The sequence below is a fragment of the Mya arenaria genome, chromosome 5, assembly GCF_026914265.1.
Source record: "Mya arenaria isolate MELC-2E11 chromosome 5, ASM2691426v1".
Lineage (NCBI taxonomy): Eukaryota > Metazoa > Mollusca > Bivalvia > Myida > Myidae > Mya > Mya arenaria.
This window is the reverse complement of record NC_069126.1, coordinates 7,115,053-7,330,652: the sequence shown is the minus strand read 5'-3', so window position 1 is coordinate 7,330,652 and position 215,600 is coordinate 7,115,053. Positions and strand designations below refer to the sequence as shown.

The 215,600-nt window shown below is 36.4% G+C and overlaps 3 protein-coding genes across 10 annotated transcripts; 2 read left to right on the top strand and 1 right to left on the bottom strand.

The window, feature by feature from the left end:
- Window positions 1-1,027: 1,027 nt before the first annotated feature.
- LOC128234831 (irregular chiasm C-roughest protein-like) lies at window positions 1,028-123,278 on the bottom strand. Of its 7 annotated transcripts, XM_052949366.1 has the most exons (16): window positions 123,170-123,278; window positions 117,210-117,276; window positions 88,110-88,635; window positions 42,015-42,148; window positions 28,980-29,122; window positions 23,551-23,766; window positions 12,440-12,562; window positions 10,829-11,146; window positions 10,143-10,254; window positions 9,167-9,318; window positions 8,493-8,747; window positions 8,015-8,308; window positions 6,781-6,891; window positions 6,368-6,507; window positions 5,105-5,238; window positions 1,028-4,735 (listed from the first exon to the last, which is right to left on the bottom strand). In XM_052949366.1, exons 5-16 carry the CDS (start codon window positions 29,050-29,052, stop codon window positions 4,462-4,464), a joined length of 2,202 nt encoding a protein of 733 aa, XP_052805326.1. In that variant the 5' UTR covers window positions 29,053-29,122; window positions 42,015-42,148; window positions 88,110-88,635; window positions 117,210-117,276; window positions 123,170-123,278; the 3' UTR covers window positions 1,028-4,461. The 7 variants fall into 7 exon arrangements, with proteins under 7 accessions (XP_052805326.1, XP_052805325.1, XP_052805323.1 ...); XM_052949365.1 differs by lacking the exons at window positions 117,210-117,276; window positions 123,170-123,278 and adding an exon at window positions 114,556-114,693; XM_052949363.1 differs by lacking the exons at window positions 117,210-117,276; window positions 123,170-123,278 and adding an exon at window positions 114,448-114,566.
- Window positions 123,279-127,052: 3,774 nt separating this feature from the next.
- Window positions 127,053-130,064, top strand: LOC128234409 (mucin-6-like). Its single transcript, XM_052948629.1, has one exon. It carries the CDS (start codon window positions 127,053-127,055, stop codon window positions 130,062-130,064), a length of 3,012 nt encoding a protein of 1,003 aa, XP_052804589.1.
- A 16,966-nt stretch (window positions 130,065-147,030) lies between these two features.
- On the top strand, window positions 147,031-174,948 carry LOC128234832 (monocarboxylate transporter 13-like). Of its 2 annotated transcripts, none has more exons than XM_052949370.1 (7): window positions 147,031-147,156; window positions 157,144-157,837; window positions 159,995-160,138; window positions 166,562-167,014; window positions 171,024-171,293; window positions 173,194-173,319; window positions 174,065-174,948. In XM_052949370.1, exons 2-7 carry the CDS (start codon window positions 157,216-157,218, stop codon window positions 174,262-174,264), a joined length of 1,815 nt encoding a protein of 604 aa, XP_052805330.1. In that variant the 5' UTR covers window positions 147,031-147,156; window positions 157,144-157,215; the 3' UTR covers window positions 174,265-174,948. The 2 variants fall into 2 exon arrangements, with proteins under 2 accessions (XP_052805330.1, XP_052805329.1); XM_052949369.1 differs by lacking the exon at window positions 147,031-147,156 and adding an exon at window positions 152,139-152,158.
- The last annotated feature ends 40,652 nt before the right edge of the window (window positions 174,949-215,600 follow it).

Genomic DNA, 215,600 nt, shown 5'->3' with positions numbered 1-215,600 from the left:
ACTTAAGCATATACATGCTTCTAGGTATATCATAGCTACATAAGAACAAACTTAAGTTGATGAAATTCAGAAGGTTAAATTTTATATACCCTAAGTGCAAACATGAAGTTTCCACTGATTGTCCCTATTGTCTGTCTGTTTTGTAACTCCTTAAACTAGCATAATTCAAAGGCTGGACACAAGATGGACGAAACTCAATTTTTATACAGGGTAATAATGTCTGTCTTGCACACAGTCAGCAATTTTTGTACAAATCCAATCAATGTGCAATGTCCAATGCTCTATGTTCAATTTAAAGGGCAACTAGCTATTATTCATTTCCAATGAATAACTTTTTGAACTGCTGACTGTTTTGAAGTTTACTTGCTAGATTCTTATGAAGAATGCTTGGATAAGAGTAGTCTAATGGTATAGGTGTCTGCCTCTCGTCCAAGAGGTTGTTGGTTCAATATCCATAACATAAGCATGGCCTCTTAAAATGGACACCTGAGTACTGGGTCTGTATTCACTTTTGAGTTTTAGATTGAGACTGCAAATATTCCTCACTTGTTATTTGAAGAGTAATTCTGTAAAAACTGGCTACATATGTTGCAAATACCATGTTAAACAATTATTTACACAATTTCGGTAAAAAATAACTACATTAAACATAATTCATCAAATTTAAAATCGCTTTTCTGAGCCCAACTCTCAAACTCAGACTCGAGACGTAAGTGAACATGGGCCCTGATTTCTACCAAGGGAGCGGTCAAGTGTGATTCGTGTCAGCTTCCAGCTCTTCACAATTGAGCTTAAATAAATTTCAGTCAAAACCAGTTGGCTAGAAACCGCTTGGCTCTAATTCCTTGTTGGCTCAAACTAGAGGACCAATTTCTTTATTCTGAAGGAAAACATTCCCGCTTGGTTCAATTTTTCAAGGCTTGAGGCATTTTTGCTGGTCCCTTGGAGTTCAAGTCAAAAGGTTTCTACTGTAGTATAAACTAGTATATGCGTTGTGTTTGATTATAAAAACAAGACATGGTTGTGTAGAAAATTAACTTTATTTATCATAGTTTAATAGCAATATAATACACAATACAATCATCATTGCACACATAAATGAGACATCCATAATAATATAAAGTAAATAACAAACATCAGTACTCAGAAATGTACAGATAGTGAGAGTTAATGGGTTGCAAAATATTAACAACGGATAAATTGTATAAAATTGGCAGATTTTAGATATAATGCATACAAGTTAATGCTACAATGAATTATTGTTTAACTAAAGACCCATGTTACAATCTATTTAATAGAATATAATTTCAAACTTGGGTGCAGCAAAACATATGCCAATGTCTGTCTTGTTTTTTCCATTTGAACAAGGTGCATGACTAAATAAATATCAAAGCTAGAGTTATGGGCCTTTCTATGCATGCGCATATTGTCCCTGGCAACAGGTGTACCAAGTTTCATTTGAATATCTTGGAACAGGTTTTAAGTTTACAGCCAAGGTTAAAGTTTATGCACAATGACAAAATTATCAATAACATTAAATATTTTTTTCCCAAAATAAAAACAGAGAATTAAAATTCAAAAACTTATTTCTCTGTGGTAATAGCTGAATACATTAACAAAATTGCAATATTGAACCATAGGGCCATCTTATGAATTAGAAATTAAAATTAAGAGTGAAGTATTATGTCAGTGTTTTAAATTAACATTCCAAAACCTGACCAATTAAGCTTTTAGCTTGTAAAAAGATCTTATATTTTCTCAGAAATATTTTGAGAAAAAGCGATTGTACAAAAAGTGTATCGATTATATGGCCCCATCATGTTGCGGTCCATTCAAACTTACACTTGAAAGAAACAGTAGAGCAATATATGGCGTATTTTCATTTATTATTTTCATTTATCCGATATGATGCTTTGAGATCAACTTAATTAAGTAACGGAAGGAATACATGTAATGACAAACAGATCTAAATTCACAAAAGCCTTATGTTGTTACAGCACACAAAAGTTAAAAACATTTTTTTTTGCACTTTTTCTAATTATTTCATAACAATACCAGTATGTCCCTTCTATTTTGAACAACTTAGAACTTCTGAATTTCAACCATTGTAAAATGCTATAGAACCCAGCTTTTGGGGCTAAATTAGGCAAAACATAACAAATAAAGAGGAAAAACATTATTTGCTACTAAATTGTGCAATTGTTGTAAGTATTTGACTAGCAAGTTAAATTGTCATTTACTCACTTCAGTTTACATGATTTTTCCACACTTATTCTAACTTGTTCACACTCTGTCTCCACTAATGGAATCCACTGAAGGATTCTGATTAAATAATTTAGAACGCTTTCACAAAAAACAACCTCTATAGTTTTGCTTAGTCATTCATTGGTTTTATTAAATGGGTTTTTCGGCAGTTTATGCTTGTGCGATGGTTAGTATAGAGACAGTTGGCGCTAAACACTATTCTAGTTATTTATTTTTGGTCTTCTGAACAATTAAGTTGGCAATACTATTAACTTAAAGAAGCATTTCAGTTCTTCTTAGAGTACCCTTGAATAATAACTCCATCTTAACAAAATTACAAATATTGCGTTGAAAATATAATAGCAAATCAAGCAAAATATTCAAAACAAAGAGTATGCATAGATAAACAAGTAATAAATTGCAAGCTGAAAATGAACACAAAACAAATAATACTTCTTGTAAAGTAAAAGCTAAACAACTAAATCATAAAACAAGTTATTTTACTGAAATAAAAGTGAAGCTTTACCATGTTAAAACAATTTTTTTTAAAAAGAAATAAAAAAAGGAGGATGTACTTTAAATAACTTTTCTGAAGCTATTTACCTCTTTTCTACGGGTGACTTTCCCGAAGCTATTCACCACTTCAGGGTGACTTTCCTGAAGCTTTTTATATGTAACCACATTAAGGTGTCTCCTAAAGCTATTAACAGCAATAGGGTAACTTTCCTGAAGCTATTTATATATAGCCACATTTAGCTGACTTTCCTGAAGCTATTAACCGCTATAGGGTGACTTTACCGGAGCTATTTATATAGAGCCACATTTAGGTGACTTTTCTGAAGCTATTAACCGCTATAGGGTGACTTTACCGGAGCTATTTATATAGAGCCACATTTAGGTGACTTTCCTGAAGCTATTTATATATAGCTACATTTAGCTGACTTCCCTAAAGCTATTAACAGCAATAGGGTAACTTTCCTGAAGCTATTTATATATAGCCACATTTAGCTGACTTTCCTGAAGCTATTAACCGCTATAGGGTGACTTTACCGGAGCTATTTATATAGAGCCACATTTAGGTGACTTTCCTGAAGCTATTTATATATAGCTACATTTAGCTGACTTCCCTAAAGCTATTAACAGCAATAGGGTGACTTTCCTGAAGCTATTAACCACTAAAGGGTGACTTTCCCAAAGCTATTTATATATAGCCACATTTAGGTAACTTTCCTGAAGCTATTAAGGAGACTTTGCTAAAGCTATGTTAACTGTTATGGTATGTATAATATATACAATTGGTGCTACCATTTCATGCACAATAAGAAAATTAAAAAGAATTGATTCAGAATTTCATGGAACACAATTCATTTTCTAATAGCTGAAACATTCATTGAACTTGCATGATAAAAACAATAAATGAAATGACTAAATGTAAGAAATTAGGGTTTAAATGTAAAATAAAAGTTCATTCATTAATAAAACATGACAACAAAGTGATAGTTAAATTGAAAATATGCTTCAAATATTAAAATACATTTCATTGAAAAACTGAGATGGGATTTCCTAAGATACAATACACAAATAAATAATCATTCAAACTTATTGCTCTGTTTAACATGAGTAACTATCAAACACTTACAAAACATGATTAACTTACAGCATAATTTTGGTCAAAGTTCAAAGCACATAATTGCAATGAATTTCCTGAGAAATTCATTTGTGAATATTTCATAAGCTTCACAAAAGCCTTGATGTGTATAAATGACTAGTTCCACACCCGATACTTACTACATGTACATCCAATATAATTATGCACCATTATTGTTAACCACTATAAAAACTGATGACAACAATGATAGATGATTTCACAGGTTTGAACATTTAACATTCATTATTTCAATATTGTTCAAAGAAATATAATTCATTCATTAAATTCTAATATACACAACTTCCTATACACAAGTCAAGAAAGATTTCACAAACATCTACAAACAACTATCACACTTGTAACTTTACTTTGGTCTGAGAATATTTGGGAATTTGTCAATGCATTTCTGTCCATTAACTTCTTAGTCTATTTTCCTGTATTATTTCAACAAACCAAAACCCAAGCACTTTTCCAAAGAACCACAGTCACTCAGGCACACTTAATTTGAATCAACCAATCACAACATGCTTTTCAAGTTTTTCAAATTCAAACTGACCAATCACAAGCCACTAAACATTTGTAGCCAGTTTTGAAGTTGTATTGTCAGCAGTTGGTAGCCGAAACGGTTCCACAAGATCAGCGGAAGCTCGACCTGAAAAATCTGTCGTGGACACACGGCCACTTGTAAAGTCTGTGGCAGAAACGCGGCCGGATGTGAAATCGTTCACGGAAGTTCGACCACTCGCCAACTCGTTTGCAGAAACTCTGCCACTCGTGAAATCCGTCCTCGATGGACTTCTGAATGTGGAGGGGATGTATCCTGTACTGTAACTGTTCTCAAACCTGGAAATAAATATTAATTTTGCTAACTATTCAAGTATACAGCATGAACAAGACTGAACTCATACTCAAATAGAAATGTTCACAACTTTTTAAACTATACAGTTGTTCAAAAAGTTACCTTGCTACCAAGGTTTATGACGTATTTTGAGGAAGTGATACATGTATATGAAGGTATGCATAAATTTTTCTCTGCCATTACAAGGCAATTTCCTGAGGAAATGATTATGTACTAAGAAACACCAATTAAGACAAAACTAAAGAACTGCTCAAGTGAAAATCCCTTTACAAGTATTACCAACTACTTGGCTTAAATTGATGGAGCAAATAAGCTTAGAACTTTGTAAGAGAACAAGGAAGTAATGCGCTCACCTGTTGAGTGGTCCTAAATCATCCACCCCTTCCCCGTACAAATGACCATTGGTGTGATTGGTCGGCATGGTACCATATCGCTCCGTATCATAACATACATACTGGCCAGATGTGTTCCCAACCTTCGCATCCACCTGACAAATTCAAAAGGGGATAAGAAATCTTCATATACATATGATCAACTGTTTCTGATAGTATTGTGTTTCATCAACAATTCTAACACTCATGATAATCAATATCTGGAATCATTTAATAGTATCGTAAATGACTGGGTATTAGACGCCCTTTTTTCCCTCAGATTTCGATGCAAAAAATGCCTGCGTGTAACACCCAGTAACAATTTTTTAAACTTTTTTTCTGAGGTCGATTTCAAGCCTCGAGTTTGTTTAAATTTATGTAGAAAGGGATGTTACTCACGTCATCAATCGAGTATATATGAGTTAAAACGGCAGTTGAAGATCGGGATATGGTATATCGTAAGACGTTTATAATTTAAACAAAAATATTTTTCGATTAAAGTTATTCAATATTATTTTGAAAAATAAATTGAATTGAACAATAATTAAACTTGCATATATAAAAAGGCAAAGTTGGGAACTATCAAAATATTTTTTGGCAGTTGTACAAGAAGGTGTGAAAAACTTGACTGCTTTTAACCTGTTTATCAATGGTCATTAACTAATTTATTACTCATATAAGTGTAAATCCTTCATCAAGTTAATTAAAACACCATTTTATACATGCATTGAATAGTATACAAGTAATTCAGAAATATAATTTATCACCATTTTTTTAGAATGGATTTGCAAAAGTATCGAGTAAAGCATTTATCTTTCAAAAAACATGAATGCATGCCTTTATCATGAAATTAAAATCTCGCTATCTGCCAGACCATCAAATAGTGTGATTGCATTAGAACAACATTCTTTATACAGGTTGATGAATTTTTATTTCTTTAATGATTATGTTTTTAATTTTTAACTCTTTACTTTGATGATCAAAACAAAAAAGGCATATTAAGGTACAGTTAAAAAATATTGATGATATATTGGGGCATTTTTAACAGGGGAATTTGTGGCCATAAAGCTATTGATTAAAAAAAAAACACATTTATAGATGTAATTGTTTTTATTTGTACCTAAATCAAATCATTTTTATGTTTTTAATCATTTCAGTCAAATGAGTTGAAAATGAAAATGCATTAAAATAAAAAAATAAAAAATTTCGGCATCCACTTATATTGTGCGCATTTAAATAACATACATCATCAAATTCTGCGGAGTATCTGTAATTGTAATCCTGCCGCCATTGGTCCATAAGGGTGGATTTGGTCATCTCCGACGGAGACTCGTTCTTGTCACGTTTCTTTATTTCCGTATTGCTGTCCGTCTCTGCGTAGGACTCTGAACAAAGCATAAGGTATGTTTCATACAAATATTCACCAATAAAGCAACTATATTAGTTATAACAATATATTGCAAGGAAAGGTGATCAAATTTTTAAACAAAAATATGTTTTCATAACACTGAATGATTGGAATTGTGAGATCAAGGCCTTGCAAAACCAGAAATGGTTGACACTTGGCCATGTTAGTGGGTAATGAAATGTATACATGTGCTCCCAAATATGAAATTTTATAAGTGATGTTATTAAAAACATGATTGTTCATTACTCACCATTGTCGGAATGTCGACACTTGTAGTAGATGATACACGCAATAACGATGATGAAAATAACCGCTACCCCTCCCACCGCACTGCCGATAATCACTGCCATCTGTACTTCCTCTGTAAGCCAAGAAAATTCCCTGATACAACTACCAGCCTCTATATTTGTCACATCACAGATTTTTGGGAGAGAATGAATAATTGACATATTATCTTAATTCAATCTGTTCTAAGAGCAAAATTGATGTTTTATTTTCAAAATTAATGTTTCTGTCTTGCCTCCCAATTCCTGTGACATTGCACATTTATCAAATATGATTGCTATTGCATTTCCCTATATCAGTTCACATCAAATTTTGTTACTTAATTTGACGTTAAATGAAGTTTTCTGCCCAATACGTTTTACATATAAAGCCTTCAATGTGTGTCAGGTACTGTTTGGTTGATAAACCTTTTGGCTTTAAAACTCTTAATCTGACAGCAAATCTTTTCTTAAAACAATAGACCTGTACCCAGAAGTATGGGCACAGAGATGGCATTCACATATTCATTCTGGTAGTTCACAAAATCTAGAAATGTTTCAATACAATTAAAAATGTATCTATGTAAAATGTCATCAACATCACATTAAAGCAACAAAAACTCGCATATTAATCCATACATTTAAGTAAAATGAAAGTAAAAAATCATGAAGAACAGTTTTTCCCCAGACAAACTGTAAAAATATCTAACACACTCAGCAAAAATGAACTTTGCTGATTTTCTAATTGCTATCAACCACCCCTCCAGCCTCTCTTTGTCACAGTGTTTTAAATCAATATTACCATGATTACTCAACGGTACTGGGATTTTCACATTGTACATTTGGGAGACAAATTCTTCAGTATGGTAATTATTTTCTAAGGACTCCATTAAGCTCCTAAATTTCCTTGTGTTTTGACATTATTTTAGCAGTGTCTTTCTTTTTTATGTGGGCTTTCTAATCAATGTGCGTGGAACAAAACATTCTAACACTGATAAATTCAGTCAGAAATTAAGTTAGTCTCAAATTAAATTGATAGACTAATGTTTCAGTCGAACAATATTTTCTTTTTTTAAGTAATTCATTTATATTGCTTCCAAGAATAAAAGGTTCTTATTCAAAGGTGGACATTCCAAGCATACACACATTTTACATCCGGCCTGTACATTGCACATAAATTCACCAAATATTAATTCAACTTTCTATCTTAGATTATCTTACCAGATTTTTCCAACTTAATCATGAGGGTTGCAGAGCCCTTAGTGTTTATCACAGTACAGTTGTAAATCCCAAAATCCTCCTCCTGTACATCTAATATCTGCAAGCTACTTTTCCCGCCAAATGGCAGTCCTTCCTCTGGGGCGGAAAATCGGCCGGATGAAGCATAATCGATCGGCTGGCTATTCCGGGACCACACAAAAATTGGTTTTGGTGAGGAAATACTGAGGCACTGTATCATGGCTCGATCCCCAATGGAAGCATACTGGGTGGCGTCACTTGTAATCTGAGGTGGACCTGGTGAAGAGAAGAAATAGAAAAAAATAAATATTTGAAACTCAACATTCTTTGGCTAATAAACAATATTTTAGATGGCTGCATGCTAAGAAAACAAATTTAAATATTTAGATACGAAAATTTTAACCTTGAGAACTAAAGTTTCATTGGTACTGAGCACTAAAGTACTAAACAACATCCTCACCATTCTCCGTAACATAAATATCCCGACTGATCTCATGGAAGCCGAGCACTGTGGCAGTACACGTGTAAACCCCAAACATGCCCTCGCGTACACTGGGGATCACATATATGGACCCAGTGTGGAGTACTGAGTACTTGTTTTGCCGTCGCCAGGTGATCTCAGCAGTCGGGTTGCCCTCTGCCTCGCATACAAGCTCTGCACGCTCGCCCTGGTCCACTGACACATGCGCTGGGTCACCCTTGAATTTTGGGCCATCTATTGGGACAAGAATATACATTTTTAATGAATAACATTTTCTGTATTTTTATAGGGCTTAAAAACAACAAGGTAACCGAATCTTCAGCACATCAGAACTTGGTTACTATCGAATAATACCATATTATTTGAATGTGGCTTGAGAATGCAGCAGATTACACACTCTCTGGGACATCAAAACCATTTTTAGAAATCAAATTAAAGAAAAAGTTTTAAATTTGTATGACGCTGAACCACCCTGATATAAATATTTATAACTATTAAACCAATGGAGAGATTTACTAGAGCATGGTTATCCTGGACAAACAAATGCACATGGACTTGGATTCAATACAGTATGTCATTACTAAGGGTGGTCGTAATCCATCATATCAATTACATAATGGAGAGAGGCTATTAACAATGATCAAAGCACATACACAATATATTTAAGGAGTGTTCCACTGCTGTCGTCCCCACGCTGTTTTCAGCCTCACACCTGATAATCTGCCCATGGAAATCCCGCGTTATTCGGGGGATTGTGTACTGATAACCATTGACATCTGCCTGCAGTTCTCCATTTCTGTACCATCTAAAAATATATGAATTTGTGCATTATCAGTTTCACAGGATCAACCAATCAAGTTCTTTACTTTTTTTTCATGTTTCCTTTTCAATGTATTTGAAATAACCAAATATCCTGAATATAAATAGTGTTTTAATGTCTTCATTTGAATTTCATTGCCATAATCTATATTAGGGGATTTTTTTAAGAGAAATCAAGACTTACCGTAAGCATTTTAAACTGTACATCCGTACACTTGTATGAGTGGTTAACATAAAGATGGCAGTCCAAGTTTGATTGAGATTTATTAATTGTGTCAATGTCAAGTTATAGAGGATAATTGTATTGTTTCAGTTTAACATACCCGGTATGCAAGATATTTCACCAAATGAGCATCATAAGTAATATTTCATGAGTGCCTTTGCCACTAGTGAAATATTTACTTTTGGTGTTAAACAAGGTGATGTAAATTGCAGTACTGAATCAAACAATTTTTAATTTTATTTCATGATTATGATATAAAGAAAACAAAATTTAATTGATACTTAACAGGAAAACCACGCAAAATTTCAACCGAATGACATCATACCGGAAACAAAATTAAATGACTCATTGCATTTTCTCCCCTGCATTGTAGGCGTTAATGGTATCATTTTTTACATTTCTACACTGCCTCAAATGAAGAGTTTATAGAGAAATAATCCACCGTTATTTCAATAAACCCCTGGAAAGCATGAAATAAGTTTTACATCACACCAGTGTAATAAAGGTAAATACAAAATGGTTCTTAAAATTACACACAAAAGATGTGATCTGAAAGAGACATCTCTATGGATGACAACTCTGCCTACCTCCATGTAATCTGGAAGGGGTTTGCCTCCCCTGAACAGGTAAATTTCACTTCATCAACCTCCCGGATTGTCCTGTCGGGATTGCTGTGGGTCAACGTTAATTTTGGGGCATCTGTAAGGTATTATTTCAATTTAAAATTCCAAAATTCTTCTTTGATGATAACGTGAACTCTACAGAGTGGAATACCACCATAATGCACTTGATGGAATAGAGATCAAAATATTTTCCTAGATGTATTGCTTGCAGATATGTATTTGTATATAATAAAGTATAAAAATGGTGTTTATAAAATGGACTCATTATACCATTACCTGGTTATGATAATCTCTTAACGCTGCACTTATACAGATTGACTGTTTTGACAACTTTTTTTTATTTTTTGCGTTACTGTATGGAAACCAGTGATTGCTGACAAAAGATCTGATCACAGTTTTTTAGAATTATGTTCGAGAATTGATGTTTTATGGCTAAAAGCGATAAGATAAAATGATTTAGATCTGTTTTATTGTGAGTTATCATATATGAATGAATTGAAGGCACTGATACCAAAATCAGCTGATTCTGAGACAAAAATTAAAATATGTGCAATCTGTTAGAGAAATGGCATTTGGAAGATCAACAAACTAAACTCTATTTCAAACATTCATCAACAGAAATTTTATGAACACCATTGTCAACTGCGTACATTGAACATCCAGTGTAGCCTGTGTCCAGAGCGGCTCTCCTTCTTTCAATGCCATGTTCCATGCCCCACACTCAATCTTCTTCCCCGCGTCTGATGGCTGGGCTGTTATTGTAACGATGCCTCTCGTATCGACACGCTTCCCATCAGGCTGTGTGGTGGTAAGCTCGTACGTGTTTTCCATGATGCGTACATCATCTTTTTTCCAAGTTATTTGAGCTTTCGGTTTCCCATTGAGAGCATCGCAGGTCACGTTCGTTGGCTTTTCAAGGGTTACAGGAATGGTGACCTTTCCTGAGAGAATTGGTGGGCTTGGGGGAACTGAAATGTTCAAAGAAATAATCATCTAAAAAAAACTAGGCCCACAATTTAACCACGATGAGCTAGGCTTAAACTATGCTTGAATAATTAAATTTTACTCCCCAGTCTTTATGAAGAATAACAAATTGTTATTAACAACATGTATTATAACAACCACACTTGCACACACTTAAAAAAAATTCCTCCTTTTACAAGATTAGAACTTTAATTTTTCAAATTTGAAATTGCATGTTTTACAGCTCAATTTTGACTGGGAAAATCCTTTCTTAATTACAGTTCTAAAACAAATCAATCCCACATCCGCGTTTTTACATGTCTGTTTTCTACATCAAACATCAGAAATACATCCCCCAAAGATCTTATTACCGTGCGTTGCAAAATTAGCTAATGACACTAACTTCATGTAGGATGAAATTTGAATAATTGAACAAGTATCATGCGAATAAAAAAGGATCAGAACCAAATTCAGCTTTTTGCAATTTAAGCTTTAGCTCTAAGAACCGCTAGACATGAACGATTTTGCACTCCGCTCTAACATCATTGCAATAAAAAACAAAACATCAAAGACTTAAAAGCACATATCAACATTAGTTATATCTCTATGTTGAAGCCTACTGATTTGTTTTGTTTCAAAATGATAGTTTTGCGAAAAATTAGCCTCCAAGATGTAGGGCTACCTGGATTTACATAAAATATGGTGGGAGGTTTTGAAAACAAAAAAAACAACTTTATATGTAAGAAAGCCAAGAGCCCAACTTTCAGATGCCAGTGTTGTGTGTTGTGTTTTTATCTGTTTTATCATAAGGTATAGCCTGCACAATTATGACAACAGATTTATTGAACTTGATTCCCGCATCCATATTTACAATGGTAACAAAGGTGTTCAGAGTTGCGTTATTTATTATTGTTAGTTTCAACTATTTATGAGTTATGGCAAAAAGTTTCTGTTTTTGCATGACAAATGACAAGTATAATAGGTCTTGATACACACAATTGAACTGGCATTGGTGGTACAAAATTTCAGGTTCATATTTTCAATTATTTTTGATTTTTGGCAAAAAGTGACTGTTTTTGCATGACAAATGGCAAACACATGAGCAAGAGTTATGCAAGAGTTATAAGCCTCCATACAATCCCGCATTTTGGCATTTGTAACATTTGTACAAAGTTTCATGTTAATATCTTCAACTGTTACGGAGTTATTTTATTTGTGTGAGAAAGGACACTATAATTTTTATTATTATGTACCTGGGGTAAGTCATACATAACCCTTTCTTTATATCCGGCCATTACCTAACACAGTGACGGTTGCCATGTTACTGATGATTCCTTCATCGCTGTCCCCGGGTGACACCTGGCACGTGTAGTTGGTGTCGTCAATGAGCTGGAGGTTGTCAATCTTCAGACTGTACTCCTCTGTAATACACACAATAAAGAAATCACAGTGGGTGAAAGTCAGACGTTCTAATTATTGTTTTTGCTTCAATGTACAGAGATCGCAGAAACAACTCTCAGAGTCCATTTCGTGGTAAGAAATCTGGGGACAGAATTTCAATTTAAATATCAATCAAGTTTAATCGTAATTAAAGTTATACTTTTGTTATATTTTCGTTAAATTGCTACATATTTGTGTAGACTGAGTTTGAGACATACCCGGTATACGAAAATGAACACAAATTGAGAAAATAAAAAACATATAATCTTGTTGTCATTTTTTATGTTTATAGAAATTAAAGATAAAGACTGTTTAATGAAATCGTGCCCTGGGCATTGGTGTCATTTCTGATACGCCTAGTTGGGGTTCAATCTTGTATCCCCTTGGATAAGATGTAAAGACAACACTCATTAGACCACATTACCATCTGATTGTAATGATATGGTAATTCCCATAGAGTGAGTCAAACAGTTGATTAGGGTTAACAAAGGCACCTCCTTTATGGCATAACATGGTCAAGTTTTGTGTCACTGAAACTTTGTCACCATCTTGTCTGTGAATAATTTGAACAGAGATGTAGCCATCCTGAAGCATATGCTCAAGCTCGGCCTTTATCCATGCATAATTTATTAGATGTCGAAACATGGTCTGCCATAAGTATTTCCTAATTAAGTCCTACTGATAAACCCAATTACCGGCTTATCAAGTTAATTAGTAATACAATATAAGTATGTGACAAGAAACAGATGAATACTAAACGCTTACTAATACATTTCAAATCATTGTTAACCAATGTCATAATTAGTGCTGGTTTAAACAGCGACACTGCTCATTTAATAATAGGCCCACGCCCTGCATCATATTTGAAATTCCAGCGTTATTGTTTCTGACCAAGAATGAGTTTTTAAAGCAATCAAAAAGAAAAATTGAGCCCCATGTTTTCTATAATGAAAAACTTTTGTCAAAGTCATTTATTTGCTATGTTTGTTTCCTATTATAGCATTTTTGTTAATTTCTAAAAAAAAGAAGAGCTTTTCTAAAATTTATTAAAATCATACATGTTTCCCAATCAGAAAAGCTCTGACTATCTTCACAAAATAGTTTCAGAAGGTAAAGCTGTAAAAAACATTTTAATATGGTAATAGTATTATAGATAGCTAATACAATTGTAAAAAATAATGAGCAACATTTGAGAGCTAGGACAACTTGAAATTTGATTAAAAAGCAATGTCACTGTATGATGCAAATGCCCTAAATGGGAAGGATCAACCATACAGTGTATCAGTGACCTTGTCTTTGAACATCTTTGGAAAAAAATAACTTTAAATGACGGAATACAATTGTCTTTTTAAATGAACACTATTTAAAGTTGTGAAACATGTGATTTGATAAGCATACAATTTCACCAATTATTGGATGTGTTGCCTGCCCACAATGTTTCTAATAAAGATTAACATGACCTTGATCTTTGACCTTTCAACACCAATATCAATCGGGGGGTCATCCACTGAACAGGTCCAATGCTATTACCAAGTTTGAAGGGTCTACACCAAATAGTTCTATGCTAATCTAAAATAATAGACGTTTGATACGGGATTCTTCTAATCCCTAACTACATGAACGATTTGCCATATAACCGTACAAAAATCTGTCCAATTACAATTATTTGTACTAGTTGCACACCACCAGACATTGCAATCCCTATATGGCTGCCATGCTTCTTAGAAATTTGATATTCCAGAGAACTAAAGTCACATCTTTTTCAGACTATGACCAAAACACATGCACACTATCCATTATTCAGAAATGTTATTACCCAAATTGAAACCACAATAAATTTAAGCAGCGATAAACTAAGGTTTGCAGGACAAGCAGAATTAAATCCCTCCATACCAGTCAACATAAAATTAACAACAAAATATAAAACTTTTTTTACAGCGCTAGAGTAATGTATCTCTGACTATCTTATGTCAGTCTAAGAAAGCATCAGGCTTGGTTAATTACATTTTATTACAGGGAAAATGAGCAATTTCATTACATAATGTTTCCATTAACGGTCCAATTTTGGATTCCAGACATTCTCCATTTTAATTTGACTCTAAAATGAAATGTCAAAGACTTTGAAGAATGTTATCAATACGATTTATATTTCTTCATTAATTATAATGCATGTCTTTCTCCTTAAAAGAGTAATAAGGCCTTACATAAGAGAAGTTATAAATCCTATATACATGAAAATCAGGGTTCATCAAGAATACTTGATGTTTGCACTTTTGTGTGGGCAAATGACAATCGAGGATGTTTCAAATTTCTTTTTCTTTAATTTTATATTGATCCATTCTGACGAATGAACCAAAAACATTTTCATAGAGTATACTTACCACCAAAGCTTACTTGATAAACTGGTGTCGGTCAGTAGTTAAAGGTAGTATATATGCTTGGTGTTTGCATTTTTGGGTGGGCCAATTTAATGACAATCAAGGATTTTTTGAATTTCTGTTCATTAATTTTATGCAGATCAATTCTGACGAATGCACCAAAAAACAGTTTCATAGAATATATTTTCCACCTAGGCTAAATACTTTAATATTAACAAATGTCAGCAGTAAAATGTAGTTCAACCTTGGTGTTTGCATTTGTGTATGGGCCAATGACAATCGAGGATATTTTAAATTTTCTGTTCATTAATTTTGTTGATCCATTCTGAGGAATGTACCAAAAATAGTTTCATAGTGAATATTTTCCACCAAAGCTTACTAGTTAAACTGGTGTCTTGTCAGTCGTCATAATTTAGGTTGTATACACTTGGTGTTTGCATTTTTGGGTGGGCCAATGACAATCAAGGATTTTTTTAAATTTCTGTTCATGAATTTTATGTACATCGATTCTCACTAATGTACCAAAAACAGTTTCAAAGAGTATATTTTGCACCAAGGCTAAATACTTATTAACTTATTAAGTGTCAGTAGTAAAACAAAGCTCATACTTGGTGTTTGCATTTTTGTGTGGGCCAATGCCAATGTAGAATTTTTCAAACTTTCTGTTAATTCATTTTATTTAGATCGATTCCGATGAATGTACCAAAAAAACAGTTCATAAAGTATATTTCCTGTTCATTATTTTTATGTAGACTGATTCTGATGAATGTACCAAAAAACAGTTTCATAGTGTATATTTTCCACGAAGGCTTACTTGTAAAACTAGTATCAGTAGTAAAAGGTAGCACATATTAAATGTTTGCATTTTTGTGTGGGCATGCAATAAAATCGAGGATTTTTATAAATGTTCTGTTTATTAATTTGACGTAGGTAGATTCTGACCAATGTAACAACAAGCACCAAATAAATTAAGAGTCCAATTTTGTTAAGGTACAGAAAAAAGAGCTGACTATCGTTTCATACCTTTTTTTTCTTTTTTTTTAAAAGTACTACAGCACTTTTAATAAGGTATTTCATTGGATGAAAATCTTACATTCATTGCCCTAGATTTATTTTAGTGTTAACATCAAATATAGATCAGCTTGAAGGTCTGTTAGGGGAAAAAAACAATATAAATGATGAGCTAAATTAATTAAAAACATACAAAGTAAATTCTCAACATTCTAATAACTAATTCATATAATCAGAGCTCATATTACAAAAGACTGCAGGCAGAAATGTAAATCAATTGCATAATGAATGGTATCGCTGAATATCAGACTGAATATCAGCATCAATGTCAATACTATCATTCATTTCTTTATCAAATCCATTTTTTTTATTGAAAGCCATCAGCCATCTGCAGTGTTTAAATGGGGGTAATATGAGGCTTTTTAGCACATAGCTTTTTTAGAAATGCATATTAATTTATTGGAGGGGGCTGCAGTTTTTTTTAATAATTTTGCTACTGAATGTATTAAGTACCATAAACTTCCAGTAGGAACTAGAATTTTGTGATTTAAATATGTAAAATGCCTGCTTGAATCGGGCTCTTTTTTTAATAGAAAATGCTGTAATGATTATTTATTTGGAGGATTAATGTTGGCGATAGTAAATGGGGCTATATATTTTATTATTGAGCTGAGTTGAGATACTATGCCATAATGCAAGTAATTATTGTATCCAAGATTCAATTTAAAGAGCAGCTGTATATTTGACAAACTTCGTCCGACACCTTGCCAATGACGGACTAAATGTTCCCTATATAATTGCCATACACAACAAAAAAACTTTACTACATATAATCTTATGATGTAAGTGTAAACTTCATATATTAATTTTTTAACATGCATTTTAAACACTTGTTGACATGACAAAAACATTTTCAGAACTTTTGAAGAAATCTCGTGGAAGCTTAAGTGCCCACTTTTTAAGTGTATTAAACTTGCATAAAAAGCATGTTTGCACCCTAAAATATGGCATATTTTTCTGGCGATGGATATTATTCTTTTCAAGATGAAAAACAGCCAAATAATACCATCAGTTTCAGTTTTTGTAATATCTCCAAAGATCAATGATAAAATAATATGACACCCAAAAGAATATGTTGCAACGAATTTGCATGTCTTTCATAAGAAACTTTTCTTCACAAAAATCAAATTGAAAATATCTGCCCTAAAGGTTCCTTCTGCCAAATATATTTTACCAAAACAAGACTTGATGATGCTGAAAATGTCTTGAAAAGAGATGAGAGAGTTATGATTCTAGGTCATTAAATTGTACTTTAGTTTGTACTTTAGCTGACAAATATTCACGCAATATTATAATTATTATTTAAACTGAATGAAAACCACAGAACAAGACAAACCATATTGAGGGATGGAAGCAAACACCTTCTCAGTGATACCTGTACTTCGGTGATTTTTTACCATTTTAGGAATAAAGCTCGGGCCTTTAAAAATGGGAAAGATGCATTAATTATTTGACTTAAAATTGCGATTTTTATCTTCTGATTTGGGGGGAAAAAAAAGCTTTCGAAATGCCCCGGCGAAATAATGACCATGGTCGACCATGGTCCCCACGGTTTTTGACGGTCAACCATGTTTTATCATGGTTAACCATCAAGTACCGTGGGAAAATCATTGCCTGGACCACGGTCGACCATGGTCGACCATGGTCGACCATGGTCTACCATGGTACAAAAAAATATCACCATGGTATACCATGGTTTGACCATGGTTGACCATGGTCTACCATGGTACAAAAAAAGATCACCATGGTATACCATGGTTTTTGAAGGTCAACCATCAAGTACCGTGAAAAAACCCACAGTAGACCATGGTACAAAAGTTTTACTCCGGGAGTCACCATTTCAACCATGGTCTACCATGGTACACCAAGGTTGACCATGGTCAGCCACTGTGACAGCTTACCATAGTCTACCATCATCCTTTTTTATCTGATTCTTTACTTTGGATAAGTCTAAAAATGATTTGTTGATTTTGGTAAATAACAGAAATAGCAACTTAATAAATGTGGTCTTATTCTTTACTGATATTTAGTAAACACACAACTTGTCAACAACAGAAGTTGTGTTTCAGTATTAACCCTTTACCAGCTGTTCTGCTAATTTTAGACTCATCCACAACGAAAGCATCTGATGGAAAGGAAGAATATCTATTGGAAAGGAAGAATGCCAAATTTGAAAACCTTTGAAAACATTGTGGGAAATAGAGCATTTGCTCATTACCGAGCATCTATGCTCCATTCCTCTGTGAAATGATGTTCTTGTGTTTAATTACTGTTCAAGAACTATGCAAAACTGTACTAGAACAGTAACTGATCACTTTTAAGAACAGTTGTACTTGAACAGTTCAAGAATACTTTTTAAGAACAGTTCTTGAATTTTTTAAAGACTATTGTTGTTCTAATACTGTTCTATATTAAAGTCTAGTACAATATAAGAACAGTTCATGAATAGTGCACTTAAAATGTTCTTGAACTGTTCATAAAGACAAGTTGGCACATTTAAAGAATAGTTTATGAACTTTTATGTTCTTAATATGTTCTTGAAATGTTCTTTTTAAACAATTTGGCACATCATAGGAACAGCTTATGAACATGGCAAGTTCTTAAAATGTTCTGCATATGTCTTTGAAAGGAAACTTGTACAAAAACAAGTAGTTGCATCAGCAACAGGCAGGAAGTTGAGGTAGCTGTGGTTACAACTGGCTGGTGCATTTAGTGTAACACATTTGGCCCAGTTATAACCCAAAGATTATAAAAAAAAAAAATAACAAACGTAAAGAAAATTCCATATCAAAATAACATGAACATTAAAATTAAATTTATTTTAATTAAAGCACCACATATATCATATGTATCATGTAAGGTGCCATGGATTGCTGGTCACATTGCCTGGATACAGTAATTTATATTTTTTATATATATATTTTTTTAATAGATTTTTTTATTTATTTTTTGTCAAGATTTTGTCAAGTTATTAGTAACTTTTTTTCATGAAAAATGTGGAATATTTTTTAAAATGACATATATTCACTATCTTGTCAAAAAAAATTAAAATAAAAAAATATAAAAAAAATATTTTATTTTATATAAAATTACTGTATCCAGGCAATGTGACGAGCACCTGTGGTCAACACTGGTTAATTAGTTGTTAAACCGGTTAAATATAATATTTACAAAATACTATAGCCATATTCTAACGTAGCTATATAACTATATTCTAACGGTTACGCATTTAAGACGAAACGCTCTTCACTGGCGGAGATAGTTTCGAACGCCCGCCATTTTTGTCGAAATAATGCGCCAAATAAACTGATGTCTTGTTTCGTTTATTTAAGGTAAGTTCAAGCGATGTAAGGAGTATAATTCAGTAACGTTTATAACGATCTTTTACGCTAATATTATTGTTTAAAATAACATAGCAACATTTTGAAGTAATGAGCAAATATGTTTTGTTGTAATACATTTTCGCGACAAACATACGAAATACGTTTGTGTAGAAACACAGTTAAATGCTTGTTTTTGACTAGCGTTCAGCTAATACTTAATTTATATATATATATTAAAGCAGCTTTTAAATTTGTTTCTTAACGTTGGTAAGCTATTTTTGTCGAGAAAAAGGATCAATTGTAATGGGCCGGCAGCGATGCAAAAGTGGGTGGGGAAGGTCAAAAACTAAAACCTTTAAAAAAGTTTTTATTGTTTTGAGGAACGATCTTTTAGGGGAGTGAAACATATATTTTTGGCGACATGTTAGTAGGGAGTTAACAAATTTTACAATAGAATATTAATATTTTTTATAAAAAAAACTTTCACATTTATTCTAAAAAGTCTGTTGACATTATCACTTTGTTTTCATGTCAAAATGCTCCAGACTACCTATTTAACAATGTTGTGAGTTCGTTATTATATCTTGTCAAATAAAAAAAAAAGTTCTTCAGGTTAATAATGAAAAGTAGTGGATGAGAGATCATTTCCGGGTTACAAATATGTTAATATCTTTTTAAATATAGCTGCAATCAAAACAAAGACATTGTTGATTGGACAGTTTCAATAACTTCGACTCAGTCACAAATATACTCTTTTTGTTTAAAGACAATATAGCTTTTTGATTTGAAATCTGATAAAATCTTATATCATAAAATATGCTCAAATCCTAATTACAGCTCCTCATGTTGCAATGGATAAATGGGTATGAATCATGCTTGTTAAATATTGAACCTCAAAACTAAGAAGAAATTGATTTTTTTAACATTTTTAAATTTTGGTCCTTCAATGGACTTTTGCATCGCTGCCAACCCTTGACCTTTTAAATAACCACTATGCAAGCAAATTATGGTTAAGTGTCTGAAATGTTGTTTCGTCTATTTTAGCCAACCCAAAGGAGCTAACAAATAAATCATCAGTCCTCAAAAGAATCAACCAGTGAAGGAGAAAAACATTCAAAGCCGTAAATTGTCAAATCCATCAGTGAGTAGACTATTTTTTAAAGCAAATGGTAAGATTTTCATTCTGGTTTTGAAAACAATATGGTTGGATGTGTGGAGTGGATTTTATATGTAACAGACAAACACTAATGAGAATCTTTAAAAAAAAATCAGACTCAATAAATTTGAGCTCTTTGGTTCGAAAGAATTAAATAAGCTATCATTAATTTATATACCTGCAACATTGAAATCTTAATTCGCACTGATTTGATAACCAACTGGCCGTTAGTTATTTGAAAATGTTGGCAGTACAAATAAATAAAAGAAATATTTTTCAGGTTGGAAGATGGATGTCAAAGTCTCAGACAACGAAAGGCTTCCAGAGTTAAGAAAAGACCACTTCAACAAAAACAATCATGCAAAGAATGACTGCAAAAAATCTTTTCGCAGATGCGTTTCATCATCAAGTGTATAAGGAAAAGGGACCTGGGTACAGAGACTAGATGTAAATGTCAAGGACTGAAATGAGCAATTCAATGGTTTCTTACTAATTGTGTTTATATGCGTCATAAGAAATTAAAACTGTTATAAATGGATGTGTAGTAATGATGAAATTATCACCCTGTGTCGAATGACATTAACTATTCATGAATTTAGTTCATGAATGACATTTTGAAAAAATAATGTTCATGAACTGTCAAGTTCATTTACTAAGCAGGAGTTCATGAACTTAGTGGGAGTTCATGAACATGATTTGTCCAAATTGTCATTCATGAATAGTTCATGTTATTCTCATCAAACGCTTGACGTCACTGACATGGATAAGTAATTTGCTGGACTAAAGAAGCTCGATACATGGAAAATGATAAATGCGAATCAATTAATACGCTGTCGTTCTAGAATCAAAATAACAACTGTATGACTAACTTTTATCAGTAAATACAAAACTGAGTTTGGCGCGCTGATGCAAAAAATTAAGTCATTAATAACTATGCATTTAAACTCCAGAATTACCTTTAAGATCCATTAATGTACAGGTGCATACTTTTTGTTTCTTAAATACAATAACTTTATCAACTGTGTTAGTTTGAATTTTTTATCCATGTTTTTATGCACATTGGTTAAAAGTACATGTTTGAAAAATATAATGATATAATTAAGGAGAGATAACAGTTTTACTTGCTTCTATGCTGTAAGAGCGCAGTAGGGCATGTGAGCAAATTTCATAAAGCATGTTAGAGCATCTTGGGTCATTTGCTTTCTTACCCTAATGCGTTCATACAGCATAAGCGCAGTAAAATGTGAGCAGTACTTGTAACTTTAATACATAATCATAAATGAAAAAAATGTTCATTGTGGTAAAACAGAAGCAGTTAAGAAAAGTAATCTACTTTTCATGAAGAATTGAAATTGGTTACCTAAAACTGGAGCTTATAAGAAAGTGTTTTCAATTTTCTTGTTGACTATTTCTTTCATAATAGTGGTTGACATTTTAAACAAGAAAGTTATAATGTAACAATTGTTCAAGATTTGTTCCTAAAACGTTATCGTTTAACAATTGTTATCACATCTAGTCAGGAATGTACTGGGTAGATTTCAAGATTTTAATCCATGCAAGAACATTTCTAGATCCGTACTTGATCTATTCTTAACGTGTACAAGAACCACTAGAAAATGATAAGAACATTTTAAGAAATGTGCATGAATTGTTCTTGAACTGTTCAAGAACTGTACTTTTACTACTATTTAAGAAATGTGCATGAATTGTTCTTGAACTGTTCAAGAACTGTACTTTTACTACTCTTTAAGTGTGCAGGAACAATTCAAGTTCTTGAAATGTAACAGTTTCAGTTTAAGAACTATATTGTAGGAACAATTGTTCAAGATCTGTTCCTAAAATGCATTTCGGGTTTGATCTTTTTGTTAAAAATGTGTTATTCTGTAATAGATAATTAATAAGCCTCAACTGTCCATTATGCAAAATATTGGAGGGTCTTCGGCGCTACGTGCCGCCGCCGAAGACGCTCCAATATTTTACATAATGGACAGTTTGAGGCCTATATCACACTAAATATATATATATATATATATATATATATATATATATATATATATATATATATATATATATATATATATATATATATATATATATATATATATATACTATAATTTTGTTCTAGTCAAAGTTTGGCACAAGTTGTTAGCTATTGCAGAGAAATAAGACATTTTTTTTCCTTCTCATATACATGTAAATGGGATATCGACAGAATACAGTACTCGGCATGCTAAACTAGATGACGCCATAAACATATTTTAATCAATACAATTCCATTTCACTGATTTTGATCTTTGTTAAGTTTGTTGTCAATCCTATTTATGTGACCATGGTCTACCATGGTATGTGACCATGGTCTACCATGGTATGTGACCATGGTCTACCATGGTAGTTCATGGTCTACCATGGTAGTTCATGGTCATATACCATGGTAGTTCATGATATATCATGGTAGTTCATGATATATCATGGTATACCATGTAACGTCAAATGGCCGCCCCATGGTTTATGACCATGGTCTACCATGGTGTGCTACCATGGTCTATCATGGTATCAAACCATGGTAGACCATGGTCTACCATGGTATAATACCATGGTCTACCATGGTGTGATACCGTGGGGCGGCCATTTGACGTAACATGGTAGTCCATGGTAGTCCATGGTCATATGACCATGAACTACCATGGTAGTCCATGGTTATTGGCCATCATTTTCGCAGGGGTGGGGCTGAAATCAAACCCGTAGTTGGGTAATTAGAATTCCTATTCAAATAATGAAGCAAATGAACGTTTTTGCAATCGTTCTGCGATATTTAAACATATTTTCTTTCACAAGCATGAAATTTTTTGTATTTTTCGGAGAATTAAATGACTGAAAAAAAGAAGAAGGGAATATCCTTTTTAACTTTTAATTTGTGGGATTTTTTTACCTTTGACTGATAACAAAAACTACATTTGGGTGGGGTTTTTTTTTTAAATTGGGAAAATAATTAAATATAGGCAAGAAAGATATAGGCCCTCTGCTTATATAAATTTAATTACCTATAGAGTTTCCATCCACATCTATAGAGTTTGTATTGCCAATCATCGTGTAGCGGTCATATCCCGGCAAGTTGCGTTCGGTGCCAAGCCCAAATCCCCCGTGCGTCCACTGCACAGTACCATCACGGTTCTTGATTATACATCGCAGCACGATGGATGAACCCTGGACTGCTGATTCGTGTGTTGGCTGCCGGTAAAATTCCTGCGCTCCCAAAGCTGAAATTACAGAATGTTTCACAAATACTGATATTTCACTGAGTGCATGCAATGGACCAAGGCTTTTGGTATTGTATGAGGCATTATTATGCATCATGTTTATTAGAAACAGTAACAGCAGCAGCAGCAACAACAACAACAACAATGTGATCAGTGTGTTTTTACTGTTTATTGTCACTAAGATTAACTTTTTACTGTTTATTGTCAGATTAACTATTTTTTATGTTTCTAACATGACTTCAGGACAAAACCATACAGTTTGACACCTACTAGAGTGTTACCATATTTAATTGCTCACTTCAACTCAGATTAATTTTTTTTTTTCTGAGAATAATCTTTCATTTTTTTTTATACATCAACTTGAAAAAGATCAATGTGAGAAAACCTTTGAACATATGGTGCAGAAAAATACACTGAATAAACAGAAGGTACAAAAAAACATTAGCTCATCAAAGCCTGGCTCTGTATTTTTCCAAGTCAGACTTCGATTACAGTTATCTTTTAATTAATTACATCTTTCAGATTGTGAGAAATCAATTTGTAAAAAGGTTAGGTTTATTTTTGATAGATTTGTCTACATATCCTAAGTCACAGAAGTATCATTCTTTGGCATGGTAACAAATTTATTAGTTTTCAAAGATATTAATTTTCTCAAAGTAAGATTAATATAATTGATCAATTCTTTGAAGAAACCCTGTATTTATCAGTACCCAAAGAAATTTAAAGTCAAGAAAGAAATATTTGATGCAAATTTCAATCATCCCTTCATTCATCATCAACAGTTAGCTGCACATCTTAGTTTACATAAAATTGATTTAAACATCCGGAATGGTTTGAAAAGATCTGTTTTGTCTGATAGAAAGTATCGCAACAGTATAACTTATCGATATGTACTCTTTCATAAAACAACTGCATCATGTGTTCAAATAGACAGTTCTCACTTGCTTTTTTTCAATTTCAATTAAAAAATGCAACATCAGACTTTGGTACCAAAATCAATCAGTTACCAGTTATCTCTTACAGAGAAACAAACTAAAGGGTCTGTAAATATTCCATCATCACTTAATGTAAATGCATGCAAGAATGGTGAAAATGAGGTAAACCACAAAAATGTATTATCTTCATTCATTTATTTCCTTAGCTGGTGCGTTTTTGCATGTAAATATGGTAATGGCAAGAAAACACTAAAATGCATTATCTCTGAGATTTTTTTGACAGGATTTATATCAGTTTTGTGTTAAGTCGCCCTCCGATGCCAATATGACAACACCCTTGCTCCGTCAAGACCACCAGGGCAGCAGCACTTTTTGTAATTAATTAACTAGAAATCAGAAAAAAAACTCTTCTTCTTGTTGAAACACTAAAGACATGCTTTTTGCACCTGTATGAGATTTTTACTATCAGAACATGAAAAAGATATGTGAAGGATGGATAATTGGTACCATATAACCTATGTCCAACTCAGAGGTGTTTCTGAGGTGCTGTTTTAATTATTTAAAAGACAACATAATTTACCTAATTCACCTAGAACTGTAAAAAACCCATTAGCGATTGAGCCTTATGTTACACCTATGTGACCACACGCGAGTATTCCTTTTCTGAAATATGCACTCTTACACCCAAATAAGATGTACCACAATAAATACCCTGATTGTTTTAATTTACCGAAAAGGATGAATAAATATAGAAAACAATGGTTCTTATGAAGGATAACACTTTTAATTTGAAAGATTAAGGTGCAGAAAACACTGTATTTGTACCTTATGAGACGATAGTTGATTCTCTGTTAATCTTTTAGGACCCACCAGTCATTTAATATTTGTGCATATACAGCTATGAAATACACGGTTACAATCTTGTTTTCAGTAATTAATATTTTCCATAAATGCATTATTTAGTAAGTACGAAGTTAAGAGTTTATCAATCAAAATGTACCGTATATTTGAACAACATGTGACTATGAATTGATTTTAAAAACAGCATCACTTTTGATTAAAATGTTGAGACTATCAATTAATAAGCCTTTTCTCTGATAGTTCCATTTGCCTAAGTTGGAGTTTGATGCCTGTCAAATCCTTTCTTGTTTTGCAAAAAAATAGATGATGGAAGTAAATTAAAGTAAATTTAAGTATTTGCTCTTTTTTGAAACTGAAATTGAATGAAAACTGAAATAGCTGGCCATCTTAAACACCCCAAAAACTTGTAATATTTTTTTCGGTTAAATGTTTTACACTTACGTTTTCTGAAGTCATAATCCCTTCAAATGATTCCAAATAAATAGGCATCCAAAATATTTATATATCATAGTACTATAAGTTATGAATATTACAAAAGTTATTAACACTAGCTATAGGTTTACTAGGTCTGCATTGCATAAGTTTCTTGTAAAATATTTTGGCCAAAATCAATGGACCAACTTTTAAAGCATTACAAATGACTATAAATTAATTATTTGAGAACAATTAAACAAAAGCTCTGTATTTTCCTTAATACATGATAGGGCCAGATATTTAGGATTGTATTTAAGCATCTCTGTATTATTGCCGTTTATCTTACACTTTATTTATCTTACACTGTACGTAATAAGAGAATGAATAGATTGCAGTGTCAAACTCATTTACTGCTAGCACTTGATTGCTTCCATACTGCCTCAGAAAAACAAAGGAAAACGGGGTAAACCAGTCTGGAATTGTTTTTTTTTTCATTGAGTAATTTTTCGGTCTGTCAAAAATATGAGAGCATTGAGAAAGAAAGAAACAGCCCTGGTCATGACAAACATGTAGATAGGTTGTCCAGATGGGGGTAAGTTAAGCTAAGTAAAACAGGTGCAAGGAATCTACCACTCTAAATTTTTGAAGATCTTCAGAAAAGTGTAAGTTGAAGGGTTATAATTTCTTAAATATCTGCAAGGTCATATTGCAATAATTTAAATGACAATAGACAAAAATCATAGATTTTAAATTTAACTGCCAAGAGCTGGATACATTTTCAACATGGAATAATGGGTTAAGAGCTCCGCAAGGTGATTCCGTTACACTCCTCTGTATTTGAGTTTGTTGTCAATCCCAATAATTATTACTTCAATACATAAAATTGGGCCTAATTGGTATATGTGTTCATATTGTTCATGCTAACATGTGTACAAAGTTTCATGTGAATAGCTTTAATGTTTATTGAGTGATGGCAAGATCAAGAAACACAACTTGATTAAGCCAGAGTAATGGGCCTTGCTACCAATGAGTGTATAGTCACTAGTAACATGTATACAAAGTTTCATGTGAATGTCTTGAACATTTTATTTTATTCAAATTTGCAACAAAAGAGAACCTTAATGACACAGCTAAGACAATTAAACTTGATTTTCTTTCTTCAAAACACGAGCTTATAAAACAATGTCTAAGAATAAGTGTGGTTTTATAAATTCTCATTTACATGGGATATAATTGTATACATTAATGTAATTTAAAATGCAGAAGTAGGCCAATTGTTTCTACACTGTTTGTTAGAGGAATCTGCAGCATAACAGGGGCCTGCTGGTTGGGAAGCCCTAAACAGTCCCTTTCTCACACTTGATCTTCATGAGAAGTTGCAAGTTTCAGCAATAAACATCTAGGTTAATGACGGCCAGAATGAAAAGTCTCTTGGAGATTATAACCTAGTTTTGTTGGAACAATTTTCATTGGAGTCCCCAGGGTGCAATAAAATGAACTCTAAGCAATAAGGAAATCATGTGTTTCTGTAAATAAACATTATTATTCACAATACAAACTTCATTGAAAATTATCTTAGCGTGGATTTTGCAATTTTTTTCAAAGGTAGCAGTCAACAGTTTTTGGACAAGAACAGCCATTTTTTTAACAACTTTTAGACAATTTAACAATTTTCATTATGGACAGTTTAATGACCATTTCCTCGAGTAAGTAAATCATATATACTGATATAAATAAATAAGAAAATACACAAGCATCGTCTTCATTTTTATGTTGAAACCGGTTTACCTTGTCCCAGTGTTAGACGTGTAATAAAAGTCTAACATATAAGGTGGAATGCATATTCACATCATATGTTTGTAAATATGCTGCTAATCATGGCACATTGTTTCCACATTGGAATGGTCTAGTGCTAACAAATGTTGATTGGAAGCATAAACACACCCAGGTCGCATATTGCGAAAATTTAGGTTTACATAATTATGTAATCAAGGAAACCTGTGAACAAGTTTTTTCGCCTCATTTTTGCACAATTAATTAAGGTGTCTGTCTGAGAAAAAATGTCAATTTATGTTCTAAGCAGATGGCTTTATTATGAATTATCATCGCTTACATAACAAATGTTGCGTGAAGCTGACTTGAATCAATAAGAACAAAGCTAAAGTTTGCAGACCTTTTATTCAAGAAAGTTCCATTACTAACGTAAATTACACAGTATTTGATTAAGGAAACTATTGTTTATAACATACAAGTCATTAATTCCCAAAATGCCTTAAAGTATTGTTTCAAAAGTAGTTTCATATGAATTTCATTTTGCTGTCCAACATATGAGTCAAAAACTAAATGTTGGATCATCAAATATTTCAACATAATATTATGACCTCACTGCTGCATTAAAAGACCTTTGGCCAAGTTGATTTTAGGCAAAATTTAGTATTTACCGTAAATGTGCTATTAAACGTACATGCCCTATATTTCAGAGATTTGCCGAGTGTCTTTTCATTTATCTATTTTCCAATAACAATGATTTCCTTAACTCTAACTCCAAAAAAAAAATGCATTTTATTCCGATGAAAAGCATTCCTTTGACCGCCATTTTAGAGCACCTGCTGAAGTTATGCATATACTTTTCACCAAACCCTATTGTATACAAAGACAGGTGCAATAAACTCATTCCTCATTCATGTCGTGAAGTTGTGATTTGCCATTTTATTGGTTTACACACCAGGGTGTATATAATATAAGCTATGATGCAGCAGATACTGATCGTATCTTGAATTCAGCATATATTAAAAAGTTGCTGAATGGGAAAAAAATGCTTCTCAAAAAGACACACACCCTGTGCGTCAAATAGGGCATAAACGTTCCACTTTTGCAATCATGATTAATGCCAAATATAGTCTTCCAACTTCCATCATGCCCAAAATTGTTTTGAGTCAAAATTGAGCTATTGCTCCCACTTAGCCATTTCTTGTTCTACATGTAACAAATGTTAATACATACCTGTTTGAAGGAATGTAATAAGGACAAAAGCTGAGATGAGGCTCTCCATTGGCTCAAGCAGTCTGGTTTCCATGGCAACAGAAGATGACAACAGATAAGTTTACAATACTACAGATGGTGAGGGCTAGTTTAGGCTCTTCATTCTGAAAAAAACAACAAGAAAAATGTTGTTTAAGATGTTAACCAACATGAAGTTGTTACATTATTTTATGCTTTAAATAGATTAATGAAATAAAATTGATATTTCACTGTTTCAAACAGTGAAATAACATTTTGCTATTTTTCACTTTTGAACTTTTAACCTGCTCTCAATTCCGTATTAAACATCAAGGTGCACAGGGCTTGGACACAAATTCATTTCCAAAATGAAGTTGAAAGTTTGCATACAAACTGGCATGCTTTTTCTGAAAAACTACAATAAACTGTCATATAAAATCCTTTCTAGGCATCAAATTTTTTGTTTCAGTGCAAGATCACATTATATTTCACCTTGTGAAAACCAAAAGTAAACATTTCACTTGTAGCTAATATGGCACTTGTGAAATATAGCTTTTGGTGCTCTTAATTTTACACTGAAACAAACCATTATTCTCTTTATCATTAGCAAAAGCTGTTTTCCACTATGAAGAAAAGTTTATCAGGCATATTTTTCTTCAACTCATAATGACATTTCTGATCAATTCCATCATGATTGAATATCAATAACTGCTTCTGACAATTTAAGAGCAAATCAATCACTTTCACTGCAGAAACCTTGGGCTTATTTCTAATTGCCAATGGACTATTCATAGAACTTTAAGTAAAATCTCTGATATAAAAGACTATTGAAGGGAATATTTTGATAGAAATACATTAATTGTCTGAATTTTTGATGCCTTAAACGGGATGTGAAAATGATTACAATTGTAAAAGACTGAACAGACAAAAAAAAACAACTATTAAATATTGACACTTTCATGTTTTCTCCTTTTTTGAATTTTCTTAGCAACTATATTACATTGTGAATCTGTTGATTGCTTAGAATTTGGTTAAAGTTTACAACGTGATTAATGACATATCATTGTTAATTTATAAATGTGAAATAGTTGATGATTTACTTATATTAAAAAAAAACAAAAAAACATGTACAGCTGAAACATTTGTCTCAAATCTTGTTATAAGTTGTTAGATATACTGCAGATCTCATTATCCATTAAACTTTCTGAGCTGAAAAGTTTGAAAGTTAACAATAACGATGATAACAACAAAGTTCTAAACAATCGCCAAATATAAATAGGTCGAAAACATTGCCACTTTTAAAACGGCTTGGTTTCATTTTCTCCTTCTGGCTTTAGTTACTGTAACATTAAATGAAAGTAAGTACCAAATTGCATTTCCATCAAAGAAACCATCTAGACCCTGTGTTTTTGCTATTAAAATACTTGCAATGTCAGATATCATTATTCAAAAGGGAGAATGTCTTCTGGCTGCCATGTTTTACATGCAAAAGCAGAGCATGATGGTAACTTGACCTCACCTTACCCAGAATCCATCACATTGTACCCATAATTCCATGGGGCTTGTAATTCCCATAATGCCTTTTCCAGGTGGGCAATATGGCTGCATTTAGACCTTATCACAATTTACCTTTTTCATTAAGTGCATATCCATCAAGAAAAGTGTGTTCTGCACATTTGCTAGACTTTGAGTACTGTTGCAATTAATTTTATTGCAGGAGAGTGATTGTTTTCTGAAGAAAATTGCAGAAATAGAAGCAAATGTATAATCAAAATAGTAACATTCCATAGAATAAGTTAAATACGTAGGTACAACATTGTGAATATACAAGTGGTCTAGTTCTAGTAGGAATATAGTAAGAAGAAACCCTCTCCTCCCTGCCCCTTGAATACTAATGATGGGCAATCGGCTGGATTTTCATTATCGCTTAATCGGACAGACAAATCGACTTATTAATCCTATTAATCGATAACTATAAGAAAATTAAAAGGAATGCAGTTTGTGTGATTTCGCATCTAGTTATTAGGTTGTGGTTAATAAAAACACACTTATAGCATGGCTTAAGAATAAAATAAAGGAGAGATATATGTATGTAGTTGATTAATCAATAGCAGCAAAACTACATCGCGGATTGTTGACTTTCAACCTGCGGCGATGATTAATCGACTACTGCTGAATACTCCTTTATTTTATACCTGATTCCTGCATAACGATTGATATTTTTATTTTTTTAGAGTCTGCGGACCGGATGATACCAGTATAAATTCCTAATGAAACTCATTTACTGAGTAAAAGGCATTTCAATACATCCTTGAACAGGAGCACAAATTATCGCAAAATACGCCCATCCTCTTTTTAGGACGCCAAGTTTGATTTAATGTAATTTCTTTTCTCTAATAAAAAGGCGATGGTGTTACTATATGGGGATATGGCTATTATTCCCTGGTTCACATTCTGATAAAATTTGGTGACAGTTGGACAAAGGCTTCTAAGGGTAACAATCTGACAAGACTGATTTTAGATAATTTCTAGAATTAAAGGGTGACAACTCTCAAGTGACTCTAGCAATATGACATGTTATCAAACTTGTCTGTGATATTATGCCCATACACGTTCTGACCATGTTAAGTGATGATCGGACAAATGCTTCTAAAGTAATTGATCAGACAACATACTGGACGGTGCCTGCCCGAAATCTGCTGCAGTTTGCTGCAGGTGAAAGTATAATACATCCTGTTCTATGAAGAGGCGTATAAAATTAAGAGAGACAATTAAGTATCAACAAAATCATGCTAAAGGAACATTATGTAAAATATCAAGCAAGCAGTTTCAGAAATTCCACATGGAAATGCAGCCAAGTAGAATCTCAGGAAATAACAACAACTATTTGTATAACAGTTTTTATGCTTGGAGGGTCTGGCAAGAAACACTTTTTATTACACATATTTCCTTGAAAAATGAACATCATCGCCATAAAATTGTCTATCATAAACACATAATGATGACAATATAGAATCAGTTTTTATTTCACCAAGTATTTTTGGAGCAAAAACAGTATGTGGTATATAGAACTGGTTTAACACAGATGAATTTGAATCCAGCAACGCTTAAAATATGGTTTCTCAAAACACTAAAACATGAAATTTGGCTTGAAATCATCAATTTTAAAGGCCATGCATCATTTTGACACCAATGAGTGAGTTCTTATATTCATTATCATGCAAATAATCTACAGAAACATTGGAAATCCATTCATTATGTCCACTTCCAACAGGCCTGGGGTCAGCTGCTGGAAGTTGGTGATGGACTTTGCATGTTTCGGTAATCTCAACATTCCTAGACATGGAGCCATATCTAAGAGTCTAAGAGTTTAGGAGATAAATTAATTTGATCTCTCATATTGCTGCTTGTGAGATATGAGACTAGACAGCATGCAATTTAGTTATGTTCTTTAAGGAAATAGGCAATATTTGAAGATATTACCCTTAAAAAGAAAATTGAAAACAACAGAACAAGCATATTGAAAAGTGTTCACCTTGTTTTTGTTCACTCGTTAACAGTAACCAGAATTAAGGCAGTACATGTTCTTAGTGTGCAATAAGCTAAGCATGCAGATAAATCACAACTTATATGCATGCTCATTATTGAATACTGTCATTGACACTATGATACAAGTACAAAGCCCAATATTCTAATGATTAATGCTTTTGTATAGCGTCATTTTTTTAATATTTTTTTTTCCCCACTAACACCTCCAATAAAAATATGGAAGGTTACAGGTAAGCATAACTTTTATTTGGAGAACCAGGAAACCAGGTTTCAAACTGACCTTTGTCATCAGGGTATATGACTATTGTAGAAAGTTTTATACATGAAATGGTCAAATTTGAACATATGTTCACTCAAATATATTCTTTAGAAAACTACTAAAATAATACATATTTTTTTTTTTTTTATCTAATTTCGATAACTAATATAACTAGTAATGGGTGATGTTACAATAGCATAACTTTTTTTTGTTAATTGGCCAATTTAACATAAACAGATTCTGACATAAACGCACAAAGGTTTTTGTAAAGAACAAAAAGCTTCCATAAAACAAAGTGACCAAAGGTGTTGTTTTTTCTAATCTGTTCTTTAGCTTTCCACTTGTACCAACATAAATTCCTAGAAAAAAGCTATCAAAGATTATCAAACAACAATTATTTTCAAGAGGGTAGAATATGCATCTCGGCACACATAACTTTCCTGCCTGATAGTGCCATGATAATTGGGAGATAAAATCAGCTCAAATTATTCACTGGGAGGCAAGGCCATGTGGTGTACATGATTTTGTAGATGTAGAAACCAACAAACCATAATTGCATTCATATTTTTAAAGTTGTACAGTAAAAGGCACAATCAGAACAGTTCTAACTTATTGAAACAATTGGTTTTGTATTTGCACCTCTTTGCTGTTAACCAAATTGATGTCATTAAAGGGGAATAATTCTGGTGTTACTAAGGAATAAATCTAATAACCAAACCTTATTACACCCACAGACACACTGAGTTGTCACCAAGCTAAGTTCAATGATGATCAGATAGTAACTACTTTAATTACTCATGGTTACCAAGTTCAATGAAGATTGGATAATCATGATTTAAGTTACTTTTACCAAGTTCAATGATGATTGAATAATGCATTATTACTTTATGGCTGTCAATTCTTTTCCATACAATGCAATGATTGCAACCTCATCCAGCACAATATGATCCTTGCCTGCCAGGAGCAACAGTAAAACATGAGACTTCAGTATTGTAATGGAACCTGACACAGCAGTGAAACCAAACTCTATCGGCATGAGGCAATCTGTCTGACGTGTGCAGCACCGTTTTGTTTATACCCGCAGATGGTTCATGTCAGTGAGTTTCCTAGCATATACATATATTTTTTTTTTTATTGATGTTTTGTTTTTTGCCTGAAATTTACTGCTGATCCATGCTGTGAGTTGTTGAGTGCAGTTGGTGTGGCATGTACTTGAGGATAGATTCCAATTTCAAAAAGATTTTTTTCAAGCAAAATCCAAAAATTAAGTGAATATACAAAGGGTATCCCTAGGGGATCCATTTTTCTCAAAAAACAACAACTTTATAATAGGGTTTTGGTTACCCGACCCTACCCTGAAATACACGCCAACTCTTCTTTGTACTCTTCTTTTTTTTTAGTCCAAGGGTTAATTATTTTTTGAACCATGTGTTTTAATTTGTAGTTTAAAAAGCTTTTTATTAAGGATTCCTTTTACATCATTCCCCAATTATTATAAAAACATTCTAATATAATTACAAAAATGTTCTAATATAAAGCCTAATAAATAGTTTGTTATTACTTTTAAATCCTACCTACCCTAATTGTTTTTGGACAATATACATGTTACCCTAACCACACATTTTCTTTTTTGCCATTATAGGTTATGGAGCTATTAAAACTCAACAATTTTTACAGCAAGAGTGATTGATCATAAATTTTCTAAGTTACCTTGAATGCTTATTAACTGCAGTCAACAACTTCCTAGGTATTGACAACACATTTGCATCTCAACTTAATTCATTTCAGGCTCCGAAAATTGTGTAGTATATTGGCAGGGTTCGACACTTAAGGGAGCCTGAGACTCCTAAATTCTGGCACAGTCTCCGACATTTCTTTGATTGGCAGTCTGTCAGTCTGCTAGCTCATGCCAAGGAGACAGAAACAATAAATGCTATTTTAGATTTATTAGTATTATTGTCAGTTTATGAATCTTCATTAAAACACAAAAAACCCAATCATTTATTTTCATTTAAAATAAAATAGTTGTAATAAGAAATTCTTCCGTTTTCTCTATAAATTAGAGTTTTATTTTAAATGCTGCACTCCTTGATGGTGACTAAGACGCCTAGCATTTGTTAGAAGGTAGGCTGTCGGACTCCTAGCATTTGTTGGAAGGTAGGCTGTCCGATTCCTAACATTTGTTAGAAGGTAGGCTGTCAGACTCCTAGCATTTGTTGGAAGGTAGGCTGTCGGACTCCTAGCATTTGTTAGAAGGTAGGCTGTCGGACTCCTAGCATTTGTTGGAAGGTAGGCTGTCCGACTCCTAACATTTGTTAGAAGGTAGGCTGTCTGACTCCTAGTATTTTAGTTGGTTAAGTCTGGCGGAGTCTTAGCATTTGTAAGAAGGTAGTCTGGCAGACCCCTATAATTTGTAAGAAGGTAGTCTGGCAGACCCCTATAATTTGTAAGAAGGTAGTCAGATGGAAACCTCAATAAGTCAAAAGCATTAAGTGTCTATGCCAGATTGCAGAGTTTACTCTTTTTTCATTTATGCAATAATTCTAAAATTTGAGACCTGCAGTTACTATTATGGCCTCAGCAAAATGATGCTTCATACACAGATTTTCCATACCTCCTTTTCAGATGATGCATTTTTCATTTATATTAACAATGTAACTCAACAGTAAGTGTTAAATGTGTATGAAATCTAAACAGTTTCTGAAATAATAACCTTACATGATACCCAGCCGATATATTTTATCAATCAGATTCCATATATCTGATGAGTAAACTTCCAGTACATTTACAGTTTTATCTTCTTACATCAACATGCACAGCTGGATGATTCAAAACACTTTTCCCTTGCGCAAACATACTGCACCACTCAGACCACACTAAATAAATAGTTTGTTTCACATATCTCTTATCCACAATATGAGTTGTGGATAGGCTTGTATGGGTTGTTGTTGTTGTTTTTTGTATGTTTTTTTTATTTCCAACCCCTTAATTCCGTAATGAAAAAACCCAAACTCTCCCTCCTTTTATCTCAGATTGCTCATAAGTCGGTCGGGAAATACCAGACAAACTCTTTTTTTTTTGTGGCCTCTGTGTGTGCAACAACTTGATTTCTGCAATTCCCCCCCCTCCTCTGGTATCCAGTATACATCTTCTTGGCATCAAGTTTTGATATGCCGAGTCAGCCATAGAGACTGCTGTAAGTTGAAAGAAGGTCTATTAGTAAGAACAATTATGTAATTAGCAATTCCTGTGAGAAAAGTGGGAGAAGCATGCTAGACTGTATCAAAAGTGAAATCAGAAATGTCTTGTTGAGCACAAAAGCATGAGAACAGAGCATTCCTTTGAAATCTGTAAAAAAACATCCTTTGCAGCAGCCGTACAAAAAATAAAGGTTGGCTGGAGCGCAATTTTGGAATCGAAAAAGTGTGGTTTCGTTTTTTTTTTATCCTCCCCCATTTTTTTGGCAAATTTTAATAGTTCAAAATGTTGCATAATTTGGTGCATTCCATGCATATTCATTTTCTCATATTGAGTTATTATTAACTTGGACAATTTAAGGTGCGTGCGCGCGCCAGGTGCGCCCACGCCAGGGAATCCGCTATAGGCTAGCTCTGTAAACAAGATAGGTGCTAGGAGACTGCAGACTGCTGCATATCTATGTGTGAATGTACAATTCATTTAAAGAACTTCCTGTGAAAGCAGAAACTCTCTGTTTTACTCTGATATAATTGGAAGATAAGGATCACGGGGAATAACTCAACATTGACTAAGCCCAGAGTTATCTCGTTATGGGACTTCCTTCACAACAATAACATGTTTACAAAGCTGAGTAAATATTTTTGAACATGTTTGTGTTAGTGCCAAGTTTTGCATGACAATGCCGACAACAAAATGTTTGATTGTCTTTTATTCAACATTCTACTTTACATGTGAAGGTATAATTCCACCAAATGTTTGATTTTCTTTTATTCAACATTCTGTTATACATGTGAAGGTATAATTCCACCAAATGTTTGATTGTCTTTTATTCAACATTCTGCTATAAATGTGAAGGTATAATTCCACCAAATGTTTGATTTTCTTTTATTCAACATTCTGCTATACAGTTGAAGGTATTATTTCCACCAAATGTTTGATTTTCTTTTATTCAACATTCTGCTTTACATGTGAAGGTATAATTCCACCAAATGTTTGATTGTCTTTTATTCAACATTCTGCTTTACATGTGAAGGTATAATTCCACCAAATGTTTGATTTTCTTTTATTCAACATTCTGCTATACATGTGAAGGTATAATTCCACCAAATGTTTGATTGTCTTTTATTCAACATTCTGCTTTACATGTGAAGGTATAATTCCACCAAATGTTTGATTGTCTTTTATTCAACATTCTACGTTACATGTGAAGGTATAATTCCACCAAATGTTTGATTTTCTTTTATTCAACATTCTGTTATACATGTGAAGGTATAATTCCACCAAATATTTGATTTTCTTTTATTCAACATTCTGTTATACAGTTGAAGGTATTATTTCCACCAAATGTTTGATTTTCTTTTATTCAACATTCTGTTATACATGAGAAGGTATATTTCTACCAAATGTTTGATTTTCTTTTATTCAACATTCTGTTATACATGTGAAGGTATAGTTCCACCAAATGTTTGATTTTCTTTTATTCCCTACTCTAATATAGATGAGATCTGATACGGCTAAACCCTATGTCTGTATATTGTCAGGATGATGATAAAATTCCCAAAACTCTATTCTAAAACACTGATATTTAATAAATCCATTAAATGACGGAAAATTCAAGAATAAACTGGCATTAATTTAGCTTGAGTCTATCGCAATTCTCTTAAATGGGCATTTAATTTTAACAAATGGCTGCGAACATCAAAGAGACGCAAGAAAACTACTTTCATAAGTTGATAAAAATGATATGCCTCCAAGATAAATATCATTATTTTCTCTGGATATAATATTTTTTGCTCTTAAAGTTATCCTTGATCATTTAAGAATGATACAATATTATTGAAATTGCTAGCGATAAACTTATTTTATACCACGGCCCAATAAACCGTGGTTTTAATGACCGTGATTATACTGAAATACTCTACTGCACTGGCTACTACCTCATATTATCCTAGATTTTGCTTTATATTATGGATGTATTTTTCAATTTTACATAATAAAAAAATAATAACATCACACTAACATGATAAGTTTACTTATTGTAAAAATTAGATCGCAGATCTTTATATTAAAGTTCAAAAATTGATGTTTTGTGCATTTTTCTTAAACAGTTAGTAAGCCATAAAACATTAATTTTCGAATGGAAATATGAAAATCTACAATCTGTTTTTTTTGTCAGCAATCTTATATTATTGGTTTGCAGATATTTACGCAAAAAATTGTTCTTTCCAAGACAAAAAATAAAAAAAGTTGTAAAAATGGTATATCTGTGAGAGTGCAGCTTTAATATATTTTTTAATTTTACATGCAATAGTTTACCATTAATTAATCCACCAATATTATCCACAGTTGCATGATCTTCACATATCTGTAGATGAAAGCTGAAAGGAGGCAGCCATTTCATTATTACTAATAAGCATCACTAATTATTCAAGACACCTTGCCATGAATATTCATGAGTATGATTTTCTGTTTAATTACATCACCGTACATCTAGGCAGAGGCATCAGTGGCATTGGTCCAGAATTAAGTTAGACAGAGAAAATATCCACTTTTATTAATTGAGGCTTAAATATTTTCAGTAATTTACTTTTCAGGGTTTTTTTCCAGCTTTTTGGGAAAAAAGGCAATACCATAATGAATAGAATAAAGGCATTTCAGTCAAATTATGGAATTTTAAGCCACTAATATATATTATACACCTACTACAAGTTGGTAAAAAAATATAACAAGTTTGTTTGTGTAAGAACTGTTAAAATACTGATGAAATACCAATCAATGTTCATTCCCTCTTTTTGTATATTAATGATCAGATGAATCAGCTGCTAATGAATCGATTGGCTTTAAAATGCATTTCGATGACTTTAAATTTATAATCCATTTTATATAATAATTTTTTAGTTTAAAATTTTACAGTCATACATGACTTTAAAAAGTAACACAAACCTGTTCTCTTGTTGAAAACTGCTGATAAGCCCAGCCTAAACAAGTGATAAGCCATGTCTGGCATGAGCTCTTGTCAGACAAGATTTCATTAGGACTGTCAACAACAATAGATTTGTGAAGTCATAAATAAAGATGCAGGTGATCTAGGACATGGATTGTCTCCTGATTCACAAACGGGGGGGGGGGGGGGGGGGGGGGGGGGGGGCCTAAAATGTGAAATTTATAACTTTGGGGTCATAAACAATACAAATGATGACATGCTAATAAAGAATAATTTATAGACACAGAATGGTAGATTATAAGACTTTTGAACTTATAGGGAGTACCCAAATGCAAATGATTTTTGAGAAACAAGATATGGTACTCATTTGGTAATTTCTTATTAATTGTGCATGGGAGCGTACATATATAGACATTATATATAATGCCTCTATGTAATAGTTAGATGACATGAAGTAAATTTTTTATTAATAAGAGAATGGGTGAGTGAGCATAGCGAACAAGCCCTTGAATTCAAGGTGATCTTACTGGCTTAGAATACAACCATTGGCTGATCCATTGACCACACAAAATCTGATGAGTGGTATAGTAGGAGGACCTTTAAACACCCGCGAAAGGTGAAATTCTTAATGATTAATTCTTAGTACTAAATGATTGCCTATCTGTAATTTCATTGGCTTGAAATGTAGGTTGTATTCTACCGGTAATAATCTACATGTTCAGGGAAGACCTTAAAGTAATTCTTTGCCCAATGAACCATTATTTGGAAGCATTCAGCAAGTGAATAATTAACAAGCCTGAAGCATTAACACAAGTTAAGTGCCAATTAAATGGCTATTCCATTGGCAAGTCATGACATAACACTTGATCAACAAATTGCCAAGAATGATTATCATACATTTCTATGAGGAACATGGCTACTAGCCAGATATACACAGAAATATTGGAACTTAATTTATCTCCAGGGAGCAAGTTGTATCTCCAATTATTGTAACAAGTATTTGTACCAATTTTATTGTAGAGTTGTTTTGTTTGTTTGAATCATGCATTAATTCTCATATCAGTAAGCAGAGCTCTTACTGTGCAATAAGTAACGTGTATTCCAAAATTCACATGCTCCTTTTTGCACCGTAAGAAAAAAATCATGGCTCCAACATGAATGATGCAATGCCATTGGTCAAGGACTGGTCATGACTGGTCACACAATATATGGAATATATGGGGCGCAGGAAACCATATTCGGGTTCAAGCTTCGTCTGACCATATATGGTTTCCTTAGCCCCATATCTCCCATATCAGGTCACCAGGTAACTTATAATATGGTACAAAAAAGATACTACACAAACCACTAACATGATTGAGTTTTACATTTGGCACTAAATACATGTAGCACTCTGCATATAATTTCAATAACTCAGATTGTGGGCGCAGTAATTATTACATTACACTTTTTTATCCAGAAGGATAATGATTCCAGTAACAGGAAGTTTTACTCCATTATCATGTTTTTTTGTAATGGAGATAAATAACAAACCTTATAATATATAGTCACAAACAACTGTTCTTCAGTAATCTTGACTCACAAAACAACAATTACCTCTCGTAATTAATCAACCACCACAGATTCAAAGATAGTCATCATGGCCTCTTATGATATACATGTCAAAATTCTCTGATGTAACGCATGGCAAAGAAACTTTTCTGTAAGTTATGCCTTTGTCATAAAACAAACCTCAAAGCCCGGTTCCTAGGTAATTACAGGCATACCAAGTATATACTAATTCATTTTTCTTTGCAAGCAAAAACTTTCCATCATTAAAAGATGCTGCTAGTTCTGAGTAATTCTTCAAAGATTTATCAACAAATTGTATTTATTATAGAAACCCTGCTTCAGGGCTTTGAAATACTCGCTAATAATCATCGTATGTTATTTACATGTTGTTGCAGGTTTGCTTTGCTTGAAACAGGAAAGGAAATATATCAGAAATACGTTACAATATTTAACCATATTTCTCTAGGTTGAATTCATATCTTTGATCTGTCAGAGAACAATGTGTACGAATCTTGGTTCTGTCAGAGAAACCTGTGTCCAAATCTTGGATCTGTCAAACTGTGTCCAAATATTGGATCTGTCAGAGAAAACTGAGTGCAAATCTTGGATCTTCAAGAGTAAACTGGGTTCAAAACAGTCCTCTGCCATGATGTCAAAATGATCCAAGATGGAGAATTATAACAATGTTAAAATGACCATTTTAAGCACAGCACATCAAAACAAATTATATCTAAACCAGGGAAGAAAAATTACAACAATATTTCAGTAAATGCATGTGACTTACTGCACGGTAAGCTTGACTAGTGTTGGAAATCGGTTCCATTTTGACTATCAATAATTGGTTTCACTCAAATAATCGATTTAACAATATTTCAGTAAATGCATGTGACATACTGCACGGTAAGCTTGACTAATGTTGGGAATCGGTTCCAGTTTGACTATCATTAATCGGTTTCAATCAATTAATTGATTATTGAAAGTAAAATCGGTTACAGACTATAGAAGTTTTATTCTTGTATATAACTCGTAATTGTAAACTTTGCTAATGTTATGCGAATGTCTGATTAGTTATTAAGCTTTGTTTTTGCTTCCGGCCAGATTATTAAGAAAATGACTGAACACTTTAAAATGTATAAATGAATTCAAAGGAGAAAATAAACTGCACCCAAATAAGATGAACCAACTTGCCAGTTGAAGCGATTATCGATAATGACCAAATTCAATAGATTGTCGCCAATTTCAGGCCCGACCAATCAATTTTTGATTGTAATTGATAATTGGAACATCAATAAGCTTGACACGAAACATTCACTTCACCGACCCTCATGTTCAAAATTATACACAACCTGTATTTCAATAACTCAGGTAGTGTGTGCAGGAACTGTTTTATATTATACCCCTTTCAGAGCCATAATCGCAAAGATGTTACAGCCTGGGAGACCGCCGATGTCAAATTATTGCCGTACATAATAGTATAGTATGACTTAAAATTAAATGTATGCAACGAAATGGTTAAACTTCTACATTACAAACCTACCACAAGTGTCTAGATCCTGAGAAGCATGCTGTATCTGTTCAAGGTCGTCTTTATGCTGTTCTTGGACAAGGTTGTCTTTGTGCTGTTCTTGGACAAGGTCGTCTTTATGCTGTCTGACTCATGCCTTGTTGTTCCTGCAAATATAAAAGATCATTCTGTCATTGTCCAGAAATAAATCATCTCACCTAGACTTATAAATTACGCAGAAATATTTCATATGCCAAAACCAATAGATCTGAACCAGAAACAGGCATTGGCACTGCACATATGCAAGACAATTTATCTTATTCTCCATGAATACAGATGTGGCAGTTATTGTATAATTTAGAGTTTACATAAACAAGAGCACTGCAAGCAAAATGCCAATGCTTCTTGTTGTTGTTTTAAGCAACAAAAGGGGCATAACTCATTAATTATTAAAGCCAGTGTTATGGGTTTAAGTGTTAACAAGTGTTTTGTCTTCCCATCATGCACATACATGTGTAGCAAGTTTCATATGAATATCCTGAACTTAGAGGTTAAAGTTTTGCACACCGCCACTGACACTAACCCTGCTGCTAAGGATCACAACAACATCAATGCTATATGACATTATTATCCTCAACAATTTTTCTTCAGTCAACAGATAACCTAAAACCAATACACTGTATTCTATAAGGCACATATATATAGTCTGTCATCTATTTTGTTCAATGCACCTAACATATTGCAAGTAAATAAAAAAAAGTTTTGGTAAATTTGCAAATACCTGTATCACTTTCAGTTTTGTTATTTTTGAATTGTAAGACAGAGATTAGCCTTACACTTGATGTAACATTTTGAATTCTAACCTACTGTCACATCATTGTCCTCCTCCATGCAAACATGCAAAACAATCCACCAAATTACTGGTGATGACAGCAGAATCACAATACTCAGTACAGCTTATACACTTGACCATAATAATATGCCCTTTTCAATTGTTGCTCAAACAAATGGAATTTGACTTCTTAGAGTCAAGACAAACACTGAATCTTTTACCAAGAACTGTAATTACACCCAAGAGGACAAGACGTTGAGTCAGTAATGACCAGCAGGGTGTATCACCAGATGGTCAATTAAATGACCAGGCCACACTGACCAGTGGTCATTTCCCTTATGTCATTATTATAACATATAAAATATTCATTGGCTGCAATCATATGGCCATAAATAATATGTCATAATAAGTACAAAAGTATTAAGACTTAGTACAGGGATGTAACCAATAATTTATAATGCAAAACCTAGTTGACAAAATGCCAGATCCTTCTCCCAATAATGCTCAATCCACCAGAAGGCACCACCAACACTTCCGCCAAGTCTTAGCTCGAACATCCATCTAACAAAACAGTTCTTTCATGGCAATCATTCTGCTGTGCAACATGCATGCCTCATTGAGCAGACTAGCCTGGATTCTTTCCAATCCACTCTGGCCACTCATGAGGGATCGATTTTTATCCATTTTAAAAATGAATATAGTGGAATTTTTATTTTTATTTACAGCCAGTCCTGCCTACTGAGTTATGCAATCACCTAATGATGATGCTGCTGATGATATGATAATCATGATAATTGATATTGATAATAAAATTATTTTTCTGATGCTGGTGCTGCTGCTGCTGATGATGATGATGATGATGCTCATGACGATGATGACCATAACAATGATGACAACGACTACGATGACGATGATGATGTAGACAACCATGCTAAAAATCTTTTTTCAGAGACAACAAGCAAGAAGATTTGTTCACAAAATATTTTGATAGTTTTGGTAAGGCAATATTATAACTTAATAAATCATGTAAAAAAGATGATTGTTAAGAAATATCCCATAACAAAGATGGGCAGTACATAAATCCTTATACATATTTTGCCAGAATACTCACTTGAGTTTAATTGCTGCCAAACAATACACCATAGATACTACCACAAGTGGTCAAGATAGTGGAGAAATAAACAGTGAAGATAAACAAGTAATTGTTAATTTGCCAACAGAACAAGCTTAACCCAGGATCAGAGGGGTGTAGCACAAACTTTCCCAACTCTTTGCTGATAAGCCTCCCCATGGGGAGATGATAAGTTGGTTAAACAATTGTGATTACCCTTTGATAGTGTTGATTACCTGTGTATTGAGAATTAACAGAATCAAAGAGAACTGGATGGGTATTGTGTTACACCAATGGTCATTAAACATGCATTAGCTGGCTGTACAAATGGGACCAATAACTGCAGTATGTATGGCGTTCTTCTGGGCAAATAAATGCTTTTTGCCAACATTAACATACATACAATAAAATGTAAGTGGTTTTCAAAATAAATTTGAATCCAGAATCAAAGAATAATCTCACATGCATGCCATTTAATATCTTCGAAATGTTTATTTTATTGACTTTAAACATTGCTTCAATCTTTATACATTTCACTCAAAAATTGCAATAAACAACTAGTTTTTCTGACATAATTGTTTCAATATGAGGACTTTAAAGGTTCTACACTCATTCAACCTTAAAATATCTAACGCCCAATTAATTACCGGCTACAAGTGCTCCAACCTGCTACCTTAGGGTTAAGCATTTACCACCAGCTGACAAAAGAACCTGAAAATTATACAGTCGCCCAAATAAAATGCCAATATTACCAATTTTCCAATTCATCTCCCAATTCTGCTTTATTTCTGAAAATAATTGCTTACACAGTGTATCTTACTCCATTGCCCTTTTCTGCTACGCGTTATATCCACTTGTTAGAACACGGAAAATTAGGAACAAGTTAGGAAACCAGTCTGAAATTAGTTCTCTTCAAGTTGTCCTCTTGAAAACGAAGCAATTTCCGCAGTTTAAGCCCCCTCAGTCTGCTTAGGTTTCATTCCATTTAGTATTGGTGCAAATATTTCCTCAGAAAAAATTCAGTAACAGTTCAATTCCAGTTCTCCATTTTATTTGCAAACCAATTAGCGATTTTTGTTTTGGTATTATGTCACAATTAACTAAACATGTAAAGATAATTATTGCAGAAATTGAGACAAAAATATCTATGAAAATCTGCTGATATACAAAAATCTGCTGATAATAGGTCTATTCCATCATCACAGATAACAATCAACATGCAAACAGAGCATAATGTGCCACAACAAGACTCGACAGCTCCGTGCCGAACATGTTCAGTTGTTGAAAGATGGCACACTCCGGCAGCCAATGTTCTGTCATGTTGGCTCCCGCTAAACCTCAGGCGCTTTGAAAATAAATCATTTTTTTACTATACTCTTGCATAGGACCTAGGCAGTATATTGGCAAGGTATATGTTTTAATGTATTTATTATGATGACATTGGCCGGTAGAGGCTGAAACTCCCCTTTATGGCACGCCATATTCTTGCCATTTTATGGACAACCCATCTAGCAGTAAAGAGGGTGATACCCAGTACACAAAAAACCTTCACATATCAGTATTCGGTAAACAGATTCACCAAAAAAGTTAAATAAAATGTACCCAAAGGGGTGTTGCAACCCTATAGTATACGCATTGTAGTTCTGATTTCGATGATTTTTAAGGATTTCAAGGCTTTGTCGAGCATACAGAGACATTACAGATTATACCCAAAGAACCACTGAACATTGTATGCATATATAACTTTTGTATTGTCATTAAAATGTGTCTTCAGTGGCTAGAAAGATAATCTTTAAGAAATATCGAGAGTATGAGAGTGTATGGTTCAACATATGGGGGTATTTGCATGCTTCCAACAATTGTCTGACATTACAGCTCTTTGATTAAGATATTATAGCTATAAATAGCACTCGTATACTGACATATGCCATCATACTTTAAAAAAAAGGGACTAGCTAAAAATAGGGCCCATATATTGACATATTCCTTCATACTTTGAAAGAGTCTAGCTGAAAAAGGGCTTATATACGGACATATGCCTTCATACTTTGATAAAGTTACAAGCTAAAAATAGGGCACATATATTGATATATTCCTTCATACCATGAAAAAGAGTCCAGCTAAAAATAGGGCACATATATTGATATATTCCTTCATACTTTGAAAAAAAAGACAAACTTAAAATAGGGCTCAAATATTGATATACTCCTTCATACTTTGAAATAGTCACATGCTAAAATAAGGGAACATATATTGATATATTGATAGGTAAAATCTGCCCTAACTTCAGTTTCCATTCATGTATGTCTGACTCAACAAACTTGTTGTCTGCTACATTTTGGCATTTTTCTTGTTCCACCAAAACCTACCCATGTTGTTTTGTGTACAGCTGTGCTGGTAAAAGATTGGTGGTGACATTTATATCCAAACAACTGAATGATTGACAGCTTGGAAAGGTTGGCTGGGTTTTACAAAGATCAAAATCAAATATATATAAGTTTTGCTAGGAATTTCAAGATTTTTTTTCAACAAAGACAAAATGCCTCTTTTTGTTGAAGTCCAGATGGATATATTGTGTCATAAATGAAAACAAAGAAACAATCGCTTGCGTGTAAGATCCTTGTAAGATCCTTGTGTTCGCATGGCATGAAACATGGAATAGGATGAAAATAAAGTTCCAGAAGCAGAGTGAATGATTGCAGATGGGCAGTCTCTGAACTTATAGCAAGGAATCTTTTTTTGTGTTTGGAAAACAGAATTTTTACCATACCATTATTGGTCTTCAAGGCATTGTGTGCAAGTAGTTTGAAATAAAACACATTTTTTTCTTTATCTAAACAAGCCGTCTAAAATCGTCCAATTGAACATTTCATGTCAAGATGGTAGACAAAAAATACATTACATCAAAATGCTCCATTTTAGACAAAAAATAGGCAAAAAAAATTATCTGGGGGGGTGGACCCCCAAACACCCTAACATGTTTACTGCTTATTCTGTGGTCCTGGGCAAGAAAATGTTAACCCTTAGTTGTGCTCCTAAAATGTGCCCCTACTGCCCCTCCCCTGCTCGACACTCTCACAAGTATACAACTACATTCTGCAGCAGCCCATGATAATAAAAATAATCACAAATTCTAACTGCTTCAACTAATTTGACAACATTTTCACATGGTAAGTACAAGAAAGTGCCTATGGCCTGGATATGAAGACATGTTTACTAGCATTACAAGTCAAAACATGGCAGTAATTGTTTAAAGATTGATGACTTTAAAAACCAATTTCACAGTATCACTTTCACAGAAGACAAATTGAAACAAACAGCCGTATTCATTACTGACCGGGAGCCTAGGGGCTTCCTGACTTTTCCGGCTCCAAGATTCCTCATTAAGGTCAGACAAAATAATCTTAAGATTTTCATCCCTGCTCGTCCTCTTCTGAAATCTGCCAAAAATCACCCTTGTGCTATTTAATGACAAAAACTTGGCTACCCTGCGAAAAATTGGTCAACAATTTGGTAATGACGTATCCAAGTCATGCTTTCGGATCTTAAAGAAATCTGCTCACTAAGCAATTTCTTTTTTTAAGACATGACTTTTGGGAACCTGCATTTAAATTATCATTTTCTCTGGCCTTTGGAATCATGACAGGGGGGAATGCGGCCCTTCTTCCAGTAATGTTTTTGTAGACATGCCCGGGTAGTTTTATTACATGCCAGCCACTTCTTCCGAGACTGCCCACTCATAAAGCTAATCATTCCCCACTTCAGCTGGGCTCAATTATCTCGTCATTTCCCTGCTGGACATTTCACCCACGATTTGCTGTCCAAGAAAAATGATTCCTGTCATAAGCACTAATTTTGAAACAAATGTTGTGTCTGTCACGGTTTCCAATGGAGACGGCCTGTCAATGTTTCAAATGGAGACAGCCAATCAGCATTAACAATCAATTCAATGGTGGACCTTGAATACATGATGATTATTTTTTTTATTTTCAAACACATACATACATGTATATTGTGTACATTATAATTTATCAATACTAAATCAATATTTTTTCGAAAGTGTAACTGGTATAACTACATGTTTCTTAACCATACTTATGTTTTAGAGCAATCAGTTCAATAAAACTCGGATAAATTGTCCATCTATGTATTCTAGTTTAAATTATTTGCATGGTTAACAGTAGTCATAGTATATATATTGACCAATCACTAAACAGTTTGGCAAACTTTGACCAAAGTAAAGAGTTCACCCTTATACAATTGGTTGCAGATGATCATCACCAAAAGATCAGGATTGTTACCAACATTATTTTCAAAGCATGATACAACCATATCAAATGTGCATCTTAACACTTAATTAAGTTTTCACTCATCAAGATGGGGATTATCAAAGGCTGGGCTTATCAGTGGCCATTCATCACTGGGGACAAGTTCTAGGGCCGTTAATTAAAGGCTGGCCCGCTGGAGTGACAGGTCCTAATCCCTGTTGAGTGAGACCTTATGGGGTTGTGGTCACTGCTTGGTCAACCTGTCAGTGCTCATTTAAGACACTCAAGAAGGAATGGACATCACTGATGATGGACACTACAACTGGTTAATTGTAGTAGACTTATCAAGAATGGTGGACTTCTGTCTAAATATCAGGAAAAAAGTTTGATGTCTTCAAACAAATTGCTCTTATAGATAAGGGGACTGGTGCAGCTTCACATAGGTATTGTAGGGTATAGCTAAGCCCCTGATGTTTCTTGATGGACACTACACCTGCATGATAAATCTGCTAAAGCTACGCCCCTGATGTCTCTTGATTGACACTACACCTGCATGGTTTATCAGTTATAGCTACGCCCCTGATGTCTCTTGATGGACACTACACCTGCATGATTTATCAGTTATAGCTACGCCCCTGATATCTCTTGATGGACACTACACCTGCATGGTTTATCAGTTATAGCTACGCCCCTGATGTCTCTTGATGGACACTACACCTGCATGGTTTATCAGTTACAGCTACGCTTCTGATTTCTCTTGATGGACACTACACCTGCATGGTTTATCAGTTACAGCTACGCCCCTGATGTCTCTTGATGGACACTACACCTGCATGGTTAATCAGTTACAGCTACGCCCCTGATTTCTCTTGATGGACACTACATCTGCATGGTTAATCAGTTACAGCTACGCCCCTGATTTCTCTTGATGGACACTACACCTGCATGATTTATCAGTTACAGCTACGCCCCTGATGTCTCTTGATGGACACTACACCTGCATGGTTTATCAGTTATAGCTACGCCTCTGATGTCTCTTGATGGACACTACATCTGCATGGTTTATCAGTTACAGCTACGCTTCTGATTTCTCTTGATGGACACTACACCTGCATGGTTAATCTGTTACAGCTACGCCCCTGATGTCTCTTGATGGACACTACATCTGCATGGTTTATCAGTTACAGCTACGCTTCTGATGTCTCTTGATGGACACTACACCTGCATGGTTTATCAGTTACAGCTACGCTTCTGATGTCTCTTGATGGACACTACACCTGCATGGTTTATCAGTTACAGCTACGCTTCTGATTTCTCTTGATGGACACTACACCTGCATGGTTTATCTGTTACAGCTATGCCCCTGATGTCTCTTGATGGACACTACACCTGCATGGTTAATCTGTTACAGCTACGCCCCTGATGTCTCTTGATGGACACTACATCTGCATGGTTTATCAGTTACAGCTACGCTTCTGATGTCTCTTGATGGACACTACACCTACATGGTTTATCAGTTACAGCTACGCTTCTGATGTCTCTTGATGGACACTACACCTACATGGTTTATCAGTTACAGCTACGCCCCTGATGTCTCTTGATGGACACTACATCTGCATGGTTTATCAGTTACAGCTACGCTTCTGATGTCTCTTGATGGACACTACACCTGCATGGTTAATCAGTTACAGCTACGCCCCTGATGTCTCTTGATGGACACTACACCTGCATGGTTTATCAGTTACAGCTACGCTTCTGATTTCTCTTGATGGACACTACACTTGCATGGTTTATCAGTTACAGCTACGCCCCTGATGTCTCTTGATGGACACTACACCTGCATGGTTTATCAGTTACAGCTACGCTTCTGATTTCTCTTGATGGACACTACACTTGCATGGTTTATCAGTTACAGCTACGCCCCTGATGTCTCTTGATGGACACTACACTTACATGGTTTATCAGTTACAGCTACGCCCCTGATTTCTCTTGATGGACACTACACCTACATGGTTTATCAGTTACAGCTACGCCCCTGATTTCTCTTGATGGACACTACACCTACATGGTTTATCAGTTACAGCTACGCCCCTGATTTCTCTTGATGGACACTACACTTACATGGTTTATCAGTTACAGCTACGCCCCTGATTTCTCTTGATGGACACTACACCTACATGGTTTATCAGTTACAGCTACGCCCCTGATTTCTCTTGATGGACACTACACCTACATGGTTTATCAGTTATTGCTATGCCCCTGATGTCTCTTAATGGACACTACACCTACATGGTTTATCAGTTATTGCTATGCCCCTGATGTCTCTTGATGGACACTACACCGGCATGATTTATCAGTTACAGCTACGCTTCTGATGTCTCTTGATGGACACTACACCTACATGGTTGATCAGTTACAGCTACGCTTCTGATTTCTCTTGATGGACACTACACCTACATGGTTTATCAGTTATTGCTATGCCCCTGATGTCTCTTGATGGACACTACACCTACATGGTTTATCAGTTACAGCTACGCCCCTGATTTCTCTTGATGGACACTACACCTACATGGTTTATCAGTTATTGCTATGCCCCTGATGTCTCTTAATGGACACTACACCTACATGGTTTATCAGTTATTGCTATGCCCCTGATGTCTCTTGATGGACACTACATCTACATGGTTTATCAGTTACAGCTACGCCCCTGATGTCTCTTAATGGACACTACACCTACATGGTTTATCAGTTATTGCTATGCCCCTGATGTCTCTTGATGGACACTACACTTACATGGTTGATCAGTTACAGCTACGCCCCTGATGTCTCTTGATGGACACTACACCTACATGGTTTATCAGTTATTGCTATGCCCCTGATGTCTCTTAATGGACACTACACCTACATGGTTTATCAGTTATTGCTATGCCCCTGATGTCTCTTGATGGACACTACACCTACATGGTTTATCAGTTACAGCTACGCCCCTGATTTCTCTTGATGGACACTACACCTACATGGTTTATCAGTTATTGCTATGCCCCTGATGTCTCTTAATGGACACTACACCTACATGGTTTATCAGTTACAGCTACGCCCCTGATTTCTCTTGATGGACACTACACCTGCATGGTTAATCAGTTACAGCTACGCCCCTGATTTCTCTTAATGGACACTACACCTGCATGGTTTATCAGTTACAGCTACGCCCCTGATTTCTCTTGATGGACACTACACCTGCATGGTTTATCAGTTATTGCTATGCCCCTGATTTCTCTTAATGGACACTACACCTACATGGTTTATCAGTTACAGCTACGCCCCTGATTTCTCTTGATGGACACTACACCGGCATGATTTATCAGTTACAGCTACGCTTCTGATGTCTCTTGATGGACACTACACCTACATGGTTGATCAGTTACAGCTACGCTTCTGATTTCTCTTGATGGACACTACACCTACATGGTTTATCAGTTATTGCTATGCCCCTGATGTCTCTTGATGGACACTACACCTACATGGTTTATCAGTTACAGCTACGCCCCTGATGTCTCTTGATGGACACTACACCTACATGGTTTATCTGTTACAGCTACGCCCCTGATGTCTCTTGATGGACACTACACCTACATGGTTTATCAGTTACAGCTACGCCCCTGATGTCTCTTGATGGACACTACACCTGCATGGTTTATCAGTTACAGCTACGCTTCTGATTTCTCTTGATGGACACTACACCTACATGGTTTATCAGTTACAGCTACGCCCCTGATTTCTCTTGATGGACACTACACCTACATGGTTTATCTGTTACAGCTACGCTTCTGATTTCTCTTGATGGACACTACACCTGCATGGTTTATCAGTTACAGCTACGCCCCTGATGTCTCTTGATGGACACTACACCTACATGGTTTATCTGTTACAGCTACGCTTCTGATTTCTCTTGATGGACACTACACCTGCATGGTTTATCAGTTACAGCTACGCCCCTGATGTCTCTTGATGGACACTACACCTACATGGTTTATCTGTTACAGCTACGCTTCTGATTTCTCTTGATGGACACTACACCTACATGGTTTATCAGTTACAGCTACGCCCCTGATGTCTCTTGATGGACACTACACCTACATGGTTTATCTGTTACAGCTACGCTTCTGATTTCTCTTGATGGACACTACACCGGCATGATTTATCAGTTACAGCTACGCTTCTGATGTCTCTTGATGGACACTACACCTACATGGTTTATCAGTTACAGCTACGCCCCTGATTTCTCTTGATGGACACTACACCTACATGGTTTATCAGTTACAGCTACGCCCCTGATGTCTCTTGATGGACACTACACCGGCATGATTTATCAGTTACAGCTACGCCCCTGATGTCTCTTGATGGACACTACACCTACATGGTTTATCAGTTACAGCTACGCCCCTGATTTCTCTTGATGGACACTACACCTACATGGTTTATCAGTTACAGCTACGCCCCTGATGTCTCTTGATGGACACTACACCGGCATGATTTATCAGTTACAGCTACGCCCCTGATGTCTCTTGATGGACACTACACCTGCATGGTTTATCAGTTACAGCTACGCTTCTGATTTCTCTTGATGGACACTACACCGGCATGATTTATCAGTTACAGCTACGCCCCTGATGTCTCTTGATGGACACTACACCTACATGGTTTATCAGTTACAGCTACGCCTCTGATGTCTCTTGATGGACACTACACCTACATGGTTTATCAGTTACAGCTACGCTTCTGATGTCTCTTGATGGACACTACACCTACATGGTTTATCAGTTATTGCTATGCCCCTGATGTCTCTTGATGGACACTACACCGGCATGATTTATCAGTTATAGCTACGCCCCTGATATCTCTTGATTGACACTACATCTGCATGGTTTATCAGTTATAGCTACGCCCCTGATGTCTCTTGATGGACACTACACCTGCATGATTTATCAGTTATAGCTAAACCCCTGATATCTCTTGATGGACACTACACCTGCATGGTTTATCAGTTACAGCTACGCTTCTGATTTCTCTTGATGGACACTACATCTGCATGGTTTATCAGTTATAGCTACGCTCCTGATTTCTCTTGATGGACACTACACCGGCATGGTTTATCAGTTACAGCTACGCCCCTGATTTCTCTTGATGGACACTACACCGGCATGATTTATCAGTTACAGCTACGCTTCTGATTTCTCTTGATGGACACTACATCTGCATGGTTTATCAGTTATAGCTACGCCCCTGATGTCTCTTGATGGACACTACACCTGCATGGTTTATCAGTTACAGCTACGCTTCTGATTTCTCTTGATGGACACTACACCTGCATGGTTTATCAGTTACAGCTACGCTTCTGATTTCTCTTGATGGACACTACACCTACATGGTTTATCAGTTACAGCTACGCCCCTGATTTCTCTTGATGGACACTACACCTGCATGGTTTATCAGTTACAGCTACGCTTCTGATTTCTCTTGATGGACACTACACCTACATGGTTTATCAGTTACAGCTACGCCCCTGATTTCTCTTGATGGACACTACACCTGCATGGTTTATCAGTTACAGCTACGCCCCTGATTTCTCTTGATGGACACTACACCTGCATGGTTTATCAGTTACAGCTACGCTTCTGATTTCTCTTGATGGACACTACACCTACATGGTTTATCAGTTACAGCTACGCCCCTGATTTCTCTTGATGGACACTACACCTGCATGGTTTATCAGTTACAGCTACGCTTCTGATTTCTCTTGATGGACACTACACCTACATGGTTTATCAGTTATAGCTACGCCCCTGATATCTCTTGATGGACACTACACCTGCATGGTTTATCAGTTATAGCTACGCCCCTGATGTCTCTTGATGGACACTACACCTGCATGATTTATCAGTTATAGCTACGCCCCTGATATCTCTTGATTGACACTACATCTGCATGGTTTATCAGTTATAGCTATGCCCCTGATATCTCTTGATTGACACTACATCTGCATGGTTTATCAGTTACAGCTACGCTTCTGATGTCTCTTGATGGAGACTACACCTGCATGGTTGATCAGTTACAGCTACGCCTCTGATGTCTCTTGATGGAGACTACACCTGCATGGTTGATCAGTTACAGCTACGCCTCTGATGTCTCTTGATGGACACTACACCTGCATGGTTTATCAGTTACAGCTACGCTTCTGATTTCTCTTGATGGACACTACACCGGCATGATTTATCAGTTACAGCTACGCTTCTGATTTCTCTTAATGGACACTACATCTGCATGGTTTATCTGTTACAGCTACGCCCCTGATGTCTCTTGATGGACACTACATCTGCATGGTTTATCAGTTACAGCTACGCTTCTGATGTCTCTTGATGGGCACTACATCTGCATGGTTTATCAGTTACAGCTACGCTTCTGATGTCTCTTGATGGACACTACACCTACATGGTTTATCAGTTACAGCTACGCTTCTGATGTCTCTTGATGGACACTACACCTGCATGGTTTATCAGTTACAGCTACCCCCCTAATGTTTCTTGATGGACACTACATCTGCATGGTTAATCAGTTATAGCTACGCCCCCTGATGTTTCTTGATGGACACTACACCTGCATGGTTTATCAGTTACAGCTACGCCCCTGATGTCTCTTGATGGACACTACACCTGCATGGTTAATCAGTTATAGCTACGCCCCTGATGTCTCTTGATGGACACTACACCTGCATGGTTAATCAGTTACAGCTACGCCCCTGATGTCTCTTGATGGACACTACACCTGCATGGTTTATCAGTTATAGCTACACCCCTGATATCTCTTGATGGACACTACATCTGCATGGTTGATCAGTTACAGCTACCCCCCTAATGTTTCTTGATGGACACTACATCTGCATGGTTAATCAGTTATAGCTACGCCCCTGATGTCTCTTGATGGACACTACACCTGCATGGTTAATCAGTCATAGCTACGCCCCTGATGTCTCTTGATGGACACTACACCTGCATGGTTAATCAGTTATAGCTACGCCCCTGATGTTTCTTGATGGACACTACACCTGCATGGTTGATCAGTTACAGCTACGCCCCCTGATGTCTCTTGATGGACACTACATCTGCATGGTTGATCAGTTACAGCTACGCCCCTGATGTCTCTTGATGGACACTACACTTGCATGGTTTATCTGTTACAGCTACGCCCCTGATGTCTCTTGATGGACACTACACCTGCATGGTTGATCAGTTATAGCTACGCCCCTGATGTCTCTTGATGGACACTACATCTGCATGGTTGATCAGTTATAGCTACGCCCCTGATGTCTCTTGATGGACACTACACCTGTATGGTTTATCAGTTACAGCTATGCCCCTGATGTCTCTTGATGGACACTACATCTGCATGGTTGATCAGTTATAGCTACGCCCCTGATATCTCTTGATTGACACTACATCTGCATGGTTTATCAGTTATAGCTATGCCCCTGATATCTCTTGATTGACACTACATCTGCATGGTTTATCAGTTATAGCTACGCCCCTGATGTCTCTTGATGGACACTACATCTGCATGGTTGATCAGTTACAGCTACGCCCCTGATGTCTCTTGATGGACACTACATCTGCATGGTTGATCAGTTACAGCTACGCCCCTGATGTCTCTTGATGGACACTACACCTGCATGGTTGATCAGTTATAGCTATGCCCATGATGACTCTTGATGGAGACTACACCTGCATGGTTTATCAGTTATAGCTACGCCCCTGATATCTCTTGATTGACACTACATCTGCATGGTTTATCAGTTATAGCTACGCCCCTGATATCTCTTGATTGACACTACATCTGCATGGTTTATCAGTTATAGCTACGCCCCTGATATCTCTTGATGGACACTACACCTGCATGGTTGATCAGTTATAGCTATGCCCCTGATGTCTCTTGATGGACACTACATCTGCATGGTTGATCAGTTACAGCTACGCCCCTGATGTCTCTTGATGGACACTACACCTGCATGGTTGATCAGTTACAGCTACGCCCCTGATGTCTCTTGATGGACACTACATCTGCATGGTTGATCAGTTACAGCTACGCCCCTGATGTCTCTTGATGGACACTACATCTGCATGGTTGATCAGTTACAGCTACGCCCCTGATGTCTCTTGATGGACACTACATCTGCATGGTTGATCAGTTACAGCTACGCCCCTGATGTCTCTTGATGGACACTACATCTGCATGGTTTATCTGTTACAGCTACGCCCCTGATGTCTCTTGATGGACACTACATCTGCATGGTTGATCAGTTACAGCTACGCCCCTGATGTCTCTTGATGGACACTACACCTGCATGGTTGATCAGTTACAGCTACGCCCCTGATGTCTCTTGATGGACACTACACCTGCATGGTTGATCAGTTATAGCTATGCCCCTGATGTCTCTTGATGGACACTACACCTGCATGGTTGATCAGTTACAGCTACGCCCCTGATGTCTCTTGATGGACACTACACCTGCATGGTTGATCAGTTACAGCTACGCCCCTGATGTCTCTTGATGGACACTACACCTGCATGGTTTATCAGTTATTGCTATGCCCCTGATGTCTCTTGATGGACACTACATCTGCATGGTTGATCAGTTACAGCTACGCCCCTGATGTCTCTTGATGGACACTACACCTGCATGGTTAATCAGTTACAGCTACGCCCCTGATGTCTCTTGATGGACACTTCACCTGCATGGTTAATCAGTTACAGCTACGCCCCTGATGTCTCTTGATGGACACTACACCGACATGGTTTATCAGTTACAGCTACGCCTCTGATTTCTCTTGATTGACACTACACCGGCATGATTTATCAGTTATTGCTATGCCCCTGATGTCTCTTGATGGACACTACACCGGCATGGTTGATCAGTTACAGCTACGCCTCTGATGTCTCTTGATTGACACTACACCGGCATGATTTATCTGTTATAGCTACGCCCCTGATGTCTCTTGATGGACACTACACCTGCATGGTTAATCAGTTACAGCTACGCCCCTGATGTCTCTTGATGGACACTACACCTACATGGTTTATCTGTTACAGCTACGCCCCTGATGTCTCTTGATGGACACTACACCTACATGGTTTATCAGTTACAGCTACGCCCCTGATGTCTCTTGATGGACACTACACCTACATGGTTGATCAGTTACAGCTACGCCCCTGATGTCTCTTGATTGACACTACACCGGCATGATTTATCTGTTATAGCTACGCCCCTGATGTCTCTTGATGGACACTACACCTGCATGGTTAATCAGTTACAGCTACGCCCCTGATGTCTCTTGATGGACACTACATCTACATGGTTTATCAGTTACAGCTACGCCCCTGATGTCTCTTGATGGACACTACACCGGCATGGTTTATCAGTTACAGCTACGCCTCTGATTTCTCTTGATTGACACTACACCGGCATGATTTATCAGTTATTGCTATGCCCCTGATGTCTCTTGATGGACACTACACCTGCATGGTTGATCAGTTACAGCTACGCCTCTGATGTCTCTTGATTGACACTACACCTGCATGATTTATCTGTTATAGCTACGCCCCTGATGTCTCTTGATGGACACTACACCTGCATGATTTATCAGTTATAGCTACGCCCCTGATATCTCTTGATGGACACTACATCTGCATGGTTTATCAGTTACAGCTACGCCCCTAATGTTTCTTGATGGACACTACACTTGCATGGTTAATCAGTTACAGCTACGCCCCTGATGTCTCTGGATGGACACTACACTTGCATGGTTTATCAGTTACAGCTACGCCCATGATGTCTCTTGATGGACACAACACCGGCATGGTTTATCAGTTATTGCTATGCCCCTGATGTCTCTTAATGGACACTACACCTGCATGGTTTATCAGTTATAGCTACGCCCCTGATGTCTCTTGATGGACACTACACCTGCATGGTTTATCAGTTATAGCTACGCCCCTGATGTCTCTTGATGGACACTACACCTGCATGATTTATCAGTTATAGCTACGCCCCTGATATCTCTTGATGGACACTACACCTGCATGATTTATCTGTTATAGCTATGCCCCTGATATCTCTTGATGGACACTACACCTGCATGGTTTATCAGTTATAGCTACGCCCCTGATATCTCTTGATGGACACTACACCTGCATGGTTTATCAGTTATAGCTACGCCCCTGATGTCTCTTGATGGACACTACACCTGCATGGTTTATCAGTTATAGCTACGCCCCTGATATCTCTTGATGGACACTACACCTGCATGGTTTATCAGTTATAGCTACGCCCCCTGATGTCTCTTGATGGACACTACACCTGCATGGTTTATCAGTTATAGCTACGCCCATGATGTCTCTTGATGGACACAACATCTGCATGGTTTATCAGTTACAGCTACGCCTCTGATTTCTCTTGATGGACACTACACCTGCATGGTTTATCAGTTATAGCTACGCCCCTGATATCTCTTGATTGACACTACATCTGCATGGTTTATCAGTTATAGCTACGCCTCTGATATCTCTTGATGGACACTACACCTGCATGGTTTATCTGTTATAGCTACGCCCCTGATATCTCTTGATGGACACTACACCTGCATGGTTTATCAGTTATAGCTACGCCCCTGATATCTCTTGATGGACACTACACCTGCATGGCTTACTGGTTATAGCTACGCCCCTGATGTCTCTTGATGGACACTACACCTGCATGGTTTATCAGTTATAGCTACGCCCCCTGATGTCTCTTGATGGACACTACACTTGCATGGTTTATCAGTTACAGCTACGCCCATGATGTCTCTTGATGGACACAACATCTGCATGGTTTATCAGTTACAGCTACGCCTCTGATTTCTCTTGATGGACACTACACCTGCATGGTTTATCAGTTATAGCTACGCCCCTGATATCTCTTGATTGACACTACATCTGCATGGTTTATCAGTTATAGCTACGCCTCTGATGTCTCTTGATGGACACTACATCTACATGGTTTATCAGTTACAGCTACGCCTCTGATGTCTCTTGATTGACACTACACCTGCATGGTTTATCAGTTATAGCTACGCCCCTGATATCTCTTGATTGACACTACATCTGCATGGTTTATCAGTTACAGCTACGCCCCTGATTTCTCTTGATGGACACTACATCTGCATGGTTTATCAGTTACAGCTACGCCTCTGATTTCTCTTGATGGACACTACACCTACATGGTTTATCAGTTACAGCTACGCCTCTGATTTCTCTTGATTGACACTACACCTACATGGTTTATCAGTTATTGCTATGCCCCTGATTTCTCTTGATGGACACTACACCGGCATGGTTTATCAGTTACAGCTACGCCTCTGATTTCTCTTGATGGACACTACACCTGCATGGTTAATCAGTTACAGCTACGCCCCTGATGTCTCTTGATGGACACTACACCTACATGGTTTATCAGTTACAGCTACGCCTCTGATTTCTCTTGATGGACACTACACCGGCATGGTTTATCAGTTACAGCTACGCCTCTGATTTCTCTTGATGGACACTACACCTACATGGTTTATCTGTTACAGCTACGCTTCTGATGTCTCTTGATGGACACTACACTTGCATGGTTTATCAGTTACAGCTACGCCCCTGATTTCTCTTGATGGACACTACACCTACATGGTTTATCTGTTACAGCTACGCTTCTGATGTCTCTTGATGGACACTACACCTACATGGTTTATCAGTTATTGCTATGCCCCTGATGTCTCTTGATGGACACTACACTTGCATGGTTTATCAGTTACAGCTACGCCTCTGATTTCTCTTGATGGACACTACACCTACATGGTTTATCTGTTACAGCTACGCTTCTGATGTCTCTTGATGGACACTACACCTGCATGGTTTATCAGTTACAGCTACGCCTCTGATTTCTCTTGATTGACACTACACCTACATGGTTTATCAGTTATTGCTATGCCCCTGATTTCTCTTGATGGACACTACACCGGCATGGTTTATCAGTTACAGCTACGCCTCTGATTTCTCTTGATGGACACTACACCTGCATGGTTAATCAGTTACAGCTACGCCCCTGATGTCTCTTGATGGACACTACACCTACATGGTTTATCAGTTACAGCTACGCCTCTGATTTCTCTTGATGGACACTACACCTGCATGGTTTATCTGTTACAGCTACGCCCCTGATGTCTCTTGATGGACACAACACCTGCATGGTTTATCAGTTACAGCTACGCCCCTGATGTCTCTTGATGGACACTACACCTGCATGATTTATCAGTTACAGCTACGCCTCTGATTTCTCTTGATGGACACAACACCTGCATGGTTTATCTGTTACAGCTATGCCCCTGATGTCTCTTGATGGACACTACACTTGCATGGTTTATCAGTTACAGCTACGCCTCTGATTTCTCTTGATGGACACTACACCTACATGGTTTATCTGTTACAGCTACGCTTCTTATGTCTCTTGATGGACACTACACCTGCATGGTTTATCAGTTACAGCTACGCCTCTGATTTCTCTTGATTGACACTACACCTACATGGTTTATCAGTTATTGCTATGCCCCTGATTTCTCTTGATGGACACTACACCGGCATGGTTTATCAGTTACAGCTACGCCTCTGATTTCTCTTGATGGACACTACACCTGCATGGTTAATCAGTTACAGCTACGCCCCTGATGTCTCTTGATGGACACTACACCTACATGGTTTATCAGTTACAGCTACGCCTCTGATTTCTCTTGATGGACACTACACCTGCATGGTTTATCTGTTACAGCTACGCCCCTGATGTCTCTTGATGGACACTACACCTGCATGGTTTATCAGTTACAGCTACGCCCCTGATGTCTCTTGATGGACACTACACCTGCATGATTTATCAGTTACAGCTACGCCTCTGATTTCTCTTGATGGACACTACACCTGCATGGTTTATCTGTTATAGCTATGCCCCTGATGTCTCTTGATGGACACTACACCTGCATGATTTATCAGTTACAGCTACGCCTCTGATTTCTCTTGATGGACACTACACCTACATGGTTTATCAGTTACAGCTACGCCCCTGATTTCTCTTGATGGACACTACACCTACATGGTTTATCAGTTACAGCTACGCCTCTGATTTCTCTTGATGGACACTACACCTACATGGTTTATCTGTTACAGCTACGCTTCTGATGTCTCTTGATGGACACTACACCTGCATGGTTTATCAGTTACAGCTACGCCCCTGATTTCTCTTGATGGACACTACACCTGCATGGTTTATCAGTTACAGCTACGCCTCTGATGTCTCTTGATGGACACTACATCTGTATGGTTTATCAGTTACAGCTACGCCCCTGATGTCTCTTGATGGACACTACACCTGCATGGTTAATCAGTTACAGCTACGCCCCTGATTTCTCTTGATGGACACTACACCTGCATGGTTTATCAGTTACAGCTACGCCTCTGATGTCTCTTGATGGACACAACACCTGCATGGTTTATCAGTTACAGCTACGCCCCTGATGTCTCTTGATGGACACTACACCTGCATGGTTAATCAGTTACAGCTATGCCCCTGATGTCTCTTGATGGACACTACACCGGCATGGTTTATCAGTTACAGCTACGCCTCTGATTTCTCTTGATGGACACTACACCTGCATGGTTTATCAGTTATAGCTACGCCTCTGATGTCTCTTGATGGACACTACACCTGCATGGTTTATCAGTTATAGCTAAACCCCTGATATCTCTTGATGGACACTACACCTGCATGGTTTATCAGTTATAGCTACGCCTCTGATGTCTCTTGATGGACACTACACCTGCATGATTTATCAGTTATAGCTATGCCCCTGATATCTCTTGATGGACACTACACCTGCATGGTTTATCAGTTATAGCTACGCCTCTGATGTCTCTTGATGGACACTACACCTGCATGGTTAATCAGTTACAGCTACGCCCCTGATGTCTCTTGATGGACACTACACCTACATGGTTTATCAGTTACAGCTACGCTTCTGATTTCTCTTGATGGACACTACACCTACATGGTTTATCAGTTATAGCTACGCCCCTGATGTCTCTTGATGGACACTACACCTGCATGGTTTATCAGTTACAGCTACGCCTCTGATTTCTCTTGATGGACACAACACCTGCATGGTTTATCAGTTATAGCTACGCCCCTGATATCTCTTGATGGACACTACACCTGCATGGTTTATCAGTTATAGCTACGCCTCTGATGTCTCTTGATGGACACTACACCTGCATGGTTTATCAGTTATAGCTACGCCCCTGATATCTCTTGATGGACACTACATCTGCATGGTTTATCAGTTATAGCTACGCCCCTGATGTCTCTTGATGGACACTACACCTGCATGGTTTATCAGTTACAGCTACGCCTCTGATTTCTCTTGATGGACACAACACCTGCATGGTTTATCAGTTACAGCTACGCCCCTGATTTCTCTTGATGGACACTACACCTGCATGGTTTATCAGTTACAGCTACGCCCCTGATGTCTCTTGATGGACACTACATCTGCATGGTTTATCAGTTATAGCTACGCCCCTGATATCTCTTGATTGACACTACATCTGCATGGTTTATCAGTTACAGCTACGCCCCTGATGTCTCTTGATTGACACTACACCTGCATGGTTTATCAGTTACAGCTACGCCTCTGATGTCTCTTGATGGACACAACACCTGCATGGTTTATCAGTTACAGCTACGCCCCTGATGTCTCTTGATGGACACTACACCTGCATGGTTTATCAGTTATAGCTACGCCCCTGATGTCTCTTGATGGACACTACACCTACATGGTTTATCAGTTATAGCTACACCCCCTGATGTCTCTTGATGGACACTACACTTGCATGGTTTATCAGTTACAGCTACGCCCATGATGTCTCTTGATGGACACTACATCTGCATGGTTGATCAGTTACAGCTACGCCCCCTGATGTCTCTTGATGGACACTACACTTGCATGGTTTATCAGTTACAGCTACGCCCATGATGTCTCTTGATGGACACTACACCTGCATGGTTTATCAGTTACAGCTACGCCCATGATTTCTCTTGATGGACACTACATCTGCATGGTTTATCAGTTACAGCTACGCCCATGATGTCTCTTGATGGACACTACACCTGCATGGTTTATCAGTTATAGCTACGCCCCTGATGTCTCTTGATGGACACTACACCTGTATGGTTTATCAGTTATTGCTATGCCCCTGATGTCTCTTGATGGACACAACACCGGCATGATTTATCAGTTACAGCTACGCCCCTGATTTCTCTTGATGGACACTACACCTGCATGGTTTATCAGTTACAGCTACGCCTCTGATGTCTCTTGATGGACACTACACCTGCATGGTTAATCAGTTACAGCTACGCCCCTGATGTCTCTTGATGGACACAACACCTGCATGGTTTATCAGTTACAGCTACGCCCCCTGATGTCTCTTGATGGACACTACATCTGCATGGTTTATCAGTTACAGCTACGCCCCTGATGTCTCTTGATGGACACTACACCTGCATGGTTTATCAGTTACAGCTACGCCTCTGATTTCTCTTGATGGACACTACATCTACATGGTTTATCAGTTACAGCTACGCCCCTGATGTCTCTTGATGGACACTACACCTGCATGGTTAATCAGTTACAGCTACGCCTCTGATTTTTCTTGATGGACACTACACCTGCATGGTTTATCAGTTACAGCTACGCCTCTGATTTTTCTTGATGGACACTACACCTGCATGGTTTATCAGTTACAGCTACGCCCCTGATGTCTCTTGATGGACACTACACCTGCATGGTTTATCAGTTACAGCTACGCCCCTGATGTCTCTTGATGGACACTACACCTGCATGGTTAATCAGTTACAGCTACGCCTCTGATGTCTCTTGATGGACACTACACCTGCATGGTTAATCAGTTACAGCTACGCCTCTGATTTTTCTTGATGGACACTACACCTGCATGGTTTATCAGTTACAGCTACGCCTCATATGTCTCTTGATGGACACTACACCTGCATGGTTTATCAGTTACAGCTACGCCCCCTGATGTCTCTTGATGGACACTACACCTGCATGGTTTATCAGTTATAGCTACGCCTCTGATGTCTCTTGATGGACACAACACCTGCATGGTTTATCAGTTACAGCTACGCCCCTGATGTCTCTTGATGGACACAACACCTGCATGGTTTATCAGTTACAGCTACGCCCCCTGATGTCTCTTGATGGACACTACACCTGCATGGTTTATCAGTTATTGCTATGCCCCTGATGTCTCTTGATGGACACAACACCGGCATGATTTATCAGTTACAGCTACGCCTCTGATGTCTCTTGATGGACACTACATCTACATGGTTTATCAGTTACAGCTACGCCCCTGATGTCTCTTGATGGACACTACACCTGCATGGTTTATCAGTTACAGCTACGCCCCTGATGTCTCTTGATTGACACTACATCTACATGGTTTATCAGTTACAGCTACGCTTCTGATTTCTCTTGATGGACACTACACCGGCATGATTTATCAGTTACAGCTACGCCTCTGATGTCTCTTGATGGACACTACACCTGCATGGTTTATCAGTTATAGCTATGCCCCTGATATCTCTTGATTGACACTACACCTGCATGGTTTATCAGTTATAGCTACGCCCCCTGATGTCTCTTGATGGACACTACACCTGCATGGTTTATCAGTTATAGCTACGCCTCTGATGTCTCTTGATGGACACAACACCTGCATGGTTTATCAGTTACAGCTACGCCCCTGATGTCTCTTGATGGACACAACACCTGCATGGTTTATCAGTTACAGCTACGCCTCTGATGTCTCTTGATGGACACAACACCTGCATGGTTTATCAGTTACAGCTACGCCCCTGATGTCTCTTGATGGACACTACATCTGCATGGTTGATCAGTTACAGCTACGCCCCCTGATGTCTCTTGATGGACACTACACCTGCATGGTTGATCAGTTACAGCTACGCCCCTGATGTCTCTTGATGGACACTACATCTGTATGGTTTATCAGTTACAGCTACGCCTCTGATGTCTCTTGATGGACACTACACCTGTATGGTTTATCAGTTACAGCTACGCCCCTGATGTCTCTTGATGGACACTACACCTGCATGGTTTATCAGTTACAGCTACGCCCCCTGATGTCTCTTGATGGACACAACACCTGCATGGTTTATCAGTTATAGCTACGCCCCTGATGTCTCTTGATGGACACTACACCTGTATGGTTTATCTGTTATAGCTACGCCCCTGATGTCTCTTGATGGACACTACACCTGCATGGTTGATCAGTTATAGCTACGCCCCTGATGTCTCTTGATTGACACTACACCTGCATGGTTGATCAGTTATAGCTACGCCCCTGATGTCTCTTGATGGGCACTACACCTACATGGTTTATCAGTTATAGCTATGCCTCTGATGTCTCTTGATGGACACTACATCTGCATGGTTTATCAGTTATAGCTATGCCCCTGATATCTCTTGATTGACACTACACCTGCATGGTTTATCAGTTATAGCTACGCCCCCTGATGTCTCTTGATGGACACTACACCTGCATGATTTATCTGTTATAGCTACGCCCCTGATATCTCTTGATGGACACTACACCTGCATGGTTTATCAGTTATAGCTACGCCCCCTGATGTCTCTTGATGGACACTACACCTGCATGATTTATCTGTTATAGCTACGCCCCTGATATCTCTTGATGGACACTACACCTGCATGATTTATCAGTTATAGCTTTGCCCCTGATGTCTCTTGATGGACACTACACCTGCATGGTTTATCAGTTATAGCTACGCCCCTGATGTCTCTTGATGGGCACTACACCTGCATGGTTTATCACTTATAGCTACGCCTCTGATGTCTCTTGATGGACACTACACCTGCATGATTTATCAGTTATAGCTACGCCCCTGATGTCTCTTGATGGACACTACACTTGCATGGTTTATCAGTTACAGCTACGCCCCTGATGTCTCTTGATGGACACTACACTTGCATGGTTTATCAGTTACAGCTACGCCCCTGATGTCTCTTGATGGACACTACATCTGCATGGTTGATCAGTTACAGCTACGCCCCTGATGTCTCTTGATGGACACTACATCTGCATGGTTTATCTGTTATAGCTACGCCCATGATGTCTCTTGATGGACACTACACCTGCATGGTTTATCAGTTATAGCTACGCCCCTGATGTCTCTTGATGGACACTACACCTGTATGGTTTATCAGTTATTGCTATGCCCCTGATGTCTCTTGATGGACACTACACCTACATGGTTTATCAGTTATTGCTATGCCCCTGATGTCTCTTGATGGACACTACACCTGTATGGTTGATCAGTTATAGCTATGCCCCTGATGTCTCTTGATGGACACTACACCTGTATGGTTTATCAGTTATTGCTATGCCCCTGATGTCTCTTGATGGACACTACACCTGTATGGTTGATCAGTTATAGCTATGCCCCTGATGTCTCTTGATGGACACTACACCTACATGGTTTATCAGTTATAGTTACGCCCCTGATGTCTCTTGAAGGGCACTACACCTACATGGTTTATCAGTTATTGCTACGCCTCTGATGTCTCTTGATGGACACTACACCTGCATGGTTGATCAGTTACAGCTACGCCCCTGATGTCTCTTGATGGACACTACACCTACATGGTTTATCAGTTACAGCTATGCCCCTGATGTCTCTTGATGGACACTACACCTACATGGTTTATCAGTTACAGCTACGCCCCTGATGTCTCTTGATGGACACTACACCTACATGGTTTATCTGTTACAGCTATGCCCCTGATGTCTCTTGATGGACACTACATCTGCATGGTTTATCTGTTACAGCTACGCCCCTGATGTCTCTTGATGGACACTACACTTGCATGGTTGATCAGTTATAGCTATGCCCCTGATGTCTCTTGATGGACACTACACCTGCATGGTTGATCAGTTACAGCTACGCCCCTGATGTCTCTTGATGGACACAACACCTGCATGGTTTATCAGTTATTGCTATGCCCCTGATGTCTCTTGATGGACACTACACCTGCATGGTTTATCAGTTACAGCTATGCCCCTGATGTCTCTTGATGGGCACTACACCTACATGGTTTATCAGTTATAGCTACGCCCCTGATGTCTCTTGATGGACACTACACCTGCATGATTTATCAGTTATAGCTATGCCCCTGATATCTCTTGATGGACACTACACCTGCATGGTTTATCAGTTATAGCTATGCCCCTGATGTCTCTTGATGGACACTACACCTGTATGGTTTATCAGTTATTGCTATGCCCCTGATGTCTCTTGATGGACACAACACCGGCATGGTTTATCAGTTACAGCTACGCCTCTGATGTCTCTTGATGGACACAACACCTGCATGGTTTATCAGTTACAGCTATGCCCCTGATGTCTCTTGATGGACACTACATCTGCATTATAAATCTGTTATAGCTACGCCCCTGATGTCTCTTGATGGACACTACACCTGCATGATTTATCTGTTATAGCTACGCCCCTGATGTCTCTTGATGGACACTACACCTGCATGATTTATCAGTTATAGCTAAACCCCTGATATCTCTTGATGGACACTACACCTGCATGATTTATCTGTTATAGCTACGCCCCTGATATCTCTTGATGGACACTACACCTGCATGGCTTACTGGTTATAGCTACGCCCCTGATATCTCTTGATGGACACTACACCTGCATGGCTTACTGGTTATAGCTACGCCCCTGATGTCTCTTGATGGACACTACACCTGCATGATTTATCAGTTATAGCTACGCCCCTGATATCTCTTGATTGACACTACACCTGCATGGTTTATCGGTTATAGCTACGCCCCTGATATCTCTTGATTGACACTACACCTGCATGGTTTATCTGTTATAGCTAAACCCCTGATATCTCTTGATGGACACTACACCTGCATGGTTTACCAGTTATATTACCACACTGATGTCTCATTCTAATTTCATTTGAAAATCTTTAACATGTTTTGAGGCATGGCCAAGGTTTAAGTTTTTGCACACCAATGAAAACAAAGAATTTAAACAATGCCAAGGCTATGATAAAATTCCTTGAATATTTTTTGCCTGAAAAATGAACAGGCTAGATATGACATCAGCATAATGTTTACTGATCAACAATGAGCAAAATGCTACACAAAATTTAAAGCTGCACTCTCAGAGATATTATTTTTGTAGTCTCAGAGTCAGCTAATTTTGGCATCATTCGTAAGAGATAACATACTTTAGAACAGATCTCAATTGTTTGAAAAACTACACAAATTTTCATGTTTTCTTACAGCATTAGTTATGCTATTAGCTATAAAAAATCAAATTTCGAAAGTAAATATGAAAGTTCTGTGATCTGATCTTTTGCCAGCAGTCATATATCACTGGTTTCCGGACATTTGCACAACAATTCACTCATTCACCGACCAAACATATAAAAGTTGTCAAAACGGTCAATATGTGAGAGTGCAGCTTTAAGAACAGTTGTGTTTTGTAGCACCTATTAGCAGATATAGCTGAATGTACCAAGATATCAGATTCCAACATAAATCTAGCGATTCTGAAACCTGGATTCACACCTGTCCTAATCTGATAATGGACTTGATTTATAAACAAAACCTAAATCAGGGCTCAAAACAGTGGAAAATGTTTACGAAAATGTCTTGGAAACCTGCAAATAACTCGGGGAACTTCACAGAACTGTTTTAATTTGTTTGGTCGGTTGTTGTTGAGCAGAGCATCTGCGTTGACAGTGCAGTTACAATTATAAAATGCAGAGATTCCAGTCATTTTAAAGCATAGAATATTTCGAACGGGAACTTAAAATTTACAAAAAACAAGCTTATATTTATTCTCAGAAGTTTATTGCGGTGGACACAGAGGTGAGAACAATTCCAAATTCCAATGACATCGAACAATGTTTCACCAGGCAACACAATTGATACATTATGCATTAAACAGCTCTTTGAGGGTATCATTTCAGAGCTATGACAACTTGTCAGCAAGGCCATATATTAAAGAATGAGAAACAGATTTTTTTCCTTTAAAGTCAGTCATAAATATTCTACGAAAAATGAACTTCATTGGAAGATTTTCGGTTAATTTAGTTTATACTAATTTATTTTAGCTTGATTTTGATGAAAGTTGACAGCTTATAAAATCACCCTCAAGTCTGTTTTCTGGGCAGAAACCAACACTGTGTCCTTTTTGAGAGGCCATGAGAAAGTACCCCTGGTGGGATTCGAATCCACAACCTCTTGGGTGAAACAACTCTTGCAATTTGCTAATTTAAGATTAATAAAATATAAAGTTCCTGAACTTTGATCGTTGGTTCTTTCTTGCACTTTTATTCATTAAGTTCTTGAAACAAATCCTTAACAAATCATAAACTTCATGAACCATTTTCGCAGGAGAATACAGATGTAGCGTATCTCCCATATATTTAATAGGATGTACAATAAAATGTTCTAACTTCTGCTTCCACAACAATAGTGTTGAAACAGAGAAAAAAGTAATCTCTGCCAACTAGAAAAGTTTATAATCACATACATTACAATGCAACAACCATTAAGCAACTAACTACCCGTTCGGTGTCCAAACTAGCTCATGGCACCAGGAGTTGCCAACCGAACATTAGTTGCCAAACCATTTGGCATTCTAAACAAGCGTTTATTTTGCAATTCCCGCTATATAATATGCTCACCTGCAAAAACGACCCCTGCTGTGAACAATGAGTAAGAACTTATAAAACATGGACGGTTAGTCACATGCACACTTGTCTCTGTTTGTTGTCTACGATGCATGCTAACGACATGTGCATATGGTTAGTGCTATGTTGCCAAAATATTTTTGCTTTGTGAAAATTGCTTTAGAGATGTCTGGGTAGAGACAAAGCCTGTCAGTGTTTTAATAATCCATGTTTTTTGTAATACTGAATTTTTTACATCATATAAATGCACTTATTAAAATATTAGCTCAGCACATGAAAACACAGAATCAGAAAATAATGAAGGAACAACAAAACCTATGTGCAAAATGAGACGTTCAAGATGTTTAGATAATCCAATCCACAGTTTTAAAATAGAAAATAAGATTTTGTGAGTAGAATTCGCAGCAGCTACAGAGAGCCTAACAGGCAATTTCCAGGAATGCACCGATCGCAAGATAAATCTAAATTAAAATCATCTTTTTATCTTACCGATGCAGACCAGCAATGTCTAAAAGTGACCACCACCCGTTTTTTGGTATGCGATTTTCTGGGTACTTTTAAGGTATACTCGTGACTCAAGAGGGTGGTATATGGTCGAGTCTTGATTGAATACTAGCTGTTGTCTTTATTGGCACTCATGAATACGTGCAAAAACTCAAAACTCGCATTATTCTGTATGTAAAATATTAAAATAGCCTAATATTGTTTGTTACGCAGGATATGGTAGAAACTGAAGTATGAGGTAGACAACTGGGGAGAGGTTTACATCTTCACCTCTTTCCAAGCAAAACATAACTAGAACATAGTACTTTCTTTAAAGCTTTTGATAAAGTCTCTTACAGCCCTTAGATGTCAAGCAGGCATTTAAGTCAACTTGATTCCAACCAAAGCTTTATAATGCCATCAAGGTGACAGTCCAGATTTTGTAAGTTTCCCAATCTCTTATATAGGGGCTATTTGAAACCTTGACAGAATGAAGCCAATTCTTCAGGGCTAAAAACAAAATTGGTTTGTTTCTGGTTACAGCCTGAAAAAAGCATGGGTGGGTGAGGTAGGGTTTTTTTTGGCATGGATTTTTTACAGTACCTTCGAATTATGCAAATTCTTAATATCAGGTCATAATTAACATTCTTATTTGATTTATAGATAATTCTCTTTTGAATTGTTTAGATCACCCATATTTTATTTTTTAAATATTTCCATAAACTGCTAAAAAAACATGTAGGGTTACACAAATGACACCAGTATATTGTTTTTTAGCCTTTACAGAAAGCTTGATGCTTGTCTTAAATAAACCACAATTATGTTGACCAATATGGCGAAATAAAATCAGAATGGTCAATTTACAGCAAGAGACCAGGATAACTTACTAATGGTTTTGTGTCTAAATCTAAGAAAAAAACATCTCGAAGTCTGGGAAAATCACAAAAACATCTTAGAATTATAGAATTTTAGGGACAGTCTGTCTGATAGCAAACATCAGGCGGCACATTGTTACACAAAAATTCTATTGCAATTCCAAATTTGCCATATATGTAAAAAAATATCTTGATTTATACTAGGCATAACAATTACTGCAGACAGAACATCGAGAGGTCTTGTTCACTTTTAGAAAATGGGACTCGCATTTCGTCACCTTAGTGCAATACCTAAATAACTGCGTACAAAAATAGAAGCAGATATTGAGTTCTTGTACTTATTTTAACAGAAATTTACCTGTCCTTTTATGGTTTTATGCATGTGTATTAAAATAATCCGAACTTAAGATATTCCTGAGGATTTTATTCATCAGGAAAGTATTAGGATGAAGAAGTGTTGAACAAATAGTTTGTTCCTTTTATTGCTGAGTTATGACCCATTGTTGTTGTTAATGAGCAAAGGTTTTGGTTGGCTCTAATTTCAAAACCATTGCAGATATGATTATTACATACAGGGAGGTGAATGGCTGAAAGCAAATATCTCTGAACTTTATGCCGGGGTCCAAGGGGCAGTCAGGACCCATGGCGGGTCCAGGGGGTCACAGGGGGCGAAATCCCCTTTCTGCTTTCGAGCGGGTTTGATGCATTTTAAGTAAGATTACATTTAAACATATCATAAATAGTTGTTGAGACGAATTTGCGGAAGATTCACACACTTATGTTTGCCGTCAATGACATTACACTGTAAGCATGATTCATCACTGTTGGGAAAAGAAATCTAGAGTTATATCCCTTGATCAACTGAAACGAAGCAGACTGGCATGCAATGATTATTTTTGCTGAATATCTAATGATACAGCACATCTTAGAGCTAAAATATATGCTGATAATTGAATATACTTTAGATCTTTCCTAAATTATCTTTTCTCGCATTTATCTCAACAGGATCCTGTGTAATGTTCGCAGAACCTTCAAAGCAACATGCAATCTTACTGTGTTGACATATGGAATTGATTCTCAAGCAAAATGCTTTGAAATCTTATGTCAAACACTAATACCCACTTCAAGATCTCATTAGAAATAAGAAAATGCAACAAATAACAGCACTTTGCAGTCTCAACAAAAACAGGACTCTGCACAGTCCCAGGTCCCAAGTTTTCACTTATTTTTCCCACTATTAAATGTTATTATTACATGATCTATAAATAAACTGTCCATCATTGGACGAAAAGTTATTTTGGTAGACATAATATAACGCAATATTGGCCTGTCTTTTAATGGACCGGAAACAGTTTATCATATGATGTCATAACAACGCTGGAAATTTTGACAACTTTTTTATTTGTCTTGGGATGAACCAATCTTTGCGTAATTATATGGAAACCAGTGATATAAGACTGGTGATAAAATATCAAATCACAGTTTTTAATATTTACCTGTTTTGTGGCTAAAAGCGTTGCTAACACAAAAAAGAAAAAATAAGTTTTTCGGTATTAAACATCAATTTTTCGAATGTAAATATGAACAAGAGCTGTCACAGAGACAGCGCGCTCAACTATTCGGCCGCTTTTCAGTGTAAGGATTGAAAAGTTTTGGCGAAACATGAATGGATCACTGTTAGATTAGATTTCAATGCAATTCATGATGTGCTGAGATAGTAACATAAATGTGGTTACATGGAAAATTTCAACCAGATTTTTTAAGTCTAATAATAAAGGGCAATTATTTGCAAAATACAGTTATATATCTTGGTTATTCAATTACGTTGAGTGGTTGAATACCATTCTATAAAGTTTCAATTCAATACATCGAGTAGTTGCTTAGAAATTAACCTATGTGTGCTTACACGCAAAACCTTAACCAGAATTTATATGTCGAATAATAAAGGGCAATTATTTGCATTAAATGAAACTAGAGTTATCTTACATGGTTAATTAAGTAGGTTGGATGGTTGAGCACCATTGTATCGAGTCTCAATGCAATACCACAAGTAGTTGCAGAGATATTAACCTATGTGTGCTTGCACGCAAAACCTTAACCAAGGGGTGACGCTGACGCCGACGCTTGGGTGAGTAGTATAGCTCTCCATATTCTTCGAATAGTTGAGCTAAAAACTGCAATGTGGTTCTTTGTCTGCAGTCTTATATCACTGGTTCTCAGACATTTACAAAAATTGGCTTATTCTAAGACAAAAAAAAATGAAGTAATGTCAAAACAGTTCATCCGTGAGAGTCCAGCTTTAATAAGTAAATAACTGTATAATATTCATTGACTCCTCCGCAGTTGATTAGATGGGGTGTCAAAATACAGAAGAAGAAAATTATGTTTCAAACAGTTCCAATTTCCAGTCAAAACACTGATATGGAAAAGACTAGTGCCAACAGCAACAGGCAGTAAACCATCAGCCCCTGGCAGTCTGGTCTGACACCTTAAAACATTCAGTGTTATTTTTGTAATAAATAACAGAATAATGGCAAAATCAGAATGGCCCTTAACTGACACAATTGTCAATATGACAAATGGAAAGATGGAACGTTATGGTTTTCAGTCTGAAAAAAAGCATAAAATGAGCAAGTCAAGAATGAATGAGAGAGACCATAATTCTTGTTGGATAATGAAGGTTTTGACACAGCAGTTTCTGTCTGATTACAATAACAGACAAGGACTCAGGAGTCAGCTTTTGGGAATGGAGAGACAAATAGCAGGGAAGGTCGGGGGACCATTTAACAGTACATGGGAGGGTTTAAAACATTCACTTTATCTTCAGGGTCTGTATCCATTAAGTATTGAGTCTGAGATTAAAAGGCTCAATACTCCAAACAGGCAATTTTAAATTTGTTGTACAGTTGTTTTATCAAAGTAGAGCAATGACAGTTAAACTGGCTAAGAATATTGCAAATACTATGTTTCATTATTATAACATTATCTGTAAAACAACTTTATTTAACTTTATTAAAGATAATTTATGACATTAAAAAAAGCTTTTCTGAGTCTTAGTCATGACTTGAGGCTCAAGTTGTTAGTTACAAATTAGGACTCTGGTCCTTCAGAATTGCTGAATTTGTATAATGTCACAACAGCTAGTGGACCCAGAGGTCTTGGGATGATGACAGTGTTGCACTCTTTCCAGTCAATTAACAGTTATATGTATTCAGTTTAAATTAAATGTATTTGTTTAAACGATCGTTAAGAAAGTCATATTAAATTATGTTAAGAGTCACTCTTGTTGAAACGTTTTAACACAAGTTTCGTGTTGTTTTATGAAGGGAGTGTATTCGGTTTAGTTTAAACATTGATCAAATAATGACAAAGGGAAAGGTTTCGCACGTTAAGATCACGGCAGATGACGTCAACACCATATGGCAATAATTTAAAGGCACACTATATAGGTTCATGCATTTTTTTTTTTAATTTATTGCATTATCATTTGTCATATAACTCAATTCCCTTCAATGATAAAAAAAAAATAAAAAAAATGCATATGATTTAGGTATGGAAAAGAATATATTAGCAATATTTGGCACTTTTTTTAAATGGGGAATTTGTGGCCACGTAGATATTAATTAAAGAGAAAAAACATTTATAAAGGCTAATACTTTTTTAATTTTGTACCTAAATGATGTTGTTTTTGTTTTACCATTGAAGCCAAATAAAAAAAATCATCAACCTATATTGTGCGCCTAAAAGTTAACCTTTTTTTTAGTAAACAGACTAATTATTTTTTTCTTTTAAATGCTGAAGGTAGACCTACCCATTAGCAGTTTGATTCATGATTTCTAGGCAGTGATAAAATAGTCACTTTAGCTTTTGACTGCAAACAGTATTTACCTAAAAATACCATAATTCCCATGTCTTAATGTTGATACTTTTTAATGCATGCATTTTGTTTTCTACATTGCTTCCTTAGATGTTTTCAAGGCATAAAACTTTTTTTCAATTTATATAAAATTCCATTTTATTCCCTCCCTATATCAAATCTGTTATGCTTCAAGTCTGAAATTCTACATTATTTACACACATTACCTGTTTATATTCCATCCAAAATTAATGCAGACCATGAAAAAATCCAGATTTACTTCTTTTAAAACACTGGCACAACATAAAATGTCCTACATGTAAACTGCACTCTGTACAAATTCATTCAAAAACTATCAAGCCTTTTGTTTTAACAGTTTGACCATTACACAATTTTAAACTTGCCGATATAACGATATAACGCACAACTTTCACACTTCCGCACAATGTTTTCCTTCCAACACACAAGAGAATATTGTAAACTCACTCTGAGGTCGATTGTACAAATGGCTTATCAGCAATCAGGTGTTCTGACCATTCAGCAGCCTTGTAGCAAATGAGCCAGCCAATCAAACGAAGGCTTACAAAGAGCTATGATAAATTCTCAGGTAAATGGGCTACATAAATGATGAGTAACAGGATTACATGAGATGCAGAGAACAATAACTAACAAAATGCATTATTATATTTTCATGAAAGAAAATTTCCTAAATAATGATTCATGGATATATCTTGACATTTTAGGGACTTGTGTTGTAAAAAAGTATGTTTACTAAAAGAAATCACAATGGTATATTTTCATACCATGAATATTGAAGTTATGTTACTTGACATTATTATAATTTATTTACTAAAACTAATGTCTTAATGTCTTAACTAAAATCCCTATGACAGGCAATATAAACAGAAGAAAAAAATATAACAAAATTAGCTGATCCCTATCACAAAGCCTTGGTAATTAAAATGGAAGTTTTTATTGTCAATATTCACAAGAACCCAGGGATCTTAATAAATTTAACCCCTGGAGCTAACTGTAAGGCCAAGGAATAATATTTTAGCTTCTCAACCTTCTTGCAAACACATCAGATGCTACAGTAACCCAATGTTTTTAATAAAAAAAGGTTGGCTTCAACAAGAAGAGAAAATCTATAAAATGTTTTTAAAACACTTTACAATATTATCTTTAGTTTAAAGAATTAAAGAAATGGGCTTTAAAGTGAGAGCCAAGCCTGTTAAGAAAGCTGCTGGGAAGTGTCAAAGTCTAGCCTGGCTTATCAGTCATTGTTGCTGTTTTCAGTCAAAAAGGGGCATATAACTGTATAAATATTCAAGCCAGAGTTATGTGCCTTAATTTTTGCTACGTAAGTCCGTTTTGTCACTGGCAACATCATATGTGAACATCTTGAATGTACACAATCGCCAAGGTTAGGATTTTAGCACTATGCAGACTGCCTGCCAACAATAACACCTTTGAATAATACAATTCTTTCACCATTATTCTTCGAAATACATTCATAAAAACAAACATGCAAAAAATAAGCCCTATCCCAATGGTCTGAAAAATAGGGATGAGAATTGAAGTATTTCTTTTCTAGGGCCCAACTTTCTGAAAACTTCTTTTCTTGTAATCCTCACTTCCCTGTGTAAGGATTACGACCCTCATCTTGCTAAAATGAGGCCAGGGGAGCCGTAAAATGTGTCAAACTTGATGCAACCCAGCTCTAATAATTGTTTGTAATAACCCTTGTAATGATTTTAGGGGTTTCCAGGCTGGTTTTTCTTAAATTTTCCTCAGAGTAATACGATCATAGAAACAATTATGGTGTTCCATTTTTGACAGTCCAAACCAATTTAATACCATTCTGAAAAAAATCTTGGGGCCAAATAATGAATATTTTGCCAATGTAATCATTTTAAAAGCTTGTGAAATAATCAGGAGCAAGTACATTAATTTTGGTGTGTGAAAAAATAATCAATTATTGTTTAAGATTTCAGTTCAGGAATGTGTTTCATCAGTGCATAATCAATTGCATTAAAATTCTTGGCTCTGATTAGTTTCAGGGGCAACTGGAGTCAGTAATTAAGTCTCATAGCAGTTACCTCTCTTGTAAACAGTGATTTTTGAATTCAAATGGGTTAATAAAATGTTTGAGTTTAAGTCCTTATAATACAGCAATAATATGATAAATTTGACAGAGGTGCAACAGAATTAAACATCCTAAGAAATTACTGAAATAAAAAACAATTTTTTATTTTTTATTTTTTATTTTCATCAATACAGGTACACTATCATGACAATCAGATTGATGTGACAGAATTAAATATTTTCAAGTATTAAACCGACTCATTCATGTTTATGGACCAAAAATTAGATTAACAGGTTAAATGCATCTGAAAAAACTTATTTCATCATCATTTTACCCTATGATACTGAAATTGCAGAAAAAAATAATACAATTTTATTATAAAAAAAGTATAAAATATGTACTTTGATTAAAATATGTACCTTGATTTTATTATGGTTCAAACACTGGAGACACTGTTGAGGTCAAGAAAGAAAAAAGAAAACTGACGCCTTTAACACAAGGCCATTAGGGCTTATACAAAATTGATTGATATTTTTTTTTTTATCAATACATTGATAAAACCATGTGATAATGTCGATCAACCAATCATGCAACAAAAAAGCCATTATCAAGTGACCATTAATTTAGCATTACAAAAACATGAGCATGTCCCTTTAAATAACTGCAATAATTCTTATTTTTTACAACATCTAACATTTAATTTTCTTCTAGACCACAGTCCCCTTCTGCCATGTCCATCAGAGGCTGATAACACAGATTGAACAGGTAGTGTTGGGGAGAACAAGCCCCTCCTGTCAGTCAGAGGCGAGATACAAGTCTCATACAAGCTTGTACCAGGCCTGTGGTGACATATCTGGACCCAGGATCTGCGCCCTCCTACAACTGTTAATGCATTCAGCAAGTAATGCCTATCTGACCAGTGGGTATGTGATAAATGATGATAAAAGACATTAGCTATCAAAATAATAAAATCCTTATGAACATCCAGCAAGGATCCTACAAGTGCATTTTAGCACTGAATCATTTTGTCTTTCATTATTGAACAGTTTATTTTATTTTTTTATCAAAACTTGTATTGTCTTTCATGTCCACCGCTGGGTGTACTTCTTACTTCAAGATTGTGATAAGTTCTTCAATTACAGTTTTAAACTTGCTATGCCAAAATCGTTGGAACCTTGGGAAATACTGCGAGATAACAAACATTCGTTATATATATAACCAATAAACAAAAACTGTATTAGTGAACCGAAAAAAAAATCGAAAACTTATAACATACCCATAAAATCGAGATAACGAGATTTCTTTTTCAAGGCTTGGTTACAACATTTTAGAGAGTACGAGGCCAAAAAAACCTTGTCACTTTAATTTTTTGTAACCAAACAGTCTGGATCATGTAGTTAAAAAGGTAGTATTTAAATTAATTAACCTTTTCAATTTGGCTGAATGATAACTAAACAGTCGAAATATAAATATGAAGTTTAGGGGGGGTACCCACCAAAACCCCTCTACCCCAAATCCCCCACCCCTCTGAATCAATCGATTCTTCATATGGAATATAGAACTTAAAATGATTCTGACAACATAGTTGGTTTAATATTTAAATACTGGATATTTTTCTTGGTTTCTAGGTTACCATTGGTAACTTCTGAAATGGTGTGGCAGACTCAATAGATCTACAATATCAAACTCCATGTTTGCATCTGTGAAACTGTCCAAACATTGCTCTGCCAACCATCACATTTATTCAGAATCAATTATGATGCTGTGAGATGCAATTAATCCACCTGTCGATGAAAATGTCAAACACTGTACGGAGTGGACTCTAACGTAAATATTGTCAAACGGTTTTGTCAATATTTTTACTAATGATAGGCATATCCTTATGGGTACAGCGATCAATGATAAAATATAGCCAATAATCGTACATATGAAGTGCCAGGCTCCGAAACTTCTGGCATCGGCTTAAATCCGCTGAGGGACATAGCTTGATACATTGGCAGCTAGGGCAATGTTCAGCCTAGAACTCTGAGCAGGGTGTAGTCTTACACCCCCCCCCCCACACACACACAACCTTGTAGACCAAATACTCCTTTATTTTTTACTTGAATCCTTGAAACCATTCTGAGAGTCCGCATAACTCATAATGCCATGTTTAATGTTTCTGATTACTGTGTTCCAGCCTCTTAAGTACACCTTAACAAGTACTTGAATAAATGTAGCGTAGAGGGGGGAGCAGGGTGGAGGGGGTAATGGGTGTGTGATGGATGGTTCAGCCCCAGAGTATGGTTGTCAATTCCATCAGTTTGTAAGAAATGCTACATTTTGATGTTGGTATAAAACTACACCGATGACTGTGATAGCAAATCAATTTAAAAGGCATATTAATGTATTAATATACTTCTCTGAGGGCTTACATCAGGAAAAAATAAAACAACAAATCTATTATTCCAAAACAAATTAACCTTTCCAAATCTATTTTCTGAGTCTACAAAGCATATCTACCATAAACAGAGGCCTATGTTTGATGACTGTTTAAAGCTGGGATGCCGTCATAAGCAGCAATGCCATATAAAACAGCGATGTTATCTAGATGAGGGGTGTAATGGTATACGGTCTGGCAACTGGGAACCGTCCCTCGAGAGGGGAACCAAATCTATCGCGCTGGATAAACACATTTACACACACACTCTACCCTGGGACATCGAAATCATGGTAATCGAGAATTTGATGGACATTTATCCCAAAAATTTCTTATATGTTCTGTAAATTTTACATTTACATCCAATACTTGATACACACCTTTAAAGCTGCACTCTCACAGATTGAACGTTTTGACAACTTTTTATTTTTTTGTCTTGGAACGGACCTATTTTAGCGAAAATCAATGGAAACTAGTTAAGACTGCTGACAAAAAAATCAGATCGCAGATTTTCATATTTAAGTTAAAAAATTGACGTTTTATGAATATTTCTTAAACCGTTAGTTACTGTTTTATGTCATTAATTTTTGAACGGAAATATAAGAATCTGTGATCTGAGCTTTTTTCAGCAACCTTTTATCATTGGTTTGCAGATATCTACGCAAAAATTTGCTCTTTCCAAGACCAAAAATAAAAGAGTTGTAAACATGGTGTATCTGTGAGAGTGCAGCTTTAAAGATGCACTCTTACTCCCAAATAATTAATTTACTGAAAAGGATGAATATATCGAAAACAATGCTTCTATATGAAGGGTACCATGTTAAATTTGAAAGAAAGGTGCAGAAAACAGTTTTTTTACCTTATGAAACCATAGTTGATCACTGTAAATCTTTTAGGACCCACCAGGCATTCAATATTTATGCGGTTACAATCCTGTTTAATATCTTCAATTAATATTTTCCATAAAATGCATTATTTAGTAAGTAGTTAATTGTTTTAAGCACTAAAAATTTATGTTTGTAATACATGTGTGTATGTATTGATTTTAAATATGAGTGTCAACTTAATAATTTTCAATGCTGCATTTCATGCTACCTTAATTTAATGGTTCCAAGCAAGTTTCTTCTAATTTAGTGTCGAACTGTATGAACTTCAATTATCATTATATAATAGTTTTAGTCATCAATCACCTTGTTTATTTTTTTTTTCTTCAATTTTTAGCTTTAAATGATGATATTAAATCAATTATGGGTATCGAAATAAAACAATTTGCATTGCATTTCATTGCATTTTGCATGATCACATGATTAATGGGATTTTGTCATTCAAGCCCGAAGGATATAAATCAAATTTTGTAAATGGATATGACACCAGGTGAAAAATTACCACAACTTAAATTCATCTGGGGCTAATAATTGCTGGGAAATAATGATATGCACACAATAGTTGGAACAACAATGATTTTATTAATATTACATCAAAGGAAACTTTATTGAATATATTTCAATGGTTTTTCACAAACAGTCTGTCACGAAGAAAATATATGCGTTGAAATCTAATTATGCCATAAGTATTCTATGGATGATTCCGAGTGGAAAATAGGAAAATTAGTTAACATTATGGTTCTGAATACAGAACAGAGGTATCAAATAATAACATTATGTAAATTAATACACTGCTAATACATTAATCAATTATCTATTTCTCTAAAACCAGAAAAATTGCTCCTCACTGTATTGTCTCCCTCGGCTCATGTTTTTTTAGAGTTGAAAAATTACATGACATGGTATGATGATTTCTGTAATGTTCACAATATTTGATTGAAATTTGTGGGGTAAAAATTTGAGGTGAACAAAGCCCCACAAATTTCAACCTAATATTTATTTTATACAGAAAAGCAAGGGTGTTTGTAATTACTTAATTGTATTAATACTCAGATGCTGCAACGTATAAAGGAATGATTATTACAAATGCGCTCACAGTGAGTCAAACACGAGTGAACGCTTATCTGTGAGTTGCTATTTTTAGTCAAAAAAGGGGCATAACAGTAAACAAACTGAACAATTTATAAATAAAAGAGTCTTTGACTTTGCTTTACATTTACCATGTGCAAATTGGGCTTTTGCAACATGCGTATCAAGGTTGTACAGAGTTAACTTGAACTAATGGTAAAAGCTTTTGCGCTTCAACAACGCCAGCAACAACAAGGCTTTTACGACACCTCGACATTGAAAAGCAGACTACCTGAAAATGAATCACAAGGAGGTCTAGTGGTAATGGATTCCACATCCCAGCCCAGAGAACATGGGTTCAAACACCAGGGCACATTTTCTTGGCCGCTCAGGAAGGAATCCAGAGTAGAATTGCAGCCCAATTTCGATTTTTCATACCTAGGAGAAAAATGCTATTGAAGTACACATAGGATTGTATCATGCCCCCTTAGTTTAAATCAAAGAAACAGATTCTGGCTGCAATTCATATCAGCTCATAGCTAGCGAATAGATAAGATATAACGGAATAAAGGTTTCACATTCAATCGTGGCAGTTATCACAATTCAAAACTATAAAGACATATTAATCTAGTGAGTTTAAAGTGTCAATGAAATAGACATCTGGAAATATATACGGTTGTTCATTTTTTATAAACCATGAAATTTGGTCACAGCCTTGTGCAGGCGGTTTCTTCTCTCTGGCAGGTTTTGCCGTTGCCGCCATCCTAGCGGGACCATTTAAACTGACATGAAACAGTAATCAAACGACTGTCCAATTACCTACATCATCAATTATTTACACTATTCATTACGTTTTTTTCTGATTAGCTAGGTTAACAATTGCGGAAATCCTAACATGCTGTAACATGCATTTTAACATGTGTTATAATTACCGGGAATTAAATTATATACATTAAAGTGGACAAAAACAAGGTGTTTCTAAGAAATGTTCACGACCAATTATCAATGTTGTTCATCATTTCAGAGCCTTGTAGTGATGAAATAACATGCGAAGGTTGCATTTCTAATAGGTTTAGACACGGAGGCTTTAAAGCACTCACAGAAAACTAAAAACGCTTTCAAGTAAAATTTTAATACATTTCAGTCAGATACTTTCCACATGATCATTATTAGCCTACACAAGCAATTTTCAGTAATGGCAAGACAAGAACTTTTCAGTATGGTAACTAAAGGACTTTCCAGTATTGATAGTCATGACAAGAGTTTTCCAGAAATACCGAGGCAACAACTTCCCTGTAATGGAGTGACAATAACTTTCCAGTAATACAAGCATTCTCCAGTATTGATATGACAAGAACTTTCCAGTAATGGGAAGACAAGAACCTTCCAGCAATGGGGAGACAAGAACTTTCCAGTAATGACAAGACAAGAACTTTCCAGTAATGGGGAGACAATAACTTTCCAGTAATACAAGCATTCTCCAGTATTGATATGACAAGAACTTTCCAGTAATGGGAAGACAAGAACCTTCCAGCAATGGGGAGACAAGAACTTTCCAGTAATGACAAGACAAGAACTTTCCAGTAATGGGGAGACAATAACTTTCCAGTAATACAAGCATTCTCCAGTATTGATATGACAAGAACTTTCCAGTAATGGGAAGACAAGAACCTTCCAGCAATGGGGAGACAAGAACTTTCCAGTAATGACAAGACAAGAACTTTCCAGTAATGGGGAGACAAGAACTTTCCAGTTACGGCAAGACAAGAACTTTCCAGTAATGGGAAGACAAGAACCTTCCAGTAATGGGGAGACAAGAACTTTCCAGTAATGACAAGACAAGAACTTTCCAGTAATGGGGAGACAAGAACTTTCCAGTTACGGCAAGACAAGAACTTTCCAGTAATGGGGAAACAAGAACTTTACAGTAATGGGGGGAGAAGAGCTTTCCAGTAATGGTGAGACAAGAACTTTCTTATAATGGGGAGACAAGAACTTTCCAGTAATGGGAAGACAAGAATTTTCCAGCAATGGGGAAACAAGAACTTTACAGTAATGGGGAAACAAGATCTTTACAGTAATGGGGGGAGAGGAGCTTTCCAGTAATGGTGAGACAAGAACTTTCTTATAATGGGGAGACAAGAACTTTCCAGTAATGGGAAGACAAGAAATTTCCAGCAATGGGAAGACAAAAACTTTCAAGTAATGACAAGACAAGACAAGAACTTTCCAGTAATGGGAAGACAAGAACTTTCAAGCAATGGGGAGACAAGAACTTTCCAGTAATGACAAGACAAGAACTTTCCAGTAATGGGAAGACACGAACTTTCAATCAATGGGGAGACAAGAACTTTCCAGTAATGACAAGACAAGATTTTTCCAGTAATGGGAAGACAAGAACTTTCCAGCAATGGGGAGACAAGAATGAGGAATGGCAAGACACATTTATTATTAGATCTTCCCAAGTAATGGCAGATTAATTAAATACAACTTGATTTGCCTGTTGACCAAAAAGGTATGAAAATAGTTCAAAGCACCCATCCAATTGTTGATTAGACTAAATTTAAAAAAGTGTTAAGATACTGCAAAGTCTGCAAGGAATAAGTCCGAGTACTTTAGTGACTGCCTATGAGTAATGCTAAAAGCTGCCAGTGTCAAGCACCAACTGTGAACACCATATAATGAAATTATTTTTGGAACATTAATTGCCAATTGTGCCAAATATGCATTATTTCGTTAACATTAGGCAGATTTTGTCATCATGGTCAGCAATTTCTCAGATTATTATTTCTGGCCATACCATTTTGGCCCCTTCGATAGCCACCATGGGACCCAAAACAAAATCTTTGCTGAATGAAATAAAAGACTTCCCATGAATAAAGTTACAGTCTCAATTATATCAACTGAAATAATTAGTCTCTGAAGAGTCATATATCCCCTAGCCCCAGCGGTATAAACCCATTAACTGCATATATTGGTGCACAAAATGTGTCGGAGAATGAAATTACAGTTTCCACAAAAATACGAATGCAGTTCAGAATAAAAGGGTGAAATTAACAGAATTAATCTGTGAAAGTTTGCTGCCTTCTGTTACAGAACATGTGATAATCACTATCTAAAATCATTGTTAAGGAGCAAAAAAGCAATCTGAACCTAAAAAACTCATTGTAATATCTAACTGACTTATAAATAGTACATAATGGTTTCCCAGCTAAGATCATATCTGTTTATGAGAACAGATAAATATACCAACCTATTACTAAACTTACTGGTATTTACTTGGTAGACAAGTCCAGTTAATTTCGCATTGGCAAAATGTGCAAAAAACTGCCAAAGATGCAATTTGTGTCGTAAGCAATATCATCCATCAGTATAAGTAAGATTTAATGCTTTAATTGTAAAACAATGATGTCAATTTAATGCAAGTGTTTGAATGACAATTTTCTTTTTTTCTTGCAATTGTATCATCTGGCCCCAATTTCTCGAAACTTCTTAAGTCCCTTATAACAGGATTAAGCTAATCTCACTATTTTTGTTATTCTATAAAATGTGTTATATTTACTTCTTCAAGAATTTTTTGAAATTATGTAGGAATTAAATCTGTATGATTATGAGAATAAACCATTTTTCATTTACCAAAAACCATTTTCAGTATGTATTTTGGCTAATTGAAATAAGCAACTAAAGCCTGTTAAGCTTAAGAAGTTTCGAGAAATTGGGACCAGGTGTCTATAGTACCTTTAAAACTCTTTAAAAAAAAAAAAGGTCCTACAAGATCTGACACCCTTACCGCTCCAACAACAAGAATCATTTTGCGATCAAACCAATGAAAGACCTTCACATATCAACACCTTAATTAAGTGGGTGGGCATACAATTAATTCAAAATGTGTCAGGTATGCTCCTGATTTTTATATCAAATATTAGTCTTGTGATGAGATCTCGCTATTTAGAAAACAGGAATATCAAAATAATAATATTTCATTAATCACATGATAGTTATCTTACAACAATACACAAATCAGTCCTCCAGTAAGTCCTAATGCTTATCTATCCCATAATGTACATAACATCAACAGACTTGATGCACCACCTCGAGATAATTTGTCCTCGCAAATTGTCCAAATTTGGTCGACTAACGAAGACAGAGCAGTCTTGATAACGACAGTGCCTTCCCTCGAGAGCGCGCAATGTGACAACAATATTCATTATCTTGAATTAATTAATTTAAATAAACCCTAATTATGTGCCTTCTTCATGCGGCGTCTGGGAGAAAAAAATTGTAGCCTATGCTTTTTGTCCGAAAGAATTCATAGAAGTATGGAGTCAGCTGACTTTCATCTTCCTTGAATAGTTACATGATATTCAAAAGCTCAATACACTATAACATCAAACACATAATTTATCTTTTTTTATATAAATCATGAAAAACAACAACACCAGGAACAGTTTTATACTTAAGTAAAATACAGTAGGCAGATAACTTAAATATGTACAGTGTAACAGGCTTTTTAAGTTGTTGCAACAGATTTTGTTCAATGACTCAAAACGTCCCTGCTGAATTGATATGCAATATTTTTTAAGGTTTCGAACCACACCCATATTGGACCTACAGTTTTATAATGCTTATAATTTTGTTAATTAACCTTGCTTGGCTCTGTATTCCACAATATAGCCCTATTTGGCAAGAAGTAGACAACCATCGACATTTTACGCCCATTATCTACAGAGCGAGCGCAAGAATAGTGTGCCTTTCAGCCCCATTGAAGACTTTCATTGCGTCTGTCACAAATAAAGATGTTAGATGCTTGTTTAATGGTCATAAGAAAGTAAGAAATGAGGCTAATTCTGTGAAATGTTCCGTTTTTCTGGTGATGTAATTACAACCTCATCTAACTGACAATAGGGCTTGATTTTTTATACATCAGTTTTGGAAATTTTGCCCGAAAATGCCTATACATCTTTATTGCTTGTTTTGGCATTTTCGCTAATGATCCTACAAATTGATGAACACATTTTTTTTTCTGAATTGTGACTTTAAAAAATCTTTTGCTTAACAAAAAATCGAAAGTATTTCCTGCATTAAAAGAACAAACAAAAATTCAATCAAATTTATTACAACTGATAAAATGACATCTTAATTAATTACTCTTATATTGGCTACTAAGATTATTATAAATCCTCCATCCAATTTACATAATAAAAGCATTTAAATAAACTCCACGACCCCCATTTTTTCCAAAAAAATCGGAAATATTTTTCCTTGCTCTTCAAATTACCAGGAGGAGGAAAGAACAATTACACTAAGACAAACATTGGAACACTGGAAGATTGATGTTGAAACAAACTGTTCATTTCAAGATCTGCATTTGATGAATCATTGTCACAAAATGCAATTTTCACAGATCATGGTGGGGGTGAAAGTTTGGAGAATCCGAATAATGGTGATTGATACTTTATTTATGCTAAGTGGAAAAAGATTGCAAACGGTGCACAATGCGAAGTGCACATTTGGGTAATACTGAGATTTTTCTTTAATGCAAATAACACCGAGCCCGTGACGCAATTTTATGGCTATAATTTATAAGGGTCCCCATTTCAAACTAACTGAATCTCTTTGGGACGCCCAAAATATTTTTATTGACTTTAAACAGTTATATTTTGACCCATAAATTTATCAAACACCATTAATTTGTCAGCAGCAATGTAATACAGAAGCATTTTAAGATTTGTTTTAAATAGTTGAACTTAAGTATAAAATACTGAATTGTTATTTATTTATTTTTAATTGGTAATTTTATAACTTCTGTTTCCAAATTTTTATAGCCCCCCCCAAAAAAATGAGCATTATAATCCAGTGCTAAAAATCATATCAGTAGAATAAAACAACGTGCTTTGGTAATCAGGGAAAATAGGTATAATTTGTTGCTAATTGTATTACACTTAAGTCTTGCTCTTTGCACATTCCATGAGTGTCATATAAGTTCAGATGCTTTCGAACTTTATTTCATTTTTGTGGTACAAAAGTTATCTCATACATTCATCAAAAAAAGTTTTAAAACACTTTTAGTAGCTCAGCACAATTTTTTTTTATTAATATTTTGAACACTAATGTTATATCATTTTATCAAGTCGCAGCCTTTTTTTCTAATTATTAAATGCAAATCTTTCTGTATAAATGTCAAACAGTATCCAGATTGTTTGTAAAATCAATACATTCTAGCTATTTCTTAAATTATATCAAAGTAAAAAAACAAATATTTTCTATGAATAAAAAGCACTTACCTTTAAAAATCTATCAGCTGTAATTCCATCTGCCTTAAATCATATATTAATCCCAGTAGGCCAAAAAAAATCCACATCTTGGTCATTCTAACCAGTGAACTTTTTTGAGTTCCAGAAAATTGCAGTTTCAGTAATAATTATTGTTTCTAAGGAAACAAATATCATCTTTTCACCAGTTCACACTAATGTCAACAGTTCTTCACAAATAAATCTCAAGAAAAATGTACCAGACAATATGAGACATAATAGCTCTCCAAATATCCAGTTAGCATCCTCTAAAATCCTGCAGCAGATTTCCGACAAATCCAATGTTACTCCTCAATAGCATTCAAAGGAACATCAGTCGCTGATCGGTTATTTTTTTCTAAGACACTCCCGGTCTCCCGTCCACAAGTGACACTAGTTAGTTACGCTGCTGATGATAGAACCACTGAAGCAGAAAAAAAGGTTTCGCCAATTCCACCGTTCGGTTGTGACCAGCTAGGACAATCAAGAACTCTCCCGTCTTTCACTCAGTGGCTTACACCTGTAATGATACATGAAAACGGTCCTAAGTCGAGAATCAATAGTGTCATTTCAATCAATATTAAGACTGCTGTCAGAAAGCTATAATAAAACATAGTGAAATTTTCCCACTATTTTCCACGGCTTTTCTATATCAGTCAGCTTCCCTGGCCAATCTGTGCTAAGCCTCTTTACGCCAGATGGACCAGCAGAAAGCTAAAGGTTGCCCTTGTAATTAGTCTTAGTCAGGATTACTCTTACTTTGTCTTAGCTGGAGGCAAAATGTATATAAATGGAAGGAGAATCTTAAATGAAAAATATCAGAAAATATTTATTTTTCAATATTATGATGAGGGCATATTGACATTTAAAATCTGATAAAATTGATAAAGCAAACATCAGGTGATTGACATGAGCACCTGCTTTATAAGCCCAGCAAACAGGTGCATTTAAAGTAAGCAGAACAAGGGACATTACTCAGAACATGTATTTGAGCCAGTGATTGAACTTGCTCCACATAATATGTGCATTTAGCATTGTGAACATGTTCACCAAATTTCGTAATAAGATGTTGTCACCATTAAAGTATAACCAACATTAAAAGTTCTGTACACGCATCTATTATAAACAAGGCTTACCGCTGACGTTGTTGGCAGCAAGGCTATTATAACCATAACTTTATAATAAGACATTTTAGAAAAAAAGGGCCTTATTAATTACATGATTTTTGAAGAGCTGAAGGACTGATTTCCATTCAGTGACCAGCTATTTTTATAGTCCAGTCAAAACACTCAGATTCTTATCTTTAACTTAAGTTAGATCTTAGTTGGTAATTAATTACGGCCCCTTTTTATACAATAGAATGTTGCATGAACTCAAGTTCTTGATTATCACAATATTAAAATACCATAGTTCTCAGAAAGAAAAAATAAAATAGAATCAAGACTCAAATTATGATAGCAGGAACTTACTAGAGATTGATTATAGATTTAACAAAATTTTGTTGCATTTCTTTTTCTTCCAACACTTAAGCTGCTCGATGGCAGCTTCAATCAATGATGAACCAATAACAGACAAACAAACCTTCAACCTTCCACTTTATACTCAATATTCAAACACGTTTGTTTAAGACCAGTGGAACTGTTTGCTTTCCTTTGCTTTTCGAAAAGCAATTCAGTAAATAATTCTACCTTAATTGCATGTTAACACATTATAATCACTGAGAAAAGAATCATTACTTTCTCCTGCCTTGATGTACTGGCAGAAGATGAGGAAGGAAAATTAAAGTATCGATTACAAAGTGTTTTTCTGCGTAATATTCATTGTTCAAACATTCTGTTCATGTGTTGCTTAATTAAGTAGCCTCAGGTTTTGATATATCAAAATATGAGGATGCTGTTTTTGTTTAAACTAGTTCCCTTTATGAGACAGTGATCGAAACTCATTGGGTTTTTTCTAACAGCTTCAAATAAAAAGCCACCAGCTCCAGATTCATTTTTCCGAACTATGATGTTTTTTATGAACTTATAATTAAAGGTATTATTTATTGTTTTAATAACATTTTTATGACTAATAACAAACGCATATGGCACTATAGTGTACTCCGTGTGATGAAATAGCAGAAAAAAAAGAAAATTGTCGAAAGCTGACATAAACTTGGTATCGATGTGTACAATGCATTGAAACTTATTAACTGAAGTACTACATAGTTCACAATGAATTTATTTTTCGCAGTTTTTTCATATTTTTCCATTAAAAAAGATTACTAGGTATGTCTACCTAGTAGAATTCATTCCTCATGCGTGATTGGCTAGTCGATGTTATCACGTGATATTATCAAGTTAGGTGTATAGTTTAAATATTCTAACTGTTAAGGGTAAGCCTTCGCAGCACACTCACTCAATGTGGATGCAACTCTGGACTGCAATTTTGGCGACACCGGTTAGAAACCGGTCTGACTCGTTTTTTTTTTAAATTTTGGTATTTTTTTTACAATTATGATATCAAAGAGTAAAACATTTTATTACATAATTGTACAGAGTTTCATTACAGAAAATGTTTTTGGTGCCAATCTGGTGTAAAGTCCCTTTAAAAACATCATGTGAGAGGTACTTTATTGGGAATAAGTAGGATAAAAGCACATTATTACAGCTTATTTGTCAGTGTTCTTCACAAGCAAATACATTTTCATTAAGCAACCCTTGTGGGCATGAATTTATAGTGACTATAATATTGACAGAGCAAGCATCTAGTGGCCACAGACTGACACCATCATGGTCTGCCGGAAGCTTGGTGCCAAGGGGAAGCATGGAGCGACGGGAAGCTTTGAATGCTACATTTTAATTTCAGTTCTGTGACAATGTTACGCTACATTTTTCAAAATCAAGTACTTCCTCACAATAATACTAAAATATCGCACAAATTAAAACTTTTGTTTGATTTATTTTATCAAAATTTTAATTACATGAATGATATGACTCACCTAATGCAAAGTGATCCAAAAGTTAGATATTTTATACAAACATGATTTTATAATATTTTCTTCTATTCAATCAATTATGAAAATAAAAATAAGAAATGAATAGTTCCATGAAAAATTTCATGAAAATTTACCCATAGCCTGACCTATTTATGTTATCATCAGAGCTATAACTTAATCCGAAAGTACATCCAATATACTTGTACAAAAAACATATATGGTAGATTAAAACAACACATGTTGCCGATACAAGATCGTATAAAAATGATTCCAGAGGCTTGACTTATTTCCATTTATTTCCACAATGAAAAGATGACAGCTTGTACATTGCTATGAATCATATTTCACCTAGAAGACAATATTTGTGTACCAAATCAACCAGTGAGATGAATGCTGAAGAAACTGCAAAAGCAGATAGGGGATGACCCCCTTCTCCCGTCCACCCCACCACCCATGAAGTTGTCCCCCCCAGACAAACACACCCACCCACCCCACCATTAAAATTGTCAAATATGAGTTTCTGCCTCTTCGATCAGAATTTAAAATTAAAATGGTCAATTTGTCATTTATTTTTTAATTTTAACCCAAGAAAAGCAAATGTTTTGTAAACAAATATGTTTAATAGTTAAAAGGTTCTGTTTCTAAACACTGAATATTTTAAAGTTTTTACTACATAAATGTTCTGAATATGTTATCAATAAATCATAATTTTAACTCTTGCTTGTTAACTCTATTCAAAGAAACTTTTGCTAAAATTACTGTTCATGTATGCATCATTTACTTTTATCCATAACTTACAAACATTTTGTTTAAAAATGAGCTTTTTGAGACCAGATCTCTGAATAATTCATACACCAATAATAAGGATGATTTTATCAAGCCGAAGCCAATAACATGCCCATAAATGTCATGTTTCCTATCTCCGCATCCTATGTCAATACAGGTGCAGTCTATAAGAAATGCTGATGCAGACTGGTAATTATTAAAACTACTAAACATACATTAAGTCTCATATTATATAAACATACATGTAAGTCTCATATTATATAAACATACATGCAAGTCTCATATTATATAAACATACATGTAAGTCTCATATTATATAAATCATAGGGAATTTCCGTTTTTTTCCACAAGCCCTTAAAGATTTACTACAGTCGAACTCCCGTTGGCTCGAACTTGCTTGGCTTGATCCCTTGGATCGATTTCCTCATTGGCTCGATCATAACTGGATGTAAAGAACTGATTTCTTTATACTGAAAGTAAGCATTCCCGCTTGACTCAAATTCCCGAGGCTCCAGGTATTGCCCGTCCCTGGGCTGAGTTCGAGCCAACAGCCTGGGGTTCAACTGTAGATTTTGATCACTGCAAGTACTGAGTTAAGTGTTGAACATTGTCTGAAACAGTTTCTTTCACCTTCGGCTTGTAAATAAATGTTATCAGTAAAATACTATTTGTCTGTCCACTGTCCAGCAGTCCCACATCTGACCCTTACAGATCCCTGCTGATTATTTTATTGTTCATCAACGATTTTCAATGCCCATCATCACCCAGTTTTATTGTTCATTACAGCTGACATGACATGTCCAGTATTCAAATCTTCTGACCTCATGTCCAATATTCAAATCCTCCAGACATTTTACACCTTAGTCCCCAGATGACTTATGATAGGAAGCAGACATCTTGTTTACAATTCATTAACTCCAGCATTAAAACTGGCATTAAAATCTGAGACAAAGGCTTGTAAATTAAACAAGAGGAGAAAGACAGCAGTTGGTTCGGTGTACTGTTTCCAGTAGCTGGCTTGAGGGTATGGTTGCAAAAATAACGATCCATGGTCCTCTAACCATGATGGTGCAGATATGTTTTTGGATCATCTGTCCGGATCACAGGCATTTTTTTACATGTCAAACTATTCACATCTGCTCCAGGACATTGCATGAGTGCATAGTGCAATAAGTTTAAAAAATTCTATTTTATTTTACAATGATTGTGAAACAAGGTTATTAAAGCATGATAATAATCACACTGTTACACATTATGTTGCCCAAACATATGGCCTTGCAATATGGGGGAACTGGAGCCGTGACAGGATTTGATGACTATTAAGTCAGAACATGCATGCTCCCCAGTCAGGCCGAGAATCAAACCAGGAACACCATGTTGAGAAGCAACTATAGAAAAACAACTTTTTAAACCCACTAATATTTAAAGGTAGCTAGACTTTTTAATTATGTTTTGTCCCAATACCTTTCTGATTATACTGACTGCTGAATTTGAACTACAACGTTAGGGAACAGAATTGGTGCACTTCTAATATTCGAAACATATTTCAAATACCATTTTCTTCAAATGTTTTAGTTCAGCTTGATGAATTCATTAAGGTGAAAAAAAGATGCTCTGATGACAAAAGTAGGACTTGACAATGTCATTACAGAAGCACATCTTCATTGTGTTGGGCCACATTAACCTTTCCCAAGGTCAAATCATTTATGCAAGCCCATGTTTTAAGTACCATATTCAAGATTAAAAGAACTTGAACATCTGATTATAAAAGCTGATGACAATATTGAACGATTGTGACCAACTTTTCACCAAAGCTATCTAAGAAGTACTTAGTGAAAATGAGCTTGGCATTTTGTCATAACTCATCAATTGCTGAGGCCATTTTTAAGAGTTTTAAGATTGTAGGCTTGTATAGAACCAATTTCTATCTTAACTTATCTTTATAAAAGGCATGTTTGGATAATGGACAATTTTAGCCTCTACAATAGTGCAAGTTAAATCTTCAAACATTTCCAGTCCAAAAGATTTTCCTTTGATAACGAATGCCACAAAGAGTTACACAAATTAATACACTTTCATAACAGTGCTGTTAAGCGACGTTCTCCCGTCTAACAAAAGAGGCCTCAATGAGAGTGCTAGACCTCGGTATATTAATCAACGAGAGATGTGACAATTCCTGAGCCAAGTGGACAATCTATAACATTTATTTAACCTCTCCCAGCGGAGTCATGCAAGTAGCGAGAAAGCAACATGCATTCACCGACAATTTCATTACCGAAGACTCCCAATACCCATCAATATCTCTTATAGTCAGTGCTTCCAGGCATCGTCATGTGACTCAACGAGTTTCAACGAGCGAAACAAGTGCAATAATGACTGAACGGGAATGTGATTTGCGCGAGTTACAAGCTCATATGAGATTTAGCGCCACCTAGTGACCAGCATGAGACATAATCCAAGCTTGGCTTTATTCTGGTTCTCAATGAGCATTCGGTAGTTAATACGATTTTTGTTAATAATTCCCTGTAAAACAATAAAGCGGGAAGAATGAAATTGCTCCTGCCAAGCGCCCTGGTTTAATATGGTCGGGACTGCAAATGAGACCTGTGAAACTATTCAATTATCATGTTACACCTTGTAATTCATTAATGAACTTTCGTAGAACACGCAGAATAATGTATCATTACCAGTTAAGTTGATCAGTGCATGTTTTACATAAAATAAAAGAGTAATCTTTTCAGGGAACAAAAAAGAAAGAAAATAATATTTCAGTAATATTCATTTTTATATCAATTTAACATGTCAATGAATTTTTTTATTTTTTCGCTTCAGATAAGCCAATCACAACAGAGTACTTTGTGCGCTGTATTTCTGTTATAAAATTATGTGATGCACTAAATCTATTCTAGGTGATGGCAATTTACTTACATGATCTTAATCTTGACTTTCGAGTCTCACCAATAAACTTTAAGAAGCTTAAGTGTCAGTTGTTTTGGTCCATGTATTACATATGAAACAAACTTTTTTCGTTTTAATAGTTTGTAATACATGAACTATTACAAGACTATATAGTTAGGTGCATAATTGCGTAAATCTGCAGTAAGTATGCATTCAAAACACAATGGATTAAATGTAACCTTTGGATATTAAAACGCATTAATTAACGTCAATGTGTATCTGGGAGTTATTAATCAATTAAATTTTGAAGCATGGAGTTAAGCCAATTCAAGGCAGTAAATAATGCCCCTTACTTTACCAAATCTTTTTAGTTTTAAGGGATGTCATTGCGAGATTTGTCCCTTTTTTAGCAACAGGGGTCAACCTTTAAGTAATAATAACAAAAACATTAAGTCTTCTTTTCTTTGGATACTCATTGATGAAATGTTTTTATTTGTAAAAACTCTGCATTTAAATGAATACTTAGAAACAAAATTAGAATGTAACAAGTACTCTTTTGGGTAAAGTTCCCTTCAACCCAAAACATTATTTGGAGCTTTGAACTACCCATCTTCCTGAAGACAGGAAATACAACATCTTATACACCAGAAGTATTCTAAAAGCTTCCAGAGGACAACAAACAAATTTTACAGTCTGACACACTGATATCACGAGGACTGCCGCTTGTTAACCATTTCATGTCCAAGAGTCGTTTGTCTTTTTTTTATCTTGATTAATCAAGAGATGACCACAGTAAACCTCCATCCTAATTATCGGCACAGTCTCTAAACCCCCTTATTAATGATGGACTATAGCAGTTTTAGTACTCTCCAAGCCACAGACTTTTCAAGAGGCATGCGAACAACATATGGCCATGTTGCATTTGGAACACCTCGGCTATTTTCCACCGACATATGGCCATGTTGCATTTGGAACACCTCGGCCATTTTCCACCAACATATGGCCATGTTGCATTTGGAACACCTCGGCTATTTTCCACCAACATATGACCATGTTACATTTGGAACACCTCGGCCATTTTCCACCGAAATCAACCTCGAATATGTGGTACATCAGTGAAAGTAGTTTGTAAAATTTATTATTGTATTATTAATTAATAGTAGTGTTTTAAGAGTATTGTGTATTACTCAGTCTAAATTGATTGCCATTGAAGTGTATTATTGCATAAATAATTATAATTACCAAGAGTTTAGTCATTAAGTGTAACATTAGTGCTGAATTGAAATAACTACATGATCTACTTGCAGCATGATCATTAAATGTAAAGATTTCTGACATTGTGAACCGTCCATATACATTCTAGGTTGTTTTCGATGAAAAATGGCCGAGAAGTTCCTAATGGACATTATTGTTGTCTCATGGTTCAAGCATTTGTAAGTTTGTTAGAAATTATTTTGAGGAGGAATTCATAAAGCATCTTAGTGTAAAATTCCATATTTTTGACAAAGATTAGAATGTCAAAAATTATAATTATATACATCAAAAACTCCCAATTTATCCACTATTTTTTTAACCCTTTGCATGCTGGGTAAATTGTCGTCTGCTCAAAAATGTCGTCTGGTTTATTCTAAATTTCTTTCAATTTACTTAAAACTTTGGGGATATATTGACTGAGTGGCAAACAGCTTGGAACCTGACCAGACGCCGAGTTACTCGGCCTCTGGTCTGGTTCCAAGCTGTTTGAAAAGCCTTTAAAATTGCCATCAGCAGCTTAAGGGTTAATTCATTCACATTTTAAACCATTTTCTTGCTCATTTTCATTTCATGTAACAAAACATTTTTAGTTTTCTACAAATTCAACTTATAAAAAAAAACAACAACATGTTATACACATAGTTGAAAAGTTAACCTACTATGTTGCTTTAGAAATAGGGCCCCCAAATATTAAGTCTTCAATTCTTCATGAGATGACATTTTACAGTAAGAGTATAAAATGTAAATGGTAATTTAACATCCATGAATCATCACATTTGGGAAAAATAATGACAATTACAATAAGGTAAGGTCATGGGACATCGGAAAGGCAGGATATTCTTTGAAACTCAATAACATTTCAAGTACTCAAAATGTATGCAAAGCCCATACTGAAGAGCAAAAAATTGTACCCTATTCAGAATAAAACCGTAAATGGATTTAAAATACTATAAGGGCTTTACAAACTTTAACTGCTTCATTTGAATCTGGAGACCCCAAAAGCGGCTTTCGAAACCACAGGAAATCATGTGAAATCCAATTACACGTCCTGGTCAATCTCAACGAGTTCAATACCCATGTTCTACATGTCAATCAACGGCCTCTCATGTCTTTTACAGGCCCCACTCATGGCCTGATTATCTTTTTACAACAAAAACTCTCCAATTTTTATGTGCCCGTGATTAAATTTCCGCGCTGGACACCCCCGTTCTCTATAGTGACATGCAATTTCACTAACAGTTCTTTTTTCACTGTCCTGTCAAACTTGTTCGCCGTACAAAAGACAGTCAGAACTTCTGACAAACAATATGCTATGAGGTTTTATTGACGTGTCACGTGCCGACTATAATTACAACGGGCTGGCTCGTGTGTTTTGTTGTGGATATTTACTGGTACGGAAGGAGTAAAGTATCGAAGAGAGATGAACGCGCTATAAACAAGACTATTACATTTTTCTGGCATGATAATATCTTGACCATAAAATAACCTTAGACAAGACCTAAAACTGATTTATGTTAATAGCCCAAAAATCTCCAATTTATAAAGCTCATTAACTTAAATACTAGAGCACACCATTATCAAGGTCATTACAGTGCTCAAAATTAGCAACAAATCTACACTTATATGACGAAGGTCATAACAGCACACAATATTAAAGCTGCACTCTCACAGATTGAACGTTTTGACAACTTTTTTTTATTTTTTGTCTTGGAACGAGCCAATTTTTGCGAAAATCCATGGAAACCAGTTATATAAGTCACAGCTGACAAAAAGTCAGATTGCAGATTTTTATATTTAAGTTCAAAAATGATGTTTATGCATTTTTCTTAAACCGTTATTAAAAGTTTAAGCCATAAAACATTTATTTTCAACGGAAATATGAAAATCTACGATCTAATTTTTTGTCAGCAATCTTATTTCATTGGTTTGCAGAGATATTTACACAAAAAAAATGCTCTTTCCAAGACAAAAAATAAAAAATTGTTAAAATGGTCAATCTGTGAGAGTGCAGCTTTAACACTTCATGACCACAAGCCTTGCACTGGTAAAGAACTTTCTGAACGAACCTGTGCAATTTCTTGACTTTATATAGCAGGGATTGTTGAACAATTTTAATCCCTTTGTTGCACTTGTATCAGAATTTGGACGCACTTTTCATCTCAATAAGACTGTCATTGAAGGCATCAACTGTATCTAAAAGTCTTATGGCAAGACTATTGAACACCTTTTACCAGTTACGGTATTTGAGGTACGAGGTACAATCGTACAGCAAACTGTATTCTGCATATTATGTATTCAGTATCTTGTTATTACAAATTCAGGAGGAAAGGAGAGAACATTTTCTTTTAAGGGCATTAATCTATGTCAAAGTTGTTATGTCTTCCTTCAGAAATGCAAAACATTATCTATTCTTTTTTTATTTGCTCTATCGCCTATGAGAAGTGCATAATATTTGTCTTTTCAATTCATCCGATAGCTTTGATGTTTTCCTTTCATTTCCCGAATCAGAGGACTTTCAGAGAAAAGCCATTTCAGCCAATTAGTGGATTTTCCAATGGAATATGAAAGGAGGGAAATACATTATGTCCCTTTCTTAAATGATTTATTTTTGACTGGAAAATGAGGTCGTAAACCATATTTTGCTCATTATGAGAATAATAACATAATAGTCTGATGCCATTTAAAGCTCTAGGAGTCTTTCTGCATCCTTCAATTTGCTTTTATGGACACGGGGCATTGTCTTGAAAAATGCTATTATTTTCTGGACATTGTATTTATGATCAATGACCTAAAAGCTGACTTAGGAAATATTTGAATAATATTTTGTCAAAAAATGTGCAAATTCAGTGTTTTTCCTTAAAACAAGCCTAGAAACTGTCAATGCAAGATAGTAGGAGGCTGATAATACATCACTTTAAAAAGATTTAAATAATAAACGCCACAATCATGTTGCTGTCTCATCTGAGTTTCCCAGTTATAAATAGCGCATAATGGTTTCCCAGTTTAAATCATATCTGTTTGTGAGTACACATAAATATACCGATGCAAAATTTTAAATTTAATCGGAAGACTAGAAGTATCTTCCATGGCCGAGAGTGTAAGATTGATTCATCCCGAACCGAGCCTAGGGTGTTTTGCTGAAACGAGGTTCACTGAGTTTCTGCAAAACACCCTGCGTGAGGGTCGAGATTATAAGTATCTTCCATGGCCGAGAGTGTAAGATATGTTCATTCCGACCCGAGCGTAGGGTGTTTTGCGGAAACGAGGTTTACCGAGTTTCCTCAAAACACCCTGCGTGAGGGTTGAGATGAACACGAGCAGCTATGGTAGATGCTTTTTCTCCCACCTCAGTTAAACAAAAGTAACAAGAGATGTTTGTCAAACATTATGCCCCCTGAGCGCCAAGTTGCCAGAAATATTTGGACAATTGAATGAAATATGCATGGACTGAAATGACAGCTGATTTGTCATTGGATGCATATGAGGCAGGTCATCTACTTATGATAACTTAAGAAGGCAAATAAATGCCCAACTAAAATAGTAACATAAAAGAAAATCATTTCTATACAAACATTTATACATCAATCCCAATCATCTGTGCATGCATTAAAAAAATATGGACAATCAGAAAACCTTTTTTCAGCTTACAGTCACACTGACCTTGACCTTTGACCCACTGACCTCAAAATCAATAGGGTTCATCTGCTGGTCATGACCAATAAGCCTACCTAGTATGAGGTCCCTGGGTCAAAGCGTTCTCAAGTTATTGATCGGAAACCGTTTTTCATGTTAAGGTCACACTGACCTTGACCTTTGACCCACTGACCTCAAAATCAATAGGGTTCATCTGCTGGTCATGACCAATACACCTACCAAGTATGAGGTCCCTGGGTCAAAGCGTTCTCAAGTTATTGATCGGAAACCGTTTTTCATGTAAAGGTCACACTGACCTTGACCTTTGACCCACTGACCTCAAAATCAATAGGGTTCATCTGCTGGTCATGACCAATAAGCCTACCTAGTATGAGGTCCCTGGGTCAAAGCGTTCTCAAGTTATTGATCGGAAACCGTTTTTCATGTTAAGGTCACACTGACCTTGACCTTTGACCCACTGACCTCAAAATCAATAGGGTTCATCTGCTGGTCATGACCAATACACCTACCAAGTATGAGGTCCCTGGGTCAAAGCGTTCTCAAGTTATTGATCGGAAACCGTTTTTCATGTAAAGGTCACACTGACCTTGACCTTTGACCCACTGACCTCAAAATCAATAGGGTTCATCTGCTGGTGATGACCAATACACATACCAAGTATGAGGTCCCTCGGTCAAAGCGTTCTCAAGTTATTGATCGGAAACCATTTGGTATTCCGACCGACCGACCGACAGACAGACAGACCGACCGACCGACATGTGCAAAACAATATACCCCACTTTTTTCAAAAGGGGGCATAAAAATGTATTTTTTTGCTGGAACTCTTTTGTGTTTAGTGAAAATAATTGCGTATGTATATGCGATAATTCGTGGTTGTCATGGATATTTGCGCAGTTTTAGAGTATGTAAATTGTCTGATCGGTCTTTAAATAGTTCTAAGAAGAGTGAAGCATTATTTCTTGAAAGGTGCGTGAAAACTGTTTTCTGGTGACATTTGAAGCAAGAAATAATTAACTAATGTTCTGCATATTGCCACAAGACAAGGTTTCCATGATGCACTTCAAACAGACGCTACAGATGACAGTCTTCAACAAGGGAGGTAATTACAATGTGATGACCATTAAAAGAAGTTCCATACGGGCATTTTATCTTCGCCCGTGGCAAGATAAGAATTTCTAGCATGGTTAAATTAATGGATCTATTTATCTGAGGTGGGAGATAAACCTATCTTACACGAGCGGCTATGATAGATGCTTTTTTTCACACCTCAGTTAAACAAAATTAAGAAAAAATGTATTTTTTGCTGGAACTCTTTTGTGCGTAGTGAAAATAAATTTGTATGAATATGTGATAATTCCTGGTTGTCATGGATATGCGTGCAGTGATTCAGATTATGTTAATAGTCAAATCGGTCTTTATATAAATAGTTCTGAGGAGAGTGAAGCCCTATATCTAGAAAGGTGCATGAAAACTTTTTTTTGGTGACATTTGAAGCAAGAAATAATCAGTTAGCATTCTTAATATTGCCAGTCTCCTGTCACTGTGGTATAGTGGATACTGCACATGTCTAATATGTTTGCCAAATGAGAGGACCTGGTTTGCTTCCTCACGGCTGCTGGCATTTTTATTTATTGTTTATTTGAAATTCCTTTTCTGTGAATAATTTCATGATACTCATTTCATGTTACAACTTGTGACAATGATACATTTTCCAAAACAAATCAGATGTAATTGATTACATCAAGAGCTAATGGGCCTTTAACAGCCGAAAATCTGATACATAAAAATGTTCTGATAATGCTTTGAAAACTATATGCATTGACAACCTTAGAATCAGAGAGAAAGTGGTAGAAAATGACAAAAATGGCAAATCTCATTAAGGCTCACTTTGACAAATCAAAATGTTCAAGGAATCTGGACATAAATCTCTATTGTCAATCAAACCATTGGTTTTAAAGCAGTCATAAAATTCTCCATGGGCTTCAGTTAGACCTTGAATGTGACACTATACTCTCAAGCGATTCTGTGAAAGTTATCCAAGATTGATAAGAAAATGTAATTGGTGTGCTTTTGTATTTTTGTGTGGGCTATTGACATGGATTTTCAAATTTTCTGTTAATTAATTTTACATCGTTTGATTCTGACGAACGCATCAAAAACACCAAATAAGTAAGAGTCTAATTTTGCCTGCTGCCCAGGTATGCCCGTTCTATTTTCTGTAGAATGCAACAATTCAGCTCTAAAATATAGATGTACTTGACAATTAAATGACAATTATAAAATGACAAAAGCTTGACCTGAGAAGGACAGAAGCTTAGAAGAAAGTGCCATTCTACAGAATGATATACAATTGCACACAGAGAAATACCCTATGTTCTATAATGCACCAGTCAATCATGTAACAGTACCAGGTGAATGCGTTGGTTTTATTTTTGTGCTAAATATAGCGGGGAATGGGCCTAACCTAGGGTCCCTGGGATGCAGGGGCATTTGGCGGGGATTTTACCATCAGTTCGTCCTGCGGGGCGGAGATTTTACCCGGGCTTGGCTGGACCGAAAAGTCAAAGTTCCCACTATTCCCTGGACCTGGTGGGGCCTTGGTTACAATTGACTGGTGCATAACACATGTATGATCTAATAGATGTGCAGGGGGTCTTTTCGTGGGTCTATTTTTCCATTTCTGTGACTTGAACAACGCATGCGGTAAAGTAACAACACGTTGTACTGTTGCTGCTTCAAAAGCTTGCGGAATACTCAACTAAAATGAATCTTTGCACATGTACATATTTGATTGCGTAACAAACGTACCAATTTTTATATGAATATTTTGACCACCTTAACTGTCATGGCCTAGATTAAGAATTTGGAAGCTGACAAAATTATTATCAACACAGAGGCTTAAAAAAAACTTCTGATCTCAAGAAATTTTGTGAGTCAGTTGTGTAAAGCCAAACTAACTTTTTATTAGTTGTTCCTTTTTAAGCTGTTGGCATTCGGTATTTTCAGATCAACTTTTTGACATGACATGTTAAAAAGAATTAATGCGCCGAGGTTATAAAATAGGACATATGTTTTTTTTTATGGATTATATATAAAATAGAGCGAATTAAAGGACCCACTTTAGTTCAATATGTTCATAAAAATGCAACATGAATGTGAATTTAAAGCAAGCCAAAGAATCTTTAATATATCTCTGTGAGTAACCGTGGCCAGTAGATAAATATAGATAATTTAGCAGAAAATGAAACTTCATTGACTAAAAGACCCTGCCTTACTTTATCTCCTACAAATGTCAAAACGTCCCCAGCCAATATCACGTTTCACATAACTAACTTTACACTAGTCAATACACTTGCAAGATGAAAGCAATGATCATACATACTAGTAAAGGTTAAACAGTAACTGCTATGAAAATAGCAAATTGTATTAAAAAAATATCAATTTACATTACCTATTCCTAGGTTATTATAGGCACTCATCAGTTATAATTTGGGGTCACTCACTTTTTGATTTGATCTTCATTGCCTGAAGAATTGCCTGTGAATAGAATTGTTAAACAAGCAAAATCATGCTTGTCGCGCAAACAGCCTTTCAACGCTTTCAGCGCTTTTATTAAACGTAGGAAAAGAGTACATCCTTATTGAGGAATGTCTCCACCTCAGTGAGATGAGTATTACACCCATAAAACTGACTATCATCGTCCACATATGGGGGAAATTCATTACCAAAATGCAACTAATACTCACAGAGATGATGGAATTCCAGGAATATGGAGGACGCTATCAAACAAATGAAACATATTTAGGGTAGGAAATCGCGCCATAAATCAGCACTTGTATGGGTCGAAGTAATAAAATCCTGACTTAAAGCAGTGGTTTACATCCGGTTGTACTGAATCCTACAGCTTCTTTTACGGCAAGTTCTTCAGATGTGCCATTACCAAACACTCCTCGGAAAATGGGGCCTAATTTGGAAATGTTTGCAAAATTAAATAATGGTCCTCATGTACAGAAAATGATGAGCTTAGAGATTTTATTAGGGACTATCCAATAAAACCCCTCATGCTTGCAATGGTCCTTTTAACAAAATTAGAGGCTATTACCATGGTATAATTTGTATCCAAGAATTACTTTGCGGAGTGAGTCACATCAATGTCTTTTAGTCTGAAATATAATTGCAGCAGATATTTTAAACAAGTTATGCTCCCGACAAGAACAATTAAGGGCAATAACTCTGTAATTAGCTGAAATAGAGTTATAGTTACTATATATTGCACTGACCCTTTTATTATAATCAAATTTCATTCAGTTGTTTTCAAGTTATTCTTTGGAGAAGGAAAATTGCAACAGATCGACAAACCGACAGGCTGACCGATCGACAGACCACAGGGTGACTTCAATATATGCCCTTCAAACTCCATTTGTCGGGGGTATAATCGGGGGGAATCACAAGCACTGTAATGGAGAATCCCTTATTCTCCTAAGTTAATCAACAGACATATCATATCATACACTTCAGCAAGACATTCGAGACTGGATTGAGATATACAAAAATTTAAAATCGTAGTTTATAAAAGTTCTGATGTACTAAGATTTGTCACTGGTAACATGTTTACTAAGTTTCCTGCAAATATCTTGAAATATATTTGACCAGAGCACAAGTTTATAGTAACTGTTATCTGATGCTAAATTGCATGACGCGAAAGACCAACCATACGCTATGTCAATACCTAAACTTTAAGACTAGCTGAGAATGATTCTAACTCAGCTTAGAATACAGCCTAGCTTTACAACCAATGAAATTGCAGAAAGGCAATCATAAAGTTCTAGGCTTATATATAATCATTAAAAATTTCAACTTTTGCAGGTATTTAAAGGTCCGCCCACAGGCTCTCATCCGATATTCTTAATCAATTAGGTTTTAATTCATGTCATCTTACTATTACTATGAAGGTCTAATCAGGCATGTCCCTTAAGGAAGACATCAGCACTGAAAAACATGTTTCTTGGAACATGACTGCTCCTGGCAGCTTTTAGAAAAGGAGGTTTGAAATGTCAGTGAAGCTATATTGGACTTAAACTAGACACTGATGATGCCATATGTTGTTTTAAAAATGTAGCTTCTTATTCAGTATAAGTTTGAAATATATGATAACTGCCCTCTACTTTTCCTCTCTGCTTTATTACGTAAAACATTGCATGCATAGAAATCAAACTACATTAGAGTATATTAATACTTGATATGACAAATTGTACAACAAGTTAAGAACCATCACTGATTACTTGCAATACATGTATTGATTTGTCCATCATTCCAGTTCTTGGAGCAAAAGATTTCCTTAAACATTCCTTGACAGCATCACTGATTAAGCTGCCATCATTTGCTGTCCATTTTCATGCAAATCGAGGCACACGTTACACTGATAGTTGACTTGCAAGCATTGAAATGACATGACATTGATTATAATGTGTTGACATTTCTTCACCATTCGACAACGCGGTGACAAAACTCCATCAATATCATCTCAACATCTTAGTTAATCAATGGTATCAATAGCAGTTGGTAGAAAGTAACCTATCAACTGCAGACGCCTCAAAAACGTGCCAAAAAGTGGACTCATTGTATTCGCAAACTTAATATAATCCCTTAATTACGTTGACAAAACAGCCCCATGGGGCTTGTTATTATTTCACAAGGACAAAGGTCTGTCAATTCCTCGCCATCTGAGATGGCATAGCAATTTTGTCACATTACTGAACAGGAAAGAAACAGAATGTAAGGAAGTAACGTGATGAAGGCTGAGACTCTAGTGATTCAACAATTTATTTCAGTTTTGTAACAAAATAGTACACTGTCCTTCAGACAAAGGACGTAGTCTGCAACCAGGAATTTGCTTCAAGAGACATGCTCTTGTCTGGTTACAAAACAAGACCCTGAGTTTCAATAAAGATCGTGAGACTTAAGGTTTTACGATTCATGGCGTAAACTCCGTTTTTGGCATAAACTATGTAAATGAAAATATCATAAGAACATTCATCGTATAGATTCTGCCAATCACTTTACTTTCTAGGTAATAACATTTTCGCACTTTAATGGATTGAAAGGGAGGCTGTTTTATACAAGTAAGAATAAGATACTCGAACAGTTGATTTATAAATGTATGGATGTTCTTTAGCTAATTTTGTATAAAATTTATTAAGTAATATGTTACCCCACACGGATATATTATTTGTATTTGTCACCATTGAGCACTTTATGCCCCATGGTTCGGCGACCTTCTGGTTTATTATAAATACAACTTGAAACTTTACCAGTGTCCTCCGGGCACTAAGACACTTAGAGCAGCATAAGGTTTATGACTAAGATATATCATCGAAACAGCAGGGCCCACAAGAATTGAACTCTGACAAGCAAAAACAAGGGTCTTTAATATTACCTTATAACTATAATGTTAAAAAGTGTCTGTATATAATGTTTTGTATTGAAAAAAAGCCTTAAAAGCATTCTTTAAAGCATTTATGACATTAACATGTCACCCATAGGAGACATTCTGTTTCCAGTCACAGGAACCTTTGATATCATTTCCTGCTTATGTCACGTTTCTGCTTGGTTCACTTCAATTAAAGTAAAATTGTCAACTCAGTGAAATTCCTGTTTCATACAGAAAATTAAGGCATTGTAAATTAAAGAAGCTAATTTTTTTGAACAGTAAGCATTTTATTCGACTTAATTTAGACTTGAGGGCCAGAGGTTCATTAAGTATTTACATCTGTCAATTAAATGATGCCAGTCTCCAACAAAGTTGGAGAAATTATGGCGATCAATACAAACTGGCCCTTAAACAAGCCGTAAATAGGCGTAAACCGGAATGCCATGTTACATAATCTATGCTATCGTTCCATCTATAAATATATGGATCATTGTCAGGCGAGTCCTTTTAGAAACTTTCTAGAAACTTCTATTATCGCTGACAATTAAAACACAGCATTGGCCATTACAATGCTAAGATAAGGAAGGCTGCCATGATGGTAAATTAATGCAATGACAATTTTGCTTTCAAATATAGCAGACTTTTATTCTAGACAAAATTGCCATTCACACCTTTCGTCATAAGATTAGAAAAGGCTACTTCAGCAAAAAGATGTTGAAGGATAGTTTCAGCACGGAAACTTCATGAAAGTAAGTCTCGAGAGATCAGTGTACGACAGACGTAGATCCTTCTATTTTGATATGGAGTAACATTTGTCTCGCATTGAGCCCTTAGTGAAACTGTCAGCTATTTGTTAAGCATTTCTGCAGGACTTGGACGAGCTTGGCGCAAGTTGGATGTATCTCCAAACAAGAGGTGTCACAGTAAGTGACGAATGCCCCAAAAGTGCCATCAAGTTCAATATATTATGCAATTACTAATATGCATACAGTCAGGAGAGTTATAATAAACTATTTACATGCCAGCCCCCATCATGGTTGACGTCAAGTATGGAGGAGTGATACAGTCAGAAGTAAGGACGTGGGTCTTGCACCTGACACAAATAAAACGCAATACAAGTAATTATTATCGAGACTGCTATGTTGTATATGAGCCCAGTGATCACAGTTAGTTAACTGTAGTTACTTGAAGAATACAGACATATCGTGAAACCACGTCACAGACACGCAAGGCTGTCGTTTATATAAATCCCAGACCTGGTCACGTCTGACGGTAACATTGACGGATGGAATGCCATGCCATTACAGAGAAAAAGCGCATGCCACCATATGCTGTTTTATTCCTGGAAAACAGTTTGTGTAATTAAAAAATATCAAGACTTGTTTAGAAGTCTGGTGGTTTAATTAACTCTATGTAGACATTTTTGTCATCAATATTGAATAACTATGTAATAAGTTTGTTCCAGAGTATTCCTTTAATCTTCATTTGAGAGGTAAATTCACATTCTTTTAAATTGAATCTGTATAAATTATATATTTCAGTGAATAGAAAACATAAATTTCAGAATAATTCAGTTTGTCTGGACTTTCAACTCAAACAGTTGGGTAATAACAAGACGCAAGCTATTTCACAAAGCTGTAATTTGTTTGGTATACTGAGGTTTATAAGATTTTGAAGTCTTAATTAAGAGAAAAAAACTCAGCAGATGCCAATACTTCTGGTACTTCTGAATGGGTCAAGCAGCACAACACTTCTGTTTGTTCTCTTTTGGTCAAGCAGTTTAACACCTCTGTTGTTCATTTGGAATTCCTTGGTCATTAGTTGTTCGTAAATTTAAATAATGGTTTTAATAAATATATAGTGTTTTAACGTGTATTTTGTATTACTAAATTTAAATTGATCACCAGTGAAGTGTATAGTTTCATAAATAATAAAGATTCAAAAGATTAAGGTCATTAAAGAAGTTTATCTGCTAAATGGAAATTACTATGTGATCTATTTGCAGTGTAGTTAAACGGTAAAGATTTCTGGCATTGTGAACCGTTCATATACATCAAGGCTTATTTTCGATGGAAAATGGCCGAGGAGTTTTGAATGCTGGTATTTCTCCATTGGTCAAGCAGCACAATATTTTTGGTTCTTCTCAGATGGTCAAGCAGCACAGCACTTCTGGATCTCTTCTAGTCTTACAACACTAAATAATTTTCCTATACATTCTATAGTCAATTGACCAGTTTGCATGCAAGATAACACTGAGTTCTCGTGATTCATGACCCCCAACTCCTTATATGGGGAGGAAGATCCACTTGCGTACTGAACATAAAACAACGTTACAAAAAAGTAACATTTCTTCTAAGAAAAATAAAATTGGTTTAAAGTTACCACTGTGGGCTAAAATGACATAATTATCCAATGTATAAAGACAAACAATGCAGTGAAAATGTAAGCAATATAAAATTGGTCAACCAGCAAAACACCTCTGGTTCTTCATCATTAGGGAAAGCTTATTAAGGCAATCCTTCAAAAAGTAAGTAACTCGGTTTCATGTGAAATATTTAAAACTTTTTTAGATATGGTTATCCAGTTGAAGTTTGAGCGACTCCTCCAAAGTTAAACCTACACCACTGAGTGCCAATAATCAAATTATCTTAACTTTTTTTCATTGAAGACCAGACAGACTTATGATGTCAAATCAATGGAATCATCTCAGCCATTTTTCTTCGAAAACAGTCTCAGATGTATATGGACAATTTACAATGTCAGAATTCTTTACATTTAACTACACTACAAAGCAAGATTGGTATAAGTAACTTCAAGTTAGCATTTAAGCCTAATAGGACTATACTCCTTGAAAATCTTAATGATTTTTCCAGAAATACACTTCACTGGAATTCAATTTGAATTTAGTAATAAAAATCAAACGTTAAAACACTACAATTAATGAATATTATTATTAATTTTATGAACTACTTTATGAATGACAGGCATTCGTTTGAGGCTCGTTGTATGGCAGAGATGGCCAAGCTATTCTGATTGGATGTTAAATATTCTCAGAACTACATTAATGCACCCAACATCCATTTCTGAACCTATCTTATTTTCCGCATACTTGAAACGTTTCAACAATCATTAGCAGCATTGCATCTAAAGTAATCTTTCTCCAATTCTTATTGAACCTTGTGGCTTTAACGAATGTGTCACGACTGGTTTTGAAGGAGCTGCCGTCCTGCTTGGAAGACTTTGAATGACAGAGCTGGGCCATTAACAAGTTTCATGCACGTAAACCCGGGCGACTTTCTGTCACAATTCATTCCAAAACAATAGCGGCAATGGCTTCCAATCAATTATGACTGATTTACAGGCGGATTTTCAATCACGCTTTATCCAATTCCAGCATCATTTCCTGCACTGCCTGTGCACATGAAATTCAATTACCTCAACCATATAAACCTATTCATTCTCGATAATGTGTTTGAAAATGAAAACACGGTCTGCTCTCTTTTTTCAAAATTGACTTTTTCCCTGAACACTCTTACCTTTTCCATCCTTCTAATAACTATAAAAGCTGTGGTTTATTGACAATATAAAATAACAAGAGCTGTCACAGAGACAGCGCGCTCGACTATTCCGCCGTTTTCAGTGTAAGGATTGAAAAGTTTTGGCGAAACATGCATGGATCACTGTTAGATTAGATTTCAATGCAAAACATGATGTGCGGAGATATTAACATAAATGTGGTTACATGCAAAATCTTAACCAGAATTTTTAAATGTAATAATAAAGGGCCATTATTTGCAAAACACAGTTATCTAACTTGATTATTCAATAAGGTTGGGTGGTTGTATAAAGTCTCAATGCAATTCATCAAGTAGTTGCTGAGATATTAACCTATGTGTGCTTACATGCAAAACCTTAACCAGAATTTCTGAGTGAAATAAAAAAGGCAAGTATTTGCATTAAATGCAAACTAGAGTTATATAACTTGGAAAATTAAGTAGGTTGGATGGTTGAGTACCATTGAATAAAGTCTCAATGCAATACCTCAAGTAGTTGTTGAGATATTAACCTATGTGTGCTTGCACGCAAAACCTTAACCAGAATTTCTAAGTCAAATATTAAAGGCCTATTATTTGCATTAAATGCAAAGTAGATTTACCAAACTTGGTTAATTAAGTAGGTTGGATGGTTAAGTACCATTGTATAAAGTCTCAATGCAATACCTCAAGTAGTTGCTGGGATATTAACCTATGTGTGCTTGCACGCAAAACCTTAACCAAGGGGTGACGCCGACGCCAACGCTGACGCCGACACCGACGCTTGGGTTTAGTAGTATAGCTCTCCATATTCTTCGAATACCGGTAGTCAAGCTAAAAATGAAATGAGTTTAATTATATATTCAATTAGAGAACGATTAACCCCTTTCTTTGCCAAATGTATTAAAAGATTAAAATTATATTAGTCTATGCCGCAAACATGTGACATCAGCTGTCTATCATGATGTCATATTTTGAGACTTTGGAGACAAAAGCGTTCAGTTTAAAAAAAATATACCGTATGTATATTTTATTTTTTACATTTTTTTACAATATGGGGTTTTGCCGCAGCCCCAGTGACGGTGGCATTTTGGGACATTAGTGCGGTAACAGGTAATCAGTCTATAAAATCATAGTAATAAATAGGGATATTTGATCAAATTTACCCACAAGACTAGTGCGACTGCCAACCCTTGTCTGTATTTCAATGACAATCAACCTGGCACAAATTGTAGAAATATTGTAACTTAAGGGTGTCATAGGACTTGAATTTCTATAATTTAAGGGCTATATATTGCCAAGAGTCTGGAGTAAAATGTCTGCTATCAAACGTGTCAAAGACATTATGTCCAAACACATTGACCAAATTTGGTAATGATTGGACAAGGCTAACTTAATATATTCATCGGACAACAAATTGCGACCAGTACACCGCTATGAACAGATGTATAAATTTTTTTATAAAGTTCTCCCCTTAATTTTTTTTATGTGAATTGAAAGTGATTGAAGAAAGAAAATGGATCTACAAAAAATATTTATGTGGAATAACAAAATGATTCATTTTTCCCAATCAGAGAGAGCCATTTCCAAAATGGTGCAAAAAAACAAACAAATCCAAACAAGACCTTGACAATACCTCAACCTCTTTTCTCGAAAAATCAGACACACTGAAACATTATCTAGAGCTTATATCCCTATTCAGTGAAAAAAATCGCACAAAACCGCAAAAACCATGCAAATTTAAATAGCTGTAAATTCAAATTTATGATCGAAAGAAAGACAACAATAAAGCGATGCACCCTTAATCTTTGGCCATATGAGCAGGATTTACATTTAAATAGAATTTCTCACACATAAGGACTTCCGCCATAAAATCCAACTTTATGTTCACCACTATTCCCTTTACATAAACAGAAAATAATCTCTTTGGGCGTTCAGACGAAGCTGGATTTGCGTTATTGACATAAATGTGGATGCAAGGTGTTGCACGAATCAAAACGTCTGTTATAAAATATATCGAACAGACATTAAGAAATATTGCAAACAATGTATTTACAATTGTACAGTACTTGGTTCAGATTGCATATCAACTTACTCATCACAATTCATTCTCATTTATTATATTGTTGATGGTATTATTAAGATCAGTGAAATCAAATGTTTCAAATAGAGAAAATATAATAAACCTTATATTTTTCACTGTTTTGACATTTTAGCTCTTTCACAATTAAGATTCAAAACGTAAGCAAGCACAGGGATGGAACTTAATTTCAACTACGTCATTTCCAAAATGAAGCTATGTTGGTATACAATTTGGCACGCTTTTCTGAAAAACTACAATGCAATTACAATTTACCATTTAGACTAACTTATGTGGGCAACTAAACTTTATTCGATGTGAAGGCCGATGTGCAGGCCGCCCTTCAAGGTCAATGCAGTATTCTTATAAATGCATAAAAGCAAAGCCTGGAAAATCTAAGACAAAAAAGCACATATTCAGAGAATGATGAGCAGACCTCATGGCCTACAGCAAGTTCATTGAACAATAAAATGCTTAAAGCATCCCCTTGACAGCACAAGCAAAATTATATTGCTCAGGCAAAACAATGAAGTAATTTGATTGGTGTAACCCAATTTAAGTGTTACGTACATTGGTAGATAGTGGGCAAATTATTTAATTCACAGCTCAGAACTTTATTAAAGTTAACAACATTGTTAACGTCATTGTTGTTAAATTTCATATCATTACTGCTCTAGAAGTTTAATGGACACACTTGTTGTCTGCTGTATTTCTAACAAGGGGAATGACCATTATGTTTCAGCTGTACTTGTTTATATCTAAATATTTAAACACATCATCAAATATTTCAATTTAAAAGTTAACAACGAAGTTGCTAGTCAACTTTAACAAAGTTCTGGACATTTTGCTCAGTGTTGCTAAATTATTTTTTTACTTTCTTATTCCTAATTCTGAAATGAAAAACAAAAAAAAACACTAGAAGAAAGGCTCTAAAGCTTTCAGGCCGCAGGTATTTTTCTGAGTATGTCACGTAACAGCAAACAAACTGTTAAATATGGACTCAATAGACACAAGAACTCATATTTTGATTTCGATAAAAGTAAATTATACAGCATCAGTCAAAAACCACATTTCCATCAGTTATGTCATAGTTTCTCTATCAAAATAACAGAGTACTTCCAACTAAATTGTGAAAACAGTACTACTTTTTACAGTGATTTTCAGCCATTGGCAATAACTCACATTATGATGTCATGATCAGATCTATATAAATTATGGCAGACGAAAAACAAACAATAGAAAGAGACAGTAATAGCATGGAAAAAGTCTCTGACACAAATCATCCAGTAACCATAAAATATGGACAAAGTTATACACAATGGCGTCTTAAAGCCTCCGAAAACAGATCAATTCCAGCATGTCTCTAAAATAGCAATACATACGAAATTTCTGACAAGATCCAGTGCATTTGATGTTCAATTGAACATTATGACGCTAGATAATGTACGGAATCCCTCGGGATTTTGGAAGATTATGGCTTCTTTATGAAAATACAACGAACGTCAATAAATAGTTAAGAACGTTAAGTACCAAACTCATCACAAGGATGATGTATATTAATCTTGGAAAATCATATTATTTAAATGTCTGTCACCTTTAATGAACTATTGTGCTGAGCTTTGACATAGCATGTTGCCTGATTTCTCCCATTTTCTGTGAAAGCATCAGCAAGGCAAACAAGAGCACGGCAAACAAGAGTGTGGCAAGGGGACGCCAATGCAAGTCTGTTTAATTTTGATTAAAGGAATGGACATAACTTGACCATTATTTAAATCAGATGGTTTTGGCTACATGTTGCATGTGTAACGGTCCACTGTAGGTGGCGGATGTGCTTTCATAGTATGTATGGTTGGTAATATGCAAATAAGCAAAGCCCGGGCTCTGTGTGGATTGAGAATTTACTGTATATAAAGATTGGTGGACCTCTTCAGGGTTGAGCATGCTTTTCTCTGAAGGGAACTGTTGGCCTTGTTGACGTCGCACGTTATACATGCACACCTAACTTGCAGTTTGTTGCTGATATTGTGTACCATTGAAATATCATGCGGATATCTTAATAGGCGTTTTAGTTATGGCCAAAGTTGACGATGTTGACTGCAGACCAGCAGTAAATTGTATAAAATGAGTTAAGTATTTGGTTTGGGCAAAGTTATCCAAAAGGATAATTGATTGGTTAATATTTATCCAATAATAACTACTAGCCAATCAAATCGTCTTTATGAGTCATCTAGCCAAACGATAATGAGTGGACAACTTATCTAAGTATTACCAAATCGACTGCTGAATGCCATAAGTGGCAATATCGGTCAGGGCGGGTATTTCTTTTTGATATAATTATATACATAATAAGATATAAGGTATATATTTATAGAAAAAAAAATACCATTCTTGACCGATACGGCTACCAATGCACGGCACCAAAGCTATGACAACATTAACGTCGTTGCATCAGTTTGAAGTGGCTGTCAATACCATAACTGGTGCAAAATTTATGACAATATTCCTAGATATATTAATTTGAAACAAATGAGTAAATATGATAATGTAATCAGGGTGTGTATGCTTGATATTCCATGAGGAGTTTAAAGTCTAAATGAATAAATATTAAGTTATTGTGTCATGGATAATATTTTGCCAAATCTAAGGAGCCAATGATAAAAGATCCAGTCTAAAGAAAATCACTTGATTGAAAATGACACAATACACATAAATAACAATACCCATTCAGCTGACCGTCAACATTTACAGACAACATGTGAACAATCCCATATGTGATCATCACAACTGCCATGATCATGATAACAACCTGTTGTCTGCATCATGATTACCTTCACCTCTGCCTTATTACTTCCGTAAGCCCGAGTTCTTCTTCAGTAATCCTGATAAAAGCCGAGCTTATAACACCTGCCGACACACACGACGCATGTATCTTTATAATGCTTTATTAGGCATTATTTATTTTCCTGTTTTCTACCATTACTACTGCCACACTTTTATACAGCGTCTATAATATGCAATCAATATTTCTGCCTCCTACCTGGCTAACATTACTTCATAATTTGCTCAAAGAAAAACTGTAACATGTGTGACTGCTTGTCAACAGGAAGGCCATTTTCATTTCCAGCCTGTTTTGTGCTTGTTGTTGTTTATTTAAAAGAAATGTATTACCGATAATAGTCAGGGAAAGAAGTAATTAATTACTTGATTGAGAGAAAGGGATGGAGAGGGGGTTTTGGGGAAGTGGTGGAAATAGGAGGGGGGGGGGGAGCTGCAATGGGGACAGGGTCTGGAAGAGAAGAGGAAATAAGTTATTCATAACTTGATTGACAGAAAGCCATGAAGAGGGTTTTTTGGGGAAGTGGTGGAAATAGGAGGGGGAGCTAGGTACAGGGTCTGGAAGAGAGGCGGAAATAAGTTATTCATAACTTGATTGAGAGCATGGGATGGAGAGGGTTTTTTGGGGAAGCGGTACTAAATATTGGAGGGGGAGCTGGGGGGCAGGGTGGGGGCAGGGTTTGGCACAGAGGCGGAAATCAGTAATTCAGAACTTAATAGAGAGAAAGCGAGAAAGAGGGGGAGGCTGGAGTAGTGGCAACGGGAGGGACAGGGAACAGTGTAAAGTGGTGGTAATAGGAGGGGAAGCTGTGGGCAGGGTATGGAACAGAGGCAGAAATAAGTAATTCAGAACATCCTTGAAAGAAAGCTGAAAGACAAGGAGGCTGTAGTAGTGAAAACAGGAGGAGAAGGGGCAATGTGAAGTGCTAGCTGGCAGTAGAAGGAGAGGCTAGGGACAGGGTCTGAAACAGAGGGGAAAGTAAATTAGGAACAGAAATGGAAAGAGGAGGGGATAGGTTGCAACTGGTGAGGAGGGGCAGTCAGAAGGGGAGAGAGGGTTGCTGAAATTAAGTGGACTGTGGGGGGGGGGGGACACAGTCATGGGGTTGTTGAAGTTGTTGAGACTGACATGAGGTTGAAAGACCCTTATTGCATTGAATCATGACAATTATAAAGTCGACCATCCGTCCGACAAAATTGATAGTCTGTACTGGAATATAAATCAACAATTCAGACAACATTTTTCAACGTAAGTATATTCAATTCCCTCAGTCCCGTCCAATGTTATTTTTTGGCAACAAAATGGAGCTTTGATATATCAGAATATTGAATGCCATAGAAAAATACCTCCTGGGTAAACTGTATGTGACAAATCTTTCCAAACATGCAACAACATTGCCATCACAGCCAACAAGTTGTAAATTTATTCTTTTCAGACAGATTAAGGTCCCTTCTCAGACGAACATCACATTTACCACGGAATATTTGTCTTTGGTAACTACGCATCTATTTAAAACTTAAATAATTACATCTTTCATTAATTTAATTTCCATATTTACTTAATTTTGCTTTAGCTTTCCTTCATTATTTTCTTTCCTTATGTCATATATTGCCACAACTTTCACCAATTTAAAGACAATTTTTTTCTCCCAAATGAAAGCAGTGTATGGTATACATAGGGGATGATTCTTTGTTTCAGTGTATTAAAGCCTGTAATATATTTCATCAACTGTGTAACATAAGCTTTTGATGTTCATGAGGTGAAATATATTGTGATCTTACACTATATAAAACAAACATTGTTTTTCTTTTTATAATATGCCCTATATAAGGATTTCAAATTACAGTTTATTGCAGTTTTTCAGAAAAGTGTTCAAATTGTATGTGAACTTGACGTCATTTCGGAAATGGCGTCATTGATTTTGTGTCCCAGCACTGTGGATGCTGACGTTTGATTTGAATAAGAAAGCAGGATATTTATATGTTATTTCACTGTTTTGAATGGTGAAATATCATTGTATTTCACTGAGAAATCTCCAGAAAGCATATAATATTTGATAAATCGATGTAAAAAGCACACTTCTGATAACATTTGTTCATGACAGCCGAAGAAATCTCTATAAAAACAACTTTGAGAGCCTCAAATGTACAAGTCAGAGTACGGAAAAATGCAGCTGATAATTGAGGATATCCAGGGCCGTACCTAGGCATATGCCTGGGAGTTTTAATCAATATTGATTTAAGTTTACTCTTTATTATTAAAATTGCGGAAAAAATACAATTGAAGTGTAAAAAGAAAATCTGGATTTAGTGGGGAGTGATCCAACTTGGCCACAGAGACTCGTACATAATTTGATGGGTATTTTAAACTTTGTTTAAAACATTCAAAGCATCACATGTTAATGTCAATTAACCAATCACGCTACAGCCCTTTTCAGCTAAATTTCTTCTGCAACAGTTTTAGAAATCATGGATTTCAAAGACAATATTTGAGCATATATCGACATTTGTTGAAGGGTTCCAGCTGTCAGTATCATAAGTTTTAACACTCCTGCTTAATAAATGACACACAATATGGTACTAAACATACATGAGCAAGTCCCTTTAAGGCAATCTACGCCCTTGAATCAAACTGTAATTTACTAACCTGACAAATGCCAACTTAGTCCACAGAGACACATAGGGCTTTATTTGTCACACCAAATGTTCCATTCCTGAAACACAGACATGGGCTTTTAAATTATGTAATAATACTTAAGACAACTGTTCTGATAAGAAGGCTGGAGAAAGATGGAAGATAACTATAATGATGTACAGCAATGATAAGAATACTGATATGCAATGCTTATAGTTAAGATAAATAGCTTTTGTTTAATTGTATCTTCTTTTTTATTTTATTGTATGAACATTTTTATCCTGATATTATGCTAATGCCATGACTGTAAGGCTGGAATGGTCTAGTGATATAGGTGCCACCTTTCACCCTAACGGTTGTGGGTTCACGGGTGTGTGGCAGTTACACTTTAAATAGATTTGTGGCAATTGAAGCACAACTTTACCTATGGCAGCTACACTGTAGATATGTGGCAATTTGAGCACAACTTTACCTATGGCAGCTACACTGTAGATTTGTGGCAATTGAAGCACAACTTTACCTATAGCAGCTACACTGTAGATATGTGGCAATTTGAGCACAACTTTACCTATGGCAGCTACACTGTAGATTTGTGGCAATTGAAGCACAACTTTACCTATGGCAGCTACACTGTAGATTTGTGGCAATTTGAGCAAAACTTTACCTATGGCAGCTACACTGTAGATATGTGGCAATTTGAGCAAAACTTTACCTATGGCAGCTACACTGTAGATTTGTGGCAATTTCAGCACAACTTTACCTATGGCAGCTACACTGTAGATTTGTGGCAATTTGAGCAAAACTTTACCTATGGCAGCTACACTGTAGATTTGTGGCAATTTCAGCACAACTTTACCTATGGCAGCTACACTGTAGATTTGTGGCAATTTCAGCACAACTTTACCTATGGCAGCTACACTGTAGATTTGTGGCAATTTCAGCACAACTTTACCTATGGCAGCTACACTGTAGATTTGTGGCAATTGAAACACAACTTTACCTATGGCAGCTACACTATAGTTTTGTGGCAATGGAAGCACAACTCTACCTACGACAGCTACACTGTAGATTTGTGGCAATGCATGGAAGCACAACTTTACCTATGGCAGCTACACTGTAGATTTGTGGCAATTGAAGCACAACTTTACCTATGGCAGCTACACTGTAGATTTGTGGCAATGCATGGAAGCACAACTTTATCTATGGCAGCTACACTGTAGATTTGTGGCAATTGAAGCACAACTTTACCTATGGCAGCTACACTGTAGATTTGCGGCAATGCATGGAAGCACAACTTTACCTATGGCAGCTACACTGTAGATTTGTGGCAATTGAAGCACAACTTTACCTATGGCAGCTACACTGTAGATTTGTGGCAATTGAAACACAACTTTACCTATGGCAGCTACACTGTAGATTTGTGGCAATCGAAGCACAACTTTAGCTATTTTCCCTAATCAAGATTGATAATTCTATGCTGATGTTAATCCTTAAACAATTTGGCAAAAAATAATTGACTTATTCTTTACAACTAACTTCTCAATGCTATAAGATAAACCACAATATTTAATACTTAAATTATGAAAATAAACATTTTAACTTAAATTTTGTGTGAAACAAACACCTGCTTTTACAAATATAGCTACTGAAAATGAGTGGCAAACAGCAAACAAAAGACAGACTTCCATATTTTAATTATTATTGATACTTCCTTTAAAACTATTAAACTGGAGTTGACAATAAGCCTTAAGTCAACATGACACCTTGGCGCGAGACTATTAGAACTCTATAAGGGGTCTTAGCAGCTGGAGTGGTTCAATTTTAATTTAGCTTTGCTATATAAATACTAAAGTGTTATTATCCCTACCCCTATTTAGCGGTCAATAGGTTTAAAGAGACTAGAAGCACTTGATGAGACTTCAGTTTTGCATCAAGCAAATATCATTAAGGCAATATTAGCTGCCGTTTCAACAGCTTATGGAGGTCAAACAATTTATTTTGTTCTCTGACCATAAAACACTTTCAAAAGCATCGTTTTTTTTGTGTGTTTTTTTTTTTTTGCTTTACTGAACATGAATAGCAAAATTTGTTTGTAGTTTATTTAGTAAACTAAGTAATGGCTAAAGGATGTAAGTTAATGTACTTACAAAAATAAAATGGTTTGATGCAATGTTTGTTGCATGAGCATTTATTTTGTGTCAGTACACACTATAAACAATCTTAAAATATTTTTAGTGGTTGGCTTACATATAATTGTGTAAACTACCTACTTAATGGGCCAGCCACTGTTTAATTATATCCATTCACCTGATTAAAATCAATAATGGCTGACAGCTGATTTACTGAAATAAATGTATTGGAAAACATGAAAATACTGCATTTTTATTGGACAAAATAAAATGTTGACCTCTTATATTAAATTATTTTAGTTCTATTAACCTGATGTTTCTAACATAAGTTTGTTTCATGGGTAAAAACCAGTACTTTTGTCTTTTTCTGAGATGCAAGTCAAGGGCTTAAGCACAAGACTGTTGTAGCTAATTCTATTTCGAAATTAAGTAACAACCATCTTGCACTTAGCCTGCGAAATGCAAAATATAACCCTAGTTGACCTTAAAGCCACAACCTAAGGTTGTCCAGTTAGCACCTTGATGTTAGAGCACTGGTTTCTCACTAAGGAATCCCAGGTTCAATTCCTCAGCACATGTAAGTTTTGTTTGTGGTCACCAAGCCAGACATTAATTTTAATAGTCGGATATCTTCCTGGCAATTTGGTTTCTTCCCCCACACAAGACCAAGAAACTCTCACATAACATCATGCCAATGAGAGTGATTAATATAATTCTGTAATAACTTGTTTCCCAATCGTGGTTAATCAAATAAGTTTAAACCTACGCACAACCCGTTTTGGGAGACACATGAGCTGTACGTGTACTGTAAGTGCTATCAGTATCATTATCAATGTTAACCAATATCTATCATACAAAAGAACGAAATGAGTGGTTTACTTAATAATTGATTATCAACAGTTCTGGTTCAATTGTTGTAGAGTTCTCATTACTCTTAACCCTCTAATGAGATAATTGTCGTAAAATGACACCAATTACGAGCAAAACTAGAATGTCCACTCTGTAATTAAATTAAACGCGCACACACTGATAACGGGCTAACTCCTTGAACAAGCACCAAGGTTTGTGGGGACAAATTACACCAATTTCAATTAACAACCATATCACCTCAGTAAGGAACAAATTAAGAACTGGGATTAAGTTTCCGGCATATTTATCCTAATTGCTTCATTTTTGTCGACTCAAAGTTCGTCAAAGCTCCAGAATCGTGTCCTGGGGTCGGGCAATCAATAAGCATGCTTGTTTAATCAGTAGATTACTATTGATCGGGATCAAACCCACAGCCCTTCCAAGTGACACTATCTGTAGTATCGGAGTTGGTAAATGTATCTTGGACAGTGATAAACTCATTTTTCATGCACTCGCTCTCATATTCCATTAACTATTCTTCGGTTAATTACAATAAAACTCACTAATTGCAACAGACTCCATATATTTTCATTAAGATATTCTTCCAATACTCTTGTCTAGCTTCTTTATTGCGGCTGGAGCCCTCCCTTTTTTGGTATGATGCATTCAAGAGTACACAGACTAAAGAGAATGGCCCATACAACTCGGTAATAACACTCAAAATTTTACATAATTTTGAACACATATTCTGAAAATCATTACGTTTTATTTGTAAGGTAGGATTACAGTATAAAATGAAGGAGTACTGTCAGTTTGCAAGTGAAAAGGGGGGGGGGTTATACTATCTTTGCTGATATTGTATGTATGGTCAATTTGCGTAGGCAGATCCAGAAATTAAAGTTAGAGGGGGTATAACTTAGGGGCACAACCTTTTGACATGGGCCCATCTCTCAGTACCTAAATCAAAATACTTTAAATTGTTGGTATGTGGGGGTTTGGATTACTGAAATCCCAAATGGTTAAAGAATTCTAGTCCGAAATGGTGCATTTTAAACGTATTTTATTACTTCTTTCTCCGATATTGACATAAAAAGTTAACTTGGATGAAACTGGGATCTGCTTGTGATTTGTATTTTATAGCTTTGAAAAAGAGCATAAAAGCATCCCCTTAACTTTAAAGAAAAGTTCATTATTCTTACTCAAACAATAACTTCAAATGCTGCATTATCAAGACCTGACTTAAAGGGAAAAATAATCGCAAATGATATCACAAAAGACCACAATACCATACTGATGTTATCATCCCATTATAATCAAAAACCTGGACACCATGTAAATACAGCTGTTCTTTGGCTCTTTTATGTGCAAATAATTGTTCGTACATCAGTTTGATAGTTCGTACACTTGAATATCCATACAGCTGAGCCACGGTCAAGTAGCGCCCATCTATGGTTCAGCAACTGAAGCATGCATGACTTGCACAGTCCTTGAACCTACCATTGGTTAACGAAGACTGCTGGTCACCAAAACCGCACAGAGCGATGTCCAAATAGTGATAATCAATAAACGGTTGTTGTAAAAATTGGGGGGGGGGGGGGGGAGGGCCTCGTGCTATACCGTTTTATGCTCTGATGGACAATAAAGGGCGGCGAAATAAATTTGTTTTCCACAGACCTTTTTATGATCTGGTAATGATGGGAAGATTTCACGACCCTCTTTGTAAAGTAATTATTTAGATGGCCGATCTACGACCCTCTGACAAAGAGGTTGAAAAGATACTGACATGTGTATGAATGCTTTTAACATGGAAATTCATTAGATATTTCATTATCAAGAACACATTAAATACTTAATTAACTAAATGAGTCTTGCATCCATGCATTCACTTTCTATTTCCTTATTCAGCATTTAGAATTCGAATATATCATGAGGAAAATCATTAAATAAAGATAATAACGACAAACAATATTTTTTTTAACATCGGAAATAAATCAAAACTATAAAAAGACATTCTCAAGGACATCAGCAAATTAACTTTAATAATAATAAAACAACTGCACGATATTTTAGATGAGTTTCTTAATCAAGTTAAGCCCATCTTTATTTGTTTTGCTTTGTAACTGATTAAAATTAATGGTTATATTATACCGTTACTTAAAATACAAGATTATAAGTTTCAAAAGATTATGAGTTAAAAAAAAACGCATTTGCTTCATTTAGTTTAAACTTATTCATTTTACAATGATTTTGAAACATGGCATTACCACATTGAATCAATCGCTCTTGTTGGAACGATGTTGCGCGAGAGTGTGGTCTAGTGTTGTGGGTAAACCAGAGTACCTGGAGGAAACCCACATTAATTTTCTGGCTTCGTGACCACAAGCCAAACACACATGCTTCATTTATCAATGAGATTATGATAAATATGTTACAATAATATCAACATGTTCAAAATGGAATGTGCAGGTAAAATTGTACCATTTATTAATTAAAATAAAACAATAATAAACAAAAGTCACCTAAAAACACATTTAATTTGCTTTATTTCAGGGGCGTAGCCAGTGTTACGCATTAACGCATGTGCGTAACATCAATTTGAAAAATGAAAAAAATAAATATGGCCAAAAATGGCATCAAAGTCAAGGGCCCAGCTAAAAAATGATATAAGAATAGTTGTATGAATAGTTAAATGTCAAAGTCAGCGGCCTAGAATCTATATATCCCTCCAAATACACCTAGAGCTCAACATGGTACAATGTAGTTCCATTTTTTCCCAGGCGAGGCCCTCTGAACCCCCAACCAGCTACCGGGATATTCCCCCTTCTACACCTGCCCCCTTTCGTGTGTAACATTCAGTAATGCCCGCCTACCCCCCTGAATATTCACTTTCAAGTTATACATAATACAATAACACACACTTGTCATCTCCCAAAATGGTAAGCATTTGCTAAACAGTTTATTAATCAAAATTAAAAAAGTGTTAACAAAAAATACCTTTTTTGAGAATCTCTTACAGTAGTTTACTTCCAAATTTATCATCACATGCACCACAAAGAAGATTGACAGTCACATCACATTTCCCTCCAAATTTCTATAAGCAGACTCCCGTAATCCAGAATCTGATATGCCTGTAAAAAATAATTACTATAACTACTATACAAAACAGTACTGCAACAAAGACTTAAAAACACACACACAGGGCTAAAATCTATACAAACATTGATGAAATAAATATGGGACTAACAAAAGGTTTGGGGACACATGTTGCCAGCCACATTTCAATGGTTATGAAAGGGATCTCTGGGCCCCCGCCACCAGGTGCGCGAGCCTACAACTACTTCTTTTCAAGCGGAGAGTATTCAGATCCGCTACCTTAAATAACCTTCACTGACAGATAAAGTATTGGGGTTATTGTAGATTATAATATCGTAACGCTTGGTGATTAGATGGCTTGCATTTAAAATTTTAACGCATTTACATTTAATAGTTTGTCTTCAATATTTAACGCTCAGGCTTCATCAAACATTTGGTAAAATAAATCATAGTCATATTTAAATGTGTGCCATTAATTCATAGTTCAGTCATTAAATTGTAGATTAGTCATAAAAAAGGTAAAGATTTTTTTTTGTAAGTATATAATTTCATTATTAACTGAAAGATCCTAAACACTGGCATATACATGTGCCGAATATTAAATGATCTTCAAAATTATTATACCCATGATAAATATTATAAAAAAAAATTAAACGTTCACCCTAAAGTCGTCCAAGTGTACTGTTTACTTCAATATAGGATAAAAGTAATATAAATTACGCCAAAATGTATCATTTATGAAAAGAAATTGTCAATATTTCTTGAGGACTTTGAGCCAAATAAATTTCCGTTCTGCGGGAGAGGCACAAGTAAAAAAGTTACACCCCTAAGTTACGCCCCTCTTACGTCAAATCCTGGATGGCCCCTGCTGTTAGTTTTATTTCATCACACAAATAACAGAATTGAAAACGAAATATCCATACTTACGTTTAAGAAAACATTCATGATACCGTTTCACTCGATGGTATATCATAACAACTAACAAGAGCTCGGCATGTGGGTGCTGAACACTCATCTGATTTTATCCTTTAACAGTTTATTTATTTCATACTGTACATTTGATAGGTATTACAAAGTTTGAAAGTGATAGCTTTGATATTTGCTTGTAAGTGACCCTCGCACAAAACTTCAAAAATCAGACAAGCTTAAAATTACAAAGTCCAGAAATACTAAGATATCCGCCACCCTCCCACTACCCTTCCAAATGTGTGACTCAAAACCCATTTGACATATTGAAGTGCAATATCCATTTGTTAATTGTCTGGGATTTTTTTTTAATCAATCCAACAAAAATTGAAGAAGCTATAATGTCAAATTCTCAAAATCAACCAAAATCTATAAAAAATCATGTTCTTAACCCAAAAAAAATGTGAGACTGAGTATCTTTAGGATAAGATGTGAAGAAGGGTATTAGATGAACAAGTTCCCCAAGTTTCAAATTGATAGCTTTGATAGTTTCCTTGTAAATGACCTAAAGGCAAAACTTAACTAAAGCCTCCGACGCCGACAACAATCAAGTGACGACAATAGCTTGTCATTTTTTTCAAAAATCAGACGAGCTGAAAAGTGCCCTCTCCGAGCCACTCTCATAGTAGGAGACATTAGAGCGGTTGCAAATATACGTGAAGTTGTATGTATAACTACACATATAAGTTAAAGTAGCAGAATGTACACATATGCGGATGACGCAGTTCACATATGAAAAAACCAAACGTTCATTTACCAGTAGAAGTAGTGTTTGGCAACCTTGCTCTTATGCCTCATTATCCGAAAAACTGTAGTCCGAAATATATTACACTTATTTAACAAATTTTCGTCATTAGTTCGGATTCACACTGAATAGAGTCGATTTTAGATATTTCTTGTATTTGCACTAATATATAATCAAATGACCATGCCATGACTATTTTAAATTAATACGAGCTTACCTAATTTCAAGCTGTTTGGTCGAGCGTTGTGCACGTGAAAATGAAGCAGTTAATAGTTGAGCAGACAACAGTTTTCCGGAGTTTTTTTTGTAGTATTTCTCTGTGTGTATATGATAGAACGATATCCCAGCACCCTCGTAGGTTTGGTGACGATTTAAACATGACTTAATAATAAATAAATAATTTAAAAACTATATTTGCTTATTTGCTGTATTCTGATCATGAATACTCAATTAATATTGCACGTATTCTTGTCACGCTAAGAATTATACAACTTGCCTTTACCGGCAATATCAAATATAAGACAAAAGAAAAAGATTAAAATAACTCGCTTATTCAGATAATTTTTGGTATTAAGTAGTATGAACACATGGAATACACGTGTATATTACATATCTTGATATAGCTTGCATCTGATATTCTTCATCATGTTACTTTTTACGTTCCAAATCGGTATAAACGAAAATGGGTGAGCTTACCTATACCCCTTTTTATACATCCAAGCAAAGGTGGCCAGCACGTGGTTAAGATGGTGTATATTTGTGAAATATGACACAAAAAAATGTATTTAACTGAAAAACCCACTATATAAACATAATACACTGGCCACCTTTGCATCCAAGTATAAAGTGAATTATAGAACCGCTAGGTAGTAAAATAAATTTACTTTTTTCAGACGAATAGAAGAACAAATTTCAAAGAAAATTTCAGGAATGCAAAAATTTAAGTTTTTGTCATGGGTGGATTTCTTATTTGCAAAATAAATCAATTTCCTTAATATTATGATATATTAATCAAAAGAAACTTAATCACTTCTTTTAAAATGGTCGTCTCTATATTCAGCAGGTAGCTAATATTATCCGCTAAATCTGCGAGCGTCCTAGGTTAATTCTGCACGAGACATTCCAAGCACGTGCCGGAGACAATAGAGACCCCGGCACGAGGAAATGAAGGTACGACGTGAACAGCCCTGACCTGCGGTGCAGAGCGAAATGCAGTGTTAGGGGTCATAGGGCGACCCTTAGTTTGGGTTAGTAAGGCACTGAACCTCCGGAAATTAGACGTTAATAAATTTTCGTGAGGCAGGTGTTTTTATTTTATGCATGGCTGAATAACTTTAATACTTTAAAGTTATTAAAAATGTACACACAGTTTACCACCTGATTGGGGTATAATTTGGACCGATTTTTGAGAACGTCTCTAAGTTAACATCGTTGTTAAAATCATCGTTGTTAACTATTGGATCTTCACAATTCTGGAAGTTTCAAGAATAGACATACAGTATATGATCTGCGGAATTTCAAGTAATACGTGAGGCAACAGTTTTAGCTGTACTTGTTTTATTCAAATATATGAACCAATCAAAACGAGTTTACGTTTAAAAGTTAACAATGATAAAGTTAATAAAGTTTTGAACAATCGGCCAACTAAGGCGCCGGTACCTAAGGGAAATAATCCAGTAACTTATCTTTCAGCATTTGAAACAGTTGTCTACCATGCACATATTAAGATCAGGTTTTAATGAATACTGAAACACGCTTTAAAATGTTCCAAGAACGAGTCAAAAATAAGAAATTAATTAATAAAACTATTTTAAAAACAGTGTCTAAAACACAGACCTATATCTACAACTGGACAATGTGATTTAAAAGTACAGAAACGCATTTTAACAGATCCATGTATATACATCTTTCACCATATCAATCCACCTCCAGCAAAAATTAATTAATTCAGCTCATATTAGCACTCCCAGAAGGCAGCATATACACTAAACAACATCCAGCCTTCATGAAACCTCATATCTTCACTGCCTTCATCCAGGATGCTACCTCATATACACACTGCCTCAAACCATCATGCCACCTCATATCCACACTGCCTCACACCATCATGCCACCTCACATCCACACTGCCTCACACCATCATGTCACCTCATATCCACACTGCCTCACACCATCAAGCCACCTCATATCCACACTGCCTCACACCATCATGTCACCTCATATCCACACAGCTTCACACCATCATGTCACCTCATATCCACACTGCCTCACACCATCATGCTACTTCATATCCACACTGCTTCACACCATCATGCCACCCCATATCCACACTGCCTCACACCATCAAGCCACCTTATATCCACACTGCCTCACACCATCATGTCACCTCATATCCACACAGCTTCACACCATCATGTCACCTCATATCCACACTGCCTCACACCATCATGCTACCTCATATATACACTGCCTCACACCATCATGTCACCTCAAATCCACACTGCCTCACACCATCATACCACCTCATATATACACTGCCTCACACCATCATACCACCTCATATATACATTGCTTCACACCATCATGTCACCTCAAATCCACACTGCCTCACACCATCATACCACCTCATATATACACTGCCTCACACCATCATACCACCTCATATCCACACTATCTCACACCATCACGCTACCTTCTATCCACATTTCCTCACACCATCAAGCCACCTCATATCAACACTGCCTCACGCCATCATGTCACCTCATATCCACACTGCCTCACGCCATCATGCTACCTCATATCCACACTGCCTCACACCATCATGCTACCTCATATCCACACTGCCTCACGCCATCATGCCACCTCATATCCAAACTGCCTCACACCATCAAGTCACCTCATATCCACACTGCCTCACACCATAATGTCACCTCATATCCACACTGCCTCACACCATCAAGCCACCTCATATCCACACTGCCTCACACCATCAAGCCACCTCATATCGACACTGCCTCACACCATCATGCCACCTCATATCCACACTGCCTCACACCATCATGCCACCTCATATCCACACTGCCTCACACCATCATACCACATTCTGTCCACACTGCCTCACACCATCATGTCACCTCATATCCACATGCCTCACACCAGCATGCCGCCTCGTATACACACTGCCTCACACCACCATACCACCTCATATCCACACTGTCTCACACCACCATGTCACCTCATATCCACACTGTCTCTCACCATCATACCACCTCCTATCCACACTGCCTCACACTATCATATCACCTCATACCATCATGCCACCTCCTATCCACACTGCCTCACACCATCATGCCACCTCATATCCACACTGCCTCATATCATCATGCCACTTCATATCCACACTGCCTCACAACATCATGCCACCTCATATCCACACTGCCTCACAACATCATGTCACCTCCTATCCACACTGCCTCACACCATCATGTCACCCCATATCCATACTGCCTCACACCATCAAGCCACCTCATATCCACACTGCCTCACACAATCATGCCACCTCCTATCCACACTGCCTCACAACATCATGCCACCTCATATCCACACTGCCTCACACCATCAAGCCACCTTATATCCACACTACCTCACACCATCATGCCACCTCATATCCACATTGCCTCACACCATCAAGCCACCTTATATCCACACTGCCTCACACCATCATGCCACCTCATATCCACACTGCCTCACACCATCAAGCCACCTCATATCCACACTGCCTCACACCATCAAGCCTCCTTATATCCACACTGCCTCACACCATCATGTCACCTCATATATCCACACTGCCTCTCACCAGCAAGCCACCTTATATCCACACTGCCTCACACCATCAAGCCACCTCATATCCACACTGCCTCACACCATCATGCCACCTCATATATACACTGCCTCACACCATCATGCCACCTCATATATACACTGCCTCACACCATCATGTCACCTCATATCCACACTGCCTCACACCATCAAGCCACCTCCTCACACCATCTTGTCACCTCATATCCACACTGCCTCACGCCATCACGCTATCTCCTATCCACACTTCCTCACACCATCAAGCCACCGCATGTCCACACTGCCTCACGCCAGCATGCTACCTCATATATACATTGCCTAACACCATCATGCTACCTCATATCCACACTGCCTCACGCCATCACGCTACCTCCTATCCACACTTCCTCACAACATCAAACCACCTCATATCAACACTGCCTCACGCCATCATGTCACCTCATATCCACACTGCCTCACGCCATCATGCTACCTCATATATACATTGCCTCACACCATCATGCTACCTCATATCCACACTGTCTCACACCATCATGCCACCTCATATATACACTGCCTCACACTATCATATCACCCCATATCCACACTGCCTCACACCATAATGTCACCTCATATCCACACTGCCTCACACCATCATATCACCCCATATCCACACTGCCTCACACCATAATGTCACCTCATATCCACACTGCCTCACACCATCATGTCACCCCATATCCACACTGCCTCACACCATCATGTCACCTCATATTCATACTGCCTCACGCCATCATGCTACCTCATATCCAAACTGCCTCACACCATCATGTCACCCCATATCCACACTGCCTCACACCATCAAGTCACCTCATATTTACACTGCCTCACGCCATCATGCTACCTCATATCCACACTGCCTCACACCATCATGTCACCTTATATTCACACTACCTCACACCATCATGCTACCTCATATATACACTGCCTCACACCATCATGTCACCTCATATCCACACTACCTCACACCATCATACCACCTCATATATACATTGCCTCACACCATCAAGCCACCCCATATCCACACTGCCTCACACCATCATGCTACCTCATATATACACTGCCTCAGACCATCATGTCACCCTATATCCACACTGCCTCACACCATCATACCACCTCATATATACACTGCCTCACACCATCAAGCCACCTCATAATATGGTCACTGCTCCGAGCCATCATACCATCTAACATAGGCACTGCTCCGAGCCATCATACCATCTAACATAGGCACTGTTCCCAGCCATTATACCATCTAATATGGTCACTGTTCCGAGCCATCATACCATCTAATATGATCACTGTTCCCAGCCATCATACCATCTAATATGGCCACTGCTCCCAGCCATCATACCATCTAATATGGTCACTGCTCCAAGCAATCATACCACCTAACATAGGCACTGTTCCCAGCCATCATACTATCTAATAAGGGCACTGTTCCCAGCCATCATTCCATTTAATATGGCCACTGCTACCAGCCATCATACCACCTAACATGGGCACTGTTCCCAGCCATCATACTATCTAATAAAGGCACTGTTCCCAGCCATCAATTAATATGGCCATTGCTACCAGCCAATTTGTAATCGACAAAGAACAACAAACATGGTGAGTGAGGTTTTGCTCTGGTAGAATATGAAAGACTGTCTTAAAGTAATATGAATGTTAACGGAAACATCACATAAGTGTTAACATTGTAAATATAAAACTGTACAGAATTTAATTAGAATTCGTTAATTAATCTTAAAAGTGAGTGTGACCTTTTTGAACTTCTCTGTACATATGTAAGTCAACCAAATTTACGTCATGTAGTTCTTGTTTGATATAACACTCAGACACTATCTCGTCTTAGGTTACAACTTGAAACTTGGGTTATCACATTTAGTTTTTCATAATACTACAAAACTGTTCTTTTCCGTACTCGTAAATTGTTTAAATGTTACAAAAGACTGGGCTGTTGAAGATAGCATCTCCATGAGTAACCGTCGATGCAAATCTAACTAATTCAGTCATATCTGGCTTTTTAAAGTCACATCTAGATAGTTTAGTCATTGAATCAAATCAAGCTAGCTTAGGTGGTGGATCTAGCTAGTTTAGTTGGCGGATGTAGCTAGTTTAGGTGGCGGATCTAGCTAGTTTTGTTTGCGGATGTAGCTAGTTTAGTTGGCGGATGTAGCTAGTTTAGGTGGCGGATCTAGCTAGTTTAGGTGGCGGATCAAGCTAGTTTAGTTGGCGGATGTAGCTAGTGTAGGTGGCGGATCTAGCTAGTGTAGGTGGCGGATATAGCTAGGGTAGGTGGCGGATATAGCTAGTTTAGTTGGCGGATCTATCTAGTTTAGGTGGCGGATCAAGCTAGTTTAGGTGGCGGATGTAGCTAGTTTAGGTGGCGGATATAGCTAGGGTAGGTGGCGGATCAAGCTAGTTTAGTTGGCGGATCCATCTAGTTTAGTTGGCGGATCTAGCTAGTTTAGTTGGCTGATGTAGCTAGTTTAGTTGGCGGATCTAGCTAGTGTAGGTGGCGGATCAAGCTAGTTTAGTTGGCGGATATAGCTAGTGTATGTGGCGGATCAAGCTAGTTTAGTTGGCGGATCAAGCTAGTTTAGTTGGCGGATCTAGCTAGTGTAGGTGGCGGATATAGCTAGTTTAGTTGGCGGATCTAGCTAGTGTAGGTGGCGGATCAAGCTAGTATAGGTGGCGGATATAGCTAGTTTAGGTGGCTGATGTAGCTAGTTTAGGTGGCGGATCTAGCTAGTTTAGTTGGCGGATATAGCTAGTGTAGGTGGCGGATCTAGCTAGTATAGGTGGCGGATATAGCTAGTTTAGTTGGCTGATGTAGCTAGTTTAGGTGGCGGATCTAGCTAGTTTAGTTGGCGGATATAGCTAGTGTAGGTGGCGGATCTAGCTAGTGTAGTTGGCGGATCTAGCTAGTTTAGTTGGCTGATGTAGCTAGTTTAGTTGGCGGATCTAGCTAGGGTAGGTGGCGGATCAAGCTAGTTTAGTTGGCGGATCTAGCTAGTGTATGTGGCGGATCAAGCTAGTTTAGTTGGCGGATCAAGCTAGTTTAGTTGGCGGATCTAGCTAGTGTAGGTGGCGGATATAGCTAGTTTAGTTGGCGGATCTAGCTAGTTTAGGTGGCGGATATAGCTAGTTTAGTTGGCGGATATAGCTAGTTTAGTTGGCGGATATAGCTAGTGTAGGTGGCGGATCTAGCTAGTTTAGGTGGCGGATCTAGCTAGTATAGGTGGCGGATATAGCTAGTTTAGGTGGCGGATCTAGCTAGTTTAGGTGGCGGATCTAGCTAGTGTAGGTGGCGGATATAGCTAGTTTAGGTGGCGGATCTAGCTAGTTTAGGTGGCGGATCTAGCTAGTTTAGTTGGCGGATCTAGCTAGTTTAGTTGGCGGATCTAGCTAGTGTAGGTGGCGGATCTAGCTAGTTTAGTTGGCGGATCTAGCTAGTATAGGTGGCGGATATAGCTAGTTTAGTTGGCGGATATAGCTAGTGTAGGTGGCGGATCTAGCTAGTGTAGGTGGCGGATCTAGCTAGTGTAGGTGGCGGATCAAGCTAGTTTAGTTGGCGGATCTAGCTAGTGTAGGTGGCGGATCTAGCTAGTGTAGGTGGCGGATCTAGCTAGTTTAGGTGGCGGATCAAGCTAGTTTAGTTGGCGGATCCAGCTAGTGTAGATGGCGGATCTAGCTAGTGTAGGTGGCGGATCTAGCTAGTGTAGGTGGCGGATATAGCTAGTGTAGGTGGCGGATATAGCTAGTGTAGGTGGCGGATATAGCTAGTTTAGGTGGCGGATCTAGCTAGTGTAGGTGGCGGATATAGCTAGTGTAGGTGGCGGATATAGCTAGTTTAGTTGGCGGATCTAGCTAGTTTAGGTGGCGGATCTAGCTAGTTTAGTTGGCGGATATAGCTAGTTTAGTTGACGGATCTAGCTAGTTTAGTTGGCGGATATAGCTAGTTTAGGTGGCGGATCTAGCTAGTGTAGGTGGCGGATATAGCTAGTGTAGGTGGCGGATATAGCTAGTTTAGTTGGCGGATCTAGCTAGTTTAGGTGGCGGATCTAGCTAGTGTAGGTGGCGGATATAGCTAGTTTAGGTGGCGGATCTAGCTAGTGTAGGTGGCGGATCTAGCTAGTGTAGGTGGCGGATATAGCTAGTTTAGTTGGCGGATATAGCTAGTCTAGTTGGCGGATCTATCTAGTTTAGGTGGCGGATCTAGCTAGTCTAGTTGGCGGATCTAGCTAGTTTAGTTGGCGGATCTAGCTAGTCTAGTTGGCGGATATAGCTAGTTTAGTTGGCGGATCTATCTAGTTTAGGTGGCGGATCAAGCTAGTTTAGGTGGCGGATGTAGCTAGTTTAGGTGGCGGATATAGCTAGTGTGGGTGGCGGATATAGCTAATTTAGTTGGCGGATCTAGCTAGTTTAGTTGGCGGATCAAGCTAGTGTAGGTGGCGGATATAGCTAGTGTAGGTGGCAAATCTAGCTAGTTTTGTTTGCGGTTGTAGCTAGTTTAGGTGGCGGATCTAGCTAGTTTAGGTGGCGGATATAGCTAGTTTAGGTGGCGGATATAGCTAGTTTAGGTGGCAGATATAGCTAGTTTTGTTTGCGGTTGTAGCTAGTTTAGGTGGCGAATCTAGCTAGTTTTGTTTGCGGTTGTAGCTAGTTTAGGTGGCGGATCTAGCTAGTTTAGTTGGCGGATCTAGCTAGTTTAGGTGGCGGATCTAGCTAGTGTAGGTGGCGGATATAGCTAGTTTAGGTGGCGGATCTAGCTAGTGTAGGTGGCGGATCTAGCTAGTGTAGGTGGCGGATATAGCTAGTTTAGGTGGCGGATATAGCTAGTGTAGGTGGCGGATATAGCTAGTTTAGGTGGCGGATCTAGCTAGTGTAGGTGGCGGATCTAGCTAGTGTAGGTGGCGGATATAGCTAGTTTAGGTGGCGGATCTAGCTAGTGTAGGTGGCGGATCTAGCTAGTGTAGTTGGCGGATCTAGCTAGTTTAGGTGGCGGATCTAGCTAGTGTAGGTGGCGGATATAGCTAGTTTAGGTGGCGGATCTAGCTAGTGTAGGTGGCGGATCTAGCTAGTGTAGGTGGCGGATATAGCTAGTTTAGGTGGCGGATCTAGCTAGTGTAGGTGGCGGATATAGCTAGTTTAGGTGGCGGATATAGCTAGTGTAGGTGGCGGATATAGCTAGTTTAGTTGGCGGATCTAGCTAGTTTAGTTGGCGGATATAGCTAGTTTAGTTGGCGGATCTAGCTAGTGTAGGTGGCGGATCTAGCTAGTGTAGGTGGCGGATATAGCTAGTTAAGGTGGCGGATATAGCTAGTGTAGGTGGCGGATATAGCTAGTTTAGGTGGCGGATCTAGCTAGTGTAGGTGGCGGATCTAGCTAGTGTAGGTGGCGGATATAGCTAGTTTAGGTGGCGGATCTAGCTAGTTTAGGTGGCGGATCTAGCTAGTTTAGTTGGCGGATCTAGCTAGTGTAGGTGGCGGATATAGCTAGTTTAGTTGGCGGATCTAGCTAGTGTAGGTGGCGGATATAGCTAGTGTAGGTGGCTGATCTAGCTAGTTTAGGTGGCGGATCTAGCTAGTTTAGTTGGCGGATATAGCTAGTGTAGGTGGCGGATCTAGCTAGTTTAGGTGGCGGATCAAGCTAGTTTAGTTGGCGGATGTAGCTAGTTTAGGTGGCGGATATAGCTAGTTTAGGTGGCGGATATAGCTAGTTTAGGTGGCGGATATAGCTAGTTTAGTTGGCGGATCTAGCTAGTTTAGTTGGCGGATCAAGCTAGTGTAGGTGGCGGATATAGCTAGTTTAGGTGGCGGATATAGCTAGTTTAGTTGGCGGATCTAGCTAGTTTAGTTGGCGGATCTAGCTAGTGTAGGTGGCGGATATAGCTAGTGTAGGTGGCAGATCTAGCTAGTTTTGTTTGCGGTTGTAGCTAGTTTAGGTGGCGGATCTAGCTAGTTTAGTTGGCGGATCTAGCTAGTTTAGGTGGCGGATATAGCTAGTTTAATTGGCGGATCTAGCTAGTTTAGGTGGCGGATATAGCTAGTTTAGGTGGCGGATATAGCTAGTGTAGGTGGCAGATCTAGCTAGTTTTGTTTGCGGTTGTAGCTAGTTTAGGTGGCGGATCTAGCTAGTTTTGTTTGCGGATCTAGCTAGTTTAGGTGGCGGATATAGCTAGTTTAGTTGGCGGATCTAGCTAGTTTAGGTGGCGGATCTAGCTAGTGTAGGTGGCGGATATAGCTAGTTTAGGTGGCGGATCTAGCTAGTGTAGGTGGCGGATCTAGCTAGTGTGGCGGATATAGCTAGTTTAGTTGGCGGATATAGCTAGTCTAGTTGGCGGATCTATCTAGTTTAGGTGGCGGATCTAGCTAGTCTAGTTGGCAGATCTATCTAGTTTAGGTGGCGGATCAAGCTAGTCTAGTTGGCGGATCTAGCTAGTTTAGTTGGCGGATCTAGCTAGTGTAGTTGGCGGATATAGCTAGTTTAGTTGGCGGATCTATCTAGTTTAGGTGGCGGATCAAGCTAGTTTAGGTGGCGGATGTAGCTAGTTTAGGTGGCGGATATAGCTAGTGTGGGTGGCGGATATAGCTAGTTTAGTTGGCGGATCTAGCTAGTGTAGGTGGCGGATATAGCTAGTTTAGGTGGCGGATCTAGCTAGTCTAGTTGGCGGATCAAGCTAGTTTAGGTGGCGGATATAGCTAGTTTAGTTGGCGGATCTAGCTAGTGTAGGTGGCGGATATAGCTAGTTTAGGTGGCGGATCTAGCTAGTCTAGTTGGCGGATCAAGCTAGTGTAGGTGGCGGATATAGCTAGTTTAGTTGGCGGATCTAGCTAGTGTAGGTGGCGGATATAGCTAGTTTAGTTGGCGGATCTAGCTAGTCTAGTTGGCGGATCAAGCTAGTTTAGGTGGCGGATATAGCTAGTGTAGGTGGCGGATATAGCTAGTTTAGTTGGCGGATCTAGCTAGTGTAGGTGGCGGATATAGCTAGTTTAGTTGACGGATCTAGCTAGTTTAGTTGGCGGGTATAGCTAGGGTAGGTGGCGGATCTAGCTAGTTTAGGTGGCGGATCAAGCTAGTTTAGTTGGCGTATCAAGCTAGTTTAGTTGGCGGATCTAGCTAGTTTAGGTGGCGGATCTAGCTAGTGTAGGTGGCGGATCAAGCTAGTTTAGTTGGCGGATGTAGCTAGTTTAGGTGGCGGATCTAGCTAGTGTAGGTGGCGGATCTAGCTAGTGTAGGTGGCGGATATAGCTAGTTTAGTTGACGGATCTAGCTAGTGTAGGTGGTAGATCTAGCTAGTTTTGTTTGCGGTTGTAGCTAGTTTAGGTGGCGGATCTAGCTAGTTTTGTTTGCGGTTGTAGCTAGTTTAGGTGGCGGATCTAGCTAGTTTAGTTGGCGGATCTAGCTAGTTTAGGTGGCGGATATAGCTAGTTTAGTTGGCGGATCTAGCTAGTTTAGGTGGCGGATATAGCTAGTTTAGGTGGCAGATCTAGCTAGTTTTGTTTGCGGTTGTAGCTAGTTTAGGTGGCGGATCTAGCTAGTTTTGTTTGCGGTTGTAGCTAGTTTAGGTGGCGGATCTAGCTAGTTTAGGTGGCGGATATAGCTAGTTTAGGTGGCGGATATAGCTAGTTTAGTTGGCGGATCTAGCTAGTTTAGGTGGCGGATCTAGCTAGTGTAGGTGGCGGATATAGCTAGTTTAGGTGGCGGATATAGCTAGTGTAGGTGGCGGATCTAGCTAGTGTAGGTGGCGGATATAGCTAGTTTAGTTGGCGGATATAGCTAGTCTAGTTGGCGGATCTATCTAGTTTAGGTGGCGGATCTAGCTAGTCTAGTTGGCGGATCTAGCTAGTTTAGTTGGCGGATCTAGCTAGTTTAGTTGGCGGATCTATCTAGTTTAGGTGGCGGATCAAGCTAGTTTAGGTGGCGGATGTAGCTAGTTTAGGTGGCGGATATAGCTAGTGTGGGTGGCGGATATAGCTAGTTTAGTTGGCGGATCTAGCTAGTGTAGGTGGCGGATATAGCTAGTTTAGGTGGCGGATCTAGCTAGTCTAGTTGGCGGATCAAGCTAGTTTAGGTGGCGGATATAGCTAGTTTAGTTGGCGGATCTAGCTAGTGTAGGTGGCGGATATAGCTAGTGTAGGTGGCGGATCTAGCTAGTTTAGTTGGCGGATCTAGCTAGTGTAGGTGGCGGATATAGCTAGTGTAGGTGGCAGATCTAGCTAGTTTTGTTTGCGGTTGTAGCTAGTTTAGGTGGCGGATCTAGCTAGTTTAGGTGGCGGATATAGCTAGTTTAGGTGGCGGATATAGCTAGTGTAGGTGGCAGATCTAGCTAGTTTTGTTTGCGGTTGTAGCTAGTTTAGGTGGCGGATCTAGCTAGTTTTGTTTGCGGTTGTAGCTAGTTTAGGTGGCGGATCTAGCTAGTTTAGTTGTTGGATCTAGCTAGTTTAGGTGGCGGATATAGCTAGTTTAGTTGGCGGATCTAGCTAGTGTAGGTGGCGGATCTAGCTAGTTTAGGTGGCGGATATAGCTAGTTTAGGTGGCGGATCTAGCTAGTTTTGTTTGCGGTTGTAGCTAGTTTAGGTGGCGGATCTAGCTAGTTTTGTTTGCGGTTGTAGCTAGTTTAGGTGGCGGATCTAGCTAGTTTAGTTGGCGGATCTAGCTAGTTTAGGTGGCGGATATAGCTAGTTTAGTTGGCGGATCTAGCTAGTTTAGGTGGCGAATCTAGCTAGTGTAGGTGGCGGATATAGCTAGTTTAGGTGGCGGATCTGGCTAGTGTAGGTGGCGGATCTAGCTAGTGTAGGTGGCGGATATAGCTAGTTTAGTTGGCGGATATAGCTAGTCTAGTTGGCGGATCTATCTAGTTTAGGTGGCGGATCTAGCTAGTCTAGTTGGCGGATCTAGCTAGTTTAGTTGGCGGATCTAGCTAGTCTAGTTGGCGGATATAGCTAGTTTAGTTGGCGGATTTATCTAGTTTAGGTGGCGGATCAAGCTAGTTTAGGTGGCGGATGTAGCTAGTTAAGGTGGCGGATATAGCTAGTGTGGGTGGCGGATATAGCTAGTTTAGTTGGCGGATCTAGCTAGTGTAGGTGGCGGATATAGCTAGTTTAGGTGGCGGATCTAGCTAGTCTAGTTGGCGGATCAAGCTAGTTTAGGTGGCGGATATAGCTAGTTTAGTTGGCGGATCTAGCTAGTGTAGGTGGCGGATATAGCTAGTTTAGGTGGCGGATCTAGCTAGTCTAGTTGGCGGATCAAGCTAGTGTAGGTGGCGGATATAGCTAGTTTAGTTGGCGGATCTAGCTAGTGTAGGTGGCGGATATAGCTAGTTTAGTTGGCGGATCTAGCTAGTCTAGTTGGCGGATATAGCTAGTTTAGGTGGCGGATATAGCTAGTGTAGGTGGCGGATATAGCTAGTTTAGTTGGCGGATCTAGCTAGTGTAGGTGGCGGATATAGCTAGTTTAGTTGACGGATCTAGCTAGTTTAGTTGGCGGGTATAGCTAGGGTAGGTGGCGGATCTAGCTAGTTTAGGTGGCGGATCAAGCTAGTTTAGTTGGCGTATCAAGCTAGTTTAGTTGGCGGATCTAGCTAGTTTAGGTGGCGGATCTAGCTAGTGTAGGTGGCGGATCAAGCTAGTTTAGTTGGCGGATGTAGCTAGTTTAGGTGGCGGATCTAGCTAGTGTAGGTGGCGGATCTAGCTAGTGTAGGTGGCGGATATAGCTAGTTTAGTTGACGGATCTAGCTAGTGTAGGTGGTAGATCTAGCTAGTTTTGTTTGCGGTTGTAGCTAGTTTAGGTGGCGGATCTAGCTAGTTTTGTTTGCGGTTGTAGCTAGTTTAGGTGGCGGATCTAGCTAGTTTAGTTGGCGGATCTAGCTAGTTTAGGTGGCGGATATAGCTAGTTTAGTTGGCGGATCTAGCTAGTTTAGGTGGCGGATATAGCTAGTTTAGGTGGCAGATCTAGCTAGTTTTGTTTGCGGTTGTAGCTAGTTTAGGTGGCGGATCTAGCTAGTTTTGTTTGCGGTTGTAGCTAGTTTAGGTGGCGGATCTAGCTAGTTTAGTTGGCGGATATAGCTAGTTTAGGTGGCGGATATAGCTAGTTTAGTTGGCGGATCTAGCTAGTTTAGGTGGCGGATCTAGCTAGTGTAGGTGGCGGATATAGCTAGTTTAGGTGGCGGATCTAGCTAGTGTAGGTGGCGGATCTAGCTAGTGTAGGTGGCGGATATAGCTAGTTTAGTTGGCGGATATAGCTAGTCTAGTTGGCGGATCTATCTAGTTTAGGTGGCGGATCTAGCTAGTCTAGTTGGCGGATCTAGCTAGTTTAGTTGGCGGATCTAGCTAGTTTAGTTGGCGGATCTATCTAGTTTAGGTGGCGGATCAAGCTAGTTTAGGTGGCGGATGTAGCTAGTTTAGGTGGCGGATATAGCTAGTGTGGGTGGCGGATATAGCTAGTTTAGTTGGCGGATCTAGCTAGTGTAGGTGGCGGATATAGCTAGTTTAGGTGGCGGATCTAGCTAGTTTAGTTGGCGGATCTAGCTAGTTTAGGTGGCGGATATAGCTAGTGTAGTTGGCGGATCTAGCTAGTGTAGGTGGCGGATATAGCTAGTGTAGGTGGCGGATCTAGCTAGTTTAGTTGGCGGATATAGCTAGTGTAGGTGGCGGATATAGCTAGTGTAGGTGGCAGATCTAGCTAGTTTTGTTTGCGGTTGTAGCTAGTTTAGGTGGCGGATCTAGCTAGTTTAGGTGGCGGATATAGCTAGTTTAGGTGGCGGATATAGCTAGTGTAGGTGGCAGATCTAGCTAGTTTTGTTTGCGGTTGTAGCTAGTTTAGGTGGCGGATCTAGCTAGTTTTGTTTGCGGTTGTAGCTAGTTTAGGTGGCGGATCTAGCTAGTTTAGTTGGCGGATCTAGCTAGTTTAGGTGGCGGATATAGCTAGTTTAGGTGGCGGATCTAGCTAGTTTAGGTGGCGGATATAGCTAGTTTAGGTGGCGGATATAGCTAGTGTAGGTGGCAGATCTAGCTAGTTTTGTTTGCGGTTGTAGCTAGTTTAGGTGGCGGATCTAGCTAGTTTTGTTTGCGGTTGTAGCTAGTTTAGGTGGCGGATCTAGCTAGTTTAGTTGGCGGATCTAGCTAGTTTAGGTGGCGGATATAGCTAGTTTAGTTGGCGGATCTAGCTAGTTTAGGTGGCGGATCTAGCTAGTGTAGGTGGCGGATATAGCTAGTTTAGGTGGCGGATCTAGCTAGTGTAGGTGGCGGATCTAGCTAGTGTAGGTGGCGGATATAGCTAGTTTAGTTGGCGGATATAGCTAGTCTAGTTGGCGGATCTATCTAGTTTAGGTGGCGGATCTAGCTAGTCTAGTTGGCGGATCTAGCTAGTTTAGTTGGCGGATCTAGCTAGTCTAGTTGGCGGATATAGCTAGTTTAGTTGGCGGATCTATCTAGTTTAGGTGGCGGATCTAGCTAGTTTAGGTGGCGGATGTAGCTAGTTAAGGTGGCGGATATAGCTAGTGTGGGTGGCGGATATAGCTAGTTTAGTTGGCGGATCTAGCTAGTGTAGGTGGCGGATATAGCTAGTTTAGGTGGCGGATCTAGCTAGTCTAGTTGGCGGATCAAGCTAGTTTAGGTGGCGGATATAGCTAGTTTAGTTGGCGGATCTAGCTAGTGTAGGTGGCGGATATAGCTAGTTTAGGTGGCGGATCTAGCTAGTCTAGTTGGCGGATCAAGCTAGTGTAGGTGGCGGATATAGCTAGTTTAGTTGGCGGATCTAGCTAGTGTAGGTGGCGGATATAGCTAGTGTAGTTGGCGGATCTAGCTAGTGTAGTTGGCGGATCAAGCTAGTTTAGGTGGCGGATATAGCTAGTGTAGGTGGCGTATATAGCTAGTTTAGTTGGCGGATCTAGCTAGTGTAGGTGGCGGATATAGCTAGTTTAGTTGACGGATCTAGCTAGTTTAGTTGGCGGGTATAGCTAGGGTAGGTGGCGGATCTAGCTAGTTTAGGTGGCGGATCAAGCTAGTTTAGTTGGCGTATCAAGCTAGTTTAGTTGGCGGATCTAGCTAGTTTAGGTGGCGGATCTAGCTAGTGTAGGTGGCGGATCAAGCTAGTTTAGTTGGCGGATGTAGCTAGTTTAGGTGGCGGATCTAGCTAGTGTAGGTGGCGGATCTAGCTAGTGTAGGTGGCGGATATAGCTAGTTTAGTTGACGGATCTAGCTAGTGTAGGTGGCGGATATAGCTAGGGTAGGTGGCGGATCTAGCTAGTTTAGGTGGCGGATCTAGCTAGTTTAGTTGGCGGATATAGCTAGTTTAGTTGACGGATCTAGCTAGTGTAGGTGGCGGATCTAGCTAGTGTAGGTGGCGGATCTAGCTAGTGTAGGTGGCGGATCAAGCTAGTTTAGTTGGCGGATATAGCTAGTTTAGGTGGCGGATCTAGCTAGTGTAGGTGGCGGATATAGCTAGTTTAGGTGGCGGATCTAGCTAGTGTAGGTGGCGGATCTAGCTAGTGTAGGTGGTGGATCTAGCTAGTGTAGTTGGCGGATATAGCTAGTTTAGGTGGCGGATCTAGCTAGTGTAGGTGGCGGATATAGCTAGTTTAGTTGACGGATCTAGCTAGTGTAGGTGGCGGATATAGCTAGGGTAGGTGGCGGATCTAGCTAGTGTAGGTGGCGGATATAGCTAGTTTAGGTGGCGGATCTAGCTAGTGTAGGTGGCGGATCTAGCTAGTGTAGGTGGCGGATCTAGCTAGTGTAGTTGGCGGATATAGCTAGTTTAGGTGGCGGATCTAGCTAGTGTAGGTGGCGGATATAGCTAGTTTAGTTGACGGATCTAGCTAGTGTAGGTGGCGGATATAGCTAGTGTAGGTGGCGGATCTAGCTAGTGTAGGTGGCGGATATAGCTAGTTTAGGTGGCGGATCTAGCTAGTGTAGGTGGCGGATCTAGCTAGTGTAGGTGGCGGATCTAGCTAGTGTAGTTGGCGGATATAGCTAGTTTAGGTGGCGGATCTAGCTAGTGTAGGTGGCGGATATAGCTAGTTTAGGTGGCGGATCTAGCTAGTGTAGGTGGCGGATATAGCTAGTTTAGGTGGCGGATCTAGCTAGTTTAGGTGGCGGATCTAGCTAGTGTAGGTGGTGGATCTAGCTAGTGTAGTTGGCGGATATAGCTAGTTTATGTGGCGGATCTAGCTAGTGTAGGTGGCGGATATAGCTAGTTTAGTTGACGGATCTAGCTAGTGTAGGTGGCGGATATAGCTAGGGTAGGTGGCGGATCTAGCTAGTGTAGGTGGCGGATCAAGCTAGTTTAGTTGGCGGATATAGCTAGTTTAGGTGGCGGATCTAGCTAGTGTAGGTGGCGGATCTAGCTAGTGTAGGTGGCGGATATAGCTAGTTTAGTTGACGGATCTAGCTAGTGTAGGTGGCGGATATAGCTAGGGTAGGTGGCGGATCTAGCTAGTTTAGGTGGCGGATCTAGCTAGTTTAGTTGGCGGATATAGCTAGTGTAGGTGGCGGATCTAGCTAGTTTAGGTGGCGGATCTAGCTAGTTTAGTTGGCGGATGTAGCTAGTTTAGGTGGCGGATCTAGCTAGTGTAGGTGGCGGATATAGCTAGTTTAGGTGGCGGATCTAGCTAGTGTAGGTGGCGGATATAGCTAGTGTAGGTGGCGGATCTAGCTAGTTTAGGTGGCGGATCTAGCTAGTTTAGTTGGCGGATCTAGCTAGTGTAGGTGGCGGATCTAGCTAGTGTAGGTGGCGGATATAGCTAGTTTAGTTGGCGGATCTAGCTAGTTTAGTTGGCGGATCAAGCTAGTGTAGGTGGCGGATATAGCTAGTGTAGGTGGCAGATCTAGCTAGTTTTGTTTGCGGTTGTAGCTAGTTTAGGTGGCGGATCTAGCTAGTTTAGTTGGCGGATATAGCTAGTTTAGTTGGCGGATCTAGCTAGTTTAGGTGGCGGATCTAGCTAGTGTAGGTGGCGGATATAGCTAGTTTAGGTGGCGGATATAGCTAGTGTAGGTGGCGGATCTAGCTAGTGTAGGTGGCGGATATAGCTAGTTTAGGTGGCGGATATAGCTAGTTTAGGTGGCGGATATAGCTAGTTTAGTTGGCGGATCTAGCTAGTTTAGGTGGCGGATCTAGCTAGTTTAGGTGGCGGATATAGCTAGTGTAGGTGGCAGATCTAGCTAGTTTAGGTGGCGGATCTAGCTAGTTTAGTTGGCGGATATAGCTAGTGTAGGTGGCGGATCAAGCTAGTGTAGGTGGCGGATCTAGCTAGTTTAGTTGGCGGATCTAGCTAGTTAAGTTGGCGGATGTAGCTTGTTTAGTTGGCGGATCTAGCTAGTTTAGTTGGCGGATCAAGCTAGTTTAGTTGGCGGATCAAGCTAGTTTAGTTGGCGGATCAAGCTAGATTAGTTGGCGGATCTAGCTAGTTTAGTTGGCGGATCAAGCTAGATAAATTGGCGTATCTAGCTAGTGTAGGTGGCGGATCAAACTAGTTAAGTTGGCGGATCTAGCTAGTTTAGTTGGCGGATCAAGCTAGTTTAGTTGGCGGATCAAGCTAGTTTAGTTGGCGGATCAAGCTAGATAAATTGGCGTATCTAGCTAGTGTAGGTGGCGGATCAAACTAGTTAAGTTGGCGGATCTAGCTAGTTTAGTTGGCGGATCTAGCTAGTTTAGTTGGCGGATCTAGCTAGTTTAGTTGGCGGATCAAGCTAGATAAATTGGCGTATCTAGCTAGTGTAGGTGGCGGATCAAACTAGTTTAGGTGGCGGATCAAGCTAGTTAAGTTGGCGGATGTAGCTTGTTTAGTTGGCGGATCAAGCTAGTTTAGTTGGCGGATCAAGCTAGTTTAGGTGGCGGATATAGCTAGATAAATTGGCGTATCTAGCTTGTATAGTCAGATCCAGCACGTTTTCCTGTCGAACTATTTTACTTAGCTTAGCTAGCTTAATTATATCCAGCTAAATTAATCAGGTCTAGCAAAATAAGTCAGATATATGACGTAATATAATGCCATCGAGAGTTTGTTTTGAGGGGGTAGAAACCAGCAGAACCGGTATCATTTAAATGCCAATCGAACGTCTCTCTGGTGGGGCTCGATTCAATTACCGCTGGTGTCAGAAGCAATGTGTACACACCGGTCTCAAAAATAGTCAGTAAGACCGGTGTGTACACAATGGTGTCAGAAGTAGATACCAAAAGCGCCTGAGCAGGCAATACATGTAAAACACTCCGAGTCACCCTTTTATGTATATTTTAGTTTGAGCTCGGACTTTATAACATGTCAATCTATGGTGGCATTTTAAGCCGTAAGATAACCTGATAGGGTTCGCGAATTGTTTCCTGTTAACCACTTAATTTTCGCGATGATTATCTAGCTAACTAGTTATCATTCGGGGAAACTATTTCGGCAAGATAAATATCATAAGACTAAAAACAGGCCTGAAACTATACGCCATATATCACGTAGCTACCGTATGATGAGGTAACATTTAAATCGTATAATATATACATATAATGTAGCTGGCTCAAGATGGTGTAACGTTTAAAGTGACTCGCTCCTGTTTTTGGACTAAAAATTAGTTTTTTTTCGGTTATGGATATGAAAACACTTATTTTATCATTATTTTACTCTATGACATCGAAATTGCAGAAAAGAAATACAGTTAAAGCATTAACATTTTTTGGTATTAGTGGGGTTCGAACCCACGCCGGTAAAGTCGGTTTTAACACTGCTTATGATTTGCTATACTTCATTTCGTATTAAAAAGGTGCATTTAACAAACCATGAGCGAGTGACTCTAAATCTTAAAATTTTATGTCGTTGGAATTATAATAATGTCAATGAAGTAATGTGTAAACCTACACCGACGCAGTTTACGAACCAACTGATAGCTAATCGTTTTAACTTTGAAAATATTATTTTTTTACCATGTTTTTATAATTTCATCAGACAAAAAAGCGAGTATGTAATTTATCTTCAAGTTGTAGTTAAAGGGACGCGCTCATAGTTTGTAAAATGCAGATTTTACGACAGAAAATATTACGAAAGAAATAGTGGCAAATCATTAGGGGTGTTAAAAATTAAGATACTTGCAGCTGGAATCCTTCAACAATTTTTTTATTTGCTCAAATATTGTCTTTGAAAACCACAATTTATAAAAAAACACGTTAGTTACTCGATTTACCAAGTTTTCACGTGATGTAACCCATGTATTGGATGAAGGTTTAACTATCCGTCAGCTACTGTACAAGTCCTAACGTCGAGTGGTTAAGGCATCACTTTTTAGGGATCACTATAAAAAAGAGACTATTCCACTCCACACTACAACCAGAATATTTTAATTGTATTTCTTTTCTACAAAATAGGTATCAAAGAGTAAAATAATTATAAAAAAACAACATTGTTTTCAGATGTATATTTTTCCGGTGAAAATAATAGTTGGTCCAATAACATGAGCAAGTTTCTCTAAAGTTTTTTCGTATGTATTTACCTAAATATATGCGCCTGGAGTGATGCAGATTCTCACCCTTTCCTATCGTCAATGCATACTAATAACACTTTTAACCAGGCTTAGTGTTTGGAATTATATTTTATCTACTGACTCAGCTGCTCTGTTGAAATCTACCCATTCAAAAACGACTTACTGCTGATTTACTCAAATAAATGTATGACGGAATTGAAAACTACTGACATGACATTGGTTTTGATAATGGAATGGTGTACATGGCCACAGTTGTATACCGAGTTGTGTCTGAATATTCTTGTCACGGTTCAATTTGTCTTGCTTAACAAAGTATCCGCAAACCTCTAGTTACTGTGATACACGTACTCATGTTTACTTTACCAATATTATGATGAATAAAAAGAAGTATTCAATTACTATGGTCGACTAGTTAATTTTAACAATTTACTTATTTATTAAAGCCGCACTCTTACAGATATACCATTTTTTACAACTTTTTTTTTATTTTTTTTGTCTTGGAGAGAGCAATTTTTTGCGTAAATATCTGCAAACCAATAATATAAGTTTGCTGACAAAAATCAGATCGTAGATTTTCATATTTCCGTTCGAAAATTAATGTTTTATGGCTTAAACCATTACTAACGGTTTAACGAAAATGCATAAAACATCAATTTTTGAACTTAAATATAAAAAAGCTGCGATCTAATTTTTTGTCAGCAGTCTAATTTGATTAGTTTTCATGAATTTTCGCAAAAATTTGCTCGTTCCAAGACAAAAAAAATAAAAAGTTGCCAAAACGTTCAATTTGTGAGAGTGCAGCTTTAACGGCGCACAATAGAGGTTGATGTCATTTTTCTTGTCATTATTATAATTTAATTTAATGTTTGATCGTGTTTTACGCATTTGACTTTAATGATCAAAGCTAAACAAAATGTATGTGGGTAAGGTACAGATAAAAAAATATATGAGCGATCATGGATATTTTAGCGCTTTTTAAACTAGGGATTTTGTGTCTACGTAGCTATTAATTCGAAAAAAAAATTGTAAAGGTTTATATAGGTTTATCTGTACCTAATTCATATGCTATTCTGTTTTGTCATCATTAAAGTCAAAAAAGTTAAAACATGATTATGCATTTAAAGCTGCACTCTCACACTGCGGCAACTCTTTTATCTATTGTCTTGGAACGAGCCATAATTTGCGAATATGCATGGAAATCAGTGATATAAGACTGCTGACGAAAAAAGTAGATCGCAGATTTTTATATCTAAGTTCAACAATTAAAGTTTTATGCATTTTTCTTAAACCGATAGTAACGGTTTTAGCCATAGAAAATTAATTTTCGAACGGAAATATTCAAATTTGCGATCTGATTTTTTGTCAGCAATCTTTTATCATTGGTTTGCAGATATTAACAATTTGCTCTTCCCGGGACAAAAAAAAAAGTTGTAACATCAACCTACAGTGTGCGCCTTTAATGAAGATGGTAATGCAAGTCGATCTGATTTTTGGACATGATTATTTTCTCACGGCTTTTAAAAAAGTCAATTTGCTCATGTTTAACTATCGTGACAAAATCAATGACGTATTATGTAACAACCCCACATGGTCCAGGATTGTATTTGAAATCAATGAAGGGAGACAAACAGGGCAATGTGATCACAGCCTTTAAACAGCCGCTGCTGGTAAAAATAGACCTAGCCTACAAAGAGAAACTAGCGTGGTCGCCTGTGACCCAGATGTTTTAGTAAGAGCGTGTATATCAGCTGATTTGGATGAACGTAGAATTGGATTGTTAGTTTTCAGTCATTGGATATTTATGGCTCCGGAATAAGGTACTTTTCTTCATTAATAGTCTTAGTTATTAACTGATGTGTAGATCCCTGTATCTGATTTCTTAATTCGATTTTCCTTAAACATTTTAGGAGGACAATGCCGGTGTTTTTGTCTCTGAATCGCCAAGTCTCTGAAGTAAGCGCGCACTCAATCGATACTGTTATGTCAGCTTTCTTTTATTCTTGCTTCGGGAGCATGGACCTATAATAACAGGGGTATTTTTGTGGCGTATTCCTGCATTGACCTTCAGCCATTTGAACGAAAGCGTTAAGAGTGCTTAAGACTAATTAAGTTACAAGAGCGCTTTGTTGAGTACTCTTTAGAGGTTATAACACACCACTGTTTGCTCTGTACTACTAGTAGTGTTGAATTTAAAGCAGCGTAGCCAGTACCCACAAGCGGTCCGGGGGTGGCGCCCGCACCCACCCCACCCCTTAAAATCGTCCAAGTTTACTTTTTAAATCAAAGTATTGTACTACTTATTTCCCATAACATGTAACAAATTCGATGCATACATAAGACAAACGCTGCATATAGGATTTAATGTTTTGTCAATGTATCACTTAGATCAAGCCGATAGCACACACATGTGTACACTCGGTCTGTCTCTGTACCTTGTTACAATGGTGCCAGCATCTCCACCAATCGGGGGGTATACACGTTATTGATGATATTCTATTGTGAGTTAAGTGACTCTTAAAGGCTGTGCGCCTAGAATCCGCCTTGTCAAAACTAAGAATGTAAAAGCCTTTTATTATAGAGTTATCGGTAACAGAGCGTTTCTACCCCGGACTCATCCGTATTTTGTGTATTTTATAAGTCACTGTGAAGTTTTCTTTCAGGTTTGTAAAATGTTGTCCAACATTTGCCGATGTGGAATTTGGGGACTCATTTTTGTACGTGAACTGAATGAAATGCCAATAGTTTGGCTTGAAAATTACATAAGCCGTACTGATGAAAGTCATACTACTAATGTAACAGTGTGATATAAATAAAATTTGTATTTAATATCACTTTTATACACTTCACGATATAATGTTCTTGTAATTCCAGGAAAATAATAAGGAAAACTTTTTGTCTTTAGAAGAAAATTATTGTCATACTGTCAGAAAACTTTTAAACTGGATATGCTCATTCTAAAACAAATAAAAAATGTGTTTAAAATGTATAGCTTCAAAAGTATTAAGATAAATCGGAGTACGATCCCACTGAATTAAATGTATTTAAAGGTTAAGCGCATATGAGTCTCAAAGAAAGACCATAATAGCCGAACTTGATAACAACCCCACTGCCGAGATATTTCAAAGACGTTAAACAAAATAAATGAAGTTGTACAATGTGTTTACTTGAATTTGTTTTGTTTATCAATTATTTACAGTAAAACCCTGCCAAATTTCCTTTATATGACATGAAATAATTCCCACAGGAAGTAAATTAATCTCCGTGAGTATTTGCGTGTATTTGCACATATTTGCCCCTGTGGTTTATTTATTCCCGAGGGTAAATCTCGTTTTATAAACGCAACATTTCTCTGACATTTTTCGCACCAGAACATATTCATCAGACTCTTAAAATGTTATAGGCAGATTATTCATACCCTATTATATTGCTTTATTACAAAATGTCTTCATTATCAAAACAAAATAATTCCATTATCAAATGATTATTTGTGTTCGGTAACAGCAGAGGACAAACCGAATTACGGATGCAGCCTCACGTTTTGATAACATGCAACATATACACGCACTGTTAGTATGAAATGAGCCGCGTCGTGCTATTTTGCCCATCGGACATAATTATTTCAAATAAAATAATCATTAATAAAAATACCCAAAAATAATGAATTGTTCAATGTGTTTTACTTCTTCGAATATTTTTTATTCTTTATGACATTTTTTTAACTAATGTTTTAATAGTATATAAGACATTTGCATCGTTATGCTTAAAAAAATATTTGTTTTCACTTGGGACGGTAGGATTGGTCCTAGTTTTTATTTATCCGACCGACCCTATTCTTTGACGTAGTGTGGATTTGTTTTCGTTATACTCTTAAAAATGTGCATTTCTTGAATGAACATGTTAAAATCTGACCATTTAATTTTTAAAATTTTCTACGATAGTGATATACCCTGATATAGGTCGGTCCCGGTTCTCCTATTGTTTTAGATTTAATTGAAAAATTGCCTGATTATTTCCAGTGTGTGACGTCAAATTTAGTATTCAAAATGCGCAATACCATTACAGTGTGTTACCTTTAAACACGTTTGTTATGGAATTTTAGAGATATGATCTTAAAATCTGAAATGCCATTTAAACAGTATAATAATAAAATCTAGAATAGGTCATTAAATCTTGATTGCAAAGTACACGATTTTTTTTAGATACGAGGTAAGGTTTTCAAGCAGTTAAAGGACAATCTCCTCTCCCCCATTAATATGCACTGTATAACGTGATAGGCATTGAAGCAGTGCATCTACTGCTGTTATATGAGACGGATATATTTTTTACTGTCGTTAACATGTTAATAACAGTTTGTTGACAAAATATGATATGCATCAGAAAATAATGAATATGGTCACACTCATGTCATAGTACAAGAAATACAAATATAGACAAAAACAGATAAGAAAAATGTTTCAAAGATACAAATGATAGATATCGAAATCAAAACGTATATGGTACAGATCTGAAATAACAAAATAATAGGGATTTGGGAGGCTAATATCATATATTACTTTATGGTCTTAATCATATTATTTATCAAAGAATGTCTTAGAAGAAATAGTTGGCATATATAAATTTACATAGATTTCTTGTTATGACGATGTTTTGCGATTTCATTAGTTCAATAAACTTACATACTTATATTATTATTATTATTCTCTTTATTTCCACGCTAAAGTGATTTAAACATATTAAACAAACAAACGGCCATATGTATTAGTTATCTTTCATATTTTTAAAAATATGAAAGATAACTTGCTTACAGTTTGTCACGTCCGCACACCCGGCAAAACGTTGACTGACAAACGCCGACTCCACCCAAAAATTGATTGACAAGCCAGGGAAATAATCTAGTGGCGCGGCACCGGTTCTTTGATGTCACGTGATGTCTGGTGCTTTCATCACGACTTATTTCCACTGTATTCTGACATTGTGTTTGTATCAGATTGATTGTTTGAAAACATTTTTAAGTGAACCATCAAACTTTATTTATGCTCCTTATAGATTCCATGTTAAAAATCTAAAATTATAAACAAGTCAGGCGCGTAGCTGGACTAGTAGCTGGACATGAAACGATGTGCAAGCTGGGATTGAGCGGCGAAGTCGCTAGGGGGGTCCGGGGGAATGTCCCATACCCTTAACATTTTGAAACCCTAAAATGCAAATGTTGACTTCAAATATAAACAGAAAAATTCATGTACTTTAAATCGGGAAAATAATGTGCAAGCCCGGGTTTTTTGGCGTAACGACAGCTTCGCGCCTGCACGTAAGAATAATGATACGTTAATATTTACACCTCAACTTCCATTCCTTAAATGAACTGCCAATCGATGAACGCAACATCTTCGGATATGTTCGGATCGCAATTCATCGCACAACAATATACATGAAAACTATTGATCTTGCTATTGTTTGTATTGTGTCAGCAGGTCCCGTAAAATATAATTCAACATTTTAGAAAGTGCTAAGTTTTTAATTTTAAACGTTTTGTTGCCAAAAGTGTTTCAACTTTTTGTTTAAAAGCGATTGCAAGTGGTTGATCTTTTCCCGCGTTATTGTGACGTCATTTAAAAAAATGTTTCCGGTAGCAGTCGAGTCGTCCTATTTACAGAATGGGTAAGAAAGGAATACTTAAAGGTAATCTGAAATTAAATGAAATACTTTTTTAACGTTTCTTGAATAAAATAATGAACTATTGGTGTAAATATAAGGAATGAATTGCGGGTTCGGACTCCACACACTTAGACCAGCCCAATTGCGTTCATACCCCGATAATGACATCAACCCCGCAATTCATTCATTAAATTATGCCCGTTATTTCAACCATGGTATGGTTTACTGATTTTACATAACATGTCATTCAATAACGTATACTCTTGTTGTGACGTCATGAGTGTGACGTCAAATTAAGTATTCAAAAGTATTGAAAATGCAAGCACGTATCTTACGCAAATTAGTAATATCATCATGAAATGTTCAGTTATTACTTTTGAAATGTCTTTTAAATGGTATATTATTAAAATCTAGAATAAGTAATGAAATCTATACGGCAAGGTACATGTTGAGTTTTAGGTCCGAGTTGTTCAAGCAGCTCCTATGCCCAATAGATATGCACTATATACCGTGATGTGCACTGTAGCAGTGCAACTTTTGCGCTGTTATATACAATGTACACAATATTTCATTATTATTCTGAGATGTTGAAGTGCACTGCTGCAACTTCTCTGTTTGTTCTTTGGTCAATGTTTACAATCAGAGATTTAGAAACTGTGCATCAACTCCTTTGTTATAGGCTGCAGGTGTATACAATATTCTTTGTCCAATGTGTACAGCCGGAGATTTTGAAGATTTCCTTATAATCTTTAAACTTGTACTCTGTATTCAGCTATGGTTAGGATACACCCCACCCCGACCCCACCCTGAAAGTTAATCTATTCAAATCATTTATCATTGACCAGTTTTGCAGATACCTTGATGTTGAAGACTTTTATAATGGAGATACGTGTCAAACTCGTAAAAAATGAAATATTCAATCAAAGCAAATATATACAATATATCCAAAATACAAAATTCGCGCGATGCGGCTCATATTGTGTTCAACAACTATTATCTGTACTATTCTGAATTAAGTACCAGTTTTTGTTCTCGTTGTGCTTTAATAAATGCAACTGAAATGTATCAAAATAGATGGACAATTTTGAAAGAATGTACTGAACCCCGGACTTACTTTCAGACTGACCGTACCGGTATCAGTCACCGCTTACTTGTTTCATTAAGGTAGTTGCACTTTTCTTCCTTAATTAACTGCTTTAGTATGAATTGGTGGGATTTATTACGGATTAAACGACACTAATCGGTCACTTGCTTCCGAAATCGGTGATAATCGTAACCGTTCTAAAAAAAATCGATTATCGCTGGCGTAGTAAAATCGATTATATTTATGAATATCGGTTTGAGACACAACATTTGCAACTGCTCTTTTTCGTGCTTTTTTTAGTTTCGAGTATGTGTAATCGATAGTTGATTGAAATAACCATTCCGATAAATCCGATTATCGATTATGGTTTTGGTCCGATTTTTACATGTCCCCGCTAGAAGCAAGCCAATGGTCTCTCAATGTCTGCACAGAATTTGACGACAGCTCGATGTACAGCATTACTTACTGTTTGGCTCAAAACTCGCCTTCTATACCTGTTCTAATATTCTTAAGTTATACCTATTATTAAGAGGTGTACCTCGTTATTGTTAGAGGAGCAGGCGTGCATATGGCAGTGCACTTCTATTATCAAGCCTCAAATTAGAGATCTCGATGCAGGTCTAATATAGAGGTGCTACTCTATGTCGTAAATAGAGGTGCACCTCTATATATTAAGATGTATACCTCTATGTCGTAAACAGAGGTGCACCTCTATATATTAAGATGTATACCTCTATGTCATAAATAGAGGTGCACCTCTATATATTAAGATGTATACCTCTATGTCATAAATAGAGGTGCACCTCTATATATTAAGATGTATACCTCTATGTCGTAAATAGAGGTGCACCTCTATATATTAAGATGTATACCTCTATGTCGTAAATAGAGGGTGCACCTCTATATATTAAGATGTATACCTCTGTGTCATAAATAGAGGGTGCACCTCTATATATTAAGATGTATACCTCTGTGTCATAAATAGAGGGTGCACCTCTATATATTAAGACGTATACCTCTATGTCGTAAATAGAGGGTGCACCTCTATATATTAAGACGTATACCTCTGTGTCATAAATAGAGGTGCACCTCTATATATTAAGATGTATACCTCTGTGTCATAAATAGAGGGTGCACCTCTATATATTAAGATGTATACCTCTATGTCATAAATAGAGGGTGCACCTCTATATATTAAGATGTATACCTCTATGTCGTAAATAGAGGTGCACCTCTATATATTAAGATGTATACCTCTATGTCGTAAACAGAGGTGCACCTCTATATATTAAGATGTATACCTCTATGTCATAAATAGAGGTGCACCTCTATATATTAAGATGTATACCTCTGTGTCATAAATAGAGGGTGCACCTCTATATATTAAGATGTATACCTCTATGTCGTAAATAGAGGTGCACCTCTATATATTAAGATGTATACCTCTATGTCGTAAATAGAGGTGCACCTCTATATATTAAGATGTATACCTCTGTGTCGTAAATAGAGGTGCACCTCTATATATTAAGATGTATACCTCTGTGTCATAAATAGAGGGTGCACCTCTATATATTAAGATGTATACCTCTGTGTCATAAATAGAGGTGCACCTCTATATATTAAGATGTATACCTCTATGTTATAAATAGAGGTGCACCTCTATATATTAAGATGTATACCTCTGTGTCGTAAACAGAGGTGTACCTCTATATATTAAGATGTATACCTCTGTGTCGTAAACAGAGGTGCACCTCTATATATCAAGATGTATACCTCTGTGTCATAAATAGAGGGTGCACCTCTATATATTAAGATCTATATATCAAGATGTATACCTCTGTGTCATAAATAGAGGGTGCACCTCTATATATTAAGATGTATACCTCTATGTCGTAAATAGAGGTGCACCTCTATATATTAAGATGTATACCTCTATGTCGTAAATAGAGGTGCAACTCTATATATTAAGATGTATACCTCTATGTCGTAAATAGAGGGTGCACCTCTATATATTAAGATGTATACCTCTATGTCTTTAACAGAGGTGCACCTCTATATATTAAGATGTATACCTCTGTGTCGTAAATAGAGGTGCACCTCTATATATCAAGATGTATACCTCTGTGTCGTAAATAGAGGGTGCACCTCTATATATCAAGATGTATACCTCTATGTCGTAAATAGAGGGTGCACCTCTATATATTAAGATGTATACCTCTATGTCGTAAATAGAGGTGCACCTCTATATATCAAGATGTATACCTCTGTGTCGTAAATAGAGGTGCACCTCTATATATCAAGATGTATACCTCTGTGTCGTAAATAGAGGTGCACCTCTATATATCAAGAAGTATACCTCTGTGTCGTAAACAGAGGTGCACCTCTATATATTAAGATGAATACCTCTATGTCGTAAACAGAGGTGCACCTCTATATATTAAGATGTATACCTCTATGTCGTAAACAGAGGTGCACCTCTATATATTAAGATGTATACCTCTATGTCGTAAACAGAGGTGCACCTCTATATATTAAGATGTATACCTCTATGTCGTGAATAGAGGTGCATCTCTATATATCAAGATGTATACCTCTATGTCGTGAATAGAGGTGCACCTCTATATATCAAGATGTATACCTCTATGTCGTAAATAGAGGTGCACCTCTATATATCAAGATGTATACCTCTATGTCGTAAACAGAGGTGCACCTCTATATATCAAGATGTATACCTCTATGTCGTAAACAGAGGTGCACCTCTATATATTAAGATGTATACCTCTATGTCGTAAACAGAGGTGCACCTCTATATATTAAGATGTATACCTCTATGTCGTAAACAGAGGTGCACCTCTATATATTAAGATGTATACCTCTATGTCGTAAACAGAGGTGCACCTCTATATATTAAGATGTATACCTCTATGTCGTAAACAGAGGTGCACCTCTTTATATTAAGATGTATACCTCTATGTCGTGAATAGAGGTGTACCTCTATTTTTAGGTCTATACCTTTAAATTAGATAGAGGTGAACCTCTTTTATTTGGCATGTACCTCAGAACTAGATAAAAGTGTACCTGCATATTAAGGCCTGAACCTCTTCGTTAGATAGAATAGCACCTCCATGTTTAGAGATGCCCGCATATGTTTTGAGGTGCACCTCTATTTCGGCTCTACTGTCGACTGCATGCGACGTTTTATTCAAACAGTACGTCATTGTTTATAGGTCGGCATTTCATAGGTCAAGCGTTTAGTTGTTTTGATAATACTGTTACAGTACATAGAAGTTCATAAACTGTGAACTTTACAAACGTAGATTTTTGATTAGCATCTTCAAGCCATCGTGATTATTTTTATGTAAATGACCGTGAAATAAACTTCATAACTTCCCTGTGGTTTTACAGTGATTAGTTTCAAGCGATGTGTCACACTAGTTGACTTAATACAGGTTGTACACAATTTATTACATTTATTTTCTCTTCCCTTTCAACGATTTATGAATTGTTTTAAATATACTTTGAATAAAACCGTATTCTTTATCATACATTACAACGGACCAGCCATGTTGTTGTCAGAGATTTTCGATTGTATAATCCTGGCTTCTCGTTTCGATATGTTGTGTATGGGTACGTTTCGTAACGGTTCTCGGAATGAAATATTTTCTTCGTATGTATGTCTCAGGAATACACACACGCAGGTATTCTTTTGTTCGTACAATCTGCAAGTCAAAGAACGTATTTTATTATCATGAAGAAATATGTATGGTGACTGAATTCTGCCATTTCGTATTTTCACCCTTTTTGTGGCGAAAGGGTGAAAGTCCTCGCATTGCGGAGTGAAAAGGCGCTTAGTGATAAATGCCTCTTGAAAGGGGCGGGGTGAACATGCGAAATAATTATGAACGCCACAATTCGGAACTCCTCGGTCATTTTCCATCGAAAACAACCTCGGATGTATACCGGAACATCAATAGAATGAGTTCGTAAAATTATAAATCATAGTATAAATTAATTGTAGTCTTTTAACGTGTATTTTGTATTCCTAAGTTTAAATTGATTGCCAGTGTTTCATTGCATAAATAATTAAGATTCCCAGAGTTAAGTAATTAAGTTTGACTACTTAATTGAGATCACTACTCGATCTACTTGCAGCGTAGTTAAACCTAAGAGTTCTGACATTTTAAACCGTCCATATTTAACCGAGGTTGTTTTTGACGGAAATGGCCGAGGTGTTCCGAATGACATGCCACTTGACCCATTTCCCATTTTCGCCCGCCATTCTCGCCATTTTGCATTCCAGTAGACATGCGCAAAAAAATCATGACAAATTATACCGTCATGCCATCCGGAAGTGGCGGTACGAAAATGCGCCAAGTGGTGGAGCGAAAACACGAAATGGCAGAAATCGGCCGCCATAGCTACGTATGCCCTGCACTTACGACCTCTTATATGAAACAAATTCTCTGCTTTGATACATTTTCACATGTGGTTTATAGCATAATAAGTTGTATAATGGAGTGTTTTGTCGTTTGAATAAAACCCATAGAGACTAAAGCAACCTTGAAGTTGAGTTTATGTACCATTTATCCAACTGTTAACTTATTTTTATACTTTTTTCTGTTCTGAACTTAAAGCTTCACTCTCACAGATTTAACGTTTTGACATTTTTTTGTCTTGGAAGGAGCCAATTTATGCGAAAATGCATGGAAATCTGTGATATAAGAATGCTGACAAAAAATCAGATAGCAGATTTTCATATATAAGTTCAAAAATTGATGTTTTATGCATTTTTCTTAAACCTTTAATAACGGTTTAAGCCATAAACATTAATTTTCCAACGGAAATATGAAAATCTGCCGTCTGGTCTTTTGTTAGCAGTCTTATCTCACTTGTTTGCAGATATTGACACAACAATTTAATTATTCCAAGACAAAAAATCTAAAACTTGTTATAACGGTAAATCTGTGAAAGTGCAGCTTTAAGAACAGAAAAAGTACACAAACATGTTCGCCTGGGTATTTCATAACAGACTCGTCGATATAATATGCTACAACTTTTATTTCAGGTAATGGGCTGTATAGTTTTGAGGTGATAGCGTTCATAATACAGAAATAGAACGCTAAAATAGTGACGCAACATGACGATGGAAAGAGGGGACTACAAGCCGGGGGTACCGGAAAATGGCGCAGAGGAAACCATGGGTCTCCTGGAGGATCAATCGCATGATCACAGTAATGGCGGCGCGGATAGGAAAAGTTTAGAAAGGTGTGATGATATTTTAGGGGGAGGGGTCAGTGATGTTTTTAAGTGTGAAAATTGTGGACTAGCGGATGTAGATCAAAATCATTCCTGTCAAAACTCAGGGACTGTGGAACCATGTCCGAAAACAAACGGTTCCCTTTCAACGTGCAATATGGTGTCCGAAACTAACGGCACGTCATCAAAAGACGTTTCACCGTTACTTACAAAGAAATTGCACGTCGAAATGGATGAAAACTCAGGGCAGCTTAAATCAGTGATCAAAGACCCCAGTCCTCCAAAACCTGAATTGACTCGGCAACAGAGTTGCTATGACAACGCGCCGGACGGAGGATGGGGGTGGGCTGTGACGTTTGCAGCGTTCATGGTTGGTGTGATTTTGGACGGGATCTCGTTTTCGTTCGGGATTTTCTACAGGGAGCTGCTTGATCACTTTCAGGAGAGCAAGAGTCTCACTTCCTGGATTATTTCCGTGATGAACGGAACCTACCTCGGAATAGGTGAGTGTTCAACTCATGTTTTACGCTACACCACAAATTCGCAGTGTTTGCGTATACATTTGTATTTCCAATTCATAATAAACTGGGTTTGTCTACCACGTAACTCCCAGTAAATTTAAAAATAGCGTCGGTAGACTGAATGACTTCACATGCTAAATATACACTATAAACTGGGAAACCATTATCCGGGTTTTTTATAAGGGTAAACTCAACTGAGTAAGAGACAAAATATTCTTTTAATCATGTAAAATGATGTATTATCAGTCTCAAACAAGCTAGTATTGACAATTCTAGACTTGTTTTGAGAAAATATTTTGTTTGCCGATTTTGGGCCCATCTGGTGTCTAGTCCCTGTAATACCCTTTCTTACAATCTTGTATTGGCTGATGCAATTAACGTTATATGTACAGATAGGTCGTGAGCAGGCTTTCGGCGGTGAAAGTAGTCGATCGGCCTTTTAATGGCAATTTGTCATTTGCTCTAGGGCGGAGCGTAATCTCGCTACGTCTGGCATGTCAGCGTTTTATTTTCCGTGTCATATTCGGATGGTCGGTCGTCTTACTGTGAGGAAAAATTAAATCAACAAATTCTGTATCCGTTGCTGTACAAATATTTAGAAACTTTTATTTGTATGAAAACTTTGATTAACATTTTGCGTTTATTCGCCGGTGGCTATTCTGGATGAATTACATGCAGTTCGTTAAACGATATCGATAAACAAATGTGGTCTTGTGATAACAAACTTCCATTTGAAAACGTTTATCTGTTTAATTACGTATTTGGCGAAGCGAATTGAATTTAAATGCAATCATAAGAAATAAGAGTTTAGAAAAACATGAAAAGTGTAATCAAGAATTCTAATCTTTATCGTCTTGAAAGTAAGTGAATGTATTAAATCGTAACAGCTCGGCCATTTCCGGCAAGCTTCGGGTTAGATATATGTTGGAAAATAACCGAGGTCTTCCGAATGGAATGAACTGCGCGGAGTAGGTTTTTTATAAGTTTATAATCTCCTGGCCCCAATTTCTCGAAACTTCTTAAGCTTAACAGGCTTAAGTCGCTTATTTTAATTAGCCAAAATACATACTTAAATTGAATTTTGATAAATGAAAAATGGTTTATTGTGATAATCATATTGATAATTCCTATCTAAAGCATAAAAATTCTTAAAGAAGTTAATATTATGCAATTTATTGAACACCAAAAATAGTGAGCTTAGCTTAATCCTGTTATAAGGGACTTAAGAAGTTTCGAGAAATCGGGGCCAGAACTGTTGAAAAATGACGAACGTTAATTTTACCCGTGCATTTTGTTTTGTTTCTATACTACATAATTGCAAAATGAAGCCCCCCCCCCCCCCCCCCCCCCCCGCCCTACAATCGTCTAAGTGTACTTTAAAGTCAATATCAGAGAAAATAAGGTAATGAAATACGCCCAAAATGCAACATTTCCGACTAGAAATTGTTAACATTTTCATGATGACCAAGGAAACTAGCCACCCTCCCCGTTCTTTTTATCTATTTCGATTTCGGCCCTGAGGGGCGAATGTCAAAAGGTTTTACGCCCGACTTACGCTCCTTCTAACGTCAACTCCTGAATCGCCCCTGTATATGACTTATAAAATATCAAATCCTAAACTAACTACTATGTCCCAGTAGTAAAATGACGGTGTTTGGATGCCTGTCCTAGGCTATCGTCGCAGCGTCTCGGACTGCTGTCCCCTTAAAATTCTGCACGCTGTCACCTGAAATCCGCTTTGTTGTTCTTGCTGAATATCCTCGTTATGGTATCAGCCTGTGACCATGTACGGGGAGCCATTGGGTAGGTTGAGCGTTAGAGTGTGTGTAACACCGGGAATGCCCCCCCCCCCTTACGACGGAAGTTAACAGGGTTTAAATTACGGTATATGGTGGTAAAAGAAGAGTTTGGCTATTTTTTGACTAAAATAGTGCATTTTTGTGTGTATTTTATTTATTCTATCTCCGAAATTTACGTCAGAAAAGTTTACTTGGACAACTCTGGGGGCGGGGATGAGTGTCTATATTCGCCATGGACAACCATTGCGGCGTTTTCGTCGAAGCTGCCACTCTATGTCCGCGTATTTCTCATATTGTAGAATGTTCAACTGACCTAAAACATTTTTTACTATTTTAACAGGCCCTATAGCCAGTATCCTGGTTGCGGTGTTTGGATGCCGACCCGTGGCCATCTTCGGAGCGTCCCTTGCCGCCGTCTCGTTTTTCCTGTGTGCGTATTCCCCCAACGTCCGCGTCATGATCGTCGTTTATGGCCTTCTGGGAGGTATGAAGTGTTCTGTTTAATATTATCTCAGGGCAGTTGTATTTTATATTTGAACTGGAAACAAACAAAATCGGGTCATTAAGATACTATGTCGAAGTCGTTAGGACCGCGTGAAATACTTCGAGATAACGAACATTTGATATAGCCGAAATATATAAAAGTGTAAAATTAGACAGAAAACCCCCGAAAAAAACGACACTTTAACCAGAAAATCGAGATAACAACGTCATAGCGAATTTCAACTGTATCTCGAATAATAGACCAATACTGTTGTCTGCACAACTTTCTGAACAGATTTACTCATGTTACTTTAACGCTTGACATTGTGGGAACATGCTATTACTGCTGGACGATTGCACCATATGATATATGTGCCATTTAAGTGAGCAATGTTTGGAATGCCAATCGTTTACGTGGCCTCCTTTGTTACAACAGTTTAGCCCCGTAAACAAACGTAGTAACATGACTTAGTATTTTCATACCATTAGCAGTAAGGTCGTTCTAACCAGTATTCAGCTGTTCTGTGTATTTTTATAAAAGACCGAATAATTTTATCGATAAATATCAGTCAGGACTGAAATAAATTTTGGCACCAAATAAAGACATTCTTCAAACTATCACACCTTATTCATCTAAGTCTGAGCTGTGCATATTTTGAGAGATAGCCGTTCGCGTGGGGGCCTTTAATGACAATGCTTCTTTGAAGTTGACTCACCATTGAAAATATAACTGAAGTATACATCGTGGAACGATGAAAAGATATCATGCAGTCTAAAGAAGTTTTGTTTTTAAAAAAAAAGAAGAATGCAGCTGTAGTAATGATAACATGGTATTTTTGGAGTATGGTAGCCTAGTATGATAACAGGATATTGTTCGAACAGGGTGGCCTAGATCATGGACGGATCAAGTGTGATAACATGCTATTTATGGAGCAGAATAGTCTAGATGCACCGAAAAAGTGTGATAACATGCTGTTTATGGAGCAGGGTAGACTGGATGCACCGAAAAAGTGTGATAACATGCTATTTATGGAGCAGGGTAGACTGGATGCACCGACTAAGTGTGATAACATGCTATTTATGGAGCAGAATAGTCTAGATGCACCGAAAAAGTGTGATAACATGCTATTTATGGAGCAGGGTAGACTGGATGCACCGACTAAGTGTGATAACATGCCATTTATGGAGCAGAATAGTCTAGATGCACCGAGAAAGGGTGATAACATGCTATTTATGGAGCAGGGTAGACTGTATGCAACGACTTAGTGTGATAACATGCTATATATGGAGCAGGGTAGACTGGATGCACCGACTAAATGTGATAACATGCTATTTATGGAGCAGGGTAAACTGGATGCACCGAAAAAGTGTGATAACATGCTATTTAGTTTAAACTTTATTTAATTTTACAACGATTGTGAAACAAGCTATAACAACTTATATTAATCACTCTCGTTGGCACGATGTTGCACGAGAGTGTGGTCTTGTGTTGTGGGGGAAACCGGAGACCCCGGAGAAACCCACTTGTCCGGCTTGGTGACCACTAACCAAACTCACATGCGCCCAGGCCGGGAATCGAACCCGGGTCGCCTTGGTGAGAAGCGAGTGCGCTAACCACTGCGCTAACCGGACAACCAACTATGCTATTTATGGAGCAGGGTAAACTGGATGCACCGACTGAGTGTGATAACATGCTATTTATGGAGCAGAGTAGACTGGATGCACCGAAAAAGTGTGATAACATGCTATTTATGGAGCAGAATAGCTAGATGCACCGACTAAGTGTGATAACATGCTATTTCTGCAGTATGGTAGCTTAGTATGATGACTTGATATTGTTCCAGCGCGGTGGCCTGGATGGACGGATCAAGTGTGATGACATGGTATTTTGTAGCAGGTTAGACTAGTGTGAAGACACGGTATTTATGGAGCGGAGTAGACTAGTGTGAAGACACGGTATTTATGGAGCGGAGTAGACTAGTGTGAATACACGGTATTTATGGAGCGGAGTAGACTAGTGTGAAGACACGGTATTTATGGAGCGGAGTAGACTAGTGTGATGACATGGTATTTTGTAGCAGGTTAGACTAGTGTGAAGACACGGTATTTATGGAGCGGAGTAGACTAGTGTGAAGACACGGTATTTATGGAGCAGGGTAGACTAGTGTGATGACATGGTATTTATGAAGCAGAGTAGACTAGTGTGATGACACGGTATTTATGGAGCAGGGTAGACTAGTGTGATGACACGGTATTTATGGAGCGGAGTAGACTAGTGTGAAGACACGGTATTTATGGAGCGGAGTAGACTAGTGTGAAGACACGGTATTTATGGAGCAGGGTAGACTAGTGTGATGACACGGTATTTATGAAGCAGAGTAGACTAGTGTGAAGACACGGTATTTATGAAGCAGAGTAGACTAGTGTGATGACATGGTATTTATGGAGCAGGGTAGACTAGTGTGATGACACGGTATTTATGGAGCAGAGTAGACTAGTGTGAAGACATGGTATTTATGGAGCAGGGTAGACTAGTGTGAAGACACGGTATTTATGGAGCGGAGTAGACTAGTGTGATGACATGGTATTTTGTAGCAGGTTAGACTAGTGTGAAGACACGGTATTTATGGAGCGGAGTAGACTAGTGTGAAGACACGGTATTTATGGAGCAGGGTAGACTAGTGTGAAGACATGGTATTTATGGAGCAGGGTAGACTAGTGTGATGACATGGTATTTATGGAGCAGAGTAGACTAGTGTGAAGACATGGTATTTATGGAGCAGGGTAGACTAGTGTGAAGACACGGTATTTATGGAGCGGAGTAGACTAGTGTGATGACATGGTATTTTGTAGCAGGTTAGACTAGTGTGAAGACACGGTATTAATGGAGCGGAGTAGACTAGTGTGAAGACACGGTATTTATGGAGCGGGGTAGACTAGTGTGAAGACACGGTATTTATGGAGCGGAGTAGACTAGTGTGAAGACACGGTATTTATGGAGCGGAGTAGACTAGTGTGAAGACACGGTATTTATGGAGCGGAGTAGACTAGTGTGAAGACACGGTATTTATGGAGCGGAGTAGACTAGTGTGAATACACGGTATTTATGGAGCGGGGTAGACTAGTGTGAAGACACGGTATATATGGAGCGGAGTAGACTAGTGTGAAGACACGGTATTTATGGAGCGGAGTAGACTAGTGTGAAGACACGGTATTTATGGAGCGGAGTAGACTTGTGTGAAGACACGGTATTTATGGAGCGGGGTAGACTAGTGTGAATACACGGTATTTATGGAGCGGAGTAGACTAGTGTGAAGACACGGTATTTATGGAGCGGAGTAGACTAGTGTGAAGACACGGTATTTATGAAGCAGGGTAGACTAGTGTGAAGACATGGTATTTATGGAGCAGAGTAGACTAGTGTGAAGACACGGTATTTATGGAGAAGGGTAGACTAGTGTGAAGACACGGTATTTATGAAGCAGAGTAGACTAGTGTGATGACACGGTATTTATGGAGCGGAGTAGACTAGTGTGAAGACACGGTATTTATGGAGCGGAGTAGACTAGTGTGAATACACGGTATTTATGGAGCGGAGTAGACTAGTGTGAAGACACGGTTTTTATGGAGCGGGGTAGACTAGTGTGAAGACACGGTATTTATGGAGCGGGGTAGACTAGTGTGAAGACACGGTATTTATGGAGCGGAGTAGACTAGTGTGAATACACGGTATTTATGGAGCGGAGTAGACTAGTGTGAATACACGGTATTTATGGAGAAGGGTAGACTAGTGTGAAGACATGGTATTTATGAAGCAGAGTAGACTAGTGTGATGACACGGTATTTATGGAGCAGGGTTGCATAGATTATAAATGCTTATAAGTATTATTTTCTGCACATCATTGTTTGCCGTATAGGTTATCGACCTGCGTTCGTTAAGGACCTTTTTACTTCGCGTTGAATTTGATAATGTCTAAACACATGTAATTTGAAACTAAAAATCTGTATAATCTTTGTAATTTTGCGTATTCAATAAACAAGTGTAACACATTTGTATTCTAAAATAGGATACCGTTGAATTAAGCTGTCCTGGTATCGTTATATCGTAAACAGATAATTCTCAACTACAATGCAACTATAATTTATGTTTGTGCTTATGAATGATATTTAGTTAAATACGCAGTTGTAGTGTGATAGTGACTTGACAAAAGTGTTTGTTATGAATGTTCAAAAACATACGATATTCCACAGCTAAGATTGGATACACAGATACACTCATTTACGTTTTAAGTTGCTCAGGGCCGTTTCCTTCGGCATACGATAAGTAATTTATGTTGGAGATAGAAAAGCGGACACTTGCCATAATCGACTATCGGAAATAATCGAAGAGGCATTTTTTTATCAATCATTCACAATTATAATGAAAGTGAATATTTTGTTATTGTTAGCGATGATCGATTTTTAAACCATCGATGATTGCCGATTCTGGCGGCAAACAATCGATTTCCGACAACTTGTACTCAATCATCTTTTAACCTTTATCGAACTGTTGAACTGTAACCAACGGTTTGGCAATAATGCATATCATTGTGGATTTTCTTTTATGTCTAGATGCCACCAAGAAGACTAAAATAGTTATCCCAAAACCGCTACTTACTGTATATGAATGCAAAACTACAATGTTCAACTACAATGTGGTTTTTTTATTATTTTTTGTTCACACTTATCTTTCGGTATTCGTTATGCACAAAGATAAATGTTATATTAATCTTATTTAACCCCACAGTGTTGAACTCGATCCATGCCTGTTCACTCGATCCGTGCCTGTTTAATCGTTTTGCCCTACATATTGACGGGTGTTTTAACTCGATCCGTGCCAATTCATTTCGCTGACGTAAACAACGATTAAAAAAACTTTAAAAGATAAGTTAAAGAAAACGAACAAGAATATACAAATAATGGTATGTTTTGTTATTCGCTGTCATTGCTAACTTCGACCAAGCGCGTAGCTGCGTACGCGAGTACGCGGCTGAATCCACATGATTCTGACAAAAAATATCGGCCAAAGTTGCAGTATGCGTACTTGACTACATGATCCTAAAACTGTCCATTTTCCACTACTAATTTAAGCACCCCAGAACGCCCAGAATGCACCAAACATGGTTTCAAACTTTTCCGAGGAAACATGCCCCCGAACCCTCCTAGCACAATTAGGAATCCACATATATAAAGGGCTAGATACGCCTCTGTCGAGTGTTTTAAAGTTGACTGAATGTCGTTTGTTATGGTAATGAATACATATACAATGCAAATGTACTCATACCATTATTTGAGAATATAGTTCAAGTAGTAAAGGGACTCGCTTATGTTTTAGGATAAAAAAAAATTGTCAAAGTTTCCCTGTAATGCATCTGAAAACCCTTATTTTATCATTATTTTACTCTATGATATCGAAATTCCAGAAAATGTACACATGAAGTATACAATTATTTCTTTGGTTGAAATGGGTGCAAACCGACGCCTTTACCACTAAGCCACAGGGACATATACGCAGGGACGGATATTTTGACATTTTAGCAATACATTGATAACATCACATGATAATGTCAATCAACGAAACGCTGAAAGCCGTTAGTAACGCTATTGAAAATTGTGGTCTCCACGGACGTTATTTGAGCATATATCGACATTTACTCATTTGCTGAAGGGTTCTTGCAGTAAGCATCTTAGGTTTAACACACCTAATGATTTGCAACGCTCTGTTTTGAACAATAGTTTCGTAAGTGCATTTTACAAAAATACAAACATGAGCGAGTCCCTTTAAGGATAAAGAAATGTGTGGGTTTAAAAAACAACAACATTTTATGCTACTAAGAGATAGATAAATATCCATTCAATAGCCTAAACTAAATGGAAGTCCCGTTTCAATGCTTTTTCGGTCATTTAAAGTCAAGTCAATCAATTTTGACTGTTTGCCCTTTATCCACTGATTTAGATAACTTGTACCTAACGTTCGTTGTGTGAGAGGAGGGTGTACGTGATACAATTGTAAAGTTGTTTTCAAGTGAGGCTTCAAGGGCGTTGACCTTGGCTAGAGTATTATGTAAGGTCATCTCTATCTTTGGTCGCGAAATTTAGTCTCATTTCGTCCCAATGCACCTTTTGGTGAATGAGTTCACACAAAAAGTCCGTGATGATATTTATTATTGATTAAGGCTCTCCTTCTTCGTTAGTGTAGCGATGGTGAATTGGTACCTGTGAGTTGAAGATAAATGTTTTAAATGTCAGTTGGTGTATGTTTGAATAAAGGAACGAAGTAACTAAATTAAAGCAAATGTTGTTCAACAAAGTTGTCGCCATTAATGAATATGATATATGTGAGAGAACCGTATTAAACACAGCCATTTTTTATTTCCGGTTCCAGGTGCAGGTCTTGGGCTGCTGTACCTCCCGTCCATTGTTTCCGTGGGCCACTACTTCAAGAAAAAGCGCGCCCTCGCCACCGGCATCGCTGTCTGCGGAAGTGGCATCGGCGGCTTTGTTTTTGCGCCGCTCAGCGAGTTCCTTATAGAAAAATACACATGGAAGGGGGCAATGATGATCATTTCCGCCATTGTACTCAACGGGATACCTATAGCCGCCCTGCTGCGGCCCCTCGAGGGTTCGCAAACGTATTCTGAGCGGAAGCGAGAGAGCAAGTGTGCAGAGCGTGCTATAAAGGAGAAACTTTTAGACGGTGCTTCCGGTCATAATTCCTCGGTTGAAAAACCTGCAAAGAAGTGTTGTAACTTTGATATATCGTCCATATTCGATTTTGAGCTTCTAAAAAGCCCGACGTTTCTTGTTTATGGAATGTCCTGCTTTCTATGCATGCTTGGTAAGTGTGAAAGCCCTTTTGTACAGTATGTAATGGTCTTAATTAAAAGTTGCGACATGTGTTATTCAGAAATACATTTCTTCATACTATGTTGGGCTAGGAAATGCGTACTAGTATATTGATGAACAATGGAAATCAATTACGTTGCACTTACGTTACATCTGAAATAATTCGTAAGGCCTTAAAAATGGTATGGTTAGGGTTACATCCTTATCAAAATATGTAGGGTCAGTATGCTTTTCATTTATTTCTTTTTTTATTAGGCTATATACATGTATAAAAATGATATTTTCACCATTGGAGAATGGTGTTAATGTAATTGCCTGTATAAAGCTTTTAAGGTTTAAAACTACATATTAAAACATATGTTGTTTTTTAAATTTTATTTTCTTTTAAAAACTGACTAAAATGGTAGAGTAGGTGCCTATTTTGTAGGCATGGTCGGGTTACCCGAACCAAATGTATTTTTTAGGCCTTAGTACTTGTTCAAACTTGTTAGGGTTTCATTTCCTTATTATCTTGGCCTGGATATGAACAAGTAGATTTACATGTATGATTATATACATAATTGATTGCGAAGAAGGCCCATAGCTGACAGCTTAAAAAATCACTAATGAGTCTGCTGTATGCACAGGTCAATTGTAACCACGCTCCTCAAGGTCAGTGGAAATAGCGGGGACTTTGACTTTCGGTCCAGCCAATCCCAGGTAAAACCCCCGTCCTTTGGGGACAGACCGCAGGTAAAAATCCCCGCCAAATGCCCTCGCCGTCCTAGGCAAGGCCCATTTCCCCGCTAATTGCGGCGCGAAATCAAAACCACCGCATTCTCTCAGAACTGCGGGGCCTACTGAAAGGTAAAAACACGACCCATTTTCCACGCTATCCCCTGTATACCCACGGACATCGGGGAGGAGGGGGGAACGTGGTTACCATTGACTGGTGCATGAGAAACCAAGATTGTGTCCATTTTTGAAAGCCATGGTGGGGATCGAACCCAGAACCTCTTGGATTGAGTTGTCCCGGGAATCGGATATGAACCAGTTACAAGCTGAATCAAGTTTGGTGACTCCATATGAATAATTTCCTTTGATGTTAAACAATATCGAACGATGAAATTAGATCGATCAGGTTGCCGCTTCAATATTACTTCAATCATCTTAAATCTGTATAAACGTCACACACGGCAAACATCGATTTCTGTTCCTAAACTTTGTATTTATTATTAATGTTAGCTAAATCTAATTTCACACAAATATGCAGCAAAATAATGAAACTATGGCACTTAAATTATATCAATTTACGACTTAAGTCGACTAAGATCTTTGTGAAAGGGCCACCATTCAAAGTTTGTTTTCAACTCGTAACTGAAGTATCAACATTTGCAACATCACTTCCAAATACATTTTTTGCTACAACAAATGATAGTAATACAGTTACTGTATTATTTTTGTTTTAAAGCAATCAGTTTCGTTATCATAAACACGGTCCGGGAACGACTGACCCTCGTACTAGGATTTTGTTTATCACAGTTTCCCGAAAATATTGAAGTATTTACTCGTATACTTGCTAAGTTCGTTTAACAAAACGACAACTTAACATGCTTCAAAATCTTATTTGTTTAGACTCCGTAAGAAGTGAATTATCCCCGTAAATTATGTTGAAACATATGTTAGGGCATGATGTTGACGTTCAGTATAAGTGCAAGAAATTGTAAATTTCATTTTCTTAAAATTACTACATGCAAAAGCACTCAGAATTGGAGACAAACAGAAGTAAATTCGTCTGTTTTAACATGACAAAACATTCTTTAAATGATGTGATATATGGAGTAAGAACGTTAGCATTTTCGAGAAACTGTGGTCTGTTTTATAGAAACTGTGGTCTGTTTTTTAGAAACTGTGGTCTGTTTTATAGATATAAAAACTGTGGTCTGTTTTATAGAAACTGTGGTCTGTTTTATAATGGATGTTTGATAATTGTTAGTGGGTATACACCTTGCCTCAAATTTAGTCTCCCTTCAAAAAGTGTTTGTCCACTTTCAATTAAAGATGCACTCTTACTCCCAAATAAGATTTACCACACTTAATAGTATTGTTTTAATATTTCTTTAAGGATGAATAAATGTCAAAAACAATGTTTTTTATGAAGGAAACCGAGTTTAATTTGAAATAAATGTGCATAAAAAACGGTATTTCTACCTTAAGAATCTATACTAGATCACAGTAAATATTTTAGCATTCACCAATCATTTAATATTTTTGCGCTTTCTGCTATTAAACACACAGTTACAATTTTGTTTTCAGTAATTAATATTTTCCATAATTGCATTATTAAGTAAGTAGTACAGGTTTAGCAGTCAAAATTGATGTTTGTAATACATGTATTATGTATTGGTTTTGAATAAGAGTGTCACTTTAAATAATGAAAACTGCAGGGACAAACCCAGTAGTCAAATTCAACGATACACATTTTTAAGAGGCACAACTCGGGCAAGGGCTCAAACGACCATGAACTAGAAACACTTACAAATAAATTATCTCAGGCGCTTCAATGCATATCACACTGAAGTGTAGTAAATCATACTCAAGTATCATTTACAATCTTTATTTACTCGTTGTTAAATGACCGTGTGACATTTTTCACATTTATCAGCCATTATTAAAGATGGGAAAATTTATATGTATAATTTACTGGCCTACACGCTCAGAAAATAACTAATAGGCCCAGAAAATAACTAATAGGCCCGGTAGTTGACCTTAGTTTGACATGTCAATTATAACCCAAGCGTGTTTATTTGATATTATAGTTCAGTCAAAATATGTTAAATGTACAGTCAGGTGGCAAACTTAGTATTACGTTGATATGTGTATGTGCTCGTGTTAGTCTGAGCGTATGTGCGTGCATGTCTGAGCGTATGCGATTGGATGTCCGAGCGTAAATGTTTGTATGTCTGAGCATAGTCGATTGTATGTCCGAGCGTAAATTTGTGTACGTCTTAGCGTATTTGATTGGATGTCCGAGCGTAAATGTTTGTATGTCTTAGCGTATGTGATTGGTTGTCCGAGCGTAAATGTTTGTATGTCTTAGCGTATGTGATTGGATGTCAGGGAGTACGTACTTGTATGTCCGAGTGAATTTGCATTAGACCTTTCAAATTCTCATTCGATAAATGGCGGCGTAGAAATTTGCTTATGTATTCATGCCCCGCTTGAAATCAAAGTGTTTTCGTTAATTTTTGGAACATAGATGCACGTATAAAACTTCATTGATAACTGTTCATGAAATCTTTGCACTAAAAACGAGCGAATAATAAACTATAAAAAAGAATATCAGAGAACTTTTCTCAACAAACCGGAAATAGAAAATTGACAGCTATAATTTTGGTTGAGGTTATTAAGAAAATAAATTAAAATTCTATGACACTCGGAAAATAAGTATAAAAGAAACAGAAAATTTGTTTATTTCAGTGTAAGACCGTATTTTATTTCACTCGTGATCATAGGAAAAGTATTTTTTTTACTCGTGGTTTCGCCACTCGTGAAAACATGTTTTTTCTAAGACACTCGTGAAATAAAAGACGATCTTACACTGAAATAAACACATATCCTCTATATACTCTAATATAATTTGATAATTTTTGTATACATGATGTCTCATACGCTTTCACGATTAAGCAAGAAAGACATTATGTACGATGGCTTTGATTTTGAGGCAAGAAACTTACTTTTTATGCTAAGATATTATCATTCATTTTGCATTAACCTAATTAACCGTGATGGGTACCACTTCCGTTAGTTTAAACATATTTAATTTTACAACAATTGTGAAACAAGCTATTGCAACTTATATTGATCACTCTCGTTGGCACGATGTTGCTCGAGAGTATGGTCTTGTGTTGTCGGGGAAACCGGAGTACCCGGAGAAAATACCTTGTTGTGTATATAAAAAATGTATAAGAGTTCCTGATGTCATGGCAGTACAATTAACACCCAGTTACTTATCATTTCAGGATTTTTCATTCCTTTCACATTCATTCCTGATCTCATGGTGGACGTCGGTATGACGTCAGAGCAAGGTGCGATGATTATTGCCATAATCGGCATTCTGAACACGGTGGCGCGCGTGTTTGTCGGCTGGTTGGCGGACCGACCCTGGGCCGACGCTCTCATAATCAATAGCGTTGCCCTAGTTATAGGGGGCGTTTCCACCATGTTTGTACCCATGTATGTTGTGTTCAGCGGAATGGCGACGTACGCCGTTGTCTTCGGGATAAGTATAGGTATGACATAGCTATATCGTTTACAGCGAATTTCTTATTACCCTTTTTGTTTCATCAAATTTATTACTATGCATTTCTTATTCGAACCTTTTTTCATGTTGGTTTTTCCTTCATATTTTTTTATGTTAAAACAAAAAAAAATAAAAAAAAAAATAACAAAGCTTGGTTTTTTACCTTGCGGGTATATGAAATTGGCCGTATGGGTGTCAAAATGTGTTTGTAATGTACAAATATGTACTTTTAAGACTAAAGTTTCCAAAATATACGACCTTTTAATACAAATATAAGTACGAGTCTTTTTTAACGATTTACAAGAGCGAAGTCTAGTTATTTTTATGGCGAAAAGGTTAAAACGTCACCAAGTATAAAGTATTGCATTCTTTTCGTCAAGCAAAAAAAAAGAGTTAAAATACAACAGTGAAAATATCATTTTGGCCTTAAACATTTAACATATCCACGGGATATTTACACTGCAAGGAAATAGTTTAAAATTCAATTGTTGTTACTTCCCTTCCCTTGGAAATAATCACTTGCCGTCTAAAAGGAATATGGTAAGCGATACACAACAATAAACAACTAAGCTAACATATCGATGGGATATTTACTCTGCAAGGAAATACTTTTAAATCAATTGTTGTTACTTCCCTTCGATCATTTTTTTTAAAATTAAGAATGAATGCCTATGTTTAAATATAATTTTTTTTTAGAAATAAACATACTTGCCGTCTGTAAGGAATAGGGTAATCGATCCACACAAAAAAACTTAAGGTAACATATCAATGGAATATTTACATTGCAAGCAAATACTTTACAATTCAACGGTTGTTATTTCCCTTCGATGGTAAGTATGTAAAAATGCCTATGTTTAAATTTGAATTACGTCACCGTCGACATTTCTTCAAATGATCTCTTGAAGTTGAATGCTCGAACATCTTCTTTCGTACAAAACCATTATAAATGAAATTTAAAGCTATTTTAAAACATAATTTCCACGTTATATAAGCTATAAGCTATAAGCTATTTTATACAGTTTAAATTATCTGACTGTTTGCAATAAGAACTTCGCGAACAATTACACAACGATATTAATAACAATTAAGTACCCCACCATATAAATGATCTGAGCCACGTCAAGGACGACGCGTGGTGTTCACTCTTTAGTTCGAAAAGATATCTTTTGATGCTTTGCATCGATGTTTATCATTTTACACGTTGTTTTCACTTATGTAAGCAATGTGTTTTTTTCTTTATCTAGTTATAAAATGCCACATACCAGTACATGACTTTTAGAAGATATATATAATATGACAGTTGGCAGCTTTAGGTCTATTAAGTTCAAACCCATTTAACTCTTACCACGATATAGCAGAAACATGGCAGTATATTCAAACCATTTCCGAATCATGTTAAAAGTATAAACTTAATATTGATCAACATGAGGGAGGCATGTAGATTTGTTCGTAACATTTCGCTTAAAATAAGTATGAAAAAAATGGAAACCGAAAAATATAGTTAAATATAACTTTCGGTGCTAACTCGGTGAAATATATTACGATCTTACACTGAAGTAAATAATTATCCTCAATAACAGAAAGCAAGAACAAATACGACCAAACCATAACACGATGCTGAACTCTGATGGTAATTAAGAACAGAGCATATGTTTATGTGATGTATACCCACAAGGTAGATAGTCTTAGAATAAAAATACATTAATTTATTTATATAACGTGAATTCAACAAGTCACATAAAAAGATTAGATACATGCAATGTCAATAAATAGATATGAATCATTTGCCACACCGTGAACAAATACTCTGCAATAATATTAAGAATAATAAAACTTATATTAAGGATAAGTATATTGTAATGTATAAAATGTTTTTGATTTGATTTCAGCCGTGTTTGTTTCATACCGGTCCATAATTGTGGCTGAGTTGCTGGGTATAGAGAAACTGACGTCGTCTTTCGGGCTAGTCACCATGTGTCAGGGCTTATCAGCATTTATAGGAGCACCCATAGCAGGTACGTGGGCTGGTGCTGATCCCCCTTTCCCCGTCTGTTTATGTTATGTTACAGTTAAGATGTCATTCATCGTTATTACATTGTAGATCCACTATTTCGGCCTATGCTTCTCTCTTCGACTGTATACTTAATCTCCTGATGAATCCCCCTTTTGGTTTCCATAATTTTTGAACCTCCCGAGGTTTGCGGTGGGGTCAAGGCATAATGAAGCCTAGGCACATGGGCCTCTTACCTCTTGGTAAAGCCTTTATATTATGACATTTAAATTGACCACTACTGAACAAGTGGCAACGTACGTTTAGCAGCAAGAGTTTCTTTTCAACGCTGGGATTCAAACTTATATTGCCCAAAACGGTATTTTTAGCTACCCCATGGTTTCTATAGGTTGCCCTCCTCAGTTAAAGTGTATACAACATCTCTGAAAGCGTAGAGATTGGGCATTCGCATTGTATGCGGACACGGATCCGATGGGTGGGGTGGGGGGGGGGGCTACCCGAAGCGGCCGCCCGTCCAATATCTTTTATTTTAATATAGGAGACAAAAAAAGTAATAAAATGCACCGCTTCGGACTTTAAATTGTTATTTTACCAAACCATCCTGACATTACTTTAAACCAAATAAATATTGGTTCTGTGGGAGGGGTGCACGTCAAAAGGTTATGCCCCTAAGTTACGCCCCCTTTCATGTCAAATCTTGGACCCGCCCCTGTTTTCTCACCTCTATATCAGTCATTTATGTATTCCAGGCGCGTTGTCGGACGATGCAGGGGATTACGGGGGAGCTTTCTATCTGGCGGGAATCGCTATCGCTCTTTCCGGTGTGATTTGCTTCCCGTTGCGCGCAATCAGCCGCTGGGAAAAACGGCGGGAAGAGGCGCGTTGCAAAAAGGTGAACGAGGTCGTTTTCATTTCCGACATGGAGCTTGAGATTACGTCAAAGTCGTGAGAATATTCGGATATGACATTCGGAAGTGACATTACAACTGGACGAACCTTGTGTGTGAACAGAGTTGTGCAAAAGTGTGAAGTCAAACTACAAATGTATACCAGTTGGCGATTCTTTACTCGTTTGATTTTTAGAGGGCCTCTCGCCTTTATTGCAAGAATGTCAACAACACTTTGAAATGGTCAACATCCATATACTTGTAAACAAGTTTTTTATATATATAATACTTATTGTGGAGTTTCTAAAACCGGGGGCACTTATATCTCGGCCACCACTTCTATGCCGTTTATGTAGCCTTAATTTATTATTTAATAAACAATAACATCAGAAAGAACATGCCAAAATTGTGTACCTGGTATACGATGTCAATGTTAAAGCCACTTTGTTTACATAATTATTGTCAGTTAAAGATATACCTCATAAGTGGAAATGACGTTATCAGACCTGAGCATACACACGTTTTGGTGCATGGCAGGGGGTAAACAAAACAGTTGATCAATATTGTAAGAGGACCACGTCGCCTTTTATGGTAAGTTTGTATTTCATTTAATATTTAAAGCTGCACTCCCACAGTTATACCGTATTTACAACTTTTTTTTGTTTTGGTTTTTGTCTTGGAAAGACCAAATTTTTGCGTAAGTATCTGCAAACCATTTAATAAAAGATTGCTGACAAAATATCAGATCGTAGATTTTCATATTTCCGTTCAAAAAATAATGTTTTATGGCACTATCGGTTTAAGAAAAATGCATAAAACATCAATTTTTGAACTTTTTTTTATAAAAATCTGCGATCTAATTTTTTATCAGAAGTCTTATATAGCTGGTTTCCATGCATTTTCGCAAAAACTGGCTAGTTCCAAGACAAAAAAATAAAAAGAATTGTCAAAACGTTCAATCTGTGAGAGTGCAGCTTTAACCGACGATGGTGGTCTTGTCGGCCTTTTTTGGTTAGTTTGTATTTCATTTTTGTTTTGTTTGTGTGTGTTTTTTTTTTATTTGAAAATAAAAGTCACAGATTACCTTAGTACTCATGAAAGAAAAAAACGACTTGATTAAACTTGTGTGGTATTCAATATGCAACTTACGTCAATCTTGATCTCATACAAAATTAACTCTATTCACCGCATAAATCCGTTTTTTTTATTGCGAGCAATCCGATTAGCTACATCGTTCTTAGATCCAAGTAAGACCAGTATGGAATACCATCCCTGGCTTTTTATCGATTTAAGACATGAGAGAAATATCAAATAAGTGCATTTACTTGTTTGAAAGATGTTGACGTAAAAAGTAACAGGAGAAGGTTGCTCGACCACTACACCACGTCATATTAATAAATATCATATTGATAACGGTGCCAGTGTATTCCTATTCATACTTACGGCTTTAATAGTCTTTATGCTTGTAATGTGGATCTTGTATACTTCACTTTCAATGAAAGATTGTATTTTTATATGAATACGCAGGCAGAGACATATTGCGTTGGTGCTGTTGCACGGGGCGAACTGCATTCTCTAAATAATATCGAGGTTGAACGCCAAAAGGCATCGATGAGCAGAAAAAAACACATTTTCATTGCTGATGTAGTTCAAGTGTTTTTATGTTGACTAAAATTATTTCAAAAGAGTATTCTAGTGTTTATCTTAATTTAAGCCAATGTATTTATCTTCACATTGAACATTGGGTACTGAAGTGTTTAAATTTTATCTCTAAGCATTGGGTATTCAAGCTTTTTTATGTTCACTTAAAGCATTTTACTAGCCTATTCTAGTGTTTATCTTTAATTTAAACATTGGGTGCCAATGTGATTATGTTGACGGTGAACATTTGGTACAGAAGTGTTTTTATGTTGATATTAAGCATAAGGCATTCAATTGTTTACATGATGACTTAAACCATTTTAATACAGTATTCTAGTGTTTATCTTGATTTTAATCATTGGGTACTAAAGTGTTTATATGTTGACTTTAAGCATTGGGTATTGAAATGTTTATATGTTGACTTTAAGCATTGGGTATTGAAATGTTTATCTTAACTGAAGGAATTAACTTAAGGCATTTTAATAGAGTATTTAAGTGCTCATTTCAAGCATTGGGTTTCAAGGTGTTTATCTTAATAGTGAGCATTGGATACTGAAGTGTTTGTTTTGTCTCTAAGCATTGGGTATTCAAGGGTTTTTATGTTGACTTAAAGCATCTTGATTGAGTAATTTAGTGTTTATTTTTATTTTAAGCATTGGGTGCCAATGTGTTTATGTTGACCATGAACATTGGGTAAAGAAGTGGTTTTACGTTTACTTTAAAAATAGTCGTATTCAAGTGTCAACGTAAGGCATTTTGATACAGTATTCAAGTGTTTATGTACATTTTAAGCATTGGGTTTCATAATGTTTACCTTTTGCATTTGGTACTGTATGTGTTGTCTTAAATCATTGGGTATTCAAAAGTTTATCTTGATTTTAAGAAGTAGGACAATACATTGTCTTTAAGCATTGGGTATTTAAGTGTTTATTTGTTGACTTTAAGCATTTTATTTTTTTAATACAATATTCAGGTGTGTATCTTGATTTGAATCATTGGGCTTCAATGTCTTAGTCTTTAAAGTGAGTACTAGTGTTTATAAGTTGTCTTAAAGCATTGAGTATTCAACTGTTTATCTTGATGTTAATCATTGAATGTTAGTGATTTTATCTTTATATTCAGAGCATTGGTTACTGAAATTTTTAAATGTTGACCTTAAGCAATGGGTTTTCAAGTTTTTATCTTCACCTTAAAAATGTGATACCAAAATGTTTCTATTGATTTCAAGAATTGGGTATTTAAGTTTCATACTGTTAGACATGATATAAAAAAGGAACTTATAGTTCGTTTTTTGTAACTCGGGCAAGTCAATGAACGCAGTAATTATGACGTCATGACCCAGTAAAGTAATCTTGGTCACGAAGGCAAATAAATGAAGTCGAGTCCACCGAATTCTTGGCTCTGACTGGTCCGTTTAAGGCAATGAAATTTAAAAATTGGTTTAATAACCTGGGGTTAAACTTGACTTAAAAACTAGGAACTCCAGCAAGTGTGTATATTGACTTTAAAGCCGCACTCTCACAGATTGAACGTTTTGACAAATCTTCTTGCTGACAAAATTCGGATATCAGGTTTTTATATTTATGTTCAAAATTTGATGTTTTATTCATTTTTTTTATTAAAGTGTTAGTAACGCTTTTAGCTATTTAACATTAATTTTCGAACGGAAATATGAAAACCTGTGTCTGATCTTTTCTCAGCTGTCTTATATCACTAGTTTTAAGAAGTTTACGCAAAAATTGGCTCATTCCAAGACTAAAATAATAAAAAGAAGTGGTCAAACGGTAAATCTGTTTGAGTGCAGCTTTAAGAATTGGGGAATCATGTTTATCTTGATTTTCATAATTCAATATTTAAGTGTTAAATTCTTGAAAGTTTGGGTACTCCATGGTGCAACATGTTTAGTTGACTTCAAGAGTTACTATTGGGTACTTTATTATTTTATTTTAGTACTTAAAATAATACTTAAATGAATTTAAGAATTGGGTATCACATCTGTTAGTGTAGGTATTTTACCTGAATGCTTTATTTGGGGGAGTTTTTTTAATGTAAGAGTTCATGTTTGTGTTTAATAACACTGTTGTTTTGTGTTTGCATCTTTGTTGTTGTTGTTGTTGATTTGGTTGTTTTAGCGCATATCAACATTCAGGTTTGCAGTCAGAAAATGATATAATACCATGTTAATGTGAACTTATATGAAGGTATTAATTCATAAACATTCAATGTAAATGAAACATAATAAAAAAGCTAATAAAAACTTGCCACATAATTGTTGTCATGTTTCTCTTGTAAGTTTTACAAACCGAGTTCTATGCAAAAGTATCCAACACATTGCTGTTACTCATCTGCTGTGTATATTGGGAAAACTGGGCAAGATAAGATAATAGTGGTGTGTAATCGTTAAAATATTGTTTTGTCGTCGTCTTGGTAATAAAAAGAACACATGTATTTCTGAATTCTATTCTGCAAATTTGGACACTCCATGGTGTCCACGTGTTTAGTTGACTTCAAGAGTTACTAGTGTGTACTTTATTTTAGTATTTAACTATCTCTGTGCCAAGGGCCTATTTTTGTATACTACGTTGAGTGCCACGGGCCTACATTCGCTCGTTCGTTTGTTCATTCGTTCGTTCATTTGCATTCATTCATTCATTCCTGTGTACGTTTATTCATTCATTCATTCATTCATTCATTCATTCATTCATTCATTCATTCATTCATTACTCATGTATTTCCTAATTAAACTGTTGAACACGCCACCCTTTGTTGTTGACAAGTAACTAATCAGTATAATTTATGGTGTTTTTAGTGATCTATATATACATATCTTTTTTTCTAGTATGAGCCTTGAAGAAGGTTAACATAAACACATGAATATTTTTTATGATTTTAAGTTTGTATAGCCGAATCAATCTCTAGTAATGATTATTATGAAGTATACCCTGTAAGCGCATCTATTCTGTTAAAAGGATTTGTTCTATACTAAATAAGGTTCCAATGAAGTGGTCAGTGCCTATTTACAAGCCGCGGCACAAAAAAGTTAAATCATATGTCGAATCTACACATCACGTTCAATTTTCAATTAAAAGTTGTATCTTCAATGTAATACTTGTGATAATAACAAGAGGAATAGTAATAATTAGAAAAAAATAATATACTAATATATATGTTTTCCTTTTTTTGAAATGTAATTTAACACATTAGTATAATGGATATAATTTGATATGATAAAACAGGTAAATAATGACACATTACTACACCGGTACTACATAAGTTTCCCTTTCATTCAATTAAAAAAACAATAAACCTCTACCTTTTATTTAAAACCACAATGTTTAGAATCGCTTAAGAAACTATTTAACGTTTACCGAGCATATGTCATACTGATAGGTTTATTTCCTATATTTCGTTTATGTTTTAACAATTCAAAGGTTAAGCTGGCCTAATTGAGTACCCATAATCCAAGATGCATTTTGAAAAATTCAAAACCAGACATGCTAAGAATTATTCTTACTTGGAGACGGTATTCCTTTCTCGGAAATCCTTGTCGAAAGACGGTATGGAATTCAACATAAGACCACGTTTTGACCAGCACAGGTTCTGGTCTTTGAAAATACCGCTGTGGCTTCAGCAACCAGGTCGGCTATAAATATAATCAATAAATTAGTGTTTTAAGGCATTTTGAGTTAATTTTAAATGCATGAATGATAAAGGCTCAAATATTAATGTAACCAGCACATTTTTTATTTCTTTGCCTTGAGAAAGGTTTTTCAATGTATATTACTGAATAAATTAATGAATATACTGTATATGAATGACTGATAGTATGAATTAATGAAAGGTAATGTTTGGAGTGATTAAAACATACACAGCATGGTGCCAACTTAACTGTGTGTTTTTTTCATTTTAAAACCCAATCTTTAAGCCCTGCTTGCATAAATTTCTTGCAGGGATTTTATAATGAAGCAAAAAAAACACATCCATTTTTAAGTGTTTTCGGTGAACATACATGTACATGCACAGTACTGTAAAACATTCAAACAAAATAGAAATAGGTATGAAGTAAAAATGTACCTTATCTGCAATCATCCTGTCATTCCATCCTGGACTGTACCACATTCCAGCAGAAATGGCTCCACGGTTGCTAGAAAGTAGAAGCAAAAGCAACGTTTATATGTTAGAGCTTTGATATACGAGTATACTATAAAAAACATTTTGTGTGCCACTTTAGCCGGTCTGGTGTTAGAACAAATGTTTCCATCAGTATTTAGTCTTAAAATGGATTAAATTTATATCATACTAGACCACAGTTTCACCTAAATTCCTGTGATCTTGACCTGCACTACATGAACACTCGTGCAAGTAAACAGTGGTTTAGACATTCCTGAATCCAATTTGCTTCAGTCCACTCCACCCAACTGTAAATAGGTACCGGATAAATGCTTGGGGTAAAAGTAACGTAGGTTATGCAGGTAGGTATCGTCGCAAGAAAGCTTTACCCAGCTGATTTTTGTTTGTTGATTATATGCGTCATTAAATAAAGTTTACCTTTACTTTTAACAAGTGTTACCATCATCAGAAGGATTTATATCTTAATTATTCACAGTAACTGTTAACCAGTGCATGTATGTCTTTAACCTATGACATCAACAGCACCTGGTGAATGTGCCAGTGTCTTATCCACTAGACTTCCCAGAATGGCCAGATCATTCTCATAAAAGTTGTATTAACATTCATGATTACCAGTTTACAAGGAATAGTATAGGGCATGTTTGCGCTTAACCAACACAAATTGTTATAGGCAGACAGTGCATGCTGTTTTGCAGAAAGAAAATGGTGAATTGCAAATCAAACATAATCCTTAGAGTGGTGTAGACGTGTGTTTATCCGAATTATTTTACCATCCGAATACTGTGTAAATTGAATGCAAATGTTGAGACGGCGTTTTATTTATAAAATGTCAAGTCAATTTTGTTGTTGATTTCATAACTTGTACATATGATATACCAGATTTTTACATTAGACAGTGTCAATTCAACGAGAAATATGTTAAATTGTGGAGGTTTTTATCCTGAATTCCTCTTCTGTGGGTCGTCTAATGTGAGAATGCGGACCAATAAAACGACCGATGCCCTTCGGCCCAAAACAGCGGTCCTTTTTATTAAAAAATAAAATTACCAGGCCAATTTACCAGTGTTTATGTGTGTACTATAGGGAAAAAGCACTACTTACGTTATAATCCTCACTTCACCGTTTCAGAAATTGTTGACACTTTGCCAACACATCCAAAATGTATGTACTTATGCATAGGATATAGACGCAGGTTGGAAGAGCTAGGAGATGTCGAATATTTCTGTGTATTTGCCAAGTAAAAATATTTACGTTTGACTTACCTTAGCCAACACAGAGATTTGATGATTACAATGAAGGCCTGATTCGGCCACCGTTTTTCCGCTATTAGCCATTCTCAAACCGTGAATATTCAAGTATGTAAAGTGTATTCTGATTGGTTAATTATGTCGTGCGCACGACTTAATTATCTCGTAGCTTGTGTGCAATCTGTATTTATCTATTAATGCAATTATTTGCTCACTTATATATGCAATACACTTCTTTAAAAGTCTCCTCTTACCGACGTAAGAAACCGTTTCGCTAGGACGACCACCAATTTCATATTTTGTATCTAATAACATAACTGATACTAATACTTACACATTTAGGTGAATATGTATAACGAGTTCACTAATATATCCAAAGAAGTAAACCAAATGACTCAACACTGATTATACAGTGCTGTATATGGTCGTTCGCATATATCAGGGATATTTGAAAGACTTCCAGTAGTTTCGCTAAAAATCATATCAATAACTTTTTAAATTTCAAGAATGGCGTAGTGAGAATTCTTTAAATAATGTTTTCTGTGTCATATGGTTATTATATTTCAAAATCCCACCTGTCAGGATTCATGCGCTATATTTAGTCCCCCATATGTCGACGCTTTTCGCTTTGAGTAGAACGTTGATAAGTGTAAGTGTATGGTTTTCCATGCTTTGGTAGACACAATTAACTTAAAGATGCTCTGTTACTCCCAAATAAGATTTACCACAATAAATACAATTGTTTTATAAATGTGTTTACCAAAAACGATGAATACATTTCGAAAAGAATAGTTCTTATGATGGAAACCGAGTTAAATTGGAAAGAAAGGTGCAGAAAAAACGGTGTTTCTACCTTATGAGAGCATAGTAGATCACAGTAAATCATTTAGCACTCACCAGTCTTTTTTAGGCGTTTTCACCTATTAAAGCTGTACTCTTAAATATATACCATTTTTACAACTGTTTTTATTTTTTAAATATCTGCAAACCAGTGATATAATATTGCTTACACAATTTCAGATCGTAGATTTTCATATTTCCAATCAAAAATTAATGTTTTATGGCAATGCATAAAACTACAATTTTTAACTCTTAAATATAAACATCTGCGATCTAAAATTTTGTCAACAGTCTTAAATAACTGGTTTCCATGGATATTTGTTATAATAAGCTCGTTCCAAGACAAAAAAAAATATAAAAAAGTTGTCAAAACGTTCAATCTATGAGAATACAGCTTGAAATGCACTGTTACAATCTTTTTATCAGTTATTAATAGTTTCCATAAATGCATTATTTAGTAATTAGTTAAAGGTTTATCAGTCAAAATTTACGATGGGTATACATGTGTATTTTAAATAAGAGTGCCATTACAAGGTCCATGTCGGCTTTCTTAAAACGAGGTAACTTTCCTTGCTAGATAGTGGTTGCATGCAAACACCTCTCCTGTAGGGTAACCAATTCACATTTGGACCTTACTCAATACCTTTACTGGGTATTCCTAAAACTGAAATATTAGGTCATCAATAAAAATTTAACATAACGAAAAAATAATTTTAATATTTATTAAGTTCAAACAAAATCAATATAGATTGATACAATACAATACTGTAAAATATATTTTAATTAGGATTCAAGTTGTTAAGTCGGGTCTCATTCGCTGAATAATTTGATATTATGTACATTTAACTTAGTCCATACATGCATTGTTATAGTATTATAATAAACCATTTTATGACGTGTTTAGCTAAAAATAACAACACAAACAATACCAGACGAGAAGTTTATTAAGAGATGAAATGCAGCCAACAAAGACACTCATGTTAAAGGCCTAGTTTAAGGAATGTTTGGCATGATGATTCCCTGCTGTGCATCCCCCTGTTAAATGCACTAGTGTCACAGTAGGAGCCAATTTTCTGTGTACTTGTTTATTGGCTTAGGGCCATAAAAGGTTGACCATTTCTATGATAAAACTTGAACTGCACAGCAGGAAACCCAGATCAGAGATCTAACAGACAGCACAAGGCTATAAAGATCAATACACAGAAGGTGTGTACTATACACAGTGTTGGGGGGGGGGGGGGTCACTTATAGAAGGCTTAAACTAGGCCTTCAAGATATGTTAAACAGGAACACTATACACTGTAGGAAACACTAGCTATAAAAGTTCTGAGTTGTGCAAATGTTACGAAAGGTAAAACAAGCACACTATAGCACCGAAGCAAACACTAGTTACAAAATTTCTGAGCTGTTCACATGTCAAGATAGGTAAACAAGCACACTATAAACACTGTAGCAAACACTGGCTGCAAAAGTCCTGAGCTGCTCTACCGACCGGCCAGGTAAAACCAGAGACGGTTAACTCTGGAACCCTGTGCTCATCAAGTGTCGGCTCACAAAGTATGAATGTCGAGCCTCATTCATTTGTCTGGTTTCAAATTTATGCTTTACATAAAACATCAAATATAAACACTGTACAATATCAAAAATTAGGATGTATATAGCATGAAGTTGAATGACAACATGTCAATTTACACCTGTAACTAAAAGAACTCGCGCAATAACTAACTGTTACATCACTATTAGAAGGTAACAACAATGACTGGTTGAACCATCAGCGTAAGAACGTCACATCGATATAAGATTGTCACATCAATATAAGAACGTCACATCGATATAAGAATGTCACATCAACACCTTAATGTCACATCAATATAAGAATGTCACATCAATATACCAATGTCACAGCAATATAATAATTCACATAACATAAGAATGTCACATAAACTTAGGAATGTCCAATCAACATCAGTCACTTCACTATAAGAATGTAGCATAACCATTATAATGTCACATCAATGTAAGGTTGTTCCATAAATGTAAAAGTCTTATCACCAACACAAGGCCCAAAAATAGAGCGTCAATGTATTGAATATTTCATTTTCATTGTGTTTCCCGTGAAAAGGCCTGAAGCAGTTTAGCAACCAAGCCATTGTGTCATCAGTGATGTGTTACCCATTTGCATCACTTAGGTGTCACCCATGGTCAAAAGTGCTTAATGGAAGACCGGTATGTGCCGCCTTCGGGCTGAAAGTATATTAAACAACAAATTATCAACCAGGTTTAGGTATCTTGATGACAAAAGCGTTATCCTTTAACATAACAAGATCAGCATCATCACCAACAGCACCACCACCATCTTCTTAACCATCTTCATTATGATTTCAATCATTAACATAATATCGACTGAAGTTTAAATCTGTGTTGTACGAATGTCATTTGAACGAACTATAGCGTGATATTTCAATTATGATATTTGCATTTATTATTATTATTTAAGTTCAAAAATTCAGTTAAGCAATGATTGGATAAAAATCGTACCATTTCAAATGCCACTGATAGAGTACATTCAGGTTGCAAGAGGTATCACTTTGTGTTGCAAGGTGGGCCAATTCCGGTTCCCTTAACACTGAAATATTGAACCACATATGGGTCAATTGAGGGTTAAGTTCATCATGATTAAAAATAAAGTCATTCAAGGGTAATAATTTGTATTTATGATAATATGGAATTACATGTATGTAATCGTATTAAAAGAATGCCGTGTACAACTGTTAAGAATGAAATCCATTTAATAAACGTCATTTCATATTTGAATAAAAACCGAAAGCTTCTCTGCGATAGCATGCAGACATGTAACGTTATTGTTTAATGGCCGTAAGCAATAGTAACAAGTCAAATGAATGAAGAGTATAAAAGTTATTTGTGAAAATCCCAACTTCCCGTAAAAATTGACAAGAAAACACTGTTCCCAAAACATAAACCCAAGGTACCATAGTCTATAAGGGTCAAATTTGTATTTACTTTTTAGTATAATATGGAGGCATGCTACCTAATTGTGTGATGGTTCTTAACAACGCTGTAAAGTATGAACGCTGACAATAAATCATTAATTTACAACTGACCATGTATAACATTGTTGTAGCATTTATTTCGAACTCAAGTTTTATACACAATGCTAACCTGCTCCTGTCCAAGTACCATACGTGATATGTCATCCAAAGCTTAATGCATTGGGCATCGATTCCAAACCGGATGGTGGGACACACGCTGAAACATTGAACGAACGCAGTCACTTATATTAAAAAACGTTAAATATATAAAATATAATAAACTTAGCTTCATCATCAAATAAACAAATGTTAATAATATGAATTCAACAGCTTATAAATAAATTTCATTCAAATTCAATTAAAAATATGCTCATTTAACAAATTGATTCATATTACCTTAATAGTTTTTCAATTGCTTTTATTATCCATTTCATGAGCCTTTCCTACCAGTCTATAATAAACCAAAACCTAACTCATAAAATGCCCCCTCCAATGTGCAATATTAAATTAATATATAAAATGACGAGAATATGAAATAAGCATTTTCTGCTACTCGAGTTCGGTTAAAGAAATCTTGGGTAAAGATGCTGGCACCTTTTAGCATTTTCACTGTAAGATTTCTAAAACCAACAGAAAATGCCTTTTCCATTTTCGTGTATCTGGTAAAAGAAATCATTAAGTCAAACAATCATTGATATGTTTAATAAAATAATTGATTTAATAAGAACCTTTAAAAATGTAATATAGTGCAAACAAATTACTTATACAAAAACGTGAGCAAAATAATACATAACTTTGTTGATGAAGTTGTCCACATAAGCTTAAGCAAACCTGACTGCTACTGTAGCCGCATTACGCCTCTTCGCCAACTCCACTGCAAAGGGAACTTCTTCCGGCTGGATGGCTGGCCACTTCAGGTACCCTGGACGCTGTAACATTGATATTTGTATGAAAAAACCGATGCAGTTACTTATTTCAATAAGTAGTTTATATATAAAGTAAGTAAACATCACAATAAAATGACCACTTGTTAAACATGTGATTTAAGTAGTTATAAACAAATATCATTCGAAATCAATTAAATTCTGTTCATTAAACAAATACATTCGTATGAATTCAATCAGTTTAATCTTGTTTTGCACTCTCATTTCATGAGCCTTTTCTACCAGGTTAATTACAAAACACGTTTAGACTGATACAATTGAAGTCCCTCCAATGTGAAACATTTTATTTAAAAATAGCATGTTTTGACATACACGAAAATGAAATAAACATTTTTTGCTACCCAAGTCGGTTAAAGAAATCTTGGGAAAGGATGCTGGCACCTTTTAGCATTTTCACTGTAAGATTTCTAAAACCAACAGAAAATGCCTTTTCCATTTTCGTGTATTTGGTAAAAGAAATCATTAAGTCGAACAATCATTGTTATGTTTGATAAAATAATTGATTTCATAAAAACCTTTAACAATGTAATCCATATATTTTTAATTAATTCATCATTAGGCTATGATATATAAAGTGACATACTTAGTGAAAACACTCTTTTAAGACGAATTATTTAAAAACAAAACAATGCGGAGCCAAATAGTGCAAACAAATTACTTATACAAAAACGTGAGCAAAATAATACATAACTTTGTTGATGAAGTTGTCCACATAAGCTTACGCAAACCTGACTGCTACTGTAGCCGCATTACGCCTCTTCGCCAACTCCACTGCAAAGGGAACTTCTTCCGGCTGGATGGCTGGCCACTTCAGGTACCCTGGACGCTGTAACATTGATATTTGTATAAAAAACCGATGCAGTTACTTATTTCAATAAGTAGTTTATATATAAAGTAAGTAAGCATCACAATAAAATGACCACTTGTTAAACATGTGATTTAAGTAGTTATATATATAAAATAAGCTAGCATCACTATAAAATGAACACTTGTTAAACATGTGAATTTAGAAAGTATAAACAAATATCATTCGAAATCAATAAAATTATGTTCATTTAACAAATATATTCATATGAATTCAATCAGTTTAATCTTGTTTTGCACTCTCATTTCATGAGCCTTTCCTACCAGGTTAATAACAAAACACGTTTAGACTTATACAATTGAAGTCCCTCCAATGTGAAACATTTTATTTAAAAATAGTATGTTTTGACATACACGAAGATGAAATAAACTTTTTTTGCTACCCGGGTTCGGGTAAAGAAATCTTGGGAAAGGATGCTGGCACCTTTTAGCATTTTCACTGTAAGATTTCTAAAACCAACAGAAAATGCCTTTTCCACTTTCGTGTATTTGGTAAAAGAAATTATTAAGTCAAACAATCATTGATATGTTTAATAAAATAATTGATTTAATAAGAACCTTTAAAAATGTAATCCATATATTTTAATTAATTCATCATAAGGCTATGATATATAAAGTGACATACTTAGTGAAATCATTATTTTAAGATGAATTGTTTAAAAAACAATGCGGAGCCAAACAGTGCAAACAAATTACTTATACAAAAACGTGAGCAAAATAATACATAACTTTGAATTGTTGATGAAGTTGTCCACATAAGTTTACGCAAACCTGACTGCCACTGTAGCCGCACTACGCCTCTTCGCCAACTCCACTGCAAAGGGAACTTCTTCCGGCTGGATGGCTGGCCACTTCAGGTACCCTGGACGCTGTAACATTGATATTTGTATGAAAAAACCGATGCAGTTACTTATTTCAATAAGTAGTTTATATATAAAGTAAGTAAGCATCACAATAAAAATGACCACTTGTTAAACATGTGATTTAAGTAGTTATAAACAAATATCATTCGAAATCAATTAAATTCTGTTCATTTAACAAATATATTCATATGAATTCAATCAGTTTAATCTTGTTTTGCACTCTCATTTCATGAGCCTTTCCTACCAGGTTAATAACAAAACACGTTTAGACTTATACAATTGAAGTCCCTCCAATGTGAAACATTTTATTTAAAATAGTATGTTTTGACATACACGAAAATGAAATAAACATTTTTTGCTACACGGGCTCGGTTAAAGAAATCTTGGGAAAGGATGCTGGCACCTTTTAGCATTTTCACTGTAAGATTTCTAAAACCAACAGAAAATGCCTTTTCCATTTTCGTGTATCTGGTAAAAAAATCAAGTCGAAGAATCATTGATATGTTTAATAAAATAATTGATTAAATAAGAACCTTTAAAAATGTAATCCATATATTTTAATTAATTCATCATAAGGCTATGATATATAAAGTGACATACTTAGTGAAATCATTATTTTAAGATGAATTGTTTAAAAAACAATGCGGAACCAAACAGTGCAAACAAATTACTTATACAAAAACGTGAGCAAAATAATACATAACTTTGTTGATGAAGTTGTCCACATAAGCTTACGCAAACCTGACTGCTACTGTAGCCGCATTACGCCTCTTCGCCAACTCCACTGCAAAGGGAACTTCTTCCGGCTGGATGGCTGGCCACTTCAGGTACCCTGGACGCTGTAACATTGATATTTGTATGAAAAAACCGATGCAGTTACTTATTTCAATAAGTAGTTCATATATAAAATAAGCTTGCATCACAATAAATGAACACTTGTTAAACATGTGAATTTAGAAAGTATAAACAAATATCATTCGAAATCAATTAAATTCTGTTCATTTAACAAATATATTCATATGAATTCAATCAGTTTAATCTTGTTTTGCACTCTCATTTCATGAGCCTTTCCTACCAGGTTAATAACAAAACACGTTTAGACTTATACAATGGAAGTCCCTCCAATGTGAAACATTTTATTTAAAATAGTATGTTTTGACATACACGAAAATGAAATAAACATTTTTTGCTACACGGGTTCGGTTAAAGAAATCTTGGGAAAGGATGCTGGCACCTTTTAGCATTTTCACTGTAAGATTTCTAAAACCAACAGAAAATGCCTTTTCCATTTTCGTGTATCTGGTAAAAAAATCAAGTCGAAGAATCATTGATATGTTTAATAAAATAATTGATTTAATAAGAACCTTTAAAAATGTAATCCATATATTTTAATTAATTCATCATAAGGTTATGATATATAAAGTGACATACTTAGTGAAATCATTATTTTAAGATGAATTGTTTAAAAAAACAATGCGGAACCAAATAGTGCAAACAAATTACTTATACAAAAACGTGAGCAAAATAATACATAACTTTGTTGATGAAGTTGTCCACATAAGCTTACGCAAACCTGACTGCTACTGTAGCCGCATTACGCCTCTTCGCCAACTCCACTGCAAAGGGAACTTCTTCCGGCTGGATGGCTGGCCACTTCAGGTACCCTGGACGCTGTAACATTGATATTTGTATGAAAAAACCGATGCAGTTACTTATTTCAATAAGTAGTTTATATATAAAATAAGCTAGCATCACAATAAAATGAACACTTGTTAAACATGTGAATTTAGAAAGTATAAACAAATATCATTCGAAATCAATTAAATTATGTTCATTTAACAAATATATTCATATGAATTCAATCAGTTTAATCTTGTTTTGCACTCTCATTTCATGAGCCTTTCCTACCAGGTTAATAACAAAACACGTTTAGACTTATACAATGGAAGTCCCTCCAATGTGAAATATTTTATTTAAAAATAGTATGTTTTGACATACACGAAGATGAAATAAACTTTTTTTGCTACCCGGGTTCGGGTAAAGAAATCTTGGGAAAGGATGCTGGCACCTTTTAGCATTTTCACTGTAAGATTTCTAAAACCGACAGAAAATGCCTTTTCAATTTTCGTGTATTTGGTAAAAGAAATCATTAAGTCGAACAATCATTGATATGTTTTATAAAATAATTGATTTAATAAGAAACTTAAAAAATGTAATCCATATATTTTATTTAATTCATCATAAGGCTATGATATATAAAGTGACATACTTAGTGAAATCATTATTTTAAGATGAATTGTTTAAAAAACAATGCGGAGCCAAAAAGTGCAAACAAATTACTTATTCAAAAACGTGAGCCAAATAATACATAACTTTGTTGATGAAGTTGTCCACATAAGTTTACGCAAACCTGACTGCCACTGTAGCCGCATTACGCCTCTTCGCCAACTCCACTGCAAAGGGAACTTCTTCCGGCTGGATGGCTGGCCACTTCAGGTACCCTGGACGCTGTAACATTGATATTTGTATGAAAAAACCGATGTAGTAACTTATTTTAATAAATAGTTTATATATAAAATAAGTAAGCATCACAATAAAATGACCACTTGTTAAACATGTGATTTAAGTAGTTCTTAACAAATATCATTCGAAATCAATTAAATTTTGTTTATTAAACAAATACATTGATATGAATTAAATCAGTTTAATATTGTTTTGCACTCTCATTTCATGAGCCTTTCCTACCAGGTTAATTATAAACCACGTATGGACTCATACAATTGAAGTCCCTCCAATGTGAAACATTTTATTTAAAAATATTATGTTTTGACATACACGAAAATGAAATAAACATTTTTTGCTACCCAAGTCAGTTAAAGAAATCTTGGGAAAGGATGCTGGCACCTTTTAGCATTTTCACTGTAAGATTTCTAAAACCGACAGAAAATGCCTTTTCCATTTTCGTGTATTTGATAAAAGAAATCATTAAGTCGAACAATCATTGATATGTTTGATAAAATAATTGATTTAATAAGAAACTTAAAAAATGTAATCCATATATTTTTAATTAATTCATCATTAGGCCATGATATATAAAGTGACATACTTAGTGAAAACACTCTTTTAAGACGAATTGTTTAAAAAATAACAATGCGGAGCCAAATAGTGCAAACAAATTACTTATACAAAAACGTGAGCAAAATAATACATAACTTTGTTGATGAAGTTGTCCACATAAGCTTACGCAAACCTGACTGCTGCTGTAGCCGCATTACACCTCTTCGCCAACTCCACTGCAAAGGGAACTTCTTCCGGCTGGATGACTGGCCACTTCAGGTACCATGGACGCTGTAACATTGATATTTGTATAACAAAAAACCGACGCAGTAACTTATTTCAATAAGTAGTTTATACATAAAATAAGCAAGCATCACACTAAAGTGAACACTTGTTAAACATGCAAATTAAGAAATTATAAACAAATATCATTCGAAATCAATTAAATTATGTTCATTAAACAAATACATTCATATGAATTAAATCAGTTTTAATCTTGTTTTGCACTGTCATTTCATGAGCCTTTCCTACCAGGTTAATTATAAACCACGTTTAGACTCATACAATTTTCATTATAATGCGGAACTTAGCATTTGAAAATAAAAGTTGAAGTAAATCCCTCCAATGTGAAACATTTTATTTAAAAATAGTATGTTTTGACATACACGAAAATGAAATAAACATTTTCTGCTACACTGATTCGGTTAAAGAAATGTTGGAAAAGGATGCTGGCACCTTTTAGCATTTTCACTGTAAGATTTCTAAAACCAACAGAAAATGCCTTTTCCATTTTCGTGTATTTGGAAAAAAGATCAATTAATTCGATGATTCATTGCTATGTTTAATAGAAATAATTGATTAAACAAGACACTTTAAAAAAGTTGTCTATATGTTTTCATGTATTCACCATATGGCTATGAAATATAAAGTGTCATAATGAGTGAAAACATTCTTTTAAGATGACTTGGTTAAAAAAAGACAATGCTGAGCCAAATAGTGCATATAAAAACAAATTACTTATACAAAATGTGAGCAAAATAATGCATATCTTTGTTGATGAAGTTGTCCACATAAGCTTACGCAAATCTGACCCCAACTGTAGCCGCATTACGTCTCTTCGCCAACTCTACTGCAAGGGGCATCTCCTACAATTGGATAGTTGGCCACTTCCGGTACTGTGGACGCTGTAACATTGATCAGATGCAGTAACTTATTTCAATAGTTACAAAAAAATATATTTTAAAATTAAATAAATGAACTTTCTATTCCTGTGAACCTTGTGACTGGTGACACGTACACAAAGTTATAAGGTAATTAAGGTATGGCCAACGTTATTGATTGAGTCAGGGTTTAGGTCCTAAGAATAAGTACATGAAGTAAAATGCAAAGGGATCTGAACAAGTTTGTGGATTGATTAAATACATCTAAATCGTTAGTAAGTTCTTTTTCCAGAATGCTATTTTACAAAACGTGGAAATAAAGGCTCCTATATCAACCAAAGAAATAAAATCAACACATCCAAATTACAAGTGATATTTTTTTTAAAACAACAATGCAAATTTACAGATCATAACTAATGGTCAAGATACAAAAAAGGATAAAACAATGTGCAAAATCTATGTGATTATTTTAAGCGATTGTTAAACCTCATCGATGATACACTGCTCACCTGGTACAGCCCAGTCATCATCAGTGAGTTGTCGGCCATAACCATCTGGTCATCTAGCCAATGCCATTGCAAGGGGCATCACTTCCGGTTGGATACTTGGACAATTCTGGTACCATAGACGCTGAAAGTGTTGAATAATTGAACTGATGCAGTCACTTATTTAATAAAAAGTTTACTAAAACAAATAGTATAATGAAAATGTTTCATGATGTATTTATTCAACAAAAAAGCCTGTTTGCAATTCTTGTCAGACTTTTCTCTCAAACAATTATTGATTTCATTATGAACAAGAGTAATTAATTATTTTCTCCCCATTTAATTGTAGTTCATAAATGATAAGCTTTTGAAATATAAAGTGACATATTTGTGAGAAAACAGTTTAAGCTTGACACTTCATGGGAAATGATCCTAATAGTGCAGATAGTGTCATAACTAAAATGTAAAAGAGATAACTTTGGTTTAAACTCATTCTAATACAAACCAAAGAACAAACTTAAACTTGCCTTTCGTTGGTGTTTCCATGGCAGCTGCATGGGGCGAAGGTACATACGTCGTTGGTGTGCGTCAATGAATCGTGGAGAGACGTCAGCGACTATTGAATGATATAAAATTGATTTTAAATACTTCCGGACTGAGCACTTATATATGGAATCGTTCGACAGAAACATGTAGATAAAGCTGATATTCTTGTAAATATTTCACTATTGAGCTGAGATGTGGTACCCTTTGAATGATCCAATGTCCTGAACGATTTATTTCACAACCAGCAAGTAAAAGAAAAGCGAAAACTCAATGGAAACAGTTCCGCATAATCCAACACAATAATCCAACACAATATTGAATCTAAGCACAACGGAAAAAAATACCTGGAAACAGACAAGATTTTACTCATGGCAGCCACTATAAGAATTTATTTTTTGTTTGCTTTCCCGTTTCAACTGACCAAGGTATAGCTTACACAGGTGTATATTTGCAAGGTTGACCACATATGACTCCGTTCACTCAACCCTAATTGTACACATGTCCAGAGGCTAGAATACATTGTTTGAATGCATTATAATCCTTCAACCGTCTCTTGTGTTTGGATATTTAAAATTTAGAGTGGTTGCTGTCCTGGCACTGATTAGATGAATTATGTTAATATAGCGTGTACTGTACTGGTGTGGCAAAGTAAAAATATGCATTTATTTATTTATTTAAAACATGTCACAAGTTTCTATTTGTCAATCAGCATTTTGCCTTTAGCCAATTACACATAACAAATATCGAAATGACCAAGACACAAACGTGCATGAGCAGAAAACTTCATCGCATCTGATATCAATTATTAAATTTAACTAAGCTAGGCCAGTTCGATTTAATTCCATGTTTTCTACGTCACTCTAAGTGGAACAGCATAGTAGAAACTGAAATTCTGACTCTCAAGAATTCCGTGGACATAATCTACATTTACTTTCAACCCTTATTTTGTTGAAGACTTGTGATCTTCCTCGTCTCGAGAGAGGTCTAAGAAATAGATACAGTATGAGGTTTTTTCCACGCAATAACGAACAAACGTAAACTGTATCTGACATATACGACGATAAGTGTATTGCATGTTAGTGAGGAAAATTTGCTTAAATGAATAAATACAGATTCATAAATTGACAGATAGAAATATTTTCGCTAAAGATAAACATTAGATTATTATTATAGCCTTTCTAAAAACAACGTATAGGCTAGTGGGATTTCTCGAAATTCTCGTGCACGATCCGCTTACAAGCGTAAGAAGACACTTTTTCCATACTTCTGCTGGGGGTATAGTCGTATAACTGCAGAAATCAATGATGCATGTAACATCGATACGTTAACCCTTATATTTACAGACTATCTTTGCAATAAAAGTAATAAATAATTTGCAAAAAGTTCAACAGTGCCAATCGTACCATTTTAGTGAAGGCGATGCAAATAAAAAATATTGGCATGACAACGATATCAATACTTCTCTTTGGCCATTAGAGCTAGAAAGTACAATTAGTCATCATTTTATATCCATTATATACATATACTAAAAAGGAAAAGAATCATCTGTCAGAACAAAATGTCTGATTTTGGAGGATTTATTTTTACGATTCATGTTTCGTTTTACGGTACGGTTATCTTAGGCTACCTTTATGAATACACTATGATACTGAAGATTGCAGCAAGATGCACCACACGCATACAATTAAGAAACAAAGGTTATCCATTCTTGCTTAATTCTTTAGCAAAGTTTCGGACATCGTCGTAGGTGGCAACGGCATATACAAACGTCATTAAGCGCGTGTAGAAACGTAATGGCAATCCTTAAAGGCAGTGCCATAAATCGTCGAGATGGTCATTGCCCCCATGTCATTCTTTTCGGGACGATCTTTAACGAAATCGTGAGAGTAAGAGCTATGCTAAACGATGAACCATTTTTATTGACTGATTACTAATAAGTATAACATTACGAATTATGCCATTCTGTTGTTTAAGTCAGTTTCATGGTTTCTGTTTGTAAGCTGGTTAAAGGTTGCCTTTAATGGAATCAATTTGCATCAGTTCACAAACGAGTCTAGTAGTAGATTAATAAATAATACTAGTAATAAAACACCTTAATACAGTCATTTCAAAGCGTTGAAAGGTATTGATTTATTAAATGATCGTCGAGTGAACCGTGAACCACGTTAAAATACGTCATACACTTGTCATTTTTCCCTGAACGCGTAGACGCGGTTGAATGGCGTTGGCACTACCACGTTTGCTGCGTCTGCTCGGCGCACGCCTCCAGCAATGAGCGTGCTAGACGGTTATATTGAAGCGTACGTCTTCTGGTTGTGGCGGTGCACGTGGATATAACTGAGGGTTCACTGTGTTGCAAGTTTTTGGTCATTTGCATCCATTTGATCATACGTTGTCATTCCACTAAATTACTAAAGCAGTTATGATGTACATTTTTTGTATTAAAAAATATAAAGAAGAAATTGCAACTCTCCTCCCGGCATGTAGCATGCTGACGAATTAGCTCAAAAATAATGATGCTTAAGAGAACTTATTCATTCATCATACATGCTATATCCCTTGGCGGTGGGAGGGGGAAAATCCCCCGGAATTTCGAACCATCCCCCGACGGGGGATGAATATCCTCCAGAATTAAAGATAATGCAAATGACGATTATGACCCCCCCCCCCCCCCCCCGCTGGTATGGGACTCAAATAACCTGGAGTTCTGAACAAAATCCCCTGGGGAGCCTTTCAAAAATATGGCATGTATGATTCATGATTAGATTTAATGACAAGTTTTTGATACAAAACCAACCTCATCATTGGCAATAAAACTAACTCTCCTAAAACGCCTGTAAATAATAAACGGTACTTGGGGTGTGCACCTAATACAGGCATTGGCTGCATCCCAAACTTTGTGTAATAACTTTCAAACGTGTTCAGACCCTCAAAAGCATACATTAAACAAAAGGCCCATCCCTGCAAGAGGCCAACGAGGGCCTATGCTCTACTGGCATGGCTTATTTGGTCATTTCCTATCAAGAGAATGTACTCTGCAGTTTGCTAAAATAGATTTATGGTACATGTACACTGCACTTCATGTCTTATGTTCATTGAATGAAGTTTAAATACACTCTATCCAGCGGTTTTTAAATTATGATCCGAACAAGGAAGATTGCAATGGACTGACCAACCACAGTTGACACTGACCAATTGACTGACCAACCACAGTTGACACTGACCAAATGGCTAACCAGCCACAGTTGACACTGACCAATTGACTGACCAACCACAGTAGACACTGATCCAATTGACTGACCGACCACAGTTGACACTGATCCAATTGACTGACCAACCAGTTGACATTGATCCAATTGACTGACCGACCACAGTTGACACTGATCCAATTGACTGACCAACCACAGTTGACACTGATCCAATTGACTGACCGACCACAGTTGACACTGATCCAATTGACTGACCAACCACAGTTGACACTGACCTCCTTATTTCCTCGTAGTTCATATCAAGTCCTACTACTAATTTATATATTGTTGCACCAAACTATAAAACGAAATGAATAGTCTTGTTGCCATTTAGCACAAACATTTTAATATATATTTTTATTGCCTCCATTCACTGAAGATTTGCATAAGACACAATATGTAACTATATATACCAGTAAAATGATAAAAGATACACATGACAAGGTAACGCATGAAAATGGCATTTAAAATAACATTCATCCAACAGATTGTCAGACATCATCAATATCATATGGTAGTTTTCCAATGGGCGGCTTAAGATACCCAAATTAGTGTACATGTTTGTGTTGTCGATAGATGTGTGACAGTGTCCCCATACATTATCTGACTGGGCTTATCACCATCGCTGCGATTTCCTCCCATCTCCATATTCGCACATTTTGCCGTGTAGTAGGCAAAACTTCACATTTGGGCGTACACGTGCTAACCATGAGCTAAACGATTAGTACAGGGTAAGTACAATGTTGTCAGCTGGAGTTGTAGCGAAGATAGGCTGTTCACTTTCAGAGCATTAGGTAAATTTAAACCTGCAATAGAGACATGCATATGCTACCTTGCCTCACGCAATTGTCTGAATCCCGCTGCTAAATTTCAATTGAAATGAGTATAGTACACCATGTTAAGGAATGTTTTTTATTTCTGTTTAAAAACGAAATTACTATTACTAGATGTCCTTGGTACTAGTGCATACAACTTATGTAGTATTTCCATCCTAAACAATTGAACTGGGCATTTTGACGGTTTCATTGTTGTAACTTTATTTTTCTATTTTCTTTCAACTTTAACAATGATCATGTAATCAAATGCACGGTACTATAGTTTTATTATTTATATGTATTTGATTAGGTTTAATGAACTATCTGCACTTGGCTGCTCAACATCAATGTTGGTGTACACTACATACAAAACCAGGTCTTTTCATTTATGTAGCATCAATTTGAGCTGGTAGCTTGTACATAACAAAGCACATATACAAGGAGTGAAATACATCAATTTTCATCATTCTGTTGTACATGTACCTTCAAAAAGAACCCAAACAACTAAACATATATAGAAAATATTTAAAACAAAAAAATATGAAACTTAGATGCAATTCACATGCAACTGTTGATTTGCTTTAAAAAATCTCCATCTATGAGAAGAAAAAACACAAGTGAAATTACCCCTTAACAATCATTAACCATTACTTTAAGACTTATTCACATATATATGTATGTACACAAATTAACAACAACAAAAAAGAACTATACATTCATTCAAAATATTTCAGTAAAAATCAGGACGCAGATTCTTAGAGCAGTGGTAATATTTCTCGTAAAATATGGCACATTTATTCGATCAACAATATTGTTTATTTTTCTTGTTGGCTCAAGTGCCAACCATGATTATTACTCTTTATTTGTAGGAAAACAATTTATTCAAATGTATATTTTATTGCCAAAATAAAATACAAATTAACTTAAACTGATTATTTTCAAATTTATCACACTTAAATAGCCTTTAAACAGCATTAAAGGTAAAAATCAATCAGTAACTAGAAATGATATCATTCAGACAGTAAAAGAACGGCAACAACATGCTCATTTTCAGCCAATGAGATTGCAGACAGGCAACCCTTAAATCGTAGACTTAATCATTAAGAATTTCGCGCATATTTAAAGATCCGCCTACTGCCAATCATCCGATACACACTCCCTCAGCCAATGAGGTTGTATTCTTAGTCAGTTAGATGACACAAAGTGAATTCTTGAATGATTAAGAAGGACCCGTTCGCTACGCTCACTCTGCCCACTCTTAATCATTAAGAATTCACTTCATGTCATCTTACTATTACTCAGTTCACATTGAAACCTTCAGTCTTAATCATAAATCAACTTAATTTGAAGCCATACATGTTTACAGTAAATCTTTCAGTTGAGCCATAGGGATGAGAGTAAGATGGTTGATTTAATAATGGTTGCAAACCTTTTGCACTTTCATTCCTCGATGCCTATACAACATAGTGTACATGTCATATTGTGATACATCCAATTACATCCATCTACCAGCCTTCTATGATCCATCTTATTTTCTTCATCTGGAAGAGTGCAGTCAGCAGTTGTGACCTACAAATAGGAAAAACATAGAATACATGTGAAATAAAATGGTGTGTGGCAGCTGGATTTACCCACAAAATTTGTGTCAAAATGGTTAATGAAACCTCATAAGACAATTTTATGAGAGTTGAATCATACTGTGTATAATGTATTGTGTCTACAATAAGCAGTAGGACAATGCAGTATTATTTAGTAACCATATAACACATTCCAGCCAGTTTTGATAGATGAACCCAGAAATCAATTTTTATTACTTAAATTTGGGTTTACAGAAGGTGAAACAAACAATTATTGTGTCAAAGTACACAAAATCTGAGACAGATACAGTAATTATCTTTGCTGCTCATTTATACTCCTTTTTTCCCTGTCAGTATCTTCAACATGTGCATAAGCAGAATGCATTATTTTCAATATGTGCACATATATATGCTTGGGATTCTCAGACTGGTTCTCAAGACAAATGGATGTCCCCTTGACAGTCCTCTTGGCTATAGCAGTAAATATTGTGGCTAGGTAAGAAAGATAACTTGCAATTCTACAGTCCCATTGACAACCCTCTTGGTTACAGCAGAAACTATTGCGGCTTAAAAAGAAAGATAACTTACAAGACTACAGTCCTCATGACAGCCGTTTGGTGTCATCGTACCAGCTTCCTCCTTCAGAATGTTACTCTGCAAGATTCTGTGAAAATACAATATGAGAATATACAACATATAGTAATTTGTAAGTAAATTTGATGTTTCTCTACGTATGATTATTAGATTTACATGAAATAAAAAACATGATACAGTCTTAAATGTGTTATTCTTGTTCTTTATCCCTGATTAAGTCCCTTGACTCTATTTAAATGTGTTTTGCATTTCCATATTTGAATAATAAATAAAAAAATGCAAAACTTGTTTATATATTATAGATATACAATTAGTGGCTTAAAAATGGTGACTTAAGAAAAACAAAAAGTCCTTATAAATCAGTGTTTACTTTCTTATCTCTACACTCCCATCACCCCACCCTCTTACACATACAATCTGCTGTTATCCCCAGTAAAGAATAAAAGGTCCACAAGGCCTCTTAAATCAATGAGAATTCCGTTTATACTTATCTGATTTTAAAGCATCAAAAAGGCTATCTAAAGAACAACACCAACGAGTATCTTGTCTACAAAGCCGTCACAGTTATAAAAATGACAAAAGGAAAGCTTAAACAACAGACTTCTGGCAGTGTTTACTAGCCTGGAAATAAATAAGTAGAAGCTCACTTGCGCTGTCAAGTAGTCTGATATTAATCCTAACTCTAGATCGGCTGGAGATGTCAATTCCACACAGCTGGAAAACTGGCGCAGTGCACCGGATCTACGCCCTTGGCAGTATCTGCAAGAGGAGCGTGTAAATCTGGGAAAACACTTTTATAATCAATTTAGTTCTTATACATCATAAGTAGTGGACATGTATATAGCTTAGAGAACATCTGATTTTAAGTATTCCAAAGGAGACACTAGGTTTGGTATTGGATCAAAACTTGAATTTTGATGCTAAAACAGTGAGTTTCCCTTCAAACAAGTACAGGCTTATAGTGGGAGCATAGATAGCTTGGTAGCCCATATTTATCACTTACCTGAAGTTCGTACTTACAATTCAGAGCTTTGCTCTTAACTGCAGTGACTGTCCACAGGAGTCGATTGTCTGTGAGGAAAATGGTGGCTTAGGTGACTGATTGTACCACTCTGCATTTCTGCCCATACATAACACCCAGTACCTGAAAAAGACACAGAATGACCATTCACTTAAGTAAACTATACTAGAAATATGCCTCGGTAACAGGCAGTTAGGAGTGTATCAGATTTCACTTCCATACAAAAGTTGTGAGGCGTCCAATACTGGAGTTCTGTCAACTATGCCGAAACATGCATATATCTGTTATGGAGCTGTGCTGGTTCTCTGGCATCAAAGACACTGCAACTGAACAAATTCACTAGGAATGTATGTTCAGAAAGAATAGACAACTACTACTGAGCAGCCTTTGTCACACAGTGCACACCCTGAACATCTAGTCACTTGACAGAAGCCTCAGAAAGATCTAATAGTCACAAAAATTATCAGAAAACTGTTAAATACCACAAAAAGCGCAAACTTGAGGTGGGGCAAATCTGCATTTATCGCAATTAGAAAATGAAAAAAAAACCATAAATTACTTTTAGTATTATCAAAATATAGCGAGCATAATGTCATTATGAAGTTTGCACATCACTTGACTTTCTGAATACCTAAAATTCAATGTTGCCTTATATACAAATAGTTTTCCCATCTATACATTTCAAAACACTTTTTTTATCATTATTTTACATTATGATTTTGAAATTGCAGAGAAAATATAGTTGTAGTATAAAAAAAATGTTGGATATAGTGGGGTGCGAACCGGGGGCACATCTTTTAGGTAAAAAAAAAGTAAACCTTAATATCCACAACCTGACCTACTAGACCAACAGGACTTTCTTAAAATGGTTTGATATTTTGACATTTTAACCATTTATTGATAAAACCACTGATATTGTCAATCCACCACAATTACACAACAGCAATACTGTTTACGCCTAGATTTAATTTATTCTGCATTTTAAATACAAAAAAGTATAATAAAACTTACACTAAATTAAATATCATGTTGGCTGTAAAATATAGTCACTTGTACATTCACAGTAGAATACATGCAAGTACCTCCCTATTATTTGTCAACTGTAATCGCACATACATGTTCCTTTCAATGGTCGCCAGGCCTGTTTTAAAACTACTTAAGGGAACGTCATGGCCATATTTTCCGTAATATCACATACTCTGAAAACAAGACATTATCTTTTATTGAACGGAAATGATAAACTTTCTCATCATAAGATAACCGAAATATTTTTTTTTAAAAAGGAAACACTCTTATAAAAGGCAGAGTTATGAGAAGAGTGCTATAATGCTGACCTCTGTGTATGGTAAAAAAGTCTTCTGTAGATTATTTTGCACAATGATTTGTAAAAAGGGTAACCATGAGTCTTGACTTTTGTCTTTTGTTTTTATGTCTTACCTAAAATGTTATTTATTCAACTACATGTACTTGTAATAAATAAATCTACCTTTGAGTATTACCAGTGGTCTAGCATATGCATGGTTTCTTCTCCAGGACAGGGTTGCCCAACACCTGTCTCCCACGTAGTGCGCCAGTTCAGTAATGGTGAACACCTGGTCAAGGAGGTCATACATCAAGTAGTCTCTTTTTGCCCCTTTTCGGATTGCATTGGTACATGTTTCGTTCTTTAAACCCCAATGTGAGGTAATAGCCTCACCTGTATTAATAAGTTGAAACCTTGCGAGTGTTTGCTTATGATGTATATTGTAAATACAGTTTTAATGATTTTCTTTTATTGAAAGTGTATATTTCACATATATTTGATATCATTGTATAATTTACACTCTTAAATTGAAACATGTTATGGATAACCCTGTTACACAATGCTGTCAACAATTACAGAAATAAAGTCATACGCAACCTGCCATTTAAGTAGCATGCCATATCACAAGGCTGGCTGAATTGTATTTCAAATAAAAGTCAGTTTAGTTACGAAAATGTTATTTATTTATTAGTTATTACATAGTCACAAACTTCTGTGCTTGAGGTTTTATTTGCCATGAAAGTATCATAACTATAGGATTAAACAAACAGGTATAACTAGATTTATTGTGTTTCTTGCAGGACACACATTTGAATGTGGGGTTCATTATTTTCTGATAAATATTGTTAATAAAACATTTCGTTCGTGACTGAATTTACATAGATGGATCCATTAAGGTAACATCAACTCCTGTAGCAACGGTTTGATTAACATTCTGTTATTTGTATGAAAATAATCAGTAAAGAACATGATTATGTTTCGGGAGGCCAGAAGACATGATGACAGAAGGTCAAGCAATATTGAAATGTATTCTTACAGTTGCCTGGGGTTACAGGAGTGGAGATGGTTGACATGAGTTTTTCTTGCGAAGTTGACCTTCTAGGTTGCTCCGATAACTGTAAAAGTAGTTTGATTAACTGCAACAATCTCCTAATAACAGTAAAATGATGACTTATCTTATTAATAATAATTTGTTTACACAATCCATATTATTTATATTATAACTGTTTTCATGTCTACCCTTATATTATCTTAAAAAACAACTTTATAGAATCTCTATGGTACATGTACTAACTAAGCACTTCAGAGGTTTAATCAAGAAAGCCATTTAGTACCTTTGCAGCAAATCTGTTGATAAAGATGCAGTCGAATTCTGCGTGTGAAAGTGGCTGCTGAAATATCAAGGAGTTGTTACTATTTTATCAATTTATTAATTTAAAGATATTTTTTTATAAAACTAAGACCAAAACCGTTATTTCAGCATGATGTAGAACTTATTTTTTTTGTTATTTATAAGAACATATTAAAATTAATATAATATGTAGACTCGGCGGAGTATGGCAAGTATCATTATAATTAAACAGCAATTGTAACTACTCGGAAACTTTTCGAGGAAAGCCGAGGGTTAATGCTGATAGCTTTTTTCTTGCACATATGAATTTTTTTGTGAAGTTTAATGATTGAGCCCTAAATTTGTTTACGCCTGGAACTTCCAATAACTTAACACCCAGAATCTACAAGAAACATGTATAGATATCGGGCAGAATAATGATTCTGTTCATTCTCCAGGCGGCCTGATTCGCCAATTCTGCCTGGAATTCGCCTATTTATTTAGTACGGGTTAAGTAAATGAAACTGAAGACAAATGAAATATACCTGGGCTCTGCCATAACTGAAGTCTCAAGTTGTGCAGCAGGGATAGGTTTGCCAAGTTGATCGGCATGAGAAGCACGCCGAACCCACATACATGGCCCTGAAGTGCAGCTTGTCTTCTTGAAGTCTTGTACGAAGTCAAGGAATTCGAAGAGGGTTGCCACAACATGTTGATAGCATCCATCAATGCTATTAAAAAGTAATCTTACTAAGTTGAGCAGCCACAGTACAACCAAGCCTAAACAAACTAATATGTATATATTATATGGCATGAAGTAATATCTTATAATCTGGAGCGGGTTTATCAAGCTGTATATATAACGGTATCAATAATTAAGCTATGATAAAAATATGACTGAACAACAAATTAAATATTATATTATATCTTTGGATGTTTTTTGTAGAACTCAAAAAAATGTTCACGGTACTGAACCATTATACAGATCAAAGTATACAAGTTATCCAGGGCCGGTTAGCTCAGTTGGTAGAGCAACTGACGTGCAAGCAGGAGGTCCTAGGTTCGATCTCCAGACAGGCTGCAAACTTTTCTAAGTATAAGTATGTAAGAAACTGAGTCCAACAAGGGACCGTGGCTAGTGCCCTGCATGTTGGTCACAATGGTGAGACTAAGACACTACAATTTAACAAATATTACCCAGTGGTTATATGGTCCGGTATGGGAATTCGGGGACAAATTCTAAGATAGAGGGGATTTATGTCAAGGTACTTAACTGTGCATAAATGTATCAGAGTATATGAGTTATCCAGGGCTGATTAGCTCAGTTGGTAAAGTATATTATTTTCAAGAAGCCAGGGGGTCCCTGGTCCGATCCCAGGACCGGCCACATACTTTTAGTTTTCTGAATCTGTGACAAGTATTGTACATGAAGTGAAGTAAAGGAATAGTAAATTAGACCATTACCCTCCTTTGCAACTGCAATAAGCAGATTGAATGGATCCCTTGTCAGTGTTCTTCATCATGATCCAACAGCTGTAGTAGCCTGTAGTATTTATTTATATAATTATTTTGTTTAAAAATGTTAGTAAATGTACATGCATAATGACAAGATCTTTTGTATAAATTTACACCACTACCACTATCATCGCTATCATCATAATCATTACAATCAAAGTATAGAATATATAAACACCACAGACTGACAGAGTCTTAACAGTATTTGGATATGGCACCATCTCAATATCTCGTGTATAGCCATCTTGGAACATTGAATATCCCTCAAGCTGGTGATAGGCCCTTAGGTTGGCGTGGTCATAGTCATTAAATGTAATTAAGTGATTATAAATGTCAAAAATTGACAGCACTGGCACGATAGACAAATCGGTAATCCCAGACAGCCGTTATAGAGACATAAGGCACATATCAATCAGGATCAGCTTCTGACTGACAACTTCAGGCCGATCTTCGGATAATCCATCGGGATCAAACTCTATCCTTAGCTCTTGTGTGAAACTAACCAGCTCTACTACTGCAGGCTTCCTAGACTCACAAACAGTGACACCCCTTTCTCACATATAAAGCAACAGAACGACTATGAAACAGAACAGACAAAAATTAGTACCGGGGTACTCACTTTGATAAATGCAAATGGCGTTTGTATTTGTATCGGCGTCATGTTACCAAATTATTGGGAAAAAAAACAAGTAAGTCAATTCAGGGTCATGACATTTGACTGATGCATTAGCATATAGTGATTCATTGACCCAGTCTTTTACGATCATTTCTTTTTCACTTAATCATTTTGAACCTCAGGAGTTTATCAGATGTTATATGAGACTCTATCAAAGTTATATGCTCACTTTCAGTTTCCTCATTTATCATTTAATCATTTCTAAGTGGCACTGAGGCTTTAACTACAGGTATTCGCAGTCACACTTGTTTATACAGTTACTTTTCAATTTTCAACTCTTAAATATATTTGTATTTTTAACTGATGTTTAAAAACTATGTTTAACATTGATTGGAACTGTTTCAGTACTGTAGCTTAATGTTACATATGACAGTTGAAAACAGATGAACTCGACGAGTTCATTTTTTTATTAATTAAAATAATAATAATAAAAAAAATAAGAGATCAAATTTTTACGATTAGGAGTATTGAACAGAGAATCTTACCAGTAATTACCCTTACATTCGGAATCTGAAATTATCTTTGGTGGATGAAATTTTATGATCTGCTTCTATTTTCGTTCCGCTGTATTTGGACTTTTTGGTGTTTTGATGTCTCAGCAAGTGCACGTTTTAACTGATCGACTATCAACATATTCATACCCAAATTCAATACTTTTTGTAACCCATTTTAAGTATACGATATTTATTAGTTTATATACCAAACATTACGTTTTCACTCTTTATTTTCATGAAGAAATATCTTTATTTTTGTCGATCAAAAGCATTTAGTTGCCCCAGCCCTAGTCTATACAGTATCGCATAGACGCATTTCAAGCATCTAATGATCTTGATTATGACGTCACGCCAAGTATAAAAGCCGGGAGTTTGAATGTTCTGTATATAGGTCCGCCCGGTTAGCTCACTCGGTAGAGATCACTTCGGCTGTGAGAAGTGAAGGCACCTAATACTAGTTAACTGCCAGATAGTCTGCCCAGGATAGGTTTGCGGTGGTTGAACTGTCACTCTGGGACCCTTCAATGTGCTCACACCGGGACCCAGCGTATAAACTACTAACACCACCACTGCTCCGTATATTGGGTGGTGGATCGGTGGTCTAGTAACTGTAGTAACACACTTGACTGTCAATCCAGTAGGCGCAGGTTCAACTCCCCTGCGCAACGCTAAAACATACTAATCATCATCGAGAAGGGACGTTTAATGGTGGTCCCATGGGACAGTCCTTTATCCCAGAACAACCTATTTTCGACCAGAACCTATTTTCGACCACCCCCTGAAAATAGGTAAAACACTTCTTTTTTGCGTCACGTCCGGTAAAAATAAGCTCCAATTGTTAATCATAACAATAGAACTGTAGAAAACTTCATTTGAAAAAAATGGGAATGCTAAGTGTTAAAAAAAACTTCAGTTTTACTTGAAACAACACCAATTAGTCATTTTTAATAAATGCCAAATTAAACCCTTCATTCAGAATGATTTCACATGTAAAATACTTCTTTAAAAGCATGTTTTTGTTTACAAGAAAAAAAACTTCAGTTTTACTTGAAACAACACCAATTAGTCATTTTTAATTAATGCCAAATTAAACCCTTCATTTAGAATGATTTCACATGTAAAATACTGTCTTCTTTAAAAGCATGTTTTTGTTTGCCAGATCTTACATATCTACCAAAGCCTAAAACCTATGCCCTATCGTTTTCTTAGTATAGTGCACAAAATTAAAAGCGCATTAAAATATGGTATATTGCTTATTCTAAAATTAATATAATTTATCTACAGATGCAATCGGGCTCTCAGTTATCATAAAATTATACATATTGCAGCCTAGGCAGGTCATATGAGGCTCATTCAGAGTAAGACCAGTGATACCTGGGTTCATGATGGGTGAATTTATCATTTTGTACCCATGTGAAAGCCATTAGAAGGGATGATGCATTCCTTTGCCCCTCTTGTGGTAAAAAGTAACTATTAAGTGACTGTATGGCAAAAATATAAACATTTAATTGCTTTAAAAACAAAAACAAAAATACCTCAAACAGTTAAAACAAGTTATACAAATTAAATGAAAAAAAATGTGCACACACTTTTGTTGTGAAGTATAGTTAAAGGTCATGGTCGAAAACAGGTTGTTCCGGGATACATTAAAGAACCAGGATAACATTCTGTCTGTGCACTAAATCGAAACACCTCAGCCAGTATCAAACAGAATTGAAGATTGGTGGAGATGGCCGAGTGATAGGATTGTCTGTGCACTACAGTCCAAAGAAATTGACTTACAATCCTATTATAGCAATTGCTGAAATAGTCATTCTGAAATGCCATCCTGGCTTCTTTTTTTAAAGATGATTTTTTAGCCTGGCTAAACATCATTAGAAAAATAGCCTGGACAGCATTTTAGAATGACTATTGCTGAATGGATTTTGCAAGTTCATGTATAATTAAATTACACACTACTTATGCTCTGTAATTTTTACTGCCCAGGTAGCTCATTGGTGGAGTGTTCGCTTTGTATATGGAAGGTCATGGGTTCAAACCGTGGCCATGTAGAACCGAAAGAGATCTAAATATGGTACCAGTAGCTACCTTGCCTAGCGCTCTGCATTTTAATTTTAGAACAGGAAAATGGTGTACTCACTACTGGTTCAACCCAGGAAAGTTGTGTCCAGTGTATCGGTGCTTTGTGCTTGTATCTCACTCTGTTTCTTCTAGTCTTCCAATGTCTGGAATTGACTGCGAATAGCTGTCACATATGGCATTTAAACACCATTTAAGTCGTTATGGCATCACAGTGGGGTCAAGCCATAATGCAGCCAGTGGGTGAAGACAGACCTCAAAACTGACTATGATAAACTAACAAACAATGCTGTTATTTTTCAAGAGTTGTCACCTAACTTCACATATTAGTTTGAATTTGTGTAACACCTCTTTTTTTAGCGTCATTGTGTTTTTGTGTATTCTGATTAATAAAATGGCAGGTTATCTTAAGTGCACAACGTATGTGCTTGGTAATTATGGATAGATGGAGACGAAGATACGAACATACAAAGGCCAAGATCATTATACCCTAATCATATAACCTGGGGTTTTCCGAAACTTAAATAAAAAGAACAACTGGCCATGAGTCTTTGTACATTACTTTACATGTAGTCCAATATAACCCTGCCGACAACATGCATCATTAGGCCTTATACAATAGAGTCCAGATTTGTCCAAAGGTTTTGGACATGGAAACCTTGCTGATGGAAGGCACCACTTGGCTCATTTTTATAAACAGTGCATGGCCCAAAAAACACATGGTGCAGACTTTTACATATGGCACAGTGCTGATTTAAAAAAAAAACTTCACAATTATGGCATACATGACATGTAGTCTTTATGACAAATCATGCAATTTGTTATATTTGAGGAATTTTAGAGATAACAAGAAAACGTGTTTTTTTCATGTCTTTATATATATATTTTGTAGTTATATAATTATATCATACACAAAATAACATAATCCAAGTGGTGACAAATTTTTAGTACTATCATAATAATACTTTCATTGATATTAACAATGTACCCATGGCAACGACAATAAAATGCAACACATCAGGGATCAAACTGGAGGTCTTTAAAAACTACTCCACACATATAAAGGCATTAAAAAATACTTGAATTGCCAACATGATCGCCCCAATTTCTCAAAACTTCTTAAATCCCTTATAACAGAACTAAGCTAAGCTATTTTTGTTTTTCAATAATTTACATTATATTTACTTCTTTTGAGTATTGTTATACTTTATATAGGAATTGTCAATTACAATAAACCATTTTTCATGTATCAAAACCCATTTAAAGTATGCATTTTGGCTAACTGAATTAAGCTTCTTAAGTCTGTTATGCTTAATTAAGAAGTTTCGAGAAATTGGGACTAGCTGGGCCTTAAAATAACTACTCAAATTACTAAAGTATAGGCACCAAAATCTACTCAAATGACAAAGGTAATTGCATCTAAAAAAAAAAAAAACACTCAAAATACAAAAATATAGGCATTAAAAATCTACTTCTCAAATTACAAAAGTATAGGCATTAAAAATCTACTCAAATTACAAAAGTAAAGGCAGTCATTTTAGAAATACCTTCTAAAAGGTAAGAGCATGTGTAATAATACTTATATTGTTATGGTTATGTCTTATAGTAGTTTTATTCGTGCATTATGTCAATAACAGTACATTTTACATCAATATAAGATATATCACATATTGTATTTGCATGATATTTTGAGTCCTAATAAGTTATATCACAGAAAGTTTAACATGAAATACATAATACTTAATCCTCTAAAACAAGTATTACTTCTGGTGTTTATGATAAAGCTATTTAATTTATTACCAAATAAAGTTTTACCAAATAAAGTTTAACATAATAAATGGCATTGCACAGGATAACCGTAAAGATTTGCACATGTACAAAAGCTTATTTGACTAAATTATATTATGGTTATTTAATACAACTAAACACAAACACTTTTGTTGCTTTGAGCAAGACTTGCGATCAATTTATGTTTCTCGGGCAGACTTTAAACAAATTACAAATATACATATTTACCAAAAATTGTTACCACACAACATATATATACAATGTTCGAATAATACAACATGGTACAAATAATGATATTCCTAGCCAGGGTAAAAACCAGTGATCAAAACTTCAACTGTTTGTAAAATAACTCTGAAAAACTGCACCCGAATACCATAATGCTTCAAAATTCATTCATATTTTCTGAGATAAAAATGTAACTGTATTTCATTCATTATTCATCAATACTTTTTTAAATATTTCAATTCCGTGACCTTTCTTTTTTTCCAACCAACGATTCACATGTTTATATAAATTTTGTAGCTACACAATATAAAAAAAAAAAAAAAAAAAAAAAAAAAAAAAAAAAAAACTTAGTAAAATAACAATACACTTAACACCTTTCCCAATTAGTCAGTTCTCAAATTACAACCATTTTTAAAAAGGATATAGAAAATCAAATTAATTAAATGATAAAGATGGTAATGTTATTTCACTGATAAATCTCTATCAACTACAGGAAAGCTTATATTAAACTGTGTTCTTTTGTTACGTACCTATTTCACTAAGATACAAAATTATAGTAAATAAAAATGTTGATAAAGAAAACAAACTGAAATGTTACCATGACAAAATTAAATACACATTGAAATATATATTACATGTTTTGTTTTGACATTGCAGTTTAGCATTCTTATAAACCTGGTCAAACATTGGATTTCAAATTTGATGATTCAGGCAGACATTAAAAGTTGACAGAAATTACTTTAAAGTGACACTCTTATTCAAATTCAATTTATACACATGAATGACATAAGTAAATGTTGAATGATTAACTACTTTATACTACATAATGCATTTATGGAAAATGTTAATTACTGATAACATGATTAAAACCATGTATTAATAGCTGAAAAAGCAAAAATATTAAATTACTGGTGAGTGCTAAAAGATTGTGATCTACTATCCACTGTAATGTATAAATCATGTTTTCTCACAGGTGAATAATACAATGAATTTTGATTGTTGGTTACACTAGTACCGGTAATAAAACCTTCAATAGAGAACAGTATTATAGTTTAAAACATAATTCACCCTACCATACATCAGTTGTATGACAGATATATCAAAACAAATTCTAAGAAGAAAAGGTTAGAGTGTGTTCATTGCTTTGGTTGAATTGGTCTAGGGTTTGCTGTGTCTCTATCAATGTCAATTCTGAAATATTTCCTCATCTTCTCATGTAAATATCACTGTTGTTCAAGATCCATGCCCTTGGTGCAGATTTCACATGGGAGTTCAGGCAAGATAACTCCTCCAATTTTCAGCAATGAAGCATTAGTTGTTCTCCACAGCATCTGATTCAGCATTCTCTCTGCACTGCACAAATCTGGGTCCATCTGCTGAAATCATTGATTGATAAAACATATTTAAAACCGAAAAGAAATCCACAAAAGAATAACAAAAACTATTGTTCAGTGTACAGTAAGTTCATGTTTATTTGGATAACAGTCTAAACTGTTGTCCCGAGGTGAAGGGGGTGACATCTGAACTGTTGCCTGAAGCCGATAGGCTGAATGTCATCCCCAACACCAAACTACCATGAAATAAGTATTAATACTTCGTAATAAGTTTATCCAAACAAAAATGGAGATAACTGTTTTACAAGCTGATCAAAATCTTATTAAAAGTGTTAAAAAAACATAAATGAGATGCTGTTTTAAAATCTGATTTGAAAGGTCCAATGATGTCTTAAGGCATGAGGAAAATGGCTCATACTGTTGATTTAGGGAGAGTCCAATTGAAGACAAATTGATCATTTTTATGTAAAACAGCAAAAAATTACTTATTTATATTTATATACTGAATCAGGTACCAGTAATAAAACAAAACTCATGCAAGTATGTTTGACCAGGTGGGGAATGACTTGACCAGGTGGGGAATGACTTGACCATGACTAGTTATAATATTAGAAGACAATGATGTTGCCATTTAACTTTCAAGTGTAGGTGGCATTTGAAACTGAAGTTAACAATGTTAAGCCAGGAGCAAGCAATTGGTTATATAAGCAAAAATGAGCACAATTAATACTGAAATCAATGACATTGAGAAATAATTTGAAGGTAATGGATTAATACGTTTTCAGGTGTGAAATGAGCATCTCTATCTCGCTTTTGTCTAAACTGCTATCCAGATCTAAAAATATGGAAGCAAGAGTAACTGTTCTTGTGCACTTGCCCTTCATGAGATCTATCTACATATGAGGTTCCAAGTTGATAACTCTTATATTCTACAAGATATGCCTCGTACAAAACTTTAAGCATGAAAATTAACAAAGGGCAATAACTCTAAAAATATGGAAGCAAGAGTAACTGTTCTTGTGCACTGCACTTGCCCTCTATGAGATCTATCTACATATGAGGTTCCAAGTTGATAACTCTTATATTCTACAAGATATGCCTCGGACAAAACTTTAAGCATGAAAATTAACAAAGGGTAATAACTCTAAAAATATGGAAGTTCTTGTGCACTGCACTTGCCCTCTATGAGATCTATCTACATATGAAATTTCAAATTGATACCACTAATAGTTTACGAGATATGCCCAACAAGTGAAAATGGGACGCTGAACCCCTATATGTCGCCTAGTCAGGCTACACAAAAATGATGTTAAACAAGCTCCAATTTCTCGAAACTTCTTAAGTCCCATATACTCACTATTTTCGTTTTCCATTAATTTGCATAATATTTACTTCTTTAAGAGTTTTTATACTTAAGATAGGATTTATGTTTATGATAATCACAATTAACCATTTTTCACTTACAAAATTTCAATTTCAATTATTTTGACTTATTGAAATAATCTACTTAAGTTAAGCCTGTTAAGCTTAAGAAGTTTCCAGAAATTGGGGACTGAATGTATTCATTTAAACATTCTTGGGAAATTAAAATCTAATATTGAATGCTTATAAATGTAAGCTTAAAGAAATGGTGATATAACATATTTTATGTTATCATACCTTCAAGTACGAAATGGTGTTACTTCGAGATGTTTTTCAATAGCTAGAAAAACAGCTGTATAAGGTAGTGTTTCCGATGGAAGAGCTCGACTGGTTTTCAGGCATCAGCTACAAGTTGGAGAATGATATGGCAACTGTTGATGAGCTGGTCACAGTCACAGCCACTTCTATCATCTCAGCATTTGATTTTCCATCTGAAATCATAGGAGGGTTTGCTTATTTTGTTCATTTCAAGAATTAAACTAACACAAAAATTACTTCACAGTTGTTCTTGTCAACAAAATTGTATACAAATAATAACAGTATTTAAGTTATGGCCAAGATTAGTTTTGACACTAACAACAACAACAACAACAACACCAAGGCTAAAACAAAAGTGAATACTTTTAAAAATAAAATCTTTAGCAACAGTCTTTTAGGGTATTATTCAGTAAGTATTACTATTAACCTACATTGGACTGAAGTGCCCCATTGCATATCCAGGTGGAACTTTGTATTTTCTGCCATCATTGCATTTGGAACTCCTTGGCCATTTTCAATCGAAAATAACCTTAGTGTTTGCCAGTACATCTGTAGAAGTAGTTCGTAACCAATTTAGATAATAGTTTAAATGGATTGTAGTGTTTTAATGTGTATTAAAGTTGTACATCTATGTTTAAATTAATTGAAGTGCTTTATTGCATAATTCCCATTAAAAACGTCATAAAAATTAACTGCTAAATTGAAACTTTAAATTACTGTGTGATCTTATTGCAGCGTAGTTAAATGTAAAGATATCTGACCTTGTAAACCGGTCATACACATCTGAGGTTGTTTTCGATGGAAAATGGCCAAGGAGCTCCTAATGGCTATCCTAGATATCTCAATCCGCATATGTAGTCCTACAACAGATACATGTGCATGTAAATTAAAAAAAAATGTTAATAAAATGTTACTACATTAACATAATGACATTGACCTAAAGTACTGTACTGTGAATAGAATGTTAGTACGTTATCATTACGACATACATCTATTGAACTCACAGTACTGTGTAGCAAATGATAAATTAATTTCTTGACTCATTTCTTCTGGTCTCTTTTAGATAAAAGTGTTTTGAATTTGCCAGGGTGACATGGATACATGTATGCAATTAAGATGAAGGAATGCTCAATTTAAACCTGTCATTCTTCTCCAAACAGAACATACCAAAGAATGATATGATTTTTGTTTTGCTGGCATAATGATCGAAACAATCTTTCATGGTACTTGAAGTAGTAACACACCAAGGTCACAGCTATCTCTGCTCAGGACCTTCCCCGGCAACTCTGTCACATCCAACAAATAAAACACCTGCTGTCCTGTAACATTTAGTATACATCTGTATTTCATAAGATTTTGTCAATAGAATTGCATGATTTCAACATAAAATATGTATTACACAATGTGTTTTCCAATTCCCTATATCACGGTAGTCTAGTGCGCACCCACAAATCCACTTTGGTCTGCAATACTATGGGAAAGAAGTAGGACACACATAGTCCTATTTAACCTCTTTTATAAAGAAAATTATTGTAATTTATATTTTAAAGATACTTAAAAGGCATGAAATTAGTTGCTTATCTGTGGGATTGCATCACTTCTCGTTGCTTGTGTAAAGACACATTGCACTCATCCTACGGTCTCATGGGATATGGACTTTACGAGAGCAACTTGAAGTGTTACAACCCAACAGACCAACTGGCTAACACAATATTCCCCATGTATACATGTTTTTCATGTCAATCTGGGAACAACAGGAAGTAAGTAAAATAAATGACACAAAGTCAATGAAATAGTTGGAAAAAACATCTATTTACACAGTTGAATAATACATGAACTCAGTTTTTAAGATCTACAATGTACCTAAGCCTTATGCACATACTCTAATGGCAGCCAATTTCCAGGCAGCACATTTCTGTGGAGTTTTGAAAAATGTTGGACCAGTCTGCTGGGCATGATGGGGGAAGAAGTGCTGCTGGGTCAAGTCCCCAACTGTAATAAAGTGTCAGGAATTTAAAAATGCATTATGCGTTAAAATTTACATATTCCATATTCACAGACAACAGATCATGCATTCTGATATTCTTAAAAAAAAACAGTCTAAGGCAACGGTTGAGGTCAGATATTAAACATAATACAGAAAACAGTACACCATCATCATCATCAGGCATTGCCACATATGGTGTATTTTCAAAGAGATACCGTTACAGACCTAAAAATCAAGGTGAATTGTCCATCAGTCTGGATCCTTCTCTCGGATAAGCTGGTCCACATCCCGCTCCTCCATCTTTTCCCTCCAAGTTTCACAAGCTCGTGGCGTAGATGACTCCAGGTTGTATTGCTGTGCAATTTTTTTTTGTATGATTGGTATGGTGAGTGGTGGTGATATAATCTTTAATGCAATGGAACATATTTACTGAACGGTGCCATGTCCCCAATACAATATCAAAATGATTTTAATTCACATGCTGGACAACTAGAGATTTCCAATGATTTGGGTAAATACTTTTGAAAATCTAAAGCAAAATTTTTTTTATGGAAATATTATGTTAGTATCATTATTAACCTACTTTTCCATACACGGAAGTGCTAATGTCCATCAGCCTGGTTCCACCTCTTGGATGACCTTGACTTCCTGCTCCTTCAACAGTAAATTCTAAATGTTGGATAATTATAAATTTTGTGAAAAATTATAAGACGAAAAAATCAGTTTGTAAAAATTGTACTTTAATGCGTGATTTCTAAAAACATTCACATTTACTTTTGCAAAATATCAAGTATACAATCCGAAACTGTAAGAACAAAATATTTGAGAAATACAAATGTGGTCATACACTACAAGTGATATCTGCCGTTCTTCATATATGTACCTGGAACACTTCCACGAGGAC

Bases quoted from the DNA above. Each gene is read 5' to 3' on its own strand.
- LOC128234831 (XM_052949366.1), bottom strand. From the start codon at position 29,052: ATGGAAACCAGACTGCTTGAGCCAATGGAGAGCCTCATCTCAGCTTTT. The intron at 9,319-10,142 runs GTAGGCAGAGTT...ATATATTTTTAG, and splicing joins CCCTTCCAGATTACATGGAG to ATGGTACAGAAATGGAGAAC. The intron at 8,309-8,492 runs GTGAGGATGTTG...TCTCTTCACCAG, and splicing joins TATTTATGTTACGGAGAATG to GTCCACCTCAGATTACAAGT.
- LOC128234409 (XM_052948629.1), top strand. From the start codon at position 127,053: ATGCCACCTCATATCCACACTGCCTCACACCATCATGCCACCTCACAT.
- LOC128234832 (XM_052949370.1), top strand. From the start codon at position 157,216: ATGACGATGGAAAGAGGGGACTACAAGCCGGGGGTACCGGAAAATGGC. The intron at 157,838-159,994 runs GTGAGTGTTCAA...CTATTTTAACAG, and splicing joins CGGAACCTACCTCGGAATAG to GCCCTATAGCCAGTATCCTG. The intron at 171,294-173,193 runs GTATGACATAGC...ATTTGATTTCAG, and splicing joins TGTCTTCGGGATAAGTATAG to CCGTGTTTGTTTCATACCGG.